At 37.0% G+C, this 278,504-nt stretch overlaps 19 protein-coding genes and 1 non-coding gene across 53 annotated transcripts in view; 15 read left to right on the plus strand and 5 right to left on the minus strand.

Annotated features, from left to right (window-relative positions):
• The first annotated feature begins 3,259 nt into the window (after window positions 1-3,259).
• Window positions 3,260-22,208, plus strand: prlra (prolactin receptor a). Its single transcript, XM_056731969.1, has 9 exons — window positions 3,260-3,417; window positions 13,228-13,313; window positions 13,431-13,563; window positions 14,517-14,686; window positions 15,292-15,458; window positions 16,649-16,790; window positions 17,527-17,623; window positions 18,297-18,366; window positions 19,001-22,208. The coding sequence occupies exons 2-9, from the start codon at window positions 13,247-13,249 to the stop codon at window positions 19,964-19,966; spliced, it is 1,812 nt and encodes a 603-aa protein (XP_056587947.1). The 5' UTR covers window positions 3,260-3,417; window positions 13,228-13,246; the 3' UTR covers window positions 19,967-22,208.
• Window positions 22,209-24,266: 2,058 nt separating this feature from the next.
• Window positions 24,267-33,272, plus strand: agxt2 (alanine--glyoxylate aminotransferase 2). The gene is made up of 14 exons (XM_056731215.1): window positions 24,267-24,468; window positions 24,726-24,814; window positions 24,959-25,149; window positions 25,794-25,917; window positions 26,602-26,696; window positions 26,893-26,986; window positions 27,724-27,817; window positions 27,983-28,083; window positions 28,544-28,636; window positions 29,396-29,528; window positions 29,689-29,777; window positions 30,006-30,155; window positions 32,504-32,602; window positions 32,914-33,272. The coding sequence occupies exons 1-14, from the start codon at window positions 24,369-24,371 to the stop codon at window positions 33,013-33,015; spliced, it is 1,554 nt and encodes a 517-aa protein (XP_056587193.1). The 5' UTR covers window positions 24,267-24,368; the 3' UTR covers window positions 33,016-33,272.
• A 1,217-nt stretch (window positions 33,273-34,489) lies between these two features.
• dnajc21 (DnaJ heat shock protein family (Hsp40) member C21) lies at window positions 34,490-42,203 on the minus strand. The gene is made up of 12 exons (XM_056731214.1): window positions 41,815-42,203; window positions 41,544-41,637; window positions 41,196-41,319; window positions 40,646-40,774; window positions 38,632-38,936; window positions 37,598-37,773; window positions 37,327-37,405; window positions 36,957-37,115; window positions 36,461-36,509; window positions 36,203-36,366; window positions 36,036-36,114; window positions 34,490-35,070 (listed from the first exon to the last, which is right to left on the minus strand). The coding sequence occupies exons 1-12, from the start codon at window positions 41,909-41,911 to the stop codon at window positions 34,912-34,914; spliced, it is 1,614 nt and encodes a 537-aa protein (XP_056587192.1). The 5' UTR covers window positions 41,912-42,203; the 3' UTR covers window positions 34,490-34,911.
• Window positions 42,204-42,538: 335 nt separating this feature from the next.
• LOC130408358 (microtubule-associated protein futsch) lies at window positions 42,539-56,055 on the plus strand. Its single transcript, XM_056731847.1, has 12 exons — window positions 42,539-42,740; window positions 45,491-45,540; window positions 45,616-45,719; window positions 45,803-45,877; window positions 45,953-46,096; window positions 46,250-46,327; window positions 46,491-46,642; window positions 46,893-46,947; window positions 47,026-47,103; window positions 47,374-47,485; window positions 47,792-50,792; window positions 54,114-56,055. Exons 1-11 carry the CDS (start codon window positions 42,643-42,645, stop codon window positions 50,782-50,784), a joined length of 3,939 nt encoding a protein of 1,312 aa, XP_056587825.1. The 5' UTR covers window positions 42,539-42,642; the 3' UTR covers window positions 50,785-50,792; window positions 54,114-56,055.
• trnam-cau (transfer RNA methionine (anticodon CAU)) lies at window positions 42,872-42,943 on the minus strand. Its single transcript has one exon. It is a non-coding gene; the product is annotated as a tRNA-Met (tRNA).
• Window positions 56,056-65,096: 9,041 nt separating the features above from the next.
• arid6 (AT-rich interaction domain 6) lies at window positions 65,097-70,130 on the plus strand. The gene is given in 7 exon segments (XM_056730770.1): window positions 65,097-65,289; window positions 66,345-66,495; window positions 66,576-66,628; window positions 66,866-66,963; window positions 67,131-67,296; window positions 68,333-68,440; window positions 68,442-70,130. Coding segments are annotated over 6 exon segments (1,737 nt in total). The 5' UTR covers window positions 65,097-65,289; window positions 66,345-66,353; the 3' UTR covers window positions 69,612-70,130.
• Window positions 70,131-71,968: 1,838 nt separating this feature from the next.
• On the minus strand, window positions 71,969-102,693 carry rtknb (rhotekin b). Of its 3 annotated transcripts, none has more exons than XM_056730772.1 (13): window positions 102,350-102,681; window positions 96,628-96,827; window positions 96,426-96,487; window positions 96,294-96,347; window positions 96,106-96,223; window positions 94,122-94,358; window positions 92,669-92,763; window positions 92,484-92,590; window positions 92,276-92,404; window positions 91,477-91,639; window positions 79,910-80,014; window positions 77,909-78,008; window positions 71,969-72,131 (listed from the first exon to the last, which is right to left on the minus strand). In XM_056730772.1, exons 1-13 carry the CDS (start codon window positions 102,458-102,460, stop codon window positions 72,125-72,127), a joined length of 1,488 nt encoding a protein of 495 aa, XP_056586750.1. In that variant the 5' UTR covers window positions 102,461-102,681; the 3' UTR covers window positions 71,969-72,124. The 3 variants fall into 3 exon arrangements, with proteins under 3 accessions (XP_056586750.1, XP_056586749.1, XP_056586751.1); XM_056730771.1 differs by lacking the exon at window positions 71,969-72,131 and adding an exon at window positions 72,144-75,918 and having other exon boundaries at window positions 102,350-102,688; XM_056730773.1 differs by lacking the exons at window positions 71,969-72,131; window positions 77,909-78,008; window positions 79,910-80,014 and adding an exon at window positions 87,222-87,518 and having other exon boundaries at window positions 102,350-102,693.
• Window positions 102,694-103,370: 677 nt separating this feature from the next.
• On the minus strand, window positions 103,371-114,323 carry zgc:162472 (uncharacterized protein LOC553495 homolog). Of its 6 annotated transcripts, none has more exons than XM_056731253.1 (29): window positions 114,188-114,323; window positions 113,205-113,465; window positions 112,385-113,036; window positions 112,048-112,160; window positions 111,904-111,966; window positions 111,639-111,809; window positions 111,022-111,155; window positions 110,832-110,926; window positions 110,611-110,665; window positions 110,357-110,494; window positions 110,180-110,275; window positions 109,985-110,095; window positions 109,432-109,486; window positions 109,170-109,314; window positions 108,894-109,018; window positions 108,456-108,813; window positions 108,037-108,168; window positions 107,807-107,843; window positions 107,574-107,666; window positions 106,771-107,473; window positions 106,493-106,671; window positions 106,222-106,355; window positions 105,839-106,119; window positions 105,590-105,731; window positions 105,460-105,493; window positions 105,289-105,369; window positions 104,657-105,083; window positions 104,251-104,470; window positions 103,371-104,124 (listed from the first exon to the last, which is right to left on the minus strand). In XM_056731253.1, exons 2-29 carry the CDS (start codon window positions 113,459-113,461, stop codon window positions 104,035-104,037), a joined length of 5,121 nt encoding a protein of 1,706 aa, XP_056587231.1. In that variant the 5' UTR covers window positions 113,462-113,465; window positions 114,188-114,323; the 3' UTR covers window positions 103,371-104,034. The 6 variants fall into 6 exon arrangements, with proteins under 6 accessions (XP_056587231.1, XP_056587230.1, XP_056587228.1 ...); XM_056731252.1 differs by having other exon boundaries at window positions 103,371-104,121; window positions 109,170-109,317; XM_056731250.1 differs by having other exon boundaries at window positions 109,170-109,317.
• Window positions 114,324-114,341: 18 nt separating this feature from the next.
• On the plus strand, window positions 114,342-118,566 carry gtf3c5 (general transcription factor IIIC, polypeptide 5). Its single transcript, XM_056731257.1, has 11 exons — window positions 114,342-114,625; window positions 115,052-115,250; window positions 115,517-115,715; window positions 115,813-116,011; window positions 116,420-116,524; window positions 116,709-116,823; window positions 116,978-117,058; window positions 117,148-117,236; window positions 117,331-117,413; window positions 117,501-117,643; window positions 117,729-118,566. The coding sequence occupies exons 1-11, from the start codon at window positions 114,416-114,418 to the stop codon at window positions 117,866-117,868; spliced, it is 1,563 nt and encodes a 520-aa protein (XP_056587235.1). The 5' UTR covers window positions 114,342-114,415; the 3' UTR covers window positions 117,869-118,566.
• A 1,231-nt stretch (window positions 118,567-119,797) lies between these two features.
• Window positions 119,798-124,961, plus strand: LOC130407874 (bile salt-activated lipase-like). Its single transcript, XM_056731193.1, has 11 exons — window positions 119,798-119,866; window positions 120,358-120,505; window positions 120,606-120,725; window positions 120,811-121,008; window positions 121,545-121,675; window positions 121,758-121,865; window positions 122,327-122,441; window positions 123,272-123,458; window positions 123,807-124,010; window positions 124,224-124,421; window positions 124,654-124,961. The coding sequence occupies exons 1-11, from the start codon at window positions 119,801-119,803 to the stop codon at window positions 124,832-124,834; spliced, it is 1,656 nt and encodes a 551-aa protein (XP_056587171.1). The 5' UTR covers window positions 119,798-119,800; the 3' UTR covers window positions 124,835-124,961.
• A 499-nt stretch (window positions 124,962-125,460) lies between these two features.
• Window positions 125,461-135,117, plus strand: zgc:92275 (cholesterol 7-desaturase nvd). The gene is made up of 7 exons (XM_056730310.1): window positions 125,461-126,245; window positions 129,526-129,714; window positions 129,853-130,031; window positions 130,280-130,405; window positions 131,095-131,214; window positions 132,039-132,215; window positions 133,159-135,117. Exons 1-7 carry the CDS (start codon window positions 125,816-125,818, stop codon window positions 133,318-133,320), a joined length of 1,383 nt encoding a protein of 460 aa, XP_056586288.1. The 5' UTR covers window positions 125,461-125,815; the 3' UTR covers window positions 133,321-135,117.
• Window positions 135,118-141,847: 6,730 nt separating this feature from the next.
• Window positions 141,848-171,949, plus strand: grin1a (glutamate receptor, ionotropic, N-methyl D-aspartate 1a). Of its 9 annotated transcripts, XM_056730704.1 has the most exons (25): window positions 141,848-142,558; window positions 144,416-144,550; window positions 145,305-145,481; window positions 150,229-150,288; window positions 151,029-151,126; window positions 152,272-152,393; window positions 154,392-154,566; window positions 154,792-154,936; window positions 155,700-155,786; window positions 155,963-156,098; window positions 156,805-156,932; window positions 157,043-157,207; window positions 157,536-157,654; window positions 158,017-158,129; window positions 158,222-158,370; window positions 158,445-158,602; window positions 159,040-159,201; window positions 159,448-159,557; window positions 159,887-160,032; window positions 160,309-160,365; window positions 164,154-164,180; window positions 164,531-164,641; window positions 167,664-169,952; window positions 170,114-170,223; window positions 170,538-171,949. In XM_056730704.1, exons 1-23 carry the CDS (start codon window positions 142,310-142,312, stop codon window positions 167,730-167,732), a joined length of 2,898 nt encoding a protein of 965 aa, XP_056586682.1. In that variant the 5' UTR covers window positions 141,848-142,309; the 3' UTR covers window positions 167,733-169,952; window positions 170,114-170,223; window positions 170,538-171,949. The 9 variants fall into 9 exon arrangements, with proteins under 9 accessions (XP_056586682.1, XP_056586673.1, XP_056586674.1 ...); XM_056730695.1 differs by lacking the exon at window positions 160,309-160,365 and having other exon boundaries at window positions 155,963-156,107; window positions 156,802-156,932; XM_056730697.1 differs by lacking the exon at window positions 160,309-160,365 and having other exon boundaries at window positions 141,849-142,558.
• Window positions 171,950-173,187: 1,238 nt separating this feature from the next.
• entpd2b (ectonucleoside triphosphate diphosphohydrolase 2b) lies at window positions 173,188-175,480 on the plus strand (the record flags this gene model as incomplete). Its single annotated transcript, XM_056731700.1, is given in 9 exon segments — window positions 173,188-173,236; window positions 174,033-174,180; window positions 174,215-174,357; window positions 174,360-174,457; window positions 174,572-174,707; window positions 174,710-174,765; window positions 174,919-175,080; window positions 175,082-175,214; window positions 175,308-175,480. Coding segments are annotated over 9 exon segments (1,098 nt in total), but the record flags the coding sequence as incomplete, so codon positions are not given.
• An 881-nt stretch (window positions 175,481-176,361) lies between these two features.
• On the plus strand, window positions 176,362-182,259 carry zmat1 (zinc finger matrin-type 1). Its single transcript, XM_056731466.1, has 7 exons — window positions 176,362-176,578; window positions 178,116-178,222; window positions 178,305-178,394; window positions 178,503-178,647; window positions 178,730-178,996; window positions 179,124-179,214; window positions 180,093-182,259. The coding sequence occupies exons 1-7, from the start codon at window positions 176,449-176,451 to the stop codon at window positions 181,066-181,068; spliced, it is 1,806 nt and encodes a 601-aa protein (XP_056587444.1). The 5' UTR covers window positions 176,362-176,448; the 3' UTR covers window positions 181,069-182,259.
• Window positions 182,260-183,703: 1,444 nt separating this feature from the next.
• On the plus strand, window positions 183,704-189,947 carry cd8b (cd8 beta). 6 transcript variants are annotated; one of them, XM_056731468.1, is made up of 9 exons: window positions 183,705-183,802; window positions 183,921-183,960; window positions 184,957-185,124; window positions 186,718-187,065; window positions 188,186-188,272; window positions 188,387-188,473; window positions 188,616-188,649; window positions 188,757-188,813; window positions 188,922-189,947. In XM_056731468.1, the coding sequence occupies exons 3-8, from the start codon at window positions 185,079-185,081 to the stop codon at window positions 188,773-188,775; spliced, it is 621 nt and encodes a 206-aa protein (XP_056587446.1). In that variant the 5' UTR covers window positions 183,705-183,802; window positions 183,921-183,960; window positions 184,957-185,078; the 3' UTR covers window positions 188,776-188,813; window positions 188,922-189,947. The 6 variants fall into 6 exon arrangements, with proteins under 6 accessions (XP_056587447.1, XP_056587446.1, XP_056587445.1 ...); XM_056731467.1 differs by having other exon boundaries at window positions 183,709-183,802; window positions 184,928-185,124; XM_056731472.1 differs by having other exon boundaries at window positions 183,709-183,802; window positions 183,929-183,960.
• Window positions 189,948-195,080: 5,133 nt separating this feature from the next.
• Window positions 195,081-198,363, plus strand: LOC130408046 (T-cell surface glycoprotein CD8 alpha chain-like). Its single transcript, XM_056731452.1, has 6 exons — window positions 195,081-195,225; window positions 196,214-196,522; window positions 196,938-197,030; window positions 197,114-197,218; window positions 197,574-197,613; window positions 197,718-198,363. The coding sequence occupies exons 1-6, from the start codon at window positions 195,171-195,173 to the stop codon at window positions 197,767-197,769; spliced, it is 654 nt and encodes a 217-aa protein (XP_056587430.1). The 5' UTR covers window positions 195,081-195,170; the 3' UTR covers window positions 197,770-198,363.
• Window positions 198,364-201,922: 3,559 nt separating this feature from the next.
• On the plus strand, window positions 201,923-205,034 carry LOC130407503 (T-cell surface glycoprotein CD8 alpha chain-like). The gene is made up of 6 exons (XM_056730432.1): window positions 201,923-202,061; window positions 203,049-203,357; window positions 203,772-203,864; window positions 203,950-204,054; window positions 204,410-204,449; window positions 204,555-205,034. The coding sequence occupies exons 1-6, from the start codon at window positions 202,007-202,009 to the stop codon at window positions 204,604-204,606; spliced, it is 654 nt and encodes a 217-aa protein (XP_056586410.1). The 5' UTR covers window positions 201,923-202,006; the 3' UTR covers window positions 204,607-205,034.
• A 251-nt stretch (window positions 205,035-205,285) lies between these two features.
• On the minus strand, window positions 205,286-232,898 carry LOC130407501 (calpastatin-like). 14 transcript variants are annotated; one of them, XM_056730420.1, is made up of 32 exons: window positions 232,791-232,898; window positions 231,507-231,551; window positions 217,966-218,028; window positions 216,611-216,736; window positions 215,960-216,076; window positions 215,419-215,529; window positions 213,770-213,814; window positions 213,596-213,688; window positions 213,390-213,470; window positions 213,148-213,198; window positions 212,309-212,395; window positions 211,351-211,428; window positions 211,155-211,229; window positions 210,921-210,995; window positions 210,618-210,725; window positions 210,417-210,533; window positions 210,133-210,243; window positions 209,972-210,019; window positions 209,751-209,819; window positions 209,580-209,630; window positions 209,269-209,355; window positions 209,064-209,180; window positions 208,837-208,950; window positions 208,629-208,709; window positions 208,458-208,556; window positions 208,284-208,376; window positions 208,158-208,199; window positions 207,934-208,059; window positions 207,740-207,817; window positions 207,501-207,533; window positions 206,975-207,080; window positions 205,286-206,743 (listed from the first exon to the last, which is right to left on the minus strand). In XM_056730420.1, exons 1-31 carry the CDS (start codon window positions 232,836-232,838, stop codon window positions 206,979-206,981), a joined length of 2,571 nt encoding a protein of 856 aa, XP_056586398.1. In that variant the 5' UTR covers window positions 232,839-232,898; the 3' UTR covers window positions 205,286-206,743; window positions 206,975-206,978. The 14 variants fall into 14 exon arrangements, with proteins under 14 accessions (XP_056586398.1, XP_056586399.1, XP_056586400.1 ...); XM_056730421.1 differs by lacking the exon at window positions 232,791-232,898 and adding an exon at window positions 232,241-232,513; XM_056730422.1 differs by lacking the exons at window positions 231,507-231,551; window positions 232,791-232,898 and adding an exon at window positions 229,039-229,197.
• An 8,748-nt stretch (window positions 232,899-241,646) lies between these two features.
• On the plus strand, window positions 241,647-255,753 carry pcsk1 (proprotein convertase subtilisin/kexin type 1). The gene is made up of 14 exons (XM_056732005.1): window positions 241,647-242,009; window positions 242,821-242,925; window positions 243,166-243,291; window positions 246,397-246,543; window positions 247,243-247,319; window positions 248,812-248,900; window positions 249,116-249,288; window positions 249,708-249,920; window positions 250,112-250,212; window positions 250,311-250,544; window positions 251,964-252,121; window positions 252,196-252,329; window positions 252,419-252,580; window positions 253,110-255,753. Exons 1-14 carry the CDS (start codon window positions 241,836-241,838, stop codon window positions 253,512-253,514), a joined length of 2,298 nt encoding a protein of 765 aa, XP_056587983.1. The 5' UTR covers window positions 241,647-241,835; the 3' UTR covers window positions 253,515-255,753.
• An 11,700-nt stretch (window positions 255,754-267,453) lies between these two features.
• ell2 (elongation factor for RNA polymerase II 2) overlaps window positions 267,454-278,504 on the plus strand; it is a 16,139-nt gene continuing 5,088 nt past the window's right edge. The window contains exons 1-9 of the mRNA XM_056731245.1: window positions 267,454-267,663; window positions 270,579-270,626; window positions 272,704-272,816; window positions 272,903-273,066; window positions 275,280-275,539; window positions 276,771-276,895; window positions 277,029-277,095; window positions 277,273-277,918; window positions 278,458-278,504. The exon at window positions 278,458-278,504 is cut by the window's right edge and continues 17 nt beyond it. Of these exons, the coding sequence (XP_056587223.1) occupies window positions 267,535-267,663; window positions 270,579-270,626; window positions 272,704-272,816; window positions 272,903-273,066; window positions 275,280-275,539; window positions 276,771-276,895; window positions 277,029-277,095; window positions 277,273-277,918; window positions 278,458-278,504 (1,599 nt within the window). The 5' untranslated portion in view covers window positions 267,454-267,534. The remainder of the gene's footprint in view (window positions 267,664-270,578; window positions 270,627-272,703; window positions 272,817-272,902; window positions 273,067-275,279; window positions 275,540-276,770; window positions 276,896-277,028; window positions 277,096-277,272; window positions 277,919-278,457) is intronic.

The raw sequence follows: 278,504 nt of genomic DNA on the forward strand, positions 1-278,504 counted from the left end.
AACTATTTTAAAATTTGTATAAAATTCGCTGTGAATAGCACAAAAATTTGGGATAACTAGAAAAATCCAAGAGTGAAGCCACACCTCTAACCCCGCCCCTAAAGCAAAGCATGCTGTACAAATGAGATGGTTGAAATTCATCCGAATTAGCAAAAATTAGCCACTTCGTAAAATAGTTACGTTTTTGCAGTGAGATTGCGTTGGTTATACCATGCATGAGAAAGTATAGTGTCATTCGCAGGGCAAGAAAATCATACTATAGAAAATGCAGACATACCTGTAAATGGTTATCAAAGGATAGTCAAGCCAAACAAGGCCAATGGAAAGTCTAACAAATTGTTCTGTTCTGTAACTGTAATGAAATGTCTTAGTTCATCAAGTTTCATTGAAAAACAGCACATGGTAATGTTGCATTCATTCAGTGTTGAACAGCTGGCGTGATCCTGACGTGAAGTTGACCCACTCTGGTCATAATGACAGCTCAATCTCAAAGATTAGTAGACCGGATCTGAAAAGAGACAGGGAGGGAATTGAGCCTGTGTAAAAGACACTGAATCAGAACAGTCAGCATTTAAGAATAATAAACGCACAACCACTCCTCTTTTTTTCTTTCGTACTTCATTCATCAGACTCTTTCTTATCTACATGACTTGTTGCACACTAAAAGCATGGTTAGCCGATGTATTGTGGGCCTGTACATACATGCATATGTTTGTTTATTATAGCACGTCTATTATAACACAGCACTAAAAACCTAAATTCTTCAGCAAATGGCTGTCTAATAAAAAACTTCCATGAGAGTGTATATAGCGTTCAGTGGTCATGTGAAGAAACTTCTGACCTTCACACCAATAAAAATGCACTTTATGACTGTCCTTTATGACTTTATTTAATGGCTTATGAATATGTTTTGAGAGCTCCTTTCATCTCCACATGTACTGACCAAGTCTTTCAGCTGACCAAATAAATATTAATCGTCAGGTTAGTTTAAAGGTCATTCACAGACTTTTTTTGAACCTTTGTGAAGTGCATATCCTCCAAGGCGAATCACTGACCTTGTTTGATCTAAGACTTCCTTGTGGGCTAAATGCTTCAACACATGGGGCTGAATCATGCCCCTTGACCATGGGGCATGGAAAATGTCATACGTTATTTAAAAAGGTAAAGAAATGTAGGTGCTTTGTGTCAGTACTTTTGACTTAAATACAGATTCTCTAAGTGAGATGGCTCTCTGTTTAGTTTCTTTATTGGGAAAAGTAATTTTTTACACATTGTGGTTCATTTTCTGAAATGCAATACTGTGAAATCAGATTGAACAATACATAACATAAGATCATGAAAATTAAATTTCACGCAGTCTGTATTGTTGCCGTGTTTTAAATTAAGCAGTCTGCAAAGTTGTAAATCCGAAGGTGAATGAATAATGATGTTATTGGCATGGAAAAAAAGGAGTCGACTCTGAATCACGCAAACGAGTCGTCCTTATTCCGATTCGCTAACAGCCACGGATTTACATCACTACATATAGTCCCCGCCTACATTTTGCCTGGACTGACCGCGAATACTTCACTCTACTCCCCCAAATACTGTAGATCGTGAGGCTCATTCACGGTAGACCAATCACAGCAGACTAGATCATCTGACCAATCACATCAGACTAGGCTAGCGGAAAGGAGGGGATTAGACAGATGAATCGCGGAACGAATCATTTGAGAGTCATTCAATAAGTGAAGTAAGAAAAACTGCCTATTATTACGAAATAAAAGTTTTTACACATTATATGTACATACACTTGTTGTTGGACACTCCATAAACCAAATAGGACCTTTGGTATGTAGGTATGTACTCTTTAAATTGAATCATAAATCCACAGAATTCATTAAGGATAGATTTATTTTGAGTTCATAGAACAGTCGAGGTGATAACTTTAATGGCTTGCTTTTTACTGTTAATTTGCTCTTTGCTTTACAATTTAATTGAGCATGTTCTCTCATCCACTCGTACAGTAACATGCGAATACTCTAAACCACAGATACTATTATCCTGGCCTAATGGATGCGGTTTTATCATTTCAAAAGTGCAACTCTTTCAGATGACACATTTTAGATTACACTTAATGCCTTTATTGGATGTTAGATTCCTTTTAGGAAATGGAATTGCTCACGAATCACTGAACTCTGAGAAAATGTCCATGCAAATCATTACTTTCTGTGCAGATTTCTGTGCAAATCTCCAAATAGCTTTACAGCTATTACTGTAGGTTAATAAGATAAATGTAAATAAATTTGCCCTCTACAAAATTGGTATAACAATTATAAAGGTCAAATTGTAATGTGTGCAGAAAGCTGTGATTCATCCTGCAATTTGATCGCGCTTGAGCTTTTGTGTAGATCTTTTCTCCATTTTTAAGCATTAGTCTGGTTGTACCTTATTATTTGTTTGAAGCATTTTGTATCTTTAAGCATTTGCATGTCTCTCCTTCCTATTCAAGGTCGTACTACTGTATGTGTCGATTTTTTCGTACAATTAAGCTATTTCTGAAAATAAGAAACTGGGCATACCTGTAATTACTTTTACCTGTAATTGACCAAGTCAAGTTCACATCCTGATGCTGTGTTTTTCCACGACCATCAGGAACACTGTACAGAATTGCAATGTCAAATGGGGAAGTTCCTCTGTGTCCTAGTAACTCTTCAATTTATAACCTTCTCAATGAGACATACCGAAAAGCAAACAAAGCACTCAATATCTAGATGGCGCATTATAGGAACTGGTTTTACAATGTTTAATCGGGAGCATGCAGCCATGTGTTTGGATGGTCATAAATTACTGAAAGGACACTTTTCCTGTCTGTCTGTCTGTCTGTCTATATTCAAAAAATATATAAAGGAAAATATCTATCAATACTGTTTGTGTGTGTGTTCTCTGTTTATCACGTTTTTCTAGATAATGTAAGATTACACTGTAAATTGAGAGGTCAACCTTTTGCATAAAATCTATCTTCATTACATTGATCGTATGAATTGATTTATTTACAGCTAAAATTATGATAACAGATTTTTTTCTAGATAAATTCATTCACAAAAACATAAAATGTATTGTTAGAAACAAATGCAGAATCACAGCATCAGTACCGGATTAAACGGAGTACACAGCGGATGAGCGCGGAGTGGGCGGGGCCGAGGAGGACCTGAGCGGCTGACGTCACGCCCTCTCAAAGACAGACCGGTTAGTCAGGAGAGGAGCAGCACCCATTGGCATTTGACTTACCTGTGAGGTGTGTAAAAGCTCGTCCCCTCGAAAATCAAGACATTAACAAGTTATAGATAACATCACGAAGCAATAGCAGAAATCACCGAGTTCAATGGAGTAACCCAGTGACAGAGGGATTGTAGGATCTCTGTTTTACCGTAAGAGGTAAGCGCAGATGGAAATTATTTTCACACCGGTGTCAAACTATGAGTGCTATTTTCTACAGTGTTTATAATTGTATTATATCATTTAGCGTTGTTATAAACTGACATACTGAAAATAGAAGATTAGAATAATGCAATTTTCTATTTCAATATTACAGTTCATTGAAACATGCATTTGAAGAAAGCTAATCGATTGGTTTTATAGATGCACTTTATTTAAACATATTATTATGTGTCTGCTTGAAATAGTTTTAAATTGCTGTTTTTTAAGTAATAGTTTTAAAGAGATATTATATTTTATAGTTTCTGAAACAGCGATAGCAGTTTGTTTTTATTGATACTTCACATTTTTATGTCTTTTCACATTTCACATTACCGCTTTCACAGTAATATGAAGACCTTTTTACCTAAATATAATATATTTAGATATAACCCTAAATAATATAATTTCTGCTATTTATCATAATGTATAACACATTCTATAATGTAAATGTTTACAGAAATATGTTGTTCTCAGTACAAGATGAGGTCAGAGCAGGGCTTTACAGTCTAATAATATTATCGGAGTGGAAAGTGCTGATTTAGCTGTTTATTATGTAATGAGCTTTCCATCGGTCTAAACCTGAGCATAAGAGGCCAGACATCTATCTCCAGGTCTCATAGATGCAGTTAAATAGATGACTTCTGTTTTCTGACATAAAAACATGGTTTATTGTATAGGTCTGATTATTTTGTTGCTGAATTTGATATCTTAAATAATGGGTGTGTTTTGTTTGAGCTTAGCAGGAGCAACAACCCACTTTTTCTTTACAACATTGATTATAATATGGAAAATTGTTGTTCTTCCTGTTGCCTTATTGGATCATTGACTCTCTATATATCTAAAAGAGGAGCATAGAAGATAAAAAACATATCTGTGGGTTGCTTTGTTTGCTAGTAGTCTATCCTGAGTTTGGAAAATCAGACATAACCTAGATTGACCCGACTGACTAATTTTGGTGATCCAAAATTATTGATTTTCCATAATGCATTAAATGTTATGAGTGATAAAATAAGACACGTTTTTATGTTCCTGGGTTTTAGAATACTTGTAATAGTTCATGGCATGTTGGAGTCAGTCAGGGCACGGAAAGCATAGAACTGAACTGCAAGAGAGTTTAATTGTGCTTGTAAAAAGTACTCTTAATTGTTCATCTTCAACTGAGTTTAGACAAAGAACTATTCATCAGTAACTGAAACCTGTACAAGAAGTTACAGACTCTTATGTCTTTATCTGACATTATTGTGTAATATAACAATTAAACTCAAGACTTTTGTGCATGGCATTGTGCAACTTAATTGTACTGAACTGCAAACTGATCTCATCAGAATTACCAGGTTAAATCAATGAAGCTTTCACTTGCAGTTCAAACACTGAGAAGTGCTTGTGCGCGTGTGCACATGTGTGTGTGTGTGTGTGTTTGTGTTGATAAGGATTAGAACCCGTTAGAGAACTTAGGTGTTGAATATCATGTTTATGTTTATGCCTCTCTTACCTCCATCCAGTTTAAAAATGCTGCTACAGTATTCAGTGCTCACAAATTTTCATTCTTTATTTCACATTATTTCTTTACTTAATTTCTCAGCATTGCATTCTTTGCGTAGCAGGCAACCTTTTAGTGTCACTTATATTTAAGGCCAACATAGTTCCTGCCAGGAAGTAACTAATTTAATTTGCTCAATGAGCTTTATGGTCATGTACAATTAGTTTATAGCATGAACATCATAGCAGTATTTGACAGTATTGACTGTAGATTCAGATTACACAAAAGAGGATATTTTGAAAAATGTTGCTTAAATACTGTTGGTCCCCATTGACATGTATTGTATTGGTACAAACACGCCATACGACAAGCTGTCAAAGTAACACTAACAATTAAAAAGGCTTTTAAAATAGACACGTATATACAGTACAGTAATGCTGAATGCAACAACATGAATGTTTTGGGAAAAGCCATCTGTAGAAGAAACAGCCCCAAAATGTTGTGATCTTTCAAGAACTTGTATTTACTTAAACTGAAGCACAGATGATGTCTCGATTACTTGGAAACCTTGGAGAGCTTGTATGACTGGTTTCACTGATCAAAAGCTTTGTTAATCCATCAACAATGATAATTCTTTATCTAAACATACATTGAAAGGCTTTTGGCTTGTTAACATGCATATTGATGTTAAAGGAAACATTGGCTGTATGTTGTATGTTCATCTGTGCTTCAGCGGTTTGATTGAATTATCCCTCATTAAAGAGACAGATTGCAATGATTTTTAAAACCACTTGCCATGATGGCCAAATCCCACGCTGTATCATTGTCTTGTTTATTTTTTTGAAGTTGCTAGTTTTTACTACAGATAAGCTATTGTATCATTAGTGATTCCTCTGTTTACATCTTTTTCAAGTATGCCTGAATGACAATAGACCATAGAGGTCTTCCGGTTATTCGTTTTTTTATGTAGTTGTTGACAGCTATGGACATCTCAGTAGGCCCCACCCCCTTAAAGACGCACTTCCACCTTAATGTATTGATCTTAATCCCAAACTGGCTTATGTCTTGATCTGGCTAACTGCAGATCAGCTTTCAGATCTATGTCACCTGTGCAACACTGCACCTTCATTCATACCACTGATGGAAAAGAGAGCGTGCCGGGTTGGATCTAGCTCAGACTGGATGGTTCCGGACTGTGAAACTTGTGCAGAGTTGTGTTGCGGGGGCTAGAGATGTGAACATGGTTCTCAGAAAGAACAAAACATCATGGATGTTTGAGGAGTGTATGAATGTAAATATTATTGTAGTGTTTTGATGTCTGGCATCAGACAAATTACAAGCCATGTCAGAAACAGCAAACCCAAGTTTCTTCTTTTAATCAAGCTTTTTTGAGACTTTCTAGACTTCACAGCAATAGTCTAGATAATTACAGCATTTTTCATCCATAATGATGTATTATGGTATGACTCCATAGAATCTTTGAACTTTTCTTATTTTGTTATCTTTGTTTTAAAGGATTCTTCATAGGATTCAGTATGTTTCCATTTTAAAATAAAGGAAAACGTTTTTGTGTAACTCTTCTTATGTAGTGCCGATTTGTTAATCAATTAAAATTGTTAATTTATTTTAAAAGCTTGAAGACAATTTTTTTTATGCGTAACAAACAGTGTGACATTGACAACAAAGTGATTAGTCATTTTCCTATACAAGCGGTCAAAGGTCTTTAGACACATATTTTTTCCATATTTTAGAATAATAATAAACTAATTAAAAATATGAAATAAAACAAAAGTATGAAAGTTCCTATGGGAATTATATTGCAACTAAAAAAATTATAATAAAATCTGTTACATTTTATCATCTTCTACCTTTTGACTAGAATTCGCAGAAATGTATCTTGTCATTTTCTCAAGCAACCCTCACCCTGAGATGCTTTTTAACAATATTAAAGGAGTTCCCATCTATTCTGTGCACTTATCGTCTGCTTTTTCTTAAATATTCAGTCAAAGTCATCCATTTCAAAAACATTTTTATTAAATTTAAGGTTAGTTTTGTAAGGAAAAAAATATGTTTGTTTGCAAAAAAAATTGTCTTTTAAACTAATTTCAGACATTAAAGCAATAAGCATATCATTTCAGATCAAAAGTTTTTTTAAATAACGAGAAACATTTCACTCAATTGTACCAAATCTTTTGACCGGTTTACGTCTTTTTTCTTGTTTCATAGTCATTTTAAGTTTGACATTAGATTGATATTATTTATACTTTAGATGTAAAATGCTTTAAGTATATATACAAATCAAGGCATAAGAGTGTAATATCTTGTGTAAACTGTAGATATTAGATATACTACAAGCAAGCAATTATTTTTCTCCACATAATAATGGCCCTAATGCACTCATGCTGGTATGACTCACCATCTGGATCTTTTTTCAAAATGTACTTTAGATGCCTTTTTCCCCATTTTTTTGTCTGATTGCAAGCAGGTTCTTATGTTGCCATGACTAAAAGTGCACTCCTTTGGACAGACATGCTGTTACCCAAATATCCTCATACGCCAGATGATAATTTAAGCAACAGTAAATTGGAAGAACGTACTTGTTATATTATGGTGGTGATTTGTGATGAAACTCCTACTGTGAACCAATGTTTCCATTGTTCCGCAATAATATTCAAAGTATAACAAATATGCACTCAAAAGGGTTTGCATTTATTTGCAAGCTTGTGTGACACGTTAAGAAAGCCATATGAGCTAAAAGGGTTGGTTTTAATTTGCTGAAAATGCACAACATGACTTTAAAAGTGATCCCTCTGTAAATAAAATAGTGGAAGAGTGCAAAATAAGGTCAGATAATCCTCCTTAATCTTATCATAGCTTTAACCTGAGAACATTAATTCCTAAAGACAGAAAGACCTCTCAAAGCTAAATGGAATTATGAGGGACATGGAAAACAAGAAGGTAGGAGGGAGCGAAATCTTTTGAGCAGTTGGTGGATGTGTGCTGACTTGTTGGCAAGCCCCTGCTTGCCTTCTACAGTTCAACAGGCTTAGCGACTTACTGTAACCCCCCTTAGATGTTATGTAAGAAGACCGCATACAGTAGGAGGACAATCCTGTAATGCCAATTATCAGATCAAAGGTCCATTCTTGAAATCAGTGTCAGAACTGAGAGGTTAAGGGAGTTGGGTTAATTTACTTCTGTGAATGTTGATGGAGATATTTGATGTAGCACAAGGGTGTGAGAAGTTCATTTGACTGTGACTGTGTTACAAGGCAGTTGGGTTTACTGATAGCTTTCTGCAAACAGTCAGAGAGCACGTGTGCCACATGTGGTCAGTGCTTACAGTATATAAGGAAGGGTGGGAAGGTAACTTTTAAAATGTATTTCACTACAGATTACAAAATACATGCTTTATGATGTGATCCGTAACTTATTTTGTTAGATTACAAGTTTTGTAACTTTGTGATAAGGTTCAGAAAACAAAAGGATCAGTTTTAAAGTTTTTCACAACTATCACACTTATTCAGGATACTAAATAATATTAGCATGCAATTTCTATGAACCCAGATCCCTCTTATTTTGTTAAAATTATTCACATTTTGCAAATTCGGTAACTTTATGAGCATAACTGTACACTGTAAAACTTTGCTGTAGTTTTGCAGCAGGTTTGCCAGTAACTTACTTTAGATTTATTTTAGAATTTTGTTTTAAACAAATACTTACGTGGTTCTATTATTTTCTTTAGTTAAATGGGTTTCCTCTCTTTTTATGTTAATGTATTTGTAATTAATGAAGTTTTACATATTTTTATTAGAAAACAGACAAAAATAATCAGGAAGAATGTCATTTTTGCCAGTAATGAGACCAGTCTCTTTTTGGTCATTTTGAATATCAAAAGTCAAAGTGTTTTAATTTTGAATAAGGTGAATTTTAACTCTAATTAAAAACAGTACTAATAGGAAAATATTAAGTAATAATCGTATCTACAGTAGGTTACTGGCAAACCTGCAGCAAAATTACAGCAAAGTTTTACAGTGTAGTTTAGGATGCTTTTGCAGATTGTCTGAGAATCACAAATTACTGTTTAATTGCCCGTTCCAGTTTATATTAATGTTTAAATGAAGTAAATTACATTAAAATTACAAGGAATCACTTTGGAAATCTAAAAATACTTTTTGGATGTAACTGTAATTTGATTACCACCCATTTAAAGTAACTGTATTGAAATACAGTTACTCAATTTTTTTATTTTAAATACGTAAATGTATTTCATTACTCCCCAGCTCTGTATATACGTCAATAAAAACATGTGTTGATACCTTTGGAAAAGCTCTTCCCACACTTGCTGAATGTCTGAAAAAACGTGCTCACTTGCTGAAAACATTCTAAGACCCTCGATTGAAATTATCTTTGAGGAACCAAAGCGCTTCTTTTATGGCATTGCTGTGAACAACTTTTGTAGGGCCTTTATTTTTTAAGAGTGTTACACTATGTATGTATGAAGCCATATGAATCTAACCTTAGCATTGTTGAAGTCTCGAGACCCTGTTTTAATGGCCTTGGTCTAGTCTCAAACATGTACGGAATTGGACTTATTCCCGAGTCCACTCGAGTCCCAACCAAAATATTAAAGACATTGGAAAGAGGTCCCTTTGTGGGCCAAAAGTGAAAGGTGTTTCTACGACTTTTCATGTTTTCTCCTGATTGTCTAATATTGATGTCCAGTGGAACTTGGTACTGAGTAAAAACTGGTTGAAAGTTAGACAGTCAGACAGGTTTCAATTTACACATAGAAATAAATGAAGTGAGAGTTGAATGACAATGTTAATAGCATCGAATCAGCATCACTTTTGTACCTGCAAAAATTCACCTTTCACTTTTGGTCTCGACCACAACACTCCACGTCAGTTCCTTTATGGTATAAATCCTTATGCAATATAATATAAAGTTTACCAATTGTAGCATTTTTCCACACTTTATGCAAGAGGAATTAAAACACTGTCTCTCTTTCACTCTCAGTATTATTTCCGTTATGTTTATGTCTCTGAACAGTAAATCTGCAGTACTAATATCATCCACTTCATGTGCTCAATGCTTATTTCTGTCCTCAGATTAATGGCAGAATGGACAAAAAGCCAATTCTGCAGAGGATTCTGATGCCAAATGCATCTTTATTTTATTTCTGTGTTTGCATCTGTATTATTATGTAATATTGTGACGGAAACGATACACAGGTGAAAACTGTGCCAATGTGATACCAGCATCACCCTGCTAAAGTTGGCACTGGCTTAAAAAACATCTCTGGTTGTCTGCCAAGAAAACTGCATTGTACAGCTGAACATTACTTTGAAAATGAATTGTGTCAGGGCCAATAATACACTCATGTCTATTTAGTTGTTTTTGAGTACTCACATTCTCCCAGTGTCAGTCGGGGCTTATCTTGTTCTGTTTTTAAACATTTCAGTTGAGGTCAGGTCAGAGGTGCTGATGTAGGTCAGTAGACCGAAACATTTTACTAACTAATGAATATTTGTGCAAGTACTTGTAGTGTGCGGGATGTCATCTTTGTGTTCGACAGTGTTGTTGGACTACTTTCCTACTCAACTATCGGTCTTCAGGCGTGCTGAGATTTTGTTGACAGGCCAGAGGTCCTGTCACAGGTTATGACCCTATGCATCGAGATGCGTAACAAAAGATACAAACATTTTGGATTACTGAACTCGGTTGATGGTCAAGTTGAATTACAGGCTAACTCATGCGATATAGGTAACATACTTGGGATGTTTTAAATTTTTACAGAAAGGTTAAGTATCTTGTAGCCTTTGAATTGTAAGGGGAAAAAGCATGCTTGTTCTTTTCTGAGCTATCAGATATATGGATTTCACAAATACTTACAATATAAAAGCACTCACAACATCACAGACATAAAAGTGGGCTCTTTTGACTTTAGGCAGTAGGCAACTGGTCTAGCAACATCCGAGCCACCATTCGGAAGCCCAATGCAATGGAGTAGCAAAATTATAAGAAACTAGTGTGTTTTGCATAAGCAAGCAAGAGTTCCTCTGTAGACCTGTAGAAAAAAACAGCACATGCTGGTTTGGTAGGTTTTGAACCATATTGCTGGTTTATGCTGGTTTAAGCTGGTCATGTGCTGGTTTAAGCTGGTCATGTCCTTGTTTAAGCCGGTCCTGAACCAGGGGTTTCACGGGTTAGACTTCAGAAGAGTTTGAGTGTGTGAAAGGTCATGCACCATAAGATAGAGTATACTTCCATCGATTCTTTAAAACTCACTTATTGTAGATCCTTCAATATATAATCCTTTCTGCACAGCCTGTGAAGACCAAGAGATAAATAACATGGGTGACAACAAGGATCAGTGATTAAATAATAGCTAGACTTGCATATATCTTGCCAAGTCTTGGCTGCCAAGACCTGACTGTTCATATTGATAGATGTTCACCTGTTGTGCTTGGAGTTTAATCTTCTTGTTTTGTCCTTTAGACATGTAAATCTCATTTAACTGTGATCGCATTCACTATGTTAGAGCGCTCGGTTACCATCTCATTTTTTTGTGAAACGTTTTGATAATAGTCATGAGTCTTGTTTTGTGAGTTGGCCAGTTCTTTGTGGATATCTTACATGTGCAAATAGCAGTCAAATTTTTCCAATCAACGGAAAGCTTGTATTGAAGAGCACTGGTTTTACAAGCTTCACCTTAAAGCATGCGTCATGCGAAATGACCTGTAAAACTATCTGAAAATTCCCAAACAAACAGAGCTGTTTTTCACATGGTGATTCGGTCACGTACAACTCAGAAAGTGGCAGTTTGATGACCACTATATTTCTTTAATAGGCACTTTACAGCTTATGTTGAATAGGAAGAGACAGTTTTGTGGCAAAACCTCATGAAATAAAGATGTACAGTACTTTTGGAGTTTACTAGTTTGCAGTTTGACTTGCTATAATCCAATCATGAAGACTTTTATTTGGAATTTTTTTGTAGACTTTACAAGGACATCGTTCAAGTTCCCTCTTATGTCAAACAGATCATAACTCCAAGTGTCCAGAGACCTTTGAATAGATGTGGTGAAGAAACATTTATCAACCAATGAGTCCAATAAGTGACTAGCGACATATTTGTAGATTGTGAAACAGCATTGTTTAAAGTAGGTATTCACTTTGATGGTACAGTTAAAAAATGTAAGACCATCTTAAAGGAAAGTTAATCTTTAAAATAAAAAAGGTTATTATTTACACGCCCTCTAGTCTTTTCAAACCTGTATGACTTTCTTTCTTCTTCAGAACACAAAAGAAGATATTTAACATGATAGTAACAGAAAACCGTTGGTTCCCCATTGACTTGCATTGTTATTTTGTGTCCATACAATAGAAGCCAACGTTTTTGGGTCACCAACATCCATGTTTTGAGAGAAAAAACATCACACAGGTTTAACATGAAAACTGAATGAGTAAATGATGATTTTTTTGATGAATTTTCATTTTGAAGGTGAACTATTTCTTTTAGGCCACTTAAGGCCTATCTGTCTTTTACAATAGTTCATTGTAAACTTTAGATGTTTAATGTGTTATAATATCTCATGTTAATATATATGATCTCAAATACGTGCCAGCTTCTAATAAAGACATTTTATGTATATTCTGTGTTTGATAAATGGTAAAAACAATCTTCAACATCTATCCTGACAAGCTGATTGGCCATCATAACCAAAATCATATGTGTTATGATCTGTTCTTTAGGTTGTCGAGAGTACTTATTTTTATGTTCATTTATTTATATTTACATTAATGCATTTGGCAGACGCTTTCATCCAAAGCAACTTACATTGCATTATACTAAACATTTGTTTCTAAGTATGTGCAATCCCTGGGGTCGAACCCATGACCTTGGCGTTGCTAGAGCCATCCCCTAACCACTGAGCTACAGCTATTTAGATTGTGTATGTTTTACAGTAAAATAACTAACAGGTGCTTCTGTACAATTCTGTACCGATGCAAATGGTGTGGGTCTGATTTCCAAGAAAATATACAATCTCTCGAGTATTAAATACACTCAAACTATGTCTGCTAAATGCATAAATGTAAATGCAAAAATCAGCAATGAGTACACTTTGTTTACTTTGGTTAATTGTGAATATTTGTTATTAAAACATTTCCATTAAAAAATATTTATTAAAGATATTTAATAAAGAATGTCTTTTCATTATGGGAATAATAATAATAAAAATCAATCTTTCCTTATTCTCTTTCTCTTTCATTTCACTTATCAGATCTTAGACGGCATCTGGCATGATGGGAAACTCTGGGCTTGTGTTTATTTTCACCTTGATCATAACTCTGATGTCAAGGGCAGCAGGTAATTAATAACATGTCCACATTACTACCTTACTTCAAAGAATATGATTCATAAATGTGAGAGTCAACATGATATCCAATTTAATTCTCCAAATTAAATCGATCACAATGTCCACAGGGATCAGTCCTCCAGGCAGGCCCAGACTCACAAGCTGTCGCTCTCCAGAGAAGGAGACTTTTACCTGCTGGTGGGAACCGGGCGATGATGGGGGCTTGCCGACCACCTACGCCCTCTACTATCGCCTTGAAAAGTCAGTCTTTCTGCTTTTCCTCAATATGACTTACTTATAGTCAACACACTGTTTTTAAAGTCCCCGTGAAATGGAAGTTGCGATCGTTTTTACTCCTGTATTCTGACACAATTCCGAGTTAAAAGGAATTTTTTAAAGGAGAAAATTAGTACAGTATAGACTTGATTGGGTGTGTAAAAGCAGCTGATGAATTTGATTTGGAAATGAAACTGGCAGCAGACTGAGAGATGAAGGGGAGGAGTCAATGGATGCAGAGCAAAAGTGCATTTTCAGATTGTAATTGAAGATTATGAAGCTACGTGAATTTTAAAGGCAAATTACCAACAGTGATAAGCTATTTGTTATAGACGCTGCAAAATCTCTTGAAAAAATAATGAATTTTAATTTCACTGGGACTTTAAGTGTTATACCAAGGTTACAGCTTTGAGATTCAGCAAGTTCCATACACAAACAGATTACATGTACAGTAACACCATGTAAAAACACTCTGAATAGAGTGTATAAAGTTCATACTTATGCATATTTTAAATGAGGTACAGCATTGAATGAAATGAGCTTGGCAAGGTCAAAAAATTTGAAGAACTAATACTGTTTCAAAAATCTTTGGTCATGTTAAAGCAAGTTGGATATTGTATATAATATTGTTTAATATTGCTTATAATATTGTTAAGATTTTTTTATTTGCCAAAAACCTTAAATTTTCACCGACTACAATCTATCAAATGAATGGACAAGTGTCATCCATGTGTAAAATGTTTATCATCAAAATATTGTTTTTCAGAATCAGATGTCAGCACAATTTTAACCTCACCTCTGCATTTATTTTATAACACAAACAACCTTTGTTATGGAAAATTTGAAGCTATTTAGCTTTGGTAAATTTGTCTTTGGTGTGTATTGCATATCCAAATTTCATTGCATTATTTTAGCCTAAACATGTGTTTTATACACAGCTCAGAGACTGTGTACGAGTGTTCGGACTACAAAACCGCAGGCGAGAACTCGTGTTTCTTCAACAAAAATGACACGTCACTGTGGGTCAACTACAACATCACTGTGGTGGCAACCAACGCGCTGGGGAAGAACATATCAGAGCCCGGAGAGGTGGACGTGGCCTATATTGGTAAAAGTCCCTCTTACATTCTCTACCTCCTTCGTATTTTTCATTGTCACTGTTTATTCCTCTTCATCCGGCCTGTGTCGTTCTCGTACCTCATGTTCTTTCCTGTGTGATTCAACGTCTGTATGTAATCTTGTTATACATATTAAATGGTACACGTGGTTGCTGCTGACTTTATGGCTGAAGAGTTTTTTATTTTAGTGGACAGGGCAAAGCAGTCAAGTGAAATATCTACAACACTTCAATTTCCTCTATCTCAGCAAGTTTTCTACATTTTTTGACATTTTGTTTTAGCGCAAAGGTCATTTGGATTGACTTTATTACTAGTTGTTATTTTTTTACCTACATACTGGAAATAACTAGTTTTCAGAACTTAAAGTGTTGAAACAACAGAAGTGCTGAAATGGAAAAAAACATACAGGTTTGGAATTACTGAGATAACAAAAAAATGACAAAGTATTCATACGAATTCAGACTCAACTATTCCTTTAACATTTAAATGATGTGATACAGTCAAATGTGTTTAAATGTACTGTTTTCGCGAGAGGCAGACAAGTTGTGTTTCTTCTTTATGGATATTTAAACAAGCCTTTCTCTTGTATCAACAGTTCAGCCCAACACTCCAGAGAACGTCTCGGCTGTAGTGGTTCATGAAGACCAGATTCCATTTGTGAGGGTGTCCTGGGAAAAACCGAGAACAGCAGACACGCGTTCAGGGTGGATCACGCTAGTTTACCAGTTACGAATTAAAACAGAGAAATATGTGGAATGGGAGGTGGGTTACAAAACAATGATGATGTTGAAAAATATTTCAGTAAATGTCTGAATATCAATGTGATGTTTAATAAATTTAGACATTCTTGGTAGTAGACCCTTATTCCTCTCTATCAAGTTACTCAGGGTAGCATCAACTAGTGACAGATTTATTATTGTTTTTTAGTTTAATATTTTGAATAAGCTTTTATTTTTATTTTTTATGCTGTTCATTTTAGTTTAACTTTAATCTATGTGCTTTATTCAAATTATTATTCATTTAGCAGTATAATAAGTAAACAAATAAGTCTATTCAGTTTTAGTTTTAGTTTAGCATTTATTTATTTTATGTTCATATTTTAGTACCTCAAGTTAAACTCAAGTAGAAAGGCAACTAGAAAGCATTTTGCCACCGCTCATAGTGCTCTCTCCGTCTGATTTGTATTTCCAAGCAACTCATTTTCGGATGGAATTTCTTAAATATTACGAAACAGACTAGAAAATGGTTAACATAGCCACTGTTCATTGCGAGTTTATCTGGGACATCTGAAGTGCAATGGAACGTTGTGTGCAGGTGGACAGCCAGCGGGCCCATTTGTCCATTAAATCAGCTGTTATACTAAGAGCTTTAATCATTGACTTACCCAGTCTGGGTTTGTCTTCAAGAGTCTGCAGAAACCTGAGGAAGGACTGATATGCAAAACAAGAGAGACCAGATCATACTAGATTTTCTTCTTCAAGAACACAAAGCTAAAGGCATGTGGAATAATGATTGCCAGAGTAAACCAGAGAGCAATAGTATTGACTCTGAGAGTATAGCACAAACACATCTATCTCATCATTAAGTTTATTTAAGTCAAGTTGACTGACATAAAGACATTAAGACAAATTTACTTGAAATATTAAACAGGTTTCATCCGTGAAATCAGTTTGATCTGCATTCACACAGCTTTACATGGAGGAAAATACTCAAGACTCATTACCTATCTATTTTGCAATAATGCACATTATAGTTTAAAGTTTAGGGTCTCTTACATGTTCTTTATTTTATTCGAAATGTGATTGGAATTATGTTGACAGGCGAAATATAGACCTATAAATATAAAAACATATACTGAATATTATTATAATACATGTAATTAAAAGATATTTTGTTTTATTAAAAATATTGTTATTGTTTTTCCCTGTGTGTGTATGTGTATGTGTGTATAGGACTATGACGCTGGCATGCAGAAGTACTACAACATATTCAGTCTTCACCCCGGTAAGCAATACATGGTGCAGGTGCGATGCAAACCTGATCACGGGTTCTGGAGCGAATGGACCCAAACGACCTTCGTCAAAATACCCGGCTGTAAGTTTCTTATTTTCAGAAGCTTCTTACTACATAGAATCCTATGTACAATTGTTAAACATTTTCTAAAGAAATGAAGCGTACATTTGACTACTAAACTTTATTCAGACATCAAGTCAGTGCCTATGAAAAACCTGTGCTTTATTCTGATGGCCATCATGTTTGGAATCACCTGCTCAGTTTGCAAAGTAAAACCTTTAGTTTTGAACCCTTTCGCTTGCAGATTAAACGAACGCTTGTTGGCATGTACTCCTACGAATTTACTAGCAAGTAGGAATTACACTGATTCCTACTTTGAGGTGCATCATGAGAAGCAAAACTATAAAAGCACACTGTGTTTCCCACAAACCTGCGACTAAACACAGATAACTAACAGTGCAGACTGTTCCATCAGAGAATTCCATCAGTTTTTCTTTAGGGAGTTATGACCTCATCTTTCCCGAGGTGGCTCAATCTCAGTCAAGCATGTTTTCATGCTCTACCCTTAACCGGGCCTCAGTTGCCTCGGAGCTCACTTGGAAAATCAGACACGGGAGTCGCACCTGACAGCAGTAAATGAGCCAGAAATCTGCCCTGTTTTCAGCTCACAGCGTTTTACAACATCACACTGTTTTAATTTATTCTGTATTTAATGTGTTCTTTTTTTCAGTATCTGGAACTGTGACTTGATTTGTCATAACAGAAAAATAAATTGTGTACTCGTCACCATTCTTGTTCTTGTATTTGTGTTCTATAGACCTTGTGAGAGAACGTTCGCTGTGGTTCATGATAACCATTTTCTCTGTCTTTGGTGTCCTCATCCTCACCTGGATGTTAAGGGTCAAACGAAACAGGTGCAAAAATGTTCCAATTTCGCAGTTCATTCTCAATCATTCTGTGGCACACGTACTTAGATACACAGATAAAAGGATCATTCACATGGATAAAAAGCGTCTGCCAAATGCATAAATGTCATATTATTTTATGATTTTATTCATTTTTTATAACATGGAAACAATAAGGTTGGATTTGTTATATTAGTTAATGCATTAGCTCACATCAACTAACAATGAACAATTTGGTTTTACAGCATTTGTTGATTGAACGATTGCCATTTAATTTAATTTATTGTTTATTTTTGCAATAACAAAATAAAAGTTTGGTCGAAAAACAATGTTGTATAGATTAACATTTAGGATTAATAATCGCTGTAAAAATATATTGTTCATTGTTTGTTTGTTAACAGAAGTTCAACTATTCATGTTGTTTATTTAACTTTTTTGAATCATCCGCTATTTACTGTTCATTTAGTTAACAAATACAAATTATTTTTGTAATTTTTATTTACATTTTTAAAAGAAGAAATGTGATAATTAATGCACCAATCAACATTTCTCTCGTATTTTCTCTCAGCTTAGATTTAAACAGACACAACTACAATAGGGAACACATTATCTTTTGCAAGAGGGCAGTCAGAACTACGAATTATTCTCATAATTCTTTTAGTCACAGTTTGTCTGTTTGCAGTGTGAAGCTGTGTTTCCTGCCTCCTGTGCCTGGACCCAAAATTAAAGGATTCGACAAACAGCTGTTCAAAGTACGTAAAAGCACATGGACAAGGGCCAGTGTTCAAATAATATCACATAATGTCAACTCAACTCTGTTTGAAGGTAAAATCGTTGAGCCCATGTTGTTCAAGTTCACCAGCCCTGGGGCATATGAAGAGACAAATGCCTCTTTATTTTTTATTTAGTATTTCAGGCCAAGTTTTTACATTTCAGTTATGAGACAATTCAAGACATGTTTATTCAAAAATGAAAGATCTGTCATTTACCACACTTTCTTTTCAAAGACAATCTCACAGCAATTCATAAATATTATTACAAGATGGCTAACTCGTATGTATTTTATGATGGTATTTGTATGTTTTTACTCACGCTCCATTGATGTTATGTTCAGGGTTGGGTAGGGTTAGGGGAGGGGCTCCATTATGTTTTTCTATTAATCGTATGTTTTTGTACGATTCACATCGTTTGAATTGTCTAGAAAAAGCCGCCTCATGAAATAGTTACGAATTCTTGTCGTTTCCTCTAAGTGACAACAAAATATAGTGACTATCTAAGCTCTTTTCTGACATTTAATGAAAAGATGGTGAACCAGACACTGTCAACCTCATTTTGTGTGTCCCGTCACTTTAAAAAGTTTTGTCACTTCTTTTACTCTCTCTACAGAATGGCAAGTCAGAGGACATTTTAAATGCTCTTGTAATACAGAGTTTTCCTCCAAACACCGATTACAATGACTTATTGGTGGAATATCTTGAGGTGTATGACAATGAGGAGCAGGAATTGGTGTTGGATGGGAAAGATTTGTCGGAGGACTGCCTGAAGTCCAAAAGCTCCATGGACAGCGACTCCGGCCGGGGCAGTTGCGACAGTCGCACCCTGTTGTTGGAGAAATGCACAGAGGGACGAGACTCAAGCAGCGATTCGCAACACTACAGCCAGCACGGTGAAACAAGCTGGGCTTCTACTGAAAGTAGCGAGTGCCAGGTACCCGAACCGGGTTCGCCCGAGTCTGTCGATGGTCATGCCAAGACCTGGCCTGTCGTGTTCTCGTCTCCGCAACATCACCCCTGTCCAGCCTCTAAACCGGTCTATCACAGCGTCCCAGAGATTCTCAACATCTCTTCACCACGAATGACGCCCATCAGTTACCATCAGCTTCAGCATCAAGTTCTCCCAACGCAAGAGGCCGGCTTCAGCAAGCCCACCTTTCGACATTCCCAAAGCTACCACCAGCTCAGCCGGCACAGTCCCGAGCACAAGGCAGAAAACATCGTGTCTCCATCGCGTTCCATGGAATATGTCGAGGTCCATAGGGTCAACCCCGAAAATATGCTGGTGCTCAGGCCTCTTTCAGACCCCGACGGCGGACCTGCCCATTCCGAGCTCGCCGGAGAGGACTACACTAGAGTCAAAGAGGTGACATCAAACAATATGCTCTTACTGCAAACAGAAACACAATGCTCGGACAATTATAGCCGGGACTGGGACAGCCAGGCCGATCGATGCTTGACCCAACAGCAACCCTGTAAACCTTCAGTTCACCAATTGTTCATTCCAATGCCACAGGAGGCCATGAGGCTGATGGGAAATGGTTATGTGGACTCGACCGTGTTGATGCCATCGAATTAACATGTGGCCTCCCATTGTGTGAAAAACAATCAGCCGTCCACAAAATCATAAACTCTTAATGAGACTTAACTTTCTCCACTTCGACAAAGTCAAATCGACAATTTATTAAGCCCTGTGAGATGCGCTTACCTTACGTTTGGATGATTTTATATTTTTACGAATTATATTTATAGATTACATACTTGAGTGTAAACAAAGGTTTGTGGACCCATTCTCAGGCAGGTCTGGACATTTTTTGATGTTTTAGTTGTTCCTTAAAAATGTCGAAAGCTGACGTGTAATGTCAAAATGACATATGGCTTCTCACACTCATATATGTCTTTGTCACAATTATTATTAGATTAAGCACTTAGCATATCTGCTCTCAGCCAGGCCCTATGCATTATGTTGTTGTAAATGAATTCTGTACTGTGGCACAGTTACGAGTTTGAAGCCACTTTTTTATTATGTTCATTTGAAAAAGGGGGTCTCCTCTTGCAATAACGTAAAATGACTTCAGTCAGATGAGTTTAAAGGGATACTTCACCCAAAAATGAAAAATTGGGTCATCATTTACTCACCTTCGAGTTATTCCGAATTTGTATACATTTCTGATGAACACAGAGAAAGATATTTGGAGGAATGCTTATAACCATACAGATCTTTCCCCCCTGTCGACTAGTAGGAAAATTTACTTGATCATCTTTTTGTTCTTTTGAACACAGTAGACGATATTTTGAAGAATGTAGGACAGCAAACAGTTCTGGGGCACTTTTGACAACCATTGTATTTGGGTGAAGTATCCCTTAAAGTATTGCCAAAATGTGCACGCTCCATAGTGGCAATGTAACACATTCGAAGTGCGATCACAAAAACTCACGTGCATTTTATCAAAACAAATGAGTATTCTTTATGTCACAGCTGGTTTAATCCTTCTGTAATCCTGCTGTTGTTCATTGAAAACGAATTCCAGTTCATTCAAGAAACATTTTGTAATCTAAATTACTCAAGATATGTTTAATGGTTCACTAATGCAAAAGTAACTTTAGAATTAGATTTTGCCTTCAGTATTAAATCTCAGGTGGAGGTTATCTCAAACTCTTGAATGTATGTTTTTCACTGACTTGCTTCTTAAACTAAGACTGCGTCAGTCTCACTGACTAGCAAGTAGTTAAAACTAATCAGTTTTCCTTTTCATATTTCAAGTAGCCCGATCTACCTTTTTATGTAAATGATTTAAAGAAGTTATAACCAGTCTTGAATATTTTTTTTTAGAATATGACTAGTCTATCCGGTTAATGCAACCGGCCCCTGATGAAATCAGCATTAATTTTAAACACAAATCCAGTATGAAATTGAAACAGCCAGTGAATTATGAATGCTGATATATGTTCAAATACGCAGTTCAGTTTTTCAGTGCTCTAATCTAAAAGAGTATGAATTACGTTTGTGTGGTTGTCCAGTTGATAGTGATGGGAGAGAGAGAGAGAGAGAGAGAGAGAGAGAGACACATATGTAAACCCGTAAGAGAACCAAATAACTCCAGTCTGTATATTAGACAGGCATGTTGTATAAGACATTAATGCAGCACTCCAATTTTTATGTTTTTATATAAAATATTACATTCAGGACATCCTGATAGGCAAGGACGAATTTTAGCCTGTGCCAGTGCAAATCAACTTCTGACCCACATGTTGCCTTTTTATAGTTATTTTATGTTACATTTATATTTAATGTGAATATAAAGGATATTGTAACTTTTGTGAGCCAGACTGTATATTTTTTTGATTTCTGTTTTGTTTAGCTGTTGTAAATGCTTGGTTTAATTCATAATCGATGTACATGGACAAAGCTTTATATTTCTTATGCATATTTTATCAGATTTCTAACTCAACGCAAATGGAAAATCTGTGTGTTAACAAGGTGTAGCCTTAGGACAGTTATGTTTTGACTCACCTGCCATCATGAAATATTTAACTGTGTCTGTGATTTAGTGACAGCATTTTCTTTTGAAAAAGCATAAGAGAAATTTAGCATTTATCTATATAAATTCTGAGATTGAACTTTATCAATAAAATCATGCTTTGCTTTCAATCTAACAAATTTACAATAACTGTAATCTAATCAACACTAGATAAGCAAACCATAAAGTTAGTTGGCTAAAAAACATCTTGTGTGATAATTGTTCTGTTTTTCCATAAGAAATGGTTTGAATTGAGCAAACACATCTCTATAACCATTAAACACTGTCAGATTGTTGTAAGTGTGCTGTAGTAGGCCTACTTCTTCTAAGTACTAAGAAATACTTCTCACACAATTAACATTGACATTTCTTAAGTAAGGAATGATGTATAGGCAGCCGGTTGTTATTACAGAAATAAGCATATTTCGCGATAACAGGCGGCTACTTGTACATTATCCCGCTTATTACACGGCTACTTGCCACATGAGAAAAAAAATGGACATAAAATGTAAATCTGAAATATTTTATTATCTCATTTTTACCAAATGCAGACCTTCCATGAGGAAAAGACAGCTTTAAAGAAAGAAACGACATTCAAACGTCACAAACAGGCAAATTGGTTTAAACATCTGTAAATATAATGTCATTTATTTTATTAAAAGACATATTTATAATGTTTTTTTGTGTAGTATTAAACTGCCCTTCTCAAAATGGTTTGCAGCATCCGGATTACAGGGTGTTATTTGTTTTGAGCGGTTGTTATTTGAAAATAGCAACACTTGGAATGTCGCGACTGGCCAATCAGAATCAAGCATTCAAATGAGCCGTGTGATAATGGAAAATAATGCAACAGGTTATAAATGATCTCCACTTATTCATAAATGCAATAACATCAACTAAGATTAATAAATGTTTAAATAAACATGTGTTCCAGCTTTGACTTCACAATACAAATGAACATTTTGAAATGTTCAGTTCATTTCAAATTTTCTAAAAAAAAAAACACGAATAAGGTTTTCTAATATTGGGCCTTATTAGTTGTTTAACTTATATTCTATTAACAACAAAAAACTAAATTAACCTTTCGTCTTTCTAACGGCTTTGGTAAACAACTATACAATTTTATTGTGTTGTCACTTTTGTGTCCCTGACCAACTGAAGACACTTAATTAAAAGTTGACATTTAAAATAAAAGGGTACATTGTAAAATAATGTTTAGATTAATTTTCCAGAGGGGACAGTTGTTTGCTTTTTATAAATTCAAATAAAAACCTGTCTAATTTTAGACTCTTCAATATATCACAACCAATAGTGGAATCTTATCATAAGAAACATTCTAAATTCTAACTATCTCAAATTATAACAAAGACATTTATTTTCTATGTAAACAGCTGGTTCACAAGCTGATGACAGTGTTGCAAGAAGGAGCTCATGGTTTCAAGTCAAAACCTGCCCAAAACTCTGCCGAAAGGCACAAAAAACGTCCATAATATTTCAACTATAAACAAACACATCTAGAGCACATTCTGTGCGCCCCCGCACACTGCGTGCAAACAAGCCTTAAATTGTTTAGGATTATTATTTATACACAATGTTTGGCTGACATAGATTTTTCACCTCATATTTATTTTATACCCCAGCTATGTGTGGGACTATGTTCATTTTCAGACTTCAGAACAAAGTGGGCTGGCCAATCCTTAACATGTAACTTTAAGGAGGGGTGACAAAGCATCAGAACACTGGTTAACCAACTCCGAGCATGCATAATTTAAGTGTGAATCTTACAAACCAACCAAAAACAGAATAAACATTGAAACAAGGAATTTAACACAGCATTGCCACAGGAAATTAAGATGTGGGGCTTTGAAGAACGCACCAGAACAATCCTGGACAAACTACCAGAGTAGAAATATTTGTTGATCACAAAAGAAGATATTTAGCAAAAGAAGCAAATCATACAGTTCTGGGGCACCTGTGAAGACCTTTTTAACATTGTCCACTAAAGTAGTCAGTGGCCCAGAACTGTCAGTTGCTGAGCATTCTTCCAAATATCTTTCTTTGCGTTGTTCACAGAACAAAGAAATGAATACAGTTTTGGAACAACAAGGGTAATTCATGACATAATTTTATTTTGGGGTGGAATATCCCTTCGAGTACTCAATCACACACTTGTTCACCAATTGCCTTATATATTATAAACCGCCCAACAGATTCCAAACAAGCCCAAATCTTGTCCCCCCGCCCAAGCAGATTTTTACTCGCACACTCGCATTCAATACCGGCCAATCTGGCTCCCCCGATAGTATTCAAGGCCTGAGGATAGACTTTACCCCCACATATCATTGGCTCAGTTCGCACCCTCCCTAACACAAACTTCCAGGGAGATAAATCTGTGCTCCTTTCTACTTCGTTAAGGCCTAGAGATTTGCACGGGACAAGTGTTAAAATAAAATAGCAGTAATGCATAAACTTTTGTCTCGGCTGAATGGCCCGTGTTTGCTCGGGAAAACCCACTCGTGGACTGCAGTGGACGTGTTTGTGAACCTCCACAGAGGAAGCGGTGAGTCTCCCTCTGTGCATGCGTCTACACGTTTGCATATTAATGATCTGAATCATGCAAATTCCTCGACAGCAACATTTACGTTACCATGGTTCCGTGTGAATACATAGAATACAGCGTCTGAACGTCATTAAAAAGATGGAGCCAATTTGCGTTCTTTTGCGAGGCAATTGCAGTAGTGGCAAGCATTACACGTAGACTCTGCATTGTGAATGACTAATGTATGTATTTCTGAATGTTAATATATCATTGCTCAGGTGCGCTATATCAAAAATCAGCTGTGAAACAGCCCCCACCTGAGTTGCCAGAGATGCCCGCATGTGACTTTACACCTGAGCTATACCAGGTAACATGTGTGTGGTAAAGAATTACAGACTCAGCATAGACTAGTGAGGAATTGATTTCTATAAAGTGATAACTAATGATTTATGGTTAACAGTATGGTTATTTTTACTTCACTTGACCTTTATTGTCATTACTATCATTACAGGGCATGTCTAAAGAACGTTTAATAGGAATCAGAAAACACAACTGCAACCCGATGACCATGAAAGTTACATATTACCAAAAGCCAGTCTTCTTAAACCAGGGTTACATGCAGTGGCTTTGGGATGTGGATGGAAGACGATATCTGGACTTTTTTGCAGGGGTGGTCACAGTGAGTGTGGGACACTGTCACCCGTAAGGACATTTTAGTTTCTTCCCTTTTGTTGCCATGCAACATTGTAGCCTGTTAACTGTCTCCCGTTCCGTATACGGGACACCTAAGTTTGCGTCAATATTGTTCACGTAATTTCTAATTGAATCATGTCAAACTATATATCATTGGAAAGGTCTAAGACCCTAGAATACAGATCTCTTTGGTGTTTTTTAAAATAATTTATGTAGGGAGAGTAATTCCTTTTTATAAAGAGTGTGCTTAGATTTTTTTAATTATCTATTTTTAATCAAAGAAAAACATAAACTTTCTGATCTATTTTTAACAATAAACCTAACAACATACCTTCAATTTTTTGTGTGTGTGAATTTTTTTTAACAATAATCACCTACTTTTCTTTTTTCAAATGAGACCAACCATAAGTCTGTATTGCAAAGAATTCATGAGATACCACCATTTTAGTTCCAACATGTGTTTTCATGTGTGTGCTCAAAAAGGGCTCCGACAGTTAACAGGTTTAACTTTGGGATTTTGCATTACAATTATTGACATTAGCAACTAAGATGTCATTAAATTCATGTTAATCCCATCGTGTTCTTGTCTTCAGCTTTTATTGGCAGTCTTTTAAGAGGACTGAAATCTAATTCCAATTTGCATGTTATGGCAGAAAAGTGACAGAAGCAGCAGAGAGACAGCTGAGGCGTCTATGGCACACGTCCGCCAGCTACATTTACCCACAAATGCAGGAGTATGCAGAGAAACTGACGTCCCTTTTGCCGGAGCCACTAAAGGTGCGATGTTATGTGTGTTTGAAGAATTCACCGCCAGCTTTTCAAAATGAGTGCACACTTTAATTAAATATGCGTTCAAAATTAAATACTGAAGCGTTTGGACTTCTCAGTTCACATTGAACACTTCCTACTTCTTCTTAAAATAAAGCATGCAATTAGTAGGAAGAAGCTATCTAGATACTATATTATGTAGGCCTATATTAACTTAATATGTAAAATTTTGTGTTAACATCTTTAGGCCGTTTGTAAGAAGTTAGAAGTTATTACAGTTGCTTTGCACAGATATTACACTGCATTCGGCAGAATTTGACATTTACTATGGTGTTACGCTATTCTCTTGTGTAGCTTTTGTGGACTTTTGAAGTTTTCACATTGTTTGAATTAGTGTAATGATGATTTTTATGAAAAAAAATCACATTTTGAAGTGAAAGTAACATTCAAAAAGGTTATTTTACATTCAAATGAATGGAGTGAATGAGTAACTTTAGAGGTCAGTCAGGTAGAAAATACAAATAAATAAATAAAAAGAAAATGCATAAGTTAAGTGTTTTGACATTTATTAAAAGAAAGTGTTATGACTTTTCTTAAAAATGTCATTGGAATCCGAGGTGGACAAATTTTTCAGCGTCAGTCACATTAAGAGTCTGAGGGTTAATACAGATACTGTGTGATTGTCTGTTTTAGGTTGTGTATTTTGTGAACAGTGGTTCTGAGGCTAATGACCTTGCAGTGCTAATGGCCCGGCTACACACAGGAAATTTTGACGTCATAACACTCAGGTGATGACCTCATTGACCTGGTGCACAGAAATGACTCCTTTTCAGCACTTCCTTTTTATTCATGATAAAAAAACCTTGACAGAAAATATTTAAAACAGTGATGTAGTAAAAAAATATTACGTTACAAAAGAATTTCATTTAATGGACAAATTATATATTATTTATGAATGCAAAACTGCTTTGTTTGTGTGCGCAGGGGCTCGTATCACGGCGGCAGTCCTCAAGCAACAGGTCTCACATCCAACGCAATTTACAAATACCCCGTCCCCTCCTCAATGGGCTGCCATAATGTATGTCTGACAAAACTCATTCCGTCAACTACCTGCTCTTTAATTTTATATTAATTTTAAGTATTTAATGCAGGTAACAGAATTATTGCCCTCAAAATTTGAACGAAGACAGTTTTTTTAGGTCTCCCAAAAAAAATGACAGCATTTATTCACCCTCATGTCATTCAAAACATGTGTATGACTCTCACAAAAGAAGATATTTTGAGAAATGTTTCTGTGGTTTTGTGTATATACAATGGAAGTCAAATGGGGGCAATGTTGTTTGGTTACCCACATTCTTCAAAATATCTTCTTTTGTGTTCTGCAGAAGAATGAAAGTCATACAGGTTTGAAATGACATGAGGATGAATAAATTATGCAAAAATGATTAAATGCATTTTGGTGACCAACCCATATGAAATATGAAACAAAACAATATTCAAAAATTGGAAAAATAAATAAATCAAAATCTATTATCTTATGGTTGGAATACACTACAAGACTTTTAAAATCTGAACATATTCCTTTAAACTAGACATCATACACACAAAACACACTTACTGATCAAATCTGCAGACTGGCACATACTTTCTGCAACAAGTCCAGACTGAAAATCTGGGATAAATCTGAGCAAAAGTCTTCTAGTGTATTTTAGCCTTAAGTCACATGCATATATTACATTTTTATATTAGAATTTTTTTATAAAATGTTATCTTCTTCATCAGGATTATGTGAATAGAATTGTTTTGTCGTTTTAGACCATGTGTCCAGATGTCTTCAGAGGCCTTTGGGGAGGCAGCCAGTGTAGAGACTCGCCAGTTCAAACCATCCGGGAATGCAGTTGTTCCCCAGGTAGTCTACACACAAACACACACACACACTTTCTGAAAAAAAAATACTAGCATGCAAAAAAACTACCCATAACACCCTAGTTTATGCTTTGCATGGACAAACACTCACCTCTTTAGAAACTGTACTAAATGTGTCGTACTTAAAAGAGTTTCTGTCTTCTCTTAGGTCATTGTCAAGCCAATGATAAATATATATACCAGCTTAAAGAAGTGTTTGACACAACGGTTCCCCGTCGTATCGCTGCTTTCTTCGGAGAACCCATCCAGGTTTGACATTCTATCCTATACTTGGTCTACATCATTTACACAAACACGAAACTGAATTCTGTGAATGTGAGCGGTATAGAAAACCTGCTGATATACAGAACTGAACTGAGCATGCTGTAAAATGAAGATACTGGAATGTTTCCTCCTTTTGCAACAGCAGAAAGCACACCATGAATTATCTTCGCAGTTTACCTTGACAACCATGATGGTGCATTTCAGTTGCCATAGAAACCGTTGACAAAGCCCCTACCTGCATTTTCTAGTCATAGGCACTTAGAGACCCATAAATACCTCAAAGAAAATAACTTGCATAGGATTATTGTCATATTCATCATTCTGTACCTGGCAGTGAATACAAATGACAAATACTGAACCACAGTACTGTAGCAATAAACACAAACCTAACCTGCAACAGCGTGTAATAACTCATACTGTTATTATCTTCAATATCTGTCCGCAGGGTGTCGGCGGGGCTATTCAGTACCCTAAAAACTACCTGAAGGAGACCTACCAGCTTGTTCGGGAGAGAGGTGGAATCTGTATCGCAGATGAGGTCTGAAGAATGCGGTTGCAAATCCCATTCAACTGTCCGACTGTTGGTTAGACGATCGATTAGCTGTTAATTAAGAGATAAAGGAATCAGACGTATGTGACCCCTAGGCCGTTTCTCAAAATGCGTTCTTCAGCGATCCTGTGTCCTTGTGTTCTCGCTCTACGTCATCAACAACCGTCAAAGTCCGGTTCCAATACTCAAGAAAAGAGAACGCATGAAATTACCAGTATGAGTTCTTGATATCAAGGATGCATCAGATGAAGCCTTGCGCGCCTATGGAATCCGCTTGAAGTCCCAGAAGTGGTGCATCCATACAAGTTCGTTCTTATGAGGCTGCCTCGCAAGACAGGTCTCCACAAGAACACAAGTTGGAATTGAGAAACGGGCTTAACCTTGTTCAGGATGAAATAATCATAATATATTATATCGCACACTGTGTAATGCATACTATTTGTTTTTGAATGCGGTATGCAAAGATAAACATTTCAAACAGAAGTATGCAACATTGTTGCGAGCATTTCACATGCACTGTATAGTATGCATTCTACAACAGAAACAGTACAGTATGTTAAGAGTACTACGCAGTCTTAAGTCTCAGACAGAGATAAGTGAGCATTATTTTCTATAAATATATTTGTTTATTTTAGATTTTACACAAAGTTAAACAATCATCATCCCCAACACATTTTAATTCAAATTGTTGGATCTAATGCTTAGTAAAGTATAAAGTATGCCGCTTGATTTTTGTGGTTCTTTCAGGTCCAGACCGGCTTTGGACGCACAGGAAGTCACTTTTGGGGTTTTCAGGGGCATAATGTTATTCCAGACATGGTTACCATGGCAAAGGGCATTGGCAACGGGTTCCCTATGGGTGCTCTGGTCACCACAGCAGGTACGGCTAGTTTCCATCACATTCAGGTAAACTTGTGTGACTTGCATATTTAATGGTAATTTTATTCATATTTAATAAAGTACACACACTGTGTTATGCCACTGAAAAAAATGCATTAAGTTTTACTTACCGAAGTATTGAAAGGTTGGCTTGTTTGCAGAGATTGCCAGTTCATTTGCAAAAGGAGTTCATTACAACACGTTTGGAGGTAATCCATTGGCTTGTGCGATTGCATCATCAGTGCTTGATGTAAGTAGAGATCATTTTATTCAGATATTTGGGTCATGAGCTTCTGAACCTTCTGAATAATTAAATCATAAATAAATATAACGCATCTATACAAGAGTAATTTCTTTTTTAATAGGAATATGCATATTTAAAGAAGACTTATACTTGACAATAAACAAATACCATAACTTTACAGTTGATAGCGGCACTCTAGCATGAAAGGGTTAATTGTCATCATGTTTCTGTCAGACGATAAAAGAGGACAGGACGCAAGAGAACAGTGCTAATGTTGGCACCTACCTGATGATGGAATTGGCCAAACTTCGGAATAAGTATGAGATTATCGGTGACGTACGAGGAAAAGGTCTTCAGATCGGGGTCGAGATGGTCAAAGACAAGGTAAACCTGAAGTGCTCCTCATTTATCCTTTATTCATACTATAGCTTAACAGTACAGTCCCAAGCCAATGAGGCACTGATGTATGACAAAAAAGATCAAATTTAACATTGTTTATTTGATACAGTTATTATAGACTAAAATATTGATATAAATTATCAATATAAATCGATTCAAACATAAATATTTATATTATTAGCTACTAGCCAGATCGATATACAAACACAGACCGCAAGTTAACTTCGGGTCAGGCGCGTGCGTCCACTAAACAAATATTGCTTTGTTTTTCGGCCTACACACTTTCAGTCATTAAGTAAACTAACCAAAATCCCGGTAAGAATCTCCAAAGCAACATAACAGTGTAAGTAGAAAGATCTTGTAACTCAAAAACAGCATTTCGATCCACCTGAACTAATGTCTTGAAAACACAAAGACATCTGGCCGTGCATGTTCCACTCTGTTAAGCTTTATTCCTGGAAATATCCTCCCAAAGACCCTTTACAATACGAGTGCATTGAACAGAAGCTATTTACCGGATACTACAGTTTACATTTTAGAAAAGAACTCGGAATAAAGACAGACAGATAAAAAAATAGATGAGGAAACCAGTGAAAAGGAAGAATTCGATCTTTAAAGATGAAGTGTGTAATATGAACCACAAGAATTACCAAATGGAACGGCTGAAATAATGAACCAATGGTCGATAAACAGATGTCATCCCTTAAAAAACAGAAATATGGGAATATACCAGAAAAATGTATGCAGTATTTTAAATCATACATTTTAATGTACTGATGTACCAAATGCTTGTATTTTTCAATATATGAAAGCGGTATTTCCATATGTATTGTTTAGTGTGATGTAATATATTTACAATGTATTATACTATTATTCCTACTATGGTAGTCAATAGTGCCTCAAAATTGTCAGTTGCTAACATTTTTCCAAATATCTTTCTTTGTGTTCAACCTAACAAAGAAATTTATACAGGTTCGGAACAAGACATTTTTCCATTGTATTAAATTAAAAAATATTGGGATATACTCCTCCATTCTCATAATTGTGATACTCTTTCTGTGCCATTTGTATGAACTGAGCTGGGAAAAAAAGGCTTTTATGAATGCAGTTCCATTTGACTGAAATTGAAATGGCAAAATTTGGTGTCTTTGGGAAATTTTAAAGGGATTATACGGAAAATGCAAGATGATTCAGTGATTCGTAATAGTGTTTAGGGTGATGTGTTGTAAAGTGTTGTTTTTGATGTGTGCTTGAAACTGATTGTAATGCTGTTCATTTAAGGACACTCCTTTGAAAAAGATTTTTAATCTTAAGGTTTTCCTAGTTAAATAAAATAAAAAACTAAAGGGTAAATAGTTCAAAACAGAGTTTTCATATACATTTAATATACATTTGAAAATGTAATATATCAATTTAATGAACACAGAGAAATATATTTGGAAGAATGTTAGCAATTTTCAATTCTGTAACATCATTGACTGCCATAGTAGGAAAAATTTAATGGTTGTCAAAGGTGCCCCAGAACTGTATGTTTTCCTGAATTCTTCAAAATATCTCATTATGTGTTCAACAGAACATAAAAAGATAGAGTATTTTTTTCCTACTATGGTACTGGATGATGTCACAGAACTGTCAATGGCTAACATTCTTACAAATATCTTTCTTTGTGTTTAACAGAACAAATAAGTCTATATAGGTTTGAAACAACCTGAGGGTGTGTGAATGATGACAGCATTTTTATTTTGGGTGAACTATCCCTTTAATTAAAGTGTGTTTGCAGAGCAGCATGGTTTCATGACATTGAGGTATGAGAGACATGAGGAGATACTTTAGCCTCAAATGGAATAGTTAATGATTCAGGTGTGTGTGTGAGTAAATGCCACTTTCTCTCATAGTGAGTGATGCAGAAAACTTGTTAGCCATTAACTAGACCAGAGATCATTGAGACAACAGGTTCAAACATTCTCAGAAATCAAATGAAAAACACCCGCTGTACCTCACTCGTGGCTTTTTTACTGGGATCTGTCGGCGTGTGCTTAGAAAGACAAACCACATTTACACTCCAGTGGCCTTTAAGCAGATTTCACATATGTCAAAGCCGTACATCCTTAAAGGGATAGTTCAATCAAAACTGAAAAGTTGATAAAAACAGCAGTGCACAATATTTTTTCCTCTTCTGCTCAACAAAACCGAATGAGTAATATGACAACATTTTCATTTACGGATAAACTAAACCTATACATTTTGACGAAATCCTTATAACTCATTTTTTTAAAACCGGATTGAACAGCATTGCGGGAAATGATTGACATCTGACTTTCACTCATATCCAGGCCAGCAGAGACCCCCTACCTTCACAAGACATGAATCAGATTTTTGAGGACATTAAAGACATGGGCGTGTTAATCGGAAAAGGCGGGCTTTACGGACAGGTAAGCGGGAACCATAAAACCAACCGCAGAACAGTTTCTTTGGATGTGAAACATGATGGGCTGTGTGTGGTTGTGTCATTTAAAAGGTATTCTGGAGATCCCCTTCAGTCATGTAGAGGCATGATTGATCTGTCAGTACACTTCTTGTCTAAACTGAAACATTCACTTCATTTATTAAAAACTTTGCTTGCATGCTGTCCTACATTATTTTAGCTGGTTGCAAACAAAATTGTCATTATTTACTTTTCCTATGTGAAGATTTGCATCTCATCATTTGCCTGCTTTTCTCACCTTGTTTTCACCTTATACAGACGTTTAGAATCAAGCCGCCCATGTGTATAACTAAAGATGACGCAGACTTCTTCCTCGCCGTCTTCAACCAGGCCGTGCTCAACTACATGGAAAGAAAATAGGACAGGCAGAACCTTCAGTACACATTTTATTACCAACAGGTCTGTACGGTTGATCTGAAAACCACCAAAAGATGAACTTACCTGGGGAAACAATCTTGTGTTTTCAGTTTGTAAGGGTGTATTGTTTAATACTATCGTCAAATCTTGTAACAGTTAACAGATGATGTTGTAACAGGTGTTGATATAACTGATATAACCACCTTTGGCTAAAAGAGACAGTTCGCCCAAAAATTAAAATTCTTGTTTATTTACCCTCATGTAGTTCAAAACCTGTATGATTCTTTCTTTAATAGAACACAAAAAAAGATATTTTGAGAAATGTGGTTTTGTGTCCATAGAATGGAAGTCAATGGCGGTCAGTGTTGTTTGGTTCTTTAAAATATGTCTTGTGTTCAGCAGGAGAAATAGTCACACGGGTTTGGTATGACACAAGGGTGAATAAACGATGAAAATAGGTGAGCTATCCCTTTAATGTACAGCTTTTGCAAATCATTGCATTAACGCTGACAGAACTGAACTTCACAGATGCCCAAAGTAATATTTTAAATATGATTTAGTAAATTTATAATTTACCAACAGACAGGAAACAATATTTATAATGTTTTCCTAACGGCTTCAGAGAGAAAAATTATTCAAAAGTGTAAATGTTTTCTCACAATTGTAAATAAAAGCTAGAATTGGTAGATTGTAACTGCTGGTTTCCTGAAAAATGTTTAACTTTTGTAAACCCTTTCCTTATACAGTATGTGCTGCACCACTGTGCCAAATACACAGAACCTGTTGGTAAAATATTGGTAATTTCTAGCACACCCCGATTTAAACTATGTTCATAACCCTTCAGAATAAAGGAACAGTTCCCTCAAAAACGAAAATTTGGTCATAAATTACTCAACCTCAAATTGTTCCAAACAATTATCAAAGAAGGATATTTGGAAGAATGTTAGCATCCATTCAAATGTTGTCAGTGGTGCCCCAGAACTATTCGCAAAATGAATGTTTATTTGCGTTCAACACAACACTCGTTTTTAAATATTTATTCTACTGTTGTAGTCAATAGTGCCCAGAAATCTCAATAAATCATGACGGAATTTTTATATTTGGGTGACCTGTCCCTTTAAGGCATGGTCAGCTTTGAATTAAATCCGTTGGACCCTAAATCATGATGTAAAGATAATACATCAAGGATATTTGTCGTGCAAAGAGAGAAACTGTTAATTAAATAAACATCTGTCGTTTTATTTTTTATGCAATCCTTTCCTGGAAAGCCCTTGGTAATGTTTTGCATAACACAAAGCTTTTTCATATTTCACCTGACCCAGAACACATTTTGTACAGTAAAAACAAATATTTGAATGTTTAGGTTTACCCATTTCAAGAACATTGATCTAAAGAACCTAATAATAATAAACGTGTTATGCGTTTCACTCCAAGTAAACAAGGCCATTTTCCAAAACATTTCCAGTAAACCTAAAAATATGTTGAGCACATACTGTGGAATTTTATTTCTCACACCGTTTCTTTGCAGGTTATGTCCAATCTAGATTGTTTACTATGAAATGACACAAACATGTGGAATAAAACACGCCAACTTCAGCAGCAAGAAAATCATTCTTAATTCTCTAAAAACAAGGAGTAAGTCTGTCCAAATCTAATTTACATAAAGTCGATGGCTCAGAAGTACCAGCAAACCTCTGAATGCCGTAGTTATGATCTGAATGAATATATGTCTGTTATGAAGAAATCTTTGGGCAAACGGTGCATTACAATATAGTTCAGCCCACAGGGCACAAATCCACTCCTGTATGGACAGAAACACCTCTCTACAACAATGTTCAGTAGAGGTTTTCATGGAAGAAAATGTAGTCTGGAGGAGCTTCAGTCTAGTTTTGCTCCCGATCATCTGTTCTTCCTTGTTTCCTTCTTTTTCCTGCTTGTTTGGGCAGCGTTGTTGGAGGAGAGCGCAGTGGAGTGACCCGTGGTCTTCAGGTGATCGAAAAGTTTGTTTCTGGTTGGGAATTCATACTGACATGTGACGCAGCGTAGATTGACTTCCTTCTATAATGTATAAAGAAAATGAATTCAAGACATTTACGTTAATAGGCTTATTTACAAAACTGTTAACCCAAAAATTCTGTCATCATTCACTCACCCTTTGAGTTGTGTATACATTTCTTTGTTTTGATGAACACAGAGAAAGATATTTGGAAGAATGCTATAATAAGACTACTATAATAGAATAAATATTAAAAGTGCCCCAAAACGGTTTGCTTTGCAACATACTTCAAAATATCTTCTTTTGTGTTCAACAGAACAAAGCAATTGTTCCTAATATAGTTTGTTTAACTGTTTGGCAACAAGCATTTCTCCAAATATCTTTCTCTGTGTTCATCATATACAAAAACTTTTGTACATATTTGGAAAAACTTAAGGGTGAGTAAATTAAGACAGAATTTTCATTTCTGGGCGAACTGTTAAAGATGTCATTAAACCATTGTTTTAGATTTTACAATGCATAACTCAATAATTGCAGAACATTTTAAGGTGCAGCATGTTGTTTTCGCCACTAGAGGTCACATATTTAAAACAAAAAGGCGTAGCTTGATAACATTGTAAAGAAACATGGAACGATTGGAGTTTTTCATCTTGATCTTCAGTGTCGATGAAATATCAATGTTCAATCATGTTCATAGATGACATAGTGAAATGTGAACCCAACGCAACCATACTTCATATTATGAAAGCAATTTCACCTCTGTATGTCGCTGTATATATATATTTATTTGGCCTGGAGCTGTTTGTTTCAGCACGATTTAACAGCAGTAAAGGTAAAGAAAATCTTCACCCTTTGTACATGTGTCAACCCCTCGAGACCTCAAGTTGAGGTACAAACACACAGTTGTTATCTAAAATCACATTTTCGTCAACATGTAGTTCTAGATGACTGTCAGATAATAAAACCCTGCAGCTGTACAGGCAGCGGCCGTTTGCCTCTGTACACACACGCTTACACAAGTACACACCTCTTGCTTAACTTCAGCAACCCCGTGAGCTTTGTTGTTCGAGTCTTTCCCGCCTTTCTTTGCTTTTGTCTTCGCAGAGCTGTAAAATTAACCCAATGTATGAGTTTAGTTGTATTTTACGTGCATACTAAAACTGGTCAATTCTAAAACAGGCATGTGAGAGACACCTTTTTTGAGTTGTGGGTTCACATCCCTCTGGTTTTGGATTCTCATCTGCGTCCTCAGAGGGAACAGGGGCGTCCTTGTTGTTGCCTGAATCTGACTCGGGAGATGGGCCCTCCTCTGTGGACTGTGGGATTGGACTTTGACCTTCTGGCTCTTCGGGGAGATTCTATAAAACCACATAAAAAATATATGATAGTTTGATTGAATAAAAACTAAATGTTTTTTAACTAACTCTAGGGTTACATTCAAAGTGCACTTACATTTACTGTTCTTTGTTGCCGCTTTTTCCTCTTTTGCCTTTTAGACAATCTGCAATAAAATAGATTAATTTGAATAGGAACATCCACATAAAATGCAAATGCCATTTTTAAAGAGACAAGTAATCAACTCAAATAAATGTTCCAGGACTTGTTTTATGTGAAGGAAAAAAGAAAATTATGATAATAAGGTTTGACGATTTTAAATACCTATAATAGTATAAAATACTGAGTTAACAAAATAATGACACTATTACATGGCTGTCCTACTTTTTTGCCGTAAGATTTTTGTTCTCTGTAAAATTTTAAATATCAGGCGTGCATATATTAGGAAGTCATAATTTATGCAAATAATGCTCTTATTAAGAATGCAAATGCAGTGCCAATATTTTTGTAACTCATAAGTACTTGAATGAGTCAGGTACGAGAAGTAGGATCAAAACAATGCACTGCTGGGCTCACAATTGTGTAAATAAAAAATTAAATATGCATGCTTTACTTTTGTCTCGGCGTGTCATTGACTTCATCTTCCTCATCCTCCTCGTCTTCGTCTCTGTCTGCGGAGTTCTGACCCAGTGATTTATCATCCTCCTCCAGCTGTTGCCGTAGCAATGCCACCATCTCTCTGTGCTTCTTAGACTTCTCGTGGTTCTTCATGCTGAAATGAGAGTAAAAACGTCATTCACATTTAATGAAGAAAAAGCTTCATTTAACATCCCATAATAACAAAATAAACCTTTTGTGACTTAATTAATGCTTGTTTACATTGTTGAATTTGAGGTTATAATAAAGGTTAATGGGTTTAGATATATTTTTTCCTTAAAAGCATCATGGAGATTTTTACAGCAGGTGTGTAGATGATGACTCACGCTTTATCAGATTTAAAGGATTTGTCACAGGCAGGGCAATACAGATCGTCATAGTAATCGTCCATCTCTACGGCAGCATCTGACAAAAGCCAAGCAGACGTTAGATGCCGTTCACATCTCACTAATAACATCTATCTTTAGATCTTATATGGTTAATCTCCTTATTAATGCAACGTAATTCAGAAGGGTGGGAACCCCTGAACATCTAACCTCCTCTACCCAGAATCCACTCATACATGTGTTTGTATGTGTTCTTGACATCACAACTCACCTCCATTCTCTGTATCTTGCCCCTCCAGCCCATCTTCACCTGCCTCCACGTCCTCCTCTTCTTCACTCTCTGAAACATCTCCAAACTGTTGATCATACTGAGCTTCCATCTGCTGCAGTTCCTTCTCAAGCTCAGACATGGCAGCCCACTTCTGCTCCTTATAATCTTCCGCCAACCTCAATACAACACACACGCATTTATTTAATGATGGGTAATTATATTATTTTCATTTTAACATTTCAATATTCTTTGAAACGCAAACAAAAAATTGCACATGACAAAATTGTTGGTCGTGGTGGGAGTGAAGCCTTACTGGTGCTATATAAAAACTGCTAAATTACTCTCACAAAATAGATATTGTTTCACTTCCTGACTGAATAAACGAATTAGTTTGAAAAATATTGTTAATGACACTTTACATAACTTAAAGGAGCAATGTGGAGTTTTTTTGAAGCTCCGAATTGCAACCAACAGCTCACTCCACCCCTTGACAATCCCTTTCACTTGGCGATGTCGTCACGTTTTTATACTTTGCCAAAGAAGATAACGTATTTACAAAACACGCTCTGTAGATCCGTTTGGGGCTACTGTAGAAACAACATGGTGTATTCCATGTAAAGGGACCTGTGGTGTATGTAGATAGAAGTTGCTCATGCTATTGTAATAAAAACATAAAGTTTCATTATGTAAGGTCTTTAAACACCTCTGAAGACATAGTTATGCCTATTATATTGCATTAATGTCAATAGATCCTCCTAAATATTACACATAGCACCTTTAAATGCCTATGCAAATATATCAAAAATTGAGTTTATTTAAGGATATTGGAAGTGTTATTCACGGTTTAAAAGCATAGAAACGTTGCTAGTTTTGGGTTTGTGACAAGCATAAATAAATTAAAAAAATACAAAAACTCTTCAAAAATAATTTTCAAAATATGATTTTAGAAGTAAAACTAAATAAAAGCATACATAATGTACCATAACACAATGAATGAGTACATGAAGGAGAAGCAGGACGATCTTTCGACTCACTTGGCCTGACTGAGCTTCTGTTTCCTCCTCAGTTCTTCTACTTTCTTGGCCTTCTCTGCGTTTTGCTCCTCCACAAGTTTCTTATGAGCCTGAACTCGCTTGTCGCGCTTGCGGACGAAGGCCACTAGTTGGCGTACAAGTTCGCTGTGTTCCTTTCTGGCCTTGTCCCGGGTTTTCTTGTTCTCTTTCTCCATTGCTCTCTTCTCCCAACGGTTAGTCGCCTGCCGTGTGTCGTATTCTTCTTTCCATGCAAAGTTTTTGCGTGTGCAGAAACTCTGCCAAAAGCCGTAAAACAAGTGGACCGCCTAAGAGAATAAGAACATATATGATTAAATAGAACGCATACATTTTCTGAAGATGCTGAGGCTTGTTAGCACAAAGGATGATACCAAGATGCCAAGATGTTGGTTTTGAGGTACTGCAAGGTGTTTTCCTACAGAGCTGTGTGTTCATTTCTATGGTCAGTCATAGCGAGTTCAAAAAATAATGAAACAATACGTCATTTTAAATTATGTTTTTGACAATTTTCAAATGACCATATTTATCCTTCTGCTGACAAGATTAAGGAGGCCCCTTGTCCCCGGTTCACCTGCCTACTTATCGTCTAAACACTCTATCTGAAGTGGGATGAATCTTGGGTTGGACGCTTGTTCGCTAAAACCTAAAGCACATGTTTTTACCTTACCTGAAAAAATGCTTAAAAACAACAACAAAAAAACACTAGGTTGTTCAGAAAAGTATTTATTTATGGATATGGAAGCTCTTGTGTTCCATTGGGATCTGAGGTCTAAAACGCCAGTGACCCCATGAGAAATGTTGATTTCAGGTAAACAAAGTTCTCCAACCTCTTGAAACTCATATTCTCCATTTTAATTGTACAACTGCTGTCTAACAAACAACAAACACACCTCGGTTTTGCCCAAGATTTGCTCTGTTTTTTTTCCATGCCCTGCGGGTGAACCAGTGACCTAGTACATACTTCATACATAAAATGAACCCAAGAGCCTTTACTTTATTCTCCCATCTCTCTTACAAGCAAACCAACTGTCTACATACAACATCTGGAGATCAACTGGTGCAAACAACAATCTCCATCCTCCAACTTTACAAGCAGTCATGACGACAACAATTTTCACCTCTTACATTGTTTCTCTATGTGACCAGCAAACTAATTACAAGTGTATAGAAGACTACAGAGGACTACAGAAGACTACAGAAGACGGTTCGGACTGCTGAGAAGATCATTGGTGCCCACCCTCCAAGAACTGTATACATCCAGAGTGAGGAAAAGGGCTCAGAAAATCACCCTGGACCTCTCACATCCAAGCCATCATCTCTTCACAATGCTGCCGTCTGGTCGGCGCTAAAGAGCACTGAGCACCAAAACAACCAGACACAAAAATAGCTTCTTCCCTCAGGCCATCTACCTCTTGAACAGTTAATTTATTTTTTTTTAAATTTCTTACGTGCAAGACTTCTTATGTGCAATTAACTCTGTGCAATAATAACAAAGTGCAATCTTCAATATCCTTCAGATAATACACTATCTATTTTTTATACAACTTTTTCTGTAAATTATATTTCATCTTGCTGTATATAACTCATACCTTTTACTGAAATAGTCTATTCTATTTTTTACTTGTACATATTTACATACACACATAACTTTACTCTCTATAGCTTTACTCTTATGCTTACTGTATTGTATTTCTTAATTTTTATACCCATAGGCCCTTATTTAAATCATCTGTGTAACTGTTTTTTGTATTGTTTGATGGTCTGTGTGTTGTTGCTTATTCTGTGTACTGGATGCTCCTGTCACCAAAACAAATTCCTTGTATGTGCAAACATACTTGGCAATAAAGCTCTTTCTGATTCTAAATGTATCAAACAGGATCTCAGTAAATGATAGGCCTGGAAATTCTATGAATCAATGATCAGTGTTGTAACTTAGGTTAAATATCTGGTGACGAAATAAAATCTTGTGACGAATAAGTGCGAGTACAGTACATACAGTGTCGTAGTCGCTCTGTGAATCTCCAAAGGACGGAAAATCGTCTTCATCATCTTCCACATCTTTACTGTGCTCAATCTCTTCCTTTGCTATAGATTCAAAAAGGTTTCTGTACACAGTATGAAAGCCCTACAAAGGAAAAACGAAAAGAGAGGAAAGTCAAGGAAAGTAAAGCGTTGTACTTTTAAAATATAAAATGTCCTTTCGCAAATCATCAGTTATAAAGCAATCATATTAAAAGAACACATGTTAACATGAACGTCTGCTGCCCCCTAGTGGTGCATCATTCCATCAACTTTGTCAAGTCAGGTAACATCTTTCAAGTTTATCATTTTTTTCATCATGAAAGATGTACATTAGAGAGTTAAAGAGCTATGACAATACCTTCCGGAAAAAGCTAAAATGTTGGATAAAATAATCTTTAAAAAAAACAGACCTCAGACTCGATTAAAAAACACAGATAAAATGCAAGAACACACAGTGTAAATGGAACTTTAAGCTTCTGGCCAACTAAAGAAAAAACGAGACTGTACAAAATGTAAATATTCACCTGCTCATCATCTCCATAACCAGAGTAGCAGGTGACAGTGAAGTACTGCAAAAGATCAATACTGTCATCCCGGTAGTCTCCACCGACCCCACCTTTGAGCAGTGCATCTCTGTGGTTATCATACCTTATAAACAAACATAACCACATTAAAGTCAATATATCCTAGCAATAGCCACTTATGTGGAATACAAGACAAACCACGGAACCAATCACTGTCACACATTATAGATAAAGGTGTAGAGCAAGTATTTTTATTATTTTATATTTTCCAAGCGTACCACAAAAATGATACCAGCCGCAATGGCTATAAATACTTTTAAATAAAGAATAACAACATAGAACACATACCAGGCTCTTTCTTGAGGATCACTCAGAACATCATATGCAGCCTGAATCAGCTTAAACCGCTCTGCTGCCTCGTCTGCGTTGTCAAGGTTCTTGTCTGGAATCAGATGACACTCAACCTTACATCATTTCTACATTAAACTGATATAAACATCATCACTGTACATACACATAACTTGAGAGATAATTTTGGCACATTTCGAAAGGGCCCGAAATATCAAATAGAGACACTGCCAAATATGAATAACGTTACAGATCAACATAATTCTGATACCTGGGTGCCATTTCAAGGCTAGTTTTCGATAGGCCTTTTTGAGATCGTCGTCCGTCGCGTCTCTTTCAACATCCAACACCTCGTAGTGACACTTCATTCTGGTTCTAAGATTTCGCAGAACTACACAAAGCTGCTGTATTTGGAGCTTCACCACTGATAATAACTAGAACACAAACAAATCTGCGTCGCTTTGGCGCACAGTGTCATGGACAAATGCAGCCCACGTGGACTACAAAACGAAAAATACAACAACCGTAACCTGATATGAATCTGCCTCTAAAACGCTAGCTTACTATGCAGCCGATAGTCTGATTTATTCATCAATTTCTTAAATAGTAGACATATTTCTCTGGTTTGAAGCAGTTACGAGTGAAGCCGGTGAATTGGCGGCGCGCGTGGATGACGTCACAAACTAGGAGTAATACTATTGGCCGAGACTTTTGACAGATGAAGCGTCTGTATTCTGTATCTAGGTTATACATGTTTCGCGTTATGTTACTTAATACTAAAAAATATTTGATAAATTCTCTTATTTTTTCTTGGGCTGCTTTAACCAAGTAGCAATTGACAATAAGGACAAATTATTTTTTATATTGTTTTATATAGAAGGGGTGGGATTCATCTGCCTTTGAAACAATGAAAACCGCTATTTATTCCGAGCAGGAGTGGCTTAATTTTTTTCCCCTAAACTTCCTACGAGTTTGCATACAATTGACAAGTGCCAGCTATTTTAATGTTAGGAGGACAGCCTGCTGCCATAACGAGATCTGTCGTATGAAAAAGTTTTTGCACTGTATTTTTTTGAATGCTAAATTGTAAACTAACGTCATGATGAAATCAATGAGAGAAATTAATTTGGATACGTACGGTTTGTCTCTGCTAACAGCAAAAGAAGATATATTGAACCCACGCTCCTCTACAAACTGGTATGGCATTTTTTTATTATTATAGATTGCTTAATAAAATGATATATTTACGCACGACGATACTAATTCGAATACATTTACGTTTATGGATTTGACAGTATATGCATAATAATGTAATATTGAATAAAAACTAGCAGAGGATGGTTTCGATCCATCGACCTCTGGGTTATGGGCCCAGCACGCTTCCGCTGCGCCACTCTGCTATCTGACGTCAACGATTCAATATTATATGTACTTGTTTTCGTTCCCTCTATTTTGCTTGTATTAATAATTAATGACGATGAAAACTAGACAAAACACGATGCACGTGTTGTCATTCCCTAGAAGAGAATTCAATTGAACAGATGTCAATTGAAATTTCAATTTAAGTGACATTTGTCATGGACAAAAACAGTTGTGCAAACATGTTTCAAGGAGGAAAAAAGATGCAAAGCACAAATAGTTTTGGTGGAGGTTTAAATAACCAAATATAAAAAATACCTTAATAAATAGAATAGAGAAGTAACATAAAAGTATCTATATATGAAGGGAACATCGAGTCATGTGAGATCATTCACTGTACTTATATTGTGGAAAGATGACAATGTTTTGAGTATTTATACTGTATACGCACACACACACAAAGAAACACATATAAAGTATATACATACAAATATACATAGGCTGTATATCATTTTTAAACCTAAAAAGAATTTTGATTTAATACAAATAATTGCGAAGAGTACATTTTAAATTTCTCCTTTGCTTTGGAATTTCTGATCTGATATTATATTTCAGAATGTCTGTCTTATCTAAATTATCTCTTCCCCTCTCCATTTCCTCTGTAAATACCCCATTATCTTAATTATCATGTTTATCTGCAAGGGCACCACATATGACAAAGTATACCACAATGACTGCTTTCAATAAAGCAAGGAAGTGTATGTGTGTGTGTGTCCTGACAGCATCTGTCGAACGCAGTAGTCGAGTGTGTCAGTAATTGTTTTACTATGCTGGAGGCTAAAGTGTAGACATAAGAATAAGCAGAGCAGTTCCTGTTGTTGCCGGCTGTTGTCACAGGAAATGTTTTAAAATGGGAAAATGTCACACGGGATGCACTTTGGAGAAGAAAGAATGTTGCTGTACACAAGATTTTAAGAAGTATGTAATTTGTGTGACCAGTTTGACCTTATTTGGTCACTTTGTTACAGATAAGAGATCTTTTTACTGACCTACTGCCACTGTTAGAGCAGTACATCCGCATTATTATTGTTGTCAGGGGATTTGAATCCCAAAGGCTTATTAAATCATTAAAACGTGTACTAAATGAATTGTGTAGTTAAATCTTGGGGTGTGTTTGGCTATTAGAGATAAGAATTTAATATTAATATTAAGCCATAAAAATAAATAGTAAATATGACAGACAGTTTGTCAAGAGGCTAGCCTAAACACTGAAGAAAAAGCTGGAAGCGTGATTATCTCCATAACCTTCCTGTTCCGGTAACTTCCTTGTTCTCCCAACTGCACATGAACTTGAACGTATGAATGCATTTATGGTAAAGCGTTAGATAAAAAAATCTATGTTCATTCATGACATTCCCAAATGCAGTTTTCCATAAACACAATAACTCCCAAGGTGCTAATGTAAGTTAAAAATATCATGTTTCAAGACATCAGCTCAAGATATCAGCAAAACCGTTTAGATTACTAAAAACTATTTGTCTGGAAGCTTTACTTTTATTATGTTGCCAAAACATAATTTACTAAATTCAGATTTGCAGCAGTCACATTAAGATATCTGTATTTCTTTGAGATACATGGATCATTTTAGAAAAGCATCCAGGTTAATATTGCAAACACGCCATGGTCTCAGAATGTGGGAAAACAGCTCTTTTGTAAATGGGTGTGAGCAAATTACAGAAGGCCATGGGGATCTGAAAACTTTTTTTTCAACTAAAGCCTGTTTACTGTCACCTGTTCCGTATACGGGACACCTACGTTTGCATCAATACTGTGCATGTAATTTCTAATCGAATCATGACAAACTATATATCATTGGAAAGGTCTAAGACTCTTGAATACATATTTTTTGGTGGTTTTTGTTTTTTTAAATAATTTATGTAGGGAGAGTAATGGAATCTTTTTTTATAGACCCGTATTTTTTTAGTGTATTTTTAATCAAAGAAAAACATAAACTTTTTTATGTATTATTAACAACAAACCTAACAACATACCTTTACTTTTTCTGTGTGTGTGTGTGATTTTTTTTAGCAATAAACAGCTACTTTCCTTTTTGCAAACCCGTAAGTCTGTATTCCACAGAATTCATGAGTCACCTTCATTTTAGTTCCAACATGTGTTTCAATGTGTACGCTCAAAAAGGGCTCCGACAGTTAACAGGTTATGCTGTTTGCATTTAAATTAATAGAGAAACAATATTATGAATAAAAGAGAAATATTGAATGATTACAGAAGTCAAGTGGAAACATTGAACATTAGTACTTTTCTAAAACAGCCCTACTATTTTTGTCAGGGTAATAATAAAACAGGCAAAACCATCTCATAGATTTAGGCTACATGGAAAGGGGGGAATGTAGAGACCAGAAAACAATAGTTGGTTTGTTTACTTGGGCCACCACCCAGATTTTAGAACAAAACGTATTTGCATTTGAGATAAATTTGTCTTTGTTGCTAAATGGAGTTTCTACATTTATTCTTTACAAATTGCAGTAAAGTTTATAATTCCACGTGGTTGTTTTCTCCACCTGCAGGGCTTTGTTTGCTTACGATGGAATAAGGCTCAAACTGGCTGATTCTGGAGGTAAGACCACTAACACATGTTGTAAGGCCATAATAATAATTCATGGTTTTGAGCTTTATTCTTTTCAATTTATAGCAGGTGGATTGAAAGAGCTGATGACTAAGCTACACCCCAGAGGCTCTTTTTATGGGATGTGCAGGGTGGGCACAAATCAATCCCTCATCGTCATGATATTATGGGTTAGTTTATCCTTCACTTTCATTTTCCTGGTTAAAGCAGTGCTGTTGATCTCTTTCACCTAAACCGGTTTGTGGTCTTTCAGGTAGGAATTGAGGTGGATGAATATCGCAGAGCTGAGTGTGCCAGTCACCTGCCAGCGATAAGGGCATTCTTCAGGGTAAATCTCCTTTAATTGTTTTTTTAATAAACAACAGGCTAAACTGCAGTCAGGTGACACTCTATGAATCCACAGGAAGTTCAAATCTTTCTTCCTGCACACACTTTGGATGAAATGACAGAAGAAAGGATGTGTGCTCTGGCCAGTAAGGCTGCGATGGTGATGCAGAGGCCGAGACAGAGACCGGGCCTCCGGCGAGAAGAAAGAGAGGAGACTGTGGTACAAGAGCATGACAATTCAATATCTCGACATAAGGGACAGCATTAAGTCGTTTTGTAGAAGGACGCCATTATATGTCGTTATAATATTCAAAACAATTAAATTGTAATTAACACTATTAATTATTAAGAATGCACTATAAATGACTTGCAGGGCACAAATTACAAGCGAACAATCGCAGCAGCGGAGACCCTAAGAATCCAAAGAGAATCTTTCTGGACACAAGCAGAGGTACAAAATCCCGTTTTGTTCATTATTCTTTTCATTATTGACATTGTCTAACTGCTGTAGGGTGACAATAATAATTTATAAAAGTATTATAAAGCTTACGTCTACATTTAAAGATAAGTCCAGAAGGGACTGAACTTTGGACTAAACACTGTATATGTTCCAGAGAGAGGAGGATGAAAGAAAGAAAGAGGAACAGCAGAGGGCAGCAGAAGACAGGAGACAGAGAGAGATAGAGAGACTGCACCAGGAGAGGAGAGAAGCAATGGAGCGAAAGAAGAAGATGATGGAAAGAGAACAGAAGATCACAGAGCAGAGGTCAATTAAACACGCTTATAAATACACAAACACACTTTATATAATGATGTATGTTCATAAATACTCTACTTGTCTAAAGTTAAATAGACATTATTATCTTATCATTATAATTACTATTTTCCACATTTTAGAATACAGGTTAATAAAAGTATTAATTACATAAAGAATAAAAAAAAAATTGTGCACAAGGCATCTGAGGTTATTAGATCACAAAGAAGTCCAAACATTTGATTAGTAATACTTTTTATAGGAGAATACAATCGCAAATGGAGGCAGAGGAACGCAAGCAGGAGAGAATAAAATGGGTAAGGGGAACATCATTGACAAATGATTGTGTTTATAATCCAAGCGTGCACATGTAATATATAGTCTGTACACAACAGAAGCACCAGGAAAGAGAACGAGAAGACAAGGAAGCAAGAGATAGATACTTACGCTCTGAATCTGAAGAAAAAGCTGCTGTAAGTTGTGAAACACGTATACCTAATTTGCTTATTTCTCCAAAGTTTCCCTGCTTTTGTTTGCAGTTATCTTATTTACCTGCAATCCAGTTAAACCAGACAGTTAAACCAAGCCAAACTGATATTAAGTCATTCTTAATTCAGTCATTGTAAATTGCCCCATTATGGATAATGGATAAGCAGACATAATTTGTTGTTATAGTAAATTTCCCTAAATCTGCCTGGTCAGCCCGTTTCCTCAATGGTTGTAATACCTTTTATGGCCTGCAGGAGGCAGCAGCTCTAGTGTCCCAGCAAACCACAAATCCAAGAGAGTTCTTCAGACAACTGTCTTCGCCTTCATTTGTCAACTCAGATTCCCAACCCAGCTCACCATATCCAGGTAAATGGAAAACAATTTTCAAAGTCATTGTGTAAAGGCACTAAAATGAATGTAGTTATTCAAATAATATTTTGTGGCCATTCTCCTTGGCCTTGAAGTGTGAAATAAAAGTTGAGCTTCATGAACAACTATGCAACGTGAATACAAGCGTCTTTAATAACATATTTGAATAAAAAAATTACCTTTTGCCACAATTTGATATATAGATATCTTTATAACAAATGTTTCATTTAAATTGTATTTCTAGTTGTCACAAACTTTGTATTTTTTTCCACATGTTTCTCTTTTCTGTCTTCTATTTCACAGTCAGGAGTCCTTACAGACGTCTTCATCGTAGTCAGACGGACAATATCTTCATTTTCAATCAGCCTTCATCTTTCACTCCTCCATCTCCTTATAGATCAAGAGCGGCATCACCGTACCTCCCATCGACTCCAACATCCAAAAGCCCAACTCTCATGTTTCCTTCTTCACCGCACAGTCCAGAAATGGTATCACCTACCATCTCGAAGCAAAAGATTACTCAAGATTGTGCAATGGTTAATAAAGTTGCTGCTGACGCTATGCCACCCTCTATTCTGCAGCTCCAAGCAAAACCATCAGATTCAATGAATGCTGAATCCGAAATAAAAAAAAACATCACTGCCATATTAGACAGTCTTGTCTTTTATCCTCCACCACCAACCAAAGAAGAGCTCAGATTAGATAACCGGATCTTAGATGAAGTAAAACCAACGGATGAACTTTCTTCGTCTCTTTCTCAATTGGAGTTTTCACCAAAACCATTTGAGGACATTTCCGAAGCTTCTATGCAAACCCAACCTGATGTGAATCTGTCTTGTCAGAGTGTCTCAGATGCTCTGACGTCCTCTCCTTCTCAATCTTCTCCTGTTTCACTGGTTACACCATGTCTCCTACCTCAACCTCCCTCTAGACCACTTCCCATTCTGCCTTTCTCCCCACGAACATTAAAGGATCTGGAATCACACAGAGATTTTCCTGCATCGGCTTCTGTTAGATCTATGGTTGAGGAGGAAGAGATTGAGCAAGAGATTGAAGGAGAGGACAGAGAGATGGTTGAGAAGGAATGGATTCATGAGGAGTCAGTGAGAGAGATCCGAGAAGAGGAAAATGAGGTGGTGGAAGAAGGGAAAGAAGGTGAATTGAGAGAAAATAGAGAGGAGATGAATGCAGGACAGGAGGAACCAGATAGGAAGAATATGGAAAAACATGACAGTGAAAAACATGATGATGAGAATATTTTGGAGGAGACTGAGAGTGTATATATACAAGATGAAAAAATCATTGACAAATCCCAGACAGAAAAAATACAATGTGGGGAAATTATGAAAGAATGTGAAAAAGTAAATGCTAATAAAACTATGGAGGAATCAGAGAACGGAAAAGAACCAAATGAGACAATTATGGAGGATTCTGAGAGCAGGAAATATCAAGATGGGGAAATCATCGAAGAATCTGAAAGCGAAAAATGTAAAGAAGAGAAAATTGTGGAGGATGCTAATGAAAAATATCAAGATAAAAGAATTGTGGAGGCGTCTGAGAATGTCAAAGATCAAGAAGAGAAAATGATGGAAGAATCTAAAAGCGAAAAATGTCAAGAAGAGAAAATTGTGGAAGACTGTAAAAAATATCAAGAAGTGAAAAGTCTACAAGAATTTGAGTGTGACAAATACAAAGATGAGAAAATTATGGAAAAATCTAACGATGAAAAATATCAAGAACAGAAAATTGAGGGGGAATTTAAGAAAATAAAAGATCAAGATGAAAGAACTATGGAAGAATCTGAAAGAGATAAATGTCACGAAGAGAAAATTATAGAAGAAGCTGACATTGAAGAATATAAAAATGAGAAAATTGCGGAGGAATCTGAGAACGTAAAAGATCAAGATGAGAAAATAATGGAAGAATCTCAGAGTGAAAAATATCAAGATGAGAAAATTGAGGAACAATCTGAGAATGTACAAGAACTAGATGAAACAATTATGGAAGAATCTGAAAGTGAAAAATATCAAGAAGTGAAAATTCTACAAGAATTTGAGTGTGACAAATACGAAGACAAGAAAATTATTGAAAAATCTAATGATAAAAAATGTCAAGAACAGAAAATTGAGGGGGAATTAAAGAAAATTAAAGATCAAGATGAGAGAACTATAGAAGAATCTGAAAGAGATAAATGTCAAGAAGAGAAAATGACAGAAGAAGCTGACATTGAAGAATATAAAAATGAGAAGATTGTGGAGGAATCTGAGAACGTAAAAGCTCAAAATGAAACAATTATGGATGAATCTGAAAGTGAAAAAGATCAAGAAGTGGACATTCTACAAGAATTTGAGATGGAAAAATCTAAAGATGAGAAGATTAGGGAAGAAACTAAAAGTGAAAAATGTCAAGTAGAGAAAATTACAGAAGAATCTGACACTGAAAAATATCAAGAACAGAAAATTGAGGTGGAATCTAAGTATGTACAAGATCAAGATGAGAAAATTATGGAAGTATCTAGAAGCGAAAAAGGTCAAGAAGAGAAAATTAAGAATGAAACTGAACACGTAAAATATCCAGATATAAGAACTATGGGGGAAACTGAGAGCAAAAAATATCAAGATGAAAAAATTATGGAGGAACTTGAGAATGAACAGAAAACTGTTGAAAACTGTGATAGTGACGGAAAAGATAAAGACGACTTTCAGGAGGTATATGAAGAGGCTTTAATGAACCAAGAGAATGAAGAAAAGCCACGTAAGGACTTTACCATAACAGAAAATTTGACTGTGTTAAAGGGAGAATCTGATTCTGAGATTATAATGATTCATGACAAAACAGATGAAGAAGGAGTGAAGAGGACCAGTGATCAACTGAACGAGAAGAAAGAAAGAAGTATACCATTCATTAAAACAGATGAGAAGGGTCCATCCAATGCAGACAAACAGAATGAGCATAAACCCTGCGCAGAAACACTTTTCTCCCAGCATGCACCACTCTCCCCAGAATCCTCCGCTGTCAGGCCTAGTCAATACATAAATCTAGCTAAAAGTATACCAAATCATAAAGAAAATGAGCAACAGATACTCTCAACAGACTCAATTCAGGACAAGTCAGATCTGAGCCATCAAGAAGACCCCAAAGTGACAAGTGACTCTTTAACAGCAGTATCATTCAGTCAGGAATCCTTACACTCCCCCTCAAAGAACAGCTCGGGTTCAGAGGTGAACGCTTTAACAGCCATATCTGAACATCAAGCCAGTCTTGGGCAATGTGATGGGGAGGAGGGACTTGAATAATAAGGAAGGTGGGTATTAATACAATATTTTTTTATTTGAGCATTTTCAGAACAGGAATATCAAATAAATCCGACAATGCATCACTAGCGTAGTAGCCAAATGTGATGTCTGGAGGAAATAGTTTGCACATTCATTTGAGGCCCAGCCCCGGAGGAGTTATGGCTACTATTGTTTCTACTACTACATACTACTTACTGACACTCAAGGACACCGTACAGCAACAATAGCAACAGTCATCAAATAAAAACAATTAATACACGGTAGATATAAACATGGCCTGCTTAAAAAGTATGTTTTAAGACGAGATTTAAAAACATTTGAAATTTTAACTACTTTAACATCTTGCCGTAACGAATTCCAAAGGTAGGGAGCTGCGTAACTGAAAGCTCGAGAACCCATAGCTGTGCGTGGTCCAGGAAGAACAAGATTAAGTGCAAAAGATGATCTGCGAGTGGGAGTGTATTTTTGAAGGAGTTTTAGATAGGAGCCAGGCTGTTAAGTGCTTAGTAGACGAGAGATTTGGCACCCTCGTAGTGGCGGTCCTTAATAGTCATGTGACCAATTATGGGGTCTCTAGCACTCAGTCTATAGCGCCACCATAAGTTCAAACATGCACTTTTCAACAGCTGTAACTTTTGATCCCATTGATCCACTGTAATTCTATTAGGCACATGTCATGCCCCACCACCGCTCATCGCATGTAACATTAAGACCCCACCCAATACAGTAGCGGCCATCTTGAAAAGTACATTATCGCGTTTTTTTACTACGGTTCCAAGAAATTGTGGCTGATTGTCATGAAAACTTGCTCAGACTATCTTTGGACTGAGCTGCAGAGACAATGTATTGGAGGCTTTATCTCGGCCATTCTTCAATCTGTTGGCACGAGACTTTGTACGCTTCATCAACACCTAGGACTGGGGGTCTTTGCCAAAAGGGGGAACAGCGCCAACTATGGGTCGTGAGATTTGAAAAATTGCTATTTTTGCTCATAATTTTTTTAATATTTCTAAGAAATTTGTGATCTTGGTGTTTTCCTCGTGCCGTGGCAGATCAGGTTAGTACGATTATGTCACTATAAGATAATCTGCCCCTCCGCCATTTTGAAATTTGTCAGACATTGTGATATCTTTTAAAACACATGATGTGTATGAACTCGTATTGAACTATTCTGCACCGCTATGCAAAATGGTCTTCTTGAGTTCATTCCCACCTATTCCTCTGTTTATCACCTATTCCTCTGTTTCTCAAATACGAAGTATTTCTGTTATTTCTGCTCTACGTACTCATTCAATCCCTATGGGGTGGCTCATGTCAATATTTAAAATATTTAAGCTCTCTTTAGGATCGAGGATCAAGCATGACAACTGTGTGGCACAACCAGATAAACTGTGAGTTTCGGGTACAAGAGGTCGCCGCATAAATCCAGTGTAGAGTGTGTTGGGTGTTTTTGTATAGAGTCTGTGCTGTGGCTGTTCTTACCTCTTTCAAAGTCAACCGTGCCTTTGACATTGTCTTTTTCACATAATAGAATAACTTTAATGTAATGACATGTGGTAAATTAATATAGGAAATGTGGTCAGTGACTTTATGCTCACTTGCGTTACCTGTTTTCCGTGTAAATTGAACTTCTGTTGTTTTGGGTCTGTACTGCACCTATGCTGAATGACTCGTGTCCCTACTTGCAGCTCTCACACGTCTCCTCAGGATCTCTGACACTTTGTACAAGCTCAGTGGTGCAGTTTGCTGAACCACAAACCTGGTGTCTTAGAGGTCGTTGGTTTGAATCCCATATAGTGTGTTTGTTGTACTTGTGGATGACGTCACCAATTTGATTTAATTCTCACCTACTGTTAAAGTGGCACTAACACTGTTCCTGTCAATCTCATACTAATCTTGAATACCTTTATAGTAGTATTGCATACATTGTATCTTCGAAGAGTATTTAGTTTGATCACATTTATAAAAGATAGATACAGCTGTACGATTCCTTCCGAAATCAAGCAGCGGGGGGAGGGGTGGACTGAACGGTAGCACATTGTCAGCAAAACACAGAACTTTACGAAACCTTTGCGATCGCTGGGGGAGTGTATTGAGCACAGAAATACTACGTAATACGCCCATGCTTTGTTTTTGCCTGTTCTTCCTGAACTGGCCATTTTTCATGTGCCTTCCGTTTATGCCCTTTTATGCTCTCTTGGCTCTGTGCTACGATGGTTGCGCACCTTCGGGGGCTTGGCCCTGTGGTGCTGCTTGCAGCTCTTGTTAGATTTGAATCCTTTAATCTTTGTAAAGCATTAAATAAGCAGTATAGCACAAAACACTAAACTTGGTTACTTTACAAAAGGATGGTACAAAACAACTAACAGCTTATAGGTTTTATTTGAATATGCAAAACAATCCATAGAAACACAAAAACCTTACCGAGAATAAAGCATACATTGACTACAGTATTATCAGATATTCATATTTTGTATGTTTTAATATGAATATTTTGTAATATTTCAATCAAAAAAACTTCTTATTGTGCATGCATGAGAAATCATTCTCAGTAATTCTTTTCAAAGCTGAGTTTCGGTTTACATCCCAAGCACAATAAGCAACATGCATACAGAAACTGACATGTAAACATCGATAATAATACGTTTGATAAAAGGGCAAAGATGTTAGCAGTCATCACTTTTGGAGTGTATGGAAATTAGCCTCCAGGACAAATTAAACGATTGCAAATTTTGCTGAAGCTACAGTATATAACATTTTTTTTATCCTAAATATATAAAATGATAAGGAAAAAGAGATGAAGACAGAATACAAGAAATTTTTAATAACTAAATCAAGATAATTTAATCATCATTACGTGATTCTTTGTAATTAAACCTCGCCCTCAGAAGACGTCAACAAACTCAAACGCTAAACGATTCACAGGCAGAGAGCGTTTTCTGATGAGCTCCGTGTTTTTAATTGTCTAGGAAAGCGTGAGCTGCTCCCAAATATGTTTTACTCTTTACAGATCCTGAGGCTGTATAGAGACAGGTGTGTTTTCTTTTGTAATATCTATCAGCTTCTAGGAATATTTTATGGTATTCGAAAAACAAAAGTTTACGCAACTATAATTAAACGCTTCACTGAAACTTGTCAGTTTAGTTATTATGTATGTAAAGAAACATTTGTTGTTTCAACCCATGGTTGGGTAATTTATGAGCGAACCCAGTTGTTTAAATTTAGCTAGAAAACGCGTCAGTTTCACTGTGCACCTTGATTACCAATGTCAATTCACTGTGCCTTTGAACTGTTGTTTATATTAATCTTTAATGTATTTTTTTTTGCAGATGTACCAGCGACCTGATCAATGAGAAAACAGATGCTTACGAAGTCTACATTACTTATAGTGACAGCAGTTTTTTTAAGCGGTGCAGGACTCCAAATCCCATTCTGAATGAACTTTTAACAAAGATTTTCGCCTAACTGCAGAACACCCAATGACATCATGAGTTATAAGAAAACAAATGTTTCTCGTATAGGTGGGCAAGGAAATCACAGATAATTGGTAGGTGTTATTATTCCAGTACAAACCATTCCATTAAAGAACACAATGCTTCAGGTTTTGATTGGCAGTAATTACTGTCTTAACTGGAAGGAGTGGAAGGAAATGCAGGGCTAGTGATAGCAGCGTTGTCTTTCTCACCTCCGGTATGTTACTTTTCATAGTCTCAGATGGTGGAAGAATGCAAAGTCATTGCTTTATACATAATTGCACCAATTTACAGATGAAATTATGTTAATTATATTAGAAGATCTCTGTTACATAACTTTTTTTGAATTATTTTTAAACTTGCTGGAAGGAAACAGTAACTTTGTTTCAAAGCTGAGCTAGTAATAAATTGAACATTTTATTTATCTATAAGATTAAACTATTTATCATTGTAGTTGTGGATATAGATCTTAAATCCTTTAACCCGCTTCCTTGTTGGAGCCATGAGATGTATATCATAGATGCTTATTTTTGTCAAATCTTGAAGATATCATGTAAAGACTGACATTTTGCGTGGTGCGAGAGCAAACAGGAAACTGCTAAAGTTTGTCGCTATCCTTGTGCACATAAACTGTGTATCCTTTCGTAAGGCTTTGTCCTTGTGTCCTACATACTGTAGGTATCGTCTTTTAAAGGATGGGGTATATGGAGGATTCTCTATTTAGAATTAAACAAAACATCCTTCGTAGGACATACTGGCAGAAAAGGAAACAGGAAGTACCACGTTGCACTCGCACACCTGTCAAATGAATTAAAATGGTTTCTACATGATTTAAGAGGTAAAAAGTTGGTTTGTTTCTACCCTAAACAATCCCAAAAGAGTTAAACAAATTTACAAATGTCTTCTTATTTACTTACTGTTTCTAAACGTTTAAAAACCACTCAACACTTGTAAACCTATTTACTGCATATTGCCTGCTAAGATTAAAAAAACGTGACACGAATTGTAAACTGTTAACATTTAAACACCACATATTTGAATGTGCAGCTGCTGGCATTTATTCAAATAACAGACGTTGGCCGACGCACAGAATTGTGGGTTTTTGAGAGTACAACCTGATTTTTTTATAAAAACGCGACATGATGACGTAGCACTGTAGCAGCCTTCGAATGAGACCTCTGGAGGATACAGCTTTGCGAAATGAGACACACCCATAGCCTATTAATCTGATGTGATATTTTGTGCATTGCTAAGGATTAAAGGATAGTGGAGCTGTCAATCAAAGACAGTCGGATAGGAGACACTTTGTGCCAGTGCATTATGTTCATAAACAATTGACTGTTATCAGCAATTTTTATTTGGTGCTATACTAAGTAGAGGCTTTAAATTTACAATTCACCAATGAAATGAACCTTTATATATGCCTGTTTATTTACGTCTGCATGTCATTGTTCTCAAATCTCGTAGCATTGCTGTTCTTCTCAAACATCCTCTGTGATTTTTTTTTTCATAAATCTTTAATTGTTAGTCACTCTTTATGGTTGTCACCTGGTTTTGCAAATATTTAACCAATAAAAATTGTGCTTGTCAACTTTGACATCACAGTATTTAATCATTTAACAAATATAAAGTTTTTTTTTCATTTCCTGAAAACAGAATTTGGACATGTTAGGTTTCAAGAGGATGGCGATAAGGTGAAATTTGACAGCTGACAGGCCATGTTTTACGCTTTGGTGGTATTTTCCCCTACTTCTTCATGTCAAAGATTCTTACAATAAAGAGTAAATAGTCCTTTATATTTAAGGTCCTATTTTGGTTTTTGTATTGTCCAACAACAAGTTTATGTACATACAAGGTGTAAAAACACTATTATTTTGTTATAATAGGCCTTAATTCTTGACTGACTCTCAAATGATTTGTTCGGCGAATCATCCGTCTAATCCCCTCCTTTCTGATATCCTACTCTGATCTGATTGGGCAGATGATCTAGTCTGCTGTGATTGGTTTACCACAGCTACAGTGTTTGGAGGAGAAGAGTGAAGTTTACGCAGGCAGGCCAAGCAAAACATAGGCGGGGACTATATGAAGTAATGTAAATCTGCGGCGGTTGGCGAAATCAAACTGGGGACGACTCTCTTTTTCTAAGCCAAAAACTTTCTTGGCAGACTGGTTACATTCACACACGGCAACATTGTACATGCACGAAATGTCATTTACAAGATCTCGTAATATGTACTCTTTAATTAAAATTTAGTTTTATGACTGATATTATTTTGAAGCATGCAATTCAACAGGCTGTTTTTCTAATTGTACCATACCTTTACGACTGTAAAAGAAATCTGTTATGATGAACTAATCCTTATACAGGTGTGTAGTAAACAGTGTCAGGGTGGGACTCATTAATTTGGTTCAATCCATGGAGTAAAAGTAAGGCTTAAAAACACAAAATACTATGCGTAATATTGTTGCCTCACTTTATTACATAAAACATTTACAGTGTCCAAGACGTGAGACAAGTCGACCAAATGAGCCACTTATCTTACATAGTAACTAACAATTAAGTTTATTTATTTGTTGACAAATAAACCAAAAAGTCCTATGGTGTGAAGATTTTGGAAACAAAACTAACAATGAAGGTACATTTTCTTATGATATAAAACAAAATTTTGTTAACAGTTAAAAAATGATTGTTGTGAGTACACACTTCGTACCATTTCTGAAGCAAGAGAATCTTACCAGACATTTTTGGATAAAACGTCACTGGCAATGCACGGTTTTGTGGCGTGCGAGAATGCTATATTTGCAATCCCACAATTCCCCTGGAGAGCATGACACTCAAGCAAGCAAATTCTTACCACAATACAGTCTACAGGTCAATATTTACATATATAGAAAGGTTGCACATTTTTCCATTTTATGCAAGGATAAAAAAATGGACAACATTATCAAATTCAACAATTCTTAGGAGAGTAAAATGTGTAAATTTGAGTCCAATTTGTGTCCAAAACACATTTGAATAAATTTCACTCACAATTTCAACACGCTGTAACTGAGTAGCGTGCAAGCATGCTTTCTCCACAATCCCACAATACCCTTTGAGATTGTGACATCTCCTGAGAAAGTTTCTCACATTCCGAGTTGCCGATTAAAATTTTCATGTAATTCCAAGAAGCCTTTTGGATATCATGGTGTAATTTTGTACAAAGTTAAATATACTGTTTTAATAGTGATATGTGCGACACTGGACCACAAAACCATTCTTATAGGGCCATATTTTTTTATTTTATTTATACATCATCTAAAAGCTTTATAAATAAGCTTGATGTATGGTTTGTTAGGAAAGGATATTTAGCCGAGATACAACTATTCTGAATCTGGAATCTGAAGGTGCAAAACATCTAAATATTGAGAAAATTGTCGTTAAAGATGTCCTTCAGAGGCGGTAAGAAGAAACTTATTCTAGAGAAGAAGAAACTTTTCTTGTTTTAACGATCTTTATTGATTTATTGCTGTTATGACGTTGTGGGAGTAGGTGAACCTGAAATTCTATGCTTTACATATATACCAAACTTGATTCTCAAAAAAGTGGACAGCATGCCAAGTTTGTAGGCGTGTTTCTAGGGTATTGAGTAAAGATCATGTTCCATGAATCTTCTTTTTTTTGGTATAAAAGAAAATGTGATCATTTTTTACCTTATTGTTGAGTATTGCTACAAATATACCCGCATGATTGATTTTGTGGTCCTGTGTCGCATATGCTATATTATACTGTACAATAAATGCTTCGATAATACAGTATTGTGATATGAGAAACCCGTTGCGAGTCCAGAGAGAGAAGGTCCAAGGAGGTTTAATGTCTGGAGAGGTAAAAAGTTAGGATTTCTAGGATGTATAGGAAGTATTAAGTATGAGAGAAGCTTTATACAGAATATGCATACCATAGATCTGCTTGTATATTGCATTTTCATAAATAAGCTCAAGCATGTCGGTATGCTTCAAATAAAGACAGATGTCATGATCTGACATGCGCTGGGGACACACCTCAGACCTCAGATATGTGCAAACATTGCCATCAATGTGGTATGATATGGCTAGCATTCAGATAATTGCTGCTTTTGAAATTAATATGAACCTAAAAACTTTCCCATACTCTAAACAAAAGCTTCCTGGAAAAGGATTTTGATTTCCTCACATGACAATTTGTGGATTACATACAGTGGCAAGAGAAAGTATGTGAAGCTTTTGGATTTTATTGTTTTCTGAATAAATTTGTCATAAACAGTCAAGGGTATTGACAAACATAAAGGGTCTACAAATAATAACACAAAAACTTTATTGAACACACTCATTCAACATTCAAAATGGCAGTGAAAAAGTAAGTGAACCCATAGAATTAATAACTGGTTGACCTGACTCCAATTAGCTTTTTCCAGGTCATTAACTCAAGGGTTCACACACTTTGTCCACAAGCACTATGAGTTTTTTTTGGTTCTTCTCAATAAAGACATGGAAGATCAAAAACATGTTGTGTTATTATTTTAGATACACTTTATTTAGTTTCACACTGGTGATTTTGCGGTGCAGAATTAGGTGGATACCAACACACAAACAGGTTGCATAACATTCTCCATTTCCGAAATTGAAACCACAACTATACCATGTGTAAAAGATTCAGATAAAATTAAAATCACATGTCTGCTGTTGTTTATGCACAAAATTAAACACAATTCCTGTCACCGAAATCAGGTTTCTGAAGCAAAACCAAGAGCACTAGATTTAGTGACTTAATACCGGTTTTCATTTCACTAAAGTCAATATTGATCACTGACATATCAAAGAGATATATCACAGTCCTGTTCAAAAGTTTGTCTTGTCAAGAAACCCAGTTTCTATCATAAATTAAATGTTTAAAGATAACTTATAGACTGTATGGCTGTAGCTTCACACATCTGAACTTGTAATGCCACATTCTTAAAATTTGATCAGTGACAGCGCTCATTTTCAAATACACAGAATGGTGTTCATCATTCACATCTTTGAAACAATTCAGAGAACTTAAATTCTAAAAACGCAGAAATATCCTAAAGGGGAAATTGTAAGAAAGCATGTCAAGATTCTCTCCCTTTACTCAATGGCATGCTATTTATAAAACAGACAGATCAGGTTTTAAAAGTCACTTGGAATACAAGGAAAATTATAGGGTGGGACTATCCGTCTATCTCCCTTATGGCACGCAGGAGAGTCTGAAAGCGTTTGTTTCTGTCATGTCGTTGTTAAAATGTTTTTTCGAACATTAATATATTAATGTGGCAGACCGGAACCACTTAACTGTAGTAAAATCCCAGCACCACATTGTATTTTACTTCATTACTTACCCTCATTGTTCCAAACCCATTCTATTATTGTTTATGTGAAATACAAATAAAACATTTGTGAATCATTTTTTAATGGCTTTGAGTTTGAGGACTCGCTGATAGGATGGAGAATTTAGTTACTTAACAGGCTGAGCTTATGTACTCGTACATGATAAGTAAGGTATAACATACAGGGAGCCGGTTGTTATCGCAGAAATAAGCTCTATCAGGACTACCACACTGAAGGGGCTTATTTCGCGATAACAGTCGGCTACTTTTACATTATCTCGGTTAGTACACGGCTACTTGCCACATGAGAAAATAACTGAACATGATAATAATAATGATAAGGATCAAAATGGAATTAAATTCTACTGGTTGTTCGTAGTATTTAGGAATTGAAGTGTCCATTATATTTGGAAATGTGTCTGCTCTGTATCTGCTTGAAATGCATAAAGGACTTGTATGAATGATTTGATACTTTAGTTTTTCAAATAAGATTGCTATCTTCTTATAATTACTTTGTATTTTTGTTAGAAAAGCCTTTCTAGGAGTCTTGAAGGTAGGCAAGGATGATATATTACGAAGTGTAAAGGGTAGCACATTCCATAATTTAGGAGCATTAACAGTAAATGACAGTGGACAGCCGAAAACAAGGAGTGGACAAAATGCCAAGTTCAGATGATCTGACAGATATGGAGGCGCAAGACCATTTAATGCCTTAAATGTTAGAAGTAGTATCTTAAAGTGAAAAGGTGATGCCACAGGTAGCCAGTGAAGATCATGCCGTAGAGGAGTAATGTGAGCAGAACGCCTGGTGTAGATGAGAACTCTAGCTGCTGAGTTTTGAACATACTGTAACCTTGCTATGAGTTTTTGGGGAGACTAAGAAATAAAGCATTGCAATATCCTGACGTGATGTGATTATTGCATGAATTAAGATTTCAGCATCAGCTGGAGTAAGAGAAGATCGAAGACGGATGGAAAAAAGAGTTTTTAACGACAGAAGAAATATGAGAGGCTAAAGAGATTGCCTGGGGTAAGAAAATGCATTTGTGCCTGGAAGTCCTAGTTTTTGGTGCTCTGAAGCGGCAGCTAGAAGGCATTTTTGTCATATTATAATAAAAATAATGATTTATGTCTTGTGTTTTGTGTTGGAGGTCCTCTAAGAATTTTGTTGTTTGCTTAGCTTGCAATGTCAATGAAAGCTGCTCATTCATTCATATTCAGGTCTGCGAATGTAAAGGTAAACCGGTCATAGTGACCCATGATAGAAGAAGAAGTAGTAAAGAAATATTCTTTATAATATACAGTCTGCTTGATCAACATGAAATGTCTCATATTACTACACACCACTCACCACATTTTATTAAAAATAAAAATAACAGTTACCCCACCCAAAACACAATAGAAAATGTCATGGATTTATTATTTATAATGGTAATTTAGTTATGCTTGTAATGCATAAAACCCCAAAGTTTCATAATGGTATTTACATGGAAAGCATTGCATTTTCTATTGTGTTATGGGCGGAGTTCTATTGCTATGTGGTTAAATGTGATGTGCAATGAAAAGTACAGGTTTTGATTAACTCAGCTTATTTTAATAAACATAGCATCATGTAGGCTAGCCTATGTAGATCTACAAACAGAATAAAATATAAAAGACAAAACATGTCTTTTATGTTAAAAAAATGTACGAACAGTGCAAACAAAGATGTTCACGGACCTTAGGTAATATTTGCAATGCATTTTCATTGCAATACAATTTTATTTATATAACGCTTTTCACAATGTGCATTTTTCCAAAGCCACTATATAGGAGAAAATCTGAAAAACACAAAAAGGGTCAAACACAGCACAGTGCATGGTGTTTATAGAACAAGATCAATCTAGTAAATAATATCTAATAAATGCAGTCTCCCGGTGGTTTATTTAACATATTATGCATTAAGTGAAAGCTTGGCTGAAAAGATTTAATCTTTAATCTAGATTTAAATTTGGAGAGTGTGTCCGACCTTCGAATAGTATCGGGAAGGCTGTTCCAGAGTTTAGGTGAAATGTATGATAAAGCTCTACCCCCTTTGGAGGATTTATTTATTCTAGGTGTCTTAAAAGTCCGGAGTTTTGAAATCTTAGAGAGCGTGATGGGTTGTAATATGATAGAAGCTTTGTTAAGCAGGTAGGGGCTAAACCGCTTAGGGCTTTATAAGTAATAAAAAGAACTTTAAAGTCAATACAATACTTAATGGTTAGCCACTGAAGGGATGATAACATTATGGTTATGTGATCGTATATTCGGGACCTGGTTAGAACTCTGGCAGCTGCATTCTGAACTAACTGTAGTTGTTTATTGCTGACGCAGGACAACCACTAAGTAGAGCATTACAGTCAAGTCTTGAGGTCACAAATGCATGAAAAAGCTTCTCTGCGTCAGCAACATATCGATTATTTTGTAATTTGGTAACATTTCTAAGATGGAAGAAGGCTGTTTTTGTGTCATTTGATATGTGATTTCGATATGACAGGTTGCTGACTAATATAAGGCCTTACCTGTATTTGTTGGAGTACTAGTGCAGCCTTCAATTTGCAGGTTATAATCCAAAATATTCTGTTTACGTGTTTTTTGTCCGATAAGTAATATTTCTGTTTTATTAAGATTTAAGAGAAGGAAATTACTAGTCATCCAATGTTTTATATCTTCGATGCACTCTGCCAATTTGGATAGCTGGAAAGAATCATCTAGTCTTGATGAGATATATAGCTGAGTATCATCTGCATAACAGTGGAAGATAATTCCATGTTTTCTAACAATGTTGCCAATGGGTAGCATGTGTATGGAGAATAGCAAGGGTCCTAAAACCGATCCCTGAGGTAATCCATAATATACTTGCGTTAGATTTGATGTTTTGATTCGATTTTGTCTAGTCTTTGACTGGAATCATGTTTATTGTATTTTCTCTATTCAAATAAACCTATAAAATAAACAAAAAAGATTCAAAGGTCATGTTATTGTATGTGGTAACTAAAGTTTAACAGGTTCACTTCTTATCCAATCTCTTAATCAGGTTTTCCTTCTGCGAATTACTGAATTCAAGAAAACATTCAACATTTTTGTAATGTTCTTGCAGATGTTAAAAGATAGGTTGACAGTTATGTTATCTCTGGAAAGAATACATATCATAAGATATGGCTGCAATTCTGTTGATCAGAAAACGGTTATCATGAGGCTGTTTTGAATTCCATTGCATTGACGTAATATCAGAATGCCAACGTGCAAATGATCTGAACCATGTGAGTCATTAAGTCTGATAACCATGGTTCATTAGACGCAAGGCATCATGTAGATCTGACAGCAGTGGTGACATTTTTGACATGTTTTAAAGTTTAAAAAAAGTATGTTATTAGTAATAAAATGTTAAATATAAATCATAATGAATTTTTGAATTTCCAAAATATATAATTTGAGAATAGCAAAAAATGTGTGCTGTGCGCCCTCAAAAAAAAGTATTCCATTCTAAATATGGATATAAATCTGTTGCTGTTGTTTTTAATGTATCCCTGGAACTTTTTTAATGTGTACTTCACTATATGTATGTATTATTGAAACAGTGTAAAGGATCAGATACGTTGACACGTGAAGAGAAGTTGAGGAACCTACAACAAAAATGTGGAAACCGCTTCAAATGTGTTTGAGAAATGAATCTATAAGGAAATACTAAAGTTTTACTGCTAACGAGATGACATCTCTTTCCTGTAAGCCAAAACAGGAATTTCTACTTTTATTTTTTACGATCTTAAGACTAATTTATGTATAGTGCAACTTACTAATATAAAAATCACAATTAAAATGTTACATAAAACTATATTATCATAAGATTATTTAACCAAAAAGGTATTTGGACACTTAGGCCAAACTTTCATGACAAATTATTTCCTAAACAGAAATAACAAATCTCACACTTGTCAACGAGAAGTATCTAGAAACTCTGCCATATTATTGTACAATATCTATTTTTTACTTTTGACTACTATTTTGCTTTATGAAATATTGTAATTGAAGTAACTATGTTATGTGATTCTGCTGTTTTGTTGTGGATTCAATCTTTTTATACGTTGTATACTTTTAATTGACTTTCGTATCCAAATTCAGTTTTTATCCCACATTCCTTCTGTTTCAGTTAGATCTAAAACGGGTTCTTCAAGACCAGAAAACGTTTCTGTTATTGTAATGAACTTACACAATCTGATGGAAAGAGACACTTATTCTAAAATATAGGTTCTTCAACACATGTGCAAACATTGTCAAACGTGTCAACACTGTCGCACTTCGGGTCTCAGCGGTCTGTCAGCGACTGCAAATCAAATAAATCTGACAGATTGATGATTATTGGAACAATGTGTTCTGTGGATGTCAAATGGTGTCGAGCAGCCTATCCTGCCGTTCAATCAAAGACTTGTCTGTTTCTATTGTGTAATAACATATTTTGTGCTCTGATTTCTCTAAGGGAGGGGAACGGGCGAACAGGTGCGAATGAAGTTCTTTTTCCTCATTTTTTGCAAATGAGTAAAACAATCCAATTTCAAACAGAGAATGAAAGCTTTGCCCAAGAAAAAGTTATTTATATATGTGGTTTGATAAGGTTTGCAGAACAGAACCGGACTGTTCAGCAACACTAATACATCAAACTTATGCTTTATAGTTACATTAACCAGTGACCTTGTGGAAACACAATTTAAGATATTTATTCTTATTAAGAATAACTGAACCAAAATAATTGAGATGTAATGGTAAAATCTTTATTTAATCTTTTTCTCAATTGTTTCCTGATGAGAAATCTCATGTGTCTTCCAGTCTCAGAAAAAGATCTCAATATAACGTCATAGCCTGTGCCCAGCATAAGGGTCAGAGATTTAAAAATGCAACCATTGTGAACTACAAAATCTGTCCAAAAAACGATCCTAATTTTTCTCATCCAATGAAATGTATAACTGAGAACTATGAAATTGGAACCTCTGAGCAATGATATTTTTTTAAGGTAAGTCTCTAAACAGGAATATCAAAGATATTCACGAATTGTTTCATACCGGCTATTTGCATGCTTATGTGAAAACCACGAATCATACAATATATTTATCCATATGAAACAATCATACAGTGACTCTGAATAAGGATGATTTTTCATTTTATAAATATATCACAGCGCATTACTGTGGAATGCAGCGCTTGCATGGAACCTGCAAAATTTCAGGGTGGGGAGCTAATCTCATGTAATTCAAAACAATAAAACGTGTGCGTCAATAAAAAAGCGAATAAATGTTCCTGAGATCTGCTGTACCATCCTCGATGATTAAATCACTAAGTAATTATCGAGGATATTTATACCAAAAAGCTTTTGTTGTCTGACTTGAGAACAGGATGAACCAGTCCAACTTCAAATTCCAAACAGGAAGACAGTTGAATAGACATTTCAGAACTAAGACTCCATTCATTCATTCAGGTGTGCAGAATTAGCGTGTAGACATCACATAAGTGGTGCTCTGTCGGTGTAGGATTGAATGCAAGAGTTAAACTTCCCTCAAGGCTGATTATTTACTCGAAGTTTCTCTGGATAACTTTCATCTGCATTTAGAAGCTGTCTAGTTGACCTCCACTGGAATAAAGCTCAAGAGACACAGGTAAGACAAGAGATGCTCATTATTGGTCAAACAAAAACTTTTTCAAGATGGATTTGGTTCTTAACAGTTTTGGGCTAAAATGTGTTGTATATAGTAAGCGAAGTTATGAAGCGAAGTCAACACACAATAGTGTTTCATTGGTTAGGATTGAGCTCTCAGTTGAGAAAAACAAAGAATAAAAAACAATTAAGCAAAGAAAGCAAAAGCATTGCAAAGTTTTCAGTTAGTTGAAACTGTTGCAAACATTTTGAATATGCAGAAAATTCAAAGGGAAGAGAACAAAAATGTCAGAACAGGTGTCACAAGGCAGCAAAGAATAACATATTAATTATTTTCAGAAACCTTTCCTGCGACAGTTTAATTATATGATTTACAGTCAGGGTATATTGAGTTCTTGAATGGTACGTCATGAGTTTTGTGTTCTTGTATGTTCTTGATGTATCATGATTTAGATATTAATCTGTCAAGTTGAGATGAGCATGAAATTCTTTTGCCGGTGGAATGTTTGATGTGATAAGATGAGAACAAGGGATCTATCATTGATCCTTTGCAAAAACAAAAATAGCTATGATGCATTTAGCCGGCCAATATTGACAGGACAAATGCATACCAAAAAGGTTTCATCCAGTAAGGAATTCTCAGGAATTGAAGGGGTTTTACGCATGTTTAGATGCTAGAAAACACAAATATTATGAATAATAGAAAGCAATAGCAAGCACGAAGTTCATAATATAATCACGTAGAAATGTATCTATATAGATATCGAAAAATTAAGAAATTTACAAGGAATGTGATCAAATTGTACAGTAGACACATTAAAATTGACAAAAGAAACAGCAAATATGACAGACTTGACATTAAGTATAATATTTTAAGTATAAATCAGAAAGGACGAACCCCGATTTAAATAAAACATTATAAATCATATAAATTATAATCGAGCAATCACAATAACAAATTTGTTTACCTGCATTTCCCTTTGTAACAGTTTCTCAGGATATTTCACTTTTTAGAAATGTGTGTTGGATAAAACGTGAACATGTTGATATTTTCAGGCTAGCGGGATGGAACAGGGCCGATTGAAGGAGAGCACCTCAGACCCTGGCGGGGAGATGACCGAGGAGAGCTTTCTAAAAGATCTTTACTTCTTTATGAAACAGAGTGACAATCCAATAGAGAGAGTCCCTCACCTGGGCTTCAAACAGAGTATGTGTAAAAAACATAGAAATATACAACCGAAAAGTTTCTTTTAAAGAATTCATCTCTATGTTATTTTTCCGTTTCAGTTGATTTGTACTTGATGTACAAGACGGTCAAAGAGCTGGGAGGCTATCAGCAGGTAAAATCATTCTACTCCCTTTCTCTTTTATTTTCACCACAGTTTACACATCAAAGCATTCCATATTTCATGATTGATGGCATTTACTCCTTAGTCAACAGTTGTTTATGTTTCCAAGAGCTGGCAGCACCCTTTGATTGACATTAAAAACAATTTAACATACTCTTAACCTCACACTACTGACACTTTATAGTGTAACTTTATGTCAAAGACAACCGTGTTCTTTGTGATTTCTAGGTAACTGCGCAGCAGTTGTGGAAGAAGGTTTACAACATACTCGGAGGAAATCCACGCAGCACAAGCGCAGCCACATGCACGCGCAGACACTATGAGAAGTGAGTCCAATCATTACTTAACAACATACATGACAATCATAACAATCATACATGACAATCATAACAAACCTGTGCACTAAGAAAAATACCCCATTAGAATGAGCTTTAAGATAGTATTATAGAATAGTTCAAATGCATTTTAGTCACAAATCTCTTTGTCCAATCAGGCTTCTCCTTCCTTATGAGTGTCACCAAACTGGATATGGGGACAACATTGTGTTCAGGACCCCACGGACACAAAAACGCTTCCACCCCAGCAGCTACAGTGAATTTGAGCATGAATACAGGAGTGGAAAAAGAGTGGATTATCAACACATTCCAGTATTTCCACCGGTGTGTAAATTGTCTTACCAAATACATTTAATCATTTTTTAATACACGGCTTGTTTGAATGCTTGATTCTGATTGGCCAGTCGCAACATTTGCAGACTTGTTATTCCCAGATAACAGCCTCTCAAAACTAATAACACACTGTAACCTGGATGAAATTATTTTGAATAAAATATATCTTTATCTTTAAAATATGTGACGTTATATTTACAAACGATTACCCCAAATTGCCTGTTCGTGACATCGTAACCGAATGTAAACAGCTTTTCCGTGTGGAAGGTCTTCATTCGGTCAAAATGAGCTAATCAAATATTTATAATTCACATCACATGTCCAGTGTTTTTCTCATGTGGCAAGCGGCCGTGTAATAAGCGGGATAATGTTTAAATAAAACTAAACTCCTTCAGTGTTATACAAGATGATATCCTTAAAATACGGGGCTTATTTCTGCAATAATACATAATATCATAAATGTATCTAGAATATACTTATTTATTATACAGTATTGAAAGCCACAATCCATCCTTTTGCTATTCTATTCCCCAAAAAAAGAAATCTTTCCAATAAGATCATATCAGACAGTTAATAAATTGTTATTGTAGTCGTTGTGAATCGGAGAGATGAGAGATAGTTTGAATAACGATTGTTTATGTAACGTCACTGAATTAAAACATAAAAATAGTTAAAAATAAAAAACAATTACATAAAGTATTTTTCACAAGAAAGTTAGGGATTGCAGATTTAATATTTCATATTATGTATAAATTAAAATATATGTAATAAACTAAATATATATTTTTATGTCAAAAATTCATATTCTAATTGTAATGGTTATTAATATATTAAGAATATTTACACATTGACATTATATATTAAATATTAATAGTATATTTAATATAGCAAATTCTGAATAATATATATATATATATATATATATATATATTAATATTTTGTCACAAGGCGGGAAATATTAAGAGTGTGTACCTTATCTGTACCTAGCATAATGAACTAATTTTTGCCGTTTTTCTGTCCTCTCAAGCCCTCTCCAGGCATGTTTGTGGAGCATGAGAGACAGATGTTCGGCTTGCCTTTGAACATCCCACCGTACATCTCGCAAGGCGGCGCATCTCTACCAAATTTCCTCACCCCACCATGAATCCACACAGCCCCATCTGAGCCTCAACTCGCCAGATCATCCTACCCGAACCCCTGCTTCATATCTATCCGAATCCTCTCCAGAGGTCCAGAGCTGCAAACAGTCGCTTGACCTTCTACGTCACCTGGCCAAAGAGTACAAGTCATCAGCTGGCTGGGAGGAGCCTCTCAATCTGAGCTGTAAACAAAACCCACTAGACACACGGGGTGACATTCAATCATCTTTCAGCCCACCGGCTTCTAAAAAACCCAAGTTTCTCAATGAAGCCTCACCGCTTTACCCTCCAAGGGCATTGAACACGGAGGAAGGAGCAGATCAAGCCGAAACCACGGAGGAAACTTCCCCAGTGGGACCCAGCCCGGTGTCATCTGATGTCATCGATCTTACCTCCTCCTCGGGTGCCAATCCAGTGCCACGAAGAGCCAGCCCACCATCGGTTCATATGTTCAACAGGAGAATGAACTACCCCGACGCCTTCACGATGAAACGCGACCGAGATCAACATGACGACTGGCAGAAAGAAGAATCTAATCTAATCCAAAATAATTACCAAACATTCGATTCAAATGGCAATATGGAGATCCAGATTCCTCTCAGGCTTTTTCAGGAATTAATCCGGAGAGGACTGCTCTCCAGCCCAGCTTTATCTGGACACAAGCTTCTGTCCCAAGACCCACCCAAAACTGACACCCCGCCTGTACCCAAGTTACATGTGAGGTCCCACTCATCCGAGAGTTCCCCCCTGAGTAAAGAGCCAGAAGATCTGAGCTTCAGAAACCCTTTGAGAAACCGAAGCCTGCAAGACGGCGGTGTGAAGAAGCCCCAGTCATTTGGCGGCACAGAAGAACAGAAGCCCCAGAGCATCTTCGGTTCTTTTCAAAACAAAAACCCTGTTAAGTTCTCTTTTGATAGGGACGTAACGCCACCTCACCCTAAACCAGCATCTATGACAAAAAACCAAGATCACATGAGGCCCAGATATGCTGACAACACTCTGCTCTCTTTGACCATGACGCCAAAATCGGACAAAACGATGACGATATCATCCATTGTGCCAAAGGAAAGGTCTTCCTCGCCATCTCTGATGCAGGTTACATCAGACCACCTGAAACTTCTCCTTGCAAATTTTCCCTATAGACTGGAAAGGGGGCCGACATTTTAAAACTGTATGTTTCTGAACGTCCTAATCTTGCCACGTCAGCCTGTTTGGTTGGATTACACAAATATGAGTGAAGATGAACTGAGAAATGTGGAATGAAAAGCTTTCGCCCGTATATTTCTGTGTGAGCAACTGTAGCATCAAAGAACTGTCATCTAGCATTCGCAGGTGGTTTTTAACGTTTTGTTAATTATGATTATGCTGTTAGCATGACAAGTCAGCAAAGATTTTTGCACCACTTACTGTAAATAATTTGCATTGTGTGATTTTATATAAAAAACATATAGATGTGAGAAGTGAGCCGGTAACTGTGTACTGCGTGAAGGCCCATTTTTTTGTCAAGACACCTGTATGAAGAAGCCTGAATCGGCAGCATAGCACAAAACCTTTTTGTAAGTTTTTATAAAAAACTAAAATGTAAAAGCTCACATGTTGCCTTTTTATATTTTTTTATAATTTTCACTCATTTTATGGAAAAACTTTGTACATTTGTAAAAGCTTTAATAAAGAATATAGCTATAACATGTGATCTATGGTGCAATATAATACAAAACGTTCAACACAATCTCACTGCAAAAACTGAAGTATAATATTGTCCTCGTGTCCTTTGCAGACACTCATAAGGAAATAAGGAAGGAGAAGCCTGATTGGACAAAGAGATTTGTGACTAAAATGCATTCAAACAACTGTATAAAACCATCTTGAAGTGGCTAATTTTGACTTCTGGTTTGGAGCGGGGTTAGGGTGGGGCTTCAGTATTGCTTTTCAAGTAAATCGTACATTTGTGAACGGTTCCCAATAGACTGGCTCAGAGATGACGTATTTTTGTAGGCTAAAAAGTCACAAGTGGGTTATAACTGATGTGTTTTATGTCATAGATTAAAACATGAAAAGGATTTGTTAGCTACAGACCTTATTTCAGAAAAACCTTTGGGGCAATGGAACCTGATGTCTTAAAATGCTAACTCGCTACTGGGGTTTTACTTTTATGGAAGACATGGAACGTGATAAATCTGAGATGATCAATCGACCTCATCGATACGAACCCAAAAACACATTTCGCGCAAAAATGAAAATTCTGTCATCAATTCAATCGTATCGCTTTCTTTCTTCTGCAGAACACGAAAGAAGGTATTTTATCAAGAAAGTCATGCAGGTGTAAAATTACATGCTTGTAAATGGTAACAGAATTTCTATTTTTGGGTGAACTATCACTCTAAGATCTAAAACAGTTGAGGCAGATCACAGAGATCAAACCTTGGAAATATGTGATCTTAGCTTTATAAGGAACTGTTGGATGTCACACAAAAAAAGTTGTTTTACTTGTTACACAGACACTTTCGGGAATATCTTGACGTTGACACATAAATCCCTCTTACAGATGGCAAAAAGCCATACAAAAACATCCATCTGCAGCATTGAATTCATGCAGCCACTCCTGTATTTCCATGTACACTGCGAGTACACACCCAAATAAATAAATAAAATTACACACTGTTGGAAGCTTCAAACCCAGTTGAAAAATAAGCATGTGAAACAACAGCACAAAAAAAATCCTCTGCATGGAAATCCTAGAGGGTTATCAAAATTATTCAAAATAATTTATGTAATGCTTAAAAATTTGAACAAAGTACATTCCTGAATTCATTTCAAGGTAAAAAAATCTGCCCACATAAAAAATGCTTTCATATGCATATTGAAATAAGATTAGCAGAATATCTCAATTTAAATGACAAGACAAGTTCAAATATAACTATTCATTTCAGAATTTCGTTGTTTTGGTATTGTATCCCTTTCGCGTTAATGTGCATTTAGTCTGTAAGAACTTGACAAGTTTGATAAAATCCTGTGTTATCCTGAGTGGGTGTGTCAATGAAAGCACAGAAATACAACCACATAAATTCATTTTTCGATTAGTGACCTTGAAAAAAAACAGATTTTGGAAGACAGCTTTATATAAAAACTAAAAATAAATTACAAATGTACATTTGGTAAAGTGGAAAGTGACCTATTTGTCAGGTATGGTGACCGGCCACCTTCTGGTCACGGGTCCGACTCTCTAACCATTAGGCCACCCCTACTAAGACTATGTGGTATTCAGGTGTCTTTTATTTAAAAATGAAAATTTCAATTATATTCTTGGGTGATTCAAAAGATATTAGAAAAAAAACTGTCAAATTCTTGTCAAGCAGGATTTTAGCCAGTTTAAATGTTACAATTTGCAACAATTTACAAGGCCAAAAAGATAAAAGTAACTAGACATTTACTAGTCAGGGATATTTGATAAAGATTTGATGTAATAAATGAAATGTAATTAATGCAATAAAGGGACATTCTAGTGTAAATGATAGAATACAGAGTAGGCTATAAATCATTTTTTATTATTAAAAAGAAAAAGAGACAGACTAAGGTTTCAAACATTTATGTGGCATTTATCCGTCGCTGTGCTGTATTGAGTTGTTCTTTGTTGAGGGTTGTGCACCAAACAGGTTATGTTTTATATTCCAGTTGCATCCTTAGTAACTGAAACAAAGAATAAGGAAGAGATGAAGATAAACAAACCAATCAAATCAAATTAAACATTCTTGTTTGATGTCACTGGGGAGTGAAAATGTTTAGTCTTGCGTGATGGCACAATCAAAGGTTAAGAGTGACTATGATCTCTGAATAATCTCTGTTCGACTACTAAACGAATACATTTAATCTCTTCTATTTTCACTTAAATATTTTATACTATTATTTTAGATAGATAGTACTGAAAATAATTTATTGGCTGAAATAACACACAAATAATAATTCTGTCATTTACATACAGTAACATGTTACAACAAATGTTTAAATTTGTAAAAATACTGTGATTTTAAAACCTATGTATCCATCAAAAACATGGTTATAAAACATATAATATTATATTATAAAACATGGTTCCACAGGTTTTCATAATCTGTGCCGTTGACACATTGGAATTTGAATGGGATTCACAAGGAAACATTTTAAAACTACTAGATTTGCATATGGTCACACGTTCTTGCATATCTGAAACCCACATGGTTTTTGGATGTAAACTGTGTGATTTCATTTCTTCCGTGACAAACAAAAGGCAATTTTCAAAACAAAATGTCAAATCTTTTCTCTATAATGAAAGTTACGTTACACTTTATATTAAGTACACAAATTCATCATAAAACACTTGCTTATTAACCTTCTTATTGGTTGTATATTAGTATGTATAAATCACATATTCATGACTTATTCTGCATTTCTTTTTCTACATCCCTTAATCCTACACAATACCTAAACCTAACAACTACCTTACTAACTACTAACAAGCAACAAATTAAGAGTTTATTGGGGAAAAGTTTTAGTTAATGGTTAATTAATAGTGAGAATCGCCCCTAATACTGAATTGTGACTGATTTACTGAACAAAGATAATTACGTTACTTGAACAAATCTATATATATTTTTTAAAGAAACATTTTTGCTGTTTTGCTTTTAGTTGTACAGCTTGCAAGAGGGATGACAGGAAGTGAAAAGGGAGAGAGGGAGAAGGGTGTGGGATCAAGAAAGGACCACGAGACGGGAATTGAACCCGGGTCGCCCGATGCGCAACTGCCCCGGGTTTGATTCCCCTCTCGTGGTCATTTAGACTACTCTTCCATAGCGTGTTGCTAACAAATATTATTTTGTTGACTGGATTTACATAGTCAACTTTTTGTCCAAAACTGGTAAAGTTATGTAAGCTCAACAAACAGAAAGGTTCCCAGCATGAATTGTGGCATATTTAGTTCAGTTTTGAATCAAACTTTTAAAAAGGATTACTGTTTTAATGTTTGCTAACTTTATTCACGCAGTTGTTGTTGAAAATGCTGTAAATGTAAATATTACAATATTAACCATTATTTTACAATATTATTGTCTCAGAATTGTAGTACGTTACATGACTCCTGTATTACTTTTGAGTTACTTTCAGCAAAATAAATACAGAAGAACTTAAAAAAGTCTACGTCTTTATTAGATTAAATTAACTAGGCTGTACAAAAAACAAACAAAAAAATCTAAGATTGAATGCATTTACATACAAAATACGGTTACAAATTAATAGTATTTTGTATTTCAAATGGATGTATTTGAAAAACTAAGGAGGTTGTTTGGCAAAAAGTATTTTAGTTTGAAAATTCAAAGAATTCTAGCTAGTCATCATGTAAACGTTAGCCGACCTTGTCATTGCTGCTGGTCACAGGTATGCTAACATTGTGCTAACAATGACCTCTCAAGACCCGCCCAAAGGGAATGAAAACCAGCCCAATTATTTTCTGGTGTCAAATCAAATTTAAGAACAGCCAAAATAAATTTCTATTGCTGTATTTGCTTATCTGAATGGTTTTCTAGGTATGGTATATATTTTTTGTTCTGTTGAACTCAAGAGATGTTTTGGGGGATTTAGGAAATCAAAAACCTCTGGGTCACCTTTAACTACCATTATGATCTCTTCTGATTTTTAGTTTCTAAGATTCTACCAAATATATTTGTGTTCAACCGAACAAAGACATTTAAACAGGTTTGGAAAACTAGAGGGCGAGTCATCCATAACGGAACATTCATTTTTGGGTTGAGCGTCCCTTTAAAAAGATCCCATGTGTGCTCGAGGCCACGCACGGAAATAGACGAGAAACGTGTTTTCTGTTGGCAAGACATGCAAAAACTTGCTTAAGAAATAAGCATGATTAAATTGATTGCATATTTATAATGTGTACAAGCACGTCAATGATTTAGCGGTTCTAGACTGCATACAGCGCTGCTCAAAAGTGATATTTGGCAACCGGAGAAAACAACTGTTGTACACTCACGTCACGAGTGATTTCTTTCACTGTGCAAGTTGACATGCACCTGATGAAACATTGGTAAAAACATCATTCGGATGTATTGTCTAATACCACCGCTATATATTTCTCTTAGGTTGAGCTGAGCTCCGCGTCCCTCCCTGAACTGTAGCCTGCCTGTCAGACTCGTTCCCAAAACTTTTGAGAACGGGCCAGAGACTGAAATCATGCCAGATAGAGGGAGATTCACGAACAGGAAATATAATTTACTTGGGGGATTTTAGAGTTGTTAATGTCTCGCGGGCGAAAAGTTTGTTGTAACGCAAGTGTTAATACACATGTACCAAGTAAAATATTACTGAATATTGATTAGTAATGCCTTACACTACTGCGTTACAGCAAAACATAATATCTTACTGTAATACATTACATTTGTAACGCATTACTCCCAACAATGTTAATAATGTAATACAAATAGTATAAGAAAAGTTCAAGTTTTGGCTTTGGTGGTCTTTAATCCATAGTTGTCGAGTATTTGTCCAGTTATTTCAAGTTGGTTTAACTGATTTTTCTTTTTTGTAATTACTAAGAAAATTAAGTTGAGATAAACAACTAAGGAAATCAAGAAAAAGTTAGGGGAAAAGGGTACAAAGACTTTTTTGTTGTTGTGTGGGCTTAAAATCTTTTACAGTGTTGCAAAATCGCAGTATGGATTTTTATTGATGCTTTAAGTGTCCATTAAAGGGATTGTTTACCCATAAAAAAAAAATGGTGTCATCATTCATTCACCCGCTTGTTGTTTAAAACCTGTATGACTCTTTCTTCAGTGGAAGATTTATTGAGAAATGGTTTTGTATGGTTTGAATGGTGCCCATACAATTAAAGTCAATTGGAATCAATGTTTTTTGCTTACCGACAAGCTTCAAAATATCTTCAAAATATTGTCAAAATATATTTTTTTGTATTCTGCAGAAGAAAGAAAGTGAGAAAGGTTTGTAATGATATGAGGGTGAATAAATGATGAAAGAAGTTTCCTTATTGGGTGAACTATCACTTTACTTGTTCTTTATGGCTAATTACCATCCACATTAAGTACAAATTCTCAAAACTTCTGTGTTTCATGCAAAAAACGGGGAAAATAATTAATGACAGAATTTACTTTAATTATTTTAGTCGACTATCCCTTAATAGTGATGTTTAAGGAAAGGAGGAAGAAGAATAAAAAGAGAATAAATGATTGTAACATGACAAGCAAACTATTACATTCAGTACTTAAACCTAAGATTCAATGCACCACTACACAATATGATGATTTAACATGACAACGCTCGGTACAGATCATCACCTCCAGTAGATCAAGAAATTCCATCACTTCCTGGTGTAACAAAGCTCGGACACACCCACAAAGACAAACGCAGACCAACACCTGATTTCTGGGAAGTCTATAGACGAGCACATACACCCACACAATCAGAAACCCACACGCCACTGTAATGACAGAGAAATAGGCGGTGACTGAATGGAATGCGAGGAAGAATTGTTTGTATGGTTAATGGTGAACAGTCACACGTCAACGACCAGGTGAAACACATGTTGATCAGGATGTATTTGTGACAAAGAAAAAAAATTGTTTCGTGCTTTAAGTGTGCGAACGTGCTAGATTTCACAGCGAGAGCCTTGCGATACCATACACATCATGACAGACAAGTCACAACACAATACATTGAACATATTTCGATACGATACATAATTGCAATATATTGCTCTACTTTTTCAAATAAGGAATGTAAAAAGAATATAGAGCTAAAATACAAATTGGTGCCGACCACCCGGGGTATTTTTAACATCTCATCACTAGAATCCATCACATATCAGTAGACACCAACTTTCAATTAAAGCTAATACAATTGAAATGATAACCATTAAATCCATTACACTTCCTATTGTGTTTTGAGTAAGGTTGTTTTGGGTGCTCTTCAGTTTGATAGCGTTAATATCAGTTTATGCATTCTTTATACTGCATTTTAGGAGATGGAATAATAAATTACTCGCAGTTATTGTTTGACAGGGGAGCACAAGGATATTTCACTTTATAGTCTTGTGTTACCCACAGCAACATTTAGAAGGAAAACTGTGCCTTTGCTCCACATCGTACAGCGTTCACATTTCGCGTCTTTTGGGGAGGCATATTCGTTATTGTAAATATAGACGTGCGACAAGCGCGCTTAAATAGGGAGCGACTCTGTCGTGGTGCACATGCAGTCCGACGCTTCCGTTTTTCTAGGTGCGGCGTCGAGATGAAAATATTTCAACTTTTATGGACCCCACACTCGCACCGCAGGTCATGTGACAAAAAACCAACCAACCAATATAGATAGGCTCAGTGAAGATGGAGACACAGATAATCACAGCATTATTTGCAGAGTCATTTCAAGGTATTTTCAGTGCATATTATCCAAATATCCTATGTTTGTACCTCCTTGTCTCAACGGCTAGCGTGGCCCTTGCTAGCAACGATAGATGTCAGCAAAGCTCACACTTTTAGGTGCTTTGAAAAAAAATTGAAGAAAGCAGTGCGGCTCGCGTTTTCCGTCCCTTTTTTTACACAAAATGTGAAACGCTCTAAACACACATCTTTAAAATCTAAGCGCACCCACCTAATGGCTCTGGAAGCTGGAGCGCCGTGTACGCTCCTGTTTGAGACAATTGCTTTATGTACTGTATATGCCGTTTAAACATAAAATAGGATAAATAGAGATTTTTAAATACTGCTAAATTGTTAGTTCATGCATTTACTAATGTCAATAAATTCAACATTAAGTAAAGTATTACCATCATTTCTTATGCAATGTGTACTAATTACAATTATGTCACTAAACTTTCATGATGGAAAGAACTCAAAAAAAAACTATTGGTTTGAATCTACTAAATTCTGCAACTGAATCTGTGCAGAACAGATGCAAAAACTTCTAACTCACTTTTAAAACTTCAAGTTTAAGTACGTACGTGGGAAGAATTATGTGTTGTGTCACATGACTTTGGTTATATAAAACTGTGAAAGTTTGTTGACAGATGTGTGCTAAAATAAAATGCTTAAAGCTATTGTGCGCCGCTGGGATAGTTTGGTGTGTTGCGGTGTCACCAAACTTTTATGCCATTATAAAAGCAAATCTCAACGTGTTTAAATCCCACCGTATTGTAATCTACGAAATTAATTATTGCATTTCTTTCAATACAATGTGATTTTGTCTGTGGTAAAGCCACACCCTGGCACAAAATCAAAAACGGATTTCTAAAATGTATTCAAGTACCTCAAGTACATTGTGAACTTTTATGATACGGCTTCATCTGATTTGAGAACGAGTTTTGTAGATCTGGGAGATCTCTTTAGTGCACATGAATGCATTACCCAAGCCAGCCAACAGATGTTTTTTTGTTTGTTTTGGTGTTCTGTACAAACCGTCCTAATCTGTATCACCTGTCATTAAAATAGGTGGACAGCATGTTCTTGATCTCAGAAGAAACAGGTCTGGTCAGATGTTGCTGATGGTTTCTGGTCTGGGTGGTTGAAGGCGTAACTAAAAGGAAAATAAACAGAAAGTTAGAAAAAGATAAATGAAGAAAATGCAACAAAATATAGATCCAAAAGATTAAGATTTCCACATTTTTTGACGGTATAAAATGTGGATTTCTGGCAGCTTGGAGCTAGTATGTGTATTTTTTATATGCAGAGACATTGATAATGTTGGGATACCTTCACAATGCCACTTAAATTTAGCTTAAATACACTTCACATATTTAGCACCCATCCAACCGTGTTAACACTCAATGTGACACAAAGAAAGAGACATAATCCATCTTGCTATTGTATTTATAGCTTCTTTTGTTTTTGATGATCTGTCAAATCTGTTTGTGTTTCATATTCATATTTATCATGATCCTGGTTCTCCCTGTTACCAAACTGGTATGCTCTTCAAAGGGCAGCACTCTAGGTGTGGCACAATAAGGTATTGTATTTGCGGTTGACTACGTGACATTAATACAAACCAGTATACACATATATATACATGTCCACTGATCCACAATCTCCAAGCGCATGCTTGATGACCTCCTTGGCTAAGTGAGAGATATGTGCACTATAAAGGGGCGTAAATAACAATTCACAGTCTAATGTTGTCAATATTTCAAGCTTTCTGAAAATACACAAGAATGAACCAACATACTTTTATCAAATTTAAATGAAAAATGATATGCACCAATTACACAGCCGCATAAACTAAGAAACCATTCAAAATGTTCATTTATTCTGCATTTCTAGATGTATTGTGATGATAGACTCGATGCACGGTCACTTCCGCGTTTACGCATGGACAGCATGCTATTGCTATTAGCATCTAGCGCGGAACGTTAAGGCTGGATAACTTTGAATGACATCACCTTTACACAGAGTTTAACATGATTTTCAACTTTAACCAACAAATGTATATGAATCTGACCAGATGCCAATAACTCAGTTCCCAGTCAGACACGTTTGTTTACATCTGTCATATGGCTCTGTTAAATATTGTTTAAATACTTATGCGCTTTTTAATTTGTTGTATTACATATTTCACCTTAAATTGATGAAAGTAAATTTTGATTTTTTATTTAAATAAATGGTAACGTTCTCACGACGTGTTTCAGAATTATGATGAAGCCGGAGAAGACACAAAGTTTAGGCGCAGGACACATGATAGCCGTGACCATAAGCTTCAATTTATTGTTTCAATTTTGTGTAGTTTTCCAACGATCACAGACAACGTCGTACTGTTAACCACAAGAAATATGAGAGAATAACATGAGAAGACCAGTGACATCTTTTGAAATAGTAGTGAGCATTTTTACTGTCCATTGTGAGAATCCCATATAGACCATTCATTTAAATCATTCAATATAAATATTAAAATATTAAAATATTTACTTACAATATTCCGATATAAACTTTATTTCAATCAAAAACATTTGTTTGACGCATTTCTTCGTTTTTTTAATTAATTTTTAATTTATATAAGTTTCTGTTGAATTTCAACAAAACCAAACCTTAAGAGTTACAAAGTCATCCAACAGCAATGTGAAAGATTGACAGCATGACAAGAGAAATTAAATATGTGCAAACTTAAATTAATCACATCAACATTTTTTTTTCCTTTTCCTAAATAAATATTGGTGGTGTATTGCTTATAAGTGAATATGAACTTGTTCTCTATGCGAGGTCTGAAAAAATGCAGATCATATCTCATCAGATCACCAGCTTATCCTGTTTTCAATTTTGTGCACATTAAATATTTTCATTCAAGTGACTTTTAAAGCATTTTTTTTTTTTCATTAAAAACCTGTTTTAATGCAAGACTGGAGGTCCCTCACTAGGGGTTTTGAATGATTGTCTTTGATTGAAAACTTCAATAAAACACTCTTACGCCTTGTCTCACAATCCTCTTACCCATTTCATGATACAAAGAGCCTTGTTTTAGCATCACGGCCCCTGGTTTTCTTAGAAATGATTCATCGATCTTCATGAGCTCCTCACAGCACTGTTTCCACTCGCCTACAGAGAAAAATCAAGGGTATCAATCACAGAAACACATCCAATGTGCTTTCTTCATTTACTTTCAATTAACACACAGAAATATACCTGTTGGTTTTTTAATGAATGGAGCTTTAAAGCTTTAAAATGGACACAACGGTACCATAAAAGTGCAAAACTGTGAGGAATTTGTAGGAAGTTCAAGTCAAATCTTTTGAATAAATGGTTTGATTTCGGTAATCTGCAAACTCACTGAATTAAGTAATATGGCTAGGGCTGTTTGAAGCACTTTCATTAATCTTTTAAGATGCTTTTTTATCATATGCTGTAAGTGCACCAGCCATCAGGATATAGAATGTCTCCTGTGCTGCGTTGAATGAAGAAGTCACACAGGTTAATTTGGCATGACATCTCGGTGTGGAAGCGATGACAGAATTATACGACAAGAAACATGCGTCTTTCAGTTAAAAAGACATAAAAAACCCGCCACTGCACTTGTAATGAATTCCTCAGACACAAATAACCATACTCAACATGGATGTTTTTTAAAAGAGAGATACATGCCTGCGTCTGCATTTTTGAGTGAGTTATGTATTGAATTTCAGGCCTTCAGGAACACTTTCATCAACAGCTCAACACCTGTCTCGCTAGATAAGGTCTTAACATAGACACGCCGCATATTTTTCGGCTATTGTCATGTTAGACACCAGACAAGGCTACAAGGCTGAAAGGAATGATGCATAACAATTACAGAAATCTCCTTTATGACAAACAATAACAAGCAGGCAATATCGGGTAGCAACCGCAGTAGACCGCGTCTCGTCCTTTCAATGCGTGTCTCGTCTCTTCACAATTCCTACATACAAAAAGTGCATCCATTCACACATAAAGCTTTATTTCCCACAACGTGAAGCATATAGTTTCCTGGTTGACTAAGTAAACAATACATTATGTCATGATTCAGTGTGGTGGCATCTCTGGTGCTTGAACTCGAATGAATAGTTTTGAATGTTATGAAAGAGCCATGTCAAATGAATGCCGGTTTGTTTCTCTTATCTAGCCCTTTTTAATACAGATTTGTAGGAAGAAATATAATTTTAAGACCCCCAGTGAGTGGTCAAGATGTCACAGAATGCGTTAAATATTATAAAAACCCAAAATTGATTTAACGCAACCGTTTACCAAAAACTGAACATGTAAATATCGTCATTAAAACAGTCCCTTCTTCGAGGTATTTAACTCAATAACACGCCCGAATCAGTATTTTAAACAAACACCCGATGGATTAAAGGATAAAGACTGAAGCTGAAAATGAAAATAATATTGTATATGGCTACAGGCAGAGAATTCTCCTACAATTTTTATTTTTATTTCTTTGACTAGGACGTGAACACAGCAACCTTTTTCTATCAACAGGTGTCGATGACAAACAAGGACACCATTGTGATGCGCGACTCAAATTCTGTAATACAATGCGAGGACTGTTCTGACATATTCACATTCTTGCAATTCTGACTTGATGGGTCAGTCCAGGTAATCCCCTGTCAGGCAGAATACAGCTCTTCAACACAGACATGTATGTGCATGTTTAAGACAATAAAAAAAGCATGTCGTGTTTAGCTCAATAGCAGTTTGTGTATGTTGAGTAAGCATTGCTGTGCAAACAATCAGAGCCAGGTGTGGAACTTTAAGAAGCATTGAAAATCTCAATGATTTATTTAATGAATAGAAATTCAAATCCACTGGGATTGCGATGACCTTTTCACCTAGACTGCTATCTGTACTACGCAGCACACATTCTTTTTGATGCATAGAAACATTTTGATACTGTTTACATGACGGGGACTACAGTATATACTGTATATTTCTATACAGACCATACATTTTGATAAGGTGGTAATCCTTTAATAAAATCAATAATGCTGCTTGTACGATGTTCTTAATATTCTAGTATTGTCTTTACGTTAAAACTTGTCTTCCCACTAAAAGTAACATCTAATAATATTTCTCCTATTACACGCCCACAAGCATCTGCACATACAGTTTCTCTATTGTTAAAGAATGCAGATTAAATTGCAAACTGAAAAACAGTTTGGAGGCATTTCCTCCAAAGGAATGTTAAATGATAGAAATCGTTATATACAATATGAATCATTATATTGGACAGCATGCCTAGCATTTTGACTTATACACTTAAAGGAGTAGTTCACTTTCAAAATAAATTTTCATTATGATTTACTCAACCCCCTGTCATCGTTTGCAGAGCATAGGGGTCTGGCGGGTATATAAGTCTGCAGTAGCGAGTGAAGATAAGGGGGTGCCCATCAGTGGTCAATTTAACTTGATGACGAGCTTCCACCTGCTTCAACGTAAGCGACCTCACAACCTTTTCAACGTAATTACATATTAAGTGAAGTCATGAACGCGCATCGCAGAACAGAGCAAGGCGAGCATTTGTGTTTATAAAGCATATACATTTTTTTTTTTTTTACAAAATGGTCGATCATTTCGTTAGATAAGACCCTTATTCATCGTATGGTCTCATTTAAAGCTGCATTGAAACCGTAATTTTGACCTTCAACCATTTGGAGTCCCTTATATTGAGAAAAATCCTGGAACGTTTTCATCAAAACCTTAATTTCTTTTCTAATAAAGAAACAAATACATAAACATCTTGAATGAAGTGTGATATTTCGAAAGTTAACTACTTTAAGGCATGATTTTCTGTATGAATCTACAGAGAAAGGGACAAATAGAATTTAAATGGGAATTAAAACAGTATAAGGTGGAATAATTAGCATTCATTTAATTATAGTAGCCAAGTTACATCCATGTCTAAATTTGAACCTGGCCTGGGATGACTTTGGTAGAGGTCACCAAACACACCAAATGCGATCTAGACTTTATCTTCAATTTTAAGCTGGCACGCACATTGTCAGCTGAAACCAGTATATTGCGGTTGTGTAATGTTTATGTAATGCCACGTTCAGTGCATCTTGGTGCATAAGGTAAGTATTTTGTACTGCAAAATGCTGTATTACAGAAATATTGAATGCATTTACTGTAATATTACTCTTTAAAATAGCAACGAATAAAACAAAATATGCATGCTTGCCTGATTCACCCGTATAATAAAAGTGTGATGTGAATTCGTCCACTGGCATGTGTAAGGAATGAAAAACTACTTGGAATGTTGTTTTGTGTGAGATGAACAGGAAGTCGCTTTTCGTATGAATAGGGAAATCTAATTATAAATGTTTTCATTTTAAATGGAAAATCTTAGTGGTATGAGATGAGAGACACGCATTCAGAAACCAGATATTGTAGTTTGGAACATATTTAAAGATATCCAAACCCTCATATCTTTATCCAAAAGCTACTCTGCCCTAAAAAAAACGAAAGGCGTTAACTTTGTGTTCTTTGGAAATGAGTTATTCGTATTTATCATGTGCATGATAAGTATCTTGAAACTTTTTTTTAAGAAAACAATGGGTTGTAACTTTGAAAAGCCCACAAGAAAATAACAATGCAAATCGAGTCGTTTTTTTTCAGTTCCACACTCTAGTGAGTTAAGGTCTTTTGCCTTTGTAGGGCAGTACTGAACTGTTTTATTCTTCTGGGAAGAACCTTCCGTTGAAGCTTTTGTAAGAGTTTCTGTTGCATCAAAATAAACCCCAGTTACAGGATGAATACTGTTGTGGTTACCTATTAATAAAAAATTATTTGAAAGCCAAGCCCTTTATTTCCATTGGACCTAAAATTAAACAAACAAACACACACACACACCTTTCAGCATTTTACAATTCAGCTTGATTTCCAAGCAGTTTTTCATCATGGGGAACAGAAAAAGCTCCCATAAGGTTAAACAAAACTGGAATTCCTCTCTTTGAGGTGACATCACCAACACATGCATGCAAAAGTACACAGACTGTTTTTTTTCCCAAAAAAAAGAACTTCAGAGATTATGGTGAGATTTGGCATTGATCACACACAAACACACATTCCGATTTTCATGAAAAACAAATATGTATATTTATCTCATGACCTCTGTCTGGACAAATCGACAGGTTTGTGAAGGCAGTGAACCCCTTGTTAAAGTCTTTTTAGTCACCATGAGATGTTAATAGCCAAATGTATTCAATACAAACAGTGCCAAGTAAACGCCCAGTCAGGCTGCCTGTAAAAACAATGCTACTTGTAAATCAGACATGGTTTAAATATTTAAGACAGAATAGAGAATATCATAAGGATTAACGTCAAAATAGTGACACAGGGCTCTAGAGTGCCACCAATTTGGTTGCAAATGTGACCTTATTTCTCAATGGTGCGACTAAAAATAATCTGAGGTCACACCGGTGTGTCCAGTCATTCGAGGGAGAAAAAACGTCTCCGCAACTCTAAAAGTCTCCATTTGATTCAACAACAGACATACGTTAGACCCATATTGTGGTCTAAACCAATCAGAGATATTGAAGGGTGGACCCCCCTCTGATTGGCCGTGTTCCAGATATTCCTGCACGTGTGTGTACAAGAGGTCGCGTTAACCGAAAATTCTCTGAAGGCCGTACGTCATTTTGCCGGATTACAATGAGGGCAATTTGTAAATCCCCGTTTCCCTTCATTACTCAACTCAGCTGTATTTATATAGCGCTTTTTACAACTTCCATTGTTACAAAGCAGCTGTAGATGAGACATATTGACTATACGCAAAATAACTAAAGTCATGTACCTGTAAAAACAAGAAAAAGTTGAAAACACAGTAGACAGACATACCCGTATACAAACGCTCCACACAGAAAATATGTACACATATTAGCACACATTGACACAGACACACGTACACACACGGACACGCAAACACTCACAGTGAAAGCACACATTTAAGATAAAGGATAGAGAAACACAGATCACATATTTAACAGACTATAAATTTCTATATGCAATATTAATTATGTGAAACTTCTGAATTCTAAAGCCATGCAAATAGTGCAAAACACTTTCTCCAATCGAGAAAAAAAACCTCAGGAGAACCCAAGCCCAACCAGGGGATTCCAGTTCCCCTCATGCAAAAGCTGCTGCCTCTGCACAAGCTCGACAGTGCTTGCACGACAAGGCTAAATAATTTTTTTTACAAATTTACTAATAAGGTAAATTATAGATTTAAGATTATCGTTAATAATCTAATAGTATTTGAATTTTGTAGTGAATATTGTCGTGTCAGGTCAGCGCGTCCTTTATCCATCTCTATCGTGAGCCTGATATGCTCGAGAAGCGACCTGCGTGTTTTCACCTGTTATTGTTACTGATTAGACATGTGATGCGATCTGGGAAAACCCGTAGGTTGTCGGGCTGCGAGGCAGGAAAGACAGTTCACCTATAAATGTAAACCACATAACATGAAGAATGAAGGAGTGTCAATGCACATTTTCCCCAGTTAGTTTCCTTGTGTAGTGATAATGGCAGAGCTCTCGTTCTTTAAGTGTGCCCTGCACCATTTTCCTTACTTTCGATATACTAAGTATTTCGTAATACTTACAATATTTTTATAGACTTCAACACTAGGAAATGCATTTTTTTTTAAATTGTTATTAGAGTAATTCTCTTACCACTGTAAAGTGACTTTAACTTGTGATACCGGACTGTTGTGCTTTTATTTTCATCACTTAACTTTAAACACGTTTTTCTCCAAATTCCGTTCCTGAAAATCATAGCGCTTCAGCCGACCTCTGCCATAACTTTTTTTATATACACAAGGTATGACCAAAATAAAAACTGATTTGGAAATGGCTTGAATATGGTATCATAAACTGTAATAGGCCTATATAAATTTGCACCATGTGTTGGGTTTTCCTTGATCTAATCACATATGAACATAAACATTAAATATATAAATGAATATTAACAACAACGGCTTTATTGGGCATTCAGTTGTATTAAAATACAACAAGTTCCGAGACGGAAGTAAAGCGTGATGATGTCACGAACATACTAATTACCTAAGGCCACCTAGCACCACAGTGACGGGTGATTATAGATTATGACAGATTTTTTACGAGATGTCAATCAAAATGACACACGATAAAAAAGTCTAGCGCAACCTCTGGTGTGTACGTTTGAAAATGCGTGTGATGCAGTCAGACAGAGAGAGTAGAGTAGCCTAGGGCAATCAGTTAAACAGAGTGTATGTAGCCGCGGATGATGAGAGAAGATGAAAAGAGAATGATTGACAACTTTTTTGTGAATAATGTTAAGTTAAGGTCTGATCCGTCCGAAAATCATAACCATTGCTCTGACACGGAGCCATCAACCTCCCATGTTATGTCAAGCCCTGGTCCATTTATCTCGAGATCTTTTAAGGTTAAATTTCAGTTCAGTGAAGCACTTTAAGCACCTACACCGTTTCAGTAAGTTACCTTTCTTGAAGATTTGTGAGTAAATTAATCACTTACAAGTAAATTTTGCCTAGCTGGACATTGAAAAAAAAAGTAATCAGGTAAAACCAGTTAAATGTGTTAAATGCGATGCGGTCAAAAATTTGGGTGCACCTAACTTTTGAGCTGGTGCACCTAAAAAAAAACTTTATGCGCACCAGTGCAACCAGTGCAAAAAGTTAGTCTAGAGCCCTGTTACATGATTATTAGTAGCCACTTATAATTACAATGTTCAACAATAAAGCTCCATGCCCAATTGTAAAATGCTGTAAAAAACCCAAAACCTTTTCCATTCTGGGACTTAAAAACGTATATTTTACTGTACACCCAAGATCTTACAACTGACATGAAAATCAGTTTACATTAACAACTAAATACATTTTTAAAAGTCATTATAATAATCTAGGTTGAGGAATCATTTATTTAAGGAAATTTTTCATTTCATATTTCATTTCAAAAATACTTTTGGTTAGAAACTACACCATGAATCCTTTCAAAGACTAGAAAAGGGAAGATTTTTCGTTTAGGTTTACTAAAATGGGATTAGAAAAAAAGGATTTGTTGTGGTGTCATGAACTGGCCAAAAGTGATGTGCAGAGTTTCAATTCAGTATTATATTTAACATTTCACAGAATTTTCTTTTCACAGACTTTATTGTTCAATTAAACCATCAAGTGAGGTGTATAAAACAAAAATCAGAAAACAATCAGTTCAAGGTATTTTTTCCAGACAAAATTATTTGGCAAAAATGGCAAACTGACGCTTACCAGGGAATACAGATTGTATATTTAAATACACCAAAAATGTATTCTGTTAATATAGCCCAATGCAAAAATAATAATATTTACTAGAGGTTTTTCCTTCCATACTTTACTTGAAACGATGTCTGTCTATGACATTTTTTTCTAAATATAATATTTAGAAAAAATGTCATGCGAGCAATGATGGAATGAAATAAATGTCATACAAACAATTATGATATTTTCACCTGTGGATGACCTAATTCTTTAAAATCTTCCTTGTCTCACTCTGAACTATTTTTTTTTCTTGCGATTGCTTAATCTTGCCCTCTTCCTTCGGTTCACCACTTCTATCTGCAATGAAGATTAAAGATAAAATCCAGTTTGATAGGGTGTTTGAAATTGTTTGTTCAGTGAAACCACTGATAAACTGTAACTTAAGTGCTGAATTTGTTTTCCTTGATGTGATTATTACAGACTCTTCACACCGAATAGCACAAGTGGAAATGTACTCAAAAATGTCAAATGAAAACACAAGGAAATGCTTAATGCATGCTGAAGCGTTTATCAAGAAAATGGTGATAATCACTTTAGTCAAAGTAAACATACAGGTATGATTGTCAATGTGTAATGTAGAAAATTGTCACTACAATGACAAATATTGTTTTGTGCAACTACAATTTTATAACCTCCCTTACAACAGCAGCTTTGAAACTTTTAAGGTGAAATTATACATTCAAACTTATTTCTAATTAAATAAAAAAATGTTTTTTTAATTTTATTAGCAGTTTAACAAACTGAGTCATACTACATTTATTTCCTTGTTGGCACGGTTGATCTCTGGAATTTCTGCATTCTCTGAGAATCTTGTTTTCTTCGATTATAGAAAACTATCTGACCTTTAGTATTCGTTTACACACTTAGAAAAACTTTCTCTTTAAGATAGAATTATAAAACATGATGATGCTGAAACCTTAATACTAGGGGTGTGACGAGATCCCGATATCCTTACACAATAGACCTATTTCACAGCGTGACGTGTACAAACTGGAAGTAAGTTCATAACAAAACTGGAATGAAGAAACATTCGTCTTTTACAATTATGTCTTCAGGTGAAGGACACCAATAATTAATGATGTGATTTAAATTAAGTGTTAATGATCAGTCTAAATGCTGTAAAAATATAAATGCTGCAGAGACCTTCTTTGGCTTTAATGTAATTATAATAATAATTATTCATATGGAAATCTCAGTGAATCTCATTTGTGGCCATTTGTGATTTCGTTACGGACATACAGATGGGATCGGGGATAAACATAATTTTTTGTTATTTTTCTATGGCATCTGATAGCAGTTGAACCCGGAAACGGTTCACGTCGATAATGGTGCGTGACATCAGGCTTAACAAGCAGATTGGATGCCAGGCTTATTAATATACATTAAGCCTTCATGAGGCGCCTTGCATTGACTATCAATGGGTAAAAACTATAAATGGCCTTTTTCAGCATTCTGGCGTAACACTTCGCACACTTTTAGGAAGGTTTCTAAGCAAATTTTTTATAAAAGTTAGGCATGTAGAGCTCCCTTTATGCTGATTTGTCTAACACATATCAAAAATATATGTTTTTGTAATGTTCTATTTCCCTATTTTTACACCTCCCTGTAAACCATGAATAAATCGGACAACATATGCGACTTTTGTTTTTGGTAAATAAAATGAATGCCTGTGAGGAAACAAGCTGAATGAATGAATGGCAGCAGTGCGGCCGGAAAAAGTTTAATTTTGTGTAATATGCATATTGACATAATGGTTGTTGGGCTCGAAATTGCGAGCATTTTAATCGCATATGCTCCTCAAATTTGACCTCAAAATATATTTGGGACCATTTGTGCGAGTTTAAATTTTGTTGTGGCGTGACCTGTTTTCATTACTTTACAGAACCCGCTTATAACTGCACAATGCATGTGCGAACAGTGACCTATTGTACCACAAGTACAATATAGCAATTGCAAATTCACATCACGTTATTTTTAAGACATTCAGAGGGAAACCTCTTCGAAAACAGATCAGCTGTTTCTTACTTATGTGCAATTTAAGCATAAAACATGATGTGTTTATTTAGTGCTAGAAAGAAACAGTACAAGAAACTATGTAAAAGCGTAGAGAGCCACAGCTCTTTACTAATAACTGCACCTGTTAAGAAAACAAAGCCTATTTTGTTATGCAATTACTGCCTGTCAGTTTGTGACAAAACATTTTGCAGTATTTACGTATTGTTTAATACTGCATACTATAATTCATTACAATAGAAGTTTGATTTGTTTCAGTAAATACAAGTTCATTTTTTTATGATTGCATTTTGTGTGTTTTAAGGTGAATAAAAGACTAAAAAAGTCTAAAAATCTCGTCTCCTCATGAAGCCAGTCTCCTGTCTCGTCTCGTGGGATAAGTGTCTCTTCACACGCCTACTTAATACTATATTTCCAGGTACGTTCTAAACCTCTTGTTGTTTATTGTAGCCCGGTTTGATTTGCTATTCTTTCTTCCCCTTTTACTTGCTCAAGCAAAACTAAACAACTAAATAAATTTTACAGTTGAATTCACACAATAACTGTTGCAGTCACTGTACAACTGTTAAGGTGTATCGCTTTCAAAAGGGACGCTTTGTTTGAAACCACAAAGTAACTGGGTCAGTTATCTTGAAAAAAAGGAAAGCAAAAGCAAATAACCCGCATTGAATAAAATGCTGAATTGAACATGTACTAAGAAACAAATGTTCTATAATTATTGTTTATTATTAGTTGATGTTTACTACTGTATTTAATCTAGCAAATAACACCCAAGTGCGAAGTGTTAAAGTTTAATTGTGAAAATTTCATGAAAGATTTCAAAGTATATAAAAAGTTATAAAGCACATAAAACAAAAGATAAGAAATTAAAAGATAAAACAAAAGATAATGAATTAAGTAGCTATTTGAAATTTCATCAGACCAGGCTTCCGTAAACATCACACCACACCACCTGAATCATCTCTTTGACATTTCAAACATGAGCTCTGATATGTTAAAAATCTGATCTTTTTTAAAGGTCTATCATGACAGGACTTGAGTATTTCAGAGCATTTATTACTGTGAACAAACGTTCAAGAATTAAATCTGCGCCACGCTGTCACATAGAAATGCGAGGGGACAGCGTGGGGAATTTAAGCTACAGCAATAAGGAAACATTCAAAATGCTGAATTCCAAAAGAGGATTGGTGATGCTTTGTTTGAAATAGTTTTACATGAAGGAACATACCATGGCTTGCACGGCAGCAAAAGAATGTGTTGAGAAGTTTGAACAGTTAAAAAAAGGGCATACTTTTAAAACCGGTTGGTCTAAAAGCTTATGAAAAATCCAAGTTTTGATTATAAAAAGGGTTTGAGGAAAATATAAAAAGAAGATATTTTAGACATATGATCAGAAAAATGAAAAAAATATACATATTAAAGATTCTGATTCTAGCCTAAAACAATTATCAAAGAAATAAAATTAACCGCGTGAACACCTTCTTACAAAAAATCCTATTTCTATGTGTGTTTTAAAGCAAAAAGATGCTCTTAGTATCCCTCTTAAATAAAATGAATATACAAAACATAAATAGCACATACGATTTTTATCTAAATTTTGATCCATCATCTAAATACAATTTGATTTTAACTATTATAATTTTCCAGTCCTTTAACATAACAGTAAACATAAACATAAAGAGAATGTTCACAAGCAGGCCTTCGCTTTTGGACCCTAAAAGATAAAGATAAATAAATATTGTACCAATACCTATTGCAAATCTTTCAGTAAAAAATACTAAAAGTATGTGCAAGCACAGTTTGTGTTGAACATAAGAAATAATTTCAGCTCAGATGAATCAAAACCAAGTTCTATCAGAAGACGGCTGTATCTGCACTGAGCTTCTCACAAACCCTCAGAGGACACTTAACAAGAACTTCTGTGCCAATCCTTCACTGCGAACTTTGAATTGTCACTGAGCAACTGATACAGAACAACTGATGTACTAGGGCCTGTGCCCGGTTGCAAAAAGCACATTAAGTTTTTCCCTTAAGTGTGACACTCAAGGGGTGATTTCTCTTAACCAAAGACAATAGGAGAATAACTTCAGTAAAACTTAAGGTATATTTAAGGGCACACTTCAGGGAAAATTACACTTAAGGTGCTTTATGCAACCGTGCCCTGGTGCTTTAGTGGGTGTATTCTGCTCTAGCTGTGATGTTTTTGTGCATGCTGGCCGAGCTTGGGTATAAAAATACTCACTCATGTCATAGAAATGCTGCCAGAATGCTTCCATCCAGCACTGTGTGTCCTGTGGCGCACGCGTAAGAATCGTGTACGTGCTCTCGTAACCAGATTGGTTGCTTATGGTGATGCTTTTGGAATTTAGAGACAGATCCTTATCTGTGGCACGTACACGGGTGTCCTAAAGCAAATAAGCACACATGGAGGTCACGTAATCAGATAACTACCACGAATGAGAAAAAAACACATATTAAACAGTCGACAGCTTCCAAAGTCACATAAGCTGTAACACTGCATTTACAAGACAAACAAAACTTGTGCTAAGTAAACTGGACGTGTTGTAATGTGGCATGCATCTACAGTAGCGTAATGCAAACAAAGTAGTGATTTTCAAACCATTGTCCTGCAATAAACCTATTGTCTAATTACATTCTGAATACGATAGAAGAGATTCATATATTTAGTAGTACTGCTGTAAATATTAATTTCTATATTTCATGTTTATCTTATGGCAATGTTTGACCTGAGCAATGCAAATAGACTGCCCCCTGTTGGTTACATGATGAAATGATCTCCTTATAAATGATATAGTATAAGCCCACATTATGTAGGTTGATTTTATTGAAAGTAAAAGATTATTATTGTTGGTGTAACACTAAACTATCTTCAAATGACACTTTTTTGTTTTCACTTTTTTATGTTATAGGTAATGAATTTTCAATAATGAAACTAAAAAATAAAAATAGCCCTAAAAATAAATAAAAAGGAAGCAACAAAACAAACATACTTTGCAACTGAATGACATTACAAAACTGACCTTATTAATGGGAATAGTGAACATTGCTTTCTCTAAAGATTCTGTATCGCTTTGCTGCTTGTAACAAATTAATTCTGTCCCTTTCAGGACACCATAGACGTCTGACCACTCCTCAGGACTGGCCTCTGACTTGGGAACAAAAAGATTTAAAAAAATGTAAACATTTTACTCATTCACATAACCAAGAACACATGATGTTTTCACTAACCCGAACTCTGAGGTTTCCACATAAGACATCTTGAGTCATGCAGAGCGGTTGAGCCACAAGTCGACAACACATGCTACCATACAGCGGCAACCAGAATGAGGTGTCCTCTTAAAATCAGACGCACAAAAACTCATCGATAGACAATGTATAAAATGAAAGGCTGCAGTGTGAAAGTGTTTTCTTACCTGTGCCTGATATGGTCAGGTCATGGGTTCGGAAAGAGTTCTGTATGTGGCACAGATTTAGAGACGTGTGAGCCAGTAGGTGATATTTAGGGCCCCTGCGGAGAAGAAGCGACACTGAGGGGCCCTGCGATGACGTTTACAATATTTATGGCTAAAGAATGTCAAACAGTTTTCATTAAGACCAAAAGTGCTTAAAACCGAATGTTGAATTGCATTTAGTCACAGAAACCTTTTCATTCAATACAATTGAACAAAATTGTGGTCATTTACTTTAAGTGAAACTAACAGACGGACAAAAACTGCAAAACATGTTTTAACTCAAAATAAATGAAGATATATTAATAATAGATTTTTTTAAATAAGTGCACCACAACCAAACCAAACAAACCCACATGTAAAAATACACCTTATTTAATTTGTAAAACATGTAATTTATACATATCATAAATATAATTTCTTCCACATGTATATTTAAATATATGCTGTAAATGTACATAAAGTACTTATGTTCAAATATCTTAAAAAAATTATGCACATACAATATGTTTTCTGTGAAAAAAACATTTGTTAACTGTGAAATACAAGTTTATTTGCTTGTAGAGTGAAATATGATCCTTTCATGTTCTTGACATGCAGATTCATACTAAAAATATGTTATCTGTTCTAAAATCAGTCACATAATTTTTCTCTCTGTTGGTTTTGGCTGGCTATCTCAGCTTGACTAAATGTTAAGTTAATAAACATCAGGGCGTGTCGGTCTGTCTGTATAGACAGCATCAAAATGTTGTATGTGTCTGCGATGTTGTGCAAAGGTAGATTTAGACAAGAGTTTTCTGTCTGTATGTCTGACAAGCTGTCGACAGTTACACCATCTATCATTGTGAACACACCTACACGGAGTCAAAAATCTAAACATAATTTATGCGTCTTATAAAATATGTTTTTCTTTTAAAGGCGTAATGCTAGAAATTAATTTAGTCACAAAAGAAATAAACGTGATTGTGAAGGCAAAGCAGCAAGCACATATGAACTGGTAAATCAAAGGTTGCTGGTTCGATCACAGCAGCCACCACCAGTGTGTCCTTGAGCAAGACACTTTACTCCACGTTGCTCCAGGGGGATTGACCCTGTAATAAGTGCACTGTAAGTCGCTTTGGATAAAAGCGTCTGCCAAATGACTAATTGTAAATGTAAATATGGGAACTTCAATACAGGCTGAAAAGCATTCTGGTCCCCCCCCTTAATGAAGTTTGTTGGAAAGTTTTGATTCATATATTTTATTTAACAAGTTAAGTTAAATAATCCTCATATTGTCATATTCATATTTTTGAGAATAGTTTTAATAACTTTGATTCTTATAAATAAATATGTATTGTGTGTTAAAACACTCGACTGGAAAACTATGTGTATGGTACATTGCATTGATGTTTTATATGTAAACATGCTCACTTACTGTACAGACTGGATGGGCGGCAGTACTGGAGACCCTCCCCCGGATCCTATCCCGTTGCCGTGGGAACCACAGGAAGTTGCCGTCTCCAGAGTTGCCATGAACTTCTTACTGGATGCCCGCGTCACAGAATTGCCCAGGCGGCTGAGCCTCCGGGTGGAGAAGCCCTGACTGAAATCCTCCTCTGCACAGCAGCTATAGAGCTCCACCCGCAGGTCAAAGTCTGGAGGAACATCAGAGCTGCACAGACACAATACATGAAAGTGAATCAATCAGCTCATTAAAGACACAACATGTACCTAACCTCTGGAAAGATGCTGTGGTTGTCCCAGTTCCAAAATGCAGTGCTCCTAAACACTTTAATGATTTCAGGCCATTCGTTTTAATGATTTTTGAAAAGCTGATCAGGTCTGAGATCCTAAAGGGCAGACCGAACTTGCTCTGAATCCCATGCAATTTACATATAGCTCCCATAGAGGGGTGGTGGATGCTTCGGTTACACTTCTCAAATTTGCTTTTTAGACATTTGGATGGAATTTTTATTCAAAATATTCATCGTCTTCTCTGCTTTTAATACAATCCAACCCCACATTTTAATTAGAAGGCTCTAAGAACAGTTTCATTTAAGTTATTATTTGGGAGGTTGGATCCTTGACTTTAAAACTTTTTAACGTGGAGGGAGAGGTTAGATGGTATTCTGTCTGACCGTAAGATCTCCTCTACAGGGTCCCCTCAAGGGTACGTGCTGTCATCTTTTTTATTTATTCTTTACGCAAACATTATGACAATAGAACCTTCATAAAATATGTAGATGATTCAGTTTTTGTTAGTTTGCTCCAGGAAAATGAAAACAGCCACAGCACAGTTAATGATGAGTTTGTTCAGTGCTGTGAAGAGTATTACCTACAGCTTAATACATCAAAAACTAAAGATATGCTCATTGATTTTAGGAGGAATATTCGTGTGCACCAAGCTACCTTAATCACAGGTCAGACAGTTGAGCGCGTACAATCCTATAAATATCTTGGGACTATTATTGATGATATCTTTGAAGCTAATTGTCCAGCTGTGTGTAAAAAATGTCACCAGTTCTTGTTTTGCTTAAGGAAGCTATCACACTTTCATATTGACCGAACGTTAATGATTATGTTCTATTATGCTTTTATTGAATCGGTCTTGTCTTTCTCTTTGGTGGCATGGTTTGGTCATAAATCTTTTAAAGCTAGGAACTCTGCAAACCAGATAGTCAAATGGTCTGGTCAACTGGGTGTGGTCAAAGGTGGATCTAGCATCCCTGTATACCAAACAGTTACAGCGAATAGCTACTACTATTTTAAATGACGACTTGCAAAGTGAGTTCCAGCTCTTTCCCTCTGAACGGAGGTTTTTAATCACAAGGTATAAAACACAGCGGTGTTAAATAAACTGTAGATGGTGGATTTTAAGTATGTAGCTTGTTTTTAGGTGGCATGTGATTGTGTCATTGTTCATTTCACGAGTTCCCCTCGCATATAATAACTACAGATGTGGGACAGATATAATGCATATTTGGCGTGCTGTCCTGGGTAGAGGGCTCCGAGCTCGGTGGTTCCTCCGGACTCAGGTCGTTGCCCCCTGTTATGCTACGGTAAAATAGCCTGATGGTGAGGAGTAGGGGCCGGAGGAGGGATGCTGCAAAAACGTAGAGAGAATGAGGGTAAGGCGTCTCATCTATTTTTAGGGTTTTTTCTCCCGGGCTACAAGATGATTGGTGAGATTGTTTATAGGAAGCCAGCCGGGTTAGTTATCTGCACCTACTCGTCCCGAACTTTGTAAATAAAACATCATGTTGTTGATTTTTTTTTTTAAATGGTATGTCAAGATGGATGTCAATGTCTCTCTGTCTACTGCAAAACAAATTTACCTGCGCATATAAATAAAGTAACCTTACCCCTCCCTACATATTAGTATATATAGAGATACAAAAAATGTAAATAAAGTATCTCACAATATCAATGTTTCATCGAAACAGACGTCTGTGAGTGTCCTGTCCACTATTACAAGATCTGTATTATGAATCTCTGTCCCTGCCCGCAACAAACAGAACACGGCACACTGGTGCAGCTCTAAAAAGACAAAAGAGACAATTAAATAAAGAACTGAAAAAATACGATTGTATGCAGTTGTCGGACTCACCCCCTTTGTTCTTAAAATACTCGGAATCCTTCCACATAAGAGGAATACGGATATCTGAGGATGTAAATTCAAAAAATGAATATAAATAAATAACGCGTTCTGTCATTTTTTTGTCTGTGTGTGCAATCCTACCTGAAATGGCAACTTTTGCAGTACAAGGTAATCTGTCATCAATAGCCCCACCATCAAATGACCTAAAATCAACCAAAAATCATTCAATTAATCTGCTGTATCAAAACCAAGTGAGCTCTCTGCACAAGTAGCACTAGATATCCTGACTTAAATATGTACATCAGTCACTTCTATGTCAGTGACCAAGATCTCTGTCCATTACCTCCGTCCTGCTCGCTGCATGGCCTGCACTTCTTTCATGCGCTGCAGCCGGCTCATGAGGGCCAGTATGCGGGTGTTAGAGGTGAGGAGGGTCTTGGAGGCCTCCAGGGCCTGATCTCTCTGAGAGCACGCAGCTAACAGCTTACAGGCCCCGTCTCTGATCCGCACCTCTCTCTCGATTAATTTCTGGACCTCACAGTCCTGCAGACGAGAAGTGACGGAAAGACTTGTGTATTATTTACAAGTAGATTTATGCATTTGGCAGATGCTTTTATCCAAAGCGACTTATTGTGCAGTCTAGGAAAACACTGTATTATTGTCTGTGGTCCCATGAACTTTCTGCTGCTGACGCAATGCTCTTCCAATGAATTACATGAATGAGCCATTATGTTAAGTTTCAGATTTACCCGTCCTACACATTAACTATGAGATCAGATGGTCTGGGTTCACACAAAACACAAACAATCGCGTTCCACACTCTTTATTACTCGCGGGAAAAGTTTGTTATTTTCACACCAGTAAGGTGATCGGACAAATATTTACAATCTTCGCAGAAGACGAGATCGACGTGCGTTTGCGGCAATTGCACTGCCCGATTTGCGTCATTCACACCAACCGCCGCGAATGAATTGACTTGACTTGAATTGACTTTTTGTGTCATTTACTCATTTAATTCGCGTTTGGTGTGAACCCAGTGCAAGTAAATTCTGGACAGATTAAGCTCTTTAACAGGACAAGAAAGAATTACATATTATTATTATAAAATACGGGCTGTCAAATGATTAATTGCAACCAGAATAAAAGTTTACATAATATATATATATATATATATATATATATATATATATATGTCTGTGCTATCCAGATCAATTTTGTTTTGTCAAAGACCAGACAACAGTATTTAAGTCTCTATAATTGTCCCGGGCTACACACACACTTTAATGGATGTTTATAACTCTTATCACATGAGAGGGCTGTTTTAAATGAACAGGATAAGCCGTGACGTAAAAGCCCAAAACCCCAAAGCCAATGTCTCATGTGTTTGTTAGTGTGTAGAAAGTTTAGCAAAGTCAAAGCGAAACTGCACGAAGGGTTTTTCATTTTCAAGTATGTTAAGGCGTTTCTATAGATTAGATTTGGGACTTCACGGTTACATGGAGTTAATTCTGTAATTTACACAGCTAACTCGAATTAACTGATTTGTGGAATGTAATATCCAACTTTCAAACCTTTTCTTGAATGCATTTAACAAACTATTCATTTCTACTGTTAATTCAGTAGTAAAATGAATGCTGTATTGTATCCGAAGCAATAAATAAACAACAACTATAATCAATAAAAACAGCCACATAGTAAAAGCGACCCGGAAAACTTGGAAGTAAAACCAACATCTTTAGACACAGCCAATGGAATGAGCCAAATGTAAATCTTCTTTCCATGGTTGATCGGAGACAAAACCAGCTGATGCTGGTCATATGTGTAAGATCATTCAGGTCAGGATCTCAGTATAAGACTTAAATCAAAGCTCAAGCTTAATGTTACATAAGGAGATTTAACGAAGTAGCTTATTGTTTCTATAAGTGTAGGCTTCCTCGGGCATGTTTTAAGTGTTTAATTCTGCAACATATCTAACAAAATGTTAAAAAAGAAATAAATGCTTGTTAATACTCTAAATATTTCAATGTATTACAGTTGTGTTCATATTATGACAATACAGCATATTGGAACATTTTAAGCCTTTATGCGTTATCTTATTTATTTACTTGTACGTGTAAGTTAACCATACTAGACTATCTGGGTTATAATGTGAAATAGTCTCATTTGTTCGTCAGAAGTGTTGGAGTGACAGGTCTCATGAATTGCATACTGTCTAGTATTAATAGTACTGTAAAGTGCAAAAATGGACGCAGATTACCTTAATTCACTCTAAATCTGTAAATAAACCCTCGTCAGGACGTCATATTAAGGGCTGTGCTATTGGATGACTTCCAGAGGAACTACATTAACATTTAGTTATTTAGCAGAGGCTTTTATCCAAAGCGACTTAAAGAGAGCTCAGGCAATAAAGCGATATACAGGAGCAATAATACAATAGGTGCTACAGACAGGATTTTGCTGGGGAATTTAACAGAATGGTATCCATTTCTTACAAATCAATCTAGGTATTTAATTGAATAATTGAATTATATGCTTACAAAAACAAACGTTATACAATTTGCTATAAATACCACTTAAAGGTACAATGTGTAGGATTTTGAAGGATTTATTCACCTAAATGTAATATATAATACAAAACTATGTTGTGAGTGGTGAAGAAATACCTTACAAAATGAAACGAAATGTTTATATTACCTTACAATGAGCCATTTTATGTATATACACCGCGGGCACACCCTTACATGTAATTTATTAATGTGCACAGCCATGTTTCTATAGTAGCACTACACGGACAAACTGAGCGCGTTTCGTAAAACGAAGGATGCGCGAGAATATGTTCTTCTTCTTCGGCTGTTTTTTGGGGCAGCTTCAACGCGACTACATAGAAGGATTAGCAGAAGAAGAGGAAGAACAATAACAGCATTTACTTGTCGTGTTTTTATAGTAGAAATATAAACGGTTCTTTGTTGCAGTAAGAAGCAAAATTTGCGCTAATGGCGGACCACACATACTCCGCACAAGAGCCGTTAGAGCGTCAATCTGTTCGTTCAAAAAAGAGAAAATACGATGCAGCAAGGCGAAGTCGAGACAAAAAACGGCAGAAAACCCGAATAAACATCGGCATGGCTTTTCCCAAATGGAGGGCACTGAAGCAGGAAAAGGGTTTGCTAAGCGACGCCGAAGTTGCAAGCTTTCTGCTGGACCGGTAAGTTTGTCTAATTTCCGCTATATAAGTGAAGTGTTTGTTTGATAACTTTAGCTAATAGATGAGCATGAGCATCAAGTGAGTTTTTCTTGTTTTTAGCACTTTGTTATTGTACTATTATTCCTTTTTGCATGGCCGTGTGCAAATCAAGTTAGAAATCATTTTTACAATCATAATTTGCATACATCGGGTGTAAATTATATTATAATACTGCTTAGCCTCTGTGCATACAAATGTGTAATTTAATAATTGATAGGATAAAATCCAAACTTCCACGTTGCATAGTTTATCAGTAATACAGTGTCAACGAAGATTTGAGAAGATACAATTGATCAATTGGGGTGATGCCTTACTTTAGCATTAGCAAGCGGTTTAAATAGGCTGTATGTTACGAACCAAGTTACCGTGCCAAAAAATGCTATGCAAAATAAGCGAATACATCACTGACACAATGTTATACAAGTAACAATAATTTTCACTATAACGATTAGAGTAAATAATGAATTAAGTCAATTTAATTAATTTGTTTTTCTTTGTAAATAAACCTCGTCACTTGATTTGCAAAGGTTACTCTCTGCTGTCTCAGACGACGACATCTCTGTCCTGTGTCCGTAACTTCAGTGTGTTGTTCGCCTGTGAGATGTAGATTGCAATTATCAACACCACCGATAGTGGCCGCTATCATTTATTGAACCCTTTTGTCCTGTGACGGCAACCGTAGCTACTCTAATAGAAGGGAGAGGATGGTGGCGGAGCTTTAGGTTGCAATTTCCAACTACGCCAATAGTGGTCTCTGTTACTTACACAGTTCACCTTTAAAAGGATAGTTCACCCAAAAATGTGTTATTTACTCACCCTAGGTTGTTCCAAACCTGTAAACATTTCTTAGTTCTGCTGTAGACAAAGGAAGATATTTGGAAGAATGTCGGTAACCAAACAGATCTCATCCCCCCATTTTCTGCCAAAGTAGAGAAGATGAAATTGTGGGAGTTAATGGAAGATCTGTTTGGTAACTGACATTCTTCCAAATATCTTCCTATGTGTTAGAAATTAACAAAGGTTTGGAACAACTATAAGAGACATTCATAGAAACCACAACTTCTGTTGAAACACACAAACACTTTTCCCAAATAAGAGCACCTTCACACAAAAAAACACAAATGTTGACAAAATGTTCTAATAATAACATTCTGTCTTCTCTTTATTCATTCCGTCTTAACACTAAACAGATAGTTTGGCTCTTATACCTGAAGCATTATGTAAGCAGTGATGCAAAGGTTGTGGTTACGTAAGCGCTGAAGTGGGCGGAGCTTTGTGTGAGTTTTATAAGTTTAGCACAAACACCAGCATCTAAAGGATCATAAATAAGAAATCTGATGGTTTATCGACAGAAAAAAATGTACTACAAATTTTACAAATGTAAGCTTCAATTCACAATAGTGTTGTGTAAATTACTCTTAAAAAGTAATTAATTACTAGTTACTCATTACATATTCAATAGTGTAATTAGATTACTGTCCAAATTACTCTGTCCAAAAAGTATTACGTTTCTCATTACTAATTACTTTCTATATCCTACATCAACCTTGATTAGTTAAGTGATTCAAGAATATACATGAAACGGCTTATTGAATTCATTCAAATAATATTATTAACTGACCAAAGTATTACAAATGTGAGAATTATACATTAAAAACCGATTTTAAAGTAAGACTTTGAATTTTGAAGTCAATTACGCTATTGCACACGCATATATTTAACAAAGTATTTAGTTTAAATACATCAAAAGTAACTGTATTTAAATTACAGAAAACATATGAGTAATCCCTTACTTTACTTTTTCAAGGGAAAAGTAATTAAATTACAGTAACTAATTACTTAGTAACTAGTTACACCCAACACTGATTCACAATGACACAAATCCGTAAATGAAAACATAATAAAATATTTTAAAAATTGTAATATTAGATCATTTAACGGGCTGAACTAAGTTTACAAAGGCATAAATATCAAGTTCCAACGCAGGCCTAACATGTTTTTCTCACAAAGGATTTAAAAGCGGTGATCCTAAATAAGACCAACACACAATTTTTTCTTGTTCTGACCTGCCTGTCATTCTTGCCTTCCAGCTGCAATTTGTTTATAAAGTTGTTTAAAAAACAATTAAACTTTTATGTTGAAATGACTCAACCTAGATAATCATTCAAGTGTTTCCCAACAGTAAGATTGTTTAATTTTTAATCCATTACTCATTCAACACGTCTTCCAAGTGTGTTGTTGATGTTGTAAAGTGAATGAAGCCTTAGCTTGCTGTTGTTAAATAAACCATAATGTGCAGAATCTACACCAAAAATATAATCAGAAAGGTTATCATACAGTATTAAAGTATTAAGTTGCAAAAGTTACATTGCAGCTTAAGACATTAAAGTGTATTTTCATAATTTCCATGTTTTTGCAAGATTTCAACTCAAACATTTCACATTTTCGAGGAAATTCAACATTTATGTCAGCAATCATTTGCTAGATTGTTTGTTTATTTATTTTCCAAGACAATTAAGTGGGAACAGAGCTTCAGTGATTCTTCATAAAGTCAAGTCACCAGAGATGAAAGAGCAAACTTAGCAATAATATTCTCTACGTGTCCATATTTCTAAAAACAACAACTACCGTTATGAACCATCAGCTGTTATACATTAAAACTTTTACTTTACGTGTTTTTTTACTGTTTGCAGTAGAATCGAATGGTTCATATGTAACCAGATTGGCCACCAACACATCACAAGCAGTGAGCAAAACAATACCTGAGTGGATCCTGTGGACTTTCTGAAGTTTTTATTGTTTCTTTCGAGTTGTGTTTTACCTGTGCGGAGTCCTCGAGCACACTCAGCCGGAACTGGCCTCTCTTCACCTCCATCTCCAACGCGGATCCGCGGGCGACCGTTGCTCTGGAAGTCTTGTTTCTGCAGAACATTTCCGCTCGTGTTTAACGTCCTCTTAGAAGTAAGAAATCCGCGCGATTTTTAAAGTCGTCGATATAATATTGTTTTAAAATCCGATTTGCCGTTGAACTGTGGAAAGATGGGACGTGTTTTTCCACAGATTTTGTGGGTGGCGCTTGAAGTTTTCAAACAGCGCCACCATTGGTGCGATTTAGTAAATGCAACGTTGAGGAAAAGTTTGTGTGTGATAAATGCTTGCAAGCCTTGGAAGGAAAAATATGTTAGTTAAATTGTTTGTTATTTGTATATATTTTTTGGGTGATAATAATAATAACTTCAATTATTATGTACAATTGTTAATCATTTTGGGAAAAATTTACAGGATCGAAGCCACATTTCAATCATTTTCTTCAGGAGATTTAGGACTTCTGCACTACTTCTGGCCTTTATGTTCTTTGATGTATGTTATTATGTATATTTATATATACATAGATTATAAGGATATTTGTGTATTTATGTGGATGTATGTAATATGTTAACATGTCTGTGTATGTATTTATGTATGTATCATAATGTTTTTTATTATTGTGTATGAGCACACTAAGCTAATTCCAAAAAACATAAATGTATTAATATGAATATGTTTTATTATATGTGTTCTAAATGTACGTCTTGTTGTACGGTATGTTGTGTTAATAAAAAAGTTGGGTTTGGATAATTTATGCTGAAAAATTATAATACCCAAATTTTGTTAAAATGATGCATCCTTGAGGAAATATAATCAATACAGTTATAAAATATTACAATTATAATAATTTAGTGAAAAGAGCAGATGAACACATTAACACGCATTTTATCTTACTTGTTTTTAACTTAATAATTTCTCTGTGGAAAGTTTCGCTCATAGTATTGGATGCAGATGTAATAACACAAACATAGATCTGCAAAACATACCAAAACATTTTATTAACATATTTACAAATACAAGTGAAACTGCTTGTTATATCTTCTGCATACAAACATGACAGCAAACCACAATTATGAAAAGACAACAACACTAAATCAAAATGTAGGTTTGGTGACTAAAGCAGATGTCACACTGCTTAAATTCAATGCAAAGACAGCAAGAGACAAATGATATGGGGGTTTGATTAAAACGGCTCTGTACATTTTTAGGCACGAAAAAATATTCAGAAAAGAAAATATGTGGATGTAAATGTTTAAAAAAATGGGAGAAAATACATTTGCTACAGGTTCTTAACTAGAATAAAACACAAAACAGTTCAGTCAGGCTGAGATCGGAGATGAATGTTATTGCAAATTTACATCAAGTGTGGTGAAATTGTAACATAGGACTTTTTACAGGGATTTAATACTTTTAAAAATAAATAAAATATTCTTAAAAATCTAATAGACAATGTCACTTAATGAAATCCATAGACAGCATGTTTTGAGCACAAATCAAATCCTTAATATGAGGTATAAGTTTTGACTGTCTCCTTCACCTCCAATAGTTATTGGTAAAGAATTCTTATATTCACAAATGTCCAGTTGATTTTTGAATGGTTAGGTAGTTCGAGGTCCTTTTTCTAGCCATTGGCTCGTCTTAATCCATGTCTTCAAGCTCATCCACTTCAGTGAAGATATCGCTGAAAAAATACTTAGAAACACTTGTGGGCTCTTCTTCCGAGTTCTGCTGTAGGACACAGTGAAACAAAGATAAAATTATAAAATTGATAATAATCATGAATTTCACAATACATCATAACTAAAGAAACTTCGGTTCTTGTGTGCTACCAAAAAAATGAATGGTTAACTGTACCTCAGTCTTGGAAGTAGAGGAAGTAGAGGTTGAAGGTTGCATTGCTTCGGGATTTTTTGTCGAAGTAACAGTAATAGCCGCTTCTCGTTTTCTGTCTGGGCGTGAGGTGTTGACCGCTGGTTTCTGGTGTCCTGGCTTGGCCCCTCGATGAGTACCTGAGGGGGCTTGTGTGCTCTTAGAGGAAATGAAGGACAGGAAACCCTTTGGTCTTCTACCAGGTCTATGGAAGGCATCCAGATGAGCAAATCAGTAAAACTAAACAGTTAGTATCATGGACATATTTCCTATTCAGGGTCAAATAGACTCTCAATCTAGCATCACAATCATTTTTATCCAATATCAAGCGTTTCAAACTCTCATAATACAAGTCTTGAAGAATCTAAGAGGTAAGTCTGCAGAGACCCACCTTGTCAGTGGTCCACTTGTGGGAACAGATGCGATTTGACTGACATTGAGCGATTGTGACCCACTAGCCTCTGTCACACTTAATTCAACTGCATCTTTGCCAGCAAGGTCTCCCTGTCCCTGGGCTATATCTTCACAGGTATTTTCTTGATTGGCAAGTTGACGTGAATCCTTGAGAAGTGCTGCAATATTGCTGGATGAGGAATGCGTTGCTTCTCCATCTGAAGTGACTGCTGATGTTAAGCTGTCTTTTACTGTTGTTGAATTGCTGGCTCTCAAATTTTGTTCTTGCACTGATATAGTCTCTTGGCTATATAGTGTTGAAATTGGTACTGAGGTAGTCTCTTCTGAAGAAAGCGCTGGTGTCTCCTCTTTAGCCCCTCGAGTGCTTCTTCTGGTCAGGGTGTTGGGTTTAACCTGAAGTTTTGCTTAACACATTGGTAGAACACACAAATCCTCTCAGTATACCCGATCATGACATTGTAAAGATAAGAGATGTTTTGAAATTGCTTAAAGAGATATGCTTCAACAAAGAATTATAGCAGGATAATTAAAACTAGGGTATTATTGATGTTTCCATGATGTACACATTAGTTAATATTGAAATACAAAGTTCCATGAAATCTCTCTTACCTCTCCTGGCTCTCTCGGGAACTTCTTTTTTCTTCTCCACGCGCTCCTTCTCCTCCTCAGTACATTCTGTCTTTTCGAACACTTTTTTATTAAAAACAGACAAAGGTGAACATGGGTAAGTATTATGCATGAATAAGCTGTGCCATATTTGTATTCCATATATGTTCTTACCGGGATGTTCTGTCGGACTCTCTGTCTTGTCAAGCTAGCGAGGAAAGACATCACTATTAGTTACAAATCAACATTTCAAACCCTTTTTCTTAAGCACATTGGGTGATGAAAACGAGAACATTTGTTTTACCCGCTGAGATCTCGAGGCTAGTGCCGTGTTCTCCAAATCTCCTTTGCTCGTGTTGTCTCCATCCCCCTTTTCCTCTTCCTCTGCCACAGGAACTAAAGCATCTGTGATCAGAAGATGACTTGTCTCCCTGCTCTCATTACAACTGAAATTAATTGGAGGGGGGACAAGAGAGCATTCAGGATTATTTAAAAAAATCGAAAAGACACTTTCAAACATTGCTTCTGCTGTTTGAAGCACAGAATACAGTACCTTTGACTTTGAGAATGCAATTCAGTCATGGTCGTACATCCGAGGGTCTCTGTCTCAAAGTCCATCCCCTCGTCAAACGTGGGTGGGATTTCAGTAAGAGAGAGTATAAACACTGGTTCATCATGGGTGGGGTCAGCAGATGTGTCCTGTAACAAACATACAGGAAGTTCCCCAACATTGTTTCCGTCAGAAGTGCTTCTGGTGTTTTCTTCCAACACAGCCACAGTTTTCTGTTTCAACTCATCTCCCGAAACAACTTGTGTCGTGACTTCTTTGACTGCCTAAATAAAAAACATAATCTATGACATTCACATTGTTCTTTCTGAGCGTATGCTTATATTGAGCGTGTCATATTTCAAACAAATCAAACATATATTATTTACCATATCTGATCCTGTGTCGAATGCAACTTTCTCATGTTGAGCTTCTGTGGTAACTACAGCGCCCTCTTCAGGGCTTTCAATGGGAGTGAAAGTGCTTGTGAAGAACTCGGCAACAGGTAAACTTTCTTCTGGTACTGAAAAAACAAATGCAAACACATTTAAGTGTATTTGTATGTAACTTTGCTTAAAATGTGACAAATCTTCTGATTCTGAACCGCCCATGATGTAAGGCTAAAAATGTTCTGTGATATTCTTCTCTTTAACAACGTACATATTTTAGAAAATCCCGACTGTGTCTGAATTGTCTCATTTGTTGTGGTTGACGTTGTGTTATGCTGGGTCTGGACGAGTGTGTCTGTAGATATCCGAGTCAGTTTGGCTTTAGGTCGATGTCCACGATACCTCCTGACAGGTCCACTGGTCTCATCAGATCTCTCCTCCTGAGACACACTGACACAAACAACACACAATTGAAAATAAAATATTCAGTTGAGGTCTTTTTGATTTAACTAAATAAGATTATTTGGGAGGGGGCAGTTTCTTCAATACCTTTTCATTTGCTCTGTCTCTGGCTCCGCCTCATTCACCTCTCGTCTATTTTTTTTCACACTTTCCTCTGTGATTACATCATCACTCTTTCTCTTGAGTGACGGGACGGATCCACTATCTTTCTCAGGTATGTCTTCAGGACCATCTTTTCGATCAGATGCTGTATCCGGCTGCATGACCACAGCGAGAATTGTAGACGAATCTTGTGGCGTGTTATCCGCCGGACCTGAACTTTCTTGCATTGGTTCGGTCGTATTTTTATTCAGTTCTATAGAATTTGGACCTCTGGAGCTCGGCACAGAATCAGGTTCTTGATGGATTTGCTGTGGCTGGACTCGTCTGGTTTTCAAACATGGGCCAACGTTGGGCTTGGGTTTCGAGAAACGGCCCCTTCTAGAGGGTGGAGCGCTGGTTGAAGAACTCAAGTTCTGCATCTCGTCTTGAGTGACTACATCATTAGTTGTCTGTATTCTGATTGGTTGCTCTGTCGTGATGTAGGTTTCTTCAGAGGCTGGTTCTGGAATATCACTCCCAATACTTGAGAGGTTAAGAACAGCTTTTGTCTCAGACTCTAAATTTACAGAAGGACCAGCCAACACTACTGAAGTATCAGCCTGAATTTCTACTGTTTCTGTAAAGACGACATCTTGGACAACCTCTTCGTGCACATCACTTAATGGCTGCTCATTAATATAATCTTCACCTAAAAAACAGAAATATTTAACTCAGTGAATATGTTAAAAATGAAGGAAGGTGGAAGTTTGAATTGAGTTTGGAATTTTAAATTATGAATGTTTTCTTGCCTGTGCAAGAACTTTCAGTTGTCTGGATCATCTGTGCTGAGCACCCAATGGTCAGAAGTGTCTGGGCAGCTTCATTGTTGATCTCCTTACACACTGAAAACGAAACATCAAAATGAAAGTATCAAACATTTTAAAGCCTAAAATATTTGAAACAAAAGCCAAAAATGTTAAAGTTCAACATATTTGAGATAAAAATCTTCCATTAAATGTCCATTCAATGCATTCCACATTACCTTCCATGTGATCTGGATCAAGAAACTCAATGACATCCTTGAAAACAAACCAGACACCAGATTTAGCATCAGCTACACAAAACAACATCAAAGCATCATACGCAGAGCCTCATTTTGAGCATGAATGTGTACATTTTGACAGAAACCACATGACATCTGACATACTGATGATCAATGAGTTTGTAGAGACAGCTGAACGTGATGAGAGAGATGACCTCGAGGAGACTTACAACAAGTAGGTCCAATTGGTGTTCACAAGGGACAGAACCAGCAGGCATTTCAGCCTGCTCGCATGAAAACTCAGGGCACAAAGCATTCTGGGATGTGCCCAGGATATCGGGAACATTCAAAGAGATGTCCAGCTGTGAGCCAATGGGATTGAGTTACCATGAAAAAAGAAAAATGAAAAGGGGAGGGTGTGTGAGCATAGGATAAATGTGAAAATGAATAAGAATGAAATGGTGAAATAATTGATCGCAACCAATAAACTCAGATTTAACACAAAAAATGTTTCCGAATGAGATTCAGGCGTTGACATCACAGATATGTTGCATTCTCAGCACTTGTATGTACAATATATAAGTATGTTTCTGACCCCATGCTTTAAAAACAATAAAAACTGGGTTAGTGTAATAATATCTAGACTCACCTCCTCCACAGTTTCCAACACCTCTGAATTATCTGGGGGTAGTGAGCGAAGACTCATTGGCACAAACGCCTGGTTTTCCTCTTCTACATTTGAAGAAACGTCACAGTCTTCTCCATCCTCTTCATCATCATCATCCTCTTCAGTCCCAGTTGCCCGTAAGGTCAACAGTCTCGATTTTCCCCTCCTAGTCATGCCTTGTTTCAGACTTGGGCCTGGCTTTACTTTGGCTCTACGGCCAGGTGCTTGAAACCCTTGATTATTGGTAGACAACTGAGGATCATAGACCACTTCCTCATCTTCCTCTTCCTCCGCTGCCGCCTGCATCACATGCTGAGAGAGTTTAGGGATCCGTCCCGACCTGAGCAAAAGTGAAAGGACGTTAAATTAACATTTACGGGAAACTGTCACTCTCTGGATGATGCGATGGTGGTCCAGTACCTGGTTGGTTTATTGAAAATTTGTTCCTGTACAGCAGTGAGGTCGGGTTCTTCCTCCAAATCTTCCAATTCTTGGAGAATAGAGGACTGCTTCTTTTCTCTCTCTTGGACTAGAACTGGGGTCACCTAAAAAAGGGAAAGCAATGTTTTTGCAATTGGCCAGTTAGTCATTGGTATGTAACTGTACAGTATCATGGAATTAATTTGATAAAAAAAGACGAACCATTTGACAGTTTGTCTAAAGAACCCAACCTTATCAAACATTTGCAAATTTTACCTTGGTGGTCTTTTTAGTTTCTTCTCCACCTGGGCGTCTATTTCCGCACCTGTTGCTGAGGGTTGGGATCGGTCTTTGGGGTCGACCATTGAGCTGGGCCGGTTTAATGACCGGACTCTTGCTCACATTCTCAGATTCCTTTAACCTGCTAACATTACTTTTATATTACAGTCTCAAAAATGTGTAGTAATTGTATGTAAAGCAAAGAGACAGGTTTGTAGATTCTCTCTTTAAAACTTTCTGTATATTGCCTAAATCTTACCTCTCATCTGATGACAGCCCCTCAGAGATTTCATTTTCACAGTCTTGAGGATCAGCTACAAACCAATGAAATATATCATATTAAAAACATTGATGATAAAGAACTAACCCTATGATTAATAGACTGTTTCATAAAACGGCCCGAAGTTAACTTGTTCTGTGTTTGTTAATTGGTCTGGCTAATAAGATATATTTACGTCAACCTGCCAGAGCGAGAAGAAAGAGCACGCCCAGGCGTCAACCAAGGAGACCTGGAGAAGGATCTTGCGCACACGACTACACACGTCAGCTGTATTTCTTTGTTCACTGCATTTCGATGATGAATGTTATATAAAAGATGGATTGAAACTGATAGATGGAGCGATCCCAGCGCTTAATGATGCCGGACATGAACCCCACACGGTAAGTGAAACTAAGTCATGTGTCTGAGTTGGCAATGGCTGCGCACGTGCTTTAGTTCCGCCCATGCAATATTACCAACATGAGAAATGCGGAAACTGTATAAGCTAAGGCCACTTTTAGTTCTGTCCTAATGTGTGATTGCTCCGCCCCACCTCTGCGTTTCTTTGAAGCAGCATTGCCTACAGCTTTCCTGTAGCTCAGTGGTAAGAGCATTGCGTTAACAACACAAGGATGTGGGTTCGATCTCAGGGGATTGCAAATACCTATGTAAAATGTATAGGATAAAGCAATGTAAGTCGCTTTGGATAAAAGCGTCTACCAAATGCCTAAATGTAAATATAAATTACCTCCTCCTTCATTCCAGAGGTCTTCGTTTTCCTTTTCTCCCACCACCTCATCGTTGTCTGAACTTTCTGAAGACCTTATTTCCTTTCTTTTAACCACTGTGTCAGACAATTAATGTGTGAGACAATGTATCAAAACACTGGTGAGGAATAGAAGGACAGATTAAAAAGAAAACAGACCTCTTGGTTTTCTGAATGTCCTTTGCGCCTTAGCCAACTTGATAAGCTCTTTGTTCTTGTCCTTCTTCGTCTGCTCATCTTTTAGAATCTGCTCCATTAATGTCTTAAAGAAATCTAGATCCAAACGCCTCTTCTCCTCTGGAAACATGAATTTACGTCATTTTCAACAAAGTGCACTGAACTCTTTTCGAGATTTCGTCTTTTAAAAGGTTTTTGTAGGTTGCGTTTAGGGTTATATTTTTTGGGCTACTCACTGAAAGCTTTGTCTATCCTCCATGAGTTTATTCTCTCCTCTTTCTTAAACTTGTTCTGTGAACACAAGAACACCAAAGAGCAGTGTCTTGAAGATGCGCTTGTATATAAAAAATAAAATTGGTTTCTGTTCAAATCTAAAAAAGTCTAAATTAGTACAAATTATGCACTCACTACAATTTCTAACACTACCTAATCATTTTCAAACAAATGAAAACCAAACCTTAATCTCGACACGAGCTCGATGGGGAAACAGTTGACCGATCATGGAGAAGTCTGTCCCCACCATGCTGATGGCCAAGTAAAACATATCAGTCTCTGTAAAAGTCAAAACAAGACAGATTTCTTATAACTGAAACTCATAAGCTCCAGAAGGTCCGTACAACAATTTTGGGTAGAGATCCATATCTGACCTCCGTTGGACCAGGGTTTGGTGTAGGTGCCTTTCTTAAAGCTGGAGTAGGTGGTGGTAGAGCCACGTTCGAATATGGGATCTCTGTCCTCTGCTGGATTGGGTCCGTTCATCCTGGACACCTGGACTGTTAAACTACACACAATCACAAGGAGAGAGTTAAAAGTGACCTCTTCTGAAAATCCCTCTGGTTTTAAAGGGATACTTTACTACCAAATCAAAATTTCCCCATGTTTTACTCACCCTCAAGGCATCCTAACTGAATATGTTTTTCTTCTTGAAGAATATTAGTTAGTTATAGTTGCCATAAAACAAGCCTCTGGTTCACGCGCATTAGAGAGATGACGGAAGCTAGACATCAATATGTCAATAAGGATGTTTTTCTTAAACAAACGCAAAAGATCTTTGATCGATGGATGCACTTTTTGGAGCTTCAAAAAGTCAACACTGATTGATTTCCATTCTACCGCTTGAAAGCAAAATGATTCATGGTATTATAACTCTGACTGCATTATTCTTCAAAAAGACAACCATATTCACTTAGGATGCCTTAAGGGTGAGTAAAACATAGGGAAATTAAAGTATCCCTTTAAGATTTACGTTCAAAAGGCCCCTGACCTCTCCTCATCTATAATAAGAGATCCATCCTCGGCCACTTTCACCCTGGGCACCATCAGAGGATCTTCCGCATGAGTTTCCTCTGCCATATCTGCTTCTTCTTCATCCTCACGAAGACCATCTTCACCTTCATTCTCCTGAACTGATGGACCCGTTGAAGGCTTCGAAGAACTGAGTGGGAACGAGAAGATCTGATGATGCTTTGATCTACGAACCCATCACATTCATAATATATGTAATTTGGGAGACAGACAGACTGACTTACGTTGGTTTAGGGGAGTTAGGTAACACTATCTCAGATGCTTTCTCTTCCTCTTCTGTAAAAGACCTAAGATAAAAAGACAAAAGAAGACATTGCTGTTAGAAGTTCCTACATTTTTAGCAAACAGTAATTAAGTATAAGACGTACTTCATTGGGTTGGAGGCAGGTAGGTAATAGATCAGTTCTCTCATGGTCATTTTGGTGTGATCTTTCGGTACCTTCCGCTCTTTGACTCCCATTCTGGGTTTCTTCCTATCTTCCTAAATTACAAAAAAGCATCAGTGGAGAGGTTAGATCTAAATACTTCATTACCTCAAGGAGTTCATATAAGGTGATAATTTACCATATAACCATGTCATAGAATTAACATTTCATCCAAATAGGAAGGAATATGTTTCATAAGTGTATAAACCTAAAATATAAACCTGTGTGCTCCAGTTCATATAGAACATAAACTCAAAAGAGACCAAAAAGAGATACACACCTTGCTTTTGCTCATCTCCATTTTAAGAAGCTCCCTAAGTTTCCGAGCCTTGGCCAATCTGATCATGTCTGCAGGGTCCTTCAGAGTTTTGATGACCTTAGAACCTGAGTTAAGTTTTTTTCTTAACGGATCATACTGGTCTTTCTCTAGATCAAGCCCAGAATTGTTCTCCGGTTCAACGACTTTGCAATCCAAAGCAGCAGGGATCGGACACTCGGGTGGGGTTTCGTGAAGTATAACAGGATCAGGTTGGGATGTTTCAAGAGGTTGCTGTTGATCTGATGCTCTGTCTCCTAGTGTTCCCTTCTCCAGGACAAACTGAGGTGGGACTGTAGGTGTGGGCTGAGCTTTGGGCCGCCTGCCCCCTACGGAAGGTCTCCGTCTTTCAGGAACATTGGAATTGGCGACAGCCTCCTTGACTAGAGGCGCACCAAGAGCAGATTCTACAATGGCGGCTATTTTTTCGGACTCACTGGGTGTTACTGGTTTGACAGGGGACTTAGAAGGAGATTTTGGAGTGCTGGAGGAGACTGGGGAGGCCCGGGGTTTGGCCAAGTTGGGTAGAGCTGTAAATCGTTTCCTCCTTTGTGGGCCGGATGTCAAAGAGGTGCTTGTTGCAGCTTGGGAATCAGTACTTTTAGATGCTGCACCTCTGTTGTGAAGCACAAAATCATTTAGAAAATGTGTACATTTCTAACTTATTAATGGTGAGATTTCAATGACGTGATTTAACAGTTAACCCAAAAATGAAATATGGACATACATTTATTTAGTTTAACAGTATTTGAGGTATTAATGTATGGAATTGAGCAGCACTCACTCTTCATGGCTATTGGCATCCACGTCGTTACCATGGTTGCTGGTCATGGCTGCTTTTTCACTGGTCTTCTCAGATTCTGTCGCAGGGGGATCACTGTTAACTTGCTCAGCTATGACCTCTGATACCTGAGATGGGCCGGAGTCAGTGGGGGTCTGGTTTGGCTGAGTTTTATCCAGAGACGCATCGTGAGAGCCCGTCAGAGCTCGGCCCGGCGGCTTCACATTGGGCCGGACGCTGATTCTGGATCTGCGTATCATCTTTCTGTGTTCAGAGAAAGAGGAACAGTTCTTATATGATGAAATTAAGTGTAAAACGGCAAAAATGAATATGTATATATGAGCACAACGATTTACAAAATTAATGAAATAATTAAAATATTGTTTTATTATACAAGAAATAATTTAATTTAGCCAAGCTGATAATCAATTTAGAATTAGGTTATGCTAACAGTAAATAATGATATGTTTACATTAATCTGTATTTACACATATAGCATTGCAATTTATTGCATCATTGCAGTTTGTTGACAATCTGTCACAAATCTCAGGGTATATTAAATCACACTTCTGATAACATGATATAACATGATAGAATAATTTATCTTCAGGAAAAAAATCTCTAAGTTCTTCTTGACAAGGGTCTAACTTGTGACTTTAAAGCTGCTCACTAGACTTCATGACAACAACTCACGGAAACGTTACTTCATCTCAATGCAATGTGTCAACGGCTTTAAATAACATTTGTATGTGTAAAATCTTGGCTAAATCGATAAATATCGAATTTACAGTTGCACGAAACATATACTTGAGTAACATTAAAAGGATCTTGTACAAGTTTTGGAACGTTTTTTAACAACAGGCACATGAGCGGGTCCTTTCAAAACAATGCTCACTAAACCTCGTAGTTGTCATCTTATTAGACAACTAACGTTACATTTTACAACATCACTACGAAAATAAATCAATGACAACTGTGACACTTACGATATTTTGAGCTCTGTGCCAGGCGAGTTGATGATAGTAAAAGCTTTAGCTCCTCAGCTCCTCCATGCTTCAGTGCCGTCTGTTTCTGCGCATGCGCACTGAGCATCAGTCAGAAGAAACGGTCCCTCTCCATCAGTTCCACCCGGACGAGTTTCTGCGTCGGACACGTTGCTACGCATGTGAGCCCGGGGATGTTGTAATAGAAATAAATATGATTTTTTCATCTGCATGAGCATCAACAAACATTTTGCGGACATGGATACGCCGATCGTATGCGGCCACGCTTCTACAGACACGAAGGCTTCGGGTGTTGTGTCAGGAAATACTGCGACACTTGCCCTGCCTGAAGCTAATCTAGTGTGTGTTGAATATCCAGGAGTTGTCAACAATGTGGACAGAATGCTGGACACCATTGGATTGGAAAAGGGGGTGTCCAAGGTGATCACACACCTCCCAATGAGATAACGTTATGGATGAGGTTAACCGGAAGCTACTTAATGTAGCAAATTGTGTATTGTAGTTTGAAGGCATGATGGTGTTAATATTTTGATTTCACACGTAGTTTAGAGATGTAAAAAGATGGCAAAGTTATTTGATTATTTTGCAGTAATGTTCAAGTTAAAGGCGTAATTCACCCAAATATGACAAACAACATTGGCCTGCTGATTTCCATTGTATGGACACAAAACCACGGAGATATTTCTCAAAATATCTTCTTTTGGGCTCCACAGAAGAAAGAGTAATTTAATTGTGTTAAATGGCAAACAAACACGTTTTGATGAATAGATTTTGTTTATTTATTTATGATGTGCCTCTGTTCTAATGGATTGTCTTTTAACCTGGGTTGCTTGTTATTTTAAACAGACATATGCAGATTCTTCAAAACGACTGGAACTCCTCTTTCGGCCGAAAGACCCATTCTGCCATCCTGTGTATGGGAATCGATACTCTTCCACCAACTTGCTCCTCAGAATTCGCCGCAGAACCCGCAAAGGAAACAGTGGGGAGACCCAAATCAGCATGGAAATAGTGGGGTTAATAGGAACCACATATAAATTTCAAGGTTACAAGTCCACACGTAGTATTCTTAGAAAACATGTATAACCTGTGATTGATTGTTTTATTTGTTTAAATAAGTCTTATTTAAAGTTGCCTCGAAATGTATGAACCATGATCTGCTACTTGTTTTTTCTATGCAGAAACTGGTAGTTTTATGGACAAAATCTTTTTATTTGTCTTTTATTGGACAGAAAATGTAATACCTCATAAGTGGTCTTTATTGATATTGTAACACAGTATTGAATCACATCACAATGCTGATTTTCTCAGGAATGGCTGATTTTCAGTACCTGGCAACTCATAACGGTCCAGATGGCAACCAGATGTCTTTGTATGACAAGATCATTTTGCGTAAACCTGAGAAGAAAGAATTCTACGATAATCCCGTGCCTCTCTTCATACCTCCTCCTATTTTCTCACGTCTGGACACAGCTGTGGACTATTACTATCGCCCGGATGTTTTTCATTGGTAAGGTGTAGAGGAATCTGTGTTCTCACACATTAATTGTCCAAAAGGCTTGGTTTGTTTTTCTCATAATTCGGTGACATCACTTCCCAAAATACAGCAAAGAAACAACATTACAGTCGGCTCTCCTCAAGGATCAGCTTATCGCTCCTAATCGGGCTCGCCGGCCAAACAATGCCATTTTTGTCAACTTTGATGACAAGACCATACCATCAGAGCCTTTAGAAGCTGCTGTAAGTAGTTGGAAGAAGATCGGTGTCCATCATAGTGATTTACAGGCAGAGCAACAATTGAGACAGGTTTGTACAATGTTGAAATACATGTTTGTGTTGTGGACTGATATTAATGCAAACAAGATTTCTGTAAACCTTTTTTTAAGAAGTCCTTTTCACATTTTCGCTCCAACTTTTTTCATTTAATTGGGAAAATGTGAAAACGAATTCATCAACAGAATATTTAGAACTTAAAATGCTAAATGTACATCTTTGTGTCAAAAAAAAAGCTCTGTAAAGCAACGGTAACCAAGTAGCAAGCAGCAAAGGGTCATTTGAAAAGTATAAATAGTTATAAGTCAACATGAGCAACTGTTTGGCATGATTTGTGTGGTATTATTTTATCATAGGAAATGAATGTCCTTAAACCCTTATCTTATCTCAGTTCCACCTGTTCTGCAAAGCTCTCCGGTTAATTTGACTCTGTACTCACAGCTTTTTGAGGGAAGACCCATATGGTCCCGTAATGCCATCAAGACCAACATCAATATTCATCCAGAAAAAATGAAGCACCTTCTACCATATATGGCCTACTACATGGTGAGAGCAGAGTTTGATACACTTCAAGTTTTAGTTGACATATAGAAATATATGGTATATAAAGAAATATTTGTCATTTAGCGGAGGCATTTATCCAAAGCATTTAAGTAAAATATCGTATGGTGTGATAGAGAATAAATAAATACAAATATATAAAAAAAAAGAAGAAGACTTCTATATGTAGTTGACAGGGCCATGGAGGAGTTTGTGGGTCAGGTTTGGATACGATCCTCGAAAGACTCCAGAAGCAAAGATCTACCAGGTTCTAGACTTCAGGATTCGCTACGGAATGAAGCATGGTACGAGATCAAAACACCTAAGCACCTTGTGTAACACACTTTATATTCAAGTGTAGAAAACTATGGTATAAACAACTTTTACATAATGCAGTGAAACATTCTGATACGAAGTAATTGCATAACTCCTGTGATTTCTTTCTGTCTGTTGCTGTAGGATACACCTTCAATGACATGCCAGTGAAACCCAAGAGAAGTGCCTATCATTACAGCCATCCAACCACATTAAACAAAGCTGGTACTTTTGTGAATCAGATGATGTTCTCATTCCAATATTTGCGTTATATCACATAATTAATCATGTATGTTTTATTTTTTTTATTTTAGTTCCCCAAGCGGCAAGTGTCAGTGACATCACTCTGGAGAGCCCTTCATCATCGGGACCCAAACCTGCCACTGCTAAATACCTGCTCAAGGTATTGCTTACCTTTTCATTATAATCGATTCTTTAGCATTCAACTGCAATCAGCTTGAGCAATTTCCATCTCTCTGTGATCTTCTCATCTCAAGGAATCAGTCTATATATTTCGGGAGGGTATGCTTCCTCCATACCGACAGATGTTCTACCAGTTTTGTGATTTGGATGTTGACAAGTAAGTCTCAATGTGTTTTAAAACATTCATCCATAAGACCTGGGGAACATCTGCGCGCTTGACCCCTTGGTTTTTTGTGCTTTGTAGAGTAAAGGAGATCATCCATAAGAATGATGGGAAAGAGGAGGTGTGCGACGAAAGAGATGGCTGGTGTTTGCCGCACACACCTGATGAGCTCAGGAATATCATCTCTGGCATGATCCAAAAACACATCCAAGTCAAGCAGCCAGGTAAACAACAAAACAGCGTTCGCACTGACACACAAAATCCAAAATACATACAGTCATTTTGTTATATTGTATGGTTTTGTCATAGCTTCATCCAACCCAAAGCCTAGAAGAGCCAGACCCAAAACTGTTGACAGCGGAGAAGATGAAGACGATGAAGACGAAGATTACAAACCCTCTGACGAGAGTGACAATGAAATGGAAACAGAGCTGGCAGATTACATGTAATTCCACTTTTTTAGTTTAGTGCACTTAATTTGAAATGTAAATATAAATGTATATCAAAGTAGTTTTGTACTATAATGAAAATGGTAAAATGTTTTACGCCTCGGAAAATAAATAGATTTGTTGAAGGAATTGACTTGAGTAAATGTATTACTGTTTTGAAATTATACATTATGGTTTGTTGTTTAAAGGTTAGTGTGCAACCAGTATGTGTTTAATGCACAAGTTGTACATTTTGGAAGTTTAAATACTGCTTTAGGATCATTGCAAATCGACTCCAAATTCATCATAACTTATGTTCTAAAACAGTAAGTTAGCAAGTCAATCTGTTCTGCCGCACTGATAAGACAATGAAACCAATTTTTTTAAGTTTCTTTATGAAGTTTAACATGCTGAATATGAAAATCAAATTCATTTTTCGACAGTACTCGATATATTTTCACACATTTATACATTTTGGTATTATAACTCTTACGCAGAAATGATATGGTACTGGGATAACACTGAGCTCAAAACAGTTTAACATAACAGTTACTAAAAATGAGTTGATCAAAACTTCTGAATGTACATTTGATCTTTTTTGTCTTTTATGACTAATACTGTCCTCACCATCCAAGTCACACATCATGGCTTCATCCTACTTTCCCTGGACTACAAACATTTTGAGAATTTTTTGACAGGGACACTTAGAAAATAATTTTTTAAACATGTGAACATTAATATATATATATATGTATATATATATTTGTAAAATACCATTATATTGTAATTATAATGTTATAAGCTATAAATTAACTTGAGCTAAATATACACTTAAACATGTATGCTACATAAAAATAAATATTACCATAATAATTAACACCAAAGAATTGTACAAGAACTTCACAAATGGTCAGGCGAAACAAAAATTTGTTAAACTGTGTAATGTATAGTTATTAATGCTTATTTTGTTCAGAAAATTGCTCTGTAGCCTTAATGCTCTGCACACTACAGTAGTAAACACTGGCTGGAGGTCAAGATATTCTGAATCATTGGAAAAGGTCTAATTTTGGAAAACATTTGATAAGCACTTTATCAATATACTATATATACTCACAAACACACACAGTTTACTGTTTTTCCACTGTTTATCTCTTTTGTTAAACAATTTCATGTAAAACTTTTTCAACTTTTGTGAAAATAGAAATAAAAGATGTTTCAACTAATTACTTATAAAATAGAATGAAGCTGATCCCATTGTGAGATAAAGTTTCCTGTGTGTGGAGTTTATGCAGACAGAAAATGTTAAATGTTACATCCATTATGGAAAGTTTTGTTATGTGTTATTATTTAGATAATGTTTATACTTTAAAAAGCCATTTTAGCTGAAAACTGCAGTGATACACACTTAAAGCATAACATCACCTGACCGTGAGAAATATTCACTGAAGAACAACTGTGTTGACTGTTTTGTACACTGACTGAAAAGCTTTTTAAGGTTGGTCAAACTTTTTGAATACGCTTCTTTACAATAAAACTGGTTGTCTAGTACCTGTGGGGACAGTTTATGACAAATTCTGAGTTATATTAAGTAAAGTGTAATATTAAAGCAAAGTTTAACTTCATGACCTAAAAATTATAGGCATTACAAAAACACCTCACACATTTCAGGGTAACTGTAAAGTTTAAACATTTTTTTTCTGAGACAACAAATGACAATAAAGTATTCTCTCTAATTGGAAATATAGGAAAAACAATGTTTTGTTTTTGGCAACAGCACCCAAACTGTCCATGAGAGTCTAACAGCGCCACACACATGTTGACCAGTTCCATCTACTGGAACTGTTTACTTTTACTTAAGATAGCTCTTTGGCACAACGTGAAGGAGAGATATGACTTCTGGGGGTCTTTATAAAAGCAGACAGGTCACTTTAATCCCACACCTGTGTCCACCATATGATGAGGAGGATGTTGGGAATTGTGGTCCTTGCTGCGCTCTGCCTGAGCAAAGCATACGCTGGTGTAAGTGATATCATTTTATTTTTAAGTTGTATTATCTTATTTGAAGAATAATTTATAAACATATGAAAAAATAATTTGAGGAAAAATGTAACTTTCTATGAGAACATGTTTACCCTTCACTTACATTTGGAGGATAAGTTAAGATGTTTTTGTTTCGTGTTTTAATTTTTTGCCTGCATTCATGATTTCATTCACGTAATATGCTGTGAAATGTAAACAAAAACACATGAAACATAATAACTGTGAAATGTATTTATAAACGTTAAAATAATGTCAAATATACATATAATAACTAGCCTACAAAAAATAAAATGAATTCCCTTTGCACAAAAAATACTGAGGCATTTCCATTTTCTACTCTGGATTTCTATTTGATGTTCCCGATGCATTTTTAAACATTCTGTGTGTTTGTTTATCGTCAGTAAACAAATTGAATTCTGCTCGTAGTCCTTTTAAACATTGAATGTCACAATATTATAAATGTTTTGCAGTTGGGCGTTGTGCTCACAGAGGGAGGGATGGTAGAAGGGAGTACCCAAAATACTGGACTCTTCCGCTATGTGGATGTCTTCAAAGGAATCCCTTTCGCCGCACCACCAGGCAGATTTCAGAAGCCAGTTCGTCACCCAGGCTGGGACGGTGTGTATATGTCATGTTTCAACATCATATCTACATTTTTAGCTTCACTCGAGGCTATATTGTTTTACAGTGGAGTCATGGCTTTACTGTTCCTTTACAGGGGTTCTGAAGGTCAATGACTACAACAAGCGCTGCATGCAAGTGAATCTTCTCCAAAACGGCGTTGTGGGCTCTGAAGATTGTCTTTACCTGAACATCTGGGTTCCTCAAGGCAGAACTGGTAACTCAAACAAAAAGAGAGGGGATTCAGCTGTATCACGTTTTAGAAATAAGATGAAAAGGGTTGTGTTTTTCCCCTTTGGCAGTGTCTACTGGTTTGCCCGTTATGGTTTGGATCTACGGTGGTGGATTTCTGAAGGGTGCTTCTGAGGGTGCAAATTTCCTGAATAACTACCTGTATGATGGAAAGGAGATTGCAGACAGAGGAAATGTCATTGTTGTGACATTGAGCTACCGTCTCGGAACCCTGGGATTCCTCAGCAGTGGAGATTCTGAACTACCTGGTAATAATCCAAAAAACCTCTTCGATAAGAAAAACAATCACAGATCTCTTCTATATCTCAGACATCAATGCGATTAAATGGAGAGCAAATGGAAACTTTTGCTCAAGTCTCCTCCGTCTCAGAGGTTTCTCCTGAGAAAAGACCCAGAAATCTCACTAATGTCTCCATTAGAGTTTCATAAAAGATCTCAACAATGTCACAGACTGAGCACAGATTTGTCACGTCTCCAGTCGAAAGCGAATAATTTTGAAGATTTTAAAATAAACTTGAATTTCTCATTATTTTACTTATACAATCTACAATATTAATGCGTCTTACGGTTTTATTATTTGTTTATTTTTTCTTTCATTTTTGGGTGAACTGTCCCTTTAAATACAACTGAGAACTCCTTCAAATCGAAATAAACTTAGCTATGAAGAGCAACCTGAGAATTTTGCTCTATATTTAATGATTTAGATAGAATATAAATATAAATATAAAATATATTTTAAAACAAAAAAATAATTGACTGTATGAAATGATGCACTGGTTGTTAGGAAACTACGGCCTGTGGGATCAGCAAGCTGGTATCGGTTGGGTACACAGGAACATCAAGGCATTTGGTGGTGATCCAAACAACATAACTATCTTCGGCGAGTCAGCAGGAGGGACCAGCGTAAATTTTCAGGTGCTTCACTCACACATTTTTCCTCTACAAAATATATATTATTTATTATTAACTTTATTATTATTTTCTGTGTGGGGGTTAGATTCTCAGTCCCCACAACAAAGGCTTGATCCGCAGAGCTATCTCACAGAGCGGGGTCGCTCTCTGCCCCTGGGCCGTGAACAGAAATCCACGTGCGTATGCTGTGGAGGTGAGCTTGATTTTCATCTATTCAAATACTAGTTTATTCATGTACTGTAGTTATGTTTGCGTGCATTTGTGAGAAAACACAGTAAAGTATGACACCTGACATGAGTCCCATCCGTGGTTTTGTACTTTCATTCCAGCTTTTTACTTGGTAAAGTCGACTGATTTCACTCGTAGAATGACATTTTGCCCATTAGTATCATTGTCAGTTAGTATATAATTCATAAATATGTTTCATTCCCAGTCCACAATTTTATATGTTCTTTTAAATGAACTTTTCCTCGTTTATTAGTTGTTTGAAGTAGACAAAAGTACAATTGACGATACACAATTATTTATCTACATTATTTATTGAAAATTGATAAGATATTCAAAATGCTGTACAGGGTCTTTCATTTTTTCCTTATTGAAAAGTTTAATTGAGAAGAGATAATAATAGACAAAGTTCATTTTTTGCATCTTTAGATTGCCAATAAGGTGGGATGTCCTACTGATGGAAATATGGTGTCCTGCCTGAAAAGGACGGATCCCAATGCTCTAACTGTGGCTGGAGATGTGGTCCTGCAATCATCTGCCTCTAGTAAAACATTCTCACACAGATGCGTTTAAATTAAGGCTACTGTTCCTTTAAGTGATTTTGGACTTTGTAGAATTTGCTGAAAAATCAAATTTTCTCATGATTGACTCACCCTAATGCCATCTCAGGTGTATTTAACTTTCTTTCTTCAGTTGAACAAAAACAAATTATTTTATATTGATGTTTTTTTTATATTTTCCACAAGCACATTGTTTTTAAATGTCATTTTTTGTTTTCCAAGCTATATTAGACACAGGACACGCAAGAACTAACACATTTTTAGAGTACTGCCATAGTTGAATTAAGCGCTCATATTTGACATGAGTGGCATAAGTGAGTCAATTACGAGAGAATATTCATATCTATAGCATATTTAAAGAGTACATAACATGAGATTGTGAGTAATTCTCGCTGTGTTTAAATGTAAGTAGTCTCCCAAGTTGTAAATCCGAAGGTGAATTAATAGCAAAATTATTGGTTTGGAAAAAAGGCTCTGAATCATGCAAACGAGTCGTCGCTACTCCGATTCGAGAACCGCCGTGGATTTACCTCGCAGTAGACCAATCACAGCAGACTAGACCATCTGACCAATCACATTAGACAATAAGGGGATTAGACAAATGAATCGCCGAACTAATCATTTGAGAGTCAGTCAAGTAGTAAGTTAATAATTGACTATTTTTATGAAATAATAGTGTTTTTACACCTTCTATGTACATGTTGTTGGATACTCCATAAACCAAAGTAGGACCTTACAAATCCCTAGTTATGTACTCTTTAATTCTTTACTTGTTACTACGTTAGGTCACCTGACACATCTGACATGTTTCCAGATCCTGTTGTACATAATCTGAAACTGTCTCCTGTCATCGATGGTGACTTCCTGCCTGCTGAACCTGATCAACTTTTCCACAACGCCGCTGAGATCGACTACATTGCCGGAGTCAATGACATGGATGGCCACCTCTTTGCCACTGTTGACATCCCGTCTATCAACAATATACTGGTGTCCACCCCCATGTACGTGTTCATGCAATCATTTTGAGATTTGCTTTTCTTGAAGTTTGCATGAAATCGAAACTGAAGTTTTGTGGCTTTTAGTCCATGTTTGTTAACTGTGAGTCTACAGTCTCACAAAGTCAGACAAAAACAATCAGACTTAATTTACATTTACAAGATATAAGGGCCCTGTGAAAATGTCCCACCTTAACTTCCTGTTTAAATGGAAATAGACACTTTAGTGGGTTTTTAATAACACAACTTCCTGTTTGGAAATACACAAGAAAAGACAAATGTATCAGGTCTTTTGAGATCCGCAGTTGATCTAAACAACAAAATATTGTCAAGAAACGTATTTGTTCTTTACAGAGGCGATGTCAAGAAGCTTGCAGATGCCCTGACCAGAGACAAGGGCACAGCAGCTGGTGCTGCAGCGTACGCGGAGTACACCAGCGCCTGGGGTAATAGCCCCAGCGATAGTGACATCAAGAAAACCGTAGTGGCTTTGGAGACGGATTACATCTTCCTTGTGCCGACCCAAGCTGCCCTGTACCTGCACGCTGAAAAAGCCACGTGAGTGGAGCCCACCTGCTTTTACCTTTTAATGTTAAATATGATTTAACAAAAAATGAAGGTCATTAAGAGATCATAGAGGTGTTTCATGAAAGCTGCAATACGTACCTTTTGGTTAAAAATAAACAAAATCAGTACACAAAAGATGTACCATACTCCTAACCACAGTCAGCACATTTCAATTGGTTCTTTTGTTTGTCTTGTTCTCCTCAGCACTGGTCGGACCTACTCATATCTGTTCAGCGAGCCCTCTCGCAATCCCCTATTCCCCACCTGGATGGGTGCCGATCACGCTGAGGACCTGCAGTTTGTATTCGGTAAACCCTTCTCCACTCCTCTGGGTTACTTTCCTCGCCACCGCGATATCTCCGGATACATGATTGCCTACTGGACCAACTTTGCCAGAACTGGGTAATGCTTCTTGTTAATGTAAAGGAATAGAAATTCTGTCATCATTTATTCAAACCTCACGTAGTTAACAAACCTGTATATGACTCTTTATGGAACACTTTTGTGACCATAGCATGGACGTCAAGTTGGTTGTTATTTGACAACCAATGCTCTTCAAAATATATTTTGTGTAGAAAGGTAAACAGAGAAGGGTTATGATACTGAAGCTGTTTTAAATCTTTTTCCCTCACAGCGACCCTAACAGAGGCGAATTAAGTGTGCCTGTGACCTGGCCCGAGTTCACCGATACCGGCCATAAATTCCTTGAGCTCAACTATAATACCGACGCTAACAGTGTGAAGCAAAGGTTGAGGATGCGCTATGTTTATTACTGGACCTCTGTGTACGGCAGCTTACCCTCCGTCAAGAGCTGAGCTGCCAGTCTGACCATGTATTCATGTAACCCTGTGTTAATTAGTCCTGATTAGATATGAATAACGGCTGATACTCAATTAAACTGTGCCATGATTTATGCAATAAACAAAACATTACATCATTCCAGATCAGACTCGAATTGTTTTTATTGAAATATACAATAGGTGCGGTAACACTTTACAGTATGGTGCTATTTAACAGATGTTTATTTATTAATGAGCATAAACAAAAAATGAACTTTTACAGTATTTTTCAAATCTTAGCTCATGTTAATTTTAGCATGCACATATACATTTTTACATGTTTTATTAGTTAATGCACAATGACCTCAGTCCTAATACACGGCTGCCTTTTCAGCGGCAGTGTATACGTATATTTACCACTAGGATGCGCAAAATAGCAGGTGCATTGGAAATAGAAATAAAATATTTTACGTCAACAATAAATATCTGTTTTCCCTTAAGACAAATTGACTTGAATTAGATTTTCTATCTTTCTATTTGCACAAATTTTCTCCAGAACTTTTATAGCCTACTTCTAATTGCATGCACCGCATTTGTTACCAAAAATATTGTATAATTTATAATAAATCAAATATAACCTTAAAATATTGAATTCGTCCCCACCTAAAATCACAGGCAGTTTAAATAAGCATGCACTTTGCCCAGGAGGCAAAAGTGCACACCGATGCACAACTTTTAGCACGCAATCTCACCTGACGTGTGGGCGCGGCATCTCAGATGTCAATCAATCGCCGCATCCCGTATCCACGGGGTTGTTGAACGCCACGGACTCGCTATGACCCTTGGAGAAAAAAATCATAAACATGCGCAACGCTTTGTTTGGTGTATGAACGACACTGATGTGTGCATAGAAACCAAAGAGGGCAGGAGGAATTATCAAGAGTATTATTGTCATGTGGGTGCGTGTGTGTCACTGTGACAGGAGACCGAATCGGTGCATCTGTACGTTTCTTCGTCATGGATAATTCACGGGCATCCTTGATGTTCAAGGGGGTCGCGGTGGTCGCGATCGGCATCGCCGCCGCTTTCGTGATGAACGTTCAAGATCCATCACGCTCGCTTTTCGGAGGAGGATACCCAGAACTCTGGCGGAGGACCGGACTGGTCGGTGCCCCTGCGCGGGCCGCAGCCTGCATCTTTGCGGGAGTGTTTCTTTTGGCTGTCGGTTGGTTGTACAGACTGTTATTCGCTCCTCTGGAGCTTCTCCGTGGCGTGGATGAAGTGGGTTACATCGCGGAGGACGGGCGCTCTCGTGCGCAAGCGGCAAACGAGGTGCGGCGGAGACGCAAGACTGGAGAATTACCCCCCGTTTATCCCAATGGATGGTACCGGGTTTTTGACTCTCACATGCTGGAGAGAGGAGACGTAAAGAGCGTGACTATACTGGGTATGTTACGACGCAAAGTCAAACGTGAAATGTCGCACTGTTTACCCCTGCTGAAAAAAATCAATCAATACATCACAGAAAGAAATTATAATGGATCTAATCGTTACGGTGGGAATTGCATTAGCTGGTTTTAATGGAGCCTATTATGGTCCCATAACATAATACGCATAAAAAACACCGCGTTTTTAATGGTTTAAAAGGATAGGATTCTCGCTGCGTCAAGTGTCCAATTGGATTTTATGAACTCTTCATGTATCAAACAACACAAAAAGAAACATCACGATATTTCAATTGTTGGTATGCACACGTGAATCGCACTGATGTTTTGCATTAAAAGTTATGCTATTTAAAAACGGGACGCAAATGGGGCAAGGACGTCCTTCTGAGGCATGTGCACAGTCCATCCATTATAAACCAGCACATGCAGAACCCTCCAACACCTCAAATACACAAGAACGTGTAGCCCATAACAGCTACAAATTAATTATTAACAGAAGGTGTTTCTGTGTGTCTCCCTGCACACATTCTGCCATGTGCCTTGCGCAGACGCAGGTCTGGGACTGAAATAGCTCTGCGCTGCGCTGACAGTTTTGTAACCAGATGGGTTTTCAGGTCACCTCAAAATCAAAAGCAAAGTTGGTGGTTTCCATCTCGATTTGCTATCCATAACGCAAAATATTATCACTTAATAATATTATTGTAGCACATGTGTCTTTAAAATTAGTTATTGGGATGGTTAAAAACCTCTGTTGCGCAAAAGGATATCTGTGGAAAAATACAAGAACTCATACAAGAAAAAAATGTTTCTTCTAGGACTCTAAGGGAATTCAAAATGGTTATTAAACATCATCACTGTGAATAGCACTTTTAGCACCTTTATTTTTCAAAGTGTAATGCATGCATGTTTTCACACAGAGAGTGAGAAGAAAACACTTTTAAACTATTTATTACACCATTGTCTAATTTCTCACACTGAATAACAGTACAGGAACAAAGCAGTACTATACTGTAGTCTTGAACCTTTAATCTTAATGTTGAAAAACCTTGGAATTTTACAGTTAATTTTGGAAAAACACTTTTTTTTGCAATGTACAAATGAACTGGGCCGATGACCTTTGCAATCTACCAGAATGACAGTATGTATAAACATCTATATGCAAGTGATATCAATACCATCGTGTGCTTCTAGTGGACAAAATCAAACTCAGATTTCGCTTAACCTATGCCAAAAACCAACTTCTGAGAGATGCTGAGCATTCTGGGTAATAAAAGTGAAACAAGCAATTGATTGAATTCAGACAAGTTTGCTGAGGAAGTCTATAACCGTGATAAGGCTCTTGTGTAATGTGTATGTGCAGCTCTGACATTGCACGTACACAGGAGCTTAACCGAAGACTTTGTCTTTTGTTACTAGCCAAGTAATGCCTTTGTTATGTTTTAATGTCTGTTGCCTAGCTGAGTTACTTTCAGATGCCTTATCATGTTGCAAAGACCATTGGTCTTCACTGTCAAATCTTCAAACAAAGCCTTTGTGGTTTTGTCAACGGGATACATTGAGACTTGTGTGATTTTGCTGCCTAGAGACTATTAATGCTTGTGATGAACTTTAATGCCCTTTTTCTGTGGGCAAATATTATCTCCAAAACATGAGGGAAGGTAAAAATAAACTTAATTCACAAGTCCTTATTTCTTCATTCAAAATATGGTGTATACAGTACATATACACACTTTTTTATACAGACAGTTTAATCTGACACAAAGGCCTTTCTAGTTAATACTGCAGAGGGTAATTTCAATACTTGCAAACATTCAAACGTCAGATGTCGTAAAGTCTAACGGCAGGGATCTCAGACAATAAAGTCATTGATTGTTCTCACTCCTGCCATCTGGACAGAATCTCAAAGCTACAGACCAAAAGCGGTTGTCTACCTTGAGCAGCGAGACAGCTAAATAGACTTTCCATTAATGTTCACAAAGAGCATTTCATTGCTAGCAGTTACTGCTACACACTGTATTGATGTGCATTTCATAAAACCCTGAAGTTAAGTGAGCTGTTGGCTTGATATCTGACAGAAATCAGATACGATAACTGATATGTTTGCATTGTGCACAGACACTTTTCTACATCGAAATAAAATAGCCTTGGCCTTTGCAAAATATATTTTTAATTCGGCATTGATATGCATGTTTTAAGCATAATTTAATGTTTATAATTTTTTTATTTATTTCAAAGCTGTTTCTTTTATGTGTGTGAGATTTTGTCATCTGAGACGGTGCATTGCAGGCAAATAAAACTACTCAGATCAGCATAGATGAGAGGGAGGTTTTCAGTATTAAAGATGCCGACCTGGAGAGAGGTCTGTGTTGGACTGTTGGTACGCCTTTATCTGGTTATATAAAAGCTGTAACCTTGCCAAAAAGCAACAATCATTAACTGATACACTTAAGTAGCCTATTTGTTTTTACTTAATTATTAACTTCTGCATTTGGCTTTGACTAAATGATGAAAGGTGTGACTCTCATTATATTCTGGTCAGAATCTCACACAGGAGAAGAGGATTTTTGGTTCCGTCTCTTCTGCGTATTGATTGAATATTCCGTTATATGATAGGTTGAGTCCAGCAACTGCATCTGTGTTGTACTTCATTATTTATTTATACTTATATTTTTGTCATACCCCCGTGACCCCAACTGTAATAAGTGGTATAGATGGATAATAGATGCTTTGTTAAAAACTAATTTTAGGTCTAAGCTAGAGAAGTTATTTTAATATTAGATCTTTTTATATTTTTCCAATTATTTATTTATTTTGTAATTGTTATTATTATTATCAACCCTTTATTCTCTCAGCTGCCTCTTGGCTTGCATTAAAGTTGACTTGATATAGAGTTGACTGGATGTAAGGCGGTGATGAAGCGCAACATCTTAGCATTTGATATGAATATTAGATCTAACAGCAAAATACAATACACTATTGAAGAATTAAAAACATTACCTATGGGTACGCAACACAGCAAAGAAAACATAACATGACAGCTCCCCAAAACCCACACTGAAGACGCTCCATGGTTCTTCTTTAAAAAAGAAACAATACTGCCACCTCTAGGTGATTCTGTGTTATGGCACCTGCAACACAAATTAAATTTACGCATTTACATGCACATTTTTTTCAGTAGGTGTGTTCTTCGGGAATTTAACAAACAAGCTTTACAATGCAAATGCAGTGTTTTCACCACAAAAATAAAACCAAATGTTATTTGTTTTCTTATTTGTATTTTAGGCCAGCAGGTGGCAGTGTTCCGTGGACAAGAAGGCAAGGCTTATGTGGTGGATGCTTACTGCCCCCATTTAGGTGCCAACCTGGCTGTAGGCGGGAGAGTGGTAGGGGGTTGCATAGAATGCCCCTTTCACGGCTGGCAGTTTCGAGGACAAGATGGGAAATGTGTCAAGATCCCGTATGCAGATAAAGGTGAGACATTAAAGTATATTGTTTTCTCATAATGTATACTGTTTAATCCAACTGATCAGATCATTCAATAATTCACTTAGATAACAATGTAAAACTGTTAAGTGTGTACTTTCTAAGTGTGCATATATGGCTCTCTAGTGCCCGAGTTTGCGAAGGTGCGATGCTGGCCCAGCTGTGAGATCAACGGACAGGTTCTGGTCTGGTTTCACTGTGATGGGATAGAGCCCAGCTGGAGAGTGCCAGAACAGAGTGAGATCACACGTGGAGAATGGGTTTATCGCGGTCGCACCGAACATTTCATTAATGCACATATTGAGGTGAGGCTTATTTATTTTAGTTTTTAATATTCAAAATGACAACTAGATAATTGTATTATTGCCTTTACCGGACAGATCTAGAGTCTAGGGCCGGAATGTGCCCCTAGAGGGTACATAATAGCCCCCAAACACTGTGAACATTTCGTACATAAATGTATTGGAATTTTCTGTATCTTTGGCTTAGAAATATATAACATCTCGAGCCACGGACCACCCAGTGATTCTCCACTTCATTGTTTTTTTCCCAGGAGATTCCAGAGAACGCTGCGGATATTGCACACCTGGCTCATCTGCACACCCCGGGCATCGTCAGTGGCGTTGATCTCCGCTACACCAACAGCAAGACCTGGGAGTTTATACGACACGATTGGAAGGTTAGAATTAGCACACACATTCCACATATAGTATTTGTTTTTGTCACAGAGAACCATAATTGTGATGTGGCAGAAACAAAATTGTCAAATGTACTGTGAATGTATGTAGTATGTATGCAATTTGAAGGGGTAGTTCAACCAAAAATAAATGTTCCGACATCATTTATTCATTCTCATATTGTTTAAAATCCGTTTATAACTGTCTCTTCCGAGGATCACAATAGAAGATATTGTCTGGCGGTTTTGTGTCCATACAATTGAAGTCAATGGGGTTCAGTGTTGTTTGGTTAGCAACGTTCTTCAAAATATCTTATTTTGTGTTCTGCACAAAGTCATACAGGTTTGGAATGACATACGGATAGTAAATGATGAAAGATTTTAAGTTTGGCCCGAAACTCTTTGCAATCCCAATAATCAATGAATCAATCATAAAAAAATTTTTTATTTTGGACTATAAAAAAACACAGAGTCATAAATTCAAGACAGAAAAGTACTAAACCTAATCAACAAACAAAATAAAATAAAGATATATTTTTTTAATTAAATGTAAAAAAATTCCAAAGGGTATGAAATTAAAATGATTAGAATACAATAGTGTACCCTAAAGGCAAGCGGTTTACATAAAGGACATATGGAATTTCCATGATATGCCCCTATGAATATTAATAATCATTATTTTTTATGTAAAGGTGGAGTGGAAACCAGAACCAGAGCCAGACCTGCACTGCTCCCAGATGTTGGTGAAACACGCTCTCACTGTGTTTGGACGCCACTGGCCTCTTCTTGATTTGGACGTCCTGGCAAGACAGGTAATGACAGGACTATCAGCCAGAGGGAGCCCATGAGCTGTGAAATGTCTTGAGACATTCTGTAATTATCAGATTGAAAATAAAGTCATGACCGATCTTGTATTTTGAAGCGGTGCTGTGATCTTTGTGTTGTGAGGGTTGTTTGCCGTATTAAAATAAGCGAGTCGAGTGCATTTACAACACGCTTTTATGTAAATGAAATATCCCTTGTGAGTGCGTTGCTGTAATTTATCACCGTGGGATGTGTCAGATTTAAAAATGAGATGCTTCTGTTGCACTCGAATCACTCATTATGGGTAAGATCGCTCTGATTCTATGCTGCACGAGATATAGAATTATTTTATAATCTCATTAGTGATTATTGTCCTGACAACAGAAAAGGGTTTTATTTGTTGTATTTGTGTAGCAGTCTAAGCTTCAGTGCCATCATTTTTCTTCAAGACTCACAGCTTTTTGTGTGTTTATCTGAAAGGAACTGTCTCGTCACCATAGTGACGGCGAATAAACCTGATGGCATGTGTGAGAATGGGCAAAATTCAAGGCTGTGCGCGAGTGAATCTTCACTTGATGTAAAATGTGTTTGATTCTGTGAGGGTGGTATGAGTGCACAAACTGTGCTTTAGATGTGAGATCTGTCAGAAGACAGACATGCAATAGGAATAAAGGAAGATCTATTTTTCCTTTGATCCACTTGATTTGATCTCACGCAAAATTACAAGTGTGAAATTATACAGTATATAAAACAGGACCCGACTTTAAGATTATAAAAAAATCTATGTTATGTTACTCATGTGCATTAGTGTAAATTTGATTTGCATCTGTAGGTGGGTCCTGGTGTTGTCTTCCTGCTTTTTGAACACAATTTCTTGGGGCGAGGTGTGATCATGCACTGCGTGACCCCTGTTGAGCCTTTACTGCAGTGTGTATCGCACACCATCTTCTACCAGAGCAGCATCCCTCCCCTGGTACCCAAGTTCATTCTTCGGGCTGAATGTATCCAGGTAACACAGACAAAGATCACACCGTGTGTCTGATGCAGAACAAAAAGTCAATTTATCCTTCTGACTGCAATATAGCTTTATATCGCATGAAAAGAATATGCAAAGATTTCAAGGTGATATACTGTACAGTGATTAGTTTGTTCTCCTAATTTGTGATACATTCTGTATTGAAGACGATGTGCACTTGCTATTTATTCTTCATTAACAGGAGACTGCCATTACATCCAGATTCTACAGTTTCTTATGCTACAGTACCGAGAGAAATTAAATAAGGAGACCTAATGTTTATAAAAGACTTCTTGATGATAAACTGCTCTGGAAAAAATTAAGACACCACCAAAAATGTGCCTTTTACCAAATTTTCTACATGTATTGTGTCAATTACATCCAAGTGCCTAATTCTAACTTTGCATAAGTAAACCCAATGGCAATGTGAAATTCAAATGTAAAGATGTATTATTATTTTTATTTAATATATTTTTCTTCAACTTTTATAAAATACATATAAAAACAGTAGTATTGTTTTGTTTAAAACTGAATATGAAATTGTTTCCTTTACCTTATACAAGGAAAAAAAACCTTGCATGTCTAGTTTTCATTTTCTGCTAATAAAAATGTGGAATTTGGGATATGTTGCTAGTAGTTCACAGAATGAACCTATAAATGACAATACCTATAAATACCTAATATTTTTCATAGCAACCAAGCCAGCTATTTGTATGGCGTATTCACATATAATGACTAATGTTTATGATTTCCCGCCCAATTTTGTTGATATTTTCTATTATTTAATTGTATCATAATAGTATTTTCTAAATATCTTTATTAGCATTTGCCTGTAAATACATATCAGTCATCATATTTAGTTAAAGTGCATGAAAATATATAAGCGTGTAAATATATAAGCTGTCAAAAACAGTAACTTGTTGTTTCATTGTGACAGTTCGAACGAGATGTGATGATCTGGAACAACAAGACTTACATCTCCAAACCCATGCTCGTGAAAGAAGATTCAGCCATACAGAAACACAGACGCTGGTTCAGTCAGTTCTACAGCGAGAACAGCCCCCGACTGCGCTACCAACACGACACCCTGGACTTCTGACCGCAAACAACGCTTTGACCAATATGAGCTTCAATGAGGCAGATACAAATATTTTTTTAACAAAAAATATAAATGGCTAATATTATGAGTTGATATTGAAAATATCTTATGCAATATTAAAATCATTATGCAAGACTGCAAATTATGCAAACATTTTTCGCGAGCAATTCTTTGTAATAAAACATTGTTTCACCAAACAATGTGCAACGAAAACAATAAAGCAAATGCAAAAATAAAAGTGCAAATTGAATTGGGAAATTCAAGTTTTTTTGTTTTTATTAAGCAATATAAGCTATATACATATAGTTTGCTTTTTAGGTCAAAATGAGTACCATTTACATTGTTTTCTTTTCCACTGCAAAGACCTTTCATCCTTGTCGAAGTGCCTCAGACAATCAGGAGTCAGTAAAGAATAGCTGTAGGTTTCTCTCTACTGAGCTGCTAAATTTCTTGATTGGAGAATCACACAGTCTGACTTAACTGCTATAATTGGGATTCAGCTGTCTGAAGAGTCCTCTGAGCTTCAGCAAGCAATGAATCAAAGCCCTGTGCCCCTACCAAAGCACCAGGTCATGCAAGGCTGTGCACACGGATGCAAAGAGAAAAACACAGAGCTCTCAGATGCAGATTGTATAACATAGAAAGTGTGTTACTCTGCCCTCGTTTTGATTTCACCATTTTATTTTCATTTTCTAACAATCGGATATTTCACATGGTGGACATTAAAATGAGTGAAAAATGTGTTATGAATACAAATGTTTACGTTTACAGTTGTATTATTCGCTGAGTGTTTCATGGCTTGACAGCCTTCTCAAATGTCACCATAATTAGTTGTCCATTCACCCATTGATACTGATGCCTGTCATTATCCAATAAACTGCACTGTGGAAATAAGGATCCCCAAAATAGCTGCCAAGTAGGTTGCGCAATAGCCAGACATGTTGCCATCAATTAATGTCAATGATAGTTATCCGGATATAGAGTAGGGATACTGTCGCAGAGCCATCCAATCGAGTTCCCTCAAATGCCAGTCTAAGTGGCATTAAAGAGCGTACCGACCGTGCTGACAGCATGTGTCTTTTATGACACGAACCATATGCTGAGGTCATGCACTAGTTAATGTATCCTGTCATAAAGCGAGATGTAGCTCACACCATGTTGGGCGACTGCCAGAAACATATGCTAGTATGCAGATGTTTCGCTCTCATTAATTAAGTCCTCTTAAGCTCCTCTCCTGTCGAGTCTGAAGTGTCTTGTGTGCTTTGCGTCTCTGTGTTCAGACAGCATGCATGGCTGTACAGACTGTTCCTCTGACGTGTGTCTTTGCAATGACTGCTGCAAAACACAGAGAGGAACATTATGACAGACACTGTGACAGTCCCTAGGCTCTCGATACAAGATCTGTGAAAATCACTTTTTTTTTACAATAATTAGGGGTTTGTATGAAACATAAACCACCCCCGCAGCCCGGTATGACATTTTTATGCATAATTTGTTTAGGCATGAAGGATACCCTTTAATTGTGGTTTTATTTTTCTAAGAAAAAATTATAAATCAGGTTTATTGTGTTATTGCTATGACGAGATCTGGGTTATGCATTAGTGTTACTAAATGTAAATGATTAAAAATGCATATTGCATTGCAAATTGCAAAAGTCTCTGACATTAAAACTGATGATTTGGTTTCTGTTTATAAAGGAAAGTGTTTGTATAGCACTTAGGCTGCACATCTTTATTTGTTTGTTAGTTTTTTAATTGTATTAGTTACATATGCCATACTCATGCATTTAAAAATAAACTGTGCAAAAAATGTTGTAAATGTCATCTTTATAGGTTACTTCGTTCTGGCTACACGCAATTACTTTTTAATACTTTTCTCAACTTTTAACATTTTTAAGCAACCAGCAGTTGAGACAACGCCCTTCGTTGTTGTTCTAGCACATCTCAGGTGCTTGGAAAGACATAAGAGGCTATTTAACTTCAGGAGGCGTGTGTGATGTTTTTTTAATTTTACTAAATTTGGATTTGGGACAACTCCTTTTTTTAGCTCTCCTCCTGTGATGTTCGTATAGGCTTTGAGAGCATCCTCTGACCTTGAGACTGCTGAGTTGGCACTAAAGCAACAGAGAGACCAGTCGGAGGTAATTCACCTAACATCTGCGACTATATCATCTTAACCTATAAGAATTAATGTCCAAATAGTGACAGATGGTCCTGGAAATAATTGTAAGAATGAATTGAAAGAAGTTGTTTCCAGCTAGCCTACCTCAAAGTAACCTTGATAATAAAGTAAAAACAGAAAAGTTGGATGCAGACGTTGAACAAACATCTAGTTGCTATCACTGCACTGCTTTGTAACAATTTCAGCAACAACTTCACATAATAAAATCACAACTTAAAAAATTTGACAGATTACATTGTTTAAAATTGAGAGTGTTCAATAAAATAAAGACACAAACTTTGGTGAAAATATCAGTCGCCAGATTTAATTTTTTTTAATTGAGATATGTGTTTGCTTAAAATATCACATGTTAAATTATACCTATATTTATATATTGGAAATATTCAGCATTGAATAAGGCCCGTGTACCTAAACTACAAGTAGGACCTTGTTCTTCACCAAACACGTGTTGAGTTTCTTAATTAACCGAATTGTTGTGCTCAGTGGTGCAAATTTACCAACTTTTTAAGACAAGAGGACATTTAAAAAAATATATATATATATCTTAGCGACTTTGCCCGATGATGCCTGGCCTCATAAATATGCTAATTAGCATTTGACGTCTTGCCACGCTTAGCAACTTAGTAGTTACGCTAACGTTAAAATAGTTTGCAACACTTGGTTTCGGTGTTTACATAGCAGTTCATGGTATCAGGTATGATGGTGTATAGTTTTATCTCTTCAAGTACGTTTACCCCAAACCTGTACAACCTTTTATGTATAAAAGCGCACTAAATTGCCGAGGGACACATCCATCTATTGAACATTGAACAGATTCCATCGGGAATTCCGCGTACATCGCTGAACCAATTCCGACAGATGGATCTGTCAGCATGACATAAGAGAATAAGCCAGGAATCTGATAGCTCAAGACCACCATGTGTGGACAGTATGGACAGTCTGAGCTCCAGCACTACCGCATGCCCAATTTGCAATGAATCGAACAGCTCAACAACCGTTCACGGCATGGCACTTGTGAACGGGGACCGTACAGCGAGCCAACTCTGTTTGATCAACATGCCGCAGACTCTGGCCGTGTAAAATGCCTCCCGTGTCGCCAGAAAAGCCCTTTTTACCTTGGAAGATTCAGGAGAAAGGTTTAGGAATTCTCATGACTCCAGACCATACTCCAGACTCAAACGCTCCGGTTGCCTTGTTGTGTTAGTTAAAGCTATATGTTTAGGCAAAATATGTGCATTGCTGTAATTTTACTGTTGTGGCCTACTCTTAAAGGTCCAGTGTGTACATTTTTGGAGGATCTATTAACAGAAATATCCACTTTTAATACTTAAAAGCTGAGTAGGCAATCCTGTCCAGAAACGTTTTTCGTCGTTGGAAGCGTTGGAAGTCTCTTAACATTCTGATGGCAATCAAAATGTAAAGCGAAACATTGGTATTATTATAATTATATATCAGCTGTGAAAGGTGAAGGGTCAAAAAACGTTGGACCAATTGCTGCTCTCGGTCCAAGGGCAATGATACGTCAATATTTGCCTATTTATACTATGCACTGAAAGTTCTGTTTTTGTTATGGAAAAAATAATGCATTTTAGTGTGTAGCAAAACATGCACACACTGGGACGTACTAACATGAAACGGAATTAGCCGTTGTTGCCTTGACAACGTTGTAACCGTTAACTGTCACACATCAAAATAAAGCTCTTCTTTCCATTTAAAGGGTACATAACTTGGGATTTTAAAGCTCCTACTTTGGTTTATGGAGTGTGTATGTGATTGGTCAGATGATCTAGTCTGCTGTGATTGGTCTACCGTGAATAAGGCTCACAAGCCACAGTGTTTGGGGGAGAAGAGTGATGTTTTCCCAGGCAGTCCTAGCAAAACGTAATAACTTTGTTATTCGTTTATTTTCGTATTTACAACTTGGCGGACTGCTTACTTTGCAATGTAATTTTCATGATCTCATGTTATGAACTCTAAGTATTTATTCATTCATTGTTTCATATGTAATGTTAACTTTGTGCTTGTATTTATTAATTTATTGATGCATCAGTTATTTAATTTTATTAATGCATTGGAGCGTCAATTATCTCTGCATACTCGCGGTGAGTTGTGGGTAATATTAACCCTTAGAGTGTGCATCATTTTGCACTTCGAATTTCTACCAGTAGTAGACAGTCCAGGAATCTTTGGAATACTCTTTTCAACATACTACGATTTTGGATATACTAATTCTATTTTCGAATACTATTTAGGACGGATACTATGCGAATTGGGATGCAGCATACGCTCAAATGTGAAACCATCCCAATTTTTCTATTTGAGAAATCGTTAATATTAAAGACATGCTTGCATGCAGTATACGGTGTCGTTTAAAAAAAATATTCAAAACACCATTTATCATTGTACAGATCCACTTACAGAAGTCTTTCCATATTGATTAAAATGGTCCAAAACTAGACAACTATCCTGTTTTCATTTTGAAGATACTTTCTCATCCCAATAGTATATTTCTGGTGTAACATTTGGAAGTTCTCCTCTTGGTCTGCGTCCTAGTTTTCTGAAGAAGCGATTGGACCTCATTTATAACCATAGCAACCCTCAGAGGTTGGTGCAATGCCACGGCACTTCTGTCTGCATACTCCATCCCAAGTTGGCTGTTGCTTTGGTTTTTAATGTTTTAGCACATTTTCACAAACCTACAAAGATTTACAAGGGACAGACACATATGAGCGTTTGCATAAGACAGTTTTCCACCTGATCGCACTGTAAATGTAGATTATTTATGTATGTAACCCATTTAACTTTAAAGCTGCACATATATGCAGCATTTGACACACCTCGCTGGGCTGAGTCACTGGTTAGGGAATAGAAGGAGGGTAGAGATGGAAGGTTTGCTCATCAAATATAGATTAACACACCAAACTATACATGAAAAACTCACTGTGTGGGTCTGTGTGGTCCTCTGTCGGCTATTAGGGCAAACTAGAACAGCACTGAAATGTTTAACGTGACTCTTTAAAGGCCTGTAACACTTGCACAGATATGTTGAGGATTCATCGTTGATTTGTCAAAGTTGTCAATGCATTCCTAACTAGGTCCTTCTATGAACAAATGCATTTTTCATTCTGTAAATGTGGTTTGTGAGTGATGAACATCAGGCAAGTGTGTTGCACAAACATTGAACATTTGAAAATGATTTAATCATTTATGTACTCTTATGTCATTTTAAACCTGTATGAATTCCTGAAAAACCAAACACATTTGTCCCCATTGACTTTAATTTCTCAAAAGGTCTGTTATGTTTTAGAAATCGTCGTAGAGATTTTGAATTACATGAGGGTGAATAAGTGTTACTTTATAATAACATAAAATAATATAAAATAAGAAAAAATAAGTAACTTTTTTACTGGTGTAATATCCTTTTAAGTGCCTTTTTCTAATCATTGACCTAAACACATTAATAACAATATTTTTGAATAATACATTGTCAATGGATTTATAACATATACAGATATGTAATTTATATAATGTGTTCATATTTGCTGCTGTGTTATATTATATCATAAATAGGGATGTAAAAATATTATCGATATCGTATTATCGTTCGCAATACCAAAATTTTCTCAATATTGTCGCGGTCACATGACTGGATGAAACGATAGGTTTTCTGGACCTAAAATAGAGAATGTAAGAAAAAATGATTGATGTTTCCTTTGTCAAAGTCTGGTGCAATTATTTCATTTTATGAAAGTGATTTTTAGGTAATTTGACCCAACTCATAGAATAATGCAGGGCTGTCAAACTCAGTTCCTGGAGGTCCGCAGCTCTGCACAGTTTACCTCTAACCAGCTCTAAACCAAACCTGCTTGGAAGTTTCTAGTAATCCTGAAGATGTTGATAAACTGAATCAGGTGTGTTTGAGTAGGGTTGGAGCTAAACTGTGCTGTGAGCTGCGGCCCTCTATGAACTCAGTTTGACACCTGTGCTATAACGCATACTTCTAAGCAACAGTTATGATTAGAGGATAAAGAAAATATAAATGCTTATGGCATGTTTCCAATTCATCATTTGTCATTTTTAAACATTGCAATAAATATTGTGCTGTGGACTTTATACTAAGGTGTTATCAGAGTGAGATTTTGATATTGTTACATCCCAACTTATAAATCATAAATTAATGTTATATTGTATATTAAATTTCAAAATATGTTTGTTCTTATGTTTGTTATGTTTCAAAAAATCATTTTTGCCCCCATTTAAAAAATTACCCAATTTAAGAAAACATCATTTAAGTGCTTTTTATTAGAGCATTGTGCAGCCTCTCTGTCTCTTCCTTCTCTCTCTCTCTCTTTATCCCTCTCTCTTTCACTCACACGCACACACACACTTATTATAGAGGTGTGTGACACCTAATAAGTCTTGACTTCTCTCTTTATTCAGTGGTATATATGTCTGTGTGTGTGCGTTGGCAGTAGTATCATTATATAATGGCTGCATTGCAGGCTGGCCCAGCTGTATTGATGTGCAGAGATGTGTGAGTCGGGAGGAGGGAGACGAACACGACCAAAGCCAGCGAGGACCTTGTCGCTTGGTCAGCCTTTTGTGTAGCTCTCAGCAAGCAGGAGACATTCAGGTATTCACAACACTTCAGACAGAGAGGCAACACGCTCTGCTACCCGTGGAATCACACAGAAAATGCTCATATTGTATTTATCAATGTAAATGTGAGAAATACAGCCCGTACTTAGGTAAGTAGAAAGCCTGATTATATAAATAAATAAAAACTTGATATGGAATTAACATAGTTGTTCTATGCTAGTTATATTTTAAATGAATATTTAACGAATGCATAAAAGTAAATAAGACTGTGTGGCTATATAAAGATTCCCCCCAGGCGTGTAATACATTATTTAAAGTCAACAGAGTATCTAGATCAATTGTGACCTACATTAAAAATCCCCATTTCATTTTTGACTGCTATGACATTCACACATGGAGGATTATTTCCCACGGTTGATGAAATATTAATAGGGTTTCAATTGCTGATTCTCTAGCAAAACGAAATTAAATCAAATCATAATATGTAAATAATAAAACCACAACTATTGAACATTTTCTGATTTTTGACCAAAGATTCATGATACTGCTTAATGAAGGCAAGGTCGAGTCCATAAGCACGCACTAGGATGTGCATATTTATGTGCTTGCCCATTCACGTATTCAGATTTTGCTTTGTTTTTGCAATGCTTGTTTTAAAGCACACGATTGTCATTATGCCTCATTAACACGTTGCCAATGCCTACAAAATGCCTACATGTGAATTCTTTGAAACTTCACACTTCAGGAGAGAGGCTTGTTTCCTTGGTAACCATTTCCCCCTTTTGTTCTTATGTGCCTTGCAGCGCAAAATGCTTCTCATGCACCTTCATGGAGAGATCATTACCCTTATTTTTCAGAAAGCATGCAGTAGACTTTCTTTTCAACACATCTTGCCTGGTCCTGTGACGTGCATGCTAAAACGTGCATCTCTGAAAATCAAGCAAAAGGAAAGGTTTGCACGGATGCACAAAACGGATGGCGCTTCATGCTGCGATTGCAGTGCAATGATTCAGCCCGGCCACTTTATGTAATTGCTTTATTAAGTCTAGGTTTGAGAGGCGGAGCAAGTGTTTTTATGATCCAAAGCTGTGAAATATGGAAGCCATGATGATTACATAATTGATCATCTGAACTTGGAAAAACTCAACATCAGTGGTTAGGTATGATTAAGTATGGTAGAGGATGATATGATGCATTATTAAAAGTAATAGTTCCAAATAGAGGGTTTTAAAAGCTGATGCCATAAGGGAACCTTAACAAGCCTTAAAAAAAACTTTTATTTAATACTTAAAAGAGGCAAATTAAATGCGGTTGTTACCTATTTTTCTGTCTTCAACTCTTAAAGGCAAGAACCTTTAAAAGTGGAGAAATGATCTGGATTGGAAGAGTGTCCTTGGCTCAGCTTAATTTGAATTCTAAGTGTAAGTGGGAAAAAACGATCCATCTTTCTTCTGATCACTTCCTTATAAGACAAAACCACTGACTTTTGCTGCCAGAATCTTATACTACGTAGAGGAATTCAAAATATTAAAATAAAAATGTTTATCCACTGTCAAAAATTCGCTTCGCTTTCGTATTGGTGCTCATTGTTAACATTTTCTGCCTTATTTTATTTCAACCACAATTCCTCGGTGTGACTGTAAACCAATGATCCCCTCGTTTTGAAGTCAACGCGTGGTTGATTTATGACACTAAAGCATTACAATTCGAGCTGAACGCCAACGCGCAAAACTGGAGGAGTTGCGGGGGCGCGCGCAAAAGAGCGAGCACAGCTGTCAGCACCAAGGACAGCACTTCGCCGCGAGCGTCGCATCAGCTCTCAAGCAGAACAACAGCCGACGGACAGACAGGCGCACGATACGCGACGCATCACAGATTTTTGCTGTCGGGCTTTGTGCGTCTTGCGCTCTCCGTTAGTCTGTAAGCTCAGTTCATACAGGAAATTAAAGAAAAGCTGCAATGAAGACATTGGTCTCGGTGTAAAGAGCAAATGCCATCGGATAAATGCGCGGCTAGAACCGGTGACCATGCACATATCGCCGCAGTGTAAGTGAATTTTGCACCGGGGATTTTTTTAATCTAGAAAATTTGGTTGTTTCTCCAGTATAGAGAAGGTGAGGTGCTATCAGAGGGTGCATCTCTACGACCCTCCAGCTGCACCAAAAGGGAACGGCGGTGGACGGGTGCGCTTTTATTTGCCGTTCACACGATGCGTCTGCTTCTGTTAATCGCGTTTTTCTCCTGCTCCTGCGTGCGGGGCGGCTGCGAACCCAAGATTGTGAACATCGGGGCCGTCCTGAGCCAGAAGAGATATGAGCAGGTGTTTAAAGATGCCGTCAGCCAGGCGAACCAGGTGTTCGGACGGGAAAAATTCAAGTTGACCGCCATCTCTGTCACTCACAAAGCCAATGCGATTCAGATGGCGCTGTCGGTGTGCGAGGATCTCATTTCCAGTCAGGTGAGATTTTTTTTGGTGTCTGAATTTCACAGTGATTTGTTTAATGCAGTAGATTGCGTTCAAAAGGATTGAACATGTCTTAAAGTTTTCTTGATGCCGAACATCTGTCCATATTGGCAAATTGTGCATGCAATTACGCATATGCCCATTAATTATACATTTACATTTATGCGTTTACAGACGCTTTTATCCAAAGCGACTTACATTGCATTTTACTACGTATTTGTTTCTAAGTATGTGTAATCCTTGGGATCAAACCGTTCATATTTACCATTCAGAGCTTCATATCGCATGATGTTTATTACAAATCGCATAATTTTAGGGCAAGTGTAACATATAATATGTCATTTTTGTATCAGAAATAACAGGTAAAGGCATATCAATTCTCAATATTCAGTTTTTTTGTTGATTTTACCTGTGAACTGACTGTGGCTGATTTGTTAAGATGTCTAAGCAGGACAGCCTCATGAGTAATGATCCTTACAGGTCGATAGACTATCAGTGAGAGGAAAGGTTAACTTACCGTGACTGACCCTACAGAGCTTTGATGTGAGGAATATGAGAGAGATGATGAAACAGGCCGGGGGCAGCAGCTGCGAAATTCAAGAGGTGACGCACCAACAAATTAGGGAATTTTCAATGCAAGCAAATTTCTATTTTTACCCATGAGGAAGTAAAAGGGGTCAGCAGGGCATCACGTTGTGTTTGGGGAGGACTATATTGTCAAAATATCCAAGATAGACAAATCGATTAACAAGTGATGTGCCTTTATACGGCAAAGACAGATGCTACTCAGTGAAATGTTTAAGAGATGATGATGTCCAGGAACAGCAGTGGCATGCTATAACCTACCAAGTTTAAATGAGATGCATTTTCATTCCAGAATATCCGCTGTCACACTCCTGGGAGTAATTCAACTTGAGGCGGCTTTTCTTCATTAAAAGCTTGCACACGCTAAAATCACATTAAGTGTTTTAGCATTCTGGGTGGGTGATGTCTTTATAGTCTGCTGAGGTAGGAGTCTATGAGTGCTGGACGTGAACAGTAGATACTGCTGTCTTGTTCTCGTTCTCTCTCCGGTCAAACCAATGGCCTCCTGGGGATTGATAAATAATTTACCATAGACAAATGCTTTGGGTTGTGTAACTCATCTGTAATATCTATTGCTAAATTCATTTGAGGTGAGTCTTTTACTGTGTGGTGATTTTTGGCACACCGATGTCTCTACCCACTCTGAAGGAGAGACGTTCTGTGACAGATGGAGCCAGTGCCGGAAGATATCGCTGGATTGAGAATCCTGACTCCAGCCCAAACATACGGGCTGTCAGAACCGCACATTTTTGCCAAACCTTATTTTTTTCTCGGATGGCTGGTTTTCCTTTTGAATACAGCATATTTTTGAAGCCCAAAATATTGTCTGATTCAGTCTTAAGCGATCTGCAATCTGTATCTCTCTCTCTCTTTCTAGCTCTCTTTTTTCTGTCTGTTTTCTAAGGTGAACTTTGTTCAATACTAAACAAAATGAAAGAAAATTGTTTTCAAGCATTAAGAAATACAATAACAGAGTAAATATTTTCCTAAAACACTACCAAGAAATCTATATGTCAGCATTTTATTAAATACATTTTTAACAAACCCTCCATTTATATGTGTAAAAGACAGACTCGGCTCCCTTGAGTCCAACCAAAGATCCTATAACATCGCTCAATCCAAATGTCAGTCTGTCTGAACACGATGTGATTTATGGGTTTAGTCAAGGATCTCATCCGTTGGTCATGCTCTTCACTCAACTGTCATCCTCTTTTGACAGCAGCTAGTCAGGTTTTTAATAACCAGTTCTTTGATTTTTGTTTTTAGGTGTACGCCATCCTTGTAAGCCATCCAGCACAATCTAATGACCATCTCACTCCCACGCCCGTGTCCTACACAGCGGGATTCTACAGGATCCCTGTAGTGGGGCTCACCACCAGGATGTCCATTTATTCAGACAAGGTGGGATGAAAAAATGAAGGAAATGCTATTATTTATTTTGATAGTTTCAGTTTGAATTCAGTTTGAATCATTTTTAAGTGTCATTTTTAACTGAGGTCTTCAAATTGTTATTAAAAATAAATTAAGAAAATCATTTTATTAATTTTATTTGTTAATATTTATGCTTTTATATTTATTTTATTATTAAAGAATAATTTTTGTAAGATTATCATAACTATAAATCATGTTCTATTTTTCCATTTAAAAATTGTATACCTATTTTGGGACAAGTTTAATAATAAAGAAGATCTTGCCATTTTAAGCAGCATAGTAAAAAGATTCCAATACAGCTATCTGACTGAGTATATAGCAGTGCGGGGTCTGTTGTGGGGGTTCTGGGGGACATTGGGCCCCCAAATATTTCTTGGGCTCCTCCAAAAATATCCTGCTGACAATTAAAATAATCAAAAATGAAATACTTATTTGTATTATCTATTAAATAATAATTTGTCAATTAAATCACGTAAAAATGTAAACATTTTGCTTGAAATGAGCTTTAATTTGATATCTACCCAACTGGAATATGTTACCCCCCACCTCCCTCAGCCGAGCCAGTCTATTACCGGGTCTGGCATACAGAAATAAAAAGACACATGTTTAGTTAAACGAACCTGTTAGTATGATAAAAACCCTGGGACATAACTTTCCATAGTTACACCCTCTAATAATTTCATAAAATAATTTTATTGTCTCTCTTCCTCTTCTCTTCTTTCAGAGCATCCATCTCTCGTTCCTACGTACAGTGCCGCCCTACTCTCACCAGGCACACGTGTGGTTTGACATGATGCGTGAGTTTCGGTGGAATCACATCATTCTAATCGTCAGTGACGACCATGAAGGCCGTGCTGCACAGAAAAGACTAGAAACGCTGCTGGAGGAGAGAGAAACCAAGGTAAGATCGACTCAGTGCCAGGTTTCCGAGAATGCATTTGTGTGTACTCAACGTTCTTCTATGTACGTAAACGTTTTTTTGTCACGTGAACACATCCTTCATACCATGTTTTAAATGTTGGCTAACATTCTAAAACCAGAGTCTAATGTGGTCTGATTTGACTTAACGTTGCGTTATCTGGTCATTTCATGTTGCTTTCTACCACAGTCGAAAACTCCTGTGTCTTTCCACAACAGGAGCAAAATGAAAACCTTAACCTGGGGCACTGCAAAGCATCAGTGACATTTTAAGAATCGTGGTCAGGCGTGTTTATGCACTTGATACACTGGCATTGTTGTACGCTGCATCCATTGATTTGACTTTTTCGTTATTGTCAAGTCATTCCCATGAGCTGGTTTAAAGTGGTGATTGCTTCATAAATGCAGTTTTGCATTTTGGGAATTTTGATGTCGCAGAGGTTGTGCTCAGTATCCTTGGGGATGACGGCTAAATCACCATCCCAAATCCCCCACGCTCAGCACTGAGGTAATTATTGTTGCCCTCTTTGCAGCTAGAGATTATTAACAGTGAAACTATTTCGGTATGGTGCGAATTGAGTTACATACCCAGAGAGACATCTGTGAAATGGAAAGAAAATGTTGAATGTTGAAATATCACATATAGTAGCAAGTTTATTGTTATTTTGTCTTATTATTCTAAGTAGGATTATGTCATTTTTTATGGCTCTCCTTTCCCCTCATACGCAATGTACGTAGTTTAGTTCTATTTATATTAAAATTATTCATTTCCATTGAAATCATTGGCTGTAAAAGGAATTTCTGTGTGGTGTATGTCTGCGGTTGGAGAGGATGCTGCGTTGGCAAATGTAGGTGTGAGGTTGACGGCAGGTCAGGGTGGGTCTGGCATTGATAGAAGTTAGTTGACCTGGACGTCCTAAAGTGTCTGTGAAGAACACTATTTGTTAAGAAAGAGGCGACGAGATGATATAAGTCTGTTGAAAATTACCTGAATACCTTTTAATAATTGTATTTGTTTTAATCCTCCTTTCTTTAGGTTCTATAATGTTTTTTACGTGGCATTCATAGATGTTTATTTCTGCTTAGCTTTATATACGCCTGTGTAAAGCACTTGAATCGTTGAAATGTGCTATATAAAAAACCTTGCCGAGGGTTTTATTGCTTGTTGCAGTTGAGAAGTCATTGTCCTCACATCTGTGCTATATATCATGCGTATTGTGACTCTTTTTAGTTTCTGAAAAAATAAGAAAAGTAAAATATTCTCTATTTAGTCATACTGAAACGTAGTCATTACAAACCATCTAAAAGTCCCCATGAACAATGATGTGTATTTAATTTTATATAACACTGTAAAGATGTCTTTGTATTCACATGCTCAAATAAAATGCTTTATTTGGCCGCTTCAGATATGTCTAATGATGCTTTAAATGAACTTGATTAAATCAGAGAATTTAGAGTCTTAAGCCTGGCAGCCATTTTGTGATGCTTGTGCAATGCGCAGTTCTCATGTTTTGTTATATCAGGCACTGTATTATAATTCAATCCCTTCTCTTTTATACTACAATTTACCACAGATTTATAAAGAACACACACTACTTATGACACAAAAATTGTTGCTCTGCAAGAAGGGCATTTTTTATAATATTGTATTATAACATTTTGTTATAATCCAATGCATGTTGTCCCTTTGAATCCTTACAATATCTAATGATTAATGCATAAATTCCTTGAGTCTTAAAATAGGATTCATGCAATACTGTGATAGTAAATAGTGTATATTATAGCCGATGTAACATAAATCAAGGAAAGCATCTCTGAATTTCTGTTTATGTTTAGACTGAAAAGGTCACCAAATTGATTTTGCATCCACATAACAGTGCTTGAATTTCAATTTCTTTATTCATGCTATTCTACTGTTTTCCACCGAATCTATTTTTATTCACTACGCACCAAGGATTATGTTCATATTGCAGGCGAGGAACCCAAACTCCAATGATTGATTAATGGAGAAAAAAACCTCGGGAGAAACCAGGCTCAACCGGGAGGGCCAGATCCCCTCTGACGTGTCATAGCTGCACTCAGACTGGTGACATGTGATTTTAGTTTAGCATTTAATACCAAATATTGTAACTTCAGCATTAATAAGACAAATAGTCCGTCTTTGCTCTTGGTTGGGGATGTAGTGGTCTGAGCTGGGATGGTCCGATGGTCATATTTCTCTTGGCAGATGGTGGAATTGCCTTAGATGGAGCTGGGATGGTCAGTCAGTCTGCAGCTGTATCTGGTGTAATCTCAATTGGGGATGGGCATCTGTCGGTCGTCTGGACATGGTGGAACTTCTTCCTACCTCGGGATGGGCATCTGTCGGTCGTCTGGACATGGTGGAACTTCTTCCTACCTCGGGATGGGCATCCCGAGGCAGAGGCGGAAAGAGAATAAAGAGAATAATTAGCGTAGCTGCTGTTCATTAACTATGCATTAAGTGAAAGCTTGGCTGAAAAGATGTGTCTTTAATCTAGATTTAAATTGGGAGAGTGTGTCTGACCCTCGAATAGTATCAGGAAGGCTATTCCAGAGTTTAGGTGCTACGTATGAGAAAGCTCGTCCACCTTTGGTGGATTTTGTTATTCTAGGTATTGTCAAAAGTCCTAAGTTTTGAGATCTCAGCGAGCGTGATGGGTTGTAACGTGATAAAAGCTCGGTTAAGTAAGTAGGTGCTAAACCGTTCAGGGCTTTGTAAGTAATTAAAATAATTTTAAAATCAATGCGATACTTAATGGGTAGCCAGTGAAGCGATGATAAAACTGGGGTTATGTGATCGTATTTTCTTGACCTAGTAAGAACTCTGGCAGCTGCATTCTGAACTAACTGTAGTTTGTTTATCGATGATACAGGACAACCACTAAGTAGAGCATTACAATAGTCAAGCCGTGAGGTCACAAATGCATGAATAAGCTTTTCTGCGTCTGCAACACATAAACTATTTCGTAATTTGGCAACATTTCTAAGGTGGAAGAAGGCTGTTTTTGTGATATTTGAGATGTGATTTTTAAATGACAGGTTGCCGTCTAATATAACGCCTAGGTCTTTAACTGTATTTGTTGGAGTAACAGTGCAGCTTTCAATTTGCAGGCTGTAATCGGAGATATTCGGTTTACTTAATTTTGGTGCTATAAGTAATATTTCTGTTTTGCTAGAGTTTAAAAGGAGGAAATTACTAGTCATCCAATGTTTTATGTCCTCGATGCACTCTGCCAGTTTGGATAGCTTAAAGGAATCATCTGGTCTTGATGAGATATATAGCTGAGTATCATCTGCATAACAGTGGAAGCTAATTCCATGTTTTCTAATAATGTTGCCGAGGGGCAGCATGTATATGGAGAAAAGCAAGGGTCCTAAAACCGATCCCTGTGGTAATCCATAATTGACTTGCGTAAGATTTGACGATTTCCCATTTAAATGGACGTATTGATATCGGTCTGTTAAGTAAGATCTGAACCATTGCAGTGCCTGTCCCTGAATACCGATATAATGGTGTAAACGATCTAGTAGTATTTTATGGTCTACAGTATCGAAAGCAGCACTAAGGTCAAGCAGGACTAAGAGTGAGATGTTTCCTTTATCTGAAGCAATAAGAAGGTCATTTGTAATTCTAACGAGCGCAGTTTCAGTGCTGTGATGCGGTCTAAAGCCAGACTGAAACTTTTCGTGCATGTCATTATTTTGTAGGAAGGTACACAGTTGAGTTGACACTACTTTTTCTAGTATTTTAGACAAGTACGGGAGATTTGAAATCGGTCTATAGCTTCCAAGTTCATTTGGGTCTAAATTTGGTTTTTTGATAAGAGGCTTAATTACAGCCAGTTTAAAGGGTCCTGGGACATGTCCTAGATTAATAGACGAGTTGATTATGTTACAAATGGGCTCAATTACAGCAGGTAGTAACTCTTTTAATAAAGTAGTCGGAATGCATATCATTTTACAGGAGTGTTTGTTGGAATGCATAATGGTTGTCTATACTGCAGCATATAGTTTGTTTAAAGCCGTGCTTTATAAAGGCGTACATTCACCTTTCTAATTTTGTGTGCGGTGCAATAATAAGCAAATGACGTGACGTGCATATGGGTCATGCATAATTTCGAAAGCTCAAAATCAGAGGAGCAATCAGAATGCGTCTCGCCTACTGCAGCATTGGGGTGATATGGTGTGTCTACGCAGGAGGAGATTATTTATATCTCTGCGAAATGGCACCGCTAGAGTCAGGGTTTCCCCTCGAGACCACTGCCCTCAAAAAATGAGGCAGATGAGGAGAAGTCAAGATGGTGCATTAAAAATCCCCATCATGCTCTTCATTCTGTAATCGGTATGCATTAAGCCACATTCTGTTATTATTGTGTGATTTGTGAAACTTGCCAGCCTGACATGGTCTGTCATCTTTATTGAATTTGAAATGGCATTACATTCATAGTGCACGCTACTGAAAGTTCCTGATCCGGACTAATGGAAAGCCCCAGTTAGTTTCTGAACGTAGTGAAACTGACTGTATCGATTGTAACGCGATGAGGGTCTTGTTTAGGTCTTTGATGTTTTTTGCAAGCCCCAGTGTTCGGGATTCCAATTTGGAGCAGGAAAGTGAAAAATTGTTGGTTGCTTTACTGCCCACCATTTTCAACTGTTTATAATATTCTTCTGTGTCTGCATATTTTCTCTGTGCACATCATATTCATCAGAATAAAAAAAGGAACTATGAGAACCAAGACCAACTGTATGACAACAAAAGAGGACCTAAGGTATATTTGCATGGTCAATGCACGCCGCCCTCCAAAATCTCTAAACGTAGCTACTAGAACCAGCCCAGCCAATCACCGGCCAACCCAGAAATGCCCTTCTCTTGGTCGCACGTGTTTCTTTGAGACGTTACTTTTCCCTTTTATGATTTAAATGAAGAATGGATTTCTTTTGAAGAATTTATAATTTTTTCGGTTTCAAAAAAAATATCAATGAAAACGCTCCGCTTCTTTCATCACCATTTTTCCTTTTCAGTAAAGGATGATGCATGATCCAAATCCAAAAGAATAGTTTGCAAGCCCATTCCTTTGTGGAGATCCGACAGTTTGGGACACAACACTCTTTCCGAATCTATTTCCTCTTGCAGCATTCCCTCGTTGATTCTTTTTTTCTCGACTGTTTCTTTGGGGAAATTGCGCCCTTTCACCTGTCACTCCCCTTCCACCTGGTTTTAGTTTCCGGTTGCATCGGTCTCACCCCCGTGACCTCTAACATGCACGTCCTTCTCTGGAGCCTTGATAACCTTCAGTTTGCATGCGACAATGCAGATTTTTTGCTTTTCAAGCTTTTTTTATTTTGGGTTTTGAGCCAGTTTCCCTGGAACTCTTTAATTTACACCCTTTCAGCCCCAAAAGAAAAAAACGCAGGCACAGCCAAACCAACCAAAAGTGGTAGATGAGGCAGCATGGTTGAGGGATGCGAGTAAATAGCCTCTTTGAATGATTGTGTACCCCAACTTCAGGCCGAGAAAGTGCTTCAGTTCAACCAGGAGACTAACTTGACCGCTCTGCTCCTGGAGGCCAAAGAGCTGGAGGCCCGAGTGATCATTCTGTCTGCCAGGTAAGAGGTCTTATAACACACATGTCCAAAACAAGGACTGATAATGGTCTTGAAGACCATGGGGAGACATACGATAGCGTCTTGTTCCATTTATGGTGAATTTATGTAAATAATGTATCAATTTAGGATCAGTTATATATATATACTTTTGCTAATATGAAGAAAAAATCTTAAATCGTCATGTAGAAAACCACAATTACGAAAATAAATGTATAAGCTCTGTTCCAAAACATAGTAAGCATCCAAACAGTAATGCAACCTGAAATGCATAGTGACTTATTTGGAACGCTCTACAAAAGAAACCATGAGTCATGCAAAAAGTGTTCGGCACAGGAGACTTGTAAGACGGCCAATGCAAGAGAACAGCATACACAAACAACACATATTTTTAATGAATTGGTAGTTCATCTCACTTAAGAAAAAGCGTTAAAGGGAATGTTCACCCAAAAATAAAATTCTGTCATCATTTATTCAACCTCAAGTTGTACATTTACATTTAGGCATTTAAATGTTAAAATTTCTTTGTGTTCAACCCAACAAAAAAATGTAGTGGTTTGGAAAAGCTTGAGGGTGAGTAATTCATAAATTTTCATTTTTGGGTGAATTATCCTTTTAAAGGATTGAATTATACACATTTATGCATTTGGCAGGCACTTTCATCCAAAGCGACTTGCATTATGTTCTATTATAGATTTGTATAGGAGCGTGTGCCATCCCTGGGATTGAACCCATGACCCTGGTGTTTTCTAGCACCATGCTATAACCACTGAGCTACAGGAAAGCTAGAAACACAGCTGGAAACACAGAAGTCAGATGTTCGATCCCCAGGGAATACACACATAAAAAAATGAAGATTGTTTGAACAGTCTGTCAATTGCATAAACTTAAAGGTTAAAGTATTGACGCACATAGTGTCAGCCCATAATCCGTCCATGCTCACCAACCCGCAAAAATCTCTAATAAATGGTAAATAACAGTTAACATCTTACTTTGTGATTACCTGCTTCAAATGAACATCACAATGAGTCAACTACATATTTGTGATTGTGGTTTTTGGAAATGAATAATACTTAAAAATTACAAAGAAGCCAAAGGGGTCCATTTCACCCACGAATGAGGTTGTAAACCTGTCTGTCTGCCTTCAGTGAGGAAGAAGCAGCCGCCGTGTACAAAACAGCGCGCTTACTCAACATGACAGGCTCAGGCTACGTTTGGCTGGTGGGGGAGCGCGAGATTTCCGGTAAAGCTTTGAGCGAGGCCCCTGATGGTACGTACACCCCATCTGACACGACCCAAGCAGAGGAGCACGAAAAACAGGCCCTCTGACTCAGCTCCTCTTGAAGTTGATAGTTGATGTTAGTGTGATGTAATGCGTTTAAACCAGGGGTCTTCAACGTTTTTCGGGACAAGGACCCCTTAGATGAGAGATGCATGGATTATGGACCCCCTTATACTACATGAGCTATTTAAATATTGAAACAACCTTATTGTCACAGCAATATTATGTTAAGACATTACATTACCACTGTTATGTTATTGTTGCACATAGGCAAAATAGTTTTCTGTGTATTATTTTTGTTCTTAATATAGATGATATATAGCTTGATTATTTTAATGGATTTGCTGCATCAAACATTCTCATTTTACTGTGAGATGGACAAATCAATATTTGGTTGGACCTTTGTTTTTATCAAGGCTTCAATGAGATGCTGACCCTGGTTAATGACACAAAAACTATTCAAGTGGAAGTAGAGGTTGCCTCTGGATGAGAAAGAAATTAGTGCAGATTTTATGCATTCTGTTGTGAAATCAGGCCTTTTTCTTAACGGTCATTCTTTTTTTTCTTCCGCTTCTCTGAATGTTTCACAGCTAATTTATTATTCTGAGCTCCTTTGTCTCGTGGATCAGCATTGTCGCGGCTGTTACACAAAAACTAAGTTGCCTTTAAGTAAACAGTAGTTAGCGGACCCCTTGCGGTTCCACCACGGACCCCCTATGGGCCGCGGACCCCCGGTTGAAGACCCCTGGTTTAAACAATTATACACTTATGTGTTTAAGGGTTTTAAATGAGTCAGTTTTGAAACACTATATGTACAAAAGTATTGGGGCACACTCTTCTAATAAATTTGTTGATTTATTCCAGTAATTTCAATCAAAACATATATTAATATACTTTATATCGTACAATACTATATTTGAATCCATCTTTGTTGCAACAGTTTTGGAATGGCCTTTTTCTGATCAAATAAAAGGTCCAATGTGTCATTTTTCGGAGGATCTATTGACAGAAATTCAATATAATATACATAGCTATGTCTTGAGAGTCGTATAAAGACCTTACATTATGAAGTGTTATGTTTTAATTACCTTAGAATGAGCTATTTCATACACATTTCATGGAATTCACCATGTTGTTTCTACAGTAGCCCTGCTCTACAGAACGCATTTGGTAAATTCGTTATCACCTTCGGCAAAGAAGCGAAAATGTGACAACATCTTAGTCCTGTGTCGGCCACTGTAGTGCTTCGAAAGGGTGGGCCGGGTGCCCCAATAATTTTGTCCATATAGTATAACCCTCTAAAGGTTGTTAAAGTTAACAAAGATTTTATTTCAAGAACTTAGTTTTTCATTCATAATATCTGTGAGTTAACATGTGGTTTTGTCATATCATGTTCATTATATCAATAGTTTGGCTGTCATGTGTATTGTCAACCCTCTCTTTGATAGGTTTCTGGTATTGGTAAGATATAAATGCCCTTGTATGTCACAGGCACTGCACAAGTGTTTATGATGTTCACTTTTGTCTTTTTCTATGCACTTGCCCACATTTACCCCGGTATTGTTTTCTGGTCTGTGTTGAACACTGTAGAGACTTCAGAGTAATGCTTTGGAGATCTCTCAATGGATCTGCTCTATAAACCCTGTTCCAACAAAAAAGCTTGGCTGAAGTTGGATTTATTAATGAAGTATATCTTCAGTGTGATATATTTTTTCTGATTAATGTGTGTAAGTGTCTCACCATCGGACAGGACCACAGTATCTGCTGTAGGGGACACTTGTGTGCTCAGTTTGGTAAATCCAACCTCAAGGGTCGAAGCTTGTCTTGTGGGCAAAATACTTAAAACCACACAATCTTTCATCAAATTCGAGAACCTATTTTGTTTCATGGGGCAAGACCCTGTGGGGTATTTTTGCATTGGAAAGGGTTCTAAAAATCTTAGTAGTGACCCGGACAGCTCACTGACTTATTTTAACATCAACACAGGCCTGATCGGCCTTCAGCTTATCAACGGCAAGAATGAATCCGCGCACATCAGCGACGCCGTTGCAGTCGTAGCTCAATCCATCCAGGAGCTCTTCGAGAAAGAAAACATCACGGAACCGCCGAGGGGCTGCGTGGGCAACACCAACATCTGGAAAACCGGGCCACTCTTTAAAAGGTCAGCGGTACAGAGGTCACGCACCAGCCGACCCGTTTAATTTGATTTTGTGTGATTTGTTGTTTTGTCCTGCTTGGGGAACATCTGTCTCGTTCTTTGATGGGTTTGGACAGATGTTGACAAGGTTCACTATGATCTTCTCTGATGTGATGTCACAACCTGATTTTTCATACATCACAACCAAGCATGGGTTACTCACAGTTCACCGAACGCTGTGTTCCGCAGGGTATTGATGTCATCGAAGTATCCGGAGGGCCTGACAGGACGTGTTGAGTTTAATGACGACGGCGACAGAAAATACGCTCATTACAGCATTCAAAACTTCCAGAAGAATAGACTGATTCAAGTTGGCATTTACAACGGAACACAGGTATGAGCCTTTAATGAGCCATTTCATTAAGGGTCTTGAGTTCCAGCATTGTGGGTGTGACATTTGCAGTAAAAACATGAAATATCCACATTAGAGAAAATATTTGTTACAAATAAATTAAATATCTGTTCATACTGTATTTTTCCTAAATTCCAGTTGATAAACCGCGGACATCAGAAAAATTGGGAAAATGAATGGGCTATGGATGTGACCAAAAAGACGCACGTTTTTTACGTACTTTCTAGGATTTCTGTGATTTAAAATGCACAAACCAGAAGAAATAATACCCAACAAATGGAGAAGGGACCTATTACTCTTAAGAACATATTTAAATTTCATCTTTTCCAATTTTCGTATATGGAATGTGGATGTGACAGCTCTGAAACAGACATTTGCAGTTGCTGACTATGGAAAATCATGCTTTAAAAATGAAAAATGCTTCAAAACTGTAAAGGATTCAAATGACACAGCTAAAACTATTTGTTTTAGATATTATGCAATGAGTATATGAGTATATACGATTTAAGGTTCAAAAACACTGTATTTTCCACATACCGTGCATGTTTGTTTCTCCACTTTGCTCCGCCTCTTTGAAACACGCAGATTTTTAATACAAAGCTCATCGCTCTGTAAACCACCAAATACCTGAAAACCTTTGATATTAAATGTCATTTTTGATGATGTTGACATATTTATTTCTGGGCATGTTATATCAGATGAGAGGATTAAACACAAGTTTTGAATTAATTATCTGCTTTATTAGGTAGTTATGAACAAACAGAGGAAGATCATTTGGCCGGGAGGTGAAACCGAGAGACCGAGAGGATTCCAAATGTCTACTCGCCTTAAGGTACAGGAAGAGGTTTAACCAAACAGTAAAATCGATTCTATTTTCCAATATGATACAGTCATCTGAATTTCTGATTTTGGGGGTTCCCCAGAGGACAAGGTTTACAAAAAGGTTCCTATTTAAGTTGAATCCGATCAATGTCACACATTAGCCAAATGTTCTCCTGTCTATTGCAGATTGTGACTATTCATCAGGAACCCTTTGTGTATGTAAAACCAACCACGTTGGAGGGAACCTGCAAGGAAGAGTACACACCGAATGGAGTCTTAATAAAAAAGGTGATCTGCACTGGACCAAATGAGACCATCCCAGGTAACCCGTCAGGGACGTTTCTAAAGTCACTGTGCTTTTCTACATCCGCCGTCTTGAGATACATACATACATATATAAGCGGCAGGTATTTATATATGTATGAATGTAGCAGGTGTGCAAGTGTGACTGCGGACATACGTGCGTTTCACATGGTAAATGTGTGACCATTTCTGCTTATTGGCCGAGTCGGATGTTTGCAAAGTGTGCAGAGTTGTTTGTGTGTGTGTAGCTTGGGCTTTCATTTGTGATATTTTGCCTGAAGTTTAGTGACAGATGTGAGTGTTGCAGCATATAGAAGCTACAGGTAAACGTGTGAATGCCCTGAAAGGATTGTGGCTCTCTTAGATGTCAGTGCTCCAACGTGACCGTTGAGCATGTCTGAGGTCTCAGTAAATAGGAAAGTTTCAATTCAACAAGTAATGATGAATTGATAGTTATTCTTCAAAGCTTGTTAATATTTTAGTCAGTTATCATCTCAGAAATAAGAAGGAAAGTTGAATTTATGGAAATAGAATACATGAGACCTCATTGATGTGTAGCACTTGGAAGCGCTTTTGTCTAATGCAGAAATACACAATCTTTGAATGAAAGAACATTTCAACATCGAGTTGAGTAGAATGGTAGTGGTGGGTTTTCAACACATTCATTTATCCGACGAATCTTTGCCAGGTGGAATGAAATTTCAGGTCTTGTGGTTTGGTTACAGGACGCCCAATAGTACCCCAATGTTGCTATGGATTTTGCGTTGATCTCTTGATCAAGCTGGCGATGACCATGAACTTCACCTACGAAGTACACCTGGTGGCAGATGGGAAATTCGGAACACAGGAAAGAGTATGATTTCCAAGTTTTCTGAAATGTCCCCTATGAATGTTGTTATTGGAATATTCATACAACCAATTAAATTGCTCTGTTTATGATTGAGACATTTTTGTCATTATCAGGTGAATAACAGTAACAAGAAGGAATGGAATGGCATGATGGGAGAGCTCCTGGGTGGCTTGGCCGACATGATTGTAGCTCCGTTGACGATTAATAACGAACGAGCCCAGTACATCGAATTCTCCAAACCTTTCAAATATCAGGGACTCACTATTCTTGTTAAAAAGGTGTGTGGCTGTGCAATGAATTATAATTTTTTTTTTATTTACATCAAAACAATTAAGGGACAAATTATAGTGCCGCATTCCGTTTTGCAGGGATTGTGTCATTTCTTCTTCATAAAATGTTGAACATGTTGAATGTAGTTTACCAAGATGTTGAATCTATATCATGATCTTAGTATTGGCTCAAATATTAGCATTTGGTCATAATCTTTTTTTGTCATAATCCAGCAAATATGATCCATTTGATGATCTGGTTGCTGGCATAAGGAGATTAACTGAGTCTGTAAAACGTGCTCAGTGTACGTGAGTGATCATCCAATGTGTGTTTCAGGAAATTCCCCGCAGTACGCTGGACTCGTTTATGCAGCCGTTCCAGAGCACACTGTGGCTACTGGTGGGTCTATCGGTGCATGTGGTGGCGGTGATGCTTTACCTACTTGACCGGTTCAGGTACAACAAGACGTTGGGTTGAATAGCTGTTTTATGTAGGGTGTCCATGGGGAGTGAGCGTGTTTCTGTATCTTTATCGAAGTAGTTTGTTTCACTTATTTGTAGCCATGTAGAGCCTTTGTTCCAGGACTCTCCAAAGTTCTGAACACGTGTCATTTTCAGTGTCACCATCGAGTAGGGGAAGGTTTGAGTCTGTGAGCCTGTTCATGTTGACCTATCTTGTGTTTCTGCATCCTTTATAACTCTTTCTGTGACCATGGATGTTCCCACCAAGGCTAAATTACTTGGAGGTGATTGTTTTAAGGCTACCTTGATGAGTTCTTTATTCTCACCACGCCCACTGTCTTACCTGGTTTTCCCAGCCCGTTTGGAAGGTTTAAAGTAAACAGCGAAGAAGAAGAAGAAGACGCCCTCACCTTATCTTCCGCTATGTGGTTCTCCTGGGGAGTCTTGTTGAACTCTGGAATCGGAGAAGGTGTTGTGAAACTCAAGCTCTGTTTCTAAGCACGTTCAGATCTGTTTAACAGTGTTATTTTCCTTACGTTTGACCCCTAACGTGTTGTCCAGGTGCCCCGCGTAGTTTTTCAGCAAGAATCTTGGGAATGGTGTGGGCCGGCTTCGCTATGATAATTGTAGCATCCTACACTGCCAACCTGGCTGCCTTCCTGGTGTTGGATCGGCCTGAGGAACGCATCACCGGCATCAATGACCCGAGGGTACGCTTCGCTAACCATGGAAATAACCAAGCTATTGTCAAAATTTTGTGAGTCAACATCATTTTGTTTTTCAGTTGAGGAACCCATCAGACAAGTTCATCTATGCCACAGTGAAGCAGAGCTCGGTGGATATTTACTTCCGCCGTCAAGTTGAGCTGAGCACCATGTACCGCCACATGGAGAAGCACAACTACGAGAGCGCGGCGGAAGCCATTCAGGCTGTCCGGGACAAGTGAGTCCCTGCTGGGTAGACACCAGCAGATCTGACCGCACGGTCAGTCTATTGGTCAGTCAGTCTAGAGGGTCCTGGGCCCGCAGGTCTCAGGTTTATCAATCAGTGCCAGTACTTACTGCACTGACCTGTGACCCTGGCCCATCACCCAGCCCAGGAGAGGCGCACCTATGTGCCAAAGCAACATAATTTAACAATAAGTTGAAGAACACCTCTTTCAGGTTTTCAACCAAAACGTCATTGAGGGAATCCAATGGGGGACAAAGCTCCACTGGTCCGGCATTGGATTTCATTTGCCTTTGAGGTGGCGGTCTAGATTTCTGGTAACACAACAGGGGTGGGTGGGGGGATTGCCACGACTGTGTTGTTTCTCACTGTACTGTTGCACCGTAACCCCACATCCTTCCCACCCTCCTCCCTTCCCCCTGCCCCAACAGCAAGCTGCATGCTTTCATCTGGGACTCTGCGGTGCTGGAGTTTGAAGCCTCGCAGAAGTGCGACCTGGTGACCACGGGAGAGCTGTTTTTCCGTTCGGGCTTTGGCATAGGCATGCGCAAGGACAGCCCCTGGAAACAGAATGTGTCCCTGGCTATTCTCAGGTCTGTCCCAGCCAAAGCAGCACATTGTATGCTTCTGTAAAGTGTTTTGTTGTATAAAAATCTCACACTTTGTGTAATTCCCCTTTTCCATTCCTGCCGCGGTGTCTGTGTGTGGGCTTGAACATATACATTTTGGTCTATGTATGTGATAATGAATGTTACTATGTGGGTTTTATGAGTTTCTTCCACAGAAAACAACGTATTAACTTTTGAACTTCTCTTCCCGCTCCCCACCACCCCTTGCAGTTCCCATGAGAATGGCTTCATGGAGGACCTTGATAAAACCTGGGTGAGATACCAGGAGTGTGATTCAAGAAGCAATGCCCCAGCCACACTGACTTTTGAAAATATGGCAGGTATGGTCCACTCTCAGGTACAGAGAAACCTAAAAGAGATTGGACAAAAAAGGTACTGTAGGTAAGGTATTGGGGCCTTTTTTTGTCCAATGCCTTTAGTCTGTATTTTACGCTCACCTATGTTGGTATTCACATTCGCTGCAAACCCATTAACCTTCAACAGCCATTAATTTTGCAAGTTCTTCAGCTCCAGGCCCCACAAATGTGGGCGATACATGTAGGATTTCATCTCACAAAGGCTCTGCCCCTGCAGCTCTTCTGTGGGTGACGGAGAACTTTCTGTCACATCTTCAAGTTCTCACAACGCTATATGTTCATCTAATTCACAGGTGTCTTCATGCTTGTCGCTGGTGGCATTGCGGCCGGAATCTTCTTAATCTTCATTGAGATCGCATATAAGCGCCATAAAGACGCCCGCAGGAAGCAGATGCAGCTAGCCTTTGCGGCCGTCAACGTTTGGAGGAAGAACTTACAGGTAAGATCCTTCCTTTTAGAAAATGACGACTAAGGAAGAGTCAAGTGAGATGATGGCCTGCTGGCAACCATTTACAAGAGTCTTAAGTTAACACGTTACACTCCTTGGTGTGGTCACCAAGGGTGGACAGTTTTCCCCATTTCTTGTTCTTGGGCTTCCAACATGGACAACTACTGTAGGACAAAACCAGCTTCTTCCCCATTTCTAGAACTAGTCTGGAATTCGTCTAGGTTGTTTTGGCTGAATCGGCCTCATTCTTCTTGTGTGTCCCAACAGGACAATAAGGAGAGCTCAGGGAGTCAAGCTGTGGTTGCGGCTGGGACTCCATCTTTAGTATGTAAAACAATCTGATCCGTGTAGCCGCCACATCATCTTTGCAACACGAATCAGTATATTTACAATATTTGATACGCTTAGTGTTCATACCAATTTAGTGCTGCTTTCATGGCATGGAATGCTTCTGTCAGTTACATAAGCTCTTAGGTATTAGATTAAATAGAAATAAGACTCATATATTTTGCATTTTGGAAATAAAACTGATTGTAATGCATAATCAGATTTGAACAATGCAAAAATATCAAACAAAATTTAAAACGACAGTATATTCTTTACTGTATTGAAAATGTAATCAATATTTTACGCTGTGCTAGCAAAAGTCAGAATGCTATGCTAAATGGAAAGCTACAAAGAATCCTATTTGCAATGATTTGCAAAACTTGCAGTAGATGTTAGCACACCTTTTAGTCCCAGCCTCAAACTGTGATTGTCCTGTTAAGTTAAACCATGTTTAAGAAAATCTACAGCAAAAGGATGATGCGCAAACCCATGCTAAAGGCTAACACTGTCCAATCAAAATGTCCGTTGCCCAGGCACCTGCGTGTCCTTCAAAGGCTGTTTTCTAGCAGAAAGGTCTTCGTAGGGGTTTGGGTGGGAGTGGGAGTGGGAGTGGGAGTGGACATTCCTAACTATTTTACGAGTTAGCTAATATGTACACTGTAAAACTTTGCTGTAGTTTTTGAAGCAAGTTTGCCAGTTACTTACTGTAGATTTAATTACTATTTAAAACTTCTTTCCTATTAGTACTGTAGTCAGTTTGATTAAACTTTACTTTAATCAAAATTAAAACACTTTGACTCTAGAGATTAAGAATGAGCAAGACTCATTACTGGCATTACCACAGCAACAATGCAAAAATGACATTCTTTCTAAGCATTTTTGTCTTGTTTTCTACATAACAAGAAAAGTGACTAAAGTTATTTAGTCTTGTTTTATGAAAGAAATATATAAGTTTATGTTAAAAAATAAGTTACTGGCAAACCTGCTGCAAAAATAAAGCAAAGTTTTACAGCGTACGATGTGCACAAAAATTTACGATTAGTAGAAAAAAAGTGACCTATTTGTCGATATGGTGACCCATACCCGAAATGTGACCTCTGTATTTAACCCATCCAGTGAGTAGTGAACACACATACATCGGAGCAGCGGGCAGCTATTACTGCAGCGCCCGGGGAGCAAGTAGGGGTAAGATGATTGCTCAAGGGCACCTCAGTCATTTCCCGCCGGCCCTGAGAAGCCAACCTTCTAGTCAGGAGTCAGACTCTCTAAACATTAGGCCACGACTGCCTGTGGCTCACCAGTAGTGGGACAACAAATTTTTGTAAAACATATAAATGAAATTGTATATATTTAAACAAATTATCCACAGTTGTGAACTGCAATGAGATTTTATTTGTGGGGCTAAAGTACAGTGATGTTGTAAGAGCCTGTGCTGCTTTATTCAAAATGACACAGTGACACAATGAATAAACCACAGTGACAGTCACAGGTAAGATCACAGCCACTTGGTTGGTACGACATTAACCTGTCAGTGTCTGTCATCTACCTTATATACCTGTAGAATTGTCTCTTTGTATGCAAGTATGCTCTTATGAAGAAAGAACAAGCAAGTACTGACTTCAAGGGGCTATTTAAGCCCACTTAAATTTAATATTTGTTGTTTAAATTGAAAATGAAATGAAGTTAAGTCAAAAATAAATGAAAGGGATGATTCATGTGGACCATTTGCAAAAAGCAGTGTTTTTATTGGCTCTTCCTTTCTGCATAAGAATTTACACAATATCTTTGATGGGTGGCATCTTTCTCAGGAGCTTGCGTGTGAACACATTATACATGTTTTTGTGTATGTACTGAAAATATAATTGTCTGTTCGCGAATCTTCCATTTGCACATCTGTGTACTGCACCATCATATGGGAAACAGCGAGTCTCACGGGCACGCTGCACTTCTGAATAACCTGCCCATTCTGCAGCTTCGTCTGTCGGGCTGTTGCTTTGTTCTCTTGAAAGTACAGTGATGTCGAAAGCATATGCTGCCTATATTACAGTGGTTAGTCTAATGGTTGTTTCCTGGAGGACATTCAGAAGTGCACTGCCTTCAGGAAAATGAGAAAACAAAAGGAACGACAGTAAAAAGCAAAACTAAATGAAGCATGAATATTTTTTGATTGCAGCAAGTTGCATATGTGTCTTACTGTGCGATGGTCTGTGGGGGTCCACGGGCTTATGCAAGGATAGACCACGGACAGATATGACTCATTATTTCATTTTTTAAGATAAAAACATTGAAACGTAGAATAGTCTGAAGCCAAAGTCATTCTTTAGGGACGTTCACACTTGCAGTGATATAGAGCGACAACAGTACAAAATCAATCATTTTCGAAACGATGTGTTTAGAAAATATATCTTTATAATGTAAATTTTGTCCGTTCACAATGTCTATTCTCTTAGCCAAAATAGACTAACACCTGCTTCATATAAAATACGATAGTAATTCACAAATTGGAAGGAATAGTTCACCCAAAATTCAATAAGCAAATTTGAAAGTCCCGGCTCTGTCATTAAAAATATCATAAAACTAATCCAGACGCGAAGGGGTTAATAAGTCTCTTCTGAAGCTAAACAATATTTCTTTAAATGAGTCGCAATAATTTGATTCCAAAATAAATGTTTATTTAATTAATATGTGTGGCGTGTATATTTGTATTTGAGATTTTTTTTATATATATATACATTAAAGATTATGTATGTATAAAATAAATAATTTATATTCAAATATTAAATTTATTACATTATTATATTTCACTAAAACAAAAATATTTTAAGATATAATGATAAACATTTAAATATACATGCCATACACATACATAAAATAAAAATTAATAAAGAAAATGTGATTAATTGATTTGACAGCACTAATTAAAATTCTTATTTGAGTGAATCATTCCTTTGAAAAAAAAGAACATCATATGATATTAAAATATATTCAATCATAAGCTATCAAATCTTGCTTTTCTCTGCAATGTGTGAAAGATTTGTAGAAAAGTAAAAAAATTATCTGTAAACATTGTACTTGTTGATTTGTAAAATGCAAATTAGTTGCAAGTCCATGACTTTCAGAGGCAACACAGAATAATTCTCAGCATATTAGGTATAATAAAAGAAACTGAACATTGTTTCCAGATTAAACACAATTATTTTTTTGAGTGAACTATTGCTTACCTAAGGTAACCAACAGCTTTAACAGCAGAGATCCAATCGCTGTTAGTGTGAACGAGACTTTATTCTACAAAGACTACAAAGTGTTTTTATCCGGTATAATGGTTCAGATGATATTTAGAAATCTTTGAAATACCAAAACAAATGGGAAGATGAAGTCAATGCTTGTTCACATTTCACTTACTTTATCCATACCTTTGCTCTCTGCATGAGTCGAATAGATGAAATTCACCCCACTCTTTGCTGAGCTCTCTTATGCGTGCGGTGAATTTCCGTTATACCCTACAAAAAGTATAACGCTGCAGGAGTGTTTTATAACAGTATATGTATTGGTCGGTATTATTCCATATCCTCTGCACATTTGGCATTTTATTGTTGCTCTAGTTCCCTATGAAAGTGTCGTTTTGTTTTTGTGAAATGAAGAGTTTGCTTGGCTTTGATGTCATTATTTCCTCAGCTAGCTCATTCTGCTGCCTTCTGCTTTTGCTTCTGGATCTTAAAGTCATATGATCTTTAAAGCAAGTGGATAAATATTCATTTATTTTTCTTTTTTCCTCCCCAATGCAGCCCTCTTCCTCTGTAGAGACTCAGGATGTAAGAATACCTTAATTCGACCATTTCTTACACAAACACACCCAGTCTTGTACCTTACCATTTATAGAGGCAGCCGTGTGGGGCCACCCTTGTTGGAGGGGGCAGAAATTCCCAGTCATCGTCTGTGCTCACGTTGGTGATAAACAAATCTTTAAAAACAGATGCCTGGTCAAATAATTTCATCTCAGACCTTTAAGAATACGTAGCAAGTCGTAGGACAGCGGATCTGACTTCGATTCACATTCGTGTAGATTTTGAATGAGAATAGCACATCAGTATGGGACAAGGGGTTTGGGCAGTTTAAACCAGCCAGAGAGCATGAATAATTGTTCTACGTATATTTATTTTAGGATAGGAAAAGTGGTAGAACAGACAGCGACCCAAAAAAGAAACCCTCTTTTAGGTCCATCAGTACCAACCTGGCCTCCAGCATCAAGAGACGTAGGTCCTCCAAAGACACGGTAAGGAGGTTAAGGAATGGCATCTCTTTTTATTCGCCCGGTCTCTACGTCTGTCTTTCTCTCGTCCTTTTCTTCCGCTTTTCTCTCTGTATCTCCTTTCCTCTGTCTCCAATGGCGTGTCATGTCTGAAACCAAGAGAGCCGCATTTCTCTTTGGTTACTCCATTTCTGGCATCTCGGCCACGGCCACGTGTTTGTCAGTCAGTCATCGAGTCACCATCCAGAATCCATCCGTCAGTTAGGACCTCAAAGTATAGATGACGAAACAGGCTTTAGGACCCAGTGAATCAGGGAATGGTCGGGTGTGGGTCTGTCCTAATAGCAGTATTTTTCAAGAGGAGGGGGCGCTGCACAATGCCTGATGTTTCTGAGCTGCTTTTCTCCCTGTTGCTACCTCTGGATGTGGAGCGTGTTCGTGTGGTTGAGCGTGTGTGCGTGCTTTGTTTTTTGTGGGATGTGGTGTGGTATATTTGTGTGTTTATCGTCCCCGATCCTGCCTGATGTGATTGATATGAAAAAACAATTGCCGTGTTTGTTTCCCCTAAGGCATGCTTTGGTGTCGTGTGCTGTTTGATCAGAGCAACCGGTACCATGCGGACTAACAGCACAACTTTCCTTTCAGGGATTGGAGTCTTGGATTGACAATTAATCTCTTGTGTTTGTTAAACGTCCCAAAACGTTTTCAGTTTTGTCATTTACTCGGCCTCATGATGTTGCAGATGTCTTTTTTTACATCCTTGTAACACAGAAGGAGGTATTACGATGTTTTGATAGATTTCTATACAACATTATACTCTTTAAAAAGAGGTAAAAAAAAACATTCTTTGCGTCAATGCCAGAAGAACCGTTATGGGTTTCCTGAAGAACGATTCACTCAACGATTCTTAAAGAACCATTTCTTTCTTAGCTTTTTGTAAAAAATATCATTTTATTTTACTTTTCTATTTCTATTTTATTTTATTTTGATGCATTATTTTATTTTAAATAATTACAACTGTGCTAAAATGTTAAAATGTTTTCAGACACAAAAATGGAATGGTCGACTCTTTTATATTTTAATTTTGTTCGATAAACAGTAACTGGCTTTCCTTGCATCACAGATTTGTTATATTCTCCAATTTAGTTGGTTGTTTATATGGAATGTGTGTTTTTTTGCCAAGTATTCTGCACCTGACCACTGTATACTGTATGGTTGCATTAAATTATATTTCATTCATTTTTATTTTTTGTTTTAAATATGAGAAACAAGGGAGATTGAAGGTTAAAGACGAAACACATCAACCCAAGTGAAAAAGCGAAGCAACGTGACCATCCACAGTGTTTAATCATCCTTTTATTTTTATATCAGTGTTTCCTCTCAATATAAATGGATGTATATGGTTATATACCTGTTGGCGTCTCACACATGATGTACATGCTACACAGCCTCCCTCTTCCTCTGCAAGCATGCAAAGTATCTGTCGTAGAAGTAGAGACTGTGTTTTGGTTGCCTTAGTAGAAGTAGTTGCATTTTCTTGTGGCGGTGATGATACACACACTTGTCTCTTGATCCACTGTCTCTCAGCAGGGGGCACTGTGGGCTTGATTTGGATGTCCCAACAGCAAGCCTTGTAAAGTGAACAGAACAAGAACGCTCTCTGAGGCCTGCTGAGGGCATTCTTGATGCAACAGCAAGGCTCAGAAGCAAAGTGTCATCACTTTTGCTGAATATGAATATTCTGCAAAATTATGATGACTACTTTGACAATGAGAATTTGTTTTAAACTATGAATTAGGTGTTGCATCATATTTTATATAATAATAATTTGTATTATTGACAATGCTGTAGCAATAAAATGTAAGCTATAAAAGAGGACACATGCAAAAAAGATATATTAAATTAATTAAAATACTTTAATTACTGTTTAAATAACTGCCTTAATTGCGATTAATCGCTTGACAACCCTAACTGAATTTATTATTTTTATGATGTATCAATAAGCTCAATATGTAATTTAACTATTTTAGACGTATAGACTTTATTTTCATCAGAAATTCTGAATTTCAATAGAGATGCATGTGTCCTTATTTCATGCAAAACAGTTCAATTCATCTTCTGTATTCAAAAAAGCAAGTCCAAAACTATGTTTGTGTTAGCATTTCCATCAATATACCCATTTCTGCTAACACATATTTCTTAAGTATAAACATATCAGATTGACTGCACATTGAGTTAGTCTTGACGTCTAATACTAGAAACCAAATTTGCATCACTTTCTCACAGCTTAACCAAAAAAGCTCTCTGTGCCTCACACAAATTTTGCCACAGCAAGGATATAAATGAGAAAATATATTATACTGTTAGACCAAATTATTTGAGTTTTATATGTCCTTGCAGTTGCAACATGGCAAGCTTCACTGAGAGACATTTTTATAGCTTACAAAAATAAACGTGAACGCGAAATGAACTTGTGGCGAGTGGCGTTCTGACTGGCCACCTGCATGTGTTTGGGTGTTTTGACAATCCAGCGCTGCAGATGACCATGTTAGAAAACTGAGCTTCTAACACATAAACTATAAGGATGAGGACACAGGAACTCCAACTGTATGAGAATTTATTGTTATAATTATCGATACAGTGGCACCAAAAGTATTTGGACACACTTGGGTCAGACTTCAAATTGTGTGAATGAATTATTATTATTATTAGATCTATCACCATCCCTTTGTTGGAGACCCTATTTCCTCCTCTTGCTATTTTTTCTGAATACCTTCAAAGGCAGCAAGTAAGCCGGAAAGACATTTCTCTATTTTTATCTTTTTGGATATGCTATAGTTTAATTAAAGGCAAATTCATGACCCTCAAATGATGTTGACGTCTGAATGAAGTTTCTCATTTTGGAATCACTTGCTTTGTGCGGCCTTTGGAGGTAAAAAGAAAACATTGTTCCGGTCATCGGGGGCTTTCATGGTAAGAGTGGCACTTACATTCTCGTTTTGTGTGTTTTCTCTCTGTCTCTCCCTCTGTCTTTCTCTCTCTACAGCAATTCCCACCAACAGACATTACGGGCCAACTCAACTTGTCTGACCCGTCTGTCAGCACGGTGGTGTGAGAGAGGGAGAGTTTTCAAATTACCTGTTCATTCTAGAGACGATGGAACTAGAGAGGAGAATTGTTGTCCGACTCCTTGGTTTTCAAAGTGGATTCATCACGGACGAGAGCGGAGCCACTTCACCTTTGTGAGGAGCCAACAAATCTCCAAATCTATTGCGAAACCTGTCAGGACTGAATGGCTAACTGCAGGGGACGGCACCGCGGCACATACTCACAGCTTCGTGATAAACTTAGTCTATTTGATCTAAGTTGTAGTTTACCAAGTTGTATATATTCTTTATGATTATTGATAGTGTAGTGGTTCTTCTTATGTTAAGTGGCTTACGTATTACAGTATTCATTCTTTGAGCGAAGAACAAAAAGGCCAATTCTGAGGCAAGTATTCAACAAGCAAACTAGCTGTTATAGTTATAATATTTATTGTATTCATTCTTTACACACGACTTTGAAAAGTTATATATTTATGTACTTTTAACACACTTTGTCTTATTATAATTGCTTTAAATAATTTATCAAATCTAGTTTATGAAGCGGTATGTCAGCCATTACAGAAATTACCTGTGATGTTTAAAAAAAGAATTGCCCTTAAGCCATGTCACTTTTTTTAGCAGATCAACCCTACGCATGTAATGTGCATGCAAAGTATCCCCAAAGCCTACGGAGAACAAATATTTTTTTTATTAATGCTGTTAATTTCAGATCCTGGACTTTTGAAGTGGATTAGTGTATACTGCACACCACATTAAACTCTCCTTCAAACACAAAAAGAGTTCTTCCTCTGCAAGTCGTCGAGCAGCGGTTCTCAGCTTCAGTCAGCAGGGTGCATCAAGTGGCCGAGTTTTTCCATCCAACTAGCACTTGGCTTCCCGTGCAAAACATCTCTACGTCTTCCCCCCACGTGACCTTAGAGACCTTTTACACGAGGAAACCCCAAGTGTGCTGCTTTGTTTTCGAATCAGGTGCTGCAGTTTTGTATACACCCATTGGTTAGATGTAAAAACTGGCCGTTTCCCAAGTTCTGAGGTTGAGAAACATTGACAAAGCTGCTCGGACTGCTTTCTGTAAATGATCACTCATTGCTATTTATAGGTGACCTGTAAACTCCCATGCCAGAGAGATATATTATCGAGCATTTTAATGAGAATACAGCTTTATTATGCATATGAAATGATGCAGGTTGCAAAATGTTGATTGTATTTATACTTGACATGAATATTTACATTTGTAAATGCGGAACTGTTAAAATTGTTAACTGTTTAAATTGAACAAAACACACTTTTTATTTGTTTGTTTGTTTGTTTTACACAGATTCCAAATATCAATTGTGTTAGACATAATCTGTTTCTGTTGAGCACTTTATCAAGTTCAATTTACTATAAACATAAAGTATGTTTTCCCATTGCTTGGATCAAAGAATGTGGTTTGTATAGAGGCACAATATCTTCTACATGACATTTTAGGTTGTGTGTTGCATCATGCTGCTTGAATTACTCGACTGTCATATGATTTTGAGAAAATGTTGATACAAGGGAGTGTTTGTGTGAATATTAAACATTGTAAATGACCAATGGATCACACACCCAAATGCATCAACACATACACTAAGCATTAATCTTATTTAAATGAGTGCTAGTTGAGATATTTCCTGAAATACAACAAACAATGTTTGCATTTTGACAAGAATATATATAACTCAGATTTCTGTGCCAATAAAATTGTGCCAACTGCAGATCGAAACATTGTCTTCTTTTATCAAATAGACAGACAGATAATAGATACATAGACCAGAAGCGTTACTCTTCATCTCGAGAGAGCGCATGACAGTATTTAAGAGGCATCAGAGAGGACGTGTTTCTTCTTCAAAACACCGCCGCCTAGAACAGGTGAGTTTATTTTAGTCCCTGTGGTGATAATCGCGATTATTGCTCGATCATTTAACCCGTTTTTTCCAGTGCTGCAGGTGGATTTGTTTGTCTTTCGCCCCATCTAACGTCACTGCTGCGACGCTCCCATTAAAAACAGAGCGCGCGCGTACAGCATGAACGCGCACTCGCCTGTCAACCCAACACAAGGGTTAATAAAAGATTGCATGATGCGTATTTAAAAGATAGTGAGCGCGCCTTGGGATTGATGGGAAAGCGCATATCATTGATCCGAATTTGGGTAATTCGGTATACAGTGATGCGGATCACGGAACAAGTGCGCATATGAAGTTCAGGTAATGCATTGAATTTGTAATTATTTTGACTGAAACTTAGTTGCAATCAAAAATTATTTAAAATATAATTTACAATAAGCTTTGTGCGCAAAAAAATACTGTAAAGAGGATGAAGTAAAAGTTGTATGTACGTTTGATTAATTTGTGTCAAAAACTCCCAGTGGCTCCAATCATCAGCCAGCTTTGATGACGTCTCTCACTTTGCTCCGTAATGTGTGTGTTATCAGAATCTCTGCCACACACACAACTGCACATTTTTTCCCTCGGAGAGGTAAGAAGATGCATAATAAAATATAAAGATTTTTCTTTGTGACACACTCTGGAGACGGCCGAGATCCACTTGTATTATATTTCTTTAGTTGCGTGAAATGGGACTTTATGTAGGATATGTTTGAAATGTGCTATTTCATGAATAAAACATGGAATCATACATTTTGAGATGTAACTGTGTGGTCACACTTTTAATGCAAGCTAAACTATTGTTTTGTATTATTGAAATAATTGTGTTGGTTCGCTGTTTACAAACACTTTGTCTTAATAATGACCGTGATTGTGTTTTATTTGCTTTCGGGCTCTGGCTGGCAGGTGGCTGTGGCAGTTTCTCTTTTGAAGCTTTAGCTCACTGTGAAGATGGTGGAAAGGGAAGAGTGTTTAGATTCACCTGTTGCTCTGGCTGGGAGCTGGATTAAACACTGGCTGTCCTGTCACTTCAGATCTCATCCCTCGCTGGAGGACGATGTGCAAAGTGACCGCTGGTCATCTCACCCGTTTTGCACCAAAAAGGGACTCGTGGTGGCCCTTCTGGTCATCCTTGCACTGGTCGTCATGGTGATGCTTCTTCTGCTGAATTACTATTGTATTATGGTCTGGAAAATGTGTCACCAGGAAGAGACTGTTCCTCTCCCGGAGTTTGGAAGCACATCGGGAATCCAACCAAAGCAGTGATGTTACTTGTTTGTTGTGCATTTGTTTTCAAATCTGGCGCAATGATGTGTTAAGCTGTTGTTTGTTTTTGACTTATGAACTGAAAGAATACTGGAAATAATCAGTTTCACATATTGCATGAGTGATTTTGTAGTTTTGAAAGGAAATGATTCACGCTGTTAGGTTACTCAATTCCTCATTTAAGTTTTATATTTATTCAAATGACATAGGTTTGTCATTATAGATTGTGACTTAGTTTGCTTACTAAAAATGATCAATGTCACCTTGTTCATGTAACTGTTTAACATGTTCATCTTTATCTTGTAGAAATTTCAGACCAACACTACAATGTGTTCCTGTTTGTGTGCCCTTTTATCTCAAAAACAGAGAATCCTTAAGATTCAATCTTTTAATCTCCATTCATTCTTGGCTCATACACACACACCACACATATCCTCATATTACTGAGGACACTATAAAACAATTTGTTATTAAAAGAAAGACATAATATCACTCTGGAACACCAAACAAGACATTCTTTACAGATTGTGAAGTTGTTTATTGTGGATACAAACTAAACTTGTTATATAAAATTGTGATATTCAGAGTAAACTGTCAGCTTAAACCTTGTGCTCTGAAAGAATGTGAATGGTCTCACAAACTGGTCTCACATTAGCTCTTCTGTAAAAGAATGATTTTGAGTTTATATTCCAATAAGCTGCATTTTTAAACATTGTGAGGAGGGCCGTTTGAAATTCTCCACAAGATTAGTATCAATACAGGAAATGTTGTGCTTACACTTGTGCCCAGTCGACCGGTTCTTTTTTCCTGCCGAGACAAAATTGCACTTAACAGTTTCCACTACAACAAGCAGCGATGCAATGTGTGTTGCATTTTAAATAATAAAACCATCCTGACTGTGTGAACCAAACACGTTTGTTTACTGTTATCTCCATTTTATTTTATGAAAATGTATTGGGCCTACTTGTTAAGCAAAACTACATGTAACAACAACAAAAGGTTCTTTAAATATTTTATGCAAAATTAAAATAATATCTTCATTGTTTAAATCATATTAACATCAGTACCTCATTGCCTGACCTTGACTGAAACACAGACTCCACACTTCAGGATAATTGTGAACCACAGATCATTTAATCTCAGAAAAGAAAAGAGAAATGTTTTTATGGAAAAATACAGGCAGCTGCGGTTGCCAGTAAACTACCGTGAAAATACGGGTACATCCTGTGTTTATTTCTCCAATCAATTCACAGCGGAAAACATGAACCTCACCCTCTATTCATCTTGGAAATAAGACAGAATACTGAAAACGGTCACCACTTCTGCTTCACAGGGACTGCAGCATAACATCCATGACTTAATGTTTTATTGTTGTTTAAAGTCACCATTATTGTGATAAGTGTTTGCTTAACTTGGGCTCTTTCATCCATCATTTGCTAAACAGCATATATCTTTTGGCTGCTATGACATTTTTTTATAAAACTTAGTTTTTTTAGCAAATTATATCAAATGAAAATGTGATACGATTATTTTGTAAGATTTTTAAACATTTTTTCTGATGTTGTTTAGTTTCTCATTGTGTTTTGGATATATAACAGTCTAAATGAGCTTAAATCCCATATAAAGAGGTTTTGAACAGTGAAATGGTCTGCATTTGATTTTTGACTCAGACATCAAGAATCAGAGTATGATTCTCAACAGCGGTGTCCAACAAATGAAAAGCTAACTGCCGCAACGAATATAATTTAATTTCATATAGTACCATAAATGAGGATGACAAAATCACTTTAAATCAGTGCCTAAACTCTGAAGCAGGCCCCCCAACAAAAATGACATGAAATCAAATTTGCTTAGCTTTTCGCCACCTGTTTCTGTTTCAACATATAGTTATAAAAACGGGAAAGTCTTATATAAGCAAAGTGTCATCACCATAATGCTAACTCAACAAAAAGCATCAACATGTAACTTGTGTTCATAATTTCTCAATAAGAACTTTTGAAGACGTACAACAGATATAAAGTGACAGTGGTGTCTGTAAGTGAAGGCGGTAATAGTGTTTGTTGAGATGAAAAAAAAACTTGAAAGACGAAAGAGTTTCACTGCTAATTTCACGGGCATTTCAACAGTGCATCTGTGTTCTTGATGGATGAAAGTGGGTGTCGGGGGGCTTGCCTTTGTTGCTACACCATCAGAATCACGACAGACGGACCCTCGGCTCAACTGATGGATAATCCATGTTGCACCGTGTTGCATTAAATTTGTTGCATTGTGGACGCTCCTCCTCATCTCAATTTTGTCCATTCTACTTCTAACCATACATGTGGATGAACTGAAAGAGCCACTTACCATACAAAGAGAATGTATGGTAAGTGTCCTTCATTTTAACCCATATTTATGCATGAAAATATGAATCATTCTGATTGAACAATAACAGGAAATAGCGTATAATTTAATGCTTTTCTATTTTAACTTTACACATTTCTTTTTGCACAAAAAACATCTTGAGGGGCATGATGAAAGAGGCGAGAAATCGTATTGTGCTTTTGTGAAGAAATAAAAGGCCACATTTTCAACCACCGTCAGAAGCTGCAAAATACAACATTTTACAACTTGACACATTGTTTTGGTGACCTTCCACAAGCTAGATTTTAGTTACAAAAATGCCGTTTTGTCTTCTTTTGTGTAAGAAATATAAACACAGAATAGCTAGTCCCAGATCAAACACGTCTGTTCTGGGAATTACATCTCCAAGAATGTGTTGTTGTAAGACAACAGGTACAAGTCTCTCTCTGGAGATTTCAGTTCTTGGGAACCACACAGAACATATTACAGTACACACAGTCTTATGAAAAGTTACTATACAAAGAGGTTTTAGCTCCCTAGGTTAAAAAGAATAAAAGTTACATATTGTTATGATTAAGCTACGTGTTTTATATTATTCCTGTTCTGTTTGCACATGTTGGTAATACATTTATTTCTGTGCTATTTCTGGCACATGCTGTGATATGGTATCTAATGTGTATTATTATTGTGTCCAAATTGTAAATACTAGTTAGTTCTGGTATGTTAAATATTAAGCATCATAATTTTTCTATAAGCAAATTGAATGTTTTTCTTTTGATCCGCTTTGGCTCTCTACCCCACTGCAATATGGGATTGTTCTGGATGCAGGTTCCTCAGACACGGCCATATACATCTACAGATGGCCAGCAGGCAAACTGAACGGAACAGGGGGGGTCACACAGCACAGCGAGTGTCATGTCAGAGGTCAGGAATATTAAGGGTGTACTTAAATAACACCGTTTAGATGAGGTTAGAAATAAACATGTTTTTGTGGTTATGTTCTCTCAAACATTGCTCTCTGAACAACACAAAGTTTAGAGAATTTTCCCATACAGAAGATTAAAAACGATTCTGAAAGCAGCTCGGATTCTTAGGAAAGTAGGGCAAAAAGTCCAATCCTTCCCTTCAGCTTTTGTGGAGCATTTATTTTGAGTGGACAGGATGAAGGGGCCTTTGGTTGGATCACTGTCAACTACCTCCTTGAAAACGTCATAAAGGTCTTTTCATCCTGCATGATAAACGTTAAACTGTAAAGTTAATTATACTTAAGATTTGTTACTTATCAAACAACTCTTTCACTAGCTGCTATTTTTTGTTTGTGTCTTGTACAGTTCGGCTATGTGGGCCGATAATTCAACTCAGGCGAAGAAACAGTAGGAGCGCTGGGTTTAGGTGGGGCAAACACCCAGATCACATTTGAGACACAAGAGATGATTGAAGATGAACGTAACCAAATGAGCACATACGCATAGTTCATTATGGTAAAGAAGAAGCCCTGCACAGGATTCTGGCCCACTTTGTGAAAGTATGAATTAATAAATTAATATCCAGTTGTATAAAATAAGATAAGATAAGATGAGATATCATTTCAATGACCTGATACCTTCATTTAAAAAAAGCCAGATTCCTGCATTGTAAAATTGTAAAATTAGTTAAATTCAGTGATTTTTTTATTTAGTCACAGGACAATTCAAGCATTGTGTACCACCCCTTCTACCCAGCTGACTTCACTGAAAGCTTTCAGCTGGAGAGAGTGTTCGACGCACCTTGCAAAGTGTCACTGAGACAAGAACCTTACAACCCTCATGCCTGGATAAGAGTACAAGGCACTGGGGATTACCAAAGTGAAACCAAAATATTTGGTTGATAAATATAAGGGTGAAACCAAATATTTTACTTCTTTTAACCTTTGTCCCTTTTCCAAGTGTTCTTTTAATAGAGTTTTCCAGCCCAACATTAGTGGAGGCTTCATGGTGAGGGCAGAAATAGAATAGAAAAATCTGTTCATTTTTGGCAGCCATTGCTAGATATTTGCGGAAAGGGCTCATGCGTTACTCTTTATATCCACATTTTCTGCCTATTTCTTTACTCACAATTTTCTCCAAAGGAGTATAGGGATAAAAAGCATCACCTCTGCTCAGTACCAAGAGGTTGTCCACGCTGTATATATGTACTATGACCACAGAGGAGCTATAACTGGATTGAATTTTATAAAACATGTCCCTCACATTGAAAAGTGAATGTGTTCTCAAAATATTTCACACCGGTTCCTTTTAGATGACCAGGAAAGCTCCCGACTTGAAAAATACCTGAAGCATTATTGTGCAGTCGCAGTGTATATACAAGTGCATGTTGTACTTTACAAAATGTTGCTTTCCAGGACAAGGTGAATGCATCAGTAAAGTGCACAGTTACCTAATGTGCATTTGCAAAAAAACTTTCATGTTCTCTGCTGAAATTGCTGAAATTGTGAGATATAATGCTGCACTGTGTTACAGGGAGATGAAGCATCTGTCGGCTGGGCACTGGGTTATATACGGAGTGTAAGCAGTCTTCTTCCAGATACCCCTTTAGGGATCAGGGAGGGCTTGTTGTCTGGAGCATGGGTTGGAATGTTGTTGTTTTTAACAATTTTCTTAACTGCTACCTTTTGTTGCAAAGCTGTCCTAGTTGTCCAGAAAGAAAAGGAGTTTTGTAGGGATCTCGTAGCCCCTCATCATATGTTTTTTGTGTACTGCTTTGTATGTGGGTACTGACATGTCATACTGTATCCTGAAAGTCAACCTTAAAACTTTACATCAACAACCAAGGAAATAATATCAGTCTTGACATTTCTTGTTTGCTATTAGACTATTAGTATTATATATCCTACTTTCCAATGCAGTGTAATTATAATCAGTGCATTTTCCAGCCTATCTAGTTTACCTTTAGCTTTTTGGTTTCAGTTCGATAAATTCCATAAATTTCGATTTATTGTCAAACTGCAAAGTTTCTGCATTAAATATGCATTTTACAAAAAAAATGTATAAAGGTTCAAACACCAGGCGATGGCAGTGAGCAGCTTCGCACTTCCGTTCAGTGACGCACGCAAAGAAAGGCGACCCTACTGCGCATGCGCAGATTAGCTTACATGAGCGATCACCATGCTGAGCTCCGTTTTATTTTAGCCAATTTTACTGCCGTTTTGCTATATTTTCAGATGTAGAAAATGTCCGAACTTGAAGCTAGTGTATCGAGTTCTCCGCAGTGTGCGGAAACAGACAGTAACAAAAATACAGGTGATATCAATCCAGAAACAGTACAAAACACTATTAGCAATAACTCTCAGGTTGAAGAAGGTGAGTCTATCAGCTGAAACCCTTAAAAACTTCGAAATACATTCATCTGCGATTTATTTGCGTCGTGTTTTGGGGTTTGAGTTTTTGAGATGGATTTATGGGTGTTGATAAAGCGTAGCATTGTAGCAACAAGCTAGGCTAAATATCAGCAGCCATTATTCACCTCAAACAACGACGCCACGAAACCCCGATTTATACTATCTTTGGGTTTATTTCACTGTATTAACAAAGTGTATCGATGAGAAATATACCATAAGACACAAACATGGGGAAGGTGTGCATACAAGATTACGTTACGTTGTTAAATTCATCGATCACAACAACGTGTAAATCGCTTAATTCGACGTAGCCAGGCGGCTAAAATAAACGCACACTTATAACAGATTACGTTTGTCCTTGAAACAGTGTTTGTTTTGGGTTTTAATTGTTGAGGTTTTTATTAAATGGGTAAATGTAATGTCTGGCTGATAATGCATTTCTATATTTAGTAAAACCTGCATGCCCTCTTAAATGGCAAAAAATAGATTTAAAACCTGTTAACAATAAGCATTACTGGTGCCCCTTTGTCTATGGTTTGCCCTGGATTGAAATATTATTCATAGTCGGTTATGTTGTCCAGGGCAATAAATCTGACAACGTTCAGCTGGTTTGTGTTTTTGACATTGATTAACATAAATGTTTAACATAAATATTGTTTGATGTTTCATTTCAGCATTGTGGGGACATGTTTTTGTTATTATGAAATTGAATTATACCATACTTAAGTTATCCGTGTTGTATAAGACACAATCATATTTCATTGGGTACTAAAAACCTTGTTAAACTTCGAAGTTTCTGTGCATTGGATTAGGGCACAAAAGAAAAACAGATTTTTGGGGGTTTTAAACAAAATAATTAATTGTGACTATTTATATCCCCCACAAGGTCCTAATACAATCACAGATTTATTGCACCTGATCTTCCCTAATCGATCAAAATGATAGAAAATGCAAACACTCGTGTCATATTTCTCCAGCTGTGTTTATAGACGCCATACAAAAAGAATGTGTGTATTTTGGATGCACACAATGGGCGTCCTTCTTATACATGAGCAGAATACATGTCTGTGTAGATTATTCTTATAGTCTTTTAAGGTATAGTTCACCCAATAATGGAGATTTATAACTTCCTTCTATATGACTTTCTTCTGCAGCACACAAATGAATGCTGGTTACCAAATAAAATGAGCTCTTATTGACTTACATAATTAGTAATACAAAATCACGAAAGACACTTTTCTCAAACTATCTTTTGTGTTCCACAGAAGAAAGAGTCATATACAAGTTTAACTGACATGAGTGAAAATAAGTGACTATAAGTGAAACAACTCTTATAGTCATGGTTTTGTCTTCTAGTGAAACCACATAGCCAGAAGTAAAACTCTAGATTCATTTATTTGTCGATTAGATGCCACATTAATGGTTCATGCTATATTGCGCTTATGCTGTTTTTGTATTTGTAAATAATCCATCTCTTTTATCCACTAATTGTATTGCAGCATTGCAGGATGATAGTGATCCTCTTAAAGCCCTGCTGACTGATAAGTTTTGTCATGTGTGTGAAGCAACTCTGCTTTATGAGTCCCAGAGAGTTTCTCACTATGAGGTTTGTTTTTTATGAGACAAGTGTAAATGCAATCTTAAAATGCACCAGTTGTGTTTCAAACACTTTTATTCTCTGTCACTAGGGAAAGAAACATGCTCAGAGAGTCAAGCTCCACCTGCAGAACAAAAACGACGAAAGAAACCAGCAAAGCGAGGAATGCAAAGGATCATTGGTAAATTGAGAATTAAATGAAGAAGTTTAGCCAAACATGAAGATTCTTGATGATTAAAATCTGCATCAATTTCTTATTTATCGCATATAATAAATGTAATTTTTTCAGGGAGGTGTCTCTTCAAACCCCGACAAGTTCTGTGAGCTGTGTAACATGGTGTTCAGCTCCCCTACTGTTGCCAAGTCTCACTATGAGGGCAAAGTTCATGCCAAGAATGTGAGAAAAGCCTCCACGAACGCTCCACCACATGGAAGTTAGTCAAATCAGATTTGAATCCTTTAACACTTTGGCTCTCATAAAATATTTTTAACATATTCAACTGGTGCATCCAACAGCTTCAACACCCGTTCTAGGATCCACCGCTCCTCCTGTCCGACCAGCAGAGGTCGCTGTACAGAAAGAGACTAGTCAGGAGCCAAACGACACCTCTGGTTTTGGTGAACAGGAGGTCAACCTCGATGACCCTAATAAGTATTGTGTGTTGTGCAAAGCTACCTTTAACAACCCTGTGGTTGCTCAGCAACATTACGGCGGGAGGAAGCATCAGAGGAATCAGACCCGACAACAGATGATGGATGAGCTGGGGGATCAGTCAGAGCATGGTGTGTTTTTGATTTTGTATGCGATGTGGCTTTAGCCAGTTGAGACTATAAAAGGATTATTTTATGTTTTGATTTTTCTTAACAATTTATATATTTTGGTTTCTCGTTCTTGTCTCTCTGTTTACAGCAAGCGCCCTGACCTGCCCGATATGCTGCTTGACTTTCAGTTCAATAGAGATGTACCAGGCGCACATGCAAGGAAATAAACACATTGTCAAGTGAGTGGTGTCAATCATTTTACTTCATTTTGGATATTTCATTTTATGTCGCATTTGTAAAGATTAACGGCATTGTTACTATATCGGATTTTCACCAAATAATTACGGTCAAAATAATTAACAATAATACCTATTTAAACAAATAATACTGTCAGAGAAATGTATGTTTAATTTATTTATTAATTGGGGTCCAATAAATCACATACATGATGTAGGGAGGCAGATTGTTATTCGGTAGTTGACAGACAAATATGGAAATTTGTTGGTGTGACAGCAAAATAATTAAAAAAACGTCAACAATGAAGATTAATCTTGCTTATGCTATTTTATATAAAAAATAATATAAAACGATGTAATATTAACAGTTTGTATTCTAAATTGTTATCTAACCCCATATGACACAACTACCCTATTACATATAACTTATGGATTATGTATATATATTTACACATGCATTTATTTATTGATTTACTAATTAGATATTATTTATTAGAATGATCTTGCTCGTTCTATAAACACCATGCACTGTGCTGTGTTTTACCTTTTCTGTTTTTCCTGTTTGCCCCTGTAAAGCTGCTTAGGAACAATGCACATTGTGAAAAGCGCTATATGAATAAACTTGAATTGAATTGAATATATATATATTATTGTCATATGTAAAGTTTCAACACATTATTAATAATCATGGTTATTAATACCACCACTATTGTCAGTATGTCAAGTGTACAGTGTGACTAATGTATGTTAAAGTGAACTTATTTAACATGAATTCCAAAATGATTTTATTAACTGTGTTTGTTTGCTAATTTTATACTGTTGAAGTTACTATTGTGAGTCATTCAAATCAATGAAATTGTCTCATCCATTTTGGTTCTCAGAGAGAAGAAGGTAAAAGAGCTGTGCCAGTCTCAGAAGAAAGTGTACGACTCCTATCAAGACGAGCTGGCAGACTACATCCAGGTACAGAAGGCCCGGGGTCTGGAGCCCAAGCCCGGGCAGGGCACAGTGGGACAAACCAGCAAGAGTTTAAATGAGGATATTAATGAAAGCCCACAACCTGAAGACATGATGCCTCATCCTGCCATGATGCCACAGCGACCTCCATTAGCCGGTTTCCCTCAGCCACACTGGCCTCCACAGTTTCCGTATCCGGGTAATCATTTTGGCTTCAGCATGAGAGGCCCTGTCCCTCACTGTCCGCCAGAATACATGCCGCACCCCTGTCCTCCCTTCAAACACGGTAAATTATTGAAAAGAAGGCGGAGCCCTGACTCATATAGCTCCTCTGCTTCTTCAGACTCCTCCTCTTCATATACCAGCAGAAGTAGTAGTAGTGAAAGTAGCAGCAGCTATGAAAGAAGACGAAAAAGGAGACGGCAGAGGAAAATGAGAATGCAGGGGAAAATGAGACACCAGGAGGAGGAGTGTGATGTGGACAGGAGGGGAAGAGAGGAAGAAAAACCAGGGGAACGGAAGATGATGCAGAAGGGAGACAGGAGGGGAAGTGTAGAACGAGTGGAGGACAGGAAATGGAAGGCAGGACGGAAAAAGCAGAGAAGCTCTAGTGAGGACGAACAATGCAGGAGAAAAAGAAGACAGAGCAAGAAGAATAGAAGACATGGAGACCATGCAAAGAGGCGAAAAGAGGAAGGCCTTACGGTGAGAGGAGAGGAGGAAGTGACGAATGAGGAAGCACATGGAGAAATAAATGAATATGTAGATGAAAGGACAGACATGAAGGATGGTAAACAAAAGCATAAAAAAGACAAGAAAGTTAAGGAGAAGGTGAACCAAGAGGACAACAGGACAGAAGAGGAAAGACTCTGGGACGAGACTATTCTTGGTGTTTTTTAAAGGTTGATTATATGACAGTATTCTTCTAGTAAAACAGCACGGGACCTCAGAAGACGTGTGTGCTGAAATCTACTGAACTCTTAACGCTGTAGATGCTCTCAAAAGGGATCTTTCATGTAGTATTCGGTTAAACGCTTAAGACTGCCGATTTAGGATATATCTAGAGCTGCAATTACGTTTCATCACAAAATCGAAAGTCAAATCAAAATAAGTGAACGTTTTAAGGCAAATGAGAAGCTTTTTACAGTTCCCTCCACATTTTTCAATTCCCTCAACAAACACACACAATTACCATTATCATAATGTGGCAAAAAATCTCATTACTGTAATGTGTAAATAGCAAATAGTTTTTTTACACTATAGTAGTATTTATTGTAGTGCCTTACAAACACTGTAATGCATTGAGATTTAAGCACAGTCTGAAATGGTAAAGTTATGTTTTCACGTGAGCCTGGTTCGACGCCGCATGATTACAAACTGTTCTCGACACAGTTGTGTAGCACGGAGTGGAACGATTATGCAATGAGAACGATTCGGCACGATGATGAAAATGCACTCATTGATTTTAGATTTTCAGAATGATGGAAGTTTCAAAAACGCTCAAGATAAAACAACCATATGCATTCCAGTAATGAGAATTTGCCGGGTAAATAAAATATAAAAAGTCAACGATGATTTATTTGTTTTTTTACTTGTTTTTGGTGTGCAGTGTGTCTCACTTCAGTAACTTATTTTTATTCTTTGTGTAACATAAAATGTAAACGCATACACTACATAACTGTAAAATCATTTGCACAAATTAAGTTTACAGTGGATGTATGCTCAAGCTTGCGCTCGGATTAAATGAATCACTGTTTATTATAACATAGATGAAATATTTATTGTTAAACTGTTTGTACAGTGTTTCAGCCTCAGGGTGGTGCTGATCGGCTGAACTTTTGCTCTACGTGTTTTGTAAACCTCAAGCTAATGCTGCCTGTGTGTGAGAGAAATAGTTTGTATGCAGGTTTTAACAGGTGCAAAAGTTAAATGAGGACACATGACTGCTGCTCTGTTGACCTCTTTCTTGCATAGAGCTGTGTTGTTTTCTTTTGTTCTTTGAAGACTTTTATTGTAATCATATTCTCACAATCATGTATTGAGCGATTTCGTTGCTAGTCTCCATTAAACACCCCTCCTTGTATTTATGAATTTGGTGCACACTTTCTGACTTAAAACCTTACTTCGGGGAACATATTGGATGTAGGGATCCAGTTTTTTGGTCGGTTCTCATATCCTAAAGTGTTTCACTTGTGTCGTTGTTGGAAAAGAAACAAAGAGCTCTGAATCTTCAAGTATTTAATGCATGAACGACACTAGTGTTCATAGTGGCTACTGTATGTTGAACAAGCCCCATACAAATGGTTTACGAAAGTAGTCAATACCGCTTGTGCAAAATTCCAATATGCAAGACCATAATTAAGTGAAAATATCAAGCACAAAAACCAAATCAGTTCAATGTTTGAACCGTTTTATTGAGGGTTTTCCTCCAAAGACATGCTAGTTCTTACAGACTGAACCAATTCAGACTCAATGCATCATTTTCTAATGTGCTTCCTTGTTCTTTTGTTTCACATTACATTGTTACCTCAAAAATAGCACCCTTTTGATTTTAGAATAACGTCAATCGAGTACAATTTCATTTTGAGGGGACTCATTCCTTGACTTTTTGTACTCAAGGCCATAAACAATTATTTAACTTGCATTCCTCCTCGCAGTGTTTAATGCTGCACATCTATGTGAACTTTTTCTGAGCCTTTGTTACCACACAGTTGAAAGCCTCCCATAGAGACGAGATCATCGAGTGACTCTGAAGCCCCCTGAGATCTCCTGTTTTCAAAGAATTGTGCGGTTCGACTCCATTTGTATCTGTCGTACCCTCGACCTCCGAGGCGTGTGCGAGTCCCACATCCTCTCCTCTTCACGACCCCTCTGCATGCCCATGAGCCTCATCCAGTCCTACTGAGACGAGAGCCATTTTTTGAGGTGTTAATCGCGTATGCTCAACTCCCACACAACCCTCCAAAACTATAGAGCCTCATACACTTCAAAAACGTCATTTTTCACTGAGGACTATTAGGAAATTGAACCGTCTTTATGAGTTTTAAAATCGTTTGCTTTTAAATAAACACATTGAGGGGCAGCTTGAGCCTGTATTTGGTCGACTAAACAAGACCACAAATTGTTGCTTGGATGCAATTTAGTAAACATTGACCAAACTTTACTTTAATGACATGTTTACTTTTAAGCGAACTGTGACAATTGGGGTTTTGCCTGTGTCCCACATATTATGTGAAATGTAATTAAATAATTGTTGTTAACCCATATGTAATCTTTCTAAACACTACATCATGCTCGGGGACGAGTAACAATCACGAGTTATGTCTAATCTTACTTAATGTCATCAATTTTAAGTGCAGACCAAGCTAACAGAATGTTCCAGAATGTTCTAGACGATGATGAACAAGGAACTAACCACATGTTGTCTTTTGCTAAATAATGTTATTAGAGGTCTGGTACTTCTCCATGACACATCTTACTTCCTGTTTTATCCATATAAATATTGGACCTAAATTCAATTAACTTTGGATTCTGATTGAACTGCACTTCTGTGTCTGTGTCATTCTTGGTCTCCAGATCTGAAATTATGTGTGTTCCATCTACTAGTCTCTTCAACCTTCTACCTAGATAAAAGGTAATATTCTTAAATGAACTACCCCTTTAAGTGGTGTTTTAATAACCCACTGTTGGTGATGTGTGGTATTTTATCTCATTAACCTCATACTTGTATTTATTTGTGTGCATTTTGTGAGATTTGCAGTACCAGCTGCGGCGTGCTGCAAACAGATGCAGGTGCGTTTTGGGTCACACACCTGTGTTTGGGTTAAAGATCATGTTAGGAGAGATGTTCAGGGTTTATTCTTCAGCGATGTAGCTGTGTTGCAAGTTGCTTTTGAACCTTTTAGAACATAGAATGGTCATGTGTTTCTCAGGAATTATTTATTTGTTTAAATGACATCAAAACGCCAAGTCAACTATACACTGTAAATCAAACAATCTGTAATCAAACTTAAATTATCTATCAGCTTGAGCGACAGAAATATACTGTAAAATAATAGTTTTTCCTTTGAAATTACAAGATAAAAGGATAGCTATATAGTAAATTGTTTTACTAGTAAATTGCTGTCCTTTTTTGTAATTTTACAGTTTTTGACCGCATTTCAAAATACACTAAAAATTTAATCTTTAATAAGCAGCTGGCAGTTTAAAATTTTCTGGCCGCTGGGGCACCAGACATAAACTGTAGTTTAATGTTCTTTCCCATTTTTTAACGTGTAAAATCTGCAAAAAACTGAAAATTATAATAAAATTTAAGTTTTATTCAATGTAGTTTAATCAACATGCTTTAAATGCACTTTCTAAAATATTGCATTTTAAGTTATACTATAACGTTTGCAACAATACATCCCACAAATACATTTTTGCAAATAATACTCCAGCGTACAGGGACATCGTCTTAATTCTCTGCAGTATTCTGTACTACTCTCTGTTCTATTACCAATGTTTAACCCACCTGCCTGAATTTATCAGGTGTTTGACTTTTATTTATTTGTTGGTCAGTACTAAATCATTTTAAGCAGTATTTTTACATATTTTTAATAGGCGGTATAATTTTGCCAGTCAGTTTGCATTATTTTATTCTTATTGTTTGACGCATAAACAATTCCGACCTGTTTGTAAGAAAAACATACATCAAGAAAATGTGATTATGTGTTTTAAAAGTTTCTTTTCTCTGAAAACAAGACATTTTTCTCTTCAGGTTAACAGTTGTGACTCATTCTCTGATAGGCTGTCAGTAATTGGTTCATCAGTGTGGCCCCCCGCAATATAGACCCTCCTTTCTGTATGACAAAACAAGAGAAAGGAAAACACTTACACACAGTTGACAGCTCACACACAGATACCCAAGAATGACCGTCCCTCGTGTTTGGATTTGTCTGTTCGTGTGGACAGCAGGTAAGATCTGTTCCTTACGTTTATAATTGATGTTAAAACATTACACCGAATAATAATTTCTAATGTGGCCAGATTGGAGTGCATGTGTTTGCGTATGTCAGTAGACACTCGTTTTATCTTTAAAGTTAATGTTGTATTTCTTGTTTGTGCAGCTTTTAAAAGATTGTGTTTATTTTAATTGATCGGGTGTATAGTGATGTAGGCTACTTAAACTCTGTAGGCCAAACTCCTATAGTTTTGCATTTGACATGTTGTTTGACGCTTGGATTTAATCTAGCCTATCTGTTTATTTTTATTTTGCTTCAGAATGTGAATGCATTCCCTAAATTACATTTAAAAATGGGTTTGGTTGTAAATTATGTGTCTTAAGAAAACATACTTGTGTTTTGTTATACAAGCCAGATGTAAGCTACTACCAGCGTTTTTTAAATATTTCATTCACACAATTTTTTTACTAAAATATGATAAACCTGCATCTGAATGTTCTTTTTGTTTGCATTTTCTTTCGGAAAAATTAAATGTGTATTTTGGGAACAATAAGCCATTGAAGCAGTTGTTTTAACTATGGTCGGCGCTAAAATCGACTAGGCCTTGAGCAAAACGTTTATGGGTGGGTCCCCTCTATCCCGAGACCTAGTTAGATTGCTATAATAGAAAGGAACTTGGACCCCGGACAACATGTCTATCCAGGCACATATTGTGTCCGTCACGTTTAAAAGGTTGTAAAATGGTTGTATACATAAACGTGTGTACATTACCAGTCTAAAAATGCTGGCTAATTGTAAACCCAGCTTTGGATAAGAAAGGAACGAATCCAGCCGTTGGGTTAACCCAGAATATGGTTTATGGACTCAATGATAGGTTACAAAAAAAACATTATTTTGTGTTGAAGCAGCCCAGCATGTTAATATACAAACCAACATTTTGAACCAGCGCTCGGTTGAAATCCGACATTTTTTCCGGAATAATCTTCATAGTGGCAGTATAGTAGATTAAAACAAAGAGGGTCACACAGAAAATGTTGAATCTGATTCACCAAAGACTCTCAGAACATGGACCATTTTTGATTTCCTTCTCTAATACATAAATGCAAGTTGTGTCAATGGATGTTTTTCCACGCTCTGACATTACAGAAAGAAATTGAGTGCTATTTCTACTCATATGAACCTATGCCCACATAAACTTATCTCAAAGTGCCGTGGCGATGGTGAAACAATGTGCCATTTTCTCCCAGGCGCTGATAAGGGAGGAAAGTTGTTTTGCAAGAGTGTGTAGACATCAGAACTGCCTACCTGAGCTTTCAATGTGTTCAGATTTCCACTCTTACATAACAACTGCTCGGAATTTATTGTCTCAATCTCCATAGCCCATTGTGAAATGACTTCATTGTAAAGCTATTTTTGGGTTTCTTTTTGTCTACTGTTTATTTTATGTTTTTTTACTGTTGTAAAGTGCAGTGAAAATCATCTGTTGGCGACCTCACATTTGTAACATTGCCCTTTGATGTTGTGCCATCTAGACACTTGACATTTTATAAGTAAAATTGAAATATAAAATATGCAGGAGATATAACATTTTTGTTTTCTTCTGAAGCGGCCACGCTGACCACCTCAAGAGCGATGTCAACCATTCTCTACACCAAAGTCAATGGCTCGGAGACTCTTACCTGTGAATGTCCGGATCACACGTGCCAGGAGGTGTTCTGGTACAGATATCTCGAGAAGAATAACAGTTTTGAGTTTCTTCTGTATTTCAACAGCGCTGGCTCCGAAAAATACGAAAACATTGCAAATAAACATCGCTTTAGGGGCTCTGTGTCATCAGGACATATGATTTATACCCTCCGTATCACAGGACTACAGATGGATGAAGCTGGTCTCTATTCCTGCATGTTTAAAATAAAGAACACGATTCCTGATGGATATTATATTAGACCTGGAGGTATTATTTATTTATTTATTTATTTATGCTTTCTTTTTCCTGGGATTCAACAATTGTAATTCTGATAGGGCTGGTGATCTTATAAGATTTGAGCCTTAAGAAAGTCAAGCAGACCAAAGCTTTGATGGCGGTCCATGCTATTTTCAGTTATGCCCCGTTTCCAAAAGGATTTGTCACATAAACCATAAACTTTAACTTTCACTCGTTGTCAGGAGACAAACAAAACATCATATTCAAAGGCTATTTACACACGCATAAGTTCCAGTTGAGGATTTCGAAGATTTTCTAAACTCATTTGTACATAAATTGTGTACGAGTTCAAAATAAGCACATGATTAATTCTCAAAAATCACAAAAAATATTACCACAAAATATTACCACATATTAGTTTAGCCTACTTATGCAATTTTTGTTTTCAACAAAGGCAATGAAACTGAGAGAATACATTTGGTTTTCAAAGTCATATCGGTAGTATAGTCAAACCTAACAAAGTGTGAAATGTAGAGGTGTTTCCATAAAAGTCTCCATCCTCATTCATGATGTTGTTTATACATCTTAACATACATTATTGATATAGATACGTGCTCATTCAGAGATGTGGTGCTTGGGCTGAAAATCAAATGGTTTTGTTGAAAATGGCTTGGCGATGCGTGACGCTTCTGGTCTGGGAAGTTCATGTTGGTTATTGGATCACTTGGTTGTCAAATTATTGAACACATAAAATACAAACTTCTCCGTTTTCCCCAAAAATAACATAAACAGCGTAACAGAATCTCATTTAGTTGTGTTAAGTCATCACCTGCAAAAGAATTTGATTTATTTTAAAAGTTGATACATTGAACATCTTTTTATTTATTGATTATTTATGATTTATTGCTTAGTTTTGTTTAACGTTTTGTTGCCGCTGATCTAAAAGTAAAAGATTCAATTGTGAACGTTAACGTCATGTACAGAAAATAAAAAACTCTCCACAATTCTGTTTATCAACACCAGGTCTGCTATTTCTTTGTTTGTTTAATTTAATCTATTCATATTTTTCGTACAGTAACTGACTCAGAATCTACATTGAAGAATATCTTTTGAGTTGAACACTCATCTTATTGATCTTCTTTTTTTTCAGTGAACCCTCCAACGCTTCATCCACCAACTGTCAAGCCTGAAAAGCCCAACCGGTCGTGTAGACCATGTAAACCTTTTCCTCCTAAAGGTACGGGCGGTGGTTCACTCATTCACTGTTCTGATTTTCTCAGGGTTTTTCTCAGGGTCTGTTCATATGTTGCATCATATCTAGTAGTGAAGTTTGACTTTTGTTGTGGTACAGGCTGTAAGAGCTCTGTGCTTTGGCCGGGCATCGGTGCTCTTCTGCTGTTGGCTGGTATTCTTGCGGGCACACTTTTCTACTTCAGTCGTGAGTACACACACACACACACCTGTACATAGGTCATTTCAACATGCTGGTATAGTTGTCAAAAACCAATGTTTCATTTAGATATTTCGTATTAATCTTTATTTAAGAGTATGCTGTTCATCCTTTGTTTGTTTTGTAACAGGTCTACCTAAGAAGTGCCGACATCAATTTGCTAAGTAAGTGAAGAAATGTATAAACCTGCAGCTGCACTGAAATGTATCTGTGAAGTTTCATTTTTTTCTTAAACTTAAAAAATGTATGTGTTGTTTGATTCTTTTCCCAGAACAAATCAATTGCGATGAGGATGCAGTTCAAGTACTTTGCCTCAAAATATTGTACAGTAAGTTCTACAAATAACATAAAACAGCAATACTTACTTTACGTTAAAGTCATGATCAAAGAATGTGTCGTATTGCAGACTAATGTTTTCTTGTTTTTTCATTTGCAGGTTGTTGTCTTTGTTTCGGGAAACAATGTTATCACAGGATATTATAAATGGATTATAATCTGTAAAGATGATTGTTCCGTCCAGTTTGCATTATGACTTTTGCAAATTCCATGAGCTCTAAAATTGTGTTCAATCCCAGAGTCAAGTTTTAGGGAGGCATAGTTCACTCAAAAATCAATTTTGTGTCATTCCAAAGATGCATGCAAGTCCTTCTTCTGCACAACAGAAAATAAAATATGTTGGAGAATGTTATTGGTTGATAACCAAACAGCATTCGTCCCCATTGACTTCCATTGTCACTTCTCAAAATATCTTTTTATAGAAGAAAGAGTCATAAACAAATGTGACCCTGGACAACAAAACCAGTCTTACGGGTACATTTTTTAAATCAATATTTTTACATCATTTGAAAGCTGAACAATTAAGCTTTCTATTGATGTAAAGGTTGTTAGGATATGATAATATCTGACGGATATATAACTGTTTAAATCTCTGGAATCTGAGGGTGCAAAAGAATCAAAATATTGAGAAAATTGCCTTGGAAGTTGTTCATAAGAGGCACTATTACTGGTCATCCACTCACAAAAATAAAGTTTTGATATATTTAGGGCAAGAAATTGACTAAATATCTTCATGGAACATGATCTTTACTTAATATCCTAATTATTTTTGGCATAAAAGAAAAAGCAATAATTTTGACCCACACAATGTATTTTTGGCCTTAACTTAAAATGTTCCTGTGCTACATAAGACCCGTTTTGTGATCCGGGGTAACAAATTTGGAGTGATGTGAAATAATGACTCAAAATATTTTTTCAGTAAACAATCCATCTAGCCCTGTTTCTATAATCTTTATTGAACTAAGTTCAGTTCTTGATTGTAAAAGCATATAGCTTTTCATTCTTATCAGAACCATCACCGCATGTAGATTTTGTAATTAAATGTACAGTTTTCTCATTTAAGAATATTGCATGTATTGTATACCTTCTTTTCTCTTTAAACTGTAAATAAATGATCTTAAATACCCATCTTTGTTTTCCCTCTAAAGTTTATAATGCCGTACAGTTTACGGCATTATAAATATCTATTATGTGTAACATATCTGCTCTGTTGGTTTATTTGTTTGCTTGTCGGCCGTTTTTTTCTCTTTCAGACAGTGTATGTTCTCTTCATGAAACATTTGCAATATGAAAAGATAGAATATACTGGATTAAAAATATTAAAATGATTTGACACTTTTAGTCAAAAGCTGTTAGAATGTAACCACTGTTATATCAGTTAATGTAGTGAATTAATACAGGTCACTGTCTGGTCTTATCGAAAGAAACCCCTTTCAGACGCCACAGTGTAAAAAAGATTAATGATGTACTGATGAATGTTGTGTTTATGCCGAGACTGCATTGTTCAGTTTCCACCTGTTTCAACTTTAGTCCTACATCTTTTGGTTTTCAATAAATTATAAATATGTACAATTTTAATATAGGCCAAACAAACATCTACTATAAAGGTCTGTTCAGGAAACCTTGAGTGAGATCATCTCTTCACAAGTTGCAGTTCATATCATTTTTGTCGAACAAAAAACCTGTTTGGGAGAAAATGTGCTGGTATTGAATTTGATATGCAGCTGTTCTTCCTGATACAATGAGGTCAATGAACAAACCTCTTCCTGTGTAGAGAGAGAAAGAGCAGAGAGAACGTTATCTCCCTCGCATCGCTCGTTCAGCTTTGAGCTCCTCAGCGCTACACTGAAACAAAGCGACCGCAGGGAGACCGCAGCTCTTGCCACATGGAGAGCGACACAGGCACACAGACACTCAGCATGAACCTCCATTACACTGCAACAGGGTCTCAAGTAAAGATGATTGGCATCAATACTATTTATCCTTTTTTTCTGAATAACGTTTTTCATGTTGTGCATATGTACGAAGGGTGTAGATGTTGGTTCATAAAATTGTAAGCAGGTATTTCGATTGTTGAATCAAACAATTCCTTTTTAATGCCTTGTTGACATTGGAATGAGATATTGAGATTAAATAAAATTTGAAATGTTAAAACACAGCAAGATAAGAATGACATTTTTCATAAACAGAACAAAAGTAAAAGTAAGCACTAATGTTTTTTTTTTTATATATTTGATTTGTACAACTTGCTACAAAGTAATACAACAAAATCATCTTAAACTAGACCTATAGATCAATTTTCACACACAAATGAAAACGATATAAACCATTCACATGCTCTCTATGGTCAGTGAAGAATTCTCTTTGCATTCATTTTGACCATTTAATAATTGGTTAAAAACAGCATTTAATTAAAAGAAATTACTGACAATGTATGCATGATGGCACATTTTATGACCTTTACAGAATCTCTTTGAATTCATTTTGCCCATCAATTTTTTTTTTACAAAACAGCATTTAATAAAAAAAAACTTACAATTTAAAATAGCTTGATGACAGATTTTCTTGATATTTTGTTTAAAAATACATTCATATTCAAAGCAAACATTTTGAGAAATATTTCCAGAGTTGTTTAGCTTTGTAGCCTCTTTCCGTATCATTTTTTGCCAGTAAGCATCGTTGCAGCATCTCCACATGACCCATGACAATTTCAAAAATAAAATACATCCAGTTGTATTTGAAGCCTGACATCGTTGTTCAAATACTTCATATTTCAAAACATTGTGATTTTAAATGGTATAACATCTACCACCTTTATCTCGGGGTGCTTTTGTAAGTTTTTATTTTGTCTATGCTTGGGTTGAATCCATCGACAGAAACAAAAAACCTACGGTGATGGCCCAGACAAGTTCAAACTTACAACTATCGTACCTCATTATATAAAAATTATAACTCTTTATCAATGTTAATGGACACCTCAATGAAAACAGAAAGAACAGTTTGTTTCAAAAGCTAATAAAAAACAACATCAAGATAACCACTTATGTCCGCATTATTGTAAGCATACTGAAATAACTATACTGTAATTGACATAATAACAGATTTGAGATTTACTGTGTGTCATATTTGTATATGTTTTTAATAATTGTTAATTAACAAAATCATCTCCTCCTAGTACAATCTGTATTGTTAAGAACTCAGAAAAAAACAAGCCACATGCTTTATTCTTCTAACAATGCACGTTACCAACTATAGCTGCTCGTGTTGAAAATGTCGAAACAGCAGTGAGGTCCCTAACAGTTACATTAGAGTGATAACTCTCTATATAAATAAAACAATTAAGCATTGCAGATATAGCATGATATTACAAAACGATGTGTAAACCTTTTAGTTACTTAAATGTTAGAGAGAAGGTAAAATATGTTGCCATTGATAGACATTCAGAATAGTATTTTATGAGTGTCAGCATGTCCTTTTCAATTCAATTTATTTATATAGCACTTTTCACAATGTGCATGCTTCCAAAGCAGCTTTACAGTAGCAAATTAGAAAAACAGAAAAACACAGAAATGGAAAACACAGCACAGTGCATGGTGTGTATGGAACAAGCATGATCATTATAATAAATTATATCTAATAAATAAATAGATGAAGTCTCCCGGTGAGCAAGGCAACACTGCCCTGCCATAAGCAGCTGGCTTTTGGTCTGAGACCCAATCTATACAAATGTGTGAATCCTATTCAGGTTTGACATTGTAAGCTTTCTAGTTGACAGTAGAAATAATTCATTTTCATCAGAAATTATGTGTAAATATACTGACTTGAACATGGAATGTAAAACAATAATATGTCTTTTAAATAACCCACCAACAATACATCTTACCTTTCGAAGAGAATCCTAATGTTGCCATAACTGCAATGACTGAAAGTCAGATTTTCACTCTCTACACAGACCTCTATGGAGTGGGCTGCTGTATTACTCACATTATGTAATATTCCTCTGTTGTGGTGTGTGTGAGGATGAGCTGGTCCTCTTTCTCTTAGGAATCCCCGAGGTAACCCCCATCCCCCTCACCTGTGCCTCTACACCTTATTTTGGGTCTAAAGAAGGGGTTCTTTTTGTGAGTCAGACAGGGATCCCCAGGTAAGAAATGTGCAGATGATGAGAAATTACCTAAACTGAGAATGTGACTCAAATCGACATTGGGGGCAATGGAAACTGAAGGTGGACCGGTTGTTATAAACAGCCTCTCTGTTTGACTGGATGTCTTCCTGGAGGTATGAAAAACAGAATCTCCCCCTTTGAATTCATTTTCTAAAATGTTTTATTTCATTAATCAGCATTTATAAGTATACCTAATAGTTGAAATGCTAAAAGTTGTAAAGAAATAATATATAACTAGCCTACATATAGGCGGTGTAAAAATATTATTATAAAATATTATTTAAAACATGGTTGTTAAAATGTACATTTACAGGCTATATATATTTATGAACTCGTTTTTTTATGGTTTAGATAATTTATATAATAATAATAACTCATTGATAATATTAATTGAAATTCATGCTTTAGCCAGTTATGACAATTGTTTTTATTTGTAAAGCAGCAGGCTCACGTTTCCTCATTCAACATTTTACCTGCGCAAATGTTACATTTATTTCCTACTGACGACGTAAACAAAACCCTCTTAATGACGTCAGGTCCTATTGCAACACAAAGAAGAAAGGGGGCGATGTTGCTGAGGCTGGAAGCGTGTGGGTAGCAGTCTTCTCACCTTCAGCATGGCTTGAAGGATTGATGCTGTCCGCCTACAACACAGAAGTGGTCTGAAACCGAACAACATCTTTCCATTGTTGAAAACGTGTTGATCCCGTCATGATGTCAGGTAGGCTAATGCACCAACCCCTGAAGAGAAGACCACCCCCTGGATCTTACAACAGACTAAGAAAACATTTCCAAAACCGCAGTGCATATGACTTCAAATAAAGATAACAAACACAACAAACAGATCGTAGGCTAGATGTTTTGCAAAGTTTTTTAATGTATGCTATTAGAGAATAAAGACGACGTAAGCCTATTCTGGGACGTCAGTGTTGTCAAATAGCCTAGGTGTGATGTGGTGAACGACACTTGTGGTTACTCTGATAACACTAATGGGAACTTGGGGAGAATTAAGCTGCTTCAAATCCCATTAGGATCAGTTGTATAAGGTACATGCTAAATTGTCTAAAAAAATGATATATATTTCCGATATTTAGTTTTCTGCTGAAATCTATGCAAAAGTTACAGTAGCCTAGGGCTACATGTTGAAAAAACTTTGGTCGCAACTTTTTATATAAAAACATCTCCAGAAATGCATTTCTCTTTTTAAATGCCTGTGAGAAAAGGAGAATTTGTACTTCTTTTCAGATGCGGTGGATAAATATATCAAAAGGAACGCAAGACGTAAACGAACAAAATGCGTGGACTTCACAAACAAAACTATTCATAGCTTTTGTACACACTAACGTGACAGGTAGTGTCTGCAAACCGACTGGGTGTGAAATGTACGTTATAGGGTCAAACCCATCGAACTTACATATACAGCCCCCCTTGTGACTTCCGTGGGCGCGAGCAGCGCGCGTCTCTTGCGGTCTGGCGCGCCATCAAAGAGCGGCGCGCTCATGGAGCTGATTGGTGGGCTGCTCCTGCAAGCAGACCCTCTGGTGCACTCGGAGACAGGGCATGCTGCACCAACACAGTTTCAATAAATTCTTCTTTTCAACAATGTATTTGCCTACTTTCGGCATTAGTTTCTTTATGGGGAACTACTTTCCCATTGTGCCAGCTCCTTTCCCCAAACCCATCTCCATTTATTCTTATTATATTATTCCCCCGGCGTTTACGTGTGGAAATGTCTGCGTTTTACAATAAACTTGACAGACTTCAGGGTTACTCAAGCAAATTGTGTTACAACTTGCAATAATTTACATTATGTGTGAACAGGATTTAGCTAGTGACTTGATGACCAAAGTGTACCTCTTATTGTTGGGCTTGCTAGGGTTTCAGTAGGCTATCAAAAATATTACGTATAGGTATGTCCTGAATTTTGTTTATTGTGTCTTTCGCTCATTTCTTTTTTATCATATTTAGTTTTTTTGAATGTGTAAACACAATTATTGTAGTTCATTATTTATATAATTTTTCTCACAGTTAGTGGCAGCCAACAATACATTTTGCATTAAGTTAGAACACAGTGTAAACGTGTTTGAAACTGGGTTTGGGAGGGGCAGATGGGAGGTTTTTTGCATCCTTTCGTTGGCTTTGTTCATGTTGCTTTGAGAAGAACGGAAAGACTTCGCTGAGAAAATGTATCAAATTTACACTGGATTTTATGTGATTTTAGCCATAACACAATGTCTGGGTAAGTCTAACATTTTATTTTCCAAGGTTTTAACATGTAAAGATTTGCTTATTGTTTGCATTCGGAAAAGAGGTAGTGAAACTCTTTACAAATTAATAATAATGTGGATTGTATAAATTATTCTTATATACAGGCAGTTGACAGCTATATTATTCTGTTATAGGTTGCCATTTGATCTTAATATTGAACTTTATTATTTATTACTTAGATAACAGCAAACAAATGCATTTATATAACGGTTCTAAATAGTACGAAAAAGTGGTTCTTTGGCTAATAACAACAGAACCCTTTTAAGTGCAAAATAGAATAAACCATAAACAACATTGCTTTTACATAAATGGTACAACAACCTTTTATTTGTCAAAAATCAGTTGTTAAAAAAATAAAGCGAGACATGAAACTAATTATTTTATTTATACAAGAAATTTCATTAAATTTTAAACATTTGTGGGTATTAAATAACATTGTCACAGGCACTTTTGCCACCAGCAAGTTTCGCAAGTAGAAAATACGTTTTTGTGCAAAAGAACAAACAAGAAAAAGACTGAGTAGTCTGAGCAACTGGCTTTAAGAGCACATACAAGTTCAGTGTTTTTTTTATGGTAAACTATCACTATTTTACTGTGGAGAGTATTTAAAGTTTAATTTAAGTTTTATAAACATTAATACTTTAGAAAACAACAGGCAGTTGACGTTTTTGTCAGACTTCATTATGTTCATGTTTATGATATCTCTCATATAATCATCTCTCTAAACCAGTTAAGTAATGATAGATGCACTTTCGCCTAATATGCAATATAACAAAAAACACCAAAACATCTACAGGTAGCTCAGCTGGACGGTTGATTCTGAACTTGGATGCAGGAGATAAATAATCTTACTGGAAAAAACAATAGCTATGTTAAATAGGCAATGTAAATAAACAAAAAGATATTGGTTTACAATAGGATACAAATTTTAAATCCAAAACCTTTTGTTGTTTTTTCAGGGGGATCAACACTCACCCCCAAAGAAGGAGAACAGGTTACAGTCAATTGTGTCCCCAGCACCTCCGGCACTTTGGTCTTCTGGTTTCGGATAAAAGGGGATGGCCCTGAGTATTTATTTTCTAGTAAAAACGCAGACACAAAAGATAATGTTGATGCTCAAAAATATTTAGTGGTGCCATCAGGTGATAGAGTGCGTTTGGCCATACAGTCGTTCAATAAAAAGACAGACAGTGGTGTGTACGCCTGTGCAGCGATGAACAACTACAAGCTTATTTTTGGCAAACACACTATTGTTAATGGTGAACCTGGTGGGTATTTTTTAAAACATACAATAACAGTGATCAATTCTGTTTGTCTCCTAACCCATTCTCTTTAAAAATGATATGAAACCAGTCTTTTGAGGAAGTGAAATTATTTCTATGTTCAACTTGGATTTTTTTGGTAACTCTTCCGTATAGGTGGCAATTCTAAATATTAACCATTTGTTATTAACATGCCTATGATTGGCATATTGACTGTTTATTAGTACTTTAAATGCACATGTTCTGAATAACCATACTATACATCCCTAATCCTACCCTAACAACTACCTTACTGACTATTAAATGGTTTGTTAATAGCGAGATTTGCCCCATGTACTGAAGTGTGAGGTATTTTTTACTTGAAGTTTTCAGTTTTTTAAACAGGACAATTGTATTTTGTACTCTCCCTAATTTGTTTCAGATCCAACACCACCTCCATCTCCAAAAATTACTCCTGCACCGACTAAGTCAAAACCTGCCGTTGCTACGACACCGTGTGCATGCAAAAAAACAGGTCTGTTATATATAGAGAGATAGCAAAAGATGCATGTATTAAAATACTGCTTTGTAAAAATCAGAACATGTAATCGTTTGCAGAATCAAAGAATGTCCTGAACTGTGAGATGTGGATTTTATTTTCCTTGTCGGGTGGCTGTGGTCTTCTGCTCATTTTGCTGGTCATCACAATTTTGTACTGCAACCGTAAGCATCACGCACAGTTTTGTAATCATAATACAACATGTGATTTAATCCTTTTTAACCAGTAATGTATAACAAATAGGTCCATAGTTAGAAAAGGTATTTTATAGAATAAGCACAGTAAGAGCATATTGACTTTGGGTGATCTCTGCACATACAGTTCAAATTAAACAACAATCATATAGTCAGTATCTGTGAAATCTTTAATTTCAGGATCACAGTTATACCAACCGATCATAAAAAATTGTGCCATTTATATTATTTACACTTTTTTTATTTTAACTTAACAGTTCTAAGATTTTTTTCAATTTAGGTGATAGGAATTTGTAACCGGATCATATATTTTTCTTCTTTTAAGGTTTAAGAACAAGACGATGTCCCCACCATTACAAACGACAGTAAGTCTTGTGCTTTACACAGCTTGAATGTGTCGTGAATTTTCATTTTTTTTGTACGTGATACATTTTCACTGCTATTTCTTAAAATCTCTTCATTTCTTCAGACCTCAGAACAGACCTGCAGGACATACTAAACTGCCCAACAGCAACTTCTAGTTGTGGTCAAGCAAGCCAAATTGAGGTTCAAGATCTCATTTTTAATTGTGTATCTAGTGGACATGTAAGGTTAAACAGTTTCCTCTTTTATGACTACTATACGATTTATTATAAACTTCTCTTTCATTGCATTTTCTTTGTATTTGTAATTTTGATAAGATATTAAGAACGGATACTTTTTCCATATTTTTGATAATCCTCATGTGTTACTGGCGAAATGTTTTATGCTTGTTTTTGGTTCATATACATGCACATTTATAATGTATTTTAAATCACAAAACATTTTGAGGTGTGGCTGGGTAAAACGTAATTGTATTGTTGTAATAGCTTTTAAAGAGTTATTCTGCCATCTGCTGGCCATAAACAGATTAGACGATAATTGATGTCAGTAGGCTATGTATTTGATTTTAAACACAGAGAAAAAGCATCACAAATAAAACAACATTATAGTGCTGTGTTAAGTGATTTTCTCCTTTTTCCATTTCAGCTTCACTTAAAAAAACATTCGTGTTGATGTATTGCTACTGGTGTTGTAAATAACATTTAAAAAGCAAATAAAAACGTGAGGCAACTGTCATGTATGAATAAATAACACTTACTGTCGAATCATTTATCCATTCATCTATTAAAATGATTTTTCTCAATGCATTTGAACAATGAAAAGGAAAATCTGCCATATTAAGCAATAACTGAGATCAATTGAAAAAAAACGGAATGTTAAACTGTTACTTTTATTTTAATATATGCTTGTAACAACATTTAAGAACAACACCAGTCTCGATGCCTTTTCATAGAACACATATTATGAGACTTGCTCATGTACACACAACAACACAAGCTGTAAACCATAAGAGCAATGAACTAATCAGATTTCAAGGCCTGAAATTTACTGTATTTGATAAACTAGTCATTCTCTGTACACACACACACACACCCCAAAAATAATAGATTTGAGCCCCAATACATCACTACATCTTTATTTGCACATACATTCCACGATAACAAACTTGAAAGAACACAGCTATGAGCTATGGTTTAATTTGTTCAAATCGTTAGAAGTAATAATCCCTTCTGAAAAATACCATTTTACACAATTTTGGAAGACCTTAAAAAAAGCTTTCTTTATCTTTTGCAAGTAGGATGTGACCTGTTTTCTGGAAGACACTGTTGCGTTTAAGGGTCGTCTTTGCAGTCAGCTATGGAAGTTATTCAAACATTTCAAAGCGTCGAATAATGAGCGTGTCCTTCCTGCTGTTGAACAAAACTGTAATGTAGCCCTTAAACCAACACATGTGAGTTAAAATGAAAGCGAAAGATTCTGACTTAACCCACCACATCTATTGCAACACCAGTGAACTTAATAGTGGTTTCGAAAAATACTTTTACTAAACCTTTGTGCTTTAGATATCAGTTATTTTTCTAAATCAAAAACATGGGCAAGAGGAAATTCCATATAAGTACACAAGCTTTTAAATTTTCCAAGGCTTTCTGTGAGAATCTTAGGCACGCGAGTCAATTAGTGTTTATAATAATCTTGTTTTTTTGCAGAGAGATGGAAAAATAATAATAATAATAATAAGTCCGCTTCAGGAAACCTTTCTAAAACAACAAACCGGAAAAAACAACTCACACTCAAAGCTTTTTGAATTAGTGTCATAAAACAGATACACAACATCATTCAAAAGGTATCAAAATCAAGATAATCTACAGTCACTCCTGTACTGTAAACGCTGAAGGTCTTTCGTTACCTACAATGACATTTCTGTACACCGTCTCCACAGATTTTCAAACAGCAATACTTTCATCTCTACAAACAGGAAAACTGCAGCGATACCCAATGAAAAAAAGAAAAAGTATGTGGCGAGAAGGATGCATATGGCATGATATTTTAATGGGGTATTATTAATATCAAAAGCATCACGCTGATAATCGATTGGTGTGCTGGATGCAGCTTTCGCTCCTCATCAGAACCAACTCTTTGTAGAAATGCTCTATCAGTCACAAGGCCATTAAAGATCATTATATTTATTTTTGCTTTTCTTCAGGAATAAAGAGGGAAATACATGAATAAGTGTCTCTGTGCAGTAATATTTTTTTGATTTATTCCACGTCCACCAAGCAGCTCCATTTAGACTTTCTTGTGTTAGGGATGAGTATGCAAATCAATGTAAACCTGAAAAGAGAGCACATAGATCAAATCAAATTAAAAACAAGGATTTATTTATATTATTTTCACATCACATTTTTTTCTACAATTGCTAACTGCATTAACTGCAAGCCAAATACATGTCTTGAAAATAAATAACATACCGTTTAAGGTATGAAATATGAATAAAATATCTCTTTTTGCATTTCACAGAAGAAAGCAAGTTTTTAGATAAACTAAAAATGAAGCTGAACGTACTGATCTATCTCTTTCCACCCTTCGTGGAAGATGAAGGCACTACGTTTGTGGACAGTTGACCAGACAGATGCTCCACTGCTGAGGAATCGTCTTCGGACTGTTTCTGCTACACAACATAAGAATTTTAAGCATACAGTACAAACCAGGAAGACAAAAACGTGAATTTCCAAAAGCAAACTTGTAAGCATGTGGTTGGTGAAATGGCAAAAATGCGTTGTGGCATAGCACCATCATGTGTATAAATAATCATGACACTACATGAACCTGTACAGATGTCTTAAATAAAGTTTTAAGGATGTGCAACAAGCTGCATAGAAAGCCAGGCTAGCTAAATAACTGAAATGTTTTAGCAGCTCATAGATTTGGACATGTTCCTGATGACAAAAAACGTATGAAAAAAAATGAAGCATGTGTCGCAGGTCAGCCGATGGAACAGAGAATTGTTTTTTAGGTTCTTTATGACGCTGTACAGCCAAAGCAACTGTGTATACTGATTCATGCATTCCATACCCTTATATAACCTACCTTTGATTTAGACTTAGGCTTCCCCCCCTTCCCCTGTAATTAAACAGAGACTCTGGATATAAACTTGAACCAGTATGAGGTGTTTGGGGGATATCCTGGTACTCACACCAAACACATACTGATCAAATGTGTACAAAACTTCATTTGACTAACAATATTACTTCTTGTAAAGACTGCATCCTCCTAGGTCTTCATGACTTCAAAAAATAATATCATTGCACCTGTGTGATCATTCTCACCTTAGATTTGCTGTCTTTGCCTTTCTCCAGGTTTGGAATCAGCTTGTCTGCCAGTTCATCTAAAGCTTTACTTGGTGCCTGCACACAGAAAAACAAATTTCATCTTTTATATAGTCTATACTTATTCAAAACCTCTGTATTCACATCATTTGTGATCAGTTATTATTTTTGCAGGTCATTTTAGCAGGTGGTACCGTGTGGGTTGGAGGTACTGGTTCAGGAGTAAAGGTGTATGTCTCAGGTGCAGATGCTTTCACTGTGGGTACTGAGGAGAAATCGCTGGACAGTAAGTCTAGGGCTGATGTATCATCCCTTGTGACTTCCGTGGGCGCGAGCAGCGCGCGTCTCTTGCGGTCTGGCGCGCCATCAAAGAGCGGCGCGCTCATGGAGCTGATTGGTGGGCTGCTCCTGCAAGCAGACCCTCTGGTGCCCTCGGAGACAGGGCATGCTGCACCAACACAGTTTCAATAAATTCTTCTTTTCAACAATGTATTTGCCTACTTTCGGCATTAGTTTCTTTATGGGGAACTACTTTCCCATTGTGCCAGCTCCTTTCCCCAAACCCATCTCCATTTATTCTTATTATATTATTCCCCCGGCGTTTACGTGTGGAAATGTCTGCGTTTTACAATAAACTTGACAGACTTCAGGGTTACTCAAGCAAATTGTGTTACAACTTGCAATAATTTACATTATGTGTGAACAGGATTTAGCTAGTGACTTGATGACCAAAGTGTACCTCTTATTGTTGGGCTTGCTAGGGTTTCAGTAGGCTATCAAAAATATTACGTATAGGTATGTCCTGAATTTTGTTTATTGTGTCTTTCGCTCATTTCTTTTTTATCATATTTAGTTTTTTTGAATGTGTAAACACAATTATTGTAGTTCATTATTTATATAATTTTTCTCACAGTTAGTGGCAGCCAACAATACATTTTGCATTAAGTTAGAACACAGTGTAAACGTGTTTGAAACTGGGTTTGGGAGGGGCAGATGGGAGGTTTTTTGCATCCTTTCGTTGGCTTTGTTCATGTTGCTTTGAGAAGAACGGAAAGACTTCGCTGAGAAAATGTATCAAATTTACACTGGATTTTATGTGATTTTAGCCATAACACAATGTCTGGGTAAGTCAAACATTTTATTTTCCAAGGTTTTAACATGTAAAGATTTGCTTATTGTTTGCATTCGGAAAAGAGGTAGTGAAACTCTTTACAAATTAATAATAATGTGGATTGTATAAATTATTCTTATATACAGGCAGTTGACAGCTATATTATTCTGTTATAGGTTGCCATTTGATCTTAATATTGAACTTTATTATTTATTACTTAGATAACAGCAAACAAATGCATTTATATAACGGTTCTAAATAGTACGAAAAAGTGGTTCTTTGGCTAATAACAACAGAACCCTTTTAAGTGCAAAATAGAATAAACCATAAACAACATTGCTTTTACATAAATGGTACAACAACCTTTTATTTGTCAAAAATCAGTTGTTAAAAAAATAAAGCGAGACATGAAACTAATTATTTTATTTATACAAGAAATTTCATTAAATTTTAAACATTTGTGGGTATTAAATAACATTGTCACAGGCACTTTTGCCACCAGCAAGTTTCGCAAGTAGAAAATACGTTTTTGTGCAAAAGAACAAACAAGAAAAAGACTGAGTAGTCTGAGCAACTGGCTTTAAGAGCACATACAAGTTCAGTGTTTTTTTATGGTAAACTATCAATATTTTAATGTGGAGAGTATTTAAAGTTTAATTTAAGTTTTATAAACATTAATACTTTAGAAAACAACAGGCAGTTGACGTTTTTGTCAGACTTCATTATGTTCATGTTTATGATATCTCTCATATAATCATCTCTCTAAACCAGTTAAGTAATGATAGATGCACTTTCGCCTAATATGCAATATAACAAAAAACACCAAAACATCTACAGGTAGCTCAGCTGGACGGTTGATTCTGAACTTGGATGCAGTAGATAAATAATCTTACTGGAAAAAACAATAGCTATGTTAAAAAGGCAATGTAAATAAACAAAAAGATATTGGTTTACAATAGGATACAAATTTTAAATCCAAAACCTTTTGTTGTTTTTTCAGGGGGATCAACACTCACCCCCAAAGAAGGAGAACAGGTTACAGTCAATTGTGTCCCCAGCACCTCCGGCACTTTGGTCTTCTGGTTTCGGATAAAAGGGGATGGCCCTGAGTATTTATTTTCTAGTAAAAACGCAGATACAAAAGATAATGTTGATGCTCAAAAATATTTAGTGGTGCCATCAGGTGATAGAGTGCGTTTGGCCATACAGTCGTTCAATAAAAAGACAGACAGTGGTGTGTACGCCTGTGCAGCGATGAACAACAACAAGCTTATTTTTGGCAAACACACTATTGTTAATGGTGAACCTGGTGGGTATTTTTTAAAACATACAATAACAGTGATCAATTCTGTTTGTCTCCTAACCCATTCTCTTTAAAAATGATATGAAACCAGTCTTTTGAGGAAGTGAAATTATTTCTATGTTCAACTTGGATTTTTTTGGTAACTCTTCCGTATAGGTGGCAATTCTAAATATTAACCATTTGTTATTAACATGCCTATGATTTGCATATTGACTGTTTATTAGTACTTTAAATGCACATGTTCTGAATAACCATACTATACATCCCTAATCCTACCCTAACAACTACTTACTGACTATTAAATGGTTTGTTAATAGCGAGATTTGCCCCATGTACTGAAGTGTGAGGTATTTTTTACTTGAAGTTTTCAGTTTTTTAAACAGGACAATTGTATTTTGTACTCTCCCTAATTTGTTTCAGATCCAACACCACCTCCATCTCCAAAAATTACTCCTGCACCGACTAAGTCAAAACCTGCCGTTGCTACGACACCGTGTGCATGCAAAATAACAGGTCTGTTATATATATAGAGAGAGAGCAAAAGATGCATGTATTAAAATACTGCTTTGTAAAAATCAGAACATGTAATCGTTTGCAGAATCAAAGAATGTCCTGAACTGTGAGATGTGGATTTTATTTTCCTTGTCGGGTGGCTGTGGTCTTCTGCTCATTTTGCTGGTCATCACAATTTTGTACTGCAACCGTAAGCATCACGCACAGTTTTGTAATCATAATACAACATGTGATTTAATCCTTTTTAACCAGTAATGTATAACAAATAGGTCCATAGTTAGAAAAGGTATTTTATAGAATAAGCACAGTAAGAGCATATTGACTTTGGGTGATCTCTGCACATACAGTTCAAATTAAACAACAATCATATAGTCAGTATCTGTGAAATCTTTAATTTCAGGATCACAGTTATACCAACCGATCATAAAAAATTGTGCCATTTATATTATTTACACTTTTTTTATTTTAACTTAACAGTTCTAAGATTTTTTTCAATTTAGGTGATAGGAATTTGTAACCGGATCATATATTTTTCTTCTTTTAAGGTTTAAGAACAAGACGATGCCCCCACCATTACAAACGACAGTAAGTCTTGTGCTTTACACAGCTTGAATGTGTCGTGAATTTTCATTTTTTTTTGTACGTGATACATTTTCACTGCTATTTCTTAAAATCTCTTCATTTCTTCAGACCTCAGAACAGACCTGCAGGACATACTAAACTGCCCAACAGCAACTTCTAGTTGTGGTCAAGCAAGCCAAATTGAGGTTCAAGATCTCATTTTTAATTGTGTATCTAGTGGACATGTAAGGTTAAACAGTTTCCTCTTTTATGACTACTATACGATTTATTATAAACTTCTCTTTCATTGCATTTTCTTTGTGTTTGTAATTTTGATAAGATAATCCTCATGTGTTACTGGCGAAATGTTTTATGCTTGTTTTTGGTTCATATACATGCACATTTATAATGTATTTTAAATCACAAAACATTTTGAGGTGTGGCTGGGTAAAACGTAATTGTATTGTTGTAATAGCTTTTAAAGAGTTATTCTGCCATCTGCTGGCCATAAACAGATTAGACGATAATTGATGTCAGTAGGCTATGTATTTGATTTTAAACACAGAGAAAAAGCATCACAAATAAAACAACATTATAGTGCTGTGTTAAGTGATTTTCTCCTTTTTCCATTTCAGCTTCACTTAAAAAAACATTCGTGTTGATGTATTGCTACTGGTGTTGTAAATAACATTTAAAAAGCAAATAAAAACGTGAGGCAACTGTCATGTATGAATAAATAACACTTACTGTCGAATCATTTATCCATTCATCTATTAAAATGATTTTTCTCAATGCATTTGAACAATGAAAAGGAAAATCTGCCATATTAAGCAATAACTGAGATCAATTGAAAAAAAACGGAATGTTAAACTGTTACTTTTATTTTAATATATGCTTGTAACAACATTTAAGAACAACACCAGTCTCGATGCCTTTTCATAGAACACATATTATGAGACTTGCTCATGTACACACAACAACACAAGCTGTAAACCATAAGAGCAATGAACTAATCAGATTTCAAGGCCTGAAATTTACTGTATTTGATAAACTAGTCATTCTCTGTACACACACACACACCCCCCAAAAATAATAGATTTGAGCCCCAATACATCACTACATCTTTATTTGCACATACATTCCACGATAACAAACTTGAAAGAACACAGCTATGAGCTATGGTTTAATTTGTTCAAATCGTTAGAAGTAAAAATCCCTTCTGAAAAATACCATTTTACACAATTTTGGAAGACCTTAAAAAAAGCTTTCTTTATCTTTTGCAAGTAGGATGTGACCTGTTTTCTGGAAGACACTGTTGCGTTTAAGGGTCGTCTTTGCAGTCAGCTATGGAAGTTATTCAAACATTTCAAAGCGTCGAACAATGAGCGTGTCCTTCCTGCTGTTGAACAAAACTGTAATGTAGCCCTTAAACCAACACATGTGAGTTAAAATGAAAGCGAAAGATTCTGACTTAACCCACCACATCTATTGCAACACCAGTGAACTTAATAGTGGTTTCGAAAAATACTTTTACTAAACCTTTGTGCTTTAGATATCAGTTATTTTTCTAAATCAAAAACATGGGCAAGAGGAAATTGCATATAAGTACACAAGCTTTTCAATTTTCCAAGGCTTTCTGTGACAATCTTAGGCACGCGAGTCAATTAGTGTTTATAATAATCTTGTTTTTTTGCAGAGAGATGGAAAAATAATAATAATATTAAGTCCGCTTCAGGAAACCTTTCTAAAACAACAAACCGGAAAAAACAACTCACACACAAAGCTTTTTGAATTAGTGTCATAAAACAGATACACAACATCATTCAAAAGGTATCAAAATCAAGATAATCTACAGTCACTCCTGTACTGTAAACGCTGAAGGTCTTTCGTTACCTACAATGACATTTCTGTACACCGTCTCCACAGATTTTCAAACAGCAATACTTTCATCTCTACAAACAGGAAAACTGCAGCGATACCCAATGAAAAAAAGAAAAAGTATGTGGCGAGAAGGATGCATATGGCATGATATTTTAATGGGGTATTATTAATATCAAAAGCATCACGCTGATAATCGATTGGTGTGCTGGATGCAGCTTTCGCTCCTCATCAGAACCAACTCTTTGTAGAAATGCTCTATCAGTCACAAGGCCATTAAAGATCATTATATTTATTTTTGCTTTTCTTCAGGAATAAAGAGGGAAATACATGAATAAGTGTCTCTGTGCAGTTATATTTTTTTGATTTATTCCACGTCCACCAAGCAGCTCCATTTAGACTTTCTTGTGTTAGGGATGAGTATGCAAATCAATGTAAACCTGAAAAGAGAGCACATAGATCAAATCAAATTAATAACAGGGATTTATTTATATTATTTTCACATCACATTTTTTTCTACAATTGCTAACTGCATTAACTGCAAGTCAAATACATGTCTTGAAAATAAATAACATACCGTTTAAGGTATGAAATATGAATAAAATATCTCTTTTTGCATTTCACAGAAGAACGCAAGTTTTTAGATAAACTAAAAATGAAGCTGAACGTACTGATCTATCTCTTTCCACCCTTCGTGGAAGATGAAGGCACTACTTTTGTGGACAGTTGACCAGACAGATGCTCCACTGCTGAGGAATCGTCTTCGGACTGTTTCTGCTACACAACATAAGAATTTTAAGCATACAGTACAAACCAGGAAGACAAAAATGTGAATTTCCAAAAGCAAACTTGTAAGCATGTGGTTGGTGAAATGGCAAAAATGCGTTGTGGCATAGCACCATCATGTGTATAAATAATCATGACACTACATGAACCTGTACAGATGTCTTAAATAAAGTTTTAAGGATGTGCAACAAGCTGCATAGAAAGCCAGGCTAGCTAAATAACTGAAATGTTTTAGCAGCTCATAGATTTGCACATGTTCCTGATGACAAAAAACGTATGGAAAAAAAATGAAGCATGTGTCGCAGGTCAGCCGATGGAACAGAGAATTGTTTTTTAGGTTCTTTATGACGCTGTACAGCCAAAGCAACTGTGTATACTTATTCATGCATTCCATACCCTTATATAACCTACCTTTGATTTAGACTTAGGCTTCCCCCCCTTCCCCTGTAATTAAACAGAGACTCTGGATATAAACTTGAACCAGTATGAGGTGTTTGGGGGATATCCTGGTACTCACACCAAACACATACTGATCAAATGTATACAAAACTTCATTTGACTAACAATATTACTTCTTGTAAAGACTGCATCCTCCTAGGTCTTCATGACTTCAAAAAATAATATCATTGCACCTGTGTGATCATTCTCACCTTAGATTTGCTGTCTTTGCCTTTCTCCAGGTTTGGAATCAGCTTGTCTGCCAGTTCATCTAAAGCTTTACATGGTGCCTGCACACAGAAAAACAAATTTCATCTTTTATATAGTCTATAATTATTCAAAACCTCTGTATTCACATCATTTGTGATCAGTTATTATTTTTGCAGGTCATTTTAGCAGGTGGTACCGTGTGGGTTGGGGGTACTGGTTCAGGAATAAAGGTGTATGTCTCAGGTGCAGATGCTTTCACTGTGGGTACTGAGGAGAAATCGCTGGACAGTAAGTCTAGGGCTGATGTATCATCCATTGAGCCCTGAGAGAGAATGTGCATTAGAAAAAAACTCAAATAAACTCTGAATATCTATTAATACAGAAAATGGCACCCGTTGCTTAAGTAGGACTGTTCAGTACCTCCTTTGGTTTGACGCATTTGTCCTTTGCTTCAGCAAATGCCTGTAGTGAACAAGAGGATTTTTTTTCTTTAAATTGTTGGAGTGAATGAGTTGGTTTGGAAAGATATCGGACAATGTTAGTCACCTTTTTGTCTGCCTCTGAGAACCGGTGGTCAGGTGGAAGGCTGTCGTCTCTCTCTCCTGGCTTGCTTATTCTCTCCTCCAAAACATCTTTTTCCTGTAGAAACATTTTTTTGTTCAATATTATATATTTCGTGATTCTCGGTGTCTTGATTCTGCTTTATTAAGGGGGTGTTACCTTGACAATGAATTTCGGCAAGGGAGATTCGGGCTTAGTGGGGGGTTTTATGTCTCCCAGAGTGTCTGACAGAGCATCAAAAGCTGAATCGTCTGACAACTGAAATGGCAGAAAAGAAGTCAACAGATGTAAAAAGGTAAACATAATGTGCACTACATTACGGGTGCATACCTGTCTTTCTGTATGTGTGGGGGATGTGACAGCGCACTGGACTTTAGATGCAGAAGATGGAGCCACAAAATCATCTGCAGGCTACAGAAAGAGAAAAAGAGACATATGAAGAAAAACAATTGTTGACATCCAGCAAGTGTTTAAGCAAATATAATCAGAAAATATCAAATTGAATAAGGGATGTTTCTGTGAAGCTCATGAGACTCACCTTAGCAGGAGGTTTGACAGCAGTACAAACAGGAAGCTTGGCAGCAGGTGGTGTAAAGGGGCTCCCAAAATCATCAGACAGAAGATCCATCGCATCATCAGTGTTTAAGGAAGGCTAAAACACAAGAAACATCCTTTCATTAAAATCCCACGATCGAGCAACTACGTATGAATGAATCACTGCGTATTCAGTGTCAGACAATATGAGCGAATGGGACGATGCATCACCTCTTTTGGAGGAGCAGGATATTTTTTGAGTTCTTCTTCTGAGAACCTGTAACCTGGTGGAAGTGTGTCCTCTCTCTCCCCTACACGCACACCCTTCTTCGATGTCACATTGTCTTCCTGATCATAAAATATTGAGGTATTAAAATATGAAACATCAAATTGTAGATCAGACTATAAAAGTTCTGTAAAAATAGAAAAGTGTTACATGAACAATATCTTTAGGTTTGAGTTCAGGTTGTTTTTTTGGTGGTTCCGGTGCCCCCAGCATGTCACCCAAAGTGTCGAAAGCGTCCTACACATGACACGCAAGAGACATTAACACAATAAAAAGTGAGTATCAGTTCTAAAAACAAAAATCGAATAATTTCTAAAAGAATGTAATATTAAGACACACACATTAAACACTGAGGAAAAATAATAATCTTGCCGTTCAAAAGCCTATGAGTCCAATACAATAACACAATTACACGTTATCATTTTCAAGACAAATCAATACACTATTTTTCTGTCCATTACCTCATCTGTCTGTTGTTTTTGCTTGGGGCCTGGAGGAACTGCTGAAGAAACCTATGACATGCAGAAACAGATCAATGGAAAAGGAAACATTTGTGTAAATAAATAAAAAAGTTTACAAATATCACACATATGATTTAAACATTTATGTGATCGTGTTATTGATAGCGGTACCTTGTTAGCAGACTTTGCAGGTGCCACAAAATCACCATCCAGAAAGTCTAGTGCTGATAATTCATCCACCTCAAGTAAGAAAACAAAAATATTATTGTCAAAATAGAAAGACTGTTAGCATTAAAAACATCTTGAGGAACAAAAGGAGGAACACACAGCGCTCTTAACTAAAGAGTATGACAACAAAACACACTGACAGTGAAAGGACACATCCTTCCTACCTTGGGAACATTTTTAGCCTTCTCAGGAACCCCAGCAGAGTTCTTTCCCTGTCAATACAAATTTCAAATGCTTATTTGGTTGTACATAATAAGAATTGCACAGTAAACCATTTATATCCTGTTTTACGATGTTTTGGTTAAAAATACAGGTGAAATGTTACCTGTGCAGAAGGTGCACTAGGAGGAACAGCGGCCTTAACAATAGGTGCTGCCGTGGGGGTCGTGAAACCTCCCGAAAGAAAGTCCAGTGCTTCATCTGCATCTAATGATGGCTGTGTGATAGAAATATTCTCCAATCAGTTTACAGGATCTGGCAGCACTAGCCAATCATCACACAGTATTACCGATTCTCCATTTACTGCCCAATATTTGTTCACAGTGAATACGGATTACAATCTAAATAGCAATCTTGAACACTTTTGTTGCAATGTGTTCAATGTCTGACCTCTACTGGAGGAGGTGGAAATTTCTTCAGTTCTTCCTCTGAGAATCTGTAACCTGGTGGAAGGGTATCATCTCTCTCCCCAACACGCACACCCTTCTCCGATGTCACTTTCCTCTCCTGTTTGAAAATAAAAATGAATTAAAAACATGCATAAATGGCACCTTTAACAAGTTTATCTAGAAAGGATTATATCAACGTTACATCAACTATCTGTCCAGGTTTAAGTTCAGGTTGTTTTTTCGGGGGTTCTGGATCACCGAGCATGTCTCCCAAATCGCTGAGAGCATCTGTTGACATGGAGCTGTCGGGCTGCAAGGGGAAATGGACACAGTTAAATAATGACAGTATGATAATACTGTACTTGGTCCCTTTTTATTATTCAAATGAGTATTTAGTGACCGTGTAAACAATCAGACATTTCCAACTTTTGTGTTTGAATCAACAGGAGTACTAAGTACAGAAATCTGGAGATTATTGCCATCTGTGTGGCTGCATTTTTGTTACCACATCTGTCTTTGGTTTAGCCGGCTGTGCAGGAGCTGAACTCTTGCCTGCTGCCAAAGAGGAGTTTTCACCAGGCTGAAAGAAAGAGATAAGCAAACATATGCCATTAATCCAACTGTCACGAAGATCAAAGAATAAAAGCATTAAAAATCTGTTATAAGATCATTAGTTAATTTATTCTTCATAAACTGACTGTACATGTATACACAGTTTGTTTCCATCCCTGAGTTTTACCTTCTCTATCTTGGCTTTCTTGTCAGCAGGCGGAGCAGGAGATCTGGTACTAGGGTGGGTTGTTGCCTGTTGTTTCTGCAGAAAGAGACATGTTTGGTGTTTAGACATGCTTATAAGATAAACCAATTATATACAATTATTGCTTATAAGACATGCTTATAAGATAAACCAATGAAACGTTTTAATACATTATTACCTGCTGAGAATATGGAGGGGGGGCAAAGTTGGAGAAGCCAGCTGATTTAGCATCAACTGCACCTACGGTTTCCGTTTTCTGAAAAGGAAACAAACAAATACGCTAGTTTGTCAATAATACATAAACACTACTGGTTGGAAACAGATATGATTGACTATGTGTTTAAGAATTTATTTATATTTGACTTTTTTTGACTTTTTTAATACACAGCATAACATATTGATAACTTGAATACGAATATGACACTCAATTTACAATATGACATTCTCAATTTACAAAAACAAATATATTAAACAGAGAAGAAGGAATAAAAGGTGTAGAGAAAATCCTACTCATTAAATTACATGAAAGATGTCCTTATATTTTCTTGCAAAATATATACTATTTTTTGTTTGAAGTAATTTTGTGTGATTTAATTAAATAATAAAATAATAAATAAAATAAGTTTCTTTAGGAATATTTGTGCAAATAAAACTTAATAATATATAAGTGATACCCAGATTCAAATGGCTAGTTCACGTTTCAAAATAACATATAACACCTTTAATACCTAGATTACATGTTCAGTTTAGAAGAACATAAAAACTCATATCATTCCAGAAATTTGAAGACACATTACACAAAAAAATAAGTGACTAATGCATTCATTCATGTGTTTGTCTTATTTTATTAAGCGCAGCGAAGACCGAACTGCTATGACATAGAAGTATCGCGAGTATAGCGCTCTCGCGATGACGTCCGGCAGCAGCCTGCGCAGTGCCGAATTATATCAAAAACATAGCTCGTGTCCTGTCGTGCCTCACGACTCATCATGTGTCTGAAACTAGTTTTTCGTAAAAATATATTTAAATGAAAGCGATTTTTGGAGCGTTTTGTGTTCCGAAAGTAAGTTATAATCGAACGTATACGAGGTCGATGTGATGCATATACATTTATGGTTTTGGACGACGATACTTACCAGCTCTGTTTTCTTAGGAGCGCTTGGAGGAGGTGCAGACACAAACCCAGCAGAGAGAGACTCCAACGCATCTTCTGTGCTTAAAGGCTTTACAGAAAACAAACACGTGAATGCATGAAAACCCCAACACACAGATGACAAACCAGTTGTAATTCTACAAACGGCCAGAAGGGGGAGCGCCAGGTTCACTTTCAGAGGAACATGCGCCACGGCAGGAAAAGTACAGACACACCCTCCGCATACCAAGAACTTGACATGAATGATATAACCTGCTGCTTTGCGCGATTATAATACTTAAAAACGTCTAAAACATATAGCCAGTAGTTTACAAACATGTTCTGAGTTGCATATAAGTAGCCAGAGAAGAGATACTGGAGGCTCAATATGGTGAAGCAAGACAACACAAAATGTCCCTTCTTTGTAAAATTTTATAAACAAAGTAATTTATTATATTATATATGAATATGTATAAAAACATTAGAAGTCTATGGTATGTCAAAGTACATAGATTGTATATAGATTGGGCAATAATATGCTTAAGATGAATGACTGTTTGCAGAGAGAGAGAGAGAGAGAGAGTGGTGAACTAGCTTTGTTTGTCTTGGTAACCTAGCCAACTCCCTACAAACTAACAAAACATTTATCTCTAAAATACAGATGGCGAGTGAGACAGGAAGAGTGAGAGACAAGAGTGAAACAGCAAGAGTAAAGATGTAGACTGCTTGTACCGAGGCACTAGGAAGTAAGCACTGGAGTCGACTACAAACATGTGTTAACCAGAAGGATGTAAATCACATGACTACAAATAGGTTAGGAAGAACACAACACAGTGTACACACCTTGGGAACTTCTTTAGGCTTCTCAGGAGGCCCAGGGGGGTTCTTCTTTTCCTGATTGGACAAATTTGCAGTATTTCCTTAGGACAATGATGCATAAATAGCAAAAAAAGGGAAAAACTACAAAGGAAAGAGGTAGTGCGGACGAGTGTACAGCAAGTGAGAGAGAGATTGCATATACTTGACTACTGATAAGAGAAACACAAATACGTGGGTTGGAAACATATTTACGATTTTCAACTAACCAGGTCTGCCCATCTGTATCCAGGTGGCAGTGTACTATCTTTCTCACCAACCAATGCAGCCTTTTCCACTTTAATATTGCCCTGAGACATGCAATACACTCCATTAGAAAAAAATACACACAGCCTGTTAAATGAACATTATGCACAAACACACAATGTGCTATTTTCAAAGCATTAAAATGGCCATCACAGCAGAAATATTTCACCTCTCTGACTTCTGGTCCAGTGTATTTTGGGACTTTAGGAGCTACAGGCTGTGATGATGGTAAAGTGTCACTCAGAGCATCGAACGGATCAACCTTCATATAGTATAAAAAAAGAGACGTTTTCAAACAGGCACAGCGTCTTATAAAACAATAGAAACTCAGAGTGTCACTCGCCTCTGCACTGCCTTTTGGAGCCGATGGGCCTACTTCCACTTCCACCTGAGGGACAAAAGCAAGACTGTTATTGCCCGTAGTGACACTTATTGATCTGTATATATACTTTACATGAACAAATACCTGTAGCCGGACACATATGCAGTGTTTATTATTTATTGCTGCGTTTAATTGCTTCCATCGGTCACCTCATTTGTACGTCGCTTTGGATAAAAGCGTCTGCTAACTGATTAAATGTTTATTTTTATTGCTGTGTGGTTTATTTTGCTAAGAAATTGCTGATGTTCACAAATACAGTCAACACAACAATATTCTAAGAGTTCAGTGCAAAAGATGCTCCACGTGCAGTCTGAAATATTCTTATAAAATTTGCATTTTTATCCGGCTTGTGCATTTCGTTCAAATAATTTCACTGTAACAGTAACAAATAGGTGCTTTTAATTACCATTCAAATGAAATAACTGTACATTAACATAGGAGCCTGTTAAAAATGCTAATTTTAGAAGAACATTTGAGATGGCACGTACACTGTAACAAAATAGTTGAGTCAACTTGAAATAATAGGGCAACCTATAACAAGCACGTTTTTGAGTTAACTCAACAAACAGAGACTGAAGTCCACCCAACTTAAAACTTTAAGTCATTAGTTTTCACAACATAATCAAGTTTATCTAATGAACAACAGAACAGTTTTTGTTGGCTGAACATAAAAAGAGGATATAGATTTTTCTTTTACTACAATTGTACGTGGTTTCTACCTCAAACACACCAAAACTTTGATCAAATAACTGTTTAAACAGTTTGTGTTGGGTGCATTTACTACTGTTGTATCATGCACTCAACAATCAAAAACCAGCATTCATTAAAAAAATGTAAACGCAACAGATAACTAACCGTAACAATGATATTAAATAAAAAATTAAGCCAGCAAGAGCTAAAACACTAATCTTAAAAGGAAAAACAAATAAGAAACACAGAATCGAACATGCTGCGATGCATCTTGGGAACTTTCAAACTCTTGTTTGTTCGGAATACACTGCTTTGCAAGTTGAGCAAACTTTCTGACGCATTTTGACCTTAAATTTGAGAATCTTTTTGCAGTCAACAAGTGCAGTCAACAAAATATTCTTTGTTGGAAAACATATTTAGGTTCTTTTTAGCAGTATATATGCAAAACAATCCTTTGACTCCTTTAACTTAAAATTCCATGTTCAAGTTACTTATTAAACTTAGCAGGGAGAACATTTAGAAAGTTGGCTTTTTTACAGTGTAGAGGCTTATGCATGTAACTTGTAAAAGTGGAATACACATTTGTCTTTTCCTGCATTTAGCTGTGCATTTACAGCATTTTGGCGGCCTGGAAACAAAAAAACAGTATAACAAGTACAAGTGTTTGAAAACTGTAGCACTATCATCTCCGTGTAAACTACAAAAACGTGATTTTGTACTGCGTTTATTGTTTTGTCAAGTAAACATGCTCTAAATATCTAATGTATCTATCAGGTCTATCGACCGAAACACTGGATTTGTGTGTTCTGTTCTGCTTTGAAACATGTGCTATAAACGCATGGGGAAAACAACAACGCTGAGGTGACTGTGTGTCTTCTGAGAAATGCATTCCAGAGACTCCTTCGTCGTTCCCTAAATACCTTTTGGCCGCTCTTTTCTTTTAGGCTTCCAGGTAAACCGGTTGAGGCTTGAGGTTTCAGGACAGGCGGATCCACCTTAACAGGTCCCGATTTGGATTGAGGAATTGTACTCTATCGGGAGCACACATATGATATGTTTAACGATCAATACCAGCTTTCGATTCCCTTTTCAATGTTCGACCGATATTGAACAATCATGCAGGCGAAGCTACGAAAGCTACGAAAGCAGAAGACTGAAGTCGTTTCAGCAGTGTAATGATGAAATCCTCAAAGCTGAATCCCATGAGATGCAGAAGATATGGAGGCACAGGTGTGATCTTTAAGCTCTATTGCTTTTAGATGAATAATGTGTTCGTTCAGAAGTAACATCCCTGAAGTCAAAAAGCATTTAGGGCCATGCCCGGTGAGGAGGAGCAGTATTTTTGGCACATAAGAAATGGATCAAGAAAGGCGTGAATAAAAACATGATGTAAAGCCGTTCACGGAAGATGCACAATTAAAGGCAAACATTTCTTCAAAATAATGTTGTTTATTGATATACCTGAGCCTTTGCAGAGACTGTGGGCTTGGTATCTGCTCCAACGGTCGTGCCTGTGATTCCAGAACTCACAGGTGGGATTTTACTCCCGGTAGGAGGTGAGGGTTTAGGGATGGTGGCCTGCAATCGAGACGCAGGTGTGAGGATTGAACGCTGGGCGAACCACAACAGTTATTACAGAGAAGCACTTAAATATGAATCAAGCCAAGATGAGGAAGGAGAAACTCAAATAAAGTTCGGTAGATGGGGCTTTAGTGAAAGAGTAGAGGAGAGAAACACAACGCTGATTCATCAATATCTAGATCTAACAGAGATTATACAAGCCTTATAGATGAGAGTTTAGTATAGAGAAACAAACCCTTTTCCCCACAAAACACCAAAGTCAAGTAGACGATTACGGACAAAAACCTGCGTGGTTGTGCAACAAAATGATTCTTCTTTATTTAAGAGGCAAGAATGAAAGAAAGTCTCCAGTTGTTGAAAACAAAACAGCTCCCACGTCATGAAAGTGTTGCCCAAAAGTGGTGTTAACGAATAATCGAAGCGGGTTAGAAAGAGGGATAGAACTGTGACAGAAATGACATGATGAATATTATGTTGTGTAGTGTGTGAAGAAGCCCAGTCTAGTAAACCCAGTAGACGGTTTGTGTCGACCTGTTGTTTGACTTGAGTAGTTCCTTTCTGCATGGTGGTGTTACCAACAGCCCCTCCAGCTCCTGAAGGAGGGGTGGTGCCAGGTTTGACAGCCGCGGCTGGCGTGGAGGATTGCGTGGATCCTTTCTGCAATAAGAATGTCAATCATGTGCTGTCATGTTTATGTGTCGAACACGAGAGAGCGTGTCTGAAGATCATGCAAACCACCACCCCATGGCTTCAACCACATTTAGTGCTCAATATAGAGGAAGTTAATAACAGAGAATGGTTGCTATCACGAATTTTACAACCTTCTGATTGTTTACTTTTATCTCCATGTACTGAATCATGTTGGGTATTACGGTTTACACAAGACCAGCAAAACACTATGCATGGACCTCCCTGTATTTTCATAGGACTGTATTCTTAACCAGCAGGTTTGAGGTTTCGTATGAGATACCTTCAAATGTTCAATAAATTCAGGAGTTACGGATGAATACAAGATGTTTGGGGTTAAAACTATTCAGGAAAGTGAGTCATGGGGTAGACACCTCTGACAGAAATACAATGTCCCTCTGCTGTATCATTTACAGAACATCCAAAAACACGCTCTGCCCAAAGGCCACAGATATAAAAACAAATATCTTTATAGGTTAGAAACCAGTCACAGACAACTTCCTAAACAACATTTCATAATTGATTACAGTTATTTTATAACTTATTACACTTCTCTACAGTGTCTCATCGTATTTATTTATGTTTTTGGCTATATCAATAATGCAATGTCATAGACATATGATAAACACATTAACCTCGTAAATAATAATCTCACAATAAATTACACTAAGCAACAAATGTATATTAGTGCTTGATTTAATCTCTCTTAAGATATTTTACTTTGAGTACTGCTACAAAGTCATATTCCATGTATGTGTTAGCACTCCAGCCCAATAAAACCCTTCCTGATTCTGACCTGAAACCCCTTTCCACATTTCAAAGGAAAGGAAGACTGTCTGAATAGGCGGAAGAACTTTCCTAGTTCTCGCTGATCGACCACACCTCTGTAAGCCCACAGAGATAAATCTTAAAATGACAAAAGAGCACAACCTGGGCCGCACAGGTTAACCAACAACCGGTGAACGTGAAACCAGTACAATGTGGATGCAAACTGGGATTCAGCTAGTTTGTGAAGCAAATGATCACAGGCAACAAATGAAGTGAAAAGAATAGAGACTAAATTTATAGTTTACATTAAATTTCATTGGTCCTGTATGGGCCCTAGTTAAAATGTTCTTTCAATTTGTCATGCACCTAAATACGGAAAAATAAGTTACATGGAAAAGGTAAACACAAGGTAGATTATGAAGGTTTCTTACCTCATATTGTGGAGGTTTCACTGTGGAGACCTTTGGTGTTGTGGTGGGTGTGACCTGCTGAGACTGCAAGAAAGAGAGAGAGAGAGAGAGAGAGAGAGTTACTTCAGTGCTAGGAAAAAGGTTATACATCCACTATAAAGAAAAAACATCATTATTGCGGTTATCAATATACTCAAATACATTATTCCTTTAGATTCCATTACTTAAACTGAACTTCTCTCTACATAACAAACAGCCGGAATCACATGCAAATCATGAGCTTATTGTAAAAAATGAGGTCATGGTGAATCAGAGAGAAGCCCAGTGCACACAACACTCTCAGATTCATGCACTACTACAAATGTTGATAATCAAAACAGGTTTTTTGTAGATTTTTTCACTTGAGAACAAACAAACAAGTAATAGTTATACACAATAATATACAGTACTATGCAGAACCTGGAAGCTGCTGACGATGCAGATTAATACAGATACTGAAAGAGATTTACTGTAACTATACAGCTCTATAACCTCAAAACATACTGAATGAAGGCATAATAACCCCCACCGTAGATAGTTCAACAGTACTCGTTTTTTTTATTGGTCTGATGTGGGGATTGAAGGCTAGTCGGTATCAGAAAAAAAATTACATCAATAGTTTGGCACCGTTTTGGATAACAGGTGTTCCAGAGCCAATTCGCAAGACCTACTGAAAATATATTGATCATTAAAGTATTTAAAAGCAAAACGCCAAATTAAATATGCTGTAAAATGATACAAATACTTGTAAAAAAAAATCGTATTGCTTCACTTTTGCTATTCCTGAATGCATGTCAGACACAGCTCAGGACTGTTGAATTCGTTTTTAGTATGTTTTGAGTATAGAAATTGAAATCAAAATCATCCTTATGAAAAACCATCTTATGACTATACCACTAAACCAAAACCATTTATTAATAACAAGTCATCCACATGACCCTCTAGAAACTTGTGGTTAACACAAACAGATGTAAAAACACATTTATTTTTCCAAAGTGACCTATTGTACACTTAATATCATTCATGTTTCTTGCTCAAGTGTACAAATGTGACAATGGCTCAATCTTTGATAATTCAGAACTGGAAACCTTCCACTTTATTAGCCACTTCACCACACCACAAGCAGAATAAAAAGTTTTGCTTTGGTGTCTACCCAGTCCTTCTGTTCTATAGGTTTGTTAACACGGCGCCCAGCAACACCCTTACTGCCACAAGGTTCCTTGAAGTGTTCCAACAAGCTCGGCAGGTTTTCGTTTATGTACTGACAGAGAGAGCGAAATAAACAGATGATGAGCAAAACAAGTGACTGCCAGTAACTTTATCTCTGCTTTACAAGTTGGCCTAAACGTCCGTCTACATCAGGACTCAAACCAATCAGGGATCAGAATGTACTGATTGACAGGTGTTGTAACACCAGGCACCATGTGTGGTTTCTGTCCACTGTCAAAGCACCTCTCACTAAAAGAATCAAGAATAGCTAAACGTGACCATTTATATGACCAAAGCAATATGTTTGATAGTTGAAGAAGAGTCATTTCTGTCAGGAATCGTTCATTTTAAAAAGACAATTTAAGGGGAAGCATGCTGACAAATGACACCCAAGAAAATGCCAAGACACTTTATATTCATTATAAGCAGCTTGTATGACAAAATATATGAACAAAACAAAATAGTACTATTTTAAATCATGAATATCTAGAAATGCCTGGAGAGAAAATAACCCATCCCACATCAACAGAATACAATAAAACAGACTCTCATAACAAAAGTTACCCTATACACCCTTGTGTGTATGCAGTTGTGAATGGGTTTGGGTGTAGAGCTAATCATAACATTTACGAAACCACCTAGATACCTTTTAGACGAGTAAACACTGTGTATGATCAGCAAACATGAAATCACAATGCATTTTGGGTAAACAATCGGAAGATATTATATGTGAGCCTGTAGACTTGAAAATAAGCATTTCTCAAACCACAAATCTCATTTATATAACAACACTGCCGTATCAACACTGCAGATTTAAGATTTCTTGGTCAGAACTGGTGACCGGTCACATAAACCTCTATGAGTTTCCTCATTTCCAAACACACGGTTCAGACAAATGACTCTAACCAAGACCTATCATTCTCCCAAAATAGCACATACTTTCAGAGGTCACACCCCAATATCACAATGCTCAACATTCCTTATAAACATCCCAAATATCATAATTGGATCCTTCACAAAGCATGACAGCACCTTCATTCAGTGTCTGGGCAGCAAGGATCACGCAGCTGATGATGTAATGACTCCTCCCACAATGCTCGGCATGTCAGTGACAGCACCAATGGAAATAACAATACTCGAAAGGTAGAAACCGTGAAGGTCTTTTTCAACCTGTTTGAGACACAGTGTCACCGCCGTCTTCAGTAACAAAGTACTGAATATTTGGCGGGGCCATAGGTAGAATCTCAGGTCACACCCTTTGAACGCAACAATTTGGGATTTGTATATTTAAAACAAATAGATGAGACAAAGTCACACCAGCACTGGATAAACTGCACAGGCCTGACTTTTTTTGTTGGGCTGGTTAGGTAAGTACTAGGCAGGATTTTTACTTGCCCTGCCAATATTCCACAGCCCCATCAGACTCCATGAGAGTTATTAATTCATGAATATTAACATACGTTTTGGCTAGAAATAATGGCATATAGTGCTTAACATTAGGCCAACCAGTTGGTCACTAATTTTCAATCCATGTTTCTTACAGGTTTGACAAACTTATTTTTGTTAGCCGGGTAGGTGGCATTACCATGGAGACAAATATTGAACATAACATTTTGCAACATCAATCATAGATCACTTAACACCTAATGTAGGCGTAATACTCGCATCACAGGAACAATAGGAAAAACTACAGCTTTTCAGAAGGTGCATCACCTAGCCTGAAAGTGTCTCACACAGGCTCTGGACTAGTGCAGCCCGCGGTTCGGGTTGGGGCGGGTAAAGAAATCGTCACTTAATATGCGGGGAGGGTCATTAAAAACAAAATAAAAAAACGTATATTGAGTGCAATTGCCTATAGCCTATATTGAATATTTGGGAATATCAATTTTCATATTTTATAAGGTTATTTGATAAGGTTACAATACGTAGGCCTACGTAGCAACGTAACTTGTGTGATATCCCCAAATCGAACACATCAAGAAAACACGAAGCAGCTCCCGCCGCCAGCCACAGCAACACAAAACAAACGGAGAAAAAGTTAAGTTGGAAGACGAGATGCGGGAGAATTAAGGTTGGAAATTTACAACATTAAAATAAAAGAAGGTCAAGCTACTAAATCCACTGGTTGGTACCAGCTCTCAGAAATAGTTGCAGCAGGAGACAACAGCAGGATCGGCTACGTGAAGTGCGAGTTTCTATGGTTGCCAGTTTACAGGGCGATGTAATCTAATGGCTGTTTTCAAGCAAATTTAGGCTGAAATAAAGCCTGTTTTCATTTACATTACAATGCCTAGTATGTCTATTTAATGGTCGCGGGTGCGGGGCGGTTTGTAAAAATAGGGGCGCGGGCTGGCCAAATAATTTAAAAAAAGCGGGACCAGCGGGTTGGAAAAAACCTTGACACGTGCATCACAACTCTGGATCCTCTAGATAATATTTAATACTGAGTGATCAATACTTAAAACAGAACAGCAATCTCAGCATCTAATAGTTTTGATAAGGACTTTATCCCAGCCTGTCAGTTCTTTTCATACCGGATTCTATTCTTTAAAAAACAAATGAGTAATGCACGACTCCACCAATCCCTTAAAAACTCTCTGTTGTTACAGAATCTTAATCCACTGCATTACAGATTTAAAATGCTTATTTAAGACCATTGGAAATGACAGTTGGTACATGGATTACTATGACACAGATTGGTATGACATTGAACTGATCTTGTTTCTATTATAATACATTAAGTATACAACACTAACTATTTATTTTTTGACCTAATGCCTTAACTATCGGCTTTCACCATGACAGATATATATTAGTATGATGTAACATCCCGGCTGCGGCAAATCTCTGTGACTTCAAGTTGCTACTTGCTAGCAATCAAGTGTGCACTCCAAGTATGTACTAAACTGCCAGCAGTAACATACTGTATAGAGACAAAACACAATACTGTAGCACAACTGAGAAAAGTGTATGTTTTTAATGTATTTCAATGCTGTTTTTAACGGTGACATTTCCATCTGAAATGCTTTTGAATATCAAGCACTTGAACTCCCATAACACAAGTCACTTTCCCTTTAGCATGTGAAAGTATCCGCCAAAATCGCCAGCTGGCCTACGATGGCATCAATATCAACCATGCCAAGAGAACAATGTATGTTAGACAGCATCTGGTTCTAACCTTCAAACAGTCTGTAGCTATTCAGACATGCAGGATGCAGCATACTTTTTGCATTACGAAATAAATTATGTATATAAATGCAAACATGACTATGAAATATTACCTCTCGCTATTAGCCAAGTCAAAATGGAGTAAAGTTATGAAGTGTGAAATGGCTTTCAGGTTGTGACAGACATCTAAAAAAAGTGAACAAACCGTCAGACCTCAGCTCCCATTCGTACACGTCGAAAAGTCGATTTCGTATACACCAAAAGCCAAATCATGCTGTAAGAAACATAACTTTGTAAACTAATAGAGTAAACAAATAAGAGTACTTTTTGGTTGACATAATGTTTAAAAACACACTATTAAAACAAATTCATGTTTCACTCTCTAATGACAACGAAATAAGCCGTTTCTCTCATGCCGAAAGCATCGTAATAGTTTCCACGCACTGCAGCGCAGTTGGCACAATCTTCATCTATAGGCACACAGAGTGGCAGGAAACCACAGACAGAAAACCAAGAGATACATACCATCTGTAGCAAAAGTGATAAGGGCTCCTGTTTCAATTCTCCTTATAAAAGCTTTAATCCAGTTTCAAAAGAACCACCTCGAATCACCTTTGTTCACTTTACAGAAAATACAAACTATACCCTTCATGAACACATACATGCAAGAATATACAACAGCAACACACCCAACTCTGAAGGCTAACGCCTCAACCTCCTCCCACTTTAGCCAGACCAAAAAATTGGTACTGCTAAGTCCCGCCCCCGACCCACGATGCAGTTCATAAGCATTCTGATTGGTTAAGAATAACACAGCCCCGCCTTCTAGCAAGCAAGCCAGGAAAAATAAACACAGGACTGTTTCCATACGACAGAGGAAGTTGGACATCGGGTGGGTGGTTAAGGGATCAAAAGATAGATGTACTGAACTGGTTTAAGGGGTAAACTTGGTCATGGCTGATAAACAGTGAAGTCTGTAGACGACAGAGAGAAAAAGATCCCATGCAGGCGCAAGCCTTTCAGTACATGCCTATCAGGCAGGGTGTGTCTTATACACTCACCGCTTAGGAATCTGAACGACACGACTCACCATCAACCCAGAAAGAGAGAAACGGCATCACATACAAGTATACCCACCACGCCCAGAGAAGGGAAAACAACAGGAAGAAGAGAGAGAGAGAGAGAGAGAGAGGAGGGTATGATCAAACACACAAAAAAAGAATGCAAAGGGAGAGCACGAGAAAAAGAGAAATGCATTCGGAGAGTATGAAAATAAATGGATGAGTCACAAGCCCTTCATCGAACGGAAGCTGACAGACAGGCAGCACAAGTGGGCACGGGCCAGTGCTTATGTAAGAGTTAACACAGCCTTGTGGCGTAGCCCACGTCACCCCTCACTGCTTTAGATCTCTGTGTTAATAGACTCCTGTTGGTAAAACAAAAGGCTGAGCTGGTTTATTTTTGAGACATTCAGTGTACAAATCATAACCAGAGTGGAACCCAACCCACTTTTACGAGAACAGCACCCTCTGGTGCATTATAGAGATCATGACAGGTGAAGACAAGCATGTAAAGTTAGTAAATCAAGCATGCAATGATGACACACCGGCTTACGAAACATGCAAAAATGATGAGTTCACAAGTTTTGCAACTTCATGAAGTCATATAAAAAAATACATGATAATTTCTCTCTCTCTCTCTCTCTCTCCCCATCTCTTAAAATATGCCATTGTTTTGTCTCAAGATGTACACCAGTAATATTGTTATCCCAAGACATTTTGATAAAAGCGACTTAAATATCCAAATTAATCAAGGCATAGTCCTGATTTAAGCTAAGCCTTGTCTGTGAAACCTGACCTTAAGGTTTTTTATTGGCACGATTTTGTGTTCTTACAATATTGGCAAACCATTATAGATATTATTTATACATTTTAGAAGTTGCTAGGTGATGAATGAAAAACTAAATATAATCAAATAAAATAGATGTTTCATTTATATATTTACAGTTTTTAATATACTGTACAACAGTCAGTTGTTTGTTTATATTTACAACATTGACATTTATTAGCATGAATCAAACCAATTTCTTTTAAAGCGCATAAGGACATCTCCCTACATGTAAAATGTGCAAACGCTGCCAGTTGGCTCCTCATGGCATCAGTAAGAAATAAACCAAGAGAACAATCTGTGCAAGACTCTAACCTTCAGCCTGAATCTGAATCATACAGGCTTTAATACATTTTCTGAAATATGAAATGCATTACTTATCTATGTGTGCTTCCAAACATTATATAATGCAATTACATAAAATTACACATTACTATTAGCTTGAGTCAAAATGGGGTTACGAAGTATGAACATGTCAATGTGTGACAAACGCCTCAACAATGTAAGCAGATCTTTGCTCACATCAGCATAAGACCAGTGACAATTTTTTTTATTGATTTTTTGTTATGTTTTACAGAACATTGGATTAAAGTGGAGTGTTTCTGTAGCTCAAATAATAAAGAATGCATGCTCCAATGTACGACTTCTTGGGAAAAAAAAAACAGTAACAAAGCAATAATTCGGCAAAATTGCCAAATGCATTAAAGTAAAAAAAATATGAGGGAAGGATGAGATATGACTAAAACCGGTGTCCTCAACAGCTCAGAAGCTATTTTTGTACTGGCAATACATAACATGGTACATTTTTGGCAGGACAGCTGAAACTCGTAAAATCTAACATGAAAAAGGTGGCACCCTGGTGACAAAGCCCACACCTTTGTGACAAACTCAGTCACGCTGGGCGTAGCTAGGTGGAGATTTTGCACGCTGCAACCCAAAACACAGATAACAAAACACAAAGTCAACCATCCAAATATCTGCACGCTGCCATGCGAATGCTGTAATTCAGTGACATTCCACAGAGCTTCATATCTGAAGGGGGAAGCATTGAAGGATACCAAATAAGGAAAACAGGAAAGAACCACTGACCACATGCATAGTCGCATGGACTGCCCCAATAATCGTGTCAGACTCATTTTCTATTTGCTTTTCTCACTCTGGGATGGTTCAGCATGGAGAGGTGCATGACCTAATGAAACATGCTCGAGCAGGACAAAGAACAGAGCGTGCAAAACAAGAGTGTTGCTTAGCAATTCTTATCTGTTAATAAATGAGTGTGTCAGGAACCTCACCCTCATACAGAACTGAAGCGGTGACGAGAACTTTAAACGCCTGGAATGTAGAAGTCCTAAGGTTATCTCTGCACATACATGCTCACATACACATGTTAGATGTATGCGGTGATGCATGCAGTGACAAGCATCAGGGACATTTGGGGTGCGAGACATAACTAACCATTAAAAACATTTGATCGTTTCTACTGTTTCAAAACAACCTCCTCGCAAATCGGATCTGCATCACAGGGTGTGTAAATGATGAAGAAATAAATGATGAGCGACGTGTATACAGGTGTGACATGACTGAGCCAGCACACGCACAACTTGCAACAGTATTGAGTCAACAGCCTCACATCCCAGACCCTAAATCTGACATCATCACACGTTAAGTTCTCTATGTCTGCTGAAGTTACTGTCGACGTTTCATGCAGTGAGGGTGTCTATATTTAGCAGTGTGATATTCACGGTGTGGTTTGTTGACTGAGTTTCTGTCCGAGAGTCAGTGGGCACCTGGAGTCTGCCATCTATTTCAAACAAGAGCCATTCAGAGAGAGAGTCACGTCAACGGAAGATCAAATTTTTTTGCCCGTCACGTGATTCATGGAGCCTTTAGATAGTTCCAGGAACTTATGTTTTAATTTTTCTTTCATTAAATGACTTAGGTCTTTAAATGTGTTAAAAGTTGTTTCACAATTGGTATGTTTTGATGCAGCTCCGTGCGTTACTAGTAACTTCCAGGAACTATTGAGAGGCTCCATGAACCGCCATTGGTCTGAAAAAACTGTTCCATTAGAGTCAACAGTTGATGCAACTCAATGGCTCTGATTCAAACATAACAACTCAATAAACATTCTCAATGGATCCTTTTAAACAAGGACCGTTTGACTACAACATTTTTAAGCTGTTTTACAAAACTTTCATGCAACTTTCCACAGTCTTATAATGTTTTAATTTAAAAAGGTATAAATATAGTTCAGCTATGTAAATTATAACTCTAATAAAAAGTACATTGAATTTAAGTGACATCAAATAAATGTAATTTAACATGGCCTAAAGTTTTGTATCCCAATAATATTCTAACAAAAACAAATTAAGTTTCTTCCAATTCAATTTTGCACTTTTTCAGTTTTGCATTGTTGCAGTATACAATAAAATGAAATTAAGTTTATGTATGTATAATTGATTACAGTATTACATTAAAATTGATCAAGTTTTTTACTTGAGACAGTTGCAATGCATTCTGGGATTTGCCTTCCCCATGGGCGGACACATGCAATGCCTTCTTATATACCAGACATCTTATAAGACAGCTCTGTGCTGTTGCCTACAGCGTGCTCTTATGCCCAAAAATGCTGACTAGAAAGGCAGCTTACTAAGTTTTGGGGCTAAAATTCTGAGCTCATGATGTATGACACCTTCACTGTCCAATCGTACGTTAATTCAACCTAGAGCATGTGAGGATCTTCCATGTGTTCAGACTTCCATGTGGACTAACAAGCACGATGGATATTACCATAACTCCTATAACTGTAATGCTGACTAATGCATTCAAACAATCGCAGATCTATTCATCCAGAGAGCCATATTAACTAATGACAAAGCATGACAGATAGAAAAACACGACCAAAACACATTACACACTGTAATTAGACAGTGTTTAAAATGAAGCTAATAAAGGGGATAGTAGACTCACTAAGACAGTGCAGAGTACTAAAATAACTTCTTACATACTCATAAGTTTAAATAACTAACACAAGCTGTGACGGCTGTTGTGAGCTGCTGAATCTGCAAATATACCTACAGACATTTGTGCACGTGCATCCGAACACACTTAAATAGAAATGGTTGTGTGTGTGCTGTTGGGACACACAATCCTCGGACTGTTTTAAACAATAGTGCAATACTAACTAAATGTATATACCATGGATCGATGCATTCTACAAAATTACAATACACTCAACTCAACAGACATGATGATTCAAAACAACCCGATTCAAATTTGTATGGTTTCAAGTCAAAAACTTTGAGTTTAATGCCAAGATATTCTTATATTGCGAGTGCGACTGCACCTAAAGTTGAGCAAAGTTCAATATGATAGTTCGACATTAGTTTTATTATAATAAAACAAATGTTGTCAGTACCAGCATGAATTCTGAGAAATGGCAGAAAAATTAAATAAATTGGTAACATCTTACTATGTAGCAAATGTCAGACTGTACAGTTATTGATGTAATGACGCAATATTTGCTCAAGCGGCGTGGGCCGGGTAGCATAATACGATATCTGAAATACAGTAGATACTGAGAGATATCAGGTCAGGATTTGAACATATTCAGAACCACAATGTGAACTTTGTCATGTTGTGACAGCATTCAGAGATTAATATCAATGCATTATTTTCTACATTTCATCTTGTTACAATACTAATATCAGGACACAGCATGACAGAAAGCAATTTGGATATGATATCAAAAGGTTTTTCAAATAAATTAAATAAGTACATTTATTCCAAATCAATTGTTACTAAGTTTATGTATAAATGTCAAATGTCCTATATTATAAAAAAATGGACAAGCTGAATGTAAACAAATCAGATTCCCACAGTGAAAGTGAGCCTGCTACTCCCTTCGGGGCATTTGGTGTAACATCGGTTGATGCTGAACCAGGGTGGCAGATTGCACTGTGGGTATGTACTGAGCACTGAGCGCTTGCATTGTAGCTTATTGGCCAACATCAGTCACATATCAGAGAGGTCTGCTCAGTGCTCATACATAACACCAAAATGACGCAGGACCTCTCGTGATATCTGCACAACATCAGTTTAAGGTTACAGGAAACACAACTGGTGATCAGAATATTAGTGTCCTGACATAGCAGGAAAATGTGTAGAGTAGATTAAAATATCAGTAAAGTCAGTATCACCAAAAACAAAATACCATGCAAAACACATTTTCGCATCAAAATTTAATTTTTTTTACAGAATGAATCCAGCCATCTATCTATCTGCTCTGGGCTTTTAACCTATGACCTTAAGGTTCAATTCTCTCCAGAAACATCATCCAACCCTTAATCATTATAGGTGCAATGATTCACACTGCTTCACAAACACACCCAGAGACGCTATCAGTGAACACATTAAAAAGTCATTGCACATTGCAACGCTTGAATACATTGCCAGGAAATCCATAAATGAATAAAACACACTAAGAATTATTTTAACATCCCTGTTACTCAACAGTCTTTAACATCTGTTTAACTTCTAAAAACACGTTTCCAAGCATTCCTCAAACATTCCAGCTCTTCGCCCCCAGATGGCTGCTGTGTGCTTGAACCACAGCCAAGACCTCTTGACCACAGCTCTAACACGATCGAACAAATACCGACGTTATAAAAGCACACGTTCACAATCAACGTCTCAGACAAGCTCTGATTTAAACTCGCAAGACACTAGGACAACCTATGCACACGCTTCACTCTCTGAGACCTCGATAGGATTGTATCCAGTAAGAGAGACCTGTTGCTCTACAGCGACGTCCTGCAGGCCCGTTTGGTCCCGCTCGCCGCGGATCCAGCTGAAGAACTGGCCCATGTCTGCTGTGTGTCTGGCGGTGTGCGTCTGCGGCTCTCCCTGACTCTGGCTGGGTGTGTGTGAAGCTGCTGTCTGAACTACAACTTGTTCCAGGCACTGGGTGAAGGGGGAGGTCATAAGGGGAAAGGGGAGGGGTTATGGGAAAGGGGGTGGGGTTAGGGAAGAAGGCTCAACAGGAGGGAGGGAGATAGGGAGGGAAGGGGGCATGGCTAAATAGAGAAGTGCAGGGAATTTATACCACATGACCTAGACATGCCCGACAGAGTTTTAAATCAAGGATAGCAGAGGCGCTTGCATGTTCACACGCTATGATCTGAAGGTAAACGTTTATGGTAGTGATTTTATGATAAATTGCAAGAGAGCAGGAGGGACACTAAAGTGACAGAATCAACAAAAGAACCAAAGTGTTTAGAGCAGACGTTTGATTCTTTATGATTCATATTAGGAGAAACACCAAATGCATATGACATGGGTAAAGATGACCATAAGGCCGCCAAATCAAGTCAGATATTAAAGGAAGCAGACATATATAAGACCTGCGTCTTGAAAAAAACATTCCAGCCAAAACTCGACATGCTTCTTGTATCCACCCCAAATGCTCAGAACAAAGCATGCCTGTTCAATTAGATATTTCAGTAAAAGGGTCTGGGTGTGGATGTATGCAGTTATGCGTGTTAGACAACTAAAAATAGAAAATGTGTGTAAAAGGCAATGCAGTACATTGTATGATAAACGGAATTTTTTTTTATAATCTCCAAGTCTTTTAAAGTACACGCAGCTGTTGCATGTGTGCAATTTGATGCATAATGTACATCAATTGCACTTTTTTAATTGTTCAGCACATTATCAAGTTTATACCTTTCTCACTGGAACATCCTGCATTTGTCTATAACCAAAGGAGACGGACACAGATGTTTGTTTTTCTCTAATGGTGGTGACTTTTCACTTACTTCCATTGTTTTTGCACTGACCTATATCTCCTATCACACGAACCTTTCCTTTTATTTAGGTTTTCATTAATACAAGCTCTTTTTCTCATGGGGATTGTTGGCTTGTCCAGCATAGACAAACTGACGCAAACACACACACACACACAAACATAATTTTGTAAAACAAATGTCCCGACGCACCCAAATACTTTCCTGTACCTTTCAAAGCCACTTAAACTCAAACTATGAGAATGCAAACTGACACTAACACCAAATGACAAGCAAACTCATTATTAATGGGCTACAAAAGCTTTTTGCCCTAAAATGCGGGCATGTTTACGCAGATACATTTATCAGACTCTCATCACAGACACACCTGAATGTTTAGCTGTCAGCTCACTAAGCTAGTAAAACCAGCTGTTATCCTGAAAAACACATTTTTAAGCTTTTTTTTTTTCATAGAACAGAAGCTTACTTTGTGCTTCGTTTCGGGATTGCTGGTCCTGGCATTGCCAGGCCGATGCCCGGTTTACATCATGGTAACTGGAGCCCCTGATGAAGTTGAGTTTCAGGGTATATATAGTCACAAAATGTTCCTAGGTACATTTCATGACACGGTCACGGGACATGGAAGTGACGTGACCTGACCAGGGACCTACTAGCAAACAAGTGCATTCCTTTCTAAACACAAATGCATGATTGCTCCATATTCATACATGCATTTACTCCAATGTCAGTACAGCTCTCAGAGGTATGCATTGATTGCTGTTTAATAAAAAAAGAGCTGCCTTGCCATTTCTGGAATGGATGTCCCAAATGAGACCAAGTACAAATTTGCATGGTAAAATTTGCTATAATTGTGTCTTTATATTGCAATTTGATTGAAGAGTTACTGTGACAGACAAGCACCCTCATTGCCCACAAGAGGGCGCTTATGTTCTGGTAATCTACAGCCTGTGATAATTGATCTAAATCTTATTACCATATTCAAACAAAAAACACAATATCATCATAATTATGTACCATGGCGTCCTAATCATATGCCAAATATTTACACAACTAACAGTTGCTAACAGTATCTCATCCTCTTTAAAATTATAATAAATTATGTAAACTTATGACGCTATTTTTCGGGCCTACCATCTGAATAAATCATAGAAACCATCCGAAATATTGGATTTCATGGATAATGGATTTTGTTGGTTATAATAAAATTGTACTGGTTTTAATTGAAACTATAATGTCTCTGCTGGTAAAGTGTTAGATTGGTGGGCTATTGGTCAGCTTTTTTGTGGTGCACAGGAACCACAACAACACCAATAAATCCTATTGGAATAAGACCAACGGACACCACATGAAAGTAAGATGATTTTGTAAAGTTAAAAAACAGGTGTGACTGAATATGAATGCATGCTTCAAAAATGCAAATAATATAAATAAGCAGGCAAAGTTTGATCTTCCTACCTGAAACCTTGAGGTTTGAGGGACATGTTGTGTCGTGTCACCTTTCTGTTAGGAAATAAAGTAAAACATAAAAAGAGATAAAACTGACAAATATTTAGTGCTCTGCCAAAATGTACAATAACCTTGAGGGTAAACATGCCACTACGCCCAAAATTATGAACAGTCTAGACTAACCTGAGATAACAAACCAACTATTTACTATATTGAACCGTACTTATGGATTACTATTTTTCATATTTAACATTCTTTACAATACTTTTACTGTATGTTGCTTAATGTTTTAGTGTATCTTTTCTACATACACAAATAACGACCCCCAAACGAGCCCTCAACGGTAGTAAGCCAACGCTAATACTTGTATAATTCTCAGTGTTGTTTGAATATATTGACATTCTTTGAATAGCCGACTTTTCATTGTAAGCTGCCAAAACCTGTCGAGTGCAACTGTTGAACACAGGAAACCTGTCAATGCATAGAAAACATTCAAACTTATTTCACAATGTTCCGACGACGCCCAACTTCACACCGTAAGTAAACTGTGGCTTTAGGTGTGTACAAGTACAAAGATCATCTCGAACCTCTGTTTGCATTTGACAAGTCTATTGTGTACACCTTCTTTTGATCATTATTTAATCGTTTTTATCCTTATAGTATAAGAATGTTTGCTCGTGACGATTACTATAGAGCTTAAGAAACATGCGGTCAAAGTCCCGAAGAATGTAGCGTCTACTTACGAGCATCATCCAGTACGCGGCGAACGCCATGGCGCAAATCGACTTGGAAAAGTCCCTGCGTTGTTCAAGAGTCTTTCATTTATGTGCGGTGTCCTATTTATTAACTCTCAGACAAAGCCCCTCCCGTGAACGTGGGTACAAGATCATAGCGCAGATATTTTAGGGCGGTTTACCTTTGCGATGCTCTATGCATCTCTTTGCAATGTAATCGTTGATGCGTAATTTGCATTGCGCATTGTAAAAGCATGCACTGCCACTGAGGCTCGAACGTTCGGCCAGTTATACAGACTATCATCACATTCTTCTCTGGCGCTTGCGCAACACCGTCGTTACATACGAGCATGTCCGTGTTCCCAGTAATAAACGCGCAAAGCAACTTCCTAAAGTCAAAATTCAAGACATAGGATTTAAATATGGTAGCAAAAGTAATAGTTCGGACTGTTTCAACAGTATCGCTGCCTTGCGAGAAAATGCAAAACAGACTGGACAGCTAAAGCATTTGTCTCGAGGTTGTAAATTACAATAAAGTGTAAAGTGCATGAAAGCATACCTCATCGCTTTTTTTATTCCGACCGTGGCATCTCTTTTTGTGCGGCATGTCTAAGCAAAAGATCACGCAGTATAAAAAGCACAACGCAGATTTTACTTAGAGGTGGGTTTGAAATTGTGGCACAACTTTCGCTCCTCCTTGCTTGGAACACATACATCAATGCCAGAGGAGGATGAGGTTGGATTTAAAACATGCATACGACATTAGTGGTGTACACATCTCCCGCATGTCGATTTTGCTTGTTTTAAGGATAATATTGTGACAGCTATACGTATTATGTTTTGTGGCTGTTATGTTAGTGTGGGCATGTGTCGGAGATTGAATTCGTAAACGCCTTTCGTGCATATCATAAGGAATGCGATCACTGCGATGACTAGTCTTACGCATGGATGAGTGTTTTGTTGTTTTAATAGGTCTATATCTATTTAAATGTGTGCAACAGACTGCATCATTTTCTGCAGAAGCGTAATGACACCCACCCTTCTAGAACTCTCCAAGGCTAGAATTGTGCACTGGTGGCTTTTTTAATCAAGACACACACAAGATGAACACACCCTAATGCATGAAACAAGCCCTGTGGGTTTATACGTATTTAACAGGAATCTTTGTCGTTCTTCTGCCCGCATTGCTGCGTTTAAGTCACATTTTACGCCCAGATATGTGTGACGCACACAGGTGTGAGTCGAGTGACACAATACTTTGACAAAATGTAACATTTTTTTATATTTTCTTGTTGATTAAGAGGAAAGAGATTCTTAATCAATGTCTTGTGTGTTGTGATGCCAATATTAAGATGAAATTAAAGTGTTGAAATGTATGGGAAATTATATGAAGTTTGCACTAATTCCCGTCTTGTGGCGCTTGTGAACCTGATTTAAATAAAGGCTAATTCTATTATTTTAAATGCAATACAATTAAATAAAATAATTGTGAGATAATGTATAATGCTTTCTTATTTACTTTTGGAAATAAATATACGTAGAACATAAGCAAAATTCTTAATAAAAAAAATCGTATTATCAAAAGTAAAGAAAAGTGTCCTGTTTAGTGCCGTTTTGTTCAACACCACCCTCTGTTGGCTCAGATTAATGCTTCAACCTGACCCTTAAATTACCATAGCAACTACACTCAGACAAAAAAATCTCATAAAAAAACTGCAAAATCACCACAATTAAGAAATAGCTTACCACAATTATTACACATTTTCCAATTCTCTATGAGATCATGTTAATTTACTTTATTTTATAACCTTGACATAGTAAAGGTTTATTTTTGGGAACGGGAATTATTCTAAACTTGTTTGGAAAAAATGTTGTTTATAATTTTATTAATTATTGAAACTATTGATTGATTGTGATTTGAAAATGCAACGCAATGACACATTCATGGAACCTCCAGCAGGTGGCGCCCTTTCCATAGTTTTTCTATTTTGTTTCAGTGCGTATAATTGATGTATAATTATTCGGGCATAAATATGACCCTATAACTGTTTTCATCAGTGTTCAATTAATCTGAAACAATAAACCTCCATAGCTGAGTAAGCGACACATCTGGACAGTCTGTATTATATTTGTATAATAAACATTTTGTTGGAAGCCAGAGGGAGCCAGATATTACTGTAATAACAAGATTTTTCAAATAATATCAGAATATCAAAACATGCTTTGTAGACAAATAAATTCAACTAAATAGCTGATGTGTTTGCCTGGGCGGGTTGTGTTTTGATAAAATATTGTTATTTCTGACACCGTTTTTTTGACATCACGTGACTGCTGTCTTTCCCAGCAGTCACATCAGCACCAAGGAAGGTGACTCATTCTTCACGGAGTACCCTGAAGTGGAGAAACCAATGCCCGTTGATAACAAGAAATATCTGTTATACTGGTGGCACGTCACAATAATGGTTCAGAGTGGCGCAGTGATGTTTGGAGGGACCTCTAAACGCTTGGGTAATTACAGACACACCGAGGGAGAGATAACATTCAACAGCACAAAGGTTCTAGTGGCCAGAGCTTTGCTGTCCGTTTGTATGAGTACGTGCTTTATCAGTACACAGAGAACAGCCCTACACCTCTGATAAGACTGAAGGGACCCAATCATTTAAAGATGGTCCCTGGATCATCTCAATTTAATTCATTCAGCTCTCAAAGCACAAGTGTAGGGTCTATTGACCTCCAGTTCATGAAATCAACCATTTGTTGCATTCAAGCTAGTGGCTGGGAGCATTGATTTCCTCAAACCAATGAGATGAACAAGTCTTTTATTGTGCTGCAGTGTCTTTAAAAACATTTGCACACAAACTCAAATGTAGCCAGTGTCAATAAAACATTTTTATTGGAATTAACCATGTTGCAATAATGTTATTTTAGTTATGCATGCAAATTCAATAACAATTGTGTTTGCTGGGGTACCTATGCCGGGTTATGTGTCCTGGTCATTAAAGACAATTGCAATAAAGTGTAATGGACTTTGAATATTTAATACTGTATGTATACTCTTTGGTCCTTATAAAAAGCTGTGGCAGCAGGGACGAATCTTATCAGGAAAAGGTTCTAGATTCATTATAGTGTGAGTCAATCACTTTAGTTTTAAGAGTTAAAAGAAAAGCATCGCTTATGAGATCTTATAGCCTATGTTTTCCCGTAGAGATTTGGTGATGCATTTTGCACTTACAGGACTGGAAAATTGATCTGCTTGTCATAATTCAATAACATAAAAGCAATTTATGTGAAAAGCAAGAAAAGGTTATGATCTTTTTCTGTCCGAGGAAATCCCAAGAGGTCAGTCAAAGGTAGAATACTCTTGCCAGGTATCAGCTACAGTTGACAATTTAAAACTTTTCCCATTGTTCCTTCGTGTTAATAAAGGGAAGCACTGGTTGCTTTTCACCTATTTACACCTAATAAATAAAAATACCCGTTATTCAGAAAGCAGTTACACAATACAGAATCTCTATTTGCACCTTAAATGCTACAGGGGTGTTTCCTACATAAATTTTTTCAAAGACAGGCTCTGTACAATTTTGCCCAATTTTACCGTTTTGTTTTCCAATTGGATGAATGTCACTCTCTCATTTATTTGAAAGGTCACCCATGACGCTGAGAGAAGCGACAGGCTCACCGATGTCACAGATCTCAGGAGCAATCAGGCTTTAGGTTAATGGGTCTATGACATCAGGTGACCTTCTGCCAGCACATTAGATATAGAAAAGCAATGAGAGGAGAAACTGATCACATACCTGTTACCATTGCTCATACTTAAGGTTAGGCATTTAAACAAACATTGAATGCAACTGTGCTATAACTAATCCCTTATTTCATGCTACAAATAGCTCAATTTAACCAGCTTGCTTGCTTATGACAAATATGCTGTAACCATTGTAAGTAAATCTCTTGACTTTCTGGCTAGTAATTAACCATCTAGCAACCATCCACAACACCCTAGCAACAATATGCAATAGCAAGGCCCAAACACCACTCCCATATATTTATATTAAACATTAAACACATTAACCTCTGTATAGAATAACACATTTAGATTAAAATAAAAAACTCACTTGTTCATTAAATGGCGTGCCTAAAGTAAACTTTCCAACGTGCTGGTGGGAAAACGTGTTTCTATAGATTTTGCGTTTAGGAAGTCGTGCGTTACGTCATAGCAAAAGAACAGGGAGATATTATTTCTAAAATCGATGGCAAAATGAAATATATTTACGATCAATTAAAGATGACATAAACTGTACCAAATTAGACTAAAATCACATTTTTCGGGCCATATTGAGCGTTGCATTCATCCCCATTCATAGTAATGGCAGTGGCGCATGTTTGAGAGAACTTATACTCAAAAATCCGTTTGTATTAACGTCAACAAACGCAAATTTCATCTGCGGGTGAGTGAGCGATTTTAACTCATTTCTACGGAAATCGATGTGAATTTTGGGATTGATGGTGATGTGGACACGCCCACAGCTGCAGCTTTATGGCCTTTTGAGCGGATTTCTTGATTTCTTTAGCTGCCGTAGAAAAGTGGAAACACGAGACGTTTGCTTACCAAGTAAAGTGCATGTTGAAGAGAATTCAGCGAGTTCACATATATGGAAAAGCAAAATAACGTATGATTTGCGTCATCTCCAAGTTTGGGAATCACTGAATGTGTTTACGGACAAGCACCACTTAACGTTACATTTTTTACAACATGTACAGATGCAGCCATAATTACCTTACAATGCTCTTTATTAAAGCTCAACCTTAAAGGAGATGAGGTTCAATCTCTTAGAAGGCTGGCAAGAGCTGCCACTGGCAGGTCACGTGACCCGACACTCCTGCCAGTGGCACTGCGGCAGCAGTTACAGAATGGGCTTGTTTGCGTTGTCTATCACTAAGTGAAGTGAATGTGTGCTTAAAATCGCAAAAAAATCCACAAAAAATGTTGCTCACGCACAAGACGTCATCCATACGAATAAATCAAGAATTAAAAAAGATTTAATTTGTATTTAGGAGAGCAATGGAAACGCGTAAAAGCCAGTGCTTTACCTGGCTCTGCTTTGCTGACAGGACAACTGCCACCTGACAGTTCTTATCCTATTTTGCGCGCTTTAAATGCGCACAAAGCATCGCTTCCCAACTGTTAAATCTTCCATTATTCTGTAACCGTCAGTGGCTCTTGCCACCCAGCTGAAGATTGAACTCAATTGCCATTATTCTGTGTACTGTTGCTAGTGGCAGAAGTTGGCGGGTCACGTGACCTGCAAGTGGCAGCTCCTGTAACTGTTAACTTTACCTCTCTATCACCATCTTTGTTTGAATGATAAAATTGCAGGTTACTTGCAGAGTTATTTTCTTTATGTAGGTTAAAATCAAATGAAGTCAAACTGACGTTACCAGTGAATTCTGACCGAAAGCTTAAGTCATAAATCATTACTATCGTTTCCATTTTTTTATTACATTGTTTTATAAGGCTACGTTTGCTCTTGCTGACAAAATTAAATTTTTTAGCAGCTTTAATTATTGTTGGGCTGCTAAATTATTTTGGTGTGAAACAAAGCTCTTCACAACATATTTTTGAGAAGGTTTTAAATGACACGTTAAAATGACATTTTCTCTCATTTTTGTACTTCCTCTTCATACATGAACTGGAACACTGTATATTCCATTTAAATTGGTTCCCTTGGTCATTATTTTCAATAAAAATGGGCAGCTCTACCCAACAATAATGCTTGGGAGATAGCCATGTGCCTTTGAGAGCTGACAGCTATCTGTTGCTCTGCACTACAAACAGAAACCTAATTACCAGCACGGGCCAGCCACACAGATGTATCAACAATAGAGAGGATATTGTATTAGGATAGTCACTCACATTACTGAAAAGATTAAAACCTTACTAAACATCTGTACAAATTGTGAAATTTAAAGTATATATTCTATGCTGATCATTTGCTGCATTTATATTGTGAGATCAGACTACGGTGCTCTGCGGACTACTGCCTCTATATTCGCACGTAATAAAACCCTTTAAATTCTTATTCATTTTTAATGGCATCACAAAATAAGTCCAGACAGGGCTTGGCCAAACGCCGGACTATACATTTTCCCTTGCGTGGTTTGTATATGCAATTTTCCCTTATGGTGTCATGCAGAATATATCCATTGTCGTCATCTTGTGATAAGTCTAGATGCTGGTCATTGTTGTATATGATCCAATTAATTTCATCGGATGTTTGTGCCTCAGATATGACTGAGAACTGACAGTAAGGTAGAGGAAGAGAGATAGCGAAGGAGAGAAAGGTTTCCATGACAACTGCACATCCTTGACAAATTACACAGTTTGAGGATAAGAGTAGGCTAGGCGATAAGAAATAATGTGTGTGCATGTAAGAAAGAAAGAAAGAAATAGAGAGAGAGAGAGAGAGAGAGAGAGAGCTGATTCAGAAAACTGCTGGCTTGAAATACTATTCTGTTAACTATTTCATGCAGTCTTGCCTGATAGTAGTTGTCTATACATAAATCATTTTTAAAATTCTCTGCCAAAATTGTCTTGGTGCTAGCTGGCTTAAGTCAGAAAGGCTGACCTTGATCTTGAGTCCTTGATATAGTCATCACTAGATATGACACTATAGGATTTTTCGTCTATTTTAATGTCTGCCAGTCAGATTTGTGGTATCGTTTATGTCTGTAGTTTTAAAAACAGAATAAGTTACGCACTAAAATCTAATACTTAAGGTCATTGTTCAGTTATATCAAATAAATAATTGATTGAAAAACAAAGACTCAATAATCTTTTCCATTCAGTCTTAATTCATGTCGATTTACTTAAACACCTTCCCACTAAAAGATGAATGTGATCGATATAATTATTTTTTCTCTTGATTTTCTGCCCAGTTTTATTACCTCCATGACGTCTCTGGTCTGATTCACAGAGTCCATTGCTCCATCAAATCTGTTCATTTCCTCTTGTCTAACCCAACCCCCTCCAGGTAAACTGTTTTAACCCACTCTGCGTGTACACCATTAGACGTTGATGACGACTCCCAGCTGTTCTAGTGGCAGCTTAGATGGGATGGTAGCACTCAGAAGAGGGATGATCTCAATTGACCGATCTGGTTTTTCCACATTTGTTGTGTTTGCATGCACAAGAGTGTTTGTGAAAGTGTGCGTATGCATGTTTGCCTATTTGATAATTTCATTTCCCTGTTTGTTCCTGTGAAAATAATATTTATGCGTGAGTACTTCCTAAGACTTTGCTTTGCTCAGTGGCAGTCAGCCAAGGTTGATAGTCTGATAGCCAATAGTCTGAACTGACTATACTGAGATGACACACAGTGAAATCTCTATTCTCTGTTTAACATGCTTTAAGTGTATAGCTTTTAAACCTCACTAGTCTTCTGCGTCTACTTCCTAGTCCAAATTCTAGCATGTTCATTACGCCATAACATCTCTAATGTAAACAGTTGTTGCTAGGTGGACGTGGATGACTGCATCTGGTTCAGCAAATGGACTGTTTGCTCGCAAGTCCATCTGATAGGCCTGGTCTGAGAACAGATGCAAAGATGGATTTTGGTTCACAAACAATTTTCAAACTGCATTGTCTTATTTTCTACTTTTTATTATGTCAGAAATTACTGCTATGTTTGCTATAGATTTTATTTAGAGGGTATATATTTACATATTTTGTTTCATGGGACATTTAGCTTTGTGTTGCTAGTGCCATGGTTTACCAGAAATGGGCAGATGGCAGACTGAGATGCACCTGGACAACACACTCCTTTCAGAAAAAAAACAATAAAAAAGCATAGACGGAAGCACTTTATCTTCATAAACCAAATGGAATTGCACAATCTGACATCAAAAGAGAGCAGCGTCTGTCCCGGGTTTTCAAAGCGTACGACTCCGGCTGCTCTTTGATTAAAAGGACTTGTTTTGGCACAAAACTGCTCTCATTTTCATTTAGTGGACCGTGTTGAGATAGACCGCCCTGTCTCGGCCATTGAGCCGTTGACTAAACAAGTATGTGTGCTTATGCATGAGGGCTTGCGACCTCATCTCGTCACACTTTTCTTAATAGTGGGCATGCATAATTCAGACATGACATTGTGTCATTATTTCAGTTGATGCTTCAGATATTGTCCTTGCAATTCACAGAATGTATGAATTTATTATGTACATTTTACATTTATGCGTTTGGCAGACGCTTTTATCCAAAGGTACTTACATTGCATTAACCAATACATTTATACTTAGTTATATGCAATCCCCTGGGATCAAACCAACAACCTTGCGTTGTTAACGCAATGCTCTTACCACTGAAATACAGGAAAGCTCTATTATGCTCTTGAACAGGTTGTGATAAACCATTTAAGATGTTTTCCTGTTTCCCTGTTTTGATTTATCATCTTTAGTGTTCCTGCAGCTCAGTAGAGCATTGCTTTTGCAGCGCAAATGTTGTTGGTTTGATTTCCTGATAATGCACATACTAATAAAATGTAAGTGACTTTGAATAAGTTCCACCAAAGCTTCTTTTCTACTCTTCTATCCAAAAAAACCTATGGGGGATATATGCGACCGGTTTTATTGCACTTATTATGTTTGTTGTCCTTGTGTTGTTCCAATTGCTTCCATTCTTTACCTCATTTGTAAGTTGCTTTGGATATAAGTGTCTGCTAAATGACTATATGTAAATGCAAATGCATAAATACATAATAAGTTTCTCTATTTATTTTTCATATGCAAAATTCTTGTTTATATAAAAAGTCACCTTTTCCAAGGTTCATATGTATTACCACTCTTTAGATTTGAGATTTTTAGGAATGACTACAATTGTTGTTCAACAAGAAATAAATAAATATGTAGACGCTCCTGAAGTGGAGCTGTCCAGTGATGTGGTGCTGAAACGTCAATTTGATGACGCAGCCAGCTACGCACGAGCTAGACGGAAAGAATGTAAAATTTGACTCTGAACAGATATCACGTAATTTATTCATTAAAACGTATAATGTATCTATTAAATTAAGTGTCATAGACTAATGAGATTGATGTCATCTACAAGATAATACAATACAAAGTGTATTAAAAGGGTTTTATAGACGCGTGCGAAGCAAATTGTTTTGTTATTCAACGTCTCATTTCTATCCGATATCATTTATTCTGAGTGTGATCATTCTCGTCGTCTCCCTCTTGATAAAACAACCTGGCTATTTATAGACAAAAATTCCCCTCCTCTTCTATGCGCAATTCACTCCTCCCGGCTCCCCCGGGACCACAGCATCATACCCCAGGTAGAAATTGACGTCAGAGCTGTACGTAATTTGACGTGTAAACATCGCCTCCCTTTCACTGGCTCATTGGTGGCTGTCCATGCGCGTTCAATTACTCGCTCCCAGCGCATCAGAATTCAATCTTCATCCAAGAGAAGTCGTTTGGAGCTTGTCTGAAATTGCGTATACATTCTCTCTATTTATTTATTAAGTTATTTCGATTTCATTTCTTATTCGCGAGCGTACTGGTAGAACAGATCGTGAACACGTTTTAAAGTGGTTGTAATTGATTTGAAATGGAAGAAAGATGTCGTCCAATGCTACTGTACAGTGTTATTGCTCTTCTCTGTGCGCCCGTGTCCTCAGTAGCGGACAGACAGTATCTGAACGAATGGGCTGTGGAGGTTCCCGGAGGAGTGAACGCTGCCAGATCCATCGCCGACGAACTGGGCTACAGATTGGTCCGACAGGTATACTGCTGACATTTATAAGAGAGTTATAAATTATTGTTCCCCCCTAAAGGTAAAACAGTAGTTTTCTACATATCTCGCTCTGTTGTACAATTTGGCTTCACTGTTGGATGTGATGGTATACTCATTTCGTAGTGCGGTGCATATTCATGTGGTTGTGTAATGGGTGATACTGTTGCTTGTCAAATAGGCAAATCCGCGCTGTTTTCTCTGGAATTAAAAGAAATAGATTAGAAATGTGTAAACAAAAGACAGGTCCTCCATTGTGTTTAATTCGTTTGGGTGAACATCTGTTTGACATTAAACAAAAAGTTATGATGGGCAATGGTGAATGAATGTCTTTAATAAAAAGGTTACTCATTTTTCATTATTCCAAATGTCTATTATCAGATAAATAGATTGTACAGCTAAATGTCTTAAATTACTAATTTTCCTTCAAAAGTGTAATCTTAGAAAAATGAGCACGTTTGTTCTTGTTATTTATAAAAAATGTATCAGAAACTCTCTGAAAGCCCCACATAATTCACCTGTTGTGCCTTAGACATGCATATCCCTTTAAAATATTATTTTGTATTTATATGACAAAAATACATTATTATCAGGTCTAAGTGGGACACCATTGGCCTGTGCTTTTATAGTGCTATAGATTCTGTTAGAAACAATTTTTTGTGAAGTAGCTGGGGGCCGACTAGACCAGACATATGAAAGACTGCGTCATTATGACCATGCAGGCTTAATTTAGCTAGAAATATGACTCTTTCGCTTAAGTCATCTCTCTCTCTCTCTCTCTCTCACTTTCATTTGTTTGAAGATCGGGGCTTTGGAAAACCATTATTTATTCAATCGACACAATCACCCTAGCAGGACGAAAAGAAGTGCAGAACACATCACCAAACGTCTTTCAGAGGATGACAGGGTATTCAATTTCAATAATTTTGAATGTAGTTATGGCATCATTTATTTCTGGTAATAATGTTTGTTGATTTATAATCTCTGTATGATATCTGTTTTAAAAAGAAAGATTTTAATATCAGCCCGGTATTAGTTAATTTGGTCAAAACAGTATACAAAATATATGCATAGAGTAAACCTTCATTATTATTGGTCACTGTGTTAAAATAAGCTTCTGAATGGGCACGTGTGATGTGGTCTGTAGGTGTCGTGGGCCGAACAGCAGTATGAGAAGCGGAGGGCCAAGCGTGCTCCGCTGGAGGCAGAATGTAAGGACTGCTCGGTGGACAAACTATTCGATGACCCCATGTGGAACCAGCAGTGGTACCTGGTAAGTCTCAATGTCTAAACAATCTCTTTTTTGAGTTTGACTCTGTAAGATCCCTCCTGCATATTTCATGATGCATTGAACTAACTATTGCGTACAATGTAAAATAGACTATAGATCAGTGGTTTTAAGTTTAAAATATCATATATTGAGTTTATTGCAAAATAGTCCAGTACATAAAAATCAATAAGTGGTTTGGGAGTGCTTTCTGAAAGTGGGCAGTCTTTGCTGTGATGCATTACCACGGTGACAACATCTTTTTTGATTGGTGAATCTCAGTAGAACCCACACTTGTGGCATTTTTTATAAAAGCGTACACCATTAACCAAATGGGTGGGTTTGACTATAAGGATGTATATATTTTAAATGAAAATTATTTTTTATGTGTGTTTTGTTGTGCTCTATTGGTTGATATAGCTACAATATTTATTACCTCAAAGGGTGGAATTATTGTCAACCAAATCTTTGTAAGTGTTGTAAAAATCCTGTCCATGGATCTTCATTACTGTATCAGTATTTCCGCTGAGTTTGCGCTGTACGAAAAACCTGAAGTTTTTAGCTTTTAGATCCCAAAATATGTGATTGTAAAAGAGAGGCCAACCTAATCCCAAATTGCACAAGGGCCAATCGCACATTAGCACCAATTTACTGGAACACAATAGATTGATGGGTTTATTTTATGAAAGCCAAGCTTTAATGCCAGAAAATGGCTTTCGTGCAGTCACAGATGGGTTGGATTCAGTTGGCTTTCATACGAATCACAGCTCATGGTTTGTATAATAAATTGAAAATCTCCATTTGCATTTCCGGCTGATGGATTAATATTTGGACAAGCATTTCATTCTAGATCACAATTTAGGTTTTGCATAAACCAGCAGTGAGCTTTTATTAGATTTTCTTTGCATCCAAATGTCTTAAGTTGTAATTTAAGTTCAACGAGCACAACCTTATTGCTTACAAAAATCATTCTCCGGCTTTTCCATGTCACTAAATTTGGCTCATTAGCAACTATCAGTTTCTCCATTGATTCGGAATCAACTCGGCCGCCTGGTTCAGTCTCACTGCTATCTCTGCAGAGACTTTAATAGCGATGCGATTTACCAAAATCCTTCAAACTGTTACAGTGAGCTAGCGAGGAGTCTGCTGCCTGTATAGGCCAGTGTATGTAATATGTTTATGATATTTATAAATCCATACATTTGTGAATTCAATATTTGAAATCATCTTTTGTTTTGTCCGCCATCTTAATTTTTTTTACCAAGCTTGGTGAAATGCAAGCTTCTTACAAGCAAGGATGCTTCAGAGGCAGTTTTGGTACACAATTCATTTAATTGGTTTGTTTGAGTGATGATGCAATAAAGGGGAGTGTTAAACAAATATAAATGACATCTTAGTAGTTGAAAGTGGAGATTTTTGTATGGAAGAAGAAGAAAGGATCATATTTCGCTTGAGAATTGCCAGATAATTCAATAAAGCAGTGGACAATGTAGCTTTGTGGGGTTATTCGTATTGTCTGTGTGCGACACCGAGCGTTTTTAAACATATAACTGTGTTTGATTACATTTCTTCAGAGGTAATGATCCCAAGATGAAGGTTTATGCACCTGCCAATATCTGAGGCACAAAGTATAACAACACGACTCAATTAGAGGTGCTATGCACTATGAAGGTGATATTTTAGCGATGTGGATGTCTGGTCTGAGGTTTAGAGCTCTTGTGTCACGTAGCGCACATGTATGGTGGGTGATCTCTTGGCCCCCCCTTCAAGAATGAGACCTCAACTATGAGTCATGCTTCATGGTGGTGGTACTGCAGTGTCTGTAAATCGTGAGCAGATCGTAGACCTCTTTGTCTCCCCTTTTCTCTCTGTTTCTGCATGGACATTCTGTTTTTTTATTTAAAATAGACCTGGTTGGCTGCAGACATATTTTAACAAGAGCATCAGAATAACAGTGATATTAGGGTCAGTTGTTTAAGGATATGAACTTAACCTTTACTTGTTTGACCAGCAAGCAGTTAATAAGGGTTGCCTTATTTTCACAAAGAAGACATTTTTAAAATATTGTTAACCAAAATGGTGGTAAAAACTATGGCGTTACCCAATCATTTCTGTTGTATAGACACAAAACCAATGCAAGTCAACAACATTCTTCAAAATATTTTTGTTGTATTCTGCTGTAGAAAGAAGGTCATACATGGATTAAAATGAATAAATTTTGACAGAATTATAATTTTTGGTTGAACCATCCATTTAAAGGGATATAACAAAAGCTAGACATTGTCGTTAATAATGCTGTCAATATGGATATTTCTCTTAAAAAAACGCATCGATTCGGTTGAGAAGACATTTGTTAAGACCACCGAGCTGTGTCAAGCCGTTCTTTGATCGATAGATTCAATTTTTGGAGCTTCAAAAAATTGCCCCCATTCACTCCCAGTCAACTGCGTGGAAGTAAAATGATACGTGGTAATATAACTTCAAATGCATTTTTCTTCAAGAAGAAAGTCATATTCAGTTACGATGCCTTTAGGGTGAGTAAAACATGTGGAAATTTTGTTTCTTGCCTGAAATTTCCCTTTAAGATCAGGTTATCAGCTATTTTTTACCAATAGTTGGCGCTGTCAACAACTGGACACCACATTTGATTTCAACATGCCAAAGCACTACAAATTTAAACTTGTAAAAACTTTTGACTGCTCTAATCTTGAGATACAGTAAAAACGCTTGCACAGACGAATCTGATGAAACTAACATATTTCACAGTTCTCAATCTATAATATAGCTGCTCTGAGAAACACTGTATTTCTCAACCCCCATGCCGGCTTTGACATTTAATTACCTGTCTGTATAAAAAGACATCCCCTTCTGGTATAAAAAGGTCTGAAAATAGTCTCCACAAATGAAAAGGTCAGCACCGGAGATTACATCGCTGGCTCTCATTTTCAAGCAAAAAGCTTTTGTTGTAAGGGGTCAGTGTTGTTTCATACAATGAGGCTTTTGTGTTCATTAAGAGGCTGAGAGTATTCTTGTGCGCTGAATGGTACTCATAAATATATCACATATACTCATAATACTCTCTCTCTTTCATGTTTCCCATCATCCTTCCAGCAAGACACACGGACGTCTCCTTCCCTCCCCAAACTGGACCTGCACGTGATCCCAGTCTGGAAGAAGGGCATCACCGGCAAAGGTGTGGTCATCACGGTCCTCGACGACGGCTTGGAGTGGAACCACACCGACATTTACCCCAACTACGTAAGTTCGTCGTCACGGCAACACCTACTCAACCACGGTTCATAAAACTCTGTGCTTTTGTTGCCATGCCAACACCTAACCCTACTTCCCCAATGTAGATGGATAATCTATAGTGACACCTACCGAGACTAGAGCTAAACCATGTGATGTAGCGTCAGTATCGAGATTATAAATAACCGGAAAAGAACTGTTGGTAGCTTTTCTTCATGCCATTTATATAATAAGACCGCATTTATTTTGTAACAAAGATGGCACGTAAATCGCAGGATAATTTCAAACATCTGTCTACTACTTGGATTTAGTGTGTTATAGCATGAGCAGGCACTCTGATGTTGACTTGTTTACACACTACACACTTTGTCTTTTACGTCAAGTGGAAACCCTTATGTGTGTGATGCTGGCTTGAGTCACAAAGACAGCTTAGAACGGTTTGTACAGACACACACACACACAGAAGCAAAGAGATTGTGCAATAACACAGATGGAGCTCATCCTCTCAGTAATGATTCTGCTTCTCGGAGGAAAAACTAATTTAGTTATTTGGGTCATGTTTGGAATATAACAATAGAGTACTGCTTTCTGCATACGGCACAGTATGTATTTCTGTTTTGAAAAAGTATGGTGTGCAATATGCAATGGATAACACATGCAATGATGTCACATTGCATTGAACAAACTCTCTTATTCGGTCTTCTGTAGGATCCTGCTGCCAGCTACGATTTCAACGACAACGATCCTGACCCGTTCCCCAGATACGACTCCACCAACGAGAATAAGTGAGTGAATGAATTCTATGACTCATAATCTCTAGATGAAGGAACAGAAAACCTCAAGGGATCGTGGGGTTAGAGCCACTGAGTCGTATGTGAAAAATACATATTTTTTTGCAGCCTTTCGATCATGATAATCAGAAAATTAGCGATAAGGACAGTGATAACTCGCTCAAGAATGTTACAAACTGTTGTTCCTTCTTGACCAAAGGGATTTTGGGATTTAATTAACATCATACTCAATCCTTCTTGGCAGAATTAGACCAGATTAGCGGCACTTTCCGCTGTCATTGAGCTGCTTTAAAAGAAGATATGATAGGTCAGCAGGTCTGAATTAAAACTTCTGCTCAGCATCAGGAACTTGTGTAATCCATTTCTCTACTACACACATCACTCGCGCTGTCTAATGTAAGAGGATCGGAATCTGTGCGGTCCAAAATGAAAGGACGGTGCAGCAAAATGTCAATTCTGTCATCATTGAAAGGAACAGTTCACCCAAAAATATAAATTCTGTCTTCGTTTTACTCACCGTCTAGTTGTTCTAAATCTGTATAAATCTGATGAACACGTCGAAAATCATTTGGAAGAATGCTTGTAACCAAACAGTTCTTGGACACCATTGACAACCATAGTAGAAAAATTGCTTTATACATTTCTTTGACACAAAAGAAGATATTTTGAAGAATGTAGGAAAGCAAACAGTTTTGCGGCACTTTTGACTACCTTTATGATTTTCCCTACTATGGTAGTCAATGAAAGCAACATACAAGTGTGATCAAAGTGGAATATAACACGTTTTATGGTGCTCTTAGTTTTTTTCCTAAAGTCTAAATTTACATTTTGTGTTTCACAGAGGATAAATGTTGTATGGGTTTGGGAAATAGACAGTAGGGAAAGGGAATAATGTTTAAACTCTTATTCCTTTAAGATAAAAATGAAGAAATATCTTAAAATATGTGTAAACATGAAATCAAACAGAAAACGTTCTTTCTCTTTCTGTGATTCTTCTCTAGTTCTGTCAATCTCTTGGGCTATGACTCATACTGTGCAAGCTCAAATGCTTTAGTACACACACAAACAAACGCTCATAATTATGCACACACACACTTGAATAGACAGAAGCAAGCTCGCTCATCCTCTTGCCCGCCCATATCATCATATTCGTGTACCATCTGCATACAAGGTGCTTTGCTATAATTGCCTGTGAAACGTAGAATGCATCAGAAGATGGTTATTATAGAGGCTCATACTCGCTTATTAACCATTTGAAAGATCAAGCACAATTATAATTTTTTGCAAATTACTCCCTCCAAAAGCTGTAATGTTATCCAACAGTTACCCAGCTTTGATGGCAGGCAAGACAAATATCACTAGACTGAACAAACCCCTAACCCTATGCATTCAATTTCAGTGTGTAACTTGTTTATATACAGTATATATTTCATTTACGTTATTTATTAGAAAAGATGTTGAATTGTGACCCTGTCCTCTGTTGCAGACATGGCACCAGATGCGCTGGCGAGATCGCCATGCAAGCGGACAACAACAAATGTGGAGTCGGTGTGGCCTACAATTCAAAAGTGGGAGGTGTGTGTTTGTCAAGCTCTGTTTGTTCTCTTTGTGTCGTGTATTGTTTGTTTAAGATAGCATCTTAAATTCACTTGTTGCACTGGGAGTTTGAATGTAGCAGTGTTGAGGTAGGAAGGGTTGCATGTGATCTTATTGAAAGAATGTCTTTAGCTCTCGATTATGGTGTTTAAGTTCTTAGCTTTGCATTAAGCCTCTATGGTTGTCATCTGCAGGGATTCGAATGCTGGATGGAATCGTGACGGATGCCATTGAAGCTAGTTCTATAGGCTTTAACCCCGACCACGTGGACATCTACAGCGCCAGCTGGGGTCCTAATGATGACGGGAAGACCGTAGAAGGACCCGGTCGCCTGGCACAGAAAGCATTTGATTACGGCATTCAGAAGGTGAGAAATGTGGTTCTAAAAACTTCCTGGAAAAAGATTTTCCGTAAATGTGACCCTGCATTTGAAAACCCAGTTGAAGTCATTTTTATGTTTTTTTTTTACATTTATTTTGACTAAGGTCAAAATATTCAGCAAAATATAACCTTGATCTTTAAAAAACTGTCTGATTTAGGCAACATCAAAGATAAAAATTGTTTTAAATTTTTAGCAAAACAATGAAATATATTAGGATTTAAAGAAACCATTAAATCATATGTACTTAGGTTTTTTTATATATTTTTTAGATTTACAGATGTTACAGGGTTTGTTTCTGGAGGCAGTTAAATCAGGACAGAAACTGAAGCTAATGCATTGTGCTTAGTGTGGTGATGTACCCATTAACACAAACCCATTATCAACATCTATTGCTTCTACTCTAGGGGCGTGGCGGGAAAGGGTCTATTTTCGTGTGGGCGTCTGGTAATGGTGGGCGTCAGGGCGACAACTGTGATTGTGACGGATACACAGACAGCATCTACACCATCTCTATCAGCAGTGCCTCCCAGCAGGGTCTCTCCCCGTGGTACGCTGAAAAATGCTCCTCTACGCTGGCCACGGCCTACAGCAGCGGAGACTACACCGACCAGAGAATAGTGCGTCTCTTGAACCTGATTTGTTCATTCTTGCTCTTATGATTTAACTATTTAGATTTTAATTCCTTGACAGATTCTTACAGTGTATTTAGAAATCAGTACTAGTTCAAAATTAGACAGATTGTCCATTAGGTCTGCTTTTGTCTAGTATTTTTCATATTTCTTGTTTAATGAATTTTTAAATTCTGCAGACTAGTGCGGATTTGCACAACGAATGCACAGAAACGCACACTGGCACATCTGCATCCGCCCCACTGGCTGCTGGGATATTTGCCCTTGCTTTAGAGCAAAAGTATGTCATTTTTATGCATTTCATCAGTTCTATGTATTGCATTAGTTTCTTCAAGTTTTAAATCATTAAAATACATAATAAATGCTGCTCCACTCCAGCCCTGATCTGACCTGGCGAGACCTGCAGCACTTGGTGGTCTGGACGTCTGAGTTCGACCCCCTGGCCAACAACCCAGGCTGGAAAAGAAACGGAGCTGGATTGATGGTCAACAGTCGTTTCGGGTTCGGTCTACTAAACGCCAAAGCCCTGGTGGATCTGGCCGATCCCAAAGTCTGGAAGCACGTTCCGGAAAAGAAGCAGTGCATCGTCAGAGATGAGACATTCCAACCGAGGTAAGACTGGCTTGTGTTGCGATTATTCAACTTTGATAACTTTTAAATTCAGTTTTTGTAGCTAAAAAAAATTGATATCCATCAACACATGGATGCCAAAACCACCCTCATCTCCTGCCACAGCTATGGAGATTTATTATTAGCCATGTTAATTTGGGCTTGTGTGTCCATTTATGCCCTATTGCTTTTTCTGCTTTTGTAGATGAAACGGAAGGATTTAATAGGATGGTTTATTTTAGGAATATCTAAATGAACTGACATCCATTTCAACTGCAAAGCTCCTGCGTGTGTTTTTCCATCACATTTGCGTCATTGAGTCTAGAGATTGCGAAGCTTTCGTGCGCAAACACGGCTTTGCTGACTCGAGCACCTGGACAGATGTTTCATTGCCCTGAAACTGATTTTCCAGATAGCCGGATGTCATACTGCAAATGTCACATTCGTCATTTATCGAACACACCACTCACCCATAGGAAAAGCAACCGTGACATTTTTTTAAGTACAGCATTTATTATATCTTATCTAAAGTGTTAATCACTGGTGAGAGAGTGACAGATGGATAGAGGAGGAGGGACGAATCATATGTTGAAAGGTCAATCTGTTCATCTTTTTAAGCATTTGTTGTGCATTAACAAGATAGCTCTTGTTTGATGCACTGGTTGTGCCTTTCAATATAATCTTCAAGGATTAAACTTCATACGCCTCCTGCATTTCGGCACAGGGTGCCAGAATCACTTTGATAAGCTCCAAAGTATGCCACCATGATACATTTTTATCTAAGGCAAATTAAAGGGATAATTCACCCAAGAAGTTCTTTCATCATTTATTCACTCTGATGTCTCTCCAAACCTGTATGACTTTCTTCTGAAGAACACAAAAGAATATACTGTATTTTGAAGATCAAACAACATTAGATCCCAATGACTATTATTTTACGGACACAAAACACTGAGACATTTCTCAAAATATCTTCTTTTGTGTTCCATAGAAGAAAGAGTCATATACAGGTTATACATGATATGAGGGTGAATAAATAATCCCGACATATTTATTCCGGGGCGAACTGTCCTTGTAAATCGCATTCAATGTGTAGTTTTGCCTGAAACTTAACAGATAATTTTTTTACACAATGCAATCCGCTTGATTTATGCAAATATGCAAAATAAACTTTTCTCATGACATGACAATCTGTCATCTCAGTTTATTGTTATGTGACCATGCATCATTTTACTATTTGAATTATTTATAAACTGCCGCATTTGAACTCGCATTCTATTTGAGTTCCTTGGAACTGAAGCTGTGAACAGCCCATTACCAATGTTACGCTCTACCAGTTGAGCTACAGGATAACTGTATTTGCATGGTAATGTGCATACATGCATTTACTAACCTCATCATTCCCATATTACTGATTTACAGACCATTAAAGGCTGCAGGGGAAATTGCCATCGAGATTCCAACCAAGGCCTGCGCAGGACAGGCGAACTCCATCGTGTCTCTGGAACACGTGCAGGTAGAGGTCAGCATCGAGTACACACGGAGAGGAGACCTTCACATCACGCTCACATCTCCATCAGGTAACACATATACACACACACTCATAAACACAAACGCACGTAAGAAAATAACATTAACATGTTTGTTCTATTAGGCACCACCACAGTCCTGCTGGCTGAGCGAGAGCGGGACACATCATCCAACGGTTTCCGCAACTGGGCCTTTATGTCCGTGCACAGCTGGGGAGAGAATCCCACCGGCACTTGGACCCTGAAGATCACAGATATGGTAAATGCAAGCATTCAGCGAGCTCTGTAAATAAATAAATATACACAGAACACCTGGTAATCAAATCACGATTTCTCCGCAATCTACAGTCAGGCCGGCTTGAGAACGAAGGTCAGATTCTCAGCTGGAAGTTGATTTTGCATGGCACATCTGAGAAGCCAGAACACGGGAAGAAGACAAGAGTGTACGCGCCGTACAACGCAGTGCAGAATGATCGCAGGGGTTTGGAGCCCTTGGAAGACATGATAAAGGTCAGAATGCGGGAACAGACGCATTTGGGCAATATACAATTTTTTATTCCATGACGCCATTGGCTGTTAAACGATCGCATCCAGAATAAATGTTTGTGCTTACATTATATACCGTATGTCTACGTAATGTGCATATTCATTTTGTATTTATAAAAACACAAATAGACGTATATGTTTAGGAAAAATATAAATTGAATCAATGTTTATATTTTATAATTTAAACGATATTTAAATATTATATACATGCAAATATTTCAAAAATATACATTTATTTATACATGTATGTGTTTGTTAATACAAAATAAATATGCGTAGTCCACTAATATAAAGAATATAATTATGTTAACAAAACCTTTTATTTAGGATGGGATTAAGTGTTAAACAGCCCTTGAATATATCACTTCTTTTATCGTAGTTAAAAATTATAATTAAACCGAAGCACATATTTACACCCCTTGACCTTTACATGAAAGATCTTGTTTTAGCACTGTCTCATCCGTTCAATTTCATATATCTTTCTTCTCTGCAGGAGGTTCCCACTCCAGCCCAAAAACCTGAAAATCCAAATCCATTGGCGTCAGACTACTTTCCTCCGATCCCTTCCCCTAACCTTCCCGCAGAATATCCATCTGAGGGCCCTGGCCTCTCCAATGCCAATATGGCGCTCCTTCGCCTCCTCCAGTCGGCCTTCAACAGGCAGAGCCCTGTGATCCCTCCTCACATGTTGGCTGCTTCTCCCAAGGTCGTGCAACATGAAAGGATCCCTCCGCAGAAGCTGTACCAGGCCCTGGATCAACTGAACCGGTACAGAGGTTCTGACAGCGGCTTGTTCAGTGACTACAGCGACAACTTCTATAAAGTCCAGCCATACAGGCACAGAGATGACCGGCTGCTGCAAGCCCTCTTTGATATGCTTGGAGATGACCAGCAGTAAGATGGGTGGAAGGGGAGAAGGAGGAGGGTAAAGAGGCATTTTGGGTGGGGGGACTGAATGCATCCTTGCTGAAAAGACCAGTGGAAATTTCTAGAACTGCTGTTTACCGGAAAAATCCAGCATGTTGTTTTTGTTGTTAAGCTAGTCCATTTGCATGTTCTTGCTGGTTTGTATGTTCATGCTGGTTATTTCTGTTTAGACTAAACAATCTGTGTATGTCAGTAACGCTTCTGAAACGTTTTAGCTGGTTAAGCGGATCTGTTTCTTTGGTTAAACAGTCTGGCGGTCATGAAACTGACCAGAGCGTATAGGCATCAGAAATTTACTGGTCTTTTCAGCGGGATGAAGAAAGGTTGTTAACTGGTCAGACGGTAAACAAGAGTGTGTGAGGAGAGTAGAGTTTGGTTCTCTTCCAGACAAGCTTGTTCTTATCTGCACATGTAGTTATTGACTATAAGCATTCTAAGACCCGTGTCTGTCCGTGTGAGTGTTTGTATATGTGGTGAACAGCCAGCTGTATTTGGCCCTCAGTTTTGAACCAGGTTACTTAAAAAATCATAGCTCCGCAGGTATGCCAACCTGTATCATTGTCACATGACTAATCATAAGACCAATCCCGGCCTTTCAAACCTGTCTTGACTTTTTCGTATGACGCCTTCACTGCCACAAACTGTTGCATGCTATCAAAACGTTTACATTATGAGATATATTCTGTTATAAGTGATTGTATATTGTTTTTGAGACCGTAACATCTCTCTCAAATCAATCTGTAGTTTGTGAATTTAAATATTCATTGATTATCGGTTGCTTGAGGTTATAAACAGAATTTACAAAGAATATGTTAGTTTTCCTACAGCAGGGCTTCCCAACCAGGTTTTTATTGAACCAAACGGTTGAAAAATGGAACTACAGAAGGTTATGAAATTAAATTAACAATGTAAAAAAAATGTCCCATTGGCTTTCCATAGTAGGAATAAAAATTACTATGGAAAGTCAATGGGGGCAAATTTTGATGTGAATTACTCCTTTAAAGTTGAAGCCACATTCACAGTTATGTGGCAGCAAAAAAGACATAAAAAATTACAAAGTGCACCTTAAAAAAAAATTACAAAGTGCACCTTATCTAAAAAAAAACAGAAGGCCTACAATAAAAACTAAATAGAGCATTTTCCTCTGATTATTAAAAAAGGAGACAAATGTTTAGCTATTTAAATGTTTTGAAGAAAAATGATTTAGTTTCTGCCATGAAAGTACAGTGGGCACAGAAGATCGCTGCTGTATGCAACCTAAATAATGGTCAGCTATGGGTGTTGTGTACTGATACTAATAAAATCTTGGTAAAAAAAGCCTTAAGGCTAAAATACACTACAAGACTTTTTCTCAGATTTTGCCCAGCTTTCAGTCTAGACTTGTTGTAGAAAGTCTGTGCCAGTCTACAGATTTGATCAGTTTGTGTGTTTCTATCTGAAACTTTCAAACATTCTGCTCATGTTTTCATGTCTTGTAGTGTATTCCAGCCATGAGATGTGCTTAACCCATCAGAAAAGGATCTATTCGAGAAACAGAGATGAGATTTAGTAGACAAAAAAATGGCTGGGAATCCCTGTTTTTCCTTTGAGGATTTAATACCTGGTTCTAGTGCTGAGTGTTTATACATCACACTCAGGCTTACAGCGTTTAGATGTTTAGAGCATTCCCGTTCACTTAACTCCACAATACAATGCAACACACACCTGTGGATCTTGAATTTCTCTGCCCTTTATTTGCACAACTTTTTACCATGTACCTCTCTGCAGCTCTCTCCAGATTTATGCGCTTTAGAAATGATCTAAATACAGTTATCTCACAAATAGTGCTTTAGAAAACACGAGTGAATCGTGCACCCCAAACAATGTCTATGTATCAACTGATTTTGTATGCTCAAAGATTCATAAAACAAAGATAAATGTTTATTTTTCTAAGAATACATAGTCGTTTATGAGAATAAACAGGTAATATCTATATAGAAATCGAATATATTATAGCAGCATTTACCTCATAAAAACCAAATCACATTTCCTACCTGTCTCTTATTGTGTTGTTGTACCTTTAACCTGAAATGTCTCAGATTTCCAATAAACACGCAGCTGTTGTGATGATGCTCTGAAAGGGACTGTCTGTGATTTGCATTGTAAACAAGCTCCATTCTCTTTGAGACCTTTCATAATTCAAGCATTATTAAATTAAAGTTGAAAAATCATATTCCAGTTTTGTTTATAAAGATATATAGAATCTGTCATTTCCCGGACAAAAAGATTTGTTTTATTTGTATAGCTTCAAAGAGAAATTCAAGCGTTCATAAATTATGGATTGTATATTTAAATGATTGGCCCTGTGACTGTGTGCCAGCCAATAGAATGTGTTAAAGTGACAATTCAACTAACTTTAATAACCGATTTACATCATTCTTTAATGTAGTCAGTGTTCCTGATTGACGCTTCTGTCCAAAATTGTTACCAAAAGCTGAACTAGTTTATTGTATTGATATTACATGACTGTAATAAACGGAATCGTAACTTTGCAAGCAAACACAATGTTGTATATGTACTGTCTGTATTACCAGGTATCAATTACCATATTAACAAACCATGAGTCATGACTGCTTAAGGTATGTTGATTTAAACATGCATGTTGGACACACAGAGCATTTTATTTCCTGTTACGTTTCATTAATAATGCAAAAATCTAATGTCTTATGAGAGCTTTGGTTGCTGTTTTCTCATGCATGACCGAACATTATCTTGACTCAAGAGGATGCAATAACCCAATCAAATAAAATCAAGTAATATTCAGAGAACAAGTTACAACCCAACCGGTTCTATGGTTAATTACAGTCATTAAAACATTTATTACAGAATCAAACACTTAGATTTAAATAAAGATGATGGTAAATTTGGATTAGGCCTTGATGTCATTCTCTTAAAGACATGTAGCGCCATCTTGTGACCATCATCTTAAAAAACAATGCAGTAGCACTAAAATATAAGTATTGCCAGATTAAGGGTAAAGGTTCAATGAAGGATGCCTGCTACTATTTTAGGATGGTAGAAATTCAATGTCTGTTTTAAATAAATATAACATCAATAATCTCAAATATTTAAATCAAACACTATGAATTATTGTTCAACATTTAACAAATGTTTTGGGAATCCATCGAGAAAAGGATCCCACACAATATAACTTCACCATTCATGTCTTTTACCATCTCTTTGTTTAATCGTTCATTTTCTGTATTCCTCACTTTTATCAACTGTTCTTCCAGAGTTTAATCTGCCCGGGTTCTTCCAAATCTGGCTGCTTGGGCAAGTGCCAAAGAACCAGATTTTTAGCAGGCAGATGATAAAAAAGAAACCGCAAAGGGAACAGAAAACTGTTCAGTATTCAAAGTGAGAAAATGAAAGGATTCTCTCTCTCTTTCTCTCGTTCACAGCAAATCATAAAAAGAGTATTTTGCATTTTGCTGCAGTCATCACAATATTCCCTGTGCTAATTCCATCCTACCTGAGGGGACCGTGATACGTGTTTAAATTATACATATGTACTATGAATGATTTTGCAAGACTATGTGGCTCCACAGACAGTATATGGACTTTAAGGGCTTCAAATGTGCATTCTCTTATCATATGTGGTCTATTGATTGATACTGAAGATGGTAAGAGAACTTAACAACTGGCTTTAAAGAAACATTTTACAATCCTTGTTTTACTTTCTTGCTAAGGCAAGCAAAGCATCACTGTCACTATTTCGTATTTTTTGGAAATTGCCCCACATTTTACACTTAATTTACCCTTTTATGCCTCCGACAAAATTATATTCTAAAAACTGTCTTGTTGAAAATTGGCGCGCAATTGCTTTTCATACTTACAGCTTTTCACCAGATGGTAAAACAAAGATGTACACTAAAGGAGGTTTAGAGAACCTGAATCATATGGGGACCAGAATATTATAATTACATTTAAATTGGATTTATGGATTAGTTCGTACCTGAACCTTACAGGCCTTCTGTTCTTCTAAATGCTGACATTATTCGGTATGCATATACCGTTTTTGTAGATTATAATCTTTCTATGAGGACCAATGCCATAATGATTATATATGAAATCATTTTTGTTCGTTTGTTTTCAGTGTTTTCTAAATATTCATTTTTTTGTGGTAACTTTGTCAATGGATTATTATCTTTTTTATTTATTTAATTCTTACCTATACTAAATTGTGACTCAACAAATGATCATTTAAACAAATGTAAACTAACCGAGTGTCTGTTCACTACTCACTGAATGGCCAGGTTACATGTAGAGGTCAAATTTTGGGTTCACCTGACAAATAGGTTATTAACTTTCATAACCCCATCATTCAATTCATGTACAGCGGATGGGTTTTATTAGGGAACTAGCAATACTAGCTGTACAGAATTATTGAAAGTGAAAGTTAAACTTACACTTGTACAAAACTATGTTCCAACGGGCGTTTTGGCCGCCAATTAATTATTTCGAGTTAGAGCCTTCTTAACTAATCACGTTCCACGCATGTTGTTAGGGAAACGACAGGTGTCTGTCATTGTTAAACTGTGAAAAAGTTGCTTGATGTAGGGAGTTTTTTTTTTCAACCTCAAAATGCTCTGATCTGTAGAAAAAGACTTTGGCACTTGAATTCAGAAAAGCGATCAGGAGTCTCCATACTCCATAGTATTATAATGTAAAACACTAGCAGCTTAAAAAAATAAGTCAAATGTGAACAGGGCCTTAGAAAGGATTTTCTTTACTTAGTGTCTGGATAGTACATCTGTCCGGTCAACCACATCTCTCACAACATTCAAAAAACTACTTAAAACCCAACTCTTCTGTAAATACCACTCTTTGATAACGTATTTATGGATAAACACCTGGATAAAGTATGTGTGGATAAACGCCTGGATATCTAATACTATTAATTCTATTATTTGTACAATTGTGCCCTAAGGTTTTAATTTGGAATATGATCCTAAAACATACATACACATACAGTTTGATATATTTATCAAACCATGTTTGAATAGATGCAAAGAAAGCAAGGTCTTGATAAAAAAATGTATGCCAAACAAAACTGTTTACAAATTTTTTTAGATTGTAAAACAGTGTATACACTTATAGTAAATAATTTATAAATGTTTATTTATATGTATATATAAATGTTCCAGGTGCTCGTTGCTGATCTTTTATATGTGTGTTTAAATGTGATAGACTAATTCCTGCCTAGGTAATTCAAAAACAGAAGAAAGGTAACAACATAAAAGTTTGTTTTTATTATTTATGTTTTTAACTTGCATTAAATGTACTGTTGTACGGGTTTCTTACCACTCCCTCCTGTTGTTCTGTTTCTTCTGCATGTCTCCACAAACCATCTGATCCGGATCAGCTCATTAACAGGCACTTGAAAATGAAATGGTTGTCTCATACAAAAGAACCCCTGATGTGAACCCTTGTTTTATAGGCCTACTGTAGCACAAAAAGCAAAAAGTCTGCAATTACTATGCAGGGTAATGTTCAACACTGCATTTAAATGTGCTGTGAATGTATAATTTCTAAAAACAAAGAAGAAACATTGTCTCTGTCTTGTGAACACCTTCTGCACATAATTTAGACATTTTGTCCAGTGTTTCCTAACCCGGTTCCTGTAAGCACAAAAACAGTGCACGTAAAATATCCAAAAACCACTAGGTCAATGTTATACATATTTTTCAGCAGAGTACTTACAATATCTCAAATATTTCCAAATGCCTTTAAATCCCTTTATAAAACATTTATAAAACTTCCCCGTCCCCGATACATCTGATTGATGTATCAGCGGTACCATCAGCGGTGGAGTTGAAGACACCATATCCCATCATTCCACGCTTCCACACAGCGTCATCAAGCTACGCGATTGTTGTTGTTTTGATCGGGCGCCCTCTAGCGGCGATTTCTACAAACTGTACCTTTAATGTTTAGCGTATGTTTAAAATGTTTGTGTACTTTCTTTCTTCCATAGAACACAAAAGAATATATTTTGAAGAAAGTTGTTAACCACACAGCACAGGACCCCATTCTCTTCGATCGTATGGACACAAAACCAATGCATGTGAAAGGGGGCCAGTTAACATCCTTCAAAATATACATTTTTGTGTTCTGATGAAGAAAGAAAGTTATACAGGTTTAAAATGACAAGAGGGTGAGTAAAGAATGACAGAATTTTTATTTTTGGGATGTTTTTAAGTATTTGAATGCCTGTTAATGACCCTTAAACCACAAGGGTTATAAACAAAATTACATTTCTCCTGAATCACTGAACCAAGTCATTAAATCTTTGATTTCCTGTTGGTTTTAAGTTGTTCCCTTTAGTCTCCATTTTTAATTTTGCAGCAAGCAGTTAATCATTATGTTGCATATAATGACTATCATTTTCCCTTTATTTTGCTAATTACTTTTTTTGAAGTATTGTACACACTGGGTGGTGCAGCTTTCTAGCTACATGCTTTAAGAGAGTCATGATTTAGAAAAAAAAATCAATCTATGGACAGGACTTCATTCTTCTTTCTAGCTCTGCCGAACACCAGGTGCTTTATGTTCTAAATTTGAGGTTAAATTTCTTCTGGTTATTTCATCGGCCTAACAGCTCTGTTATTTAATGGAAATGGTTAATACATTGGTCCTGATGTTGTAATATCAAACACAGCGACAAACACATTTGAAGCAATATCATACAAGCAACAGAAATATCACAATGTTTTAACCCAGCCAACACTGCTTTGAGACAACCGGAACGCGAGGGGGTGTGTGGTGCGCTGTTCTTGGGGAAAATGTCCAGGGTCACTTTTAAGTCCTGCCCTCATAGACAGTACACAGTAGCATCTACTTTATGCATTGCATATAGTAGCTACACCCCATTTTGTGTGTTTGCAGTTTCAGAAAAAAACATTATTTTTTTAAGTCAATATTGGCAGTTAAAATCAAAACCGACATCATTTACATACTTTAATGTTACATTTCGTGTGATTCCATAAGCATTTTGGCCATGAACACAGTAACTTATGTCAGTTTAACTGCGCATATGCAGCACAGCAAAACTAGATTCGGCGACAAAATGACCGCAGCACTGCTGCTTCCACGTGCAGTATGAATGTTCTAACCTGTTCTAACAAAAAGTTAAATTTTCTATGATTTCTGTTAGAGAAAAAGCAGGCGCTGATAACGCGCGGGTTACACGTGTAGTGAACAACAGACTATCATCTCTTCTCCATTGCTCATCTGACATACCTCTGAACAAGACGTACAAGGAACTAGCCAATCAGAGAGCTAGTTACATCTCTTTCGCCATAGCTAATTTGCATTGTTTAACCTCGTTTTACCAATGCATGGTCCCAAAGTGTCAGGGAAATGCTAAATGACCAAGCTTATCGAATAGCAAATCGGAAATGGAAATGATAAATGAATAGTCTTTTAAATGACTGATTGAAACTCGTATTCCTAGTTTAATTTGTAAATCCAATTATTTATTCCTCTTTATAAATCGCATTATCAAATACATTTTGAAATTCCACTGTTTATGAAGAAATTCATTAATGCACTTTAAAATGATTTATTTCGTGTTTTATGTCTTTTCTTTATGTCTTAAGTATTCATTGATGGATTAATATTTCACTTCTTAAATATTTTTACCATCACGCTTTTTATTTCCCATTAAAACAATAAATAATAAATGACTTTATCATTTCGCCTATTTATATTTGAATAAAAAATGAAGTTAAAAACAAATGGATTAAAGCGTATTTTTATTGTAGAATTAGTTATTAAACAATGAAATGCCTTTTTACTTTACACAAGACTCTTCTGGTCCTCCATAGTCCACACCTCCATGCTAATGAGAAGCAAATGGCAAATTATAATATGTTGAGTCCCAATTTAGTAAAAGTAAAATAAAATAAAATCATAAAAATGACAATAATCCATGGACAAATTAACCAAAATCTGACATTGTTTCAATTTTGCATTTGCATTGCATGGTCTGAAAATTGAATTGTGAATCGTTTATATTTTCTTAAATAATCTCCTCGTGCCAAAACACTCACAATACATGCTGCCCTTCACCTTTTATGAAGTGAATATTTCAAAGACATTCATTAATAAATATAACATTTTTAGAGAACTACTGCTGCTGATGCATGACACCGGCCACGCCATCCGTATCTGCGCAAACATACGACACAGACATTCGTTTTTTTATGTGATAAGAGCCGATACAGCTGCTACCCACTCGTACTGCCAGATGATGGTCAAACATTAACTGCCGTTTCAAGGTCCTTAAATTGCCGGAACTGACAGTGGGACAACAAGCGCCGTTCCACACGCGTCACCTGTAGGCCTGCTCTTAAAAACTCATCGAGTCCTCTCTGCAAGACAGACTGTTCTGGCATAAAGCACTCTGTGTCCTCACATGGCACTTGGTGCTACCAATTCAGCAAGTGTTTTTTAGTGATCAAACCTGTCCAACAGGAGTTAATTATCAACATAAATTTATGTTTCTGATTCTAAAACAGTCATGTTTTCACAATTGGTTATAGGGTCATCTTGTGCTTTATCTGTTTCCTAACTTTTCCTAAGCATATACAGTTGCTTTCTCAAACCAGGTGGATTTCTCTCACATTTTGTGCTTTCTACTCGTAAGCATGGACATGTGTTTGTGTCCCACATGCAGTGCTAAGGTCAAAAGATCTACAATCTAATTCTAAGCAAGTTAAAGCAAGCGGAAAGATTTTGGGTAAACACACGGGCGCACACACACACGTCTATTTGATACACAACCAAATCCCATTAACAAGACTTCCGAGAGAAAAAATCTTATAACTCAAGGTTACTCTTTCATTTCTTTCAGAAGCCTGTCAGACTTGTGTTCTATGACTATTTTAAATAATGCAGGTTTTGAACGACAAATTGACCTTGATGCAAATCTATTTTATCTCATTAACAGGACATGTAGACTAGAACCTTGTGAAACAAAATATATGGGAATATACTGAAATATAGTCAATATATGAATCAAGAGCTTATATTTTTAATATATTGAAAAATGAAATTCCTTATATATTATTTAAAGGTCCAATGTGTAATTTTTTGAAGGCCCTTTTGACAGAAATGCAATAAAATGCAATATCTAACTATGACTTCAGAGGTGTATAAAGAGTGTTTTTATTACCTTAGAATGAGCGATTTCTATCTACACACACCGCGGGTAACCATGTTGTTTCTACAGCAGCCCTAAACGGCTCTACAGACACATTTCGTAATTACTGGAAAGAAGCCAAACATGATGACATCTTACTGTACATTCACACAGCCGCCGTCGAGAGCCTCAAAGTGGCCAAAATTCATTCATTTCCAATGTGAACTGGCAGCGAGCAGCGGCACCACACGTCTTGAGCTTCGTTCATATTAAAAGTGACAAAGCGACATGATCCCATTCGTTTCAATGGAAAGCTGACGACTTCTAGCGACATGAGTAGTCACAACCATTGCTGACAGGATGGGCACGTATAGCAATGTAACAAAGTTGAGAAATCTTGCAAACTTCATGCAAATGAAGAGCGACTTTCAGAAGCGACAGCCAATAGGAAGATGGTAGAGCTAACATGATCATTGGACGTCCAATTGGAAGATGGTAGAGCTAACGTGATCATTGGACGGCCAATTGGAAGATGGTAGAGCTAACGTGATCATTGGACGTCCAATTGGAAGATGGTAGAGCTAACGTGATCATTGGACGGCCAATAGGAAGATGGTAGTGCAAACGTGATCAGTGGATGGCCAATAGGAAGAGGGTAGTGCTAACGTGATTATCGGTCGTCCAATTGGAAGATGGTAGAGCTAACATGATCATTGGACGTCCAATTGGAAGATGGTAGAGCTAACGTGATCATTGGACGGCCAATAGGAAGATGGTAGTGCAAACGTGATCAGTGGACGGCCAATAGGAAGAGGGTAGTGCTAACGTGATTATCGGACGTCCAATTGGAAGATGGTAGAGCTAACGTGATCATTGGACGGCCAATAGGAAGATGGTAGTGCTAACGTGATTATCGGACGTCCAATTGGAAGATGGTAGAGCTAACGTGATCATTGGACGGCCAATAGGAAGATGGTAGAGCTAACGTGATCAGTGGACAGCCAATTAGGAAGATGGTAGAGCTATCATGACCAGTGGACAGCCAATTAGGAAGATGGTAGAGCTATCATGACCAGTGGACAGCCAATAGGAAGATGGCACCCACTGGCGACTTTATGTCCACCGCTTGAGAGGATTTCAGAGAACAAAGCCCTGTAAACTTTGGTCTACGTCAGAGCGCCAGGGCGTCCATACATCTTTCTACAGCGTTGTAGGCAGGGTGGCCAGGGCGATTTTTGACGGTCTCGACTGCTGTGGTGTGAATGTACAGTTAGTCCTGTGTCAGCCCCCGTAGTGCTTCGAATAGGAGGGGTTTGTGGTGGAGTGTGCTGTTGGTTGCAATTCTCAGCCTCACTGCTAGATGCTGCCACAATTCATACTTTAGACCTTTAAAATATTGTAATATTTTAATATATTAACAATACATTATACTATATATTTTCAAATGTATATTACGATTTAATATACTGACAAAATATATTTTCTTTGGTTCAGGATGTCACATGTTTGTACCCCTGGTAAGTACCACCCTTAGTTCATTTTGACAAAGGCTTTGATGTTTACAGAACTCTGCTAAGCTGTTACTTCTATTAATCAGCGGTGACCAAATGAATCTCTACAATCTTGACTGGTCTTTATTTTGTCTCAGACAGGTATGAATGACAAAGCAGCCCAGTCACGCAGGATTCAGCCAAACAACACCCTGAAGTAATAAGCACATCCACAATGAAATGAAAATCAGTAGAAATCTAATCAGATGTAGTGACTTCAACAGGCCTGAATGTTTTCACCCCAAAGCCAGTGGCCCCTTTCACACGTGCAACTCATTAAATTCCAGTAAAATTTCCAGATTGTCCTTTCCGGTAAATGTACCGAATCAGCTGTTTGTAACTGTGACGGCTTACCATCTTTTTTGCTTTCACACGTCAGCATCAGAATGTCTGTTTAAAATCGTTTGCATGAAATGACCTTCAAACGTTTCTAGTTCGAAAACCTGGTGGGGGATGCATGCAAACACACTGTCCGTATTTTTTGGTGATTTCAACACATATTCATTTCCATTGTATTTCCAGTTAATGTTGTACCTGCAAAAGGAGCTCTGACAAAGACATCAGAGAAAGTCTGTCATCAGCATGATTAAAAACCAATTAACACCCCCTTCATTAATACTCACGAGCAGACACTTTAAGAGTGTCCCTTAGCAAACAAATTTAACCATGAAACATTTTATAATCCTGTTATTCTGGACCATTCTCGACCAGCATGCATTGCAGGGCTGAGACTTTAAACACTAAATAAACAAAATAGTTTTCAGCAAAGGGTGTGGCAAGTCATTGCAGGCCTAATCTCAAGGATTCACAGTGGCGTCCTTACACCAAACCTAAAACTACTGCATCACACCAAAACACTCAACATAATCACACTGGCCCAGAAAGTATTTTAGACACAGCAGGTGTTCGCCGTAGAAAATAGCCAGAGGCTGGAAAAACAGGTTTGACAAGGAGGGAAGCGAACTAAAATCCTTTTTGGCTGATACTGGCGCTAGGACACAGATACATTCTAGATGTCCTAGATTCTTCTGTCAATAGGAAAACTGCTTATTTTAAGTTTCGTACATTCAACAGCTCACTGTTTCAGGAGATTGAAGGTACAAGTTGTTTTCCAAAAAGGCGAAAGCTCTAACCACCTATTACTTTCAACAAAAAACTGAAAGCGTCATTTGTGTCAACCACTGTTGACAGAATCATGGCCCAGACATGTCTCAGGATGACCCTGATGCAATTCACTGATTTGTCATCATTTACGTACACTCTCAGGCGCTTACAGTAATATACCTGTAGTTTTACGCAACACTATGGCAAGCATACCCAACCGCCCTAAAACTTTTTTCTAAAAAATATATAAATGGTGATGTCTTGTTTCATTCTTTTTTACTAGTTGCCAAACATTGAGACTATAGTTAATAACCAATACAAGGTTTGGGTGATGCCAAGAGAGCACATATTATATATATTCCTTAAAAATAAAATATACCTATTTAAATTAATAGTAAATGTTCTGTATGAATGTTACCTTTGTCATTTAAAAGTATTTTTTTAAATACTGCTCAAATTTAAAGCTGTCTGGCTATAACTGGTCCCACAGTTAGTTTTTTTGGTTGAAGGAAAACCAGCATAAGCCAGTTAAGGTCAGAAAATAATATTATATTTATAGTTAAACCATAGGAACCACAAATATAGTTTCTATAGAATACCCATAGTCTTACCCATGCTATGAATTGGTTATTCAAATAGTTAAAATTAGAGTTGCACAAATATTACATTTCTCCACCGATACTGATTATTCAAAGTTATATCTGGCAATACCAGTAGCCTACCGAGTCTAAAGATTAAATGTACATTTCTTAACTTTCTGAATGGTATTAATGATAATGATTATTAATATCTAACTGGTGAATTAAAAGAGTAAGCTCTTTCAATGCCTGCCTTTTGAATTGATAGAAATGCCCAGAAGTTTCATTTATTTTTTATCTCACCATATTCATATAGACATGTAGTGTTGTAGTACTCGACCATTAGACCATTTTTTGATGGTCTCCACTGTCTTTGGTCTCAGTCTTGTCTTGGTCTCAGACTAAGTGGTCTGTGGATTTTAAGACCGGTCACGACCACAACCTTGGGAATTACTCTAAATTGCTGGTGCATTGTCTGATTTATGTGTTAACATCATTCATGTGATCGGATGTAAAACTTCTAGCTTTAAAAGCATTCACAACTTGTTCCTTATTTGGTTACTTTTGTTACTCTTACTGCTGGTTAGAGAAGAATGAGGGATTGTCTTAAAGAAACCTGTCAACAAAATGAATACACACAAAGACCCACAATATCCGAGATGTGACAGCAAAAAAGGTAATTGCATGAGATCTTGTTTTTTCTTTTATAACATCTGATGTGATATGGATTTCGTTTAATTATTCAATAAACCTTGAGTTAATAAGCGACTTACGTTTTAGACACAATTAAACGCACATTTCTGTTCTATTTTGGCTAGTCCCAAACAAAACATGTCTGAACTTTTTTGCATTTCTGAGCAACACACGGCTATTTTGCTATTGAATAGATAAAAAAGCAACGAAACTAAAGTCATTGTATGCTTTGTTTTGTTGAAGGTCACAGAATTAAATTTATCTTGGGTATTTACCTCTTTTATGTTCAGTTGTTGGAATTTTTAACTACACAAAAATCGTAATACGTATCAGTAGGTGGGTGATAAAGCATGGAACCTAAAACATCATGCATTGGTCTTGGTCTCGGCCCACGAAGTCTTGGTCTCGACACCCTCTGGTCTCGGTTTAGGTGGTATCGAATACAACGCTATTGACAGAATATATCTGTCCTGATCATCGGCTAGTGTGAAAAAATGATTGTTGGCTGATATGTCGGTGCATCTCTAGCAATAACCAGCACTTTTTCTGTATAAAAGCATGGTTTATTTTCCTGAGCGAACATCTGATCGATTATTTACATCATGTGGAAATAGAAGACAGGCGGTGAACACAACATTGGAGAACTTATATCACAATAGCATGAGAGACCAAATACATCCAGTTAGTTTTCAAACTTAATGAGCAGCAAATGAGAAAGTGCAGTGAAGAGGCAGTTGTGATCAGGTCCCTCCCTTGTGTCTCTCTCTCTCTCTCAGCACGCACCTCTCTCTCTCTCTCTCTCTCAGCCTCTCAGCCTGCACTAGAGTGAGAGTATTCACGTATGTCAGAGGGACTAATGGTGGAGGGCTGCTGCTGAAGACGATGGCAGCACTCTGCGAGGATGAAACATATGGACTCGACTGTGGCCGCAAAAGCGACAGGATCTCAGTTTTACACGTTAAACTGACAGAATCAACGTTTAAAGCGCTTGAAAACAATCAAAACTGTAAGGTGAGTGCTGAGAAAGTTTTATATGGAGAGGCTGGCCCAAACTGGAACAAACATGTCAACTAGTAATTTCGTTTAATTAACGCAAGATATTTCGAAAGAAAACATATGTTCTCATGTAGTCGATGCCCTTGTATTCCCAGCAGAACTGACGAAAACTATATTCCTTTACGGATAAAAATAACGTCAAGTGTTAATTCAGAGAGTGACCATAATGCCAACGCATCATTATAATGCTATGAACTCTCTGCTGCTATTTTAAGTAAAAAACGCACAATAATTGTGTTTTAACACGTTTATGAAGTGTGAGAATCGTAAGGCTCGTGCTTACCGAATAAAGTCGAGATCGTGGCGTTATATGTACGCTTGATTGTTTTATTCTCAAAAAGGCTAGCAAAATGCTAACATTGAGGAGAAACTTTATAAGTGGATATCGTCGTTTGATTTGCCTGACACTTCGACTTTTTGATATTGTCGGTCAAATTAAGCTTGTTTTGAAATAGATTGTCTGTGTAAAAGACGTCATTTTCGAAGAAAACTCAAGTTTGGTTGGCTAACCTGCTAGCATAGCTATGTTACTAACGTTACCTGGCAGTCCTCCAACATCGATAAAGTTAATAATCGTGACATTTTTTTATGATGTTTGTCTTCTTTATATTTATATTTATGATGGTTGGGCCGTAATACATTTATATTTGTAAATATTCTTGCATTTGTTTAAAAATAAGCTTGTTGGTTAGCTCATTAGCTTCAAACCCTTTAATACACACCTGATAAGTCTTTTTAATAAGACAAATTAAGTCGTTTAAGCGTCTGAATCATAGTGATTCATGTGGAAACCATCTGTGTTTTCCTTGAAAGGCAAAGCAAACTGATTTAGTTTAGTTCTTAAGGGAGTTTCTCCCTTTGCTCTGTGGCAAGGTGGTTAGGTGGAGAAACTCATGACTTTTTCTTATAAATGTAGACTTTGTGCACGAGTCATCTTTCAGTATGGGATTTTGATAACCTTTCATATCTAGTCAACTAGTACCACAAGCGGTATGTGTAATATTTCCGTTTGGGTCATTCAAGGTAGTCGCATAGTAAATGTAGGTTAACAGGCTACATAAATGAATATGGTGAGATCAAAAAATCAATTCAACTTCTGGGCATTTCTGTCAATTCAAAAGGCAGCCATTGAAAGAGGCTACATTGGCTTACTAGGAGAAATCGGGCAGCTTCAATGAAGAGATGCATTGTCTGGGTTTTTTTAAAGCTCCACACACTGTGCTCAAAGTGCTTACGAGGCAGTTTTTGACTTAAAGGTACAGCTGGCTGTTGTAAAAAATACAGGCTGTGTTCGTGGTAAGGTAGTTTATTCTATCCCAAATCCTGACATGGGATTATTAACCCCCAAGATTAGTTTTTGGGGTGTGGATGATTAAAATGACCCAATGCATTCCTCCATGCATTCAATCTGGGTCAACCATGAAGCAAGTAAACCTGCGTTTTTTGGAAAGGATTCAGTTGAACCTTGTTTTGGACTAAAATTAGCTCCTTTACACTGTGACTGTTTGTCTTTGTTGATTAGGACTTGATGTTTGGTTGACACTCAATGTTACAACACACAATCGGAGGGGGTTGGGGGTGTTGCATCTCAACAAGTCTGTGGCTTTTAGCTTTAAACAATGCACATGCTTTGCGGCAACAAGACGATGTTAAGCAAGCTAACATGGTTTGGTTCGCTGTCCTGTGACGCATATTAAATATTAATAAGCATTGGTGTAAAGCGTGATCATATCTCACACAGCACATTGTTGTTCAGTAGTAAACGGGGAGAAGTGAGGATTACGTCTTTATCCATAAAGATTTTATACCTTTGTCAGCTTTAGTAGTATTAATAGATAGTGCCATATATTTGTTCTGTACCTTTAGACTTCTTGTCTTCTTTAGACAAGCTTTTAAGCGACCTTCATTTTTTTTCTTGGTGACCACTGTATAAAATTCTCGCTAACATTGTCTCGGTCTAGATCAGGTCTTCATTTTCAGCTGAGCTTGTGGTTAATCATTAAACATCTCTTAGCTCTGGCCTCTGGGACAAGGCAGGTAAGGCTAGAAGACAGTTAAATTCGTGAGACTCCTGGATGGTTCCTTATCACTGCGTGGCCATCAGGACTCTTAAACGATGATAGTAGTAGCTCTTTAAATGCATAAGGGTGTCTGTCGGATAGAGATTGTTTGTTCTACCGGGTTCACTAAATAAGCTGCTTAATGATGTGTACTGTATTTTTAAAGTATGTTTCTCTGTCCACTTACACGTATGGGTTTAAGCTTCAGAATTATCGGAACACTGGATCCTGGTCTTACGTGCTTCTGTGTAATGCGATCTTGTCTCTGTGCAAGTGTTTTTGGGGGGTGGGGGGCTTGTGAAACTTATCTGGTTTAACAAGCCTTTGCAGAAAGAAAAAGGCTTTGGGCATTTTTGGAATATAACTGAACATGTATGGTTGCAGAAGGGCAGAGGTCAGACTGGTCAATAAAGGAAATGTAAACTTAAATGGGATGTGTGAAATGTCCTCACATTTGACAGTCTGATCAAACGGTGAGTCAAGGCGAAGATGCAAACATTACGTTTTTTTGCGATATGAAAGGAGAGTTGAGTGCATTGCATTGTGTGACACAGAGTTGCTTGTGGTGTGTTTGATTTTAGATGACACATTTTGACATTTTCCTGTCACTTGTTGCTGGAACATTTGCATATATAATGTATACTAGAGATTTGCTGTGTAATGTGCTATTCCAAACATTGTTCTTGTTTTGCACCCTCTTCTCAACCATAGAGGTGGTAAATTTACTTACAATCTTCATTAGGGTTCTATAAAGATGTTGTGCATTTTTAAATACACCTGTTCACATTTGAATATTCTGACCTTTTTCAGAATGCACCAGCATCGCAGGCAACTATACGTTTCCAGGGTCTTCAAGGGGTAAGTCTTTTTCAAAGTGACTGTCATAGATGAGCGAGTTTTAAGTGTTATTTCTGTCTGTGGAAGTGTTTAAGCTATTCATTAAAGTTCTTTATATGTGTGAATCTGGAGCATTAATAAGCAACCTTTGGTGTTGCCTGGTTTTATTGGGTAGCATCTCACTTTTCCACTGTTGAAGCGCATGATTAACCTCTGACCCTGTGCACCATGCCGTAGTTTAGTTCAGACGGTGTGTGTCTATAAATACTAGGCTTGCAAACTGGGTTCCGGCTCTGTCTGTTTAACCTACATGAAGGCACTCTTAAGACACACTTTCCTTGTGTCTGTGTTACAGTTATCACAAAGATCTGTCACAATGACTCTTAAAACAAAATCTAATGATGAGCTGCCTTGCATATATATATATATATATATATATATTAGTGGTGGGCATAGATTAATTTTTTTAATCTAGATTAATCTAGATTACTTCCAAGATTAATCTAGATTAATCTAGATTAAAATGGCTCATTTGAATTCTGCCGAAGGCATTCAGAATATGTGTGCTAACCAAATAATGACTAAAAGTAAGTCTTTGAGAACGGGTTTCTCAAGCCAGGTGGCGCATTAGACCAGGGGCTCATCTCCTGTTTCCAAAATGCATCACAAACTGCTTGAGAAAGCTGTTCTACTATGATAATTGGTGATGAAAATTAAATTATGTTCAATAAGATGAACTTGTGTTTACTTCCGCATTAGCTAAGGGACGATTTACAAAGAGTGAGGGAGCAACAAGCGATATGTCATACAGGAGCCATAATACATTAGATCTCAATACAAAGTTACTGGTTTCAACTAAAGCTAGACCACTACCTGTTGAGAGAAAGTGTTTTTTTAAAACCAATTCCGCATTGCACAATGTGCAAACAACCTTAGTCTTGTCGATGTTTCTATTGGGAAGCTTCTTAAAAATTAATATTCCCTGAAGCAAACCCGGCAGCTTCATAGCAGGTTAGCACGTCACGTTTGATGCGGTAATTTCACAGTAACGTTATGTTGTGTTCAGACCAAACGCGAATGGCGTGTCAAGCGCGAGTGATTTATATGTTAATGAAAAGAGCCAATAGACCTACTTGCTGCGTTAATCGCGCGAATGAAGCCCTGGTTATGAGATGATGAGGCTGCTTCCGCGAATGACGCGAATCACGCGAGTTGAAAAATCTCGTTCTCGCCCCGTACAGTGCAGTTAAGCTGGTATACATCCGCGCTAAACTATCAAGGTGAAAGTCATCATAGCTTGCGTAGTATAGACCCAGCTCCCAACCCAACTTTGAGAATAGATTAACGGCGACATTTTTTTTAACGCGCGATAATAGTCTCCGTTAACGGCCCAGCACTAATATATATATATATACACACACACATACACACAAGACTATAAGCAACATCCCAGCTGTGTTGAAACCTAATAAGTAACGATTTGGAACATTCTGTTATTCTCAAGAGTCAGAAAGATGACTCAGCAAATGGTTAAAGTTGTTTTTAATAGAGATTGGTATTTACTAAGCTAATAAAGCAGTGCTTCAAGCCCAGAAAATAGATAATATTGGGTCATTTGTTTTCAGAGAATTAAGATTTTTTTTTACTTAATTATACCAAATTATTAGTAATTGTAATGCCATTTCCTTTTGACTGCTTTTACCTTCTTAGATAGTTTTACTGGGCTGGTTCCAATGCATTCTGGGATTGCCTAAGCCATAAAGGATGCACTTACAGGAAAAGTTCACCCCAAAATAAAAAATTCTGTCATCATTTATTCACCTTCATGTTGTTCTGAAACGGTGTATGCTTATTTCTGCTGTGGAACACAAAAATTATATTTAAAAAAATGTCCAGTGTTCTTTGTTATTTGTCTTGTGCACAATGAAGTCATACAAGTTTAAAATAACATGAAGAAACAAATTTCAATTTAAGGTGGACTATCCCTTTAAAGATGGCATAGACTTGCATTAAATTGATGCCTTAACACACTGAACTCAATGATCTATTAGAGATTATTTTGGCACCAAGTTGATTTATTTCTCATCTCTCCTTGTAGCGCATTAAAATCCCAAAGTCCGATGGATTTCAAAACTTCAACTTTTTCCTGTCCAACTTTGGCAAAGACAATCCTCAAGGAAGCTTTGAGTGTATCCACCAGCATGCGTCCAGGTAAGAGTCAGTGTCCAGAAGTTGTGGTCCTATGATGCCTAATTTTACTGTTGTTCTTAGTTGTAAACCTCTCGTGTGCCTGTTAGTTCTGGGATCGCCCACCTCTCCTCGCTGGGAACGATTCAAGAAAAAATCACAGTATGTGCCACCAACGACTCTCACCAGGTGACCAAAGAACGTGTGGCCCAAACAGATGAAGATACGCGAAAGAACATCAACAAATTCATCAAACCTGGAGGGCTGAGTAGAGGTACTTGACCGTGTTTGAATGTACTAATTTTAAGTTTAAACTGTACACATGTTATAAGATAACCCAGGATTAGGCACTACCTTTTCTTTGCCAAGTTTTAGAATTTTAAGCATTTTTGTTTAATTTCCCATTTAGCATGTTCACTGAAATGGATCTTGTTTAGGGCAGCACCTGATCATTTTTTGCTCAAGACACAGTTTCGATTTTGGTTTCTATTTTCGTTTCCTGTTTCAGATGTGCACATAGTACAACATTAAATAATTTTTTATACCAGTGCTTCGGATTCCTTTTGAAAGGGTATGAGGGTATTGTCATGGGTTTTTGTCTAGTATGTAGACTTGCTTACCTGTGATGCTTGGCCAGTTCACACATCTCTGCACATGAAGCATGTATATTAAAGGAATAGTTCACATACAAATTTCATGATAATTCACTCACCTACATGTCATCCAAGCCGTCCCGGTGTTTATTTCTTCTGTCGAAAACAAATTGAGGCTTTTCATGAAAGCTTTCCTGGGTTCTTATCCATATAATGGACTTAAATGGGGGGGCTGTTGGTTAAGGTCCAAATTTCAGTTTCATCGTAGCATCAAAAGGCTCTACATGACACCAGCCAATGAATAAGGGTGTTGTCAAGCGAAACGATTTCAGTTAGAAGCTTTACATGAAGTGATTATCGTCACGAAAAAGCGAGTCCAAGATCACATTTAGACATTTAAGTGTAGTAGATAGTGTGTACAGTGTCTCAGATATTAAGGTTATAAGGTATTATTAGAATTTATGGATTATCTATTACCAAAGCGTCCTACATTATGAATTGGAAAGCGACAAGACCAGACGTAAAATCATATTCAGCTAATGTCACCTGCAGAAACGGCTGCCGGGTTGTTAAATAATAGCAGCTGTCTATCATTGTGGTAACTTTAGGGGACATGTCAAGAGACCTGTTGTATCTCAACATTAAAGGTATGTTGAGATAAAGTATCACAGATTTTTTTGATTTAACTGAAGCTCAAATCCAGCTCATTATATTTCACCCCACTTTAGACAAAACCTGCCCCTCGGCACCTGTTCAGTTGTCGCTCCCTTCTGGCAGCCGTTCTCCTGACCACAGCTGGCTTCTACCGCAGAACCGGAAAAGTCAGTTTCACCTCTTCCATATGCGCTAAGCCGCAGCCTAAGGGGGCATTTGCATTTTGCAGGCAAAGGAAATGGTAGAAGGCTAAAGAGGGGTTTTCAAGTATGGCTTTGCAATAGCAGCTGGGCTTCCGGAAGCAAATTCACTCTTTTGTGTGAGCGTGTGTCTGAGAGATACAATAGAGAATTTGAGAAGTTTATAGTAGGGATGGGCATGGTGGTCAACTTGTTAAATGCTAGCGCCTATATTTTTATAAATCTTTTATCTTTTATAAGTTTATAAACACTTTAAAAACAAATTTTAAGTTTTCTTAGTGACTTTTAGCATGTTGTGCTTTAAGTCGGCATTATTTACAGCATGGTCAAAGCCATCCTAACAAGTAGGTCTTGAAATGATTTCCTTGTAAAGAAGTGTCTTCTATCTACAACTTCTATAACAAAATCACAGCTTTCAACACAGGTTATTTTAAACATATTAACGTTGTTATCAGTGGTCCAGTTACGATACATATACCAGAGGTTCCCATTTTAGGGACTTTTGTGTCGCATCTCCAAGACTAGCGTTTTTCGGTGCATACAGTGGTATAGTTTTATACACAGCGGTAGCAATTAAAATCATGTTCCCTTCCTTGATCCAGCTTCTATATGTGGATTTAGGCTGAGTTGTATGCGTGATGGCCAAAGCTTATTATCCAGTGACGTAAGAGTTTCACCCAACCGGCTGGAGGTGAGGCAGTGAAGGTTTGTATCTGGATCTCATCCAGTTATCAGCCCATGTTTAGGGAGGGAGAGTTAGGAAGAGTAAGCCAGAATGATGGTGGAGTTGCTAGCCTTAATCTTTTAAATAGCCTTTGAGAATTTCATAATTGAGAAAACATCAAGGCTGATCAGGGCTTCTTAGATGTTTTCCCTGGCATGCTTAAGCAACTGACAGTACTTACTACATCTGCTGATGTAGTATGTACTTACTTTACTAGAAGTGAAGAGTTGAGAACCATCAACTCTACCATATCATATAAATAGAATGTATATAATTTGTTTCTTTTCTTCTGACAAATCTCTTTACATTTGCACAGACAAAAAAGTCCAGGGCCGAAAGCCAGCCCCCTCAGCACCCGACCACGTTCCAGAGAGGAAGCAGACCACACCCCTCAACCCAGCCAACACCATCCGCAAGTGCCTTACCAACAACCCCGTGTCCCAGCGGCCTTACCGGGACCGTGTCATCCACCTTCTGGCTCTACGCTCCTACAAGAAACTGGAGGTGCTGGGCAGACTGCAGCGAGACGGCGTAAGCCAGAAAGACCGCAACTCTTTGGGTACCACATTGCATCAGGTAAGACCAACACTGCAGAGCACACCAATCGGGAAGTCTGAAACCGAGGGAGTTAAGAGTGACAACGCGTCTTAGCACTTATTATATGTCTGTATGTGAGTGTGGTTTACACAGATGTAAGGCATAGATAAGTGAAATTTCTGAAATTTCCCCATTGGCTGAACATCCACAATGTCACGTAATGCAAGTCATGGTTTAACATACCAGACACACAGACCTACTTTCACTTCTGAGTGTAGAACACGAGGCAAATTAAGCAACCATAAAATAAACCTGTTAGAGCCATAACACACGAGGACACACTTAAATGGCTCGCGTTCTGGAGAGACGTGTGTACTTGTTAGAGTTGATTTAAGGTCATGCTGTATTCAAAAGTGATTTTCCACAGTATCAGAGGTAAAACTTACAAATTCCCCCATCTGTTTCAACAGAAACATTTTAAGAAAAATTACAAAATATTTAAGTCCATAAGGAAATTTATTTATGCTTTGTAAGGGGATGTTCTGAAATGAGTCTATCTCCTTCTATGGAAATGCCTGAAGGGCAGTGTATCTGAAACGGTCTTTCACTAGGTTGTAACGAAAGAAGCAACACTATATCTCTCTGCCTAAATGTTGATTTGCATTGCTATTTATAGTGTTGTGTATCTGTCACTCTTAAATGTACCTTCTTAAGTATTCTGTTTCCCTTTTCCTGTTAAGCATGTAAGACGGTAATTTATATTTCATTGACTGTTGGGTTTGTTATGTAAAATAACAAGGAAACATTTGTGACTGAGATTGCCACGTTGAATGTTTAAGTCCCAGTGAACCAGAAGTTGCGATCGCTTTTACTTCCGTATTCCGACAGATTTCCGAGTGAAAAGGAATTTCAAAATTAGAAAATTAGTGGCCTTGGCTTGCGTTTTTCACTTGGAATTGATTGGATGTGTAAAAACAGCTGTTTTTGAAATGAACCTGGCAGCAGACTGACAGTAGAAGGGGAGGAATAAATGGATGCTCCGACAATTTTAGGGCAGAACTGTATTTTCCGATTGGAACTGAAGATATTATTTTATCAATACATCATGTTGAAAAAATGTATAAATGAGGAATACTTCACAATTTAGGGCCTGTTTTTAATAAAAAAATATTTTTTAATTATATTAGTTTACCATATGGGTCCTTTTGTCCTCTTTCTGAGACATAATAAGGTGTATATGTATACGCATGTTCTTTTTTTATTCTTATAGGTTGCCAATCTGAACCCTAAGGATAACTCGTATTCACTGAAGGACTTTATATTTCGTGAGGTCCAGAGGGACTGGCCGGGCTACACGGAGGATGATCGCATTCAGGTTGACAGAATCCTGGCACGGTAAGACTAACTAAGATACAACTGAATAAAAAATTGACTCTTCAATTGAACAATCATATTTGGGAGCCTGTAGAGAAGAACTCGATAGTATTTGGCTAAGCTCAATGTTTTTTTTCTTTCCTTCCTCTAACAGTAAATTGGGCTTGAATTCCGAGTCTGTCTCATCCAGCAGTCCAAACAAAGAGCCCACGTCCCCAATGGTAAGAATTACTGAAATGGTTTATATATTAAAATAACAATGTCGAATTTTGGAGTACCCAGAGAATGTTTATTAGTTTCCCGTCTGGATAACAGCAGAATATACAATTGAATGGATTTTTTTATAAAAGTTTCACTACTTGCTTACTTAAATAATGTTTCTTCCCGGTTTCCAGAAGAGCCTGCCTGAGACAGACTTCATCGACCCTTTGATGTCCAAGAAGCCACGAATCTCCCATCTCAGTAACCGAGGACCCCCTGCCTCATCAGGAAGACATCCTTTACAGTCCGAGGACAAAAAACCCACACCCCCAGTTACAGCTGCCTGTCCGGGACCCTCTTTACACCCTGCCTCGGGCTCCAGCTCAAACTCCCCCAGCACGCCGGAGGGCCGGGGATCTCAGGACCTGCCCCTGGACCAGAGCTCAATATGCGGGAACTCCTCGGAGAACTACGCCCCACGCAGCCACACACCTAGCCCCACCAGCCAACCAGGTTCCACAACCTCCCCTTCTTTCTCCACCTGTACTGTTTCGACCACCACCGTCACTTCCACCACCACCAGCAGCCAAAACCTCCTCAATGCCGCTTCTCCTAAGGGGAGCCATGATGGCAACGGCACCAAAAAGCCCAAGAAGTCGAAGAAGCACAAAGACAAGGAGAAGAACCAAGAAGGTGGGCGAGAGAGGGGTAAGGATCGTAAGAGAGACAGAGAGCAGCACAGAGAGGATCACTGTGATAAAGAAGCACAGCCCAGGAAGAAGCACCGCAATGAGGCAGAACAAAAACACATTCCTGCCAACATCAGCCGCGAGCCGGACGCAGGTTTGTGCGCATTATACAGGAGATTTGTACAAATGTAGTTTCTGGTAAATTCTAGTTATAGGGGTATTGTGCTTTTTTAAATGATCGTACCTCCAAACCTTTAAATTTAAAAACTTGAGATGTATTAAATTACATTATTAAATTACATTCGCTAAATGAATTGAGTTCTCAGAATTGGTTGAATGGATTACAGCATTAGGTACTCACCATTGAGTCAAACCAGAAATTTATGTTTGAGGATGAAGTTGAGGGGAAAACTTGTGATGTACCTTGTCCCATTACGTTAACTGTATTTGTAAAGGACATGAGTAACAATAGCTGAACAGAAGCCAAGGCAAGATGCCAATGATTGCAAAAAATATGCAATAAGCCAGCTGTTTGCCATAATTGTTAGTTTGATAATAACTGATGGGTCAAGAGAAAATGGCAAACTGTCACATTTATGTTAGTCAGTTCCTAAAGTCAAACACATTATGCTTTACGTGTGGTTGCGAAAGTGCAGTTTCTCATGTTTGGACATCACATGTGTTTTCTCACAGCTGGCAAAGACAAGTCTGTCCACAGCACTGAACTTCCTGTCCCAGCA

Source organism: Triplophysa dalaica, chromosome 19, assembly GCF_015846415.1.
Source record: "Triplophysa dalaica isolate WHDGS20190420 chromosome 19, ASM1584641v1, whole genome shotgun sequence".
NCBI classification, from domain to species: domain Eukaryota; kingdom Metazoa; phylum Chordata; class Actinopteri; order Cypriniformes; family Nemacheilidae; genus Triplophysa; species Triplophysa dalaica.

Coding starts and splice junctions, on each gene's coding strand:
- zmat1 (XM_056731466.1), top strand. CDS start 176,449: ATGTCCGAACTTGAAGCTAGTGTATCGAGTTCTCCGCAGTGTGCGGAA. Junction 176,579..178,115: donor TAACTCTCAGGTTGAAGAAG/GTGAGTCTATCA, acceptor ATTGTATTGCAG/CATTGCAGGATGATAGTGAT. Junction 178,223..178,304: donor AGAGAGTTTCTCACTATGAG/GTTTGTTTTTTA, acceptor CTCTGTCACTAG/GGAAAGAAACATGCTCAGAG.
- zgc:162472 (XM_056731250.1), bottom strand. CDS start 113,461: ATGATACGCAGATCCAGAATCAGCGTCCGGCCCAATGTGAAGCCGCCG. Junction 107,844..108,036: donor ACCAATTGGACCTACTTGTT/GTAAGTCTCCTC, acceptor TTTGTTTTCAAG/GATGTCATTGAGTTTCTTGA. Junction 105,370..105,459: donor GAGTCCGACAGAACATCCCG/GTAAGAACATAT, acceptor TTAATAAAAAAG/TGTTCGAAAAGACAGAATGT.
- rtknb (XM_056730771.1), bottom strand. CDS start 102,460: ATGTTCTGCAGAAACAAGACTTCCAGAGCAACGGTCGCCCGCGGATCC. Junction 94,359..96,105: donor TTCGATGAAACATTGATATT/GTGAGATACTTT, acceptor GTGTCTGTGCAG/CTCTGATGTTCCTCCAGACT. Junction 92,764..94,121: donor CCGCCCATCCAGTCTGTACA/GTAAGTGAGCAT, acceptor TCTTCTCCGCAG/GGGCCCTAAATATCACCTAC.
- pcsk1 (XM_056732005.1), top strand. CDS start 241,836: ATGGAAGAAAGATGTCGTCCAATGCTACTGTACAGTGTTATTGCTCTT. Junction 242,926..243,165: donor GTCTTTCAGAGGATGACAGG/GTATTCAATTTC, acceptor TGTGGTCTGTAG/GTGTCGTGGGCCGAACAGCA. Junction 248,901..249,115: donor CTACAATTCAAAAGTGGGAG/GTGTGTGTTTGT, acceptor TGTCATCTGCAG/GGATTCGAATGCTGGATGGA.
- cd8b (XM_056731469.1), top strand. CDS start 185,079: ATGACCGTCCCTCGTGTTTGGATTTGTCTGTTCGTGTGGACAGCAG. Junction 187,066..188,185: donor ATATTATATTAGACCTGGAG/GTATTATTTATT, acceptor CTTTTTTTTCAG/TGAACCCTCCAACGCTTCAT. Junction 188,273..188,386: donor TAAACCTTTTCCTCCTAAAG/GTACGGGCGGTG, acceptor GTTGTGGTACAG/GCTGTAAGAGCTCTGTGCTT.
- dnajc21 (XM_056731214.1), bottom strand. CDS start 41,911: ATGAAGTGTCACTACGAGGTGTTGGATGTTGAAAGAGACGCGACGGAC. Junction 41,638..41,814: donor AGCCTTGAAATGGCACCCAG/GTATCAGAATTA, acceptor ATCTGATTCCAG/ACAAGAACCTTGACAACGCA. Junction 38,937..40,645: donor CACAGAGCGACTACGACACT/GTATGTACTGTA, acceptor TTATTCTCTTAG/GCGGTCCACTTGTTTTACGG.
- LOC130408358 (XM_056731847.1), top strand. CDS start 42,643: ATGATGAAATCAATGAGAGAAATTAATTTGGATACGTACGGTTTGTCT. Junction 45,541..45,615: donor CAAACTGGCTGATTCTGGAG/GTAAGACCACTA, acceptor TTCAATTTATAG/CAGGTGGATTGAAAGAGCTG. Junction 46,328..46,490: donor CTTTCTGGACACAAGCAGAG/GTACAAAATCCC, acceptor TATATGTTCCAG/AGAGAGGAGGATGAAAGAAA.
- LOC130407501 (XM_056730417.1), bottom strand. CDS start 229,113: ATGGGCCAGTTCTTCAGCTGGATCCGCGGCGAGCGGGACCAAACGGGC. Junction 213,471..213,595: donor CTGGACCAGAAGTCAGAGAG/GTGAAATATTTC, acceptor TGCATGTCTCAG/GGCAATATTAAAGTGGAAAA. Junction 211,230..211,350: donor CCCCTCCATATTCTCAGCAG/GTAATAATGTAT, acceptor CTCTTTCTGCAG/AAACAACAGGCAACAACCCA.
- agxt2 (XM_056731215.1), top strand. CDS start 24,369: ATGCATAAACTTTTGTCTCGGCTGAATGGCCCGTGTTTGCTCGGGAAA. Junction 28,084..28,543: donor TCTTCGGAGAACCCATCCAG/GTTTGACATTCT, acceptor ATCTGTCCGCAG/GGTGTCGGCGGGGCTATTCA. Junction 29,529..29,688: donor TGCTCTGGTCACCACAGCAG/GTACGGCTAGTT, acceptor GCTTGTTTGCAG/AGATTGCCAGTTCATTTGCA.
- zgc:92275 (XM_056730310.1), top strand. CDS start 125,816: ATGGATAATTCACGGGCATCCTTGATGTTCAAGGGGGTCGCGGTGGTC. Junction 126,246..129,525: donor AAAGAGCGTGACTATACTGG/GTATGTTACGAC, acceptor TTTGTATTTTAG/GCCAGCAGGTGGCAGTGTTC. Junction 131,215..132,038: donor TGGACGTCCTGGCAAGACAG/GTAATGACAGGA, acceptor TTGCATCTGTAG/GTGGGTCCTGGTGTTGTCTT.
- gtf3c5 (XM_056731257.1), top strand. CDS start 114,416: ATGAGCATCAACAAACATTTTGCGGACATGGATACGCCGATCGTATGC. Junction 114,626..115,051: donor TGGAAAAGGGGGTGTCCAAG/GTGATCACACAC, acceptor TATTTTAAACAG/ACATATGCAGATTCTTCAAA. Junction 117,237..117,330: donor CTGCTAAATACCTGCTCAAG/GTATTGCTTACC, acceptor TCTCATCTCAAG/GAATCAGTCTATATATTTCG.
- prlra (XM_056731969.1), top strand. CDS start 13,247: ATGATGGGAAACTCTGGGCTTGTGTTTATTTTCACCTTGATCATAACT. Junction 17,624..18,296: donor TTAAGGGTCAAACGAAACAG/GTGCAAAAATGT, acceptor GTCTGTTTGCAG/TGTGAAGCTGTGTTTCCTGC. Junction 18,367..19,000: donor TCGACAAACAGCTGTTCAAA/GTACGTAAAAGC, acceptor CTCTCTCTACAG/AATGGCAAGTCAGAGGACAT.
- grin1a (XM_056730704.1), top strand. CDS start 142,310: ATGCGTCTGCTTCTGTTAATCGCGTTTTTCTCCTGCTCCTGCGTGCGG. Junction 142,559..144,415: donor AGGATCTCATTTCCAGTCAG/GTGAGATTTTTT, acceptor TTTTGTTTTTAG/GTGTACGCCATCCTTGTAAG. Junction 164,642..167,663: donor GTAGGTCCTCCAAAGACACG/GTAAGGAGGTTA, acceptor CTCTCTCTACAG/CAATTCCCACCAACAGACAT.
- LOC130407874 (XM_056731193.1), top strand. CDS start 119,801: ATGATGAGGAGGATGTTGGGAATTGTGGTCCTTGCTGCGCTCTGCCTG. Junction 123,459..123,806: donor ATACTGGTGTCCACCCCCAT/GTACGTGTTCAT, acceptor TGTTCTTTACAG/AGGCGATGTCAAGAAGCTTG. Junction 124,011..124,223: donor CTGCACGCTGAAAAAGCCAC/GTGAGTGGAGCC, acceptor TGTTCTCCTCAG/CACTGGTCGGACCTACTCAT.
- LOC130408046 (XM_056731452.1), top strand. CDS start 195,171: ATGTATCAAATTTACACTGGATTTTATGTGATTTTAGCCATAACACAA. Junction 195,226..196,213: donor AGCCATAACACAATGTCTGG/GTAAGTCTAACA, acceptor TTGTTTTTTCAG/GGGGATCAACACTCACCCCC. Junction 197,031..197,113: donor GTGTGCATGCAAAAAAACAG/GTCTGTTATATA, acceptor AATCGTTTGCAG/AATCAAAGAATGTCCTGAAC.
- LOC130407503 (XM_056730432.1), top strand. CDS start 202,007: ATGTATCAAATTTACACTGGATTTTATGTGATTTTAGCCATAACACAA. Junction 203,865..203,949: donor GTGTGCATGCAAAATAACAG/GTCTGTTATATA, acceptor AATCGTTTGCAG/AATCAAAGAATGTCCTGAAC. Junction 204,055..204,409: donor CACAATTTTGTACTGCAACC/GTAAGCATCACG, acceptor TCTTCTTTTAAG/GTTTAAGAACAAGACGATGC.